Source organism: Giraffa tippelskirchi, chromosome 12 (assembly GCF_054371585.1).
Source record: "Giraffa tippelskirchi isolate mGirTip1 chromosome 12, T2T-mGirTip1v1.2.pri, whole genome shotgun sequence".
NCBI lineage: Eukaryota > Metazoa > Chordata > Mammalia > Artiodactyla > Giraffidae > Giraffa > Giraffa tippelskirchi.
This window is the reverse complement of record NC_137286.1, coordinates 99254604-99469414: the sequence shown is the minus strand read 5'-3', so window position 1 is coordinate 99469414 and position 214811 is coordinate 99254604. Positions and strand designations below refer to the sequence as shown.

At 36.6% G+C, this 214811-nt stretch overlaps 1 protein-coding gene and 1 pseudogene across 9 annotated transcripts; one reads left to right on the top strand and one right to left on the bottom strand.

Moving 5' to 3' along the window:
* Positions 1-17152: 17152 nt before the first annotated feature.
* On the top strand, positions 17153-190623 carry PDS5B (PDS5 cohesin associated factor B). 9 transcript variants are annotated; one of them, XM_081549209.1, is made up of 35 exons: positions 17153-17290; positions 75343-75469; positions 77981-78184; positions 80283-80369; positions 80472-80569; positions 81205-81331; positions 86738-86818; positions 91127-91267; positions 93396-93511; positions 96418-96512; positions 99405-99550; positions 101573-101724; positions 102949-103062; positions 109306-109387; positions 112028-112076; positions 114282-114421; positions 115826-115941; positions 121115-121220; positions 122633-122793; positions 136463-136586; positions 139924-140082; positions 147981-148049; positions 149476-149612; positions 160294-160417; positions 166145-166349; positions 169424-169538; positions 171270-171402; positions 171739-171858; positions 172841-172903; positions 173458-173603; positions 175155-175254; positions 185055-185494; positions 185588-185695; positions 188798-188936; positions 190331-190623. In XM_081549209.1, exons 2-35 carry the CDS (start codon positions 75362-75364, stop codon positions 190364-190366), a joined length of 4341 nt encoding a protein of 1446 aa, XP_081405335.1. In that variant the 5' UTR covers positions 17153-17290; positions 75343-75361; the 3' UTR covers positions 190367-190623. The 9 variants fall into 9 exon arrangements, 8 of the variants coding, with proteins under 8 accessions (XP_081405335.1, XP_081405333.1, XP_081405338.1 ...); XM_081549207.1 differs by having other exon boundaries at positions 175155-175260; XM_081549208.1 differs by lacking the exon at positions 17153-17290 and adding an exon at positions 17707-18082 and having other exon boundaries at positions 175155-175260.
* Positions 42406-43261, bottom strand: LOC145529241 (malate dehydrogenase, cytoplasmic pseudogene; annotated as a pseudogene).
* Positions 190624-214811: the final 24188 nt, after the last annotated feature.

Here is a 214811-nt window from a genome sequence, read left to right as displayed (position 1 = left end):
TCCATACATGACAAGTAGAAAAACCATAGCTTTGACTAGACAGACCTTTGTCGGTCCATCTAAAAGACATAGTAATATAGGGAATTATATTAATATTTCCTAATTTGAACTGTTCCTTCAGATATGACCCACTTGTTCATAGTACATTCTTTTCTTAATGTAGTACTAGAGATTGTTCACTATATTTTACTTAGGATTTTTCCAGTAAAGTATTTGTAAGTGATGTTGGTTTGTAATTCTTTTATCATATCTGAATCAGGTTTATATAGTAACTGATGGAGAAATTAGAGACAAAATAGATAAGGAGTCCCACTTTCCCAGTCTCTTCCAGTCTTTCTCTAAACATTTAATTTGTCATATTTTGCTCTCCTCACATTTTTTGTTCTTGTTCCTATGTTTAGCCTTTCCATCCCTGGCTGTTACAAACTCAAAATTGATAGGATCATTTTCTCCTTGTTTCTGAACACTGTCTGGTGATATTTACACTGGTTCATCTGGTTGTACCTTTATAGTTAGGCCTATTCCTTAAGTCCATATCCTTTCTTCCAGCCACTCTTCCATTACCCCCACTCTTTTGTTTGGTTGCACCGCAAGGCTTGTGCAATTTTAGTTCCCTGATTGGGTATTGAACGTGCATCACAGCAGTGAAAGCATCAATTCTTAACAACTGGACCGCCAGAGAATTCCTGCCCCTCCTCCATCCTGATAGATAAATCTTAGGAAGGGACTCATGCCAGGGTTGCCTATTGCAATTACAAAGTTCTTTTCTGCCAAAAGTAGCCACCAATATCTAGAGATGGAGGAGGGTTGTATATGTCTCCTTGCCACAACTTCACTACCAGTTATAAAGAAAATGAACCCCAGACGAAATTCTGACACACATATAGACATTTATTAGCAAGCTGCCACAGAACAAAATAACAACAATTATAAAATTATTTTGTAAGCTCAAAGGCCCAACTTTGTCCTTAAATGTGCCAACACAGGGAATTTCTTGATGTTCCAGCGGTATGGACTCTGTACTGTCACAACTGAGGGTACAGTTCATTCCCTGGTCGGGGAACTCAGATCCCATAGGTGCAACCACACACACACATACACATACACACACACACATACACACACACACAAATGTGCCAACACAACTTGCATGAAGAGTTCATTAAGACCAATAACAATAGAGGTGAATTATTAATTTATGGATGACAAGTAATAGGAATTCTCCAAATTAATGGCTGAACACAACTTGTTCAGAATAAAGCTTTACCCCAGTTCAAAGGATACCTTGTTAATGAGAGGGTGAGGATTGTTCCTATATTTCAACTTACTTAACCCTCTGTAAATTTACACATATATCTTAAATACCAGTAATTTCATCAACAAAAATTCATTTCTAACATCAAATATGCTAATTAACAAAACTCTGGCATTGATCGGAGAGTAGAGCTCAAGTACATACTCTGGAATGTAACCTTTTTTTTAAACGTTAGCTAACCATCTCTAAAATATATATTCCTCAGTAAGGTACAGAGCACCCTTATGATACAGATTTAAACTAACATATACACAGTGATATCACATTATTTATGCTGAAGTATTTGAAAATAAATTATAGACAATTTACAACAGTTCATAAGCCAAGGCCCAGTTTATTTGTCCTGCCTGTCTGACTTGGACGGCCCTGCTCCCAAAATGACACGAGACATTTTGTAAATATGAAAACAATACATATATGTCCTTATGGTGCTTACAAATAGCTGTGAAAAGAAGAGAAGCAAAAAGCAAAGGAGAAAAGGAAAGATATACCCATTTGAATGTGGAGTTCCAGAGAATGGCAAGGAGAGATAAGAAAGCTTTCCCACAGTGATCAATGCAAAGAAATAGAGGAAAACAATAGAATGGGAAAGACCAGAGATCTCTTCAAGAAAATTAGAGATACCAAGGGAACATTTCATGCAAAGATGGGGACAATAAAGGACAGGAATGGTATGGACCTAACAGAAGCAGAAGATATTAAGAAGAGGTGGCAAGAATACACAGAAGAACTGTACAAAAAAGATCTTCACGACCCAGATAATCACGAAGGTGTGATCACTCACCTAGGGCCAGACAGCCTGGAATGTGAAGTCAAATGAGCCTTAGGAAGCATCACTACGAACAAAGCTAGTGGAGGTGATTGGAATTCCAGTTGAGGTATTTCAAATCTTAAAAGATGATGCTGTGAAAGTGCTGGACTCAGTATGTCAGCAAATTTGGAAAACTCAGCAGTGGCCACAGGAATGGAAAAGGTCAGTTTTCATTCCAATCCCAAAGAAAGGAAATGCCAAAGAATGCTCAAACTACCACACAATTGCACTCATCTCTCACGCTAGTAAAGTAGTGCTCAAAATTCTCCAAGCCAGGCTTCAGCAATACATGGACCGTGAACTTCCAGATGTTCAAGCTGCCTTTGGAAAAGGCAGAGGAACCAGAGATCAAATTGCTAACATCCACTGGATCATCAAAAAAGCAAGAGAGTTCCAGAAAAACATCTATTTCTGCTTTATTGACTATGCCAAAGCCTTTGACTGTGTGGATCACAATAAACTGTGGAAAATTCTGAAAGAGATGGGAATACCAGACCACCTGACCTGTCTCTTGAGAAAGCTGTATGCAGGTCAGGAAGCAACAGTTAGAACTGGACATGGAACAAAAGACTGCTTCCAAACAGGAAAAGGAGTATGTCAAAGCTGTGTACTGTCACCCTGCTTATTTAACTTATATGCAGAGTACATCATGAGAAATGCTGGGCTGGAAGAAACACAAGCTGGAATCAAGATTGCCGGGAGAAATATTAATAACCTCAGATATGCAGATGACACCACCCTTATTACAGAAAGTGAAGAAGAACTAAAGAGCTTCTTGATGCAAGTGAAAGAGGAGAGTGAAAATGTTGGCTTAAAGCTCAACATTCAGAAAACTAAGATCATGGCATCCGGTCCCATCACTTCACGGCAAATAGATGGGGAAACAGTGGAAACAGTGGCTGACTTTATTTTTTGGGGCTCCAAAATCACTGCAGATGGTGACTGCAGCCATGAAAGTAAAAGATGCTTACTCCTTGGAAGGAAAGTTATGGCCAACCTAGACAGCATATTAAAAAGCAGAGACGTTACTTTGTCAACAAAGGTCCGTCTAGTCAAGGCTATGGTTTTTTCAGTAGGCATGTATGGATGTGAGTTGAACTATAAAGAAAGCTGAGCAGTGAAGAATCGATGCTTTTGAACTGTGGTGCTGGAGAAGACTCTTGAGAGTCCCTTGGACTGAAAGAAGATCCAACCAGTCCATCCTAAAGGAGATCAGTCCTGGGTATTCATTGGAAGGACTGATGTTGAAGCTGAAACTCCAATACTTTGGCCACCTCATGTGAAGAGCTGACTCATTTGAAAAGACCCTGATGCTGGGAAAGATTGAGGGCAGGAGGAGAAGGGGACAACAGAGGATGAGATGGTTGGATGGCATCATCAACTTGATGGACATGGGTATGAGTGGACTTCGGGAGTTGGTGATGGACAGGGAGGCCTGGTGTGCTGCAATTCATGGAGTCGCAAAGAGTTGGACACTACTGAGTGACTGAACTGAACTGAACTGATGGCACTTAGTAGTCCTTGAAGGTAACACTGTTACCTTCAGAGAAGCAAAGGGGAAAGTTTTTCCCTAGCAGGGGTGACAGCGAGGAAGGTGTTCAAGACACCAAGGCAAGGGCCAGCTAGTTCTCCAGTTGGGCCAGGTTTTGGTCTGCCCACCATTGCATCTTCTATCCAGTACATTCTCATTATTATCCCCACTTCCTGTCAGTCTTCAAAAAAATCCCAAACTTAACGTGGATATGGTATTCCAGACTTCACACAAATAAAATGATGCCAGAAATGGAAGAAGTAAGCAATTATTTTCAGTGATCACTCAGGACGCTTTCCTTAAAATAAAACTATCTTGCTACAAAGCCACATAAGTTTTTAATCCTACTCATAAAGAAAATCTGCATTTGTTAATTTTTATATCCAGAACAAGAAATTTCAGGGTTTTGGCTGAAGCATTAACTTGTGCAGTAATATACTTTATAGTTTTATTTCATGGAAAGTAATTAATTCCCATAGCTTTTATTGATTCTGTGCATGAAGCTTTTTATGCTTCTTATTAAGACTTGCAGAAATAACATCTTTCTTGACTGTTCAGTGCCAAAGTCATTGGAAATTATACCTCATAAACAATCTTTCAGAAGAATTTGTCAATATATTTGCTTTTTAAAAGAACATGCAGCACCAATAATACCTCCTATTTTACTTTTTATGGTTTCACTAATTTCCCATCAGTGATGTGATCTATTGATTTTTCCATTATAAATATTTGTGGTTATCATACAGTAAAAAATATTTTTAAAACAATGACATTTTATTACATAAATACAGTAATTTTTTTTAGAATCTAGAAATGCAGAAGTTGAATTTATTTTTAGCTCAGTCATTATCTAAGACTGACGAGAGGAGAGTGATTGAAGGATGTTTTTCCTAAATATTTTCCTTTCTCTTGTTACAGTGACTATTATCACAAAGAAGTGGAAATATTGAAAGGATAGAGAAGTTACATTACTTGGAGCTAGCCATAGACACCAGACACCAACTCTGGGTAGATTAAGGAGAAGGAATTTATGGGAACGATACCCAGTAATGATATCAGTCTACGGGCAGTGTCTTTTGCCTCTTTGTGTCAAAGCTTGTTTCCACCCTTCTGGTTGTGAAAATGTGGTGAAGTGTTCTAGAAGGCAGCACCAAACCTATATACTGTTACCTCCTCAGCACATCCACATCTCTGCACCCACCAGGGTCCTCCCTCAGCCCATCACACAGTGCTGGGCCATTTTATAATCCTTAAACACCAAGTGATGCTTTCTGTGACAGATTTGATATTCATGGAAAAGTATTCTTGCTGCCTATTTTACTCCGTGTTTACTATTTATACGCTATAACCTGAGAACCTTCCTTATAATAATCTAAACATCCTAGTAAATAGTCAAAGCTTTTAGTAAAATTGTTATATAGGTAGCATATCACCTAAAATTCATACTGCCTGGCAGTTTTATGTGCATTTGCCCAGATATATTACGATGGAGATTTTTAGTGCTGTGGCAATAAATAATACTGTATTTCAAAGCCCTCAGCTTTTGTACAGTAATCTACATTCATAAATGATAAGTTCTCAACCCAGAAAGTATAAAAGTGACTAACATAGAACTTACTCTGTGCCAGACACTATTCTACATTACTTAATTGGATCATTGAATCTCTTGAGCAGTCCTATGAAGTAGATGCTATTATCATCCCTGTTGTACAAAGCAGGAAACTGAGGCCCTGGAGGGTTTCATAACTGGAACTTGTTCAGGGTCAGGAGCCAGTAAGCAGCAAGGCCAGAATTTGAAACTATGCAATCTGCCTTCTAGGTCTACATAAATGTATTGGCTCTAAACTTAAAGCTGAAGTATGTCTTGTAGAGAATGTGTAAATGAATTTAACTTTGTTGTTGTTGTTGTTAAGTCACTAAGTTGTGTCCGACTCCTTGCGACCCCATGGACTGTAGCCCACTAGTCTCCTCTGTCCATGGGATTTCCTAGGAAGGATCCTTTCTTGGGTTGCCATTTCCTCCTCCAGGGGATCTTCCCAAATCAGTGCATGAACCCATGTCCCCTGCTCAGCAGGTGGATTCTTTACCACTGAGCCACCTGGAAAGCCCAAATTTAACTTTAGGAGGATTTCAATGTGTTCATGTAAAAATTATTGTAAAATTTTGGTTTGATCATTGTAAAAAGGATGCTATAAAATGTACTTGAACTTGTAAAAAATGTACATAATGTATATATATTCACTGTAACAAGTCAATACTACAGAAGTATATAAAGGAAAAGCTAATCATCTCCCAACAGCCCTCATTCCTAATCCTCTGAGATAACCAATGTTAACATCGTGAGAAGTCCACTTCCACATCATTTACTCTTTGTACAAATATATACACACGTATATGGGGGTTCCTCCTTGCCACTTCTTTTCTGTTCCTTCTTTTCACAAAATGAGATCGTCCCCTTTGGTCGGGAACATTTCACTTTGGTAGTGTATCAATCGCTCTGTGGAAATTCCCTCCTCTGATACCTGTGTTGGGCAGAAGGGCCTCTGGGGAGAAATGAGTCCTGCCCACCCAGCAGCCTGGGTCTGCGAGTGGAAATGGGATGGGACTGAGCTAATCCTTGAAGGTATTTGATTTAGGTCATACCTGAATGGTCTAGTGGTTTCCCCCACTTTCTTCAATTTAAGTCTGAATTTGGCAATAAGTAATTCATGATCTGAGCCACAGTCAGCTCCCAGTCTTGTTTTTGCTGACTGTATAGAGCTTCTCCATCTTTGGCTGCAAAGAACATAATCAATCTGATTTCGGTGTTGGCCATCTGGTGATGTCCATGTGTAGAAGTCTTCTCTTGTGTTGTTGGAAGAGTGTGTTTGCTATGACCAGTGCATTCTCTTGGCAAAACTCTATTAGCCTTTGCCCTGCTTCATTCTGTACTCCAAGGCCAAAGTTGCCTGTTACTCCAGGTGTTTCTTGACTTCCTACTTTTGCTGCTTATTTAACTTATACACAGAATACATCATGAGAAATACTGGGCTGGAAGAAGCACAAGCCTGAATCAAGATTGCCGGGAGAAATACCAATAACCTCAGATATGCAGATGACACTACCCTTATGGCAGAAAGTGAAGAAGAACTGAAGAGCCTCTTGATGAAAGTGAAAGAGGAGAGTGAAAATGTTGGCTTAAAGCTCAACATTCAGAAAACTAAGATCATGGCATCCGGTCCCATCACTTCATGGCAAATAGATGGGGAAACAGTGGCTGACTTTATTTTTGGGGGCTCCGAAATCACTGCAGATGGTGATTGCAGCCATCAAATTAAAAGACGCTTACTCCTTGGAAGGAAAGTTATGGCCAACCTAGACAGCATATTAAGAAGCAGAGACATTACTTTGCCAACAAAGGTCCGTCTAGTCAAGGCTATGGTTTTTCCAGTAGTCATGTATGGATGTAAGAGTCAGACTATAAAGAAAGCTGAGAGCCAAAGAATTGACGCTTTTGAAGTGTGGTGTTGGAGAAGACTCTTGAGAGTCCTTTGGACTGCAAGGAGATCCAACCAGTCCATCCTAAAGAAGATCAGTCCTGGGTGTTCATTGGAAGGACTGATGTTGAAGCTGAAACTCCAATACTTTGGCCACCTGATGTGAAGAGTTGACTCATTTGAAAAGACTCTGATGCTGGGAAGGATTGAAGGCAGGAGGAGAAGGGGACGACAGAGGATGAGATGGTTGGATGGCATTACCGACTCGATGGACGTGAGTTTGGGTAAACTCCAGGAGTTGGTGATGGACAGGGAGGCCTGGCGTGCTGTGGTTCATGGGGTTGCAAAGAGTCGGACACAACTGAGCAACTGAACTGATCTGAACTGACTCCTTGAAGAAGGAAATGGCAACCCACTGCAGCATTCTTGCCTGGAGAATCCCATGGACAGAGGAGCCTGCTGGGCTACAGGCCATGGGTTGGCCAAGAGTCGGACACAACTGAGCAACTATCACTCACACTCACTTGCGCTAATCCTCTGACCACTACAGAAGGGACACTGTAACTGCACACACAAGGGCTATCACTGTGGCACTGTTTAACTGAAACCTCTGGAGTGGTCCCTTTGGTCATTCTGTTTCCCTTGTAAACAGGAAAATCCATAAACAAAGGGCACTTGTGTATTTGTCCAGGAGGAAAAGGGGATTGAGGAGTTTCTCTTTCTGATGCCAATGGATAGAATGGGTTGGTTGGCACTGGCTGGCACTCCTGTCCTTGGCAGGGCCCAAAGGGAACCAGGGACAGACCAGTGGCAGCCAAGGAGACAGAGAGTTACCTGCAGAAAGCTCACAGGCGGGACCGGTGACATGGTTTGTGAGGCCCAGCACAAAATGAAAATTCAGGACCCCTTGTTAAAGAATCAAGATAATTCAAGACAGCAGAGCATTAAATGAAGTGCCAGCTCTTCTGAGCACAGGTCCCTGTACTGCTGTGCATGCTCCACATCCACAAAGCCAGCCCTTTTTATGGTGTCCAATAGTGGGAGGAAGGAGACTTGCAATAGCTCGCCTTTTGGTCAAACGATAATTCTTACTTTCATTTTCACTAAAGATTATTAGGGAAAGATTGAAGGTGGGAGGAGAAGGGGATGACAGAGGATGAGATGACTGGATGGCATCTCCAACTTGATGGAGATGAGTTTGAGTAAGCTCCGGGAGTTGGTGATAGACAGGGAAGCCTGGTGTGCTGCAGTCCATGGGGTTGCAAAGAGTCAGGCACGACTGAGAGACTGAATTGACTGAAAGATTATTATCAGTCTTTTTTCTTGCTTTTAAAATTCTCATTCGAATGACACTTAAGAGAAAAATGTGAAATTTTTATCATAAGGATAATTTACATGCGTCAAGGAAGAGCTCCTCTGAAAGCATTATGTCTTCTTTATCATCAGAGGGTGGAAAGGACTGAGTCTGTGAACAGCCTAAGTAAGACATCAGAAAAGAGATCATGCCATTGCCTTGAGTGGAATCCTGTGGTTCATGGAGTTGCAAAGAGTTGGACACGACTGAGCAACTGAACTGAACTAAAGTGAACCTTTTGAACATCACAGCTTAGCTTAGCTTACCTTAAATGTGCTCAGAACACTTACATTAGCCTACAGTTGGGCAAAATAAATCTAACACAGTTCACTTCAGTCGCTCAGTCGTGTCCGACTCTTTGCGAATCCATGAATCGCAGCACACCAGGCCTCCCTGTCCATAACCAACTCCCGGAGTTTACCCAAACTCACGTCCATTGAGTCAGTGATGTCATCTAGCCATCTCATCCTCTGTCATCCCCTTCTCCTCCTGCCCCCAATCCTTCCCAGCATCAGGGTCTTTTCCAATGAGTCAACTCTTCACATGAGGTGGCCAAAGTTTTGGAGTTTCAGCTTCAACATCAGTCCTTCCAATGAACACCCAGGACCAATCTCCTTTAGGATGGACTGGTTGGATCTCCTTGCAGTCCAAGGGACTCTCAAGAGTCTTCTCCAACACCACAGTTCAAATGCATCAATTCTTCGGCCCTCAGCTTTATTCACAGTCCAACTCTCACATCCATACATGACTACTGGAAAAACTATAGCCTTGACTAGACGGACCTTTGTTGGCAAAGTAATGTCTCTGCTTTTTAATATGCTATCTAGGCTGGTCATAGCTTTCCTTCCAAGGAGTAAGCATCTTTTACTTTCATGGCTGCAGTCACCATCTGCAGTGATTTTGGAGCCCAAAAAAATAAAGTCTGACACTGTTTCCCCATCTTTTTCCCATGAAGTGATGGGACCAGATGCCATGATCTTAGTTTTCTGAATGTTGAGCTTTAAGCCAACATTTTCACTCTCCTCTCTCACTTTCATCAAGAGGCTTTTTAGTTCTTCTTCACTTTCTGCCATAAGGGTGGTATCATCTGTATGTCTAAGGTTATTGATATTTCTCCCAGCGATCTTGATTCCAGCTTGTGCTTCTTCCAGTCCAGCATTTCTCATGATGTACTCTGCATATAAGTTAAATAAGCAGGGTGACAATATACAGCCTTGACGGACTCCTTTTCCTATTTGGAATCAGTCTGTTGTTCCATGTCCAGTTCTAACTGTTGCTTCCTGACCTGCATACAGGTTTCTCAAGAGGCAGGTCAGGTGGTCTGGTATTCCCATCTCTTTCAGAATTTTCCACAGTTTATTGTGATCCACACAGTCAAAGGCTTTGGCATAGTCAATAAAGCAGAAATAGATGTTTTTCTGGAACTCTCTTGCTTTTTCGATGATCCAGTGTATGTTGGCTATTTGATCTCTGGTTCCTCTGCCTTTTCTAAAACTAGCTTGAACATCTGGAAGTTCACGGTTCACGTATTGCTGAAGCCTGGCTTGGAGAATTTTTAGCATTACTTTACTAGTGTGTGAGATGAGTGCAATTGTCTGGTATGCCTACTTTATAATAGAGTGTTGAATATCTCCTGTAATTTATTGACTACTGTACCGAAAGTGAAAAAAAGAATGGTCATATGGATCCAGAATGATTTTAAGTATATAGGTTATTTATCCTCGTGATCATATGACTGTGGCCTGCCTCCACTGCCCAGCACCCCGAGAGTACCGTACCCACATCCCTAGATTCAAACTCAACATCATAAGTTGAACCAGTATAGGTTGGGGACGATCTGTATATTTTGCCAAATGTTTTAAAGCTGATAGTTCAGCTGTTGTGCAATGTTGTGGCTGTATCAGTTGATATAATAAAATACTTCTATAAGGTTATTATATGGTCACATTCCTGGCACCTTGAGTACTCTCCTTCCTCCTTGGGCACTCCAGCCCCTCCTTGTCACCCTGAAGACTTTACCCACTATCCTCAACTAGAGGGTGAATGCCTGGCACAGCAGGGAGTATTCAGTATCTTGCTCAAGTTACAGCCTGTATCTGTTTGACTGGTCCTTGCCTGTCCTGTATAGTTGCATATATTTTAAATATTATCCCTGGAGATTTTTGTATAAGCAAATATCTGATGTTTTCAAGGAAAGATGACAGATTATAGAACATTATAAATGTATGCTTGATATATTAAATTTATATTAAAATACATATGAAATATTATTTTATAACATTTATTTTATGACATAATTATATTTTATAACATATATAAAATATATGCTATATTATAAAAATATAACATAAAATTATATTTTATAACATATATTATATATGAATAGAATGTATTAAAAGCCTTGAAAGTAACTTCATCTGGTGGCATGATTATGATTGATTTCTTTTTCATTTTAATCTTTACTGCATTTTCAGATTTCTTTACAATAAACTCATTATTTACACATCAAAAATATATTTTTGGGGGCTCCAAAATCACTGCAGATGGTGACTGCAGCCATGAAATTAAAAGATGCTTGCTACTTGGAAGAAAAGTTATAATCAACCTAGACAGTATATTAAAAAGCAGAGACATTACTTTGCCAACAAAGGTTCATCTAGTCAAAGCTATGGTTTTTCCAGTAGTCATGCGTGGATGTGAGAGTTGGATTATAAAGAAAGTTGAGCGCCGAAGAATAGATGCGTTTGAACTGTGGTGTTGGAGAAGACTCTTGAGCATCCCCTGGACTCTCAACCACTCCATCCTAAAGGAAATCAGTCCTGAATATTCATTGGAAGGACTGATGTTGAAGCTGAAACTCCAATACTTTGGCCACCTGATGCGAAGAGCTGACTCATTTGAAAAGACCCTGAAGCTGGGAAAGATTGAGGCAGGAGGAGAAAGGGATGACAGAGGACGAGATGGTTGGATGGCATCACCAACTCAGTGAACCTGAGTTTGAGTAAATTCCGGGAGTTTGTGACAGACAGGGAGGCCTGGCGTGCTTCAGTCCATGGGGTCGCAAAAAGTCGGACACGACTGAGCGACTGAACTGAAAACTGGTTTCATTTCAGTAAAATTATTTTTTTTTTTTAAGTAATGGCAACATTTTTCAACAGCTCCATCTGCTGGCTACTGAATGAAGTTAATTTTCATTTATTACTATATTTGTTTCTACTATAACCGGGACAAGAAACAGAATTCCTGTATTAGAACAAAGTATGCTTTTTATAGATCTGTGAAGAGAACTATCAGGAGTCAAGTGAATTTACCTGGAATGAAAAGTGATACAAACTTGGTTGGATGTAGAGTGGGCTATTACCCCATGCACAAAAATAGACCGCCTAGAATAGAAACATACCAGGGAAGGACTGGTTTTGCGTTTGTGGCTATTTTACAATGGCATATTGATTTTGTTGATTATATAAAATAAAAACATAGATTGGTGGTTGCATATTGATGTATATGAAGTATAGGAATTAATATACTTCTGCACTCATATTCAGAGTTTCAGTCTAAACTCTGTGTTATTCTCATTATTTTCAAGTGAAATTGCTCTTAATTCCATATCTTGAATCTGCCTGCAGTACCAGAGACCTGGGTTCCATCCCTGGGTTAGGAAGATCCCTGGAGGAGGACATAGCAACCCACTCCAGTATTCTTGCCTGGAGAATCCGCGTGTACAGAAGAGCCTGGTGGGCTACAGTCCATGGGGTCGCAAAGAGTCGGACACGACTGAGCAACTAAGCACAGCCATACCTCTTTATTTAATTTCCTGCAGTTGAATTGATGATAAATGCTTTCTGAAACAAATTTCCTCTTTATATGGTTACAGGAGGTATTATATTTTGCTTAAAAATCTCTCAATCATCTAGCTTTGGAACTCTTAAAAAGTAAAATCTATCATGCTGAGTGAAGTCATTCATGAAAAGACAGGTACTGTATAATTTCACTTACATGAGGTATCTAAAGTAGTCAAATTCATAGAAACAAGATAGAATAGGAGTTAAGGGGAAAAGGGGAGTTGTTGCTTAATGCGTATAAGGTCTCATTTCTGCAAGATGAAAAAGTTCTGGAGAGCTGTTTCACAAACAATGTAAATATGCTTAACACTACTGAACTGGGCACCTTAAAATGTTAGAATGTTAAATTTTATAATTTTTTAATCACAATAAAAAAGTTAAGTCTAAAAATACATATATTGCATATGTAATATATATATCCTGTATATATATATATATATATATATATATATATAACAAATTTGAGAGAAAATATTGAAGTAACCATACTCTACACTTAAGGATCCATTTTTCTTGTCCTCTCAAAAGTCTATTAATATTTCCACAAGTTTATATTTGTTTGTGACTTACATGGGACTTGATTTAAAAAGAAATTACATGTTTGTAAGCTGAAATGAGATTTTTAAATTACTTGTCTAAGTATGTTAGTCATTCATTCCTGTATAACTCTTTGCAATCCCATGGACTGTAACCCACCAGGCTCTTCTGTCCTTGGAATTCTCCAGGCAAGGATACTGGAGTGGGTAGCCATTCTGTTCTCCAGGGGATCTTTCTGACCCAGGGACTGAACCTAAGTGTCCTGTATTGCAGGCAGATTCTTAACCATCTGAGCCACCAGGGAAGTCCTTTAAATTACATACTTTCTAAATTAATTGGAAGATGATGAGATTCACTAAAAAAATTTCCCCTGACTATGGATTCCCTGGACAAATCATTTAGCTATTTGAGTCTCAGTTTCTTTATGTAAAATAAATTGAAAGAGTGATCATTTCTATGCTCTGTGAACCCTAAACTTCTCAAAATCTTTTCATGGCATCTTTCTGACACCCTTTCCTAACCAGCTCTAACACCATTATATATGTGTATATGTATATACAGATACATATATATAAACAAACTGAACATAAAATTTGAAAAGCAACCATCAAGTAAATAAAAGACTATTAAGTACATTTTTTAATAAGAAATCACACCTCATTTGATCCTATATAAAGGAAGTCTCCCCTCTGCAATGGATAGATGTGATATGAACTTAGACTTTTAAAATATGCATATACAAAGAGTTCTCATGCCACAGCGAAAAACAAAAGGACTTACCTGGCAGTCCAGTGGTTAAGATTTTGTGCTTCCAATGCAGGGGGCATGGGTTCCATCCCTGGTCAGGGAACTAAGATCCCACATGCTGTGCAACATGGACAAAAAAAAAAAAAACAACATACATATAGAATCCATACCCTGTTTGGGGAGAAGATTGAAATCTTTCAAAAAGGATAGGGTGTTTCCTTTTTTGCCCTTTTTAAAAATAGTGAGGCAAACATTTTCTATTTGTAAATAACATAGGCAGTAAGACTATGGAGAGAAAGAGAAAATTAAAATGAAGGGTAAATCTACAGGCAAAGGAAGTCATGGGCCAAAGCAGCGTGGTTGTGGGAAGTGGAGAAGTTCAGAGCAATGAGAAGTAAAGTGGCTAAGGTGAGTAAGCGAGTCTGGTTGAATAAATAGAGGTAGCATCCCCATAGCCTCATAGCTACCTAGTCAACAAGTAGCAGGAGCTGCCCTGAATGCCAGACACTTAATTAAAAGTCAAAATATAAATAGTTTAGGGAGAGAGTGCTCATTTTTATTCCATTCAGTCATCCGGCCAGATTGTTCTATTACTAATGATTTCTAACATCATATAAAGAAATTTTATTCTAAATGAGATGTGTTTAAAGGAGCTCATGTATTACTGTTAGTATGCTTCTGGTATTAAATTTAACTGCTGAAAATTGTTGCTAATTCTAGTGGCTAATCATAATGCTCTTTAAATAAGTTCTCATTTGCTTTCTTAAATATCTAAGCCAATGATATACTTGATATAAATAGGAAATTTAGAGTAAGTCATTGTTCGAGATAAAAAACATGGGCATACTATATGAATATATACTATCATTCATATGTATTTGATTTTAGTCATTTTGAATACAATTGGGTGTTGGTGTGTTCCTCTTTGGTTTAACTGCATATAGGATTGTGCTTCCTGAACTTGGGTGAATGTTTCCTTTCATAGGTTAGGGAATTTTTCAGCTATTATGTCTTCAAATATGTTCTCAGACCCTTTCTCTTTCTCTTCTCCCTCAGGGACCCATATAAAGTGAGTATTAGTGCTCTTGATGTTGTCCCAGAGGTCTCAAATTATCCTCATTTCTTTTTATGTATTTTAAATACATGCACTTCAACTGGTACTGGCATAATTCTTAACAGAGTTCAACAGTTGCAAAGAATACACCATGAAACAATGTTGAATATTTATTACAAGTTGTTAAAAAGTAGCATTTTGATTCCAGAGTCTACAGGCTGTAGTCTTCACCATAGGAAGCCACTAGCCACATGTACTTTTTTTTTTTTTAAGGTTTATTTATTTATTTTATTTTTTGGCTGTGGTAGGTCTTCCTTACTGCATGCTGGTTTTCTCCAGTTGTGGCAAGGTGTGAGGGGGGTGTGTGGCATGTGGGATCTTGCCACACCAGGGATGGAACCTGTGTCTCTTGCATTGCAAGGCAGATTCTTAACCACAGGACCACCAGGAAAACCCACCACATGTACTCACTGAGCACTTGAAACATCGCTAGTGCAAACTGAAATGTACTTTTAGTGTAAAATTCACAAGATGAACCAAAGAATGTAAATTATCTGTGATTGTAACAAAATTTTATATTGATTACATATGCAAATGACAATGTTTTGGATATACTGTTACATAAAATGTTATTAAAATTAATTTCACTGGTTTCTTTTCACTGTAAAATGAAAAGATTTCACGTTACATACACGTTTCATATCATATTTCTTTTGGACAGTGTGGATTTACAGTGTAAATAAGTGCAATTTCCTCTCATTAACCAGGATCAGGCCCATTGACTTCACACACTGCTGAGTGCTAACAATGGATAAGAGTGAACAGTTTTTGCTTTGACTGTTCTGCCCAGTGCATTCAGGAATTCAGTCAGCAGCTCAGAACCTCAATTATAATGGTGACCTGTGCTACTTAACTCCAAGGAAATCTGGAAGACTCTACAAGTCTGTAGATAGCACATATATACACATATTCCCAAAGATCCCAGAGATTTCTTCTGAATAAAAGAAGTTAAGACTTTCAGTATAGTGTCTATAGGAGATCAGGAGTACCACTGGTTACTAGGTAGGTAAGAAGATGCTTCAAGACTTAACCAAATGAGTTTAACAAGATGAGACCTCTAAGTGTTTAAAAAGAAAGTCAGCAGGAAACTGCCTTGGCTTATGTTTGCTGGCTTTGGCACTGAGCTGTATTGTAGGCAAAGTCATCTCGGAACCCTTATCCTTATTTCCCTTTGTGGCATCCTTTCCCTTCTAGCTCTTCTTCCTGTGTGGAAATCACACTGCCTTTCTCCTCCTTGTCTCTTTTATCTGCCAATCTCTACGGAAAGGAAAATAATCTTTTGTTAGTGGAAAGCTGATAGAAGCATGGGCCGACAGGTGCTGCTTTCAATTATATTGCTCCTGATGAATTACAACTTGGTTATTTTTTGGACTTTATTTTTATTAGATCAGCTGTAAGTGTACAGCAAATTGAGAGGAAGGTACAGAGATTTCCCATTTATATCCTGCTGCCATATTTGGTTGTTTTTTTTAAAAAGCCCTTAACACAGAAATTTATTTTTCTTTTAATACCAACTTTTCAAATTTTCCCGAAGTGTTGCTTTAAGTGAAGGTTTATATTACTAACTTCTTTAAATCTATTCGCTGTTGCATAAAACACAGTTTCTTTTGTTAGCAACTATGCTTCATTGAGGCCTTTAAAGTTATTTTTTCCTCTCTCCATCCTGATAGTAATCGCCAGATCAACTTTAATATGCCACCTTACAGCTGAAGGCGGGAGGAACGGCACCTTCTGGAGGTGAAGGGGGTTAGAAACCCACCTTCTGGAAGGCGTCCGGTGATCTTCAGATTATTTCTCCAATAAGGACAATTGTCATAGGACGAATGAATGGAATGCTTTGTTACAGATGTAATTACTATGTTCCTCCCTCCTCTAGCTTCCTAAACAATACCTGAAAATGGAAAGCTGTGGGGTTAATTAAAGACATAACATACATAGTGGAGAAAAAAGCTGTTTTATGACATTTTGAGACTACGTCATCTCAAAAGTAAAGGAGCAAAGTAGTTAACACCAATTTTATTTACTTAGCACAACATTCGTACTGAATTTCACTGTTTTGAAAAATTTCCAATTTTTATCCATAAAGCTAGAAATATATAACAATTTGTGTAGTTTTCCGGAAAAGTCAAGAAAGCCTTAAGAGGCAGAGAAAGCATTGACAGCTGCGGGTCTTGCAGCGGCGGCGTGCCCGTGTGGCTGCGTGCGCGCGCGACGGGCGGGGCGGGGCGAAGCGGCGGCGGGGACGCGCTCCAGGAGGGGCCGGGGGGCGGGGCGGGGGGGGAGGCGGGCGGGCCGGCGGGGACGCGCTCGCGCGCGCGGGGCCGTCCGGTCGGTAGGGGGCGCTGCTCACCAACGCGGCGCTCTGCCTGCCCCCGGGTGCTGTCCGCGGCGGTTCGATTGGAGCAGCCGCCGAAGAGCGCTTGGCGCCATTTTGAAGCGGAGAGGAGGAGGAACGGCCGGGCTGGCTGCGGAAGGGGAGGGGGGAGGAGGCGATTGGATGCGGCGGCGGCGGCGGCGGATCCCGGAGAGCGGCGGAGAGGAGTAGCGAGTCGGACACCCGGAGGTAGGAAACAGTTCAGTTAACGGGAAGAGAAAACGTCTCTCCTCTCCGGTAGCCGCGCTCCATTTTTTTCAGCGCCCGCCGCCGCGGCTGTGTCTTGGCGGGGCTCAAAGCGGCGCCCGCCTGGCAGCCGCAACTCGCCTCCCGGCATCGGGGGCTGCAGCCGCCGGCTGCCCAGTGGCGGCGGCGGCGCCGGGAGGAGCGGGCCGCGGGCCGGGGGCGTGGGCCGGGGCTGCGCGGTGGGGGTGGGGAGGGCCCCGGGGCGGGCGCGCTCCCTCCACGCCGCGGGCTCCAGCCGCCGCCGACTGGAAATTAAACTTGCCGCCCTGGCCGGGCCGGGGCGCCCGCGGCGGCGAGGGCGGCGGGACGGCGGGGCGGCGACCTTGCGCGCGGCCGGGGGTCCGCGCCGGCCGCCCGCGCCCCGCCGCCTCCCCTCCCCTCCCCCCCGCGCCCGGCCGGCCGGCGGGCGGGCGGCTGTTTCCCGGGCGGCAGGCGGGCGGCGCGGCGCTCCTGTTGAATCCTCCTCGGGCGGGCGGGTTTTTCATCCCCCCCTTCCGGGCGAGGGGCGGGGAGCGCGGGTCCCAGCTGGACCCCGAGCGCCGTGCGGGCCTCGGCGCCCTCGACCCTGCGCCGCGCAGCTCCTCTGTTCCGGGCGGCGACCGCAGGCCGACCGAGTGACATTTTCGTACAGTTACTTGCCGGCGTCCGGAGATACAAAGCGCGCTCGCCGCGCCTCCCGCAGCTGGTGCAGGGGGCTCCCGAGGACCCGGTTTGAGACGGAGTGCTTCCCCGGGGGTAGGTTTCCTTTAGGAAGCCTCCGAGTCGAAATGACCTGTGCCTACCGTGTGTGGCTGTAGGAGTTGACGTTCGTGCCGTCTCTTGTCTGGGTGACAACGTGAAAAGTTTCTGATCGGGAGAAGGATCTGGTGTGTGGCTCTCTGGCTGTTGGCTGCCTTTTGGTATTTGCGTTAAAGCTGCGTTCAGCAGCGGTCCAGTTATTCGAGGCAAATGAATCGGAAGCCTGAATCCCGGCACCTCCTCGTCTTCAGAGTTGCCTCTTCCTGCGTTCCATTTGTGGCCGGTGTAAACTCGGGGTAGGCTTTGGAAGAGCAGGTCCCTATCCAGTTAACACACGTTTTAGGCATCTTAGCCAAACCCCCATGGGGTTTGCTCAGTTTGGAGAACGTTCCTTGAACGCTCTTCTCACATTTATGTTATGGAATGATGGATGGGCGGTTCTGTCCTGAACGACCCTATAAACCCTGCTTAGTAAACCGTTTCGGAAACTTTGGATGTAGCCTTCAATTTAGAAGGTTAGTCTGCGTTCTTGAGTGAGTTGGGGGTCTTCCGTTGTCTTCCTAATAACCTTTAAAAGTTCAAGTGTGTTTATATATGAGACAAGCTGTAAATAGTCATAATTATTTAAAACTTGAATGGCAGTGTAATCATTGTTCTCAACACATGTAGGTGAAGTTCCAAGATAGAGCATTTTCCATACTCACTTATATAGTAGTCAAATAAAATGGTTAAAAACATAAAAATGGCATTAAGTGAAAAAGGGGGGGAGGCTAGAAAGGACACTTAATTTAGGCTGTACGTATGTCAGAGATGTTAGCAGTTTCAGGGACAATAAAGTGAGCATTCTTACGATGTATGCAGGTCAGTCTGTGGAACAGTTTATTTGGTATCGTCTGGTGATAGCAGAAAACCTAGTTAAAATTTATAGTGATTTATAGGTGAAAGTTTCAACATAGAACTTTTTATGTTGAGGTAGATTTATTGTGAAAAACTTAATTAAAGATATCCCCTTAAATTAGAGCATTATTTTTTCAAAATTTTACAAATGTATGTGGAAGAGTGCACTTTAGACATTTTTTGATTACTGAAGTAGTTGTTGTTGTTGTTTTGCCTATTTTGATCGTTAAAAAAATTATCCTCAGGGTTTTACTTAAACATGTATTTTAAATGACAAGGTAGTGTTTGCAGATTCTTTACCATTTGAGCCACCAGGGAAGCCTAGTGTTTGTATTGGTCTTTGTTTTTTCTTAAAGAATTTTTGTGCCCTTTCTTTTTTTGTTGTTGTTGCCCTTTCTTACTTTCTCCTTTTTTTGTTGAGGTTGATTCTGTTTGTATTAACTTGATTTTTTACAGCAGCTGTCACTTTCATTCTTGTCTGGTTATGCCTTTTTTCCGCCCAAGAATTAGAGGTAATGTGATGTTGATAGTCATTCATGTTGTCGTGGAATGTTTTTTACTAAGGTTATTTGACAAGCAATTCTACTGAGTTGGCTGTTGATAAAAGTTTTAATTTTTTAATTTATTTTAAAATTCTTTTTCATCTTCAACTGTCACAGAGAGTTACATTTTGAGGACCAGGCTTTGTCAATAATTCGTTAAGCCTAAAATAAAATGATAACTCTGTAATAGACAGGGCTTGTTCTGGTGAAGAGGGCTAAACTTTGTGCAGAGGGGAATATTTTGGGAGATTGTGTTCTTTCTGCTGCTGCTTCTTGAAGATGAGGATTGTCTTGTGTCTTCCTCGGTGCTACTTTTTTTTTGACCGTGTGTGCCTAGAATTAACAGGAGAGCTCACAGTGATTTGACTTGGTTGACAAGTACTGTGTATAATTTGTATTAAAAAAGAATAAATTTATATTTCCTTTGTTAGTGTTAGCAGACTATAAGGAAACTTAGATGATGTCCAACTCATCATATGCATGAGAAATTAAGTTCAGATTGTATTTCGATTGATTTATCCAAAGTCACAGTCGTATTCTTGTGATGGACAGCCCTTAGATCTCTTGGAGGCTTAGAAGCATCCACATGGTTGTATTGTTTTATTCAGGACTTAAGCAATATTTAAAATGATTGCCAGATAGCATATTATTCTCTGTTCCCTTCTCCCCTTTTCATTCATTCAACCAAGAAATAAAGTTTAGAGGTTAACCATCTGTTTGAGAGCCTGGTTTTAATAATTTGAATCCAGGATTCAGTCCACTTAGATTGTCTCAGAAGATAACCTCTTGCATGTCTCTTCTGTCTTCTGGAGTTGCTTGATCTTTTCATTGTGTTACAATGCTTGACAAGGCATTTATTTATTCTTAGTTAAACTTGTAAGCCGGAGTAACTTGGAAGTTCGTGTTGAACTTTATTTTGTTGTAAGATGTATGTATATATGAGTGTGTATTTTTTCACTTTTAAACTAAATTTGCTACACAAGTCATTTGTCACTTCCAATTACAGTAGGTGTTTGGAGAAAATTGTATTTGGTTTGAGTATTCCTGTTTGGGAATGTTAAAAAGTCCAAAAATACTTAGTCCAAAAATAAACCCAGTAATTTTTTTGAGAATGTACTTACTTGTTAAGCTTATTTAAGAAGCTGCCAAATTGTTCAAAATTCTGTCTCCTTGGAGTGTTGAGGTCAGCTCTTCCTCACACTACACTGTCATGAACCACCTGGTCATAATCATTTTTCCAATAGTTGAAAAAGGTTTTATAACCCTTTCTTACTAATTAGTTTGAATTAAGGATAAGTTTGCTTTGTTTCAATTGGTAGGGGTAATAATACTCAGTGAGAAAAACATGAAGATTAAGCTCAGATTAGTTAAATTTAGTTGTTTAAAAAAATAAATTTTATAGCCATTACTCTGAGATATTTAAAAATATACGTTATAGTTATACGTATATTAAAAATATACGTTATAGTTACATGCCCTATAGTTACAATAGGGTGGCTCAGCGGTGAAGAATCCTCCTGCCAATGCAGGAGATGCAGGTTTGACTCCTGGGTGGGAAAGATCCCTGGGAGGAGGAAATGGAAACCCACTCCAGTATTGCCTGGAAAATCCAATGGACAGAGGATCATAGCAGGCTACAGAACATAGGGTTGCAAAAAGTTGAACATGACTGAGCACATCACTAGTAAGCAATTATTAGAATACTTGGTTTAGCAGTGTAAAGTTTGCAAGTCAGCTAAGAGGAGTGGAGGAAAGACTGGTAAGCAGGAAGCTAATATGAGGCATTGTTAAAGGTCCATGATCTAGAAGTACTCCACTGACTTGCCTCTCTTTGACAGAGAGTGCTCTGACCTGATTCACTTTAATGAACAAATATTAAATTAAGCTTCATGTATCCATAGTACCAGGGATGATGCAACCAACAAGACTGAGACTCTGTTCTGTAGAAGTTTAGGGTGATGGTTGGCTGCTTGCACCAAGGCCGTGAGAGCTGAGGAGAACCAGAGTAGGACCCCTGCTGTTAAGTGATTCTGTGAGCGGCAGGCTCTCCTCCCTCTTCAGTGACAGCTGAAGTTGCTCTTCTTTATGTGGGAGAGTGGAGGAGGGGACATTATAACCACAAGCAGTTGTCTCTCTCTAGGAGGGAATGGTTACGGGGCCCACAAGGACACAAGTTTGTGGTTCCCTGGGCAGGGTAGGGATTCTTTTTCATCTCTCAGGTTGTTGTAGAGAAGTAAGTGAAGAGATTTTAAAGAAAGTCCCAGATACTTATCCAAAATGTATTTACAAAATACATCCCTAAGTAGTTGAAATTCCATCAGGCAATTTCAATTAGCCTTCAGATATTGGGATGGGAGTTGGGTGTGTGTGTGGAGAGTTGGTAGTGAGAGTAATTGTTAAGGTTGAGAAGGAAGGAAGAGGTACTTTAAAGAATCGTGTATTTTAAGTTAAAAGTTATACATGTATATGATAAAGTCTTATGGTACAGAAAGGTAGAAATAAAAGCTACAGCTTCCCCCTAAAAGGTAATCCATTGTTAGCAGTTTTCAGAAAGTTTACTTTTCAAAATATTGATACAGAAAAGTATTATACCTTACTTGTTGTTTACTTTTTTCTGTAGTTAATATCACATAGCTCTTCTCATATTGGCACATATAGATCAACATAATTTAAAAATAGAGTATTATATGCATGTATTACTATATTCTGACTTTTTTTGAGTGGTATTTAGGATGTAACTGTTTATACAAACCAACAGTATATGACTATTCCTGTTGCATGTTTGCTTTATTAAGCTTTATATTTTTTTTGCTGATTTAATTTGAGAGGTTTGTACCTTGTTTTTAAAAGGGCTTCTCTGATGGCTCAGTGGGTAAAGAATCCACCTCCAATGCAGGAGACAAGACACAGGAGATGTGGGTTAGATCCCTGGGTGGGGAAGATCTCCTGGAATAGGAAATGGCACCCCACTCCAGTATTCTTGCCTGAAAAATCATTAGGACAAAGGAGCCCAGCAGGCTGTAGTCCAAAGGGTTGCAAAGAGTTGGACACAGCTGAGCAGCTCTGCATGCCCGAACCTTGTTTTGGGTTTGCATTTTGTTGATTATGAGGAGGGTAATAAAATTCGTATGCTTATTGGGCAGAGGTTACTTGCAGCACATACTTTAGATTGAGTAGGTTAGTTATCTGGGTGCCCCCCTTTCCCCATAAAATGGTTTGAGGGAGATGGAACTTGCCGAGAGGAATAAGATTTCGGAACCCATGAGGAATAATGCCCTGAATGGAGAGGCTACAGTGTTAGGTCTGAACGGTAACCAAAGGTTAACATGAGGTTATCGAGAACCCTTAACTTGGTCTTAACAGAACATTATATAAAGGCAGGAACGGAGGTTTGAGAGTCAAGGCAAGTAAATTTTATATAGGGTCAGCTCTGTCTCCTGCTGTTTGCTTGTTCTGTCTCACCACTCACCCCTCTTGCCCCAACTGTCATTTCATTTTTTATTTATACTGTCATTTGATTTGTTCCTCTTCCCTGGTGGGGGTGGCAACCTTGACTTTGATAGTTCAGTTCCTCCAGAGATGAGGGACAGTTTTTCTATAAGGGAAACTGATTTTCCTTCAAACAGTCAAAGGGAACAGTTCTCATTTCTAACATCCTTTAGATCTATTTTGTGATCTTCAGTAGTACCTCTTTGTAGTTGATATTCTGCTAGTGTCAGGGGCCTTACGTGCTGAACTGCAGAAACCTGGGATGTTGGCATGAATACCTGAGCTTTGTTCCCATTTAATCCCTACATGCTGTCCCCACCCCAGCTTTACTTTTTTTTTTTTTTAATGAAATAAGTTTTTTCTTAGGCTTAGGAGGCAATTGGTTTAAAAGACTCTTGTCTCTTAACCCCCTACCCCTCCTCACTCTCCCCAAAGGTGACATGTCGAGATGATGTTAATTACCTTGATCTTTTCACAATGGATACATATATCAAAAGATCAAGCCATATACCTTAAGTATCTACATTTTTATATGTCAAAGATGTCTCAGTAAAGTTTAAAAAAGTGTTATTATCTATCTTCAGTTATTATATACACTCATTATCTTAGAGCTTCCCTGGTGGCTCAGACGGTGAAGACTCTGCCTGCAGGACAGGAGACGTGGGTTCCATTCCTGGATCAGGAAGATCCCATGGAGAAGGGAATGGCTTACCCACTCCAGTATTCTTGTCTGGAGAATTCCATGGGCAGAGGAGCCTGGTGGGCTACGGGGGTCACAGAGATGAGCACAACTGATCAAATGGATGGCCCTTTTTCATTTGTACCCTTAGTCTAGGCTCTCAAACCGGGTTGATTTTGAACACCCTTTCCCTCCCCGGCCTCTCCCCTCAGGACCTTTGGCAATGCCTGGAGACATTTTGGTTGTCCCAGCTGGAGGGTGGAAGGAGGGGGAGAGTGGTGCTACTGGTATCTAGTGAAGAGAGATAAGGGTGTTGCTAAACATCCCACAGTGAGTAGGGCAGCCTTCCACAACAGAAAATGATCTGGTCCTAAATGTGTCTATTGCCAAGAAACCCTGGTTTTGGCAGAACTAGTCCAGGAAACCCCCAGTTCAGGAGAATTAGGCCTGCCCACCAGCTTTGATGATAGCAGTCAAGCAGTAGTAATGTTTCGTGTAGTCTTAGGCTCAGAATGGAAAGTTTTGAACTAATAGCTCTTGAGTACTTTTTTCCCCTCCTCTGTCTCTTTGGTCCCTTTCTTTTCAGCTTTTTGCTTTTCATTCTCCTCTACTTTTATGGTGTAACATAGTTAGGTCAGGGCTTTGCGGTTTGGAAGGTCACTAGCGTTGAACAGAAATCGGAATATATTTAGCCATTTGATATGATGCTTGAGGAGTGAAGTAAGTCCCTTGCTAAGGAGAGCTGAAGAGCATGGCGGTTAAGCATATAGACAAGAGTTAAGACTGGTTTTTATCCTGCCTCCATCACTAGCTAGCTGTGTCACTGTGGACAAATTACCTAATCTCACCAAGCCTCAGTTTCTTAATCTGTAAAGTGGGAATAATAGCAGATATCTCATTTTAAAAGCAGCTTTATTGAGATGTAATTCACATTCTGTACAGTTCACCTGATGGAAGTGTGCAGTTTGTTTTTTCCTAATATGTTTGCAGGTGCAACCATTGTCATGATTTGCTCTTTGACCTTTATAAGAGAAACCCTGAATCCATTAGCAGTCAATTCCTGTCACCCCTTTTCTCATCAGTTTTTGGTATAAATCAGGCCAAATGCTTACCCTGGTGATTAATATGTAAGTACGTAATTAAAAAACTATTATAACTTGGGGCAGAGAGACCATTTGTGGCAAGACCATTTGTTTCACTTTAGAGAAGGTAAAGATGGATAATTTTTGTTGAATGGATATTTACATGCTCTACTATCCAAGGAAATTGTTTTCGGATATAAAGATGAAAGATATTCCTTCATTTAAAAGATCTTTATTTAAGTAAGAAGAAAGAGACATATTTTAAAATACTAGTTATACCAGTTATAATTGTAAGACAGTTATAAAATGAGGTAAAATAAGTGCTTTCAGGAAGGTGTAAAAATTATTGAAATTGGAAATTTGATAAAGGGAGATTAATTAGGTTGAGAGTGCAGGAACCATGAAAAACTTCTCAAAGTAGAGACCATTCTGGCCAAGTCTTAGTTGATAAAATATGGGACTTTGGCTCTGTGAAGACCGCTCGAAGAATGCTGGTTTTTGAAATATTGGTAGTATCCTCATAAATTTTTTTTTTGCTGCCTCATGCTGCTGCCAAATGGTTGCCTCTGGTAGCTACACTTGCATTCTTTTTTAAAAAAATTACTTGCCTATTTTTTGCTTAGACTTGACGCTTGTGGGATCTTAGTTCCTGGACCAAGGATCGAACCTGGGCCCTCAGCAGTGAAAGCACTGAGTCCTAAGCACTGGAATTCCCACTGGGACTTCCCATCCCCACCCTTTTTTGATATTCCTAATCTGTTGTGAAGTTGGGAAATTATGTAAATACAAGAAATAAACAAGTGTTTAGTGAGAGCCTGGTGTCTGTGAGAGCAGGATGTGATTATGTGGCCTTATGCTGTCACTTTGAGTTAGTTGCCTTTTTAATTTTATTCTCCAGGTTAATTGCGTTTATAGAATAAATAGTTCCTCAGTAAATTAGGCTCATATAAAATGTTTTCTTTTTTTTTTCCCTTCCAAGGCTTCCGCTAACCTCTCTTTTCAGTTTCCTGTCCTCTTTTTCTCATGTACCATCAGACGCAACACCTCCAGTGCATGTCCCAGCTGAGCTGCACTGCTCTCTCCTTTAACATCTGGTTAACACAGGATATTTTTGTTTTTTTGAAAGTTGAATGACTAGATTTGTATCAAGTCAATAAACTGGGTGTTATCTTGACCCCTCCATCTCCTTTACTTCTCAAATCAAATTTGAGTTACCAAATCCTGTTGATTCTGATACAGTAGTTTCAAAGTCTTTTTTTTTTTAACACTATATAAGCAGTAATACTTCAAAAGTAAAAAAGCAAAAAGAGACTTACAATAAAAAGTCTCTTACCCATATCCTTCCTCATCTGTATATTTCCCAGACTCCTACGATAGTTTACTAATATTATTGATTTCTTATATCCTTCTGAGGATTTAAAAAAATACAGCCCTGTACAAATATATTTATCCCTCCCCATTCCTTCCCTTACCCCAACACACGTTTTACACTAATGTTGGAAACTTGAACTGCTTTGCCTTTTATTTTCTTCACTTAACACTACACCCTGGAGATCTTCAGTATTAGTATATAAAGTGCTGATATGTGTGCTCTCTCCCTCTCCACAGCTGCAGTGTTCATTTTATTTATGAACTATGATTTAACTAGCCCAGTGATGTATATAGTAAGATTGTTTCTAGTTTTTACTATTATAAAAATACTGCATGAGCAACCTTGTACACATATCATTTTGTACATATGCAGATGTGTCTGTAGATTAAGTTCCTAGAAGTGAAATTTCTGGGTGAAAGAATAAATGAGATACAATTTTGATAGATATTGTTGCCCTTCATAAGGGTTGAAACAATAATGTATGTGTGAGAACACTTGTTTTCCTATAGCCTTGTCATTACAGCATGCAATCCAGTTTTTTTGATTTTTGCCAGTATGATAGGTGAAAAATGATACCTCAGCGTAGTTTTCAGTTTTTACATTTCTTATGAGTGAAGTTGAGCATGCTTTCATTTGTTTGGGCCATTTTGATCTTCCTTTTTTTTTCCTCTGTGGACTGTCTGATCTGAATCTTTGGTCATTTTCCTGTCCATTTTGGGGATTCTTAAATGTCTCTTCAGTCCATGTGCCTTGGTTGGTTTTTTAAAAGGAAACAACTTGCTTGTTGCAGTTGTCCTCTGACAGATTGCTTCCATTTTTACTCCCTTCTAGGCTTTCTCTCATTCACACTGTTAGCAAAGTGATACTTCTAATTGCAAATTTGAAAGCATCATTCCCTTGCTTAAAACTGTTCAGTGGCTCTTTACTGGCTCCATAGACCAAGGGCCTTAGCGTTAGGATGGTACCTCATAGGTTCTCCAAACTCCCAGAACACTGAACTGCTCCTAGCTCCTTGTTGAGTTAGACCCTTTGTCTGTGTCTTTGCATAGGGTATTTCTCTGCTTATAATGGCCCGTTCCCGCTTGTCTACATGTCCATAGTTATGCTTTTCATCCTCCACCTAATGAAGAGGCTTTTCTGTTGCCTGACTCTTCTTTTCTTCTCTCAAGTCCCTATGTATATACTTATAATGGAAACCCTCACATTGTGTATTGTTATTGTGTATTTCTTTGCCCTAGATTGTTACCGTCTTGAGGGCATGAACTTACAGACTTATGGAACCTAGCACAGTGTTTGGCACATAGATGATGAGAAATGATTACCGAGTACCCGTTGATATATGTACACATACACTACGTGTAGACAACCCAGGACAAAGGAAAAAAAAGGAAAATTAATACTATGAACTCATTTATTTAAAAATTTAATTTTTTACATTGAGATATTTATTAAATACAATAAAATGTACAGACCTTAGCTGTTTTAGGTGTGACAGTTACAGTCATGTAAGGATAACTGAAGGATGATAAAGCATTCTCATCACCCCAGAAAGTTCACTGGTTGCCCTTTGTATTCAGTTTCCCTCTCCCCCAAACACTGATTTCTAACAATGTAGATATTTTGTTTGGTCTTCGTACAGCGTGTTCTTTTCTGGTATCTAGCTTCGTTTGTTTAACATATATTTCTAGACGCATCTGTGAGGCTGGGTGTGTCAGAGTCCTTTTTATTGCTGAGTAGTATGCCACTGGATGACTGTATCAAGCTCATTTTTTCTTCTGTTGATGGGTATTTGAGTTATTTCCAGTTTTTTTTTTAAGAATAAGGCCTATATGGATCTTCTTGCAAATGTGTTTTCATTTTTCTTGAGTCAGTACCTAGGATTGGAATTGTTGGTTTATAAGCAGGTGTGTGTTTTACTATGTAAGAAACTGCTACCTAGTTTGTCGGAATTTTCTCTTAAATACTCTTCACTGTGACTATGTTTTCTAGTTGCTCCACATCCTTTCCAGTACTTGAATAATCTTTTTTTTTTTTCATTCATTTTTGTTCATGCTGGGTCTTTGCTGATGCATGAAGACTTTTCTCTAATTGTGGCGAGTGGGGAATACTGTCTAGTTGTGGTGCACAGGCTCTTCGTTGCGGAGGCTTCTCTTGCTGTGGAGCACGTGCTGTAGTGCACACAGCCTTCAGCAGTTGTGGTGCATGGCTTAGTTGCTCCAGGGCATGTGGGGTCTTCCTGGATCAGGGATCAAACCTCTGTCTCCTGCATTGGCAGGCACATTCATTATCACTGAGCACCAGGGAAGCCCATGGTCATTCTTTTTAATTTTGGCCATTTAGTGGATGTGAAATGGTATTTTGTGGTTTTATTTTGGATTTCCTTGCTAGATAATGATGTTTCATATGGTTGACAATTGTCAGTAATTAGTGTATTTTCTTTTGTAGAATACCTCTTAAGTTTTTTGCACATTAAAAAAATTGATTGTCTTTCTATTATTGATGTGTAAGAATTCTTAGTATAGTCTTGATACAAGTTTTTTGTCGCATCAATGTCCTGGGAGTGTTTTCTCCCAGTTTGTAAGTTTGTCTTTTCCTTAACAGTGTATTTTGATAAGCTAAAGTTTTTAATTTTGATGAAGTTCAGTTCTTTTTCTTTAATAGATTTGTGTTCTAAGAAGCTTTTGTCTACTCAGAAATCATGAAAATAATATCCCTTATTTTAGAAATTTCATAGTCTTATGGGTGGGGCTGTGATCCATCTTGAACTAACTATTGTGTGTTGTGTGAAGTAGGGATTGAGGTTCATTTCAACACCATTGTTGGAAAATATTTTTTTGTTTTCCTACACTGAATTGCCGTTGTGCTTTTGTCTAGTATTGTTTGTACACACATGTGTAGATCTGTTTCTGGACTCAGTTTTGTTTCTTTGATCTCATTGTTTCTCCTATGCCAGTATTATTATTATCTCTGTTGCCTTAAGTCTTGAAATCAAATAGTGTGAATCCTCTAATATTGTTTGGCCATCTACTTCCTTTGTGTTTCTATATAAATTTTAAAATCAGTTTGTCAGTTTCTATGAATAAAAAAACAACAACCTTTTGGGATATTGATTGGGACTGTGTTGCTCTATAAATACATTTAGGGAGAAATGACCTATAACAATATTGAATTTGATAGTCAGCCTTTAACATGGTTTCTCTTGATCCCTGCCTCCTTGTATTTGCACCCTTTTGTAGTCACCTTGCACATGATTTTAGGGTTGGTCTGTGTAACCAATAGAATACGGTCAAAGTCCCTTCTGAAATTAGATTATAAAAGGCACAGTGGCTTGTGTATTGGTCACTTTCTCTCTCTCATTGCTTACTGTAGGAGAAACCAGCTACCATGTTGTAGAGAGGCCCACTGTCAAGCCTGTGAAGGATCTGAAATTTTACCCTACTTGCTAGTTAACAGGTTAGCCTGCTGCAGTTTCATGGATGCTGATAGAAGGCATAAGACTCTTGGGTCTGAGTCGGAAGACAGTTCATTGTCACAGCTACTGTATTACCTGAGTACTGTGAGCATTTTTACACCAGTTCCTCAATCTCCAGATCACACTTCATGTGAAGAAGATCAGATGACAACTGCACATGCAGTGCTTGCATTCAGAGGAATTCTGAAAATAGGGCGCCTGGACATTGTTTAATGCACAGTAAGCATGCCTGCTCTTTGCTCTGGAGGAAACTTTATTTTCCCAATCTGTTCACTTTATAAACATCTTTAGAAAGCCTAGAACAAAGGGCAGGGAGATCCTCAGCTGCAAGTTTGCAGAAATGTGAAAGACAAATGGAATATTGTCTCCCAACATCCTTGTGACAGAGGACTGAGGCTTTCTCTTGGAAGCAGATCCTCTGGCCTTCAGTTGAATGTAGACCCAACTATAGTTTGCAACCTCCTGAGAAACCCTTGAGCCAGACCCACCAGCTAAGCTGCTCCTGATTTTCTGACCCTTGGAAACTGTGTGAGAGAATAAATGTTTTCAGCTGCTAAAGTTTTGGAGTTTATTACACATCAGTGGCTAATTAATACAGTTGTTTAGCTCTCCTTTTATTGGGTCATCTTTTTTGATACGTATTGTAAACAAATTTTATATACATGTATGTATATATACAAGATCTCTACATCAGTGGAGTAAAGTAGGTTTTTCTATCTCAATATGTTATGGTAATACACTTACTATGTAATAGAATTTTGTTAATGTAACATTTTAATGATCTTCATAGAGATCTTGCGGTTATATTTATTCCTGAAGATTTTTCTTCTTGATGGTATTTTCTAAATTTTATTTTTTGCTGCTAGCATATAAAAATACAGTAGTTGTTTTAACAATTCCTGTGCGCATATACTTTGACCATGCTGAACTGCACTTAGTTCCAATTGCCTTTTTGTGGCTTCTTTAGGATTTTCTCTGCAAACATAATCACATCTGTGAATAGTAGGACAGTTTTACTCCCTTTTCTCCCATCTTTGTAAGCTTTTTATTTCTTTGCCTTACCTTATTGCTCTATCTAGCATTTTCAATTTAATGTTGAAGAGAAATAGTAATAATGGCCATTCTTGTCTTGTTCCACATCTTAAAGGGAAAGCATTATCTTTTAACATTAAATAGAATGTCAGCAGTGGTTTTTCTGTAGATTAAAAGAAATCACATTGAGGGTGTTACTTTCTATTTCCAGATTACTGATATTTTAATTTTTATAGATGGGTGTTGAATTTTGTCAGATGTTCCCCTTTTTCACATTTACTGAGATGACTTTATTCTGTTATTATGGTGAATTTCATTTAATTTTTTTTGAAAGTTAAACCAGTTTTGCATTCCTGAGTTAATCTTATTTGGTCGTAAATATATTGTCTTTTTATCTGTTTCTGAACTTGATCTGCTGATATTTTGTTAAGGATTTTGGTGTCTGTGTGCAGGAAGAATGTTGGTCTATGATTATCATTTTTTGTAATGCCTTTTGATATCATGTTTGGCCTTCTAAAAGAAGAAGTGCTTTCCTTTTGGTTTTCAGAAATAGTTTATATATGACTGCTGTTATTTCTTTAATGTTTGGTAACCATGTAAGCATGGAAGGGTTTTATGTTGTGTGGGGGGGAGATTTTTGTTAACAGATTTCATTTCTTTGGTAAATAATATGGTTACGTTGTTCAGTCACTCAGTCATGTCCAACTCTTTGTGACCCCATGAATTGCAGCAGACCTGGCTTCCCTGTCCTTCACCATCTCACGAAGCTTGCTCAAACTCATGTCCATTGAGTTGGGGATGCCATCCAACCATCTTGTCCTCTGTTGTCCTCTTCTCCTGCCTTCAGTCCTTCCCAGCATCAGGGTCTTTTCCATTGAGTCGGTTCTGGGAGCTTCAGCGTCAGCATCAGTTCTTCCAATGAATATTCAGGATTGATTTCTTTTAGGATTGATGGTTTGATCTCCTTGCTGTCCAAGGGACTCTCAAGAGTCTTCTCCAACACCACAGTTCGGCGGCATCAATTCTTTGGCGCTCAGCCTTCTTAATGGTCCATCTCTCACATCCATACATGACTACTGGTAAAAGCATATCTTTGACTAGACCAATCTTTGTCAGCAAAGTGATGTCTCTGCTTTTTAATGTGCTTTCTAAGTTTGTCATAACTCTTCTTCCAAGGAGCAAGTGTCTTTTAATTTCATGGCTGCAGTTACCATCTGCAGTGATTTTTGGAGTCCAAGAAAATAAAGTCTGTCACTGGTTTCCATTGTTTCCCCATCTATTTGTCATGAAGTAATGGGACTGGATGCCATGATCTTAGTTTTTTGAATGTTGACTTATATGGTTATTTGGATTTTCTGTCTTTTTTTTCCCACAGGCAGTATATCCGTCTCATTTAGGTTATCAACCCTATTGGCAGAAAGTTTTTAATTTTCCCTTGTAATCCTTTTAATTTCTGTAGGAGCTGTTGTGACCCCTTTTTAATGCTCTTTTTCCTTGGTCATTCTTGCTATGAGTTTAGCAATTTGATTTCTTTCCACAGCTTTTGGTTTCAATAATTTAATTGACTTTTGTGCCTGTCTTGATAGTTTCTTTCACTCTTATCTTCAGTAGGCTTAGTGTATTCTTTTAACTCCTGGCTCCTTAAACTAGAAATTTAGATATTTAATTTGGAAACTTAGACATTTAAATATGAGTTTCTTTTTAAATATAAGCACTTAAAAAGTTATAATTTCCACACATTTCTATATTTTCATTATCAGTTCAAAATATTTTCTGATTTCCTTGACTCATGAATTTTTTTAGAAGTGTGTTGCTTAATTTTAAAATATTTTAATTTTTCCTGAATAGCTTATTATAATTGATTTCTTTTTTTTGGCCCCACTGTGTGGCATATGGCATCTTACTTCCCTGACCAGGGATTGAACCCACACTCCCTGTAGTGGAAGTGTGGAGCCTTAACCACTGGACCACTGGGGAAGTCCCTATAATTGATCTTTTTTAATGTAATTTTGTTGTAATCACAGGTTAAATTCTGTAAGATTTCCATTTTTTGAAATGTGGACTTATTTTATGGTGTGGTATATGGTCTGATACAATTAAGTCAAGTTGGTAAATCGTAATCGTCTATATCTGAGGTCAGAAAATGTCCTGCAAAGGGCAGTATAGGAAATATTTTAGGGTTTATGAATTACACAGTTTCTGTTTTAACTACCCTGCCCTTGTAGTGCAAAAGCAGCTGTGGCAATATATAAATAAGTTTGTAATATGTAATGAGTGTGGCAGCGTTCTAATGAAACTTCCTTTACAAAGATGGGTAGAGGTCCTGCAGTTTGCTGCACCTGATTTATTGCCTATGAATTGCTTTATAACCATTTCAGTAGCTGCGAGACAGGTATTAGAATTAGCAAATATAACTGTGGATTTATTAATTTCTTCCTATAACTTTGTCAGCTTAATTTATTTATTTATTAATTTATTGACTTAATTGATTTATTCATACCAGTTCCCTTGTGTCTACTATTTATATTCACGGTGTATAATTTTTTATTATTATATGTTTAACCAGATTGTGTCTTTGTTTTTAAAAGTATGTTTCTCTTAGATAGCATATATTTAATGGATTTATTCATTTCTTTCCTTCCTTCCTCTTTCCCTCCCTTAATAGTAACCATATCTAATAATCTCTGCCTCTGAATGGAGGATTTGGTAACTTTACATTTAATGTTAAGTTAAAAGTCTTCCATATTACTCTGTTTTATCAGTTAGTCTCCTCTCTTCCTTCTCTTACTGCCCACAGTTCTTTCATGTTGATCAGATTTTTAAAAATAAATTGCCATTGGGCTTTTTAAGCTGTATTGCTTTGTATAAGTGGCTGCTGTAGGGATTCCAGTATTCATGATTAGCCTTTACAGTTCACTTACCATTAACATTATTCCACTTGATGTAAAATGAAAGAACCTTAAAAAACATAATTGCATTTAACGTTTGTACTATTGGTATGTTAACTTTTGCTTCCACACAGTGCTATTTTTGCTTTAGTCATTTGCCTTTTTTTAGGGAGAGAAACGAGAGTCTTTTTAATTACATAATTACTTTGGATTTTCTTTATATGTATAGATCTAAGTTTCATTTGAAGTCATTTCCCTTCAACTTGAAGAATTTCCTTTTAACACTGCATAATGTTTAGGTCTAGTGATTAAAGTCTTCAGCTTATGTATGTTCACATACACACACTCAGAGTAGATATATGTGCATTTATTCAGAGTAAATATATTACTCTTACATTTTTATGATTATAATTTATAATTGTATTACTCTTAGTAAATGTATGTATATATATATATTTACTCTTATTTTTCAAGAATATTTTTGCTGGATATAGATTCTGGGTTGACAGTCTATAATTGCTTTAAAGATCCTTTTTAATTGTCTTCTGGTATCCATTGTATCTTTAATTTTCGACAATTTGATATTTTTTTCTTTCGTTATTCTGCTTAGAGTTGAGCTCATTGGATTTGCAAATTGATTTTTTCACCAGTTTTTTGACCATTATTTAAAATGATTTTTCTGCCTCATTCTCTCTTCTCTTTGATATTTTTGATCTTTTGCTTAAAAGTACTATGGGGGGCTGCCCTGCTGGCTCAGTGGTAAAGAATCTTCCTTCCAATGCAGGGGACACAGGTTTGATCCCTGATTGAGGAACATCCCACATACCTCGGGTCAGCTCAGTCCGTGCACCATGACTGCTGAGCCTGTGGTCTAGAGCCCAGGAGCCACAACTAGTGAGCTCACTCACTGCAACTACTAAAGCCCTTGTGCCCTAGAGCTCGTGCTTGGCAATAAGAGAAGCCACCACAATGAGAAGACTGCGTATCGCGACTAGAGAGTAGCCCTCACAGCAATGAAGACCCAGCACAGACAAAAATAAATGAAGTAAAATTATTAAAAAAAAAAAATGTACTATAGGTCTGTGAGTCTGTCTTGTTTTTGATTTTTTTTTTCAGTCTTTTCCCCTCAGTTCTTCCGGTTGAGTGATTTATACAGGTTTGTCTTCAAAGTTACTAATTCTTTTTTATTTTGCTTCTAATATACTGTCCAGCCCATTCCCCACCCCCATATATTTATAAATACTTTCCAATTTCATTAAGATGTAATTGACAAATAATATTGGATAAGTATAAGATATATAGCATGATGACATATGTATATATTGTTAAGTCATTACCATAGTTTGGTGGGTTAACACATCTGTTCATCTTACATAGTTAACATTATTTTGTATGTGTGGTGAGAATATTTAAGATTTACTCTCAGCAGCTTTCAAGCACACAATACAACATTGTTAACTGTAGTCACCATTCTGTATATTAGAGCCCCAGAACATATTTATCTTGTAACTGAAAGTTTGTACTCTGACAAAAATCTCTCCATTTCTTCTCACTCCCCCTCAGCCCCTGTCAACTCTGTTTATATGAGTTCGAATTTTTAGATTCCATGTAAAAGTGAGATCACTCAGTATTTATTTTTCTGTCTGATTTATTTCACTTAACATAAAATGTCCATAAAGTTCATCTCTGTTGTTCAAAATGATAAAATCTCCTTTTTTGTGGCTCATGTTCTCTTGAATATATACACTACATCTTGATTCATTCATCCACTGATGGATATTTAGGTTATTTCCATGCCTTGGATATTGTGAATAATTTTGCAGTGATCACAGGGATGCAGATATCTCTAAACCCACTTTAAAATAATGTACATTTCAGTTCAAGTATTTCATTTTTTAAAAAATATCTACTTTTGGCTGTGCTTGGGTCTTTGTTCCTGCACTTGGACTTTCTCTAGTTGCATCGAGTGGGGGCCACCCTCTAGTTGTGGTACACGGGCTTCTTGCTGTGGAGCACAGGCTCTAGGACGCGTGGGCTTCAGAAGTTGTGGTACCCGGGCTCAGTATTGCTGCCTGTGGGCTCTAGAGCACAGGCTCAGTAGATGTGGTACACAGGCTTAGTTGCTCCTTGGCAGGTGCAATCTTCCCAGACCAGGGCTTGAACCTGTGTCGCCTGCATTGGCAGGTGGATTCTTTACCTCTGAGCCACCCGAGAAGCCTCAAGTACTTCATTTTTTAATTATTTACATTTATATATTGAGATTCTCTATTGTGACCATGCTTTCCATTTAGTCTTTGAACAAATTTATTGCAGCTTAAAGTCTTTGCTTGTTAATCCTTTCCTCTAAATTGTTTCTTTTTTTTTTTCTAATTTATTGCTTTTTTTCCGTCCTTGATAGTAGGTCACATTTCCCTGGTACATTTCATGTCTAGGAAGTTTTGATTGTAGAGTGGACATTGTGGATGATTTATCTCTAAATTCTCTTTTCTTCTGATGAGTGTAGTTAAATAACTGGTCGATCACTTGGAGCTTGTGCAGGCTTGGTCTTATACTAAGATGGGTCTGTAGAACACCTGAGGTATTTTTTAAGCCCTGATAACTTGGCCAGGTTCATGTCTCCTCTGCAGTGGGAGCAGCTGAGATCGTGCTGCCCAGCTCTTTTAGCTTTCCACTAGTTTCCATTGGGCTCCTTAGAGTCTTCTATGAGCATACTCAGCTCAGGGGTCAGTGAGGAATTGCAAGGAGTTTATATTAGTTTTTGAGGTTTCTTCGTCTGTGATTCACTTGTTTTCTGAATTTGCCCTCTGAATTTTTAACCACTCTGTGGCCATGACATTAATAAACCTGCAGCTTTTTACTTGAGTTCTAGTAGTCTTGTGCTGTTGTAGACTGGGAGTACCCTCAGGGAAACAGCTGTGTAACTTGGAACCTCTTCCAATGTACTTCCCTTCTTTCAGTGATCAAGTTTCCAATTTCTTCCTACTCTGGATGCTTTCTTCTGCCTCCAAGTCATTTTTAAAAGTATTTTACCCAGAGTTATTTTTGTGTGTGTGTGTTTTTTTTTAATAATTGTTATATGAGGAAGGGTTAATGAGTTGATAAAAGCTATTAGAATTCTTCAGACTCAATTTCATTCATTTCACACTGGCCTGAAGCACAGTTGCTGACTTAACACACACCTTGTTTTAGGCCTGTGTGTTTTTAGAATAAGATAGAGACTCATTGTTTCTTCAATTACATCATGTATTTGGATTAAGTAGGTAATTATTTAATGAAAAGCCTGGAGCTGAACAATGTTTGCAAAGACTTGTGAAAGGGACAGCCATGCTTCTGCTGTTTCTTTTCCCCTTCCTTAGCACCAGCCTCTGATAGCAGTGGAACCCGGGACTAAGTGCTATTGGAAGAAAACGTTGTTTTTAGTTGTCTTTGACTTTTATTTTTCTTGGTATTTATGAAAAAAGTACTAAAATGTGTTGACCTCTCTGCTGCCCAAGGGACTCTCAAGAGTCTTCTCCAGCACCACAGTTCAAAAACATCAATTCTTCTGCCCTAGCCTTCTTTATCGGAGAAGACAATGGCACCCCACTCCAGTCCTCTTGCCTGGAAAATCCCATGGACGGAGGAGCCTGGTAGGCTACAGTCCATGGGGTCGCTAAGGGTCCGACACGACTGAGCGACTTCACTTTCACTTTTACCTTTCATGCATTGGAGAAGGAAATGGCAACCCACTCCAGTGTTCTTGCCTGGAGAGTCCCAGGGACGAGGGAGCCTGGTGGGCTGCCGTCTATGGGGTCGCACCGAGTCGGACACGACTGAAGTGACTTAGCAGCAGCAGCCTTCTTTATGGTTCAACTCTCACATTCGTACATGACTACTGAAAAAAACGTGGCTTTGACTATATAGGCCTTTGTTGGAAAACTGATGTCTCTGCTTTTAAAATATGCTGTCTAGGTTTGTCATAGCTTTTCTTCCAAGGAGCAAGTGTCTTTCAATTTCATGGCTGCAGTCACCATCCATAGTGATTTTGGAGCCCAAGAAAATAAAATCTATAACTGTTTTCTACTTTTCCCCCATCTGTGTGTGGTGGAATGCTGGGACCGGATGCCATGATTTTCGTTTTTTGAATGTTTCCCAGTTGTAGGAACTGGTTATATACACCTGAATCTGATACTGGGCTTGATGTCAGAAGGGCTAGTAATTGGGAACAGAACATGGACATGGAGTGATGGACAGTGAGGTATACTGGAACTACAAAGTAGTTTCGGAACTTACAGAAATGAGTTGAAACCTATGAGCCCAAACTTGAACCTTCATGGCTCTCACTGCTTCCATACCTGTAACCTTGATGATGTAGGTATCCTACAGTAGGTGTGACACACCTAACTATGCAGCTGCACAAAAGCCTGCCTCCATATAATTTGGAAAAGCAAAGATGGGGATCTGACAGAAGCTGGGAAAACTGTAGGCCCAGTTGCTCCCCTATGCCAGTGAAGGTGAGCCCAGAGATCCTTGACAGTGTGTGAGGGCTGCCATAACATCTGAACTTACTTTAGCATTCCAAACCTGGTGGCTGCTTCTCTTTTGTCTTCTGTATCTTGTGGGGATTGATTTTTTTTTTAAGCCAACTCTAACCCAGAACCCAGGGTGTATATTGTCACCCTGCTTTTTTAACTTAATATGCAGAGTACATCATGTGAAATGCTGGGCTGGATGATGCACAGGCTGGAATCAAGATTGCTGGAAGAAATATCAATAACCTCAGATATGCAGATGACACCACCCTTATGGCAGAAAGCGAAGAAGAATTAAAGAGCCTCTTGATGAGAGTAAAAGAGGAAAGTGAAAAAGATGTCTTAAAACTCAGCATTCAGAAAACTAAGATCATGGCATCTGGTCCCATCACTTCATGGCAAATAGATGGGGAAACAATGGAAACAGCGACAGACTATTTCTTTGGGCTCCAAAATCACTGCAGGTGGTGACTGCAGCCATGAAATTAAAAGGAAGAAAAGTTACGACCAACCTAGGCATATTAAGAAGCACAGACATTACTTTGCCAACAAAGGTCCATCTAGTCAAAGCTATGGTTTTTCCAGTAGTCATGTATGATTGTGAGAGTTGGACTATAAAGAAAGCTAAGCGCCAAAGAATTGATACTTTTGAACTGTGCTTGTTGGAGAAGACTCTTGAGGGTCCCTTCAAATGCAAGGATATCAAACCAGTCAATCCTAAAGGAAATCAGTCCTGAATATTCATTGGAAGGACTGATGCTGAAGCTGAAACTCCCAACACTTTGGGCACCTAATGTGAAGAACTGACTCACTGGAAAAGACTCGGATGCTGGGAAAGATTGGGAGCAGGAGGAGAAGGGGACGACAGAGGATGAGATGGTTGAATGGCATCATCGACTCAGTGGACATGGGTTTGGGTGGACTCCGGGAGTTGGTGATGGACAGGGTGACCTGGCATGCTGCGGTTCATGGGGTCGCGAAGAGTCGGACACGACTGAGCGACTGAAGTGACTGACTGCTACTGCTAAGTCGCTTGAGTCGTGTCCGACTCTGTGCGACCCCATAGACGGCAGCCCACCAGACTCCTTCGTCTCTGGGATTCTCCAGGCAAGAATATTGGAGTGGGTTGCCATTTCCTTCTCCAGTGCATTAAAGTGAAAAGTGAAAGTGAAGTCGCTCAGTTGTGTCTGACTCTTCGCGACCCCATGGCTGCAGCCTACCAGGCTCCTCCATCCATGAGGTTTCCCAAGCAAGAGTACTAGAGTGGGTTGCCATTTCCTTCTCCAAAAATTAATGAGTTTTATAAATAATTTAAAATTAAAATTAATTAATTTTATAAATTAATTTTAAAGAATATAGAACAGTGAACATAAATGAAAATAGTACAGTAGCATTGTGTGTCATATCTACTCTGAAACTGGAAATTATAATAGTGTAGTGATTAGGAGGGTGAGCCTGGAGTCAGACTACCTGGCTTTAAATTTCAGCCCTCCTCAGTTCAGTTCAGTCTCTCAGTCGTGTCCGACTCTTTGCGATCCCATGGACTGCAGCACACCAGGCCTCCCTGTCCATCACCAACTCCTGGAGTCTACCCAAACTCAAGTCCGTTGAGTTGATGATGCTATCCAGCCATCTCATTCTCTGTCATCCCCTTCTCCTCCTGCTTTCAATCTTTCCCAGCATCAGGGTCTTTTCCAGTGAGTCAGTTCTCCACATCAGGTGGCCAAAGGATTGGAGTTTCAGCTTCAACATCAGTCCTTCCAATGAACACCCAGGACTGATCTCCTTTAGGATGGACTGGTTGGATCACCTTGCAGTCCAAGGGACTCTCAAGAGTCTTCTCCAACACCACCGTTCAAAAGCATCAATTCTTCGGCGCTCAGCTTTCTTTATAGTCCAACTTTCACATCCATACATGACCACTGGAAAAACCATAGCCTTGAGTAGGTGGACCTTTGTTGACAAAGTAATGTTTCTGCTTTTTAATATGCTGTCTAGGTTGGTTATAACTTTCCTTCCAAGGGGTAAGTGTTTCTTAATTTCATGGCTACAGTCATGGTTACCCTAAATTTCAGTTGACTATTGCTCTGTAGCAATCCCACCCCCACCCTCCAATGTCAGTGGCTTAAAATGAGTGCATGTTGTTACTCATGAATCTGTAGGTCACATGGATGGTTCCAATCATCTGGGCTAGATTTGGCTCGTTTCAGTTGAGTTGATGTCATCTAGGATAGAGAGGAAACAAATAGAGCTCACCCTGGGAACTGGCACAACATCACTTCTGCCATGTTCTGTTGGTTCAAGTCAACTTGTGAGGCCAGATAAGATTCAGGATATGGGGAAATCAGCTCTACCTCTTGATGGGCGGAGCTGCATTATCACATTGCCAGGAGTTGGATCTAGGAGGGGTGGAGAATTGGAGCCATTTTGTAGTCATTTTACCATACACATGATCATGCACAAGTCTCTTCATCTCTTTGAATCTGTTTGCTAACCTGTAAAAATGGCTAGGAGAGTAATGATTCTTTTTGAGACTGTTTTGAAGATAAGATAAAATAATCTGTGTGAAGTGTCTTTGGTTGTGTCTTGATGTCTGCCAGTATGTGCTCAGTATATGTTTATTATTATTGCTTGGTAGTAAGTGAAAGTGAAAATCGCTCAGTTGTGTTTGACTCTTTGCAATCCCCATGGACTGTACCCTGGCAGGCTCCTCTGTCTGTGGAGTTCTCCAGGCAAGAATACTGGAGTAGGTGGCTGTTCCCTTCTCCAGGGGATCTTCCCAACCCAGGGATTGAACCCAGATCTCCCACATTGCAGTTAGATTGTTTACTATCTGAACTGCCAGGCAAGTCATGAAAGGTAATAATTAGGTGTGTTATATTTATGACTTAAAATACTTATAATAATCTTATGATGCTATCATTATTTCCTTCTTATAGCTGAGGAGACAGACTGGATTGCTTAAGTTACGAATATGCCAAGGTTGGTGGTAGACCCAACATTTGAACCAATGTGTTTTTTTGTTTTTGCCCTGAAAGTCTAATACTTGACTTTGAGAGCCAGTACAGTGGTAAAACATGTGGCCCCTGGAGCTTTGTCAGTCCTTGTCCCGCACCTTACCGGCCTTTCAGCCTTGGGCAAATTACTTAACCTCTTATGCCTCACTTTCTAAGAAAGGAGATTGCATACCTCGGTCACATGGTTGCTGGTGAGGATTAAATGAATTAATAGATGTTAAGTGTTTAGAACTATGAGCTCAGGCTAGGTAGGTATGAAGTATGTTGTTATTCCTCTTCCTCTTTATTATTACACACTGCTGTGTTTAGGCTGAAACTGTAAAAACTTTTCAGTTGAAAAGATTAAATGAGACTGAAATTATCACCCTTTTCTTTTTAGAGCCATCTAATTTTTTCATGAAGTAGTATTGACCTTTATGGTTAGTATCCTTAATACACTTATTATGGATTTTCCTGGTGTGAATTGGTTATATAGGAATGGTTTAATTTGAGGACAAACTATTCCACAGTATTTTGTCTTTTTTTTTTCCCCCTTTTCCATTCTGAGCTTTTCTTGCACAATGTCATTTATTTCTATGGTTTCTGTTCAATGTTAGTTACCCTCAAATCAACATCTGAAGTTTGACCTCACTCCTGATTTTCATTCCTTAATTAGTTTTTCTTCTCTCTCCAGTTAGTTATTAAAATTATGGTTTTTTCACATTGTCTCCTCTCCTTTATGCTTATTGCTTCTGGTTTAGTGCAGATCCTTCTATTTTTTTTTGTTTGTTTGTTTCTTTTCTTTTTTTAAAATCTGACCTTATTGTTACTCTGAGAACATCTTAGTTTTGTTTTTTTTTTTCACTTGAGTATATATTTATTTTAGAATGTAGCAGTAACAGCATGATAATAAACTGTCACAAACTTGTACCAAGAAGCACACAATCTTTAAAGTGTGTTGTTTTTCACAAGTAATTTAAGTATGGCATTATTATTATTTCGCACTAGAGTCAAAGACCAGAGAAGGCAATGGCACCCCACTCCAGTACTCTTGCCTGGAAAATCCCATGGACGAAGGAGCCTGGTAGGCTACGGTCCATGGGATCGCTAAGAGTCGGACACGACTGAGTGGCTTCACTTTCACTTTTCCCTTTCATGCACTGGAGAAGGAAATGGCAGCCCACTCCAGTATTCTTGCGTGGAGAATCCCAGGGACGGCGGAGCCTGGTGGGCTGCTGTCTGTGGGGTCGCACAGAGTCGACACAACTGAAGTGACTTAGCAGCAGTAGCAGCAGAGTCAAAGACGACATTTAGGTTCTTCAGGTTTGGGGCATTTAGTAATGCTGAGATGATTGTCTAGTCAGGCAGAGGCAAGAAATTCAAATGCAGTTTCTTTCGCTTCTGCCGGTTCCTTTGTAGTAAGATCCATCTTCTCACGTGAGAAATCATTAATAGGGAGACCTTCAACCACCTTCTAGGTCTTATCCTTGATTGTAACGGGGAACGGGTAAAGCAGATCATCAGGAATACCATAGGAGTTGCCATCAGAGATAATGCCCATGGACACAAACTCTCCCTCTGGGGTTCCAAACCAGATGTATCTGATGTGGTCACACATGGCTTTTGCAGCTGATGTTGCACTGGACAGTTTCTGCGCCTTGATGACAGCAGCATCATGCTACTGCACGGTCCTGATAAATTCTCTCTTGAGCCAGCTGTCATCTTTCAGAGCTTCATAAACACCAACTTCCTTTCCTTGCAGTTTCACCTTGGCATGGTTGACATCTGGATACTGAGTTGAGGAATGGTTTCCCCAGATGATGACATTCTTTACATCATCAGAAGTCACTCCAAGTTTAAGAGCAGTCTGAGCTTTAGCTCGGCGTGATCCAAACAAGTCAAGCAACTCAAGTCCTCCTTGGGGATGGATGGTCCCGACTTAGAGGTAGTCAGGCAGTTGGTATTGGCTGGGTTTCCCACCACCGTAGCCTTAACTGACTTCTTGGCATATTTGTCCAAAGCTGCACCCTGGCATTTGAAGATTTTCACGTTTGCTTTGAGTGCTCCCTTCTTGGCATGGAGCCCACAAGAATGGCCACATCCAGGTTTTTGAAGGCATTCTCTTCTTTATCTGTTGTGATGACATCTTTCAGGAGGGGCAGGGCACAGTCTTGCAGCTCCATCAGAAGGACACCCATCATGGGAGTGATACCCAACAGCTGAGAATGATAGGCTGGTCTTTACCGATGACAGATCCATTTCCAATACTGTACAGCAGTGAATATGCAATTTGACTAGCTGCTCCAGTCACAAGGACTCGGATTGGTTCAGACTTGACTGGGAAGGGTGCGGAGACTTCCTGCACCTGCTGAATGAGCCTCAGGCAGTTGGGGCACCTCTGTCCAGCAACCAACTCATATCTTGGCTTTGACTGGACTCAGGTAGAAGCTCTTGGAGAGGTCAGCCTCCCTCTCTTTGGTAGTCTCTTTCTGGCATTTTTATTTGGCCTCCTCCATTTTCTTGGCCACAAGTTTAGCATATTCTGCAGTCTACCTTTACACCGTTCCCTCAGGGTAAAATACTGATGTTTGTGTTGCAGAACACGTGAAATACAGACACTGACTCTCGTGTGCCTTGGCCCTAGGTTTCGTACTGTTTGTTTGGGGCCTTCCTCACAACGTGCTTCTGAGCATTATGATCTTTAGAGAGATTGAAAAGTTTGGTAATTCTAGCAGTTTGGGAGTTCTGTTTTGGTTCCCAGTTGTTGAGCCACAGTAGTATCAGTGCCTGCAGGAATATTCCTTTTCTCTCTTTAAAAAATAAATGACAAATTGAAAATACTTAGATGGGTGTCCACAGTGTAACCCTGAACATGTTTGCACTTTCTTTCTGGTCTTCTTGGTCTTTGCAGGACTGCCCATTAGTAGTAGATGGACATGGCCATAGGTGAAAAAATGTGAAAACCTGTTTGTCGTTCCCGCCACTGACTTGCCACATGACTAACTCTTGCATTCTTCGCCCAGAGCATTAGCAACAACTTATGTGACTACACATATCTCATAAAGTACAAAATTCACTCTCATTGTCTTCAATGAATTTCTGGCATCTAATGTCTGGGAAAGAGATCTTCAGTCTCATCCTGAAGCTGCTCACCACCTCCGAGGTGCCATAAGAAAGAGCTCATTATTTTTTCTTAAATTAATATAATAGCCTCCTAATCAATCTCTTAACTCCATTCCTACCTTTTTCCAGTCTGTCCTCCAGGGACTGTCAAAATAGTTTATGTAAAAGACATTTGATCATTTTATTCCCTTGGTTAAAATGTTAACTTCACCTTGCTTACAAGAAAAAATAAAATTGAGGGACTTTCCTGGTGGTCCAGTTAAGAATTCTCCCAGTACACGGGACATGGGTTCAATCCCTGGTCACAAATCCTACATGCCACGGGGCATCTAAGCCCTTGTGCCACGATTAGAGAAGTCCTTGCAACAACAAAGACCCAGCAAGGCCAAAAATAAATAAATACAAGTTAAAAACAATAAAATTGAGCATTCAGGGCTCTTGGTGAATCTGTCTCTGCTTCCCTCTGCAGCAGAATGTTTAGTTACTTCACCACAGAATTTCTGAATTCTGGCTATGTGAAATTATCCAGGACTGTCATATTCTCTTGCATGTCTGTGCATTTGCACATGCTTTTAATTTCATCTGAAATCCTCTCCTCGGTCTGCTCTGTGGGCAGCTTTGTGCATCTTTTTCAAAAGTTAGCTCAAGTGAAATTTTTCAGAGAAGGTTTCCTTATCCCCAGTGTACACTTTCAGACTTCTCATTCTTTGCTTGGATTGGTATATGATTTATTATTGCTTTCATCCCATTGGTGTTATAAACATCTTGGTTTAGGTATAGTTCATACCATACAGTTCACTTATTTAACGTGTACAGCTCAGTGGTTTAGTATATTTACAGGGGTGTGAATTGGCTACTGCAGTCAATTTAGAACATTTCATTACCCCTTGAAGAAACCAACGTCTCTTAGCCAATACCCCCTAACGTCTCATTCCCCTCCCCACTGCAACCGTTAATCTGCTTTCTGTCTCTGTAGATCTCCCTATCAGTACATTTCATATTAGTGGAATCATTTAATATTTGATTCTTTGTGTCTTTAGCTTGATGTTGTCAAAGTTCAATAATTTTGAAGTATATATCATATTTCATTTCTTGTTACTGCCAAATATTCCATTATGTGGGTAGACTGTATTTTATGCATTGATTAACTGATGGGCATCTCGGTTGTTTCCATTTTATCTATTATTGAGTAATATTATAATGAGCATTCATGTATAAGTTTATATACCGACATACGTTTTTATTTCTCTTGAGTATATACCTAGGAATGGAATTGCTGGATCAGATATTAACTCCATTTAACTGTTAGAGGAAATATCAAAACTGTTAAACCATTTTACATTACTGCTATCAGTATATGAAGATTTTAATTCTTTACATCTTTGCCCACACTTGTTATTGTCTGTTTTTTTAAAAAAATTATTTATTTTTAATTGAAGGTTAATTGTTTCTAGCCATTCTAGTGGGTGTGAACGGGTATCTCATTGTGGTTTTGATTTGCATTTTCTCTTAATGATGTGGAGCAACTTTTCATGTATGTGTTAACCATTTGAATATCTTCTTTGGAAGGCTATTCAGATCCTGTGTCCATTTTACAGTTGAGTTTTAGTAGTTTTTTATGTATTCTAGATTCAAGCCCCTTAGCAGATATATATGATTTATATATATTCTGTTGGTAGTCGTTTCACTTTTTTGATGTTACCCTTTGAAACATGAAAGTTTTTTTTTGGTTATAAATCTCCACTTATCCTTATTGTATTCAGAGTTGAGCCCAGTCTCTCTCTTCTCTTGCTATTGTCTTGACATATAAAAGGATCCAGAAATAAGCTCTCATGGTATAAAAATTATTTTGAGTAGAAAACATTTGAGTTTCTGAGATCTCTTTATCTGCCTAAAAGTGGAGCTTCCTTGAAGAACTCAGTTGTCGTAAATCCCCTTCCTGGAGTAAAATTCCACAAAAAACATCTGCTTTATTGACTATGCTAAAGCCTTTGAATGTGTGGGTCACAACAAACTGTGGAAAATTCTTCAAGGGATGGAATACCAGACCACCTTTCCTGTCTCTTGAGAAATCTGTATGCAGGTCAAGAAGCAACAGTTAGAACTGGACATGGAACAATGGCCTGGTTCCAAATTGAAAAAGGAGTACGTTAAGGCTGTATATTGTCACCTTGCTTGTTTAACTTAATATACTGAGTACATCATGCAAAATGCTGGACTGGATGAAGCACAAGCTGGAATCAAGATTTCCGGGAGAAATATCAATAACCTCAGATATGCAGATGACACCACCCTTACGTCAGAAAACGAAGAAGAACTGAGGAGCCTCTTGATGAAAGTGAAAGAGAAGAGTGAAGAAGCTGGCTTAAAATGCAACTTTCAGAAAATGAAGATCATGGTATCCGGTTCCATCACTTCATGCCAAATAGATGGGGAAATAATGGAAACAGTGACAGACTTTATTTTTTGGTCTCCAGAATCACTGTAGATGGTGACTGCGACCATGAAATTAAAAGATACTTGTTCCTTGGAAGAAAGGCTATGACAAACCTAGACAGCATATTAAAAAGTAGAGACATTACTAACAAAGGTCCATCTAGTCAAAGCTATGGTTTTTCCAATAGTCGTATATGGATGTGAGAGTTGGACCATAAAGAAGGCTGACCACTTAAGAATTGATGCTTTTGAACTGTGATGTTGGAGAAGACTCTTGAGAGTCCCTTGAACTGCAAGATCAAACCAGTCCATCCTAAAGGAAATCAGTCCTGAATATTCATTGGAAGGACTGATGCTGAAGCGCCAATCCTTTGGCCACCTAATGTGAAGAACTGACTCATTGGAAAAGACCCTGATGCTGGGAATGATTGAAGGCGGGAGGAGAAGGGGACAACAGAGGATGAGATGGTTGGGTGGCATCACCAACTCGATGAACATGAGTTTGAGCAAGCTCTGGGAGCTGGTGATGGACAGGGAGGCCTGGTGTGCTGCAGTCCATGGAGTCGCAAAGAGTTGGATACAACTGAGAGACTGAACTGAACTGGAGCAGTCAACCTGGGGAAGGTTGACTCTTATCACTGGAGATGAGGTCTCCACACCTACTGTCCCAAAAGTGCATCTCCCATCTGCTCTTGTCAGGGCCCATTTATCTTTTCAAAAAGTCATTTATTTTCCTACCAGTGCCCTTTCCCTATTAAGATGCTACATAAGCCCCACCCAGATTTTAAACATCCTTGACTGCTTGAGTCACATTCTTCTGTGAACTCCTATGCATACATGAGTATTATCTGTCCTTTTTCTTGCTAATCCTTTGTATGGGAGAAAAAAATCTGTTTTCTCTCTCCATCCTAAATTCATTGGCTGGGACCCTACAGATTAGACTAATGAAAGAACAATGCACTTTTAGAGATGTGACAAGGAGAAGGAAAAGGACATTGAGTTTCTAAGGGTGGCAAATTGTGGAAAGTTAATATTGGAGAATTACTGGAATATAAGGGCTAATTACTAAAGTTAAAATGTTTAAAAATTGAGATATAGTTGACATATAACATTAGTTTTAGGTGTACAACATCATTATTTGATGTTTGTATATATTGTGAAATGATCACACTAGTTAACATCTATCACCACACAGTTAATTATACTTTTTTTTCTTCTAAGATTTACTCTTTTAGCAAATGTTAAGTGTACAGTGCAGTATTTAGTCACCATGCTGCACTTACATCCGCGTAACTTGTTTTATAACTAGAAGTTTGTGCTTTTTGACCACATTAACCCATTTTGCCAACCTCACGCTCTAGCTCCGGCAAACCACCAATCTAATTTGTTCCCTATATCTATGAATTGCGTTTGTTTTGTTTAGATTCCACATATACGTGGGATCATACAGTATTTGTCTTTCTCTGAGTTATTTCACTTAGCATAATACCCTCAAGCTCCATCTGTGTAGTTGAAATGAAAAGATTTCCTTCTTTTATTTGATGGCTAAAGAATACTCCATTGGAATTAAATTTGAAATTGAATTCCAGCTTTGTCAAGTTACAAGCGTTATGACCTTGTTGGGCTATGGACGTGTTGCTTCTATTAATCCTTTCTAAGCATGAACCTCATATATCTCATGGTTGCTGAAAAGATGAGTAACATTAAGTACATAAAAGTAATTTATGTAGTTCTTGGCAGATAGGTGTGCAGCAAATGCTAGTTTTATTCTTTCATTTACTGTGTGGTAAATAAGGTAATTTGCCAACCTAGGAGTAGACTTTTGTTTTCAGAATACTATGTTCATAATGTACTTACCTGAAGACAAAGACTTCCCTAGTAGTTACATCTTGAGTTCTAAAAATATGTCAAGATGCTAAGCATGAAGTGGCAATTTTTCTTTTCTTTAAAAATTTTTTTATGTTTTAAAAACACAATGGAGATAATGCTGTGTGTATTGTTTTGCCTTTCCAACTTGATGTGTTTTGATCTTTGGTCTGGGTCAGCTCGTAAATTGCATCATCAGTTTTAGTTTTGTACATTTATATCCAAAATTGCTTAACTTTTCTGTTGTAGGACATGTAGGTAATTTTCACTACTTTTCTGTTAAACCCATGTCTACATGTAAATATAAAAGAATGTAGTCCATGTTGCTTTTGCTTGATATCTTGGGGTTGAAACTGGCATGTGGAGGAGAAAGAGTCAAGGAAATGGGATAGAATTAGAGTCAAGAGAGTAATACAATCATACCAAAAGCCTTCTCTGCTTCGGGATTACTGTTTATTTTCCCAAGGCAGTAAACCCTCTTTTTGTTGTTGAATATAGTTGGACCAGGAAGTTTTGTTCTTTGACACTTCACGAATCCAAATGGTTATTGTGAGCATTTGTATCTTGCACTTGTCTAAATGGAAATGCTCTAGTGTTTTGTGACTAAGTTTAATTATTTGCTCTTTACTTCTGAAAAGTACTGTTTATTATATTAAGGAATTTCTCTTCTGATTTACTCTGAGAGATATATAAATCAGTAGTAGTGAACAGCTTTAATTTAAATGATCTTGTGTTTTTTTTGTCTCTTTTGCCTGTGTATATAATTCATCCATCTATAGATCTCTGCTGTTGACAGTCTTTGCAAAGAGAACTCATTTTCGAGAGAGATTGCACACTAGTGAGAAGTGAAACCATGTGCTTGTTTATTATTTGTCTCATCTAAAACAAATTCCTGAGCTGTGGTAGAACCACCTCTGAATCAGTACCCCTGGCTAGAATTGACATAGCCTTATCAGCTTAAATCTGTTTTACTGTAAATGGTTTATTTACTCTCCAGAGAGGTGGAGTTATTCTGATTATCTTGGCAGTTAGGGTCTATTTAATTGAGTTGGATGCTAAAGCTCCAGTTCTTTGGCCACCTGATGCAAAGAGCTGACTTATTAGAAAAGACCCTGATGCTGGGAAAGATGGAAGGCAGGAGGAGAAGGGGATGACAGAGGATGAGATGGTTGGATGGCATCACTGACTCAATGGACATGAGTTTGAGCAAGCTCTGGGAATTGGTGATGGACAGGGAGGCCTGGCGTGCCACAGTCCATGGGGTCACAAAGAGTGGGACACGACTGAGCGACTGAACAAAAACAGAAATGACTACTACGTTGAATTCATTGCAGCTACATTATCAAAGAGGAGTGTAATGGTTGTAGAGAAGGCAGGCACATGCCCACATTGTTTGGGTGTCTTGGCAGTATAAAAATATGAGATAAATAAGAGTTATAAGGTAATGGCACCCCACTCCAGTACTCTTGCCTGGAAAATCCCATGGACGGAGGAGCCTGGTAGGCTGCAGTCCATGGGGTCGCTAAGAGTCGGACATGACTGAGCGGCTTCACTTTCACTTTTCCCTTTCATGCACTGGAGAAGGAAATGGCAACCCACTCCAGTGTTCTTGCCTGGAGAATCCCAGGGACGGCGGAGCCTGGTGGGCTGCCATCTATGGGGTCGCACTGAGTCGGACACGACTGAAGCGATTTAGCAGCAGCAGCAAGAGTTATAAACATTGGAAATCATGTGCATTGGAAAGGAAGGGGCCAGTGTGGGAAGTAATGTTGTTGGTTTCTTTCTTGCAAGTAGAGCTCAGGTTTGTTATCTGTGCTTGGGAGGAGGCTGGGCCCTACTGAGTCTCAAGGATTAAATAAGAGTAGTTTAGTTTAAAGCAACTGTGGCAATTTCATTCCCTTGCTAGCATCTGGTTTAATAATGGCATTATTACCTGTTTGAATTTTTGCTGGTTCAGTATGTGTAAAGATCCTTCCTTACTTGGTCTTAATTTTTAGTTTTCTCATTACAAAGGAGAGAGGGGAATATTTGTCAAATGTTTAATGGGTATTTTTTCCTTGTTTATAATGCACTTGATAGTGACTTTTTCTTTCTGTTGGGTTGTGTTCTTCCTCCCTATTGACGGGCGTTCTTTGTATATGTTCTGGTTACTAGCTTTAAAAAAAAGTGAGTTGTAAATATGTTCTCTCATATTGAGGTATTTTAATGAAGTAAAGCTTATCAAGCCTCTTGATAAAAGTGAAAGAGGAGAGTGAATAAGTTGGCTTAAAACTCAGCATTCAGAAAACAAAGATCATGGCGTCTGGTCCCATTACTTCATGGCAAATAGATGGAGAAACAGTGGAAAAGGTGACAGACTTTATTTTTGGGGGCTCTAAAATCACTGCAGATAGATGGTGACTGCAGCCATGGGATTAAAAGATGCTTGCTCCTTGGAAGAAAAGTTATGACCACCCTAGAGAGCATATTAAAAAGCAGAGACATTACTTTGCCAACAAAGGTCCGTCTACTCAAAGCTATGTTTTTTCCAGTGGTCATGTATGGATGTGAGAGTTGGACTATAAAGAGAGCTGAGTGCCGAAGAATTGATGGTTTTGAACGGTGGTGTTGGGAAAGACTCTTGAGAGTCCCTTGGACTGCAAGGAGATCCAACCAGTCCATCCTAAAGGAAATCATATTCATTGGATATGAATATATCCTGAATATTCATTGAAAGGACTGAAGCTGAAACTCCAATACTTTAGCTACCTGATGCGAAGAACTGACTCATTTGAAAAACCTTGATGCTGGGAAAGACTGAAGGCGGGAGGAGAAAGGGGATGACAGAGGATAAGGTGGTTGAATGGCATCACTGACTCAATGGACGGACATGAGTTTGAGTAAACTCCAGGAGTTGGTGATTGGCAAGGAGGCCTGCTGTGCTGCAGTCCATAGGGTCACAAATAGTTGGACACGACTGAGGGACTGAACTGAACTGAAAGCTTATCAATTTTTTATTTGATGATTTCTGTATTATATTAACTTGGTTTAAGAAATCGTCCCATTGGGGTAATAAAAGCATGTCTCTTGTTTTAAACTTTTGTCTTTTCCTTTCATTTCACTGAGTTCCTTTTGTTTTTCTTTTTTCTCCCATCAGTAGTGGGATAGAGGTTGAAATCCATTTTTTCCTTTATGAATATTCAGATTCTTTCATTAAAGGGTACACCTTTTCTGTATTGATTGCAAAACTAACTGTATCACAGTCAAGTTACCATATGTGTATTGGTTTATTTTTGGACTCACTTCTGTTCCAAAATCTATTTGTCTGTCCTCACCATAAAAACTTTTGCTTTCTGTTAGAGCAAATTCCCCCCAATTCTTCACATGTGTTTTGGCTTTTTGCATGTCCAAATAATTTTTAAATCTGGTGCTAAAGTCTTTCAGGTGCTCTCTTGTGTTATTTATAAGATACTTTGGGGGAAAATTGACATCTTTGATATCAAACATGTTAATGATTTGAACATAGTATATCTTTGTAAGCATTTAGATTTTATGTAATGGTTTTTAGTAAGGTTTTAGAGTTTTCATCATATAGCTTCTAATTAAATATGTTTCATTAGATCTTACGGAGAAGGCAATGGCAACCCACTCCAGTACTCTTGCCTGGAAAATCCCATGGACGGAGGAGCCTGGTAGACTGCAGTCCATGGGGTCCCTAAGAGTCGGACACGACTGATCGACTTCACTTTCACTTTTCACTTTCATGCACTGGAGAAGGAAATGGCAACCCACTCCAGTGTTCTTGCCTGGAGAATCCCAGGGACGGCGGAGCCTGGTGGGCTGCCGTCTGTGGGGTCGCACAGAGTCAGACACGAGTGAAGCAACTTAGCAGCAGCAGCAGCAGCAGCATTAGATCTTAAAGATATACCTTGAAATACACTTTTTAATTTTAATTTACATTTTCAGTTGCTTTGACTGGTATATGAAAATGCAGTATATTTTTGCATACTAGACTTTTAGTTTTTAATATTTTGCTATTTATGAGTTTCTATGCAGCAAATAATGAGACTAGTTTCTTTCTATTCCTTATGATACTGATTTCCTTTTCTTAGTGTACTAGGTAGATTCTTCAGGTAAATATTAAAGAGGAGTAGTGATTTCCAGTGATTTCCTGGGTGGCTTAGTGACAAAGAATCTGCCTGCCAATACAGGAGACGCTGGTTCGATCCTTGGGTCGGGAAGACCCTCTGGAGGAGGAAATGGCAGCTCACTCCAGTATTCTTGCCTGGAAAATTTCATGGACAGAGGAGCCTGGCATGCTACTGTCCATGGGATCACAAAGAGTTGGACGTGACTAAGCAAACATGAAGGAGGAGTGGTAGAGGAGTTACTACTGTTTCTGGCTTTAGAGGATGTTTCTCTGTTAAGAATGGTGTTTGTTTTTGGTTTTTAGTAGAATACCTTTGTAGGTAAGCATATATTCTTGTATTTTTAACAAATGGATATTGATTCCTGCATGTGTTGAGATAGGTTTCTTTCATCCTTCAGCATCTTGATATTGTAAATTATGTTGATAGATTTTTCTGGCTATAAACCAAAACCTTGCATTATTAGGATAAACCCATTTTGGTCATAATGTAGCTACACTGTCCAATGTAGTACTCACTAGCCACTTCTGGCAGTTTGAATTTAAATTAATGAGAATTAAATAAAATTAAAAATCCAGTTTCTTAGACTTATTAATCACATTTCAAGTAGCTAGTGCCTATCATATTGGACATTGGAGATACAGAACATTTCCATTGCAGAAACTTCTGTTGTGCAGTGCTGTGAGGTATATAGCTGCCTTTTAAAACTCATCCATCTTTAACTGGTCAATTGAGATTTTGAAATGAGCCATTACTTTTCATTACATTTTTTTTGTTTTCTTTCCCCACCCTAGTCTTTCTGGTTATTTTCAGCATCCTCTTTCTGTTATCATATTTTATAACTTCATTTTAAAAAATTTCTTAGACATTTCAGCTATATTTTACCTTTTGGTGATTAAATTTTGATATCTGAATTCAGTGGTGCTTCAGTCTCTCAGTGATGTTCCTTTCCTTGTGTGTTTGTTGATCCTTGAGTAGGACTCATGTTTTGTTGAGCTTAGTATGTGGAAGATTTGGGAGAGTACACAGACGATTTGTTTAAGCCCACAGAAGATTTGTTTTGATAAGATTTGCTAAGATAACAGGATTTATTATGCCCTGGGAACTTTAAGGATGACTTTCAGGTTCAGCTTTCCTTATAGATGACACAGTGCTGATATGGACATTTACCCTCTTGCATCTCCATGTGCATACTGCTTACGGCCCAAGTTTCAACATACTATTGTTATGGGATTGGATAGGTAGGGAGTATGGAAGTGATGATGGAGTATGGAAATGTCCTTGTAGATTTTTCTTTGTATATGTTCAGTAATATAACAGTTTTCTGCTGGATCAATTGGGCTCTTCATAATACACTGACTGTATACTACTGGATATGGATGTTCAGTCTTTTCACTTGGGCTTTTCACTGCTTCTGGTGATACTTAGTTCTCTCTCCCTTCATCCCTTCCAGTTTGAACTGTTCCTGCTCTCAAGTCACTAGAATTCTTGTTTCACTTTTGCTGCTTTTCACACTAGCTTACTTTAGTTATTGTATGTACAAACCTATCCACCTTTCTTTGAATACATTGAATAATTTCATTAAAATTAATGAAGATTTTAAAATGTATTTCTGTTGTGTCTTTTTGTATTGTCTTTATTAAATTTAGCCTTGTGCTCTGATTCTTAGTACCTCTTTTGGACTCACTGAGTCTTCTGATGTGCTTGTTGATTTTTCTTTATGCAGTTATATTTGTAAATGAAATTCTAAATTAGTCATTATTGATAGCAGGTGTGGGCTTCTTTAGCTATTGTATGAATTAGGGTCACTTTCTCCAGATGGGTCCTTCTAAGGGAATGGCTGTAGCTGTAGTTCTTTCTCTGTATGTTATCCCTGGTATGGTAAATGAACTGAGACAGGCTTTAAAAGTAGGGTTATTTTTAGGGTGTGTGGGCTAGGAGCACACCGTAAGGCTTGTATCTCCTGTGAACAAAACAGATGGCTGAGAGAGCATTTGTGTCACAAAATTCCAACTTGTTTTATCTTGCAATCTACATCAAGTCAGGAAAGCTCAGATGTAGCCTTTACCTATCTTAATTTTGTTATGGTTTCTGGTGGACTTTCAAAATCCTATTGTTTGCTGTGTTTTTTGACCTGAGGTTATTAGCAGGAATTAGAAAAGGAGTTGCTGTAGAGGTAAGAGTGTGCTATTGAAAGATTCTGTTTCCTTGTTTGTTAATAGTGATGGCCCAGATCTAAGGAGCTTTTATCTTCCTGTCTTCATTCAGTTCCTCATCCCCTAATTCTGAGTCTGGGTGGTTTATTGGTTTTACTGGTGTTGACTATCAGCATTGTCAGTGATATTTTGATTGCTAACACTGCTATAGTTTTTTCCCATAGTTTTTATTTCTTTGGCCATATTAATTGATTTGGAGAAGAGGAGAGAGAAGTGTTATTATGCATTGACCACTGTAAAATCAGAAACTACTGAAAAAGATTTAAAGGTTTATTCTTATTTTCAATGTGTGCTTTTTGGGCTCGTGTAAGTTGTGAAGTCTTAGAATTAGACACTGCCACCTGCATTTCCTATGTTACATTGATTTCCATGCAGTACTTTTTATCACATCAACTGCCCAAACCCAGTTTCTCAAAGATACATGGTAGCTATCAAAAGGAGTGTAGAATGATCATTCCATTTTGAGATGAAACTCCTTTGAGCTAGTGCTTCACTTGGTGTCTGACAGCTCTTAACAGTTGCTATGTTCTCCTTGGTAATTAAAAATAGCCAACAGTATCTGTGAATTTGCTGTGAAGTCTAGGGTGTTCGGAGATGTCTTGGTGCACAGTTTGGTAACTATAGGTGTAGCACTTTACAGTTTGTATAGCACTGAAGCAGATAGTTATTTTCTACTTAGAAGACTGAAAATCAACATCTTTGTAGGGTAAGCTATAGATATTTGTACAAGGCTAGTCTACTGGGCTGTCTGTTTGCATCTCAGAAGACAGTTTTTATTTTAAAGTTTATTTCTGTTTGGTATTTTAAAAATATAGTTCATTTTCTGTGAGTTTTTAACCCTTTTAGTGGAAGAAAATGTGTATTTGCCAAGGGATTGAAAAGAAGTATCTTTCAAAGTAAAAAGTAATAAAACCATTTTCTGTTATTGACATTCTTCCTGTTGCAAATTTGTTTTTCTGAGAAAATATTTTTTAAAAAAAATTAAAAATTAATTTTCAAGTAAATAATTGAGTTGCTTTTCATACTGTTCATGGGGTTCTTGAGGCAAGAATATTGGAGTGGTTTGCCATTCCCTTCTCCAGTGAACCATGTTTTGTTAAAACTCTCCACAGAGAATGGCAAGAACACACAGAAGAACTATATTAAAAGGTCTTAATGATTCAAATAACCATGATGGTGTGGTCACTCACCTAGAGCCAGATGACCTGGAGTGTGAAGTCAAGTGGGCCTTAGGAAACGTTGCATGTGTGCTAAATCGCTTCAGTCATGTCCAACTCTTTGCAACTCTGTGGACTGTAGCCTGCCAGGCTCCTCTGTCCATGGGATTCTCTAGGCAAGAATACTGGAGTGGGTTGCCCTGCCCTCCTCCAGGGTATCTTACCCACACACGTTTCTCTTATGTCTTATGTCTCCTGTTTGGCAGGCAGGTTCTTGACCACTAGCGCCACCTGGGAAGCATTACTATGAACAAAGTTAGTGGAGGTGATGGAATTTGAGCTGAATTATTTCAAATCCTAAAAGATAATGCTGTAAAAGTGCTGCACCCAGTATTTCAGCAAATTCGGAAATTTCAGCAGTGGCCATAGGACTGGAAAAAGTCAATATTCATTTCAGTGCCAAGGAATGAGCTACTGCACAATTGCACTCATTTCACGTGCTAGCAAGGTAATGCTCAAAATCCTTCAAGCTAGACTTCAGCAGTATGTGAACCAAGAATTTCCATGTAACAAGCTAGATTTAGAAAAGGCAGAGGAACCAGAGATCAAATTGCCAACATCCGTTGGATCTTAGAAAAAGCAAGGGAATTCCAGAAAAATGTCTGTTTCATTGACTACACTGAAGCCTTTGACTCTGTGGGTCACAATAAACTGTGGAAAGTTCTTAAAGAGATGGGAATACCAGGCTACCTTACTTGTCTCCTGAGAAACCTGGATGCAGGTCAGGAAGCAACAGCAAGAACTTGACATGGAACAACTGCCTGGTTCAAAATGGGAAAAGGAGTACATTAAAGCTGTATATTGTCACTCTGCTTATTTAACTTATATGCAGAATATATTCTGCAAAATGCTGAGCTGGATGAATCACAAACTGAAGTCAAGATTGCCAGGAGAAATAGCAACTACCTCAGATACACAAATGATACTACCCTAATGGCAGAAAGTGAAGAGGAACTAAAGAGCCCCTTGATGAGGGTGAAAAAGGAGAGTCAAAAAGCTGGCTTAAAACTCAACATTTAATTTTTTTATTTTTTTAAATAAATTTATTTATTTTAGTTGGGGGCTAATTACTTTACAATATTTGTAGTGGTTTTTGCCATACATTGACATGAATCAGAAAACTCAACATTTTACAAACTAAGATCACAGCATCTGGTTCCACCACTTCATGGTAAGTAGATGGGGGAAAAAAATGGAAACAGTGACAGATTTTATATTCTTGGGCTCCCAAATCACTATGGATGTTTACTACAGCCATGAAATTAAAAGATGCTTGCTCCTTGGAAGAAAAGCTGTAACAAACCTGGACAGCATATTAAAAAGTAGAGACATCATTTTGCTGACATAGGTCCATGTAGTCAAAGCTGTGGTTTTTCCAGTAATGTACGGATGTGAGAGTTGGACCATAAAGAAGGCTGAGCACTGAAGAACTGATGCTTTTGAATTGTGGTGTTGGAGAAGACTCTTAAGAGTCCCTTGGACCATAAGAAGATCGAACCAGTCAATTCTAAAGGAAATCAGCCCTGAATATTCATTGGAAGAACTGATGCTGAAGCTGAAGCTCCAATACTTTGGCCACCTGATGTGAAGATCTGACTTGTTAGAAAAGACCTTAATGCTGGAAGGCTAGGGGAGAATGGGGCAGCAGGGGACGAGATGGTTGGATAGCATCACCAACTCAGTGGACATGAATTTGAGCAAACTCTGGGAGATAGTGAAGAACAGGGAAGCCTGGCATGCTGTAGTCATGGAGTCACAAAGAGTCATACACAGCTGAGAAACTGAACAACAAAGGGGAAACTACAAGGGAGAGGGGATAAATTAGGAGCTTGGAATTTTAAATATACACTACTATATATCAAATAAGCAGTAGGAACCTACAGTATAGCACAGGGAACTATATTTAGTATGTTGTAATTATCTATAATGGCAAAGAATCTGAAAAAGTATATATATTGTGTGTATTCATATACATGAGCTTCCCAGGTGGTGCTAGTGGTAAAGAACCTGCCTGCCAATTCAGGAGCCATAAGAGACGTGGGTTCAATCCCTGGGTCAGAAAGATCCTCTGGAGGAAGTCATGGCAACGCATTCTAGTACTCTTACCTGGAGAATCCCATGGACAGAGGAGTCTTAATTTGCGCTACAGTCCATAGGCTTGCAAAGAGTTGAACACAACTGAAGTGACTTAGAACATACACATACGTATGTATAGCTGAATCACTTTCTGCACACCTGAAACTAACATAGTCTTGTAAGTCAATTACACTTCAATTAAAAAAAAAGCATCAAATAAACAGGAAAAGGGTAGTCTTCAATAGATGATACTGGAGCAGCTAGGTGGATTTCTACATGGAAAAGAGTGAAGTTGGATTCCATCTCAAACAATACATAAAAATCAACTCAAAGTGGATCAATGACCTAAACAGCTAAAACCATAAATGCTTAGAGGAAAATACAGGAGTAACATTTCATGACTTTGGAGGTTTGATAGTAGATTTTTAGATATGATAACATTAGCATGAGCAATAAAAGAAAAAATGGATTGGTTTCACTACATAAAACTTAGAAACTTTTGTGCCTCAAAAGGACATTATCAAGAAAGTGAAAGACAGCCTACATAGTGGGAGAAAAAAACTTGCAAATCGTATCTGATATGAATTTCCAGATTTTCTGGATATCTGATATCCAGAATGTTTAAAGGACTCTTGTAGCTCCACAATAAAAGAACAAGCAATTTAAAAATTGGGGAAAGGACATGAACAGACATTTCTCTAGAATCTGTGAATTGGAAAGAATCCATAATATCCTAAGTATATACCATAAAAAATTGAAACCAGGGTCTTGAAGAGATATTTGTGCTTGCATGTACATAGCAGTATTATTCACAGTAGCTACCAGCGGAAACAAACCTAAATGTCCATCAACAGATGAATGAAAAAATAAAATGTGTTTAAATGGAGAGTGAGTTGTATGGTATGTGAATTATATCTCAGTAAAGCTGTTTTAAAAAATAAAAGAAACATAAAACCCAGCATCTTTGTTTGGACATCACTGATAGAAAAAAGTTAGGTTGATTTTATCCAGGAAGAATATATGGTAGATGGTTGGCAGTTACGTCTATTAACCATAGAAAGATCTTTTAAATTCTCCTATGAAGTAAGAAGCAGCTTCCCAGTTAGGATGATGCAGTTGCAAAATATCCTAAAGGGGTAAATAAATTTGGAATTATTAGATGTAATTCAACTAATCACTCAGAAAACTAATAATGAGACTAGATTCAAAAACTTGTGCATACCTTCAAAATTAATATCATCAGGAATATCTTCAAATACTTGTTGTACTATGATAGTTTTTCATGTTTTCCCCTTAGGGGAAATTTACTGAGCAGTTTATTAAATTAAACATTTTGGTGCACTTTACATCCAGAATTATCTTCCAGTTTTCCCCAACATTGCCCAATTTATTCATTATGGTTCATCTACAAGGTTTATAACTTTTTTTTTTTTAAACTTCATCATGGTAAGAGCAGAACATAAAATTTACTCTCTTAAAATTTCAGAATACAATAGGTGCATAACTTTTGAAGCAAATTTATTGATTGTCATTAGGAACATTCTATTACTTTTAATGAAGTAGGGGCTTCCCTGATAGCTAGTTTGGTAAAAAATCTGCCTGCAGTGAGGGAGACCCAGGTTGGATCCCTATGTTGGGAACATCCCTTGGAGAAGGGCATGGCAAACCACTCCAGTATTCTTGCCTGGGAAATCCCACAGAAGAGTTTGGCAGGCTGTAGTCCATGGGGTCACAAAAGAGTTGGACATGACTGAGCAATTAACACTTTAAGTAGAATTAATAATTATACTTTATTGTGCATACGTTGTGGTATGGCCCTTAAATATCAGTATGAATGATATTTATGCCCATTTTATTGTAGTCTTAAAGAGATGCAGATGTAGCTTTATGCAGGATATATTGAGTTTTGAATTGAAAGTATAGGTCTCTCTGAGTTGACATTGTTGATTTTTCTTACACTGAGCACCTTACTGAACACAGCAACTCTTTGTAAACAGACTTTGTTTTCATTCTGAGTTCTCTAGGTGTGGGGAGCTTTAGGGGAAGTCACAGGGATGCCATGGAGATAAATACCATCCCTGTCTTGGTCTGAGAAAGGGTCAGGATAGTCTCTATTCTCTTCTGGGGTAAAGTTTGCCTGCTGTTGTCTTAATCATTTTCTCCCATTAAATCATACTTCTCTCTTACTTTCTGTTATATCCTTTCTTTGAATGTTTCGTTCTCTTCCTGCTGTGTCTGTGAACCTCTCATATATTCCAGTAGTCTTCTTATGTTCCAGTTGGTGTGTCTCTTGTCTTTGGGAATTCTAAAATACACACGTGGTTGCTCTTTGTGTTCTTTAGAGAACAGAAACAATAACGACCTTAGGTGATGAAGACCAAACTCCTTATCAGGGATATAGGAAAGCCTGAGATAATTGGTCTCAATTTCTTTTAGAATCTTCCTCACCTGTATGTGCACATATGCATGTACACACATGCACGTTCCAGTTAAACCACTGTTAACACCGCTCTGCTGTCGCACATGTTTCTGTAGCATAATTAGCTCTGTGGTAAGTGGAGGAATGATTTAAGTGTAATGTGGAAGTATCATTGGTCATAAATGTCTATTTTCTAGCACATCAATGTTTGGAAGCATTCAAGGGCTTTCTTCCAAAGATAATATTTTAACATTGTTTGAAGATAAGAGCTGAAAATCCTCAGTGCAAATCAAAGTCACAGTGAGATCAGATCACACTTGTTAGAATGACTATTATCAGAAAGACAAGAAATGTTGGTGAAGATGTGGGAAAAAAGCACCTCTTACACACTGCTGATGGGAATATATATTGGTGCAGCCAGTTTGGAGATTCCTCAAAAAATTAAAAATTGAACTGACCTATGATCAGCATTTCCACTTCTAGATATTTCTCCCAAGAAAATGAAAACAGTAACTCGAAAAGATGCATGCACTCCCACATCCCTTGCAGCATTATTTACAGTAGCCAAGATACGGATGCATTCGTGTCCACTGATGGCTGGATGACTAAAGAAAATGTGAGACACATGCAAAGACACTGAAATATTATTCAGCCATAAAAAAAGGGAAATTCTCACATTGCAACGACATGGATGGATAAGTCAGAGGAAGACATGTTGTGTAAACTCACTTATATGTATTAATAGAATCCGAGATCAAATCAGAACTTAAACTGAGAGAGTCAAGAAACAGATTTATAGTTGTCAGAGCTGGGAAGGGTAAGGTGGATGAAATGGATGGGAGAGCAAAAGACACAGTCTTCCTTAAAAAATAAGTCATGGGATGCACAGCATGGTGACTGAAGTTAACACCTAATTGTAAGTTTGAAAAGTTTCTAAGAGAGTAGGTCTTAGAAGTTTTCTTCACAAGAAAAAGTTTGTGTGATGATGGATATTAACTAGGTTTATTGTAATCATTTTGTAATGTGTCTATATGTTGAATCATTATATTGCACACCTGAAACTAGTATAATGTTATATGTTAATTGTATCTCAGTGAAATTTTAAAAAATCTTAAAATGTGATACTATGTATTAATTTTTGAAGTCATATTAGATCTAGATGTGAGACAAAAAGATTGTCTAAATTTATTGTGCTCTGAAGGAAAATATGTTCTGTGAGTGATCTGTAGATGCAGTGCAAAAAGGAGAAAGCTCAAAATCCAGGTGAAAAATTGCCTGTTTATTACAAGCAGAATATTTATTAATAGTATCAAGAATCTCTGATCTTTTCTGTTAAGCTTCTGGTACAGGTGTGAATGTAGGCAAAATATCTGTGAGGCTGTTTTCTCTACTTTTAACAAAAAATTGAAGACTGTCACTGGATTACATTTTTAATTCTGCCACAGTGTTTCCTGTTAGAAGTAAGTACCTTCAGGAGCCTGCATTTGAAAGGGAAACCCGAGCTCTGAGATTTAACGCTGAGAAATTTGATTATGAGGCTGGTAACAGTTGCCAGCGGAGAAGGCAATGGCACCCCACTGCAGTACTCTTGCCTGGAAAATCCCATGGACAGAGGAGCCTGGTAGGCTACAGTCCATGGGGTCGCTAAGAGTCGGACACGACTGAGCGACTTCACTTTCACTTTTCCCTTTCATGCACTGGAGAAGGAAATGGCAACCCACTCCAGTATTCTTGTCTGGAGAATCCCAGGGACGGCGGAGCCTGGTGGGCTGCTGGCTATGGGGTCGCACAGAGTTGGACACGACTGAAGCGACTTAGCAGCAGCAGCAGCAACAATTGCCAGTGGATACTCGACTGTGCTTGTATTTTATTAGGATTGTGGTTGTTTTGCTCATGTTCTGTTACAATGGTTATTTTTAAGTGTTAATTTTGCAGAATGTGAGATTTTTCTGGAAACACATTAAAAAAAATTTTTTTTTGATAACTTTAAACTTTTTATTTTGTGTTGGGGTATAACGATTAACAGTGTTGTGGCAGTTTTTGGTGAACAGCAAAGGGACTCAGCCATACATATACATGTATCCATTCTCCCCCAAATTTCCCTCCCATTTAGGCTGGCACATAACGTTGAACAGAGTTCCATGTGCTGTACAATAGGTTTTTGCTTGTTACCCATTTTAAATATAGCAGTCTGCGTGACCTTCCCAAAGTCTCTCACTATCCTTTCTCCTTGACAACTCTGTTTTCTAAGTCTGTGAGTCTCTGTTTTGTAAGTTCATTGGTATCATTTCTTTTTAGCTTCCACATATAAGGGATGTCATATGATATTTCTGTCTTACTTCACTCAGTATGACACTCTGCATCTGTGTTGCTGCAAATGGCATTATTTCCCTTTTTTAAATGGCCGAGTAATATTCCATTGTATATATGTACCGCATCTTGATACATTCCTCTGTCAGTGGACATTTAGGTTGCTTCCATGTCTTGGCTTTTGTAAACAGTGCTTCAGTGAAATTGGGGTGCATGCATCCTTTCAGATCATGTTTTTCTCTGGGTATATGCCCAGGAGTGGGATTGCAGCATCATATGTAGCTCTATTTTTAGTTTTTTTAAGGAACCCTTCCATACTGTTCTCCATAGCGACTGTACCAGTTTACATTCCCAACAACAGTGCAGAAGGGTTCTTTTCTCTCCACACCCTCTCCAGCATTTGTTGTTTGTGGATTTTTAAATGAAGGCCATTTTGATTGGTGTGAGGTGATATCTCATTGTGATTTTGATTTGCATTTCTCTAATAACTAGCGATGTTGAACATCTTTTCATGGCCTGCCTTTTGGCCATCTGTATGTCCTCTTTGGAGAAATGTCTATTCAGGTCTTCTGCCCATTTTTTGAATGGGTTGTTTGTTTTGATGCTGTTAAGCATCATAAGCTGTTTGTAAATTTTTGGAACTGATCCTTTATGGTCGCATCATTTGCAAATATTTTTTCGCAATCTATGGGTTGTCTTCATTTTGCTTATTGTTGCCTTTCCTGTGCAAAAACGTCTGAGTTTTAAGTATGTCCCATTTGTTTATTTTTGCTTTTATTTCTGTTAATCTGGGAGACGGATTGAAAAAGACATTGCTGTGATTTATGTTAGAGAAATAACATAAATCTGGAGTGGGTAGCCTATCCCTTTTCCAGCGGATCTTCCCGACCCAGGAATCGAACCAGGGTCTCCTGCATTGCAGGCAGATTCTTTACGAACTGAGCTATCGGGAGCCCATGTTAGACAGTGTTCTGCCTATGTTTTCCTTTAGGAGTTTTACAGTGTCCGGTCTCACATTTAGGTCTTTAATCCATTTTGAGCTTATTTTTATGTACAGTGTTAAGAAATTATGTACTTTCATTTTTTATTAATCTGTGGCTGTCCAGTTTTCCCAGCACCATTTGTTGAAGAGACTGTCTTTAGAACATTGTGTGGTCTTGCCTCCTTTATCATAGATTAATTGACCATAATAGGTGTGTGGGCTTATCCTGTTCCATCGATTTATATTTTTATTTTTGGAAACACACATATCTTACAACAGATGCCCGGACTTGTCTTTTCTCACACTCAGCATGTCTTTGTGCTTCTGCTCATTTCTCAGTGCTTCCTCTGCCCTGAGTCCTCACTTAGCCACCTTGTTGTCTACCACAGCTTAAATTCCAACTGCCTGTGTTGTGTGACTGACCGTTTTCTCTGCTGTCTCTGATAGAATGGATTGGTCCTTCATTTGCCTTTCCTTTAAAACATTGATTTCGTGTACAAGTTAATGATTTTTAGTCACTGCCCTCCAAACATCACTCATGTCCCTTTGTAGTCACTTATTTCTCACCCCTAGCCAACTACTCTTAACCACATCTAATCCCTTGAATCTCTTTGTCCCTTCCACTGTATAATTGTAAGGGATTTGATTTAGGTCATACCTGAATGGTTCAGTGGTTTTCCCTACTTTCTTCAACTTAAGTCTGAATTTGGCAATAAGGAGTTTATGATCTGAACCACAGTCAGCTCCCGGTCTTGTTTTTGCTGACTATATAGAGCTTCTCCATCTTCGGCTGCAAATAATCTAATCAATCTGATTTCGGTATTGACCATCTGGTGATGTCCATGTGTAGAGTCATCTCTTGTGTTGTTGGAAGAGGGTGTTGGCTATGACCAGTGCGTTCTTTCGGCAAAACTCTATAAGCGTTTGCGCTGCTTCATTTTGTACTCCAGGGCCAAACTTGCCTGTTATTCCAGGTATCTCTTGGCTTCCTACCTTTGCATTCCAGTTCCCTATAATGAAAAGGACATCTTTTTTTGATGTTAGTTCTAGAAGGTCTTGTAGGTCATCACAGAACCGTTCAACTTTAGCTTCTTCGGCATTAGTGGTTGAGGCATAGTCTTGGATCACTGTGATATTGAATAGTTTGCCTTGGAAATGAACAGAGATCATGCTGTTGTTTTTGAGATTGCATCCAAGTACTGCATTTCAGACTCTTGTTGACTATGATGGTCACTCCATTTCTTCTAAGGCATTCTTGCCCACAGTAGTAGATATGATAGTCATCTGAATTAAATTCGCCCATTCTGGTCCATTTTAGTTCACTGATTCCTAAAATGTCAGTGTTCACTCTTGCCATCTCCTGTTTGACCACTTCCAATTTACCTTGATTCATGGACCTAACATTCCAGGCTCCTATGCAATATTGTTCTTTACAGCATCATACTTTACTTCCACCGCCAGTCACATCCACAACTGGGTATTGTTTTCACTTTGGCTCCGTCTCTTCATTCTTTCTGGAGTTATTTCTCCACTCCTCTCTAGTAGCATATTGGGCACCTTCCAGCCTGGGGAGTTCATCTTTCAGTGTCCTGTCTTTTTGCTTTTCATACTGTTCATGGGGTTCTCAAGGCAAGAATACTGAGTTTGCCATTCTCTTCTCCAGTGGACCACATTTTGTCAGAATGTTTGGAGGTTCGTGACATTGTGCAGGAGACAGTGATCAAGACCATCCCCAAGAAAAAGAAATGCAAAAAGGCAAAATGGTTGTCTGAGGAGGCCTTACAAATCAGCTGAGAAAAGAAGAGAAGCCAAAGGCAAAGGAGAAAAGGCAAGATATATCTATCTGAATGCAGAGTTCCAGAGAATAGCAAGGAGAGATAAGAAAGCCTTCCTCAGTGATCAATGCAAATAAATAGAGGAAAACAATAGAATGGAAAAGACACAGATAGAAATCTCTTCAAGAAAATCAGAAATACGAAGGGAACATTTCATGTAAAGATGGGCACAATAAAGATCAGAAATGATATGGACCCAACAGAAGCAGAAGATATTAAGAAGAGGTGGCAAGAATACACAGAAAAACTATACAAAAAAGATCTTAATGACCCAGATACTTATGGTGATGTGATCCCTCACCTAGAGCCAGACATCCTGGAATGCAAAGTCAAGTGGACCACTAGTAGTGGTGCTTTAAGTCAGGCTTCAACAATATGTGAACCGAGAACTTCCAGATATTCAAGCTGAATTTAGAAAAGGCAGGGGAACCAGAGATCAAATAGCCAACATCCACTGGATCATAGAAAAAGCAAGAATTCCAGAAAAACATCTGCTTTATTGACTACACCAAAGCCTTTGACTGTGTGGATCACTACAAACTGGAAAATTCTGAAAGAGATGGGAATACCAGACCACCTTACCTACCTCCTGAGAAATCTGTATGCAGGTCAGGAAGCAACAGTTAGAACTGGACATGAAACAACAGACTGGTTCCAAATTGGGAAAGGAGTACATCAAGGCTGTATATTGTCATGCTGTTTATTTAACTTATATGCAGAGTACATCGTGTGAAATGCCGGGCTGGATGAAGCACAAGCTGGAATCAAGATTGCCGGAGAAAAATCAATAACCTCAGACATACAGATGACACCACCCTTATGGCAGAAAGCGAAGAAGGACTAAAGAGCCTCTTGATGAAAGTGAAAGAGTAGAGTGGAAAAGTTGGCTTAAAACTCAACATTCAGAAAACTAAGATCATGGCATCCGGTCCCATTACTACAAGGAAAATAGATGGGGAAACAATGCATACAGTGAGAGACTTTATTTTCTTGGGCTCCAAAATCACTGCAGATGGTGACTGCAGCCATGAAATTAAAAGACACTTGCTCCTTAGAGGAAAAGCTATGGCCAACCTAGACAGCTTATTAGAAAGCAGAATCATTACTTTGCCGACAAAGGTCCGTCTAGTCAAAGCTATGGTTTTTCCAGTAGTCATGTATGGATGTGAGAGTTGGACTATAAAGAAAGCTGAGCGCTGAAGAATTGATGCTCTTGAACTGTAGTCATGAGTATTAGGGGATTCAGTGTGCTCCAAAGATTGGAAATTAATTAGGTTAAGGGAATAAGCATTGAAAATCACGTATAGATTATTCCCAATTTAGTTGCTGAATAACTTCAGCATGGTTGATCTCTGAGCCTCAGTTTCCTCACTTTTAAAATGGGCGTAATATATAATTCATCTTATTATTAATAGTATTTGGAAGAAAGAATATTTGTTGAGCTCTTTTTACCCTTCATGTTAGCATTAGATATGCAACAGTGAACAACAAAGGATACTTGTTCTGTTACAGTTTATACTTTTGAAGGGTAAACAGACATTAGAGGATAAATATTTACCGTTATGGTTAATTTTTTGAGGGAAACGTGCAAGGGTGCTGTGAGAGCATGTAGTAAAGATTTACCTGAGCTTGGGCAAATTTGGTAAAATGTCCGCGAGGAATTGGCTTAGGAGACTTGGAAAATCAGTGCTAGCCAGGCATGAAGGCAAAGAATGACAGAGAAGAGGAAGCAGAAAGAAGAGCAGACACTTAGAAGGATCTTGGTTTGATACCTTTATGGCAAAGAAGTATGACTGGACTGTAGTGATAAAGTAATCAGATTATTATATGTTGAACTTCTTTTTAAGTCAGTGGGAACCTATTTAAGGCAATAGATGGGAAGAGATTGGCATATTAAGATCATATGGCTGCTGTATGAAGGATGAATTGGAGGTGACTAAGATTAGGTTATAGTGAAGTAATGGACAAATGAAGCTGAATTCCATTTATGTTTTTTACATGGCATTTACAGGACTTGATAGTTGCTTTTAAGTGTTGAAAGAGAATAGTCAAAGGTTATGCCCAGTTTTCTGGGAGCAACACTGGATGTACTAGGACACCCTATACATAGAGAAGATTGAGGAGTGCTTTATGGAGGGGGAAGAAATTGGCTTGTTGTTTGGTTTTGAGTTTATTTAGATTCAAGATCCCTTTGAGACTAGGGCTTTCCTCATGGCTCAGTTGGTAAAAAATCTGCCTGCAATACAGGAGACCCAGGTTCTCTTCCCAGGGTGGGGAACAGAATACTTTCGAGAATACCTAAATAGAAATGTTAGGTTGGCAGTGGTATATGTGGATTGGAGTTCAGAAGAGAGCTCTTGGTGGGGTATTTTGGAGTAGCTTTAAGAAAGCTTGGGGCAGAAGCCTTGGGAGAAAAACATGTAGACCAAGAAGTGAATAGAGGAAATAGAATTAAGCCTTGGTGAATTTAGAAGAAAAGGAAACAAAGCAGACAGTTACTAGTAATAGGAGAAAAATCAGGAAAGGGTAAAATGTAGCAGAAATCAAAGGAAAAGAGTGTTTCAGAAAGGAGTCTGCTCTCCACTGTGTGTCATACTGCTCAGATCAATAAAATTAGGATTGGAAAAGTGTTTGCTTTGGCAACGTGGAAGGCGGTGATGACTTTTAGTTAGCTATTACTGCATAACAAATCACCCCAAAACTTAATGGCTTTAAACACCCAACATTTCTCACAGTTCTCCAGGTTGGCAGCTTGAGTTTGGCATAACTGGGTAGTTCTGCTGATCTGAGTTAGCCTTAGCTGATTGACCTGGGCTTGCTCATACATCTACAAGTGTGTGTCTGTGATCACCCGATGGTTTGTCTGGGACTGGCTTCCTTCATGATGGTCATGCCTGGTATGACTGAGATCTCTCTCTGTGTATGTCTCAGTTTACAGTGGGATAACTTCTGTGTGTTTGCTCTTCTTAGCAGGAGTTTCAAGAATGCAAGTCAATAAATTCCAAAACACAAGCACTTTTTAAGCTTGCCAGTGTCCCAGTGACCAAAGTCATAAGACTGTCTCAAATTCAGGTGCTGGAAAAACACTCTTGATGAGAGGAGCCACAAAATCACATTGCAAGGCTGTAGATAGAGGGAAAAGAAAAACCTGTTTTTGTTTTTTAAGTCCGCCTCAGTGATTATGGCAAAAGCAGTGTCTGGTGATGGAGAGTGCAGGAAGCAGGACTGGGTTAGTTTGATAAGCAGATGGGAACTGAGGAAGTGCAGGTTACTTTTTGGAAAGCTTGGCTATGAAGGTGGTTTGAGAGAGAAGACAGTAGCTAGAGGCATGTAGAAAGTAAATAGGCATGTTGTACTTTCTTTCCCTTCCTGGCCGGATTTCTTTCTGCACAAGAACAGAGTGCTTACACTGAACACTGAGGGAAAGGATCTAGTAGACACAGAGGATACAGATGCTGGGCAAGAGAAGGTAACAGATGAAGTGAAAGTCTCTGAGAAACCTGTAGAGGATGAGGTTCTGTGCACTTGTGAAGGGATTCGTTTTTGACGTGAAGAGGGTTATGTACTTTCTAGTTAACAGAAAGGAAGGAGGGACTTGGTACATGTGTAGTATTGGGTTGGCCAATAGTTCATTCTGGTTTTCTGTAAGATTGTATGGGAAAACCCGAACAAAATTTTTGGCCAGTCACGACAGATTTAGTAATGGGAGACTGGGAAAGTTTCTGTGTGACAGAGCTTCTGTTTTCTCAGTGAAGTAGAGGCTGTCTGCTGAGAGGGGGGGTTATAATAAGAATGTGTGCTTGAGGTTTGATGTGAACAGAGAAACTACATAATCTTATCCCCTCAATGAATGGGACATTGAGCTGACCACTGACTAGGAAATTTTGTTGTTGTTTAGTCACTTAGTCGTGTCCAACTCTTTTGTGACCTCATGGACTGTAATACCGATCATTTAATAAATGAGAGATATTATCATTATTAACATAAAATACTACTTTAAAGGAATGTGTCAGAACACTTTGTGTTATTAGTTAGAAAGTGGTGCTAGTTGAGATGTTCTCAGGCCTTTAATTCTACTTCCATGATGGTCCTTGAAAAGAATGTAGGCAAGAGAGTAACCGTGTGTTTAATCATTTATAAATAAACATTACCAAAAATATGAACAAAATGGGTCTGCTTTCTAAAATGACTTCCTGAAGCATTTAATATTACTTTATATTACCAAAACATAGAGGAATAACTATTAAATATACTTAATTTGAATTAATAAAGATGATACAGTCTGACTGGTTGGGTTAGTGGTAACATTTATATGGAAAAAAAAACTTTTTGCTTTAGTAGTTGGAAAATATGTAAATGTAGCCTTAAGGTTATATACTTAAAGGAGAATAACGTAATTTATTTTCTCTCTTTTCTTTTAGAACACACTCTTATTATTTTTTCAGTTATCTCTGGCCAAGAATAAACCCTTCTCTCTGACTATGTACTGGAAGGGTTGTATTGGTATTTATGGAGGGCACCATCTGCTGGTTATAAGAGGTACCGGTTATAGGAAGCTTACCTTTTACAGTTGTCAGACTTCACAAATCTTGTTTTCTTTCCAACTCTACCTTAAACCTGGAGTAAAGTCCCAGAAGGAAAAGAAGCTTTTAATAAACATGGGCAAGTAGAGATTCTAGTAGTGACTTGATTTGATTTCTGTGACTCTGATAAACTTGTTGCCACATACTGGGTGTTTAAGAAAAATTATTATGAAAAAGACAGATACCTGTCTTTATTTCTTCCCAGATCGATTTACCAATGACTGTTGCTATTGCTCTCAGCCTTGTGGTTTAATCCAGTGAATGCTGTGTTCTTTTTTTCCATTCATTGAAAGGACCTTAATATTTTTACTGCAGTCTTTATCGCATCTTGTGAACGTTTATTTACATCTAGGGTAGAATGATGATTTCGGTGATTATTTTTTTCTTTCTGGGATTGTTAGTATGATTTTTTAAATTACCAATATGTTTCTTTTAATTAATGACCATTTTCTTTGAACTTACTCAGTGGTTGTATAAACTCTTTAGTATCAGAATAGTTTGCGTCTCATTGTTCATTCTGTATACAAAACTGTAGGTATTTATAACAACGTGTATATAATGATATTTGAAATTAATATATACATATATGTGTGTGGTGTTTAAGTCCCTTAGTTGTGTCCAACTCTTTGCAACCCAATAGACTGTAGCCTGCCAGGCTCCTCTGTCCATTGGATTTTTCAGGCAAGAATACTGGAGTGGGTTGCCATGCCCTTCTCCAGGGGATCTTCCCAGCCCAGAGATGGAACCTGCATCTCCTGCATTGGCAGGCAGATTCTTTACTACTGAGCCACTTGGGAAGCCCATATACATATGTACTATATAATACATTTATATACAGTGCATAAATGGACTCTGACACAGGTCTGTTTTTGTATAAATAATTTAAGTTACTACTTTCTCATTTTCAGTTCACTCGCTCTATCATAATGTATACTATTGAAATTCAACACAAAGTGAAAGTGAAGTCACTCAGTTGTGTCCGACTCTTTGCGACCCCATGGACTGAGCCTACCAGGCTCCTCCGTCCATGGGATTTTCCGGGCAAGAATACTGGAGTGGGTTGCCATTTCCTTCTCCAAGAGATCTTCCCCACCCAGGGATCAAACCTGGGTCTCCCGCATTGTAAACAGATGCTTTACCATCTGAGCCACCAGGGAAGTCAACACAAAATGAATGTCAAATAATTTCTTTGACACTATCTCAGAGGAGCAGCTGTGTGTCAATGTATCTTTTCCCTTTGACTTCCCGTAACAGTTGAAGAGCCTGTTTCTTTACTGTAACCTTCCTTTCTTCTTCTGCATTGCTCTCCTTCTCTCTCTTTCTCCTTTACACCTTTTTTCTTTTACATTATTATTTGGTGTTCGTTTCTGTTGTTGTTTAGAAGTACATAAAGAGATCAGTTTACCAAGTCCAAGGGCCTGGGGTTATCTTGCAAGAGTGATGTGTATTTCCAAAGTAACTAACACTATATACCATCTCTCCATCTTCAAACATTTTTTTTTCTAGTTAAAAAAAAAGGCAATATTTTTCTCTCTTTTTGACCCTCTTCTGTTTTCTTTCCTGATCCCTCCTCCGCCCCACATCAATACAGATATTTCTTAGACTTTAATCTCCATGTCTCAGCTCACCCTACACATTTTCTTTATTGATTCTGTAAGCCCCCAAAGCATAAGCTATATGTGGTGCTAAAATATTTTCTTTCATTGGCTTTTCTCTAGAACTTCAGGTTAACATCTCTCGTTGCCCTGTATTCCAAACTTAATTTTTCCAAAGACTTGACTTCTCACCGGTTTTCCCCTCTCTCTGTTACGATGAGGGCAACTATTTTATGTGTTCTGCTTACCATTGTATCCTTAGTGCCAAGAGAACTGCTGTCACACCAAGGAAGTTCTCAGTAGATATTTAAATGGTTGACTTTCTAGGAACAAAGGCTTTGAATCTTGTAATCATCTTCTACTTCTCTCAAGTAAGCATTCATAGTCTTTGCATCAGTTTTCTTATTTTTAGTCATTTCCTGCAGTCTGTTCCTTATTAGTTCTTATTGGAATTTTGTAGCAGTTTCCTGTTTTTACTATATTTGATTTCTCCTCTGCCTAGTCTGTACTTCCTATTGGAGCCACCATCTCTTAAAATAGTTCTGGTCATTGATTCAGCAAGTATTTCTTGAGCACCTACTTTATTCTAAGGATGCCTAAAATGATATATACTATCCTTGTTCTAAAGGACATCAACCCTGAATATTGATTGGAAGGACTGATGCTGAAGCCCCAATATTTTGGCCACCTGATGCAAAGAGCTGACTCATTGGAAAAGATCCTGATGCTGGGAAAGATTGTAGGGCAGGAGGTGAAGGGGATGACAGAGGATGAGATGGTTGGATGGCATCACTGACTCAGTGGACATGAGTTTGAGCAAACTCCTGGAGATAGTGAAGGACAGGGAAGCCTGGCGTGCTGCAGTTCACAGGGTCTCAAGGAGTCAGATATGACTCAGTGACTGAACAACAAATCCTTGTTTTAAGGAGCTTATAGTCAAGTAGGGGAAACAGACAAATAAATTTATTAAATGTGATGTGATTAAATGCTAATTATGATATGTTCACAGTTTTCCAAGCTGTAGGGGGAAGAGCCAAGCTCTGCCTAAGGAGGTTGGGAGAAGTTTAAATGTAATCTTGAGAATTCAAGGTACATAGAGTTTGCTTATAGAGAGGGGCCAGTAAATTTATCTTTACTTTGAGGAAACAGCCCATGTGTATACTCACAGAAGTATTTCAAACCTCTGCTCACAAAACCATTGCTTATGAAGCTGAAGTGCAAACTGAGAGACCTGCTTCTTTGTTGCTCTACCTTTCCTTCTTCGCTCCCTTTTACTTCCTTCCACTTTTTCCTTAGTCATGGTTTTAGACCAGTAACAAATTCTGAACTTTGTTCTCTGGGATTTATTCAGATTCTTTTCTCTGTCCTTTTGTTCTGTATATTGTTAACACTTCACCCCCATCTACTTTCGACTTCTTTCAATCTTATATTTTTGCAGGCTCGTTGTTTGTTATTTCTGTTGCTAACTCTAGGATTTATTGTGATTTAATCATTTAGGGGGAATGTCTATTTCCCTTGTCAATTTTGAGACCCATCTTAACTCATGTGGCCCTATAGCCTCTCTAGAATGTCATGCAAATACTAGGTTCTTGATAAAGTTTTGACTGTGTAGATGGAACCATATCTACATTATTTAGCTGTAGTCTGTAGTCTGTGGTCACAATCATGTGTCTGTTGTTAAGGAAGATGAACAGCTTGTCTCTGTTGAGACAAGGTAGAGAGACTTTCTTATATTCCAGGTTCTATGGAAAACTGGGAATCCTATCATATTTATATTTACTGTCCTGTAGAATGGTTTATCCTAGGCATTCACTGAATATCTTCTTTGGTTGAAGGAACACAGACAGCTGTAGGTTTGATTCTTGGCTTTTTCTAACCCGAGGTTGTGAAGTTGTTTTCCTACATTATATTCTAAAAACTTTTCCAATTGCCTCAATATTTAGTTCATTAATCGACCTGAAATTCCTTTTGTGTATGGTGTGAGATACGGATACAGTGTCATTTTTTTCCATATAGATATGAAAGTCTCAAAACGTAAAAAATTTAAACAACTTTATTGAGATGTAATTTATATATCATAAAATTAATAAGATTGGCCTGTTTCAAGTGTATAGTTGAGTAATTTTTAATAAATATCCTGAGATGTGCAACTCACCATAGTCCAATTTTAGAACATTTTTATCAGTCCAATAAGATCCGTCATGCCAATTTATAATTAATCTGTCACTGAATCCTTTATAAGTTTTCATCTTGAGTTCTCAGCAGCATCTCTATTACAGTGTTAAACAAGTGATGATAGGAGGTATGTTTTTGTAGGTCCTGAAAATAGATAAAACATTTTCAGAAGAGCATCAATAAGCATGATTTATGCTGTAGGGTATAGCATCTTACCTTTCTCAGATTCAGAAATCTTTCATATAATTTTTATTTTGTTGAACTTTTTTCCTTATTTTCTTTTTTAGTTGTGAATTGATGTTGAATTTTCTTCAAACATTGTCTCCTAATTTTTTGAGATTATCACATGATTTTTCTGTTTTATTCTGTTAATATGGTGAATTCAACCTTGCATTTCTGGGATTAAACCCAGTTTTTTTTTTTCTGCAGCTACATTTGGTTTCTAAGTATTTTTTTTTCTAGTATTTTATTTAAAAACTTTGCAAACAGAAAAGACCTGTCGTTGGTTCTTTTCCCTTTCTCTTACTTTTCTCATTGGGTGTTAGTATGATGGTTATGCTAGTTAGCTGGATAAAATCGTTAGGTTGGTGAAAGAGAAACTGTGGTTTTGGACTATGAATTTTAAATCACACAACTAGGCTCAAACACATCTTTATTAATCAAAATAGGAACCATTACAGTCAACACATTTTTGCTAATGAGCAATAAGTTCATTTATTCCTGTAGCATAAAAATCCGTGCTTTGAAATTCAGCGAACTCTTGGAAGGGATTCTCTTTTGGGGGTTAGGGTAGTATTCTACATTAATGTCAGGAAGGGTCTCTTGTTTGATGTTCTGTCTTGACAGGAGTCTGTCCTTTTCCCGTAAGATCACTGAAACTGAACTCTAGATTTGTCAGGGTTGGCAGATGGGCTCAGGGTGTAAGAGATATAATGTTCCATTTACTTCTCTGGATTCCTGGATTCTCTTAGATTTCAGCCCAAGTAATTTGTAATACTATAAAAAAAATGCTGTGTATTTTATATATATATATATAATTTTGTAGTATATATTGTAAATATTACATATAATATTTTATATATGTAGGTAAGTATATAATTAAATAAAATCATATTTTTTTGTAGTTGGAGGATTAGTTCAAATAACCTAGCTTGTCACTAATGGAAATGAAAGTAAAAATAAAATTTTAAAAGTTGGAGAAATGTTCAACAAAATGATTTTCATTAATTAAATGAATTACTATAAATTAGGAACTAGTTATAATTTTTTTCATGTTTATTATGAATATTGTTAATGCTTTTTTTTTTGGTTTGCATCTAATAGTTTTCTTGTTTTAGGGGTAAAAATATTTCCATCATGGCTCATTCAAAGACAAGGACCAATGATGGAAAAATTACCTATCCTCCTGGTGTCAAAGAGATCTCAGATAAAATATCTAAAGAAGAGATGGTGAGACGGTTAAAGGTGAGTAGAATTAGGTTATGTCCTTTGGGCATCCGTTTAGGATAAGCAGAGTTGGGGAGAGCACCTGTGGAAATCATATAGGGCTGTACCTTGGTAAGGCAGCTTGGTAAAGCACATCAGAGCAGAAAATATTTCTTGGCCAAAACTAGTTAGCAGTAATTAGGAGCTAAGAAAGTGGAATAGGTAAAGAATTGTAGAGTTTCCTTAGCTATTGTTAATTGGAGCGTAGTTGGAAAGGTGAAGCTTAGGATTGTTAGGGCCTCCTCTCCTGCTCCTGCTGAGTCGCTGCAGTCGTGTCCGACTCTGTGCGACCCCATAGACGGCAGCCCACCAGGCTCTACTTGGGTATAAAAGACAAATCCCCAATATGCTTCTACTCCTTAGTATCTGTCAAAAGTTGTCTCCTCTCTCCAATGTCTCATTTATTTTATAAAAACAACCATTTTAATTTGATTTGTAATTCTTATTAAAAATTAAAAGATTTAATTCTTTCTACTGAGTACTAAGACTACATTTTACTTTCTTGTATTTTGAAATTAAGTTAAAGAGCTTTACTTTTAGCTCTCGGTTTCTGATGTGCAGCAGTGAGTCAAAATGGATGGCGAACTTCCATTCATGAGGCAGTCACTGTATGGTTAAACTCTTCATATTTGCTTGAATAATATTTCATCTTTGACCATCAGTGATGGTCTTCATGATTAAAATGGTTAGAAGAGCAGAGTGGCCAAGGAGATTATTAAGCTGATTAGTTCAGATGTTCTTTATTTTTAAGCATTTTTTTCCCCTTCAGTGTTGTATCCACCTAGACATGTTGCCTGTTATTAATATTTACCTATATTTCCAGTGTAGAAAGTTTGCCATAATTAATCACTGAAGGCCCAGGAGCCTTAAAGTACTACTTTATTGCTGCATGATTATTTTTATTAGAAGAAAAAAAAAACCCTTGTACTATTATAAATTTCACATAAAATCTTAGTATTATAGCCTATGCATACAATACTGGAATGACAGATATAAGGTGTTTATTATTCAAAGCAAAAGGCATCTTTGAGCAGATTAAGTTTACCAATATGTGGATCTTTTATCTATTTGGGAATTTGTGTATGTTTTATTAGAAATGGTTAAGCTGCAAACTGTATACGGTATTTTTCATTTCTGAATATCTAGATTTTCTTGACCTATTAAATTTTTAGAGAAAAAGTACATTTATTTCCTCAGATTTGTTTATATTTCAGCAATGATATCATCCTTATTGTCTGCTAAGAAATGAATGTTAAACAGAGATAGATTCCACTTATAAGCTATTAGTATTTAGTGTTTTTTATGGATGTTATTTTCTCAGACATCTTTTTTAATTTAAAGACTCATATATGAAGTATTCATGAGTTTGTAACACCATTTGAGTTGTACACAGTATTGAGGCATTCCTGTTCTCTAACTCTTGATTATTTTGGTGGAATGATTGCCACAGTGTTCACATACAGTGCTTGTAGTATCCTTTCATTGTTTTGTACACATTTATGCCCAGCAATAATCTGCTTAGTTTTCTTTTTTTTTCTAATTTACACTTCCCTCTGTTAAGGTTTATAAAATCTTGTTAATATATAAGATGTCATTGTTTATGTAATTCCTAGAGTTCCCTGTAATATTTTATTTTATACTTTCTCTCTCGCTCTTGTGAAGAGATTCCAAGGAAAGAACGAGTTCCTTGCATGTGGCTCTCCCTTCCTCCCCCCATGATACACCTAAGTCCATCAAAGCATATATCTTAAAAGTAATAAAATTAAGAGGTTAGGAGAGTAGCCCTGGACATTGTACCCTTAAACTAATGTAGTGCCAGACTGGAAGGATTAGTGTTTGCCTGGTTCTGGATTCTGGTGTATTAGAACTGAGGGTCCGCCCTGTGAGGAACGCTCTTAGCCACAGCTGCTGTGAGAATTCAGTATGACATTGGGCAGTTCATTACTGAGAAGTCTTCACTCTGCAGCTGGGTGGAGATCCATGTTGCCATGTGTCTCAAGGACCCAGTCCAGTCCTACATGTTGATTGGTATTTGTAGCACCACCTAGTGGATGCCAGGTGGTCACCTTTACATTGTCCCTGACAAGTTCGGCAATTTTGTTAAGTCTCATGTGAGGTAGAAATAGTGCAGGCTGAGACTTCACTGTGACTGCTAATATTGAAATTAGAGAAAGCTCTTCACAGAATTCAAACTATATAATTTTTCATGATTGTTGTTTCTGTCCCACTTCTTTTATGTAAAGGTTTGCTTTCTTCTGCTCACTCCATACATGTTATTGAGTCTTACTAATGAACTGTGCACCTCATGGTCTCTTTTACTGTAGCACAAGAAGTACTTCATTGGATGCTACAGATAGATACTTTTAGAAGAAACATGAAAAGTGTATTTATTGAAAGTTAACCTTTGTAATCAGTATGGTTTTTATTTTCAGATGAATATATTTTTACATGGAGGATGTCATTATTTGATTTCATTTTATTTTTATATAGATGGTTGTGAAAACTTTCATGGATATGGACCAGGACTCTGAAGAAGAAAAGGAGCTTTATTTAAACCTAGCTTTACATCTTGCTTCAGATTTTTTCCTCAAGCATCCTGATAAAGATGTTCGCTTACTGGTAGCCTGCTGCCTTGCTGATATTTTCAGGATTTATGCTCCTGAAGCTCCTTATACATCCCCTGATAAATTAAAGGCAAGTACTGATTCAAAGAACTGCCGAGACTGACCGATACTTTATCTTTCTAACTGAAACGGGTATTAAAGTATTTAGATTATTTCTTTGGAGTCTTTGACATTAGCTGCAGCAGTCTTTTGCTAAACTACTTTTTTTTCTTTATTTTCTGTAGAATCCCCCCCCCCCCCACTTAGTACTTAATTTTATAAAACAAGTTCTGATCTTCAGAATAAGAAGTTGATTAGTAAAGTGTATTGTATACTTCTTTTTTGGCCATTCCATGCGGCTTGTGGGATCTTAGTCTCCTGACCAGGGATTGAACCTTGGCCATGGTAGTGAAAGTGCCAAATCTTAACCACTGGATTGCCAGGGAATTTCCTATACTTTTTAAGTTGTGTCATAATTAGTGCTATCACTTGGGGTGCACTTCCTTTTCCTTTTTAAAAATTCATGTTGAAGACCATGTTCATTATTAAAAAGACAGTATCTAGTATAAATGTGAATTTGTAAGAATCCTAATTCATATAATGGAAGATGTGATGTGCATTGTTCTGAAGAAAATACAATGGGCAAAATTTTAATGAAAGATAGAAAACATACCTAGTACTTGATTATGGCAGTTTTAAGTAAAGGCATGTCAATGAGATAGATTTTTAAAAGATGGAAAAAGAAAGAGAATAACCTGGTTAATCCAGTGGATAAAAAGGATGAAAATAAGTATAGCTGTGCAAAAAAATATTGAGTCAGGCATGTTAGAAGAACATTAGAAAAACCAGCAATAATAAAGATAACTGTGGAAACTGTGGGTTAGAAAATGAGTCCATGGGAAGATTACTGAGGATGAATTTTAAAAAAGACACTTTAGATGTATTTTATTTAACAAATATTTATGTTAGTTACCTGTCAGGAGCTGGGTTTACCTTGGTGAAAAACAGCCCAGACTTGGTTCTATATTCAGGGACTTGCATCTTAAAAACTGAAATGAGAAACCTGCTCATTTGATCAAGTCAGCCAGGATTCCAATAAGGAATGCCCAAACTGCTGTGGGGGTGTTTGTCTTATATATCTCACAATGGGGGAAATAAGGAACAATATTTATCATTTAAAAGTAAACTGAATTATAAGATTTGAGAATGCTCGGAGACTTAACGTAGATACTATGAGCTGGTCTGTGGAGTTGTGTACCCAGATGAATTGTGAACCTCTAATTTGAGGTACTTAATTGATTTAAGGAGTAGTTGTAGTTAGTAACCATTTTTGAAGAATGTACTTTCGATAGTATTTTTCTTGAAAAGCTACTCAGTAATCTGCATATTCTGTTTTTTCCCTTTTAAATAAGGTTTATCATTTTACTTATAAGGGAATTTTTTTTCTCTCTCTTTTTTTGATTGATTAGCATGCCTCCTTTATAGAATTAGCTTTTATAATTTTAGCCTTTTCCAAACTTTCCAAAGACATCATCTCCATACAAATTTGACTCAAAGTGATAATGAACCTATTTTACCCAGGTATAAAGGGATGTGTAATAAAAAGTCACAAGCAAGAGATGGAGATAGATTGATAAATTGTAGAGAAAAACAAGTTTTAATAATTATAATGACTGGGTAGGAAGCCTGACAAGTTAACTTCTAAGGGTCTTTTTAAAATTTCTAAGTTTCTGCAGTCTACTTTCTTTCCACTTGGTGATTTTGTTTTGCAATTTTAAGTTTCCTAAACTGTGTTCTTTCTGTACAATTACCATATATGATGCCATTCCACAAACCTGATCAAATCAGCTTTCAGTCATTGCAACGTGTTTGTTCTAATAACAGTATAAGTTTTAGTTTACTCGGTTTTCAGGTCTATTGTTTTTAACATACTGGAAGATGTTTTTCTTTCTCTACTCTAAGATCATGGTAAATGATTTACTGTCTTCCTTTAAAGGGGGGTAAGATATTTGGTGTTTTCGTGATAATGCACATTTAAAAAATTCCAGACAAATGCAAGCTTTTTTTTCCTTTTTTTAAACTGATTCTTTACATTTTTATCATGATAGATACATATGAGTGCTGAATTATCTTTAGGAATTTAGTGGATGTTTTCATAATCTAAACAATGCTTTGTCCTTTTTTTAAAGGATATATTTATGTTTATAACAAGGCAGTTGAAGGGACTAGAAGATACAAAGAGCCCACAATTCAATAGATATTTTTATTTACTTGAGGTAAGCAGTATGTTATATTTTGAGATGACATTTTAAAATGGTTTCTGTACATGTATACTTTTATTAATTAAAATTTTACCCTTTTCACCTCTTAATTTTTAGAACATTGCTTGGGTCAAGTCATATAACATATGCTTTGAGTTGGAAGACAGTAATGAAATTTTTACCCAATTATACAGAACGTTATTTTCAGTTATAAAGTAAGTTTACTAAGATTATAATCTTTTTTAAATATAAAGAATTTTTAGCTTATACATGAATCTGCATAAACTGTGTTTTTTATGATGAATATCGGAAGGCTAAGATTTGTAACTTAAGAATTCATTAACATGATTTTTATAGATACGTTTCGAAAATGAATATAGCTAATTTTGTAGAGAATAATACAAGAGTGGCATTTGTTAATCTAGCTGATATAAAAATATTTTTATTATATTATTTTTCTTTTGTTTAAATCACATATTACTGACCCCTTAATTCCCATGAATCATTTAGTTCTTTGTGTATTCCTTATAATCATCTATTAGAATTAACTTCAGCAAAGCATTTTGATCTGAATTTAAGGCCAAACTAAAGTTACATTTGATTTAATTACTTTTGATTGTGAGACTGATAAAAATTACCAAACGTAATCTTGGAAATGTAGTTTAAAAAATATTTTGGATGCTACTGTAAGATTTTGGCAAGAAGAAAGCTTTAAATGAATATATAGAATTGTATTTAATTAATACCTTAATATCATTGTAAAATAAAGTGTCATGTGGCATGTTATGATTAAATCCTATAAATTTCAGGTATGCTTAAATTTAAATGAAATATCAATTTTGAATTTCAGCAATGGCCACAATCAGAAAGTTCATATGCATATGGTGGATCTCATGAGTTCTATTATTTGTGAAGGTGATACAGTATCTCAAGAGCTTTTGGATACAGTTTTGGTAAATCTGGTACCTGCTCATAAGGTAAGTAGCAAAATATACTTGAATATATATCTAAAAATCTGTCAACAGTAGGGTCTAGAATTTACTTATGTTTAAAATGCAGTTTATACTGCTTTAATCTTAGTTTTGTAGAATTTTATTGATTAATGTTAATGAACATTAATTGTGTTTAGTAAAACACGAAACACGTAGTAGTCATTAATTAAACGTTAAGAAGAGATAACAGGTTTAGTACACGTGATAAAATACCTGTAAAAACTCAGTTTTGTATAGGGTTATGTTTCAAAGAATATATTAATAGCTACTTAGAAATGGGTTCAATCCCTGGGTTGAGAAGATCCCTGGAGAAGGAAGTGGAAACTCACTCCAGTATTCTTGCCCAGAAATTTACAGAGGAGTCTGGTGGGCTACGATCCATGGAGTCGCAAAGAGTTGGACATCACTGAGCGACTAACACTTTCATTTTCTTTTCTTTGATTCTCTTATGTATGTTGGGAGATACATAACCAATTAGGGCCTTGGGTAAAAGACAGTGATAGTATAGATTGAAAGGAGGGGTGAAATTAAAAGAGAAGTCTTTACTAATTTGGAAAAAAGGAAATGTTGATGACACTAGTATTTCTTGCTTGAGTAATATTAATCAAGTTGTGTGTGTATATGTGTTTGTGTGTTTTGTTCTTTGAAAATGACTAATACTCTAGTAAGCAGTTGGAAATATGGTTCTGTGATTCACCAGTATAAAGGTCTCTGCAAATTTAAGACCTTTCTGGCAAAATATAATTTAAATTTATAGCTATACAGCTTTCTCAAAAATATTGCCAGTGAAAAATGACCTCATAATCCAAAATTTCCAAACTTTTAAAATAGTCCCTCAATACTGAAAAATCAGGCACTAACTAAAAATTCAGATAATATATTCATGAGCTAAAAATGATAAATACCTTTAACAGAATTAAATATAACAGTTTTATGTCTTAATGCCTATGAGTGTAAGAGTTAAAAAACATGGTAGCTAGGCATACAAAAGGAGAAGGTATAAGGTTGGGGGAAGAAAAGTGTAAATTAAAAATGGTCATTGAGATCAAAATCTTTATTGGATTGTAACAGACATTTAGAGAACTAGGATATAGATCTGAGGAAATTATGCAAATATAGTGAGATAAAGAAAACAAAAGATTCTAACATGTGAAAGAGAGAATGGAAAGGTCCAGTATATCTAAAAGTGAATCAGAACACCAAATAAGAATGGAAAGAGAAACGATATGCAAGTATATATTTGCTTAAAATTTTCTAGAATTGGTGAGAAGCATAAATTTATGAGTGAGGTAACAAAAGTGTCATGAACAGAGTATAAACAAAACCCAGTGCAGACACATCCTGGAGAAATTGTAGAATGCTGAAATAGAAATAATATATTCATACACAGCATCCAGAGGGGAAAAGCATAGCCCTTACAAAGAGTAAACCTTAAAGTGATGTCTGAATTCTTAGTAGCAAAGACAGATGCCAGAAGATAATGGACCTATATTTCACAAAGTGCTAAGATAAAATAACTGTACACAGACACAGTTGCTATCCAGTTTGAGTGAACTTAAGACATTAAATATACAACTTGTCAATATACCCTTCCTGAAAGAACTACTACTCTTCAAATACTTTAGAATAATGGAAATTGAAACTTGAAAGAAGTGAAATGTAAGTAGTAGTGGTGAACAACAAAATGCTCTAAGTAAGAACTGATATAAAGCAAAAACAGTAGTGGTAAAAATTGTACTTGTTAATTAAAAGGATATTAACAAAATGGTCCCAAACCACTGGATAAAAATAATATGTAAGATTGAATGACTTAATGGAGTCAGTGAGTGATATGATCCTGGTGATGATCAGGAGGATAGAGCTGTAAAAAATTTACTTTGAACTTTAAATGAAGTACTTTTGTTAAAATTTTAAGTGTTACAATGCAGGGAAGAATTAAAATAAATGTAAACGGACCAAATTTACTATTTCAGGTTGTCAGATTATATTAAAAATAACCCACCTGGTCATTGTTAATAAGAGATAACAACAAAAATAATTTCACCAAAGGTGACACTAAAAGGATGGGAAAAGTATTTGCCAAGCACATACTAACTGAAGGAAAATTGAAGTAGCTTGTATTGATTTTAGGTAGTATAGTCTTGACTGGGTAGAGAAGAGATTTATACAGTGATAAATTATAGTGCTAAAATGATATCTAACTTGCAAGTACATAGGCTAAAAATATTAATATATAAAGCATATATTGAAAAAATTATAAGGACAAACTCACAATTTGGTGGGCCATTTTAAAAACTTCCCAGTGATTATAAATCTAATAGACCAGTGGTTCTTGAGCATTTTAAAACGCAAAGCTAACAATGCTGTAGCACTCATAATTAATCTGTCAAAAGAATAAACCATAATGGAAATCACTAGATATTTAGAAATGATAATTAAAATGATACATATTGAATCCTCTGGGATTCAACTTAAATATTTTTAATACAACTTTATAGTTGTGTCCAGCTCAAGAAGATATAAAAATATTATTGGACTGTACAAATGGTAGAAGAAAGTAAACAATGAAGAATGGAAGTTAATCAAATGGAAAACACAGTGACATTTCAGAAAAACCTAAAGTTGGTAATTTAGGTCAAATCAGAAAAAGGGAGATGGTATCAATAAACAGTTTTAGAATGAAATGAAGCACAGCAAACATTAAAAAGATCAAGAATAATTCCATGAACATTATTTTATGCTAACATATTTGGAATTGGTTAAATTTCTAGAAAATATAACTTGCCAATATTTTCTCAAGAGAGAAAATTTTGAATAACCTTTAACCAGTTAATAATTTAATTGAGTTTAGAAACTATGTCTATAAAACAAAGGCCTTCCTCCCAAACAACCATGACAATTATAATAGCAACAGCCTCAGAACTCAAACTGAGCATAAAAGAACTTAAAACTCATCACCAGCAGATTTCTATTAATCATTTAAGTGCCATGTAATCCTGATATTTAGAAAACTTTTTCAGATTATAAAAAGAAAGGCATGTTCTACAATTCACATGAGCAGAATATAATCTTCATAGGGAAACTAGACAAAACCAAGTGCAAGAAAGGAGGACAATTTAATTTGAAATAAAATGGCAACCCACTCCAGTGTTCTTGCCTAGAGAATCCTGTGGACAGAGGAGCCTGGAAGGCTGCTGTCCATAGGGTTGCACAGAGTCGGACACGACTGAAGCGACTTAGCATGCATGCATGCCCTGGAGAAGGAAATGGCAACCCACTCCAGTATTCTTGCCTGGAGAATCCCAGGGACAGAGGAGCCTGGTGGGCTGCCGTCTATGGGGTCACACAGAGTTGGACATGACTGAAGCAACTTAGCAGCAGCAGCATACTCATGTAAATCCAGTATAAAATAGCAATGGACAGTATCCAGAACGATACAAAGTAATATTGGTAATGAGCAAATTGACTTAATTTTAGGAATACAAAGATGGGTAACAGTAGGCTAAGATATTTGTGGAGATTAACAGAGCAAAGAGAAAAAATACCAGTAGATCTATAAGAAAACCATTTGCTAAAATTCAGTATAATGTACGATAAAGAATATTAGCATATTTGAAATAGGAAGTAACTTCTTTAACTTTGTAAGTTTGTGTATGGTACTGCACTTAATGGTGAAATGATGAGGCATTCTCTTTGAAGTTAGGGATATTGTAAAGATGTCACTTCTACTCAGGAAGGAGACGAGTATGCTGTTTCTAATCAACATTAACTGGAGGCCTTAAGTTAGTGGAATAAAACAATACAAACACAAGATAAAAGGATTAGAAAGAAGAAACAACACTGAAACTATTTGCAGATGTTCTGACTGCTTGTGCAGAAAAAAAACAATGTCTGAATTAGTTTCTAGAACAAGTAAAAAAATTCTGCAGTTGTTAGGTATAAGATCAATATATAAAAATCTGTTAGTGTAATTTGGAAAAAAATTTTATTTGTAGCTTTTAACAAAAACTTGAGCTACTTAGAAATTTAATAACACTGTACATGACCTTAGTGTTGGAAATTATTGTAATTGGTTGAAAAGTATAAATGAACACTTCATGATGTTGCATGATTTGTTATTTATGTGATGGGAAACTCAGTATCATAATAATGTCATTCCTCTGCATACTAATAGATAACCCAATCAAAATAGAGACTGTGACTGTGTGTATATGTGAGTGTATATGTTTAGTTGGACAAATTGGTTTTTGAAAAAGAGTAAGAAAGTGGGGATTTACCTTAACCTGATGTTAAGACATTGCTTCCATATGTCTCTGACTGTAAAATCAGGCAGTAATAGTAATAGACCAAGGGACATATGGAAGTAATGGAGACCTTACAAATAGATACATAGTTGTATAGAAACTTGAGAGTGTGGATATTACAGGGAAGTCTCCGGAGGGAATAAGGGACTTGAATGTCCATGTGGAAAATAATACAAGATTCTTATTTCACACCATGCATCAAAATAAAGTACAGACAGAATACAGATCTAAATATGAAAAGCCAATGTTTAAAGTTTTATTCAAAAATATAAAACAAGAAATTAACATCAGTGTAGAAAGAATTTTAAAAATGTAGAGAGAACACAAGCCAAGTAGTAGAGAGAGCACAAGCCAAATAGGAAAAGATTGACATATCTGGTTATATTAAAATTAAAACTTCTCTATGTCCTAAGACACCATAAGCATTGTAAAAATGTACTATTAAGATATGTTGTGCATATAATTGACAGATATTTAGTGGATAGAATTTATAGAGAAACTTCACAAATAAGAATAAGGCAAAACAGCTCATTTGAAAAATGGCAAAGGTAGTATTTATAGAAAATTATTTCTTATATGTGCAAGGAGCCATGTACAAGACAATTTAATGTCTATGAATAGGAGAATGAGTAAATAAGCTGTAGTGTGCTACATGGGATTCCCTGGTGGTTCAGACGGTTAAGAATCCACCTGCAATACAGGAGACCCAGGTTCGATCCTGCGTCAAGAAGATCCTCTGGAGAAGGAAATGGCAACCCACTCCAGTATTCTTGCCTTGGAAATCCAATGGACAGAGGACCCTGGCGGGCTGCAGTCCATGGTGTTGTGAAGAGTCAGACACGGCTTAACGACTAAGCATGCACATATTATGTATTAAAATACTAAACAGGGATCTTAAGATCTACTAGACCACTTAGTCTTCAGAGAAAAGTGTCTTTGCTGGGCTGTCTCCCTTTTATTCAAATTGAATTTTAGAGTTTTCTCATTCATTTATTTACTTAAGAGTAGCTTTTTGAATACAGATAACATTTCCTTTTTCATATTTCATGGTGTATAATCTAGGTACTTTTTTCCCCTCCCCCCTCAGAATTTAAACAAGCAAGCATATGATTTGGCAAAGGCTTTACTGAAGAGGACAGCTCAAGCTATTGAACCATATATTACGAATGTAAGTCTTCCTTGTCCAATTGGTTATCAGAAAGATTAGCCAAAATTTTAAAGACTGCTCGAAGCAGAATTTTGGCAAGTAGTACATACTTTAAGATTTTTATTGTTTTAATCATTAAGTGTATTTTCTTTCTCCTTCTTATTTAAAATTATTATTGGTTAATATTTTCTAGATTACCTCTATCTTTTGTTCATTTCCTTCTTTCAAATTGCATAGTAACTAAAACAGTTTTTATTTTGGTTAGCAAATTATACTGTTTTTATTGTTGGAAATTGAGTTAAATGTAATTAGATAAATCATATGGAACTTTTCATTATTCAGAGAAGTTGCTTACAGCTTTTTGGAAATTAAATTGATTTATACAAGAAGAAGATATGAACTAATATCAAGACATAAAAATTGAAGGCAAGTATGAATGACAGCAATGTGATGAAAGTTGCTTATCTTACTCTCCTTGGGATAGATTGCATATAAATCCACCTTTTCTGAGAACGGGAAAGAATAGCAGTGAAAAAGCCCTTTCATTATCATCTCAGGTCTACTTATTTAAGATGACCATCTTCTCTTTGTTTTCAGGAGAAATGTATTCTGTCTACTAGGTTCACTGATAGAAGCTTGTTGAGGTTTTGTTTTACCCCCACAGTTCTGGTGAGCTGTACAACTCTAGATGGCACCATTCACGTTGTAGTCCATGTGAATTTGTTCCAGTCAGTGGAACAAATCCAGAACATGGTCTTGATTGTTGGGCTCTGGAATTGTGTAGCAGGTCTGTCTCCACCCTGCTTTCCACTTTTATCCACATCTGAAAATGTAAAGGATGTAAATCTGTCTTCTTGGAAAAATTTAAGAAGGAAAGCCTTTTGTAATTATGTATTTAATTTTCCAGAAGTTTATTGAAGGAGATTTTTTCTTGAAGTATACAAAATTTAATTTGGTATATAAAAATGTATCATGGAAATGGAACAATAACTTGGTAAATTCCAGTCTTCGTTGCTATCTTATTGCTTAAATAATTGTAAGCACGTGATGATTTGGAAAAATTTATTTGATTTATAAAAAAACTGTTTTGGAGAGTGAACTTTCAGAAACTAGAGACTTGAATTATATAATCTGTCTTAATAGCTCCAATAAAATTTCCAGGGAATTCTAAAATATTGATTTCTGCAAGTTTTGTGAGTGTTGTGTATTGGCTGGAGTAAATGGCTTAGATTGAGTGGATTGAGTTCTTTTTGTCTGACATGATGGCACTTGAAATCTGTAGAGCCACCTGTAAGCATTCTGTTATTAGGTACCCGTTCCCTTTTCCTTTGCTTCCAGTGCCTGTGAATGATTGTCTCTGTGGATATTAGATACACTAGGTGAGCTCCTCCTGGTGGTCATTTATTTAAGCTGATACTGCCAAGCCAGTGTTTTTTAGGGGAACACTTACTTTTTCTGATGCCTTTTTCTGATATGAAAAGAAGAAAATAACACTGTACTATGTTGGTATGTTTTCTAGGGTTGGGAAAATAAACATTTGATTGGGTAATATAAAAAAGATTTGGGATAGAATGAGGTGATTAGGTTCATTATACTATTTTTTCAACATCTGTATATGTCTGAAAATATTTATGGTAAAAGCTAAAGGAAAGATAAAAACGCTTCTAGTAATCCCAGATATATCAAGGTAAAAACGTTTCCCTGCCACTCACACCTTACGTTTCCCGCTCTTAGTTCCCGCTACAGATACAGACAGCCCTCCATGCTTTCTTATGTCTTTATCAGAAGCTAGGGATGGGGCCAGGAGATGCAGGATGAGTAGAATGGTCTGAGCACGCCTTCAGTTACATATTTATTCCAAGTACTCTGTCATTATTTTCTTCTCTCTCCCTGTTTTCCTTTTTTTCCTGTTCCCCTGCTTTATTTGAGAGTTAGCTAATAAGTCATTAAGAATTGCTTTTTTTCCCTTCTCCTGTTCTCCCTTCTAAATCTACTTAACTTTTCTACTGCAAATCTATACAATTACATGTAAAATACTTTCTGGTGAGCTTAATTGTCTTGTGGGGTTTTAGTACAGTGTGAAAATCATTCTCAGTCTTTTTGGACTTGTACATGTAAAGCTATTATTCGTTTATCTTCCTAGTAGAGAACTAACAAGCGAAAATAGAGGTAGGCTATCAAGGTAATATAACCCCACTTCTATCTCTTTTTCACTTGTGTCTTTTTTCACTCTCATGCATGTAGACACATTCAAGTTTGTTTTTTTATAGATAGTGATGTTTTCATAGATAGAACTTAAGTCACGTTGGTGTTACGAGTTATTTTTTAAAATAGAATTTGTAATTTTACAACTCACAAAACTAAAAAGTACATATATGTATTAAAAAGGTACAACTGCATCAAAAACAGAAAGTACATAGTGACAATTCAAAAAATTCCCTATATGGATCACTTCTTGGTAATGTTATTTTTTACCAGATCTTTTTAATCACAGGTTTTAGGGGATGGCACAAAATTATTTTGTTGCTTTGAAAAAATGTGTTGTTTGTCTTGATATAGTTAAAATTTGGTTACATTGCTTAGTCTCACTTAGTGTCCGTTATTTTGTAATTAAAGTTGATCATCTAAATTTAAGGTAGAATTTCTTACCAGCCTTTAACTTATTCCTCCTACTTCTTTCATCAGGAGGCAGTTATTATTTAATGTTACGTGAAAATTAGTTACCATTTGTAACGGAAGGACTCATGTTTTTTAGAGGGAGATACTTTAGTCAAATCTATATTTGCTTCTTCCGCTGAAGTAAACACCCTCAGGAAGTTGTTTTACTTATAGTTGTATCATAGTACCTGTTACACATCATTCATTCATTTAAACTGAATAGATTTTGTATACCTCTGTGTCAGGCACTGTACTAGGCTCTTGTTATACAGTGAAGACTGATTTCGACATACGTGGAGATTGTAAGTGTCAAATAAATGTTTTTGATGAAATTTGTAAGAAGTTAAACCAGGCAGTGTTGTTTTTTTTCGCCCTTCCATTTTCAAATGAGCTTTCCCAGACTGATAGAAGTTTTCCCCAAACTGATGATTTGAGCACCAAGGTGGCCATATTGGAAAGAATTATCTTTTGTTAAGGAAAGCTAGATTTATTTTTAAACAGGAGAAAGTTTTTGAATGGAAAAAAAAAGCCATTTTATCCTCAATTTGAATGAGAATTTAATCTTTGATGTCTTGAAATTCTTTTCACACAAAATTGATGAACATCACAGACAGATGAGTTATTTTTAAAACCAATAAATAATAGTAGGATAGAATTTTTTATTTTCTTCCTTCATGGTTAGGTAGTTTGTACAGGTTCATATGTCCAAAGAGCTTCATTTAAAAACAACCCAAGAACTAAAGGCCAGCAGAGAAGATGTTGAAATGTGAAGTCCTTGACTGTACTTTCCAGATAGAAAACCTAATTAAGCCAAGTTGTATGTTAATTGTCACAGAAAGAAGAGATCAGAGCAGCTTGTGCGATGTAGAGAATCCTTAATGCCTTTTTCAAGGAGATAATATGTAGGATATTCTGTGGGTTAATTTTTTTACATATTTGGAAGACTTTAAATAGCTAGGAACTTGATCATTATGCCATGTGTTTTTTACCATTTTCAGTAGTAATGTGATAAATGTTTTGAGTGTAGAAGCTAGTGCAGGCTGCTTATAGAAGAAATATGTTCACATTTGGATTTTCTTTTGTGTGTGCTTTTAATTGGACTTTAATTAGTGCTATAAACTTTGTGTGTGTGTGTGTACACATTGTTTATCAGAATATAAAAGAAGATGAAAAGTATTAGATGTTGTTTTGCATTGTAAATATAAAATCACATATTTTAAAAGTGGCATTGGCTCCTACTATGAAGGTGTAAGGCTTTGTCTTCCATGCTGTTTTTTCCCATACTCCTATGGTGAACAAAATGTGATCCCTTTCCCTTAAGAAATTTATCTAGTAGAGAAACTAAGATGTGTATACAAATAACTGTGATACAGAGTAAAAATATGGTAAGTACCATAATGGGGAATAAAGTGTGTTTGGTAGGTAGGATGTTTATTGATATGCAGATTGATAAATCAATAGAAATTACTTGTCTTTTACTATGCATGAGATGAATTCCATGTTTTATCTTTTTTGGTAACCTGTAGTGGTTTCCCACCTTCTATTAGAAAACATTTTGATATGCCTGTTTTGACTTTGTATAGAATATTAATGAATTTAATGAAATAAAATTTCAGAAAATTCACTTTATCTATGGTACTTCTATTAATGATAAATTTTCTTTCTCAAAAGTTTTTTAATCAGGTTCTGATGCTTGGGAAAACATCTATCAGCGATTTGTCAGAGCATGTCTTTGACTTAATTTTGGAGCTCTATAATATTGATAGTCATTTGCTGCTTTCAGTTTTACCCCAGCTTGAATTTAAATTGAAGGTAACTATTCTAAAAATATGGTTTTATCAACTAGATTAGCAAAAACCATTATTTGTGGCTTTTTAATCCTTATAGTGGTTTTAACTGAATGTTATAAGTGTGATGGTGTATTACTGTTACTTATTTACATGTTTGTGCCTTGCCTGTTTGTGTATTGCCAGTGCCTGGCACGGTGCCTAGCAGATTGAATCTGCTTATAATTAATGATTAGCAGGATGAATGTTTTCCAGGTGATGTTTTCTGGGTTGTGACTAACTTTTGAGGTCATAGCTACACATCAAACTTTCATTTCTAAGTCATAGTTTATAGTGGTTCCCAAGATCCTTTGATTGTGCCGTAAAAATAGTTTAGGGTCTGTTATCCACATAGGGTGAAATATTTTCCCTTCTTAAGTGTTATCTTTGCTTGCCTAGCCTGTATCGACAGTGCCTTTCCTTTTCAGATGACTTTCTAGAATCTGTTGGTAATGTCCTTATTGCTCTGGCATTAAATTATGCCATCAAATTGAGTTTCATTTGCAGGTTTGGGGCATATTTTTCTCTTTCAGATTGTTACATAAAGATTAAATAAATCTGGCTATAATTAATACTCTTTGATGAACCGCACTGTACCACCCAGAAAAGATGTTAAATGATTTGTGCGTTGTATTTCTTGTTTCTAAAACTTTGAATTTGTCTCTTTGAAAGCTACAAAATAATCTGTGTTGATAGTGTAATTACCTCCAAAATGCAGCGAATACTTATTCTCATTTCATTCTGGGTATCTTTTTGATGTATTTGCCGACTGAGCCATTTGATTCACTGGCCCACTCTTCATATCGCTAGTAATTTTGATGAGGCAGAAGGTAGTCATACCTTTAATTATTTGTTGGCTTGATTTCATCTAGTAAAAATATTAAATACGATAAGAAATATAAAAATAAGAAATTAGCATTGCTGCTTCTAGCAAATTTAACATCTATTATGGGAGGAGGAAAAATCCATATCTAATAAGAGGCCAGATATTATAAGTATCATAAAAGATACAAACAAAGCAAAGGGAACAGCATGCAGAATCACTGAGAGGTAGGAAGGTGCTGAGTGAATTTGCAGAACACAAAGAACTACAGTTGCATGGTTGCATAAAGTCAGTTTAAATCATCCCTGTCTGCCCATTAGAATCTTTACCTGTGGAGCCTTAACAAACAGACAGATGTCCAGGCATCAACCTAAATCAGAATTTCAAGCAGTGGAGTTCAGACATGAGTTTTTGGTTAGCTGTTTTTGTTTTTAAAAGCCTTACAGGTCATTCTAGTGTTCAGTCAGGTTTCAAATGGACTTTTTTGGAGGAATAACAAAAGAAATAATAAAGAGGAGTCAGGTCATATCATGGAGTCTTTAAATGCTTGGCTTTGGCATTGGTTTAAAATTTTAAAAGAAATCTGTACAGTGCCATCCAAATAACTTGATTATTAGTGCTTTGTAACAGTCTCACATTTTGTGTTCAAGTCTAGTATTGTGGCTGGCTCATTCATTTAAATGTTGTCATGTGTTAGAGGCGTCAAAATCAGTAATGAAGCTTGAGTTCTTATCTGCAGAGTACCTGTGTTGTATATATAACAGAGACTTTAGTTTTCTTATCTGCGAGGCTTCATTACATTGTTGAACTCCATTATGAATCTGCTGTATGTAGATGAACTGACTCTCCTATTGGGAGATTTAGTGCATATTTATTTATATAAAGGGCTTAACCAGTCATACCTAATTCTCTTTACTGTAGGCTTGGCCTCTGTCAATGTCTATTCTTAAAAACCACAAATAGTTTTTCAAGGGTCCCAAGTTGGTTTAATGTGATTAGTTTTTGATTTTGAATGGAAACAAGCCTCAATTATAGGCCAAACCATTAAGTTTTAATCAAACTTTGGGATGAATTTTCATGTAGAGGAGTACTCGTTAATGTAATTTGAGATGATTAGAGCATTGAAGATAACATTTAATTTTGTGAAAACTATATTGAACATTTTTTATGTATAATTTTTCAACTGAAATTAATAGAAAGTTTTCAGGGTTTTTTAAGGGAAATCATGGGAAAAATTATTCTGAGCATATCTACCTCATGGTTTTAAAGCTGTGGTTGTGTTTTGTTTTAGAGCAATGATAATGAGGAACGTCTTCAAGTTGTTAAACTACTGGCAAAAATGTTTGGGGCAAAGGATTCAGAATTGGCTTCTCAAAACAAACCACTTTGGCAGTGTTACTTGGGCAGGTATATGATTTTGGTGTACTGTTTTAAAGTAATATGTGTTTATATCTACTTAATAATTTAAAACAACATCTGCATTTAGAATTTTTTTCATAAATGAATTTATATTTTGAAATTTTTGATGCTGATAGTGATTGGCCATATTTACAAATTCTCCTTCTTTGTCTTCAGTAATTTTTTTTTTAGTAATTTTTAAAAGATGATATATTTAAAAAGCTATCTTACAAAGTATTATAAGCATGAAATTGAAGTGTATTATTACATAGCAGTGATTCATTCCAGCTGCAAGTACATCATTGTGAGATATAGTCCCTCCACAAAAATTACATTTAGTTAGATTATTTGGAGATTTGTAAGGATAAGAGTATCCATAGAATGGGTAAATAAATGATTATGTATGTTCCCCCTACTAACCTCCTTTCTACATTTCTTATGATAATGAAGAATTGATAATCTGGGCTTTATTGTATGCTTTTAATGATCCACAAACCTTCTGAAATTGGTTGCAAAATTTGAATGTGTTTGTGTATTTTTTCTATGTGAGGAATTTATTGCTTTTCTAAAGATGTCCCTGATCTTGAATATATTAAAACCACTTCTCAGTGTCCTGGCTGAAACCTTTGACCTTGAGGATAGAGGAGGATCCCCCCCACCCCGCTCCTTTTTATTATGCTTATAACAAATAATGCAATTAAGTCATAAATAAACAAGTAAATAAGATTGAATCTTATTCTGTTTTCTTTGTATTGAAATATTTGCATTGTTACTGCCACTCTTCTTTGTATTTCACTACCAGAGCCATCAGTGATTATAATACATTTAATCTCTTCTGGACTTGTTTTTTCTAATTTGTTAAATGAGGAGATAAGCCTTTATACATTAAGCCCTAAATTTTTACTCTGATTTCTTATTTCTTATGTAGCTCAATAATAATATGTAACAAGGTGTGTTAAACTGATAAATCTTAGCCCATTGTCATTTTGAGTTTGATTTCTAGACTTTTTCACCTTAAATACAATGAACAAGAGGGCACAATATTTTATGTTTAATTAAATTATGCAACGACTAATAAAGTCAAAATGTATTTTATCTGACGTGTTAAAAACAAAAAATATAATTTTACATAAAGATATTTAATATATCTTTACATCAGGACTTGGATTCACCAGATTATTATAGAATTTTCGGAGAAAAAAATTCTCATTTAAATTTGTTACCTTTTTATTACATTGTAGTTTTTCCTTTTATTATTAATGGCATAAACAATCATATTATTACCCATTTTAAGGAGCAGGGTATTTATTTAAAGATGTCTTTTAATGGTTATATGGTACATGTTTAGTTGAGAATGGTACAATACATAGATTGAGTACTTAGATTCAAATTACTCAGGAAACCATATGAGAATAAAGACTAGGTTTTATGTGACTTTTTTTGAGTATACTTCATGAAGCAGTTTTTTTCCCCTAATGTTAAGCTTTTATGAGTAATTTGTTACTCATTTAGTAGACTGCTGTCTATCTTTTTGATGCTAAATTTTGTCTCTTACGGTATTAGGTGGTATAAGATTGGGAAACTTTTTGAGAATTAAGGCATGCGAAAATGTTGAATGGAAAATCTTGTTCTTGTTACTCAGTATATTTTTTTTCATCTCTGTTTTGTAGTTCATAATGAACTTAGATATATTATAGGCTTTGAACATTGGTGATTTAGAGATAACTAGACACTATATGTTTCCTGATGGAGAAACACGATACTGTTATCAAGTAGTCTTGCTTTTAAAAAAAATGAACCTGAATATGATCAAATCTGTAGGCCTGATTACTAATTTGCAGAATTTAGGAGGGAGGGGAACCTGGTAATTGACATCAGAATGATAAGATTAGCAAACTCTAAACTGTGAAAACCATTACACACATAAACACAAAACAGTTGGTTCACCAGGTTATAAGGGAAAAGAAAAAGATAGAGAGGGAAATATAAAAGTTAAAGATAGTTAAATAACATATTGGCCAAAAAGTTTTAACTTTACAGAGATACATACTGAGGTACCTACATTTACATGTAAAAATTTGATTTGATGTTAGTGTAAATAATTATGATGGTTAACTATAATAGATAGGAGTAATTATTGGCACAATTTTAAAGTCATAAAATAATACACGGTTTAGTACAAGATCTGTGAAACATTTGTGAATGTTCTATATTTAAGAAAGAATAATTTGAGGAAGAGTTTTCATTTCAGTATGGGATTTAATAATGTATCCATGAACTATGTATATATTTAACACTTGCATAAGCATATAAATTTGAAAGTATAATATTTATAGGAAAAATTTTGTCATTCCAATTCTTGTTTTTGAGCCAAATGTGTATTGTTTAAACATGCTCCTTAAAAGTACATAGTTCTCACAGGAGATTGACCTAGTTTAATATAAAGGTTCCATAGCATTTGTACATATATAGTATACAAATGGAGAAGGCAATGGCACTCCACTCCAGTACTCTTGCCTGGAAAATCCCATGGACGGAGGAGCCTGGTGGGCTGCAATCCGTGGGGTCGCGAAGAGTCGGACACGACTCAGCGACTTCACTTTCCCTTTTCCCTTTCATGCACTGGAGAAGGAAATAGCAACCCACTCCAGTGTTCTTGCCTGGAGAATCCCAGGGACGGCAGAGCCTGGTGGGCTGCAGTCTATGGGGTCGCACAGAGTCGGACACAACTGAAGTGACTTAGCAGCAGCAGCAGTATACAAATGTTTGTTGAAGTACTCTGGTTGTGCTTTGAGTTATGTTGTATAAGTTATTTTTTCTTTTAATTAGAGAAATAAATATAAATCAAGTGCAGATTGAGCACATGTCTGTTTCTCTTATACTAAAGATTACCCTGTGCTTTTGTATTTTTTCAGGTTTAATGATATCCATGTACCAATCCGCCTGGAATGTGTGAAATTTGCTAGCCATTGTCTCATGAACCATCCTGATTTAGCAAAGGACTTAACAGGTACTGTATACCCATAATGGCAAATATTCCTTGGTACTCTTTGGAAAAAAATAGATAGGCTTTATATATAGGACAAAAGCCATCTGTTTTGTACTTTTTTTGTGATTTTAGTGGGTGAAGTCTTCAAATTCACCATCATGTTAGTTACTCTCTGAAGTTAGAATTTTGCCTCCTAGTACATAGGCTACAATCACGTACATAAAAAGTAGTGTTATCAGTGGCAGTATTGGTTTCTTAATTTAAGAACAATTCTGAAAGTATTTCAGGCATTTGGATTTGAATAGGTGTTGACTTTGAATACATTATGAGATTTCAGTGGTCTTTAATATTTTGAAAACTTATGTGAGAGTCATTAATTTATAAACTAACCATGCTTAATGGAGATAACTTTTCTGAAATCTGTAAATTCATAAGGTATTTCACTTTTTATAGTAATGTGAATATTATGTAACTGACTGCCACTCTTAAGTTTTTTAAAATTATGAAATAGTTCAGAAAATATAGAAGAATATAGCAGCCACTGTCTTCCTCAGAAATGTTAGCATTTTGCTGTATTAGTTTAGGAGATTAAAAGAGGAAAAGAAAATTCATTGTAGATACAGTTGAAACGCTTTTCACAAGGGTTTCTTTTTCCTACTTAGGATAACTTCTCTATTAAATTTAGTCTACAACCTGTTCATGTTTTTCTATCCATGTTACATATGTGCCTATCTATAAATTATATGTAGCATTCTTAAAGTGATTTAAAAATTTTATTGAAAATATATATAGAATTTGACATAGTTGAAATTATTCCTATGATTTTATTTTGTGTTTTCTATTTTACACACCTATTCTTTGCTTCTCTTATTTTTATTTTTCCTCTCATCTGCTCAGTGTATTTTCTTCTCATTTTTCCATTTTTATCCCCATGGGCCTGGAAGTTACATTCTCCTTCATGCTTTCACTGCATAATTGACTAATTAAGTCTAAAGTTAATCAGAACACTAGCTTCTTTCTGAGCAATCAAGGACCCTTGAATACTTTAACCCTAAGCAGTCTCTTCCCCAACTCTCATATTATTGCTTATTATTATTGGGTTGGCCTTCAGGTTTTTAACTTAAAAATAAAAGACACACATTTTATTTTTACCAAAAACTTTATTAAACTTCATATTCACTGTTTCGTTTCCTTACCTTCTACAATTTTTCAGGCAACTTCATAATTTCATCTTCTCAAAACGTTTTTATCTTTTTGAGCAAAGAACTGTTTCAGGTGCCTTTTATAGTCTTCCACAGAATTGAAATTTTTTTCTATTAGGAGAACATTGTAAAGACTGAAATAAATGGAAAACTGAAGGTGCAGTGTCTGGTGAATACTGTGAGGAATCAGAACTTCCCAGCCAGTCTGTAACAGTTTTTGCCTGGTCATCAAGGAAACATGCACTCTTGCATTATCCTGATGGAAGATTATGTTTTCTGGTGACTGATTCCAGATGCTTGTTGTTGAGTGCTGCTTTCAGTTGGTCTAATTGGGACCAGTACTTGTTGGAATTAATTATTTGGTTTTTTGGAAGGAGCTTATGATAAAGGACTCCCTTCCAATTCCACCTTATACACAGTATCACCTTTGGATGAAGACTGGCCTTTGATGTCTTGTTCCATGATTTCTTCTGTTCTGCACTATTGAACAGTATCCACTTTTCATTGCCTATCACACATACTGTCTTTCTCACTGTTTGAAATAGTTCCCTTTGGTAGAGAATGCTCAAGGTGGAGGAGCTTAGGACCTGGGCATTGGTTTTATGAACTTTTACATTATATTTGTTAACTGTTCATTTATTGAGTATTAAATCCATTCACAATCATAAGCACTGTTTGTTGTTTATAGACACGGCTATATATGTTACTCCAGATCCGAACAACGAAATTGTATCTTAGTAGTCTTCTAAATTAAAAAGCTGAATAATCATTTATGTTCACTTGTGCTGAAAGTGAAAATGAAGTCGCTCAGTCGTGTCTGATTCTTTGCGATCCCATGGACTATAGCCTGCCAGGCTCCTCCATCCATGGGATTTTCCAGGCAAGAGTACTGGAGTGGATTGCCATATCCTTCTCCAGGGGATCTTTCCGACCCAGAGGTTGAACCCGGGTCTCCCACATTGCAGGCAGACTCTTTACCATCTGAGCCACCAGGGAATTTATTCACTTGTGGTACCTCTTCTTTAAACCTAATATATCATTACTGAAGATTGTTCATTTTTCTTTCAGTTTTCTCAGTGCCAGATCTGAACTCCCATGTTTTTTGCTTTAATATTCTCCTCCAGTCTCTCATAATTGTTTAATGTTTCATTTCTTCAGTCATCCTTTTGGTCTTTTAGTTCAGTTAAGTGGAATTGTCTTATGCTCTTTCCTGTAATCCTATTTCTTCGCTACGATTATTTTAATTGAATCTTTCAGTAACCTCAGTAAGGGTTTGCCTGGTTAAGGGAGATAGAAACTTGAATTCTCTAGTCTTTTCTCAACAGAACCACTTGACTTGAATATTTTAACCATTAAAAAAAAAACAAAGTGAAATATTTAACATTGATATACTTCTTGATTCATTTATGTGGCTTGTTGAATTAATGAGCCTAGGAACTCCTAAGTCATCCACACCGCCCCACAGATGCGGAGGGGATTTACTACTCAGTTGCATGTAAACTATTGTAGTTTGTCTGAAGGACTGACCTTCCTTCCTTCTTCCTTCTCTTTCTTCCTTTCTGTCTCTCCTGCTACTAATATTTTTGAAACATTAAACTTTCTACTTAGGTTTTGTTTTTGTTGTGTTTTACTTTCAAAGGTTTTATGTGATCTTTTAAGACATTTTAATTGTCAAAGTTCCATTTTAATCAAATAAAATTTTCTCTTTCAGAGTATCTTAAAGTGAGGTCACATGACCCTGAGGAAGCTATTAGGCATGATGTTATTGTGTCTATAGTTACAGCTGCTAAAAAAGATATTCTTCTGGTCAATGATCACTTACTTAATTTTGTGAGAGAGAGAACATTAGACAAACGGGTAAGTAGGAATAATAATTACTAGTAGGTTTGTATTTTGAATATTCGAAATTTTAATAGAGTTTCACTTGCAAATATTGAGATTTAAGTGAAATTAGCTCTTTTTTGGGGGGGCATTTTAATGTCTAAAATAATGTAATTTGATTCATATTATTTGTTCTCATCCTCAAAATGGGACAGGTCTAAGTGGTTGATTAGTCAGATATTTAACCTGTATACGAATCTTAATAAGTGACTTTGTAAAGACCTCTGACACAAATTCTCTTTTTCCTTTCATACGGGTATCAATTCATAGTCCTTTAGCTGATTGTATTATAATTTCTATGGAAGAGAAAATAAAAGATGGTCTCAACATGGCAAAGCTAACCCAAGCAGAGCAGCGTGCTTCTCGCCTATCTTTCGTGACCCCAAACGTTCCTCCTTGAGCACCAAAGAGCTCCACTCATTAGTTAGTGGCTTCCGAACAGGGGACTGTGTCTTGTTATGTTTGTGTTCCTTGTTGCCTGGGATGTATTTGGTGCTTAGTGTTTCAGTGAATACTCATTCTCCTCTCCTCCCCATTGCCTTTCCTTCACGGCATGGATTTTATAGACTTAGACTTAAGAGTAATTTTGGTGAAAGGTGAAAATCTTTGATGTATTTAGGGGTTAATTAGCAAAGAAAGCAGGAGGCTTCTTGGTAGCTATGAATAACTTTAACCAGGCAAATACTTTACAACATTTTGACAGTCGCCTACAGGGTTGATTGTTCTCTCTTCATTTAACTCTCTCTTTGATCATGCTGGTTGTGGGTGGAGAATAGATGGACAGGAGTTGCATGGTTTTCTTGTGAAATCTGTAGGTATTCAGAGCAACTTATTTTAACTGATAAGTTTAGACTTGTCTTTATTGAATATATCAGTAGGGTACTAAACAATGAAAAGGCCAAAAGTTATAAAGGAAGAAAAAGAGATTTGCATCATGCTAGGGTGACAGCCTTCTGAGTGTTGTTTAAGTAATCTTTTTCATGGTCAGAGTTTGTGTGTGGTTGGGATCATGCTTCACATGTGTTTGATCATCGTGTTGTGTTCATTGTAGGACTGCTTGGGTCATTCTGTATATATTGAATACCAAAAAGTTGTTAAATGTATTTACATTATTGGCAGTATTAGAATATGCTCTATATCTTTAAATTTTCCCTAAAACAGCAGTTTCAGGAACTAGAGGTAAGATAGGGAATTGGATATACAGTTTTTGCAAATGTATTTAATTTTGTGTAAAGCTTTTGAAGTCTTTTATTTCAGTGTATATGCAATGGATGGATGAAATAAGGACTATTCTTTACTGTAATTAAAAGAGAAACCAAAAGAAAAATGTTGCTATGACTGCAAAGGAAAAATGAAAATCTTTGCAGATTCGTGAAGTTCTAAATATTACTAACATCCTACTGATTATAGTGCTGTAAAATTTAAGGTTAACCTCATAGCGAGATAATTAATGTTAGATATATAGCAGATATGTACTCGTTTAAAAAAATAGTTGAATACGTTATTCTGACACCTGAATGTCTTTCCCAGGTATACAAAATGAACCACTAACATGTCTTTACATTCAGCATCTGATAAAGCCACTATTCTGTGTACCTTTACAAGTATGTTTAATATAGACCATAATATGGAAAAATTCTATAAGGAATAGCGCACACTTTATGCATTTAACTGTCTTTGCCTTTTAAAAGTTGGTAGCATGTTTTCCCTCACTAATTCTAAGTGACATTAAGTAGATTGTGGTTGAAATTTGTTTTTAGAGGATGGTAAGGGTCTAAGATATCAAAGCATTAAAATTATATATTAATAGGTGTCTCTGCTTGATGTAGTAAATATTAAAATGATAGTTGTATTTTTTCATAGTTATTACAAATTAATGTCTAGTAAGTGAGGTATGATTAAAATATATTGTTTAAAGTAAAAAAAAGGGGTAACTAGACTTGAGGAATTAATATAAGGCATTTTTGAATTATAAAAAAAAAATGTTTTTATTTTAAGTGGAGAGTACGCAAGGAAGCCATGATGGGACTTGCCCAGATTTATAAGAAATATGCTTTACAATCAGCAGCTGGGAAAGATGCTGCAAAACAGATTTCATGGATCAAAGACAAATTGCTCCATATATATTATCAAAATAGTATTGATGATAGGTAAGTTAAAGAGACCATAAGTAAAATGTTTGGTGCTTTTTGGTATTATATAACTGTTGTTGAGCTGTTGTTTTAGGCAAACTATTTTCTTTATAAGTTTAAACTCCCGCTTCGTTTTTTACTGCAAGTTAAAAATTTTGAGTGACTCGTTGCCTTCCCACCAAAGCCATAAATGAAGTAGTGATGTACATATAACTTTAGGAATGGATACATCCTTTATGGTCATTTTCATATACTGTATTTTAACCAAGTAATATTTGAAAGTAGAAATGTATGCAATTATAATTTAAATTTTGTTTCATAGGTAATTGTATTATAAGGATTCACACTGATTTTTTTTTTCAAATAAAAGTCAAATATACAACCTTTTGTATTTAGGCATTTTAAATAAAAACAGTTCCTACTTAAGGCTAAAAAAAATTTATAAATTTATATATAAAAACACATCTGAATATAATCTTTGTGTTTTTCTATTCCAGTATATAAGATTAGATCTTGTATGGAATCTACCCATTCTATAGTTAGTAGACTTGTAAATCCTGCTTGCAGTATGCATTGATTTAATAGATTTTTAGTGGAGTCCAAATGATCTTACCTATAACGATCAAAATAAGAAAATTAAGAACCAGTAGGACATCTTAACAATTTTAAGAGGTGTAGGAAGTAGAAACTGAGTATCTTAGATTGATACTATCTAAGAAATTTCACAGTTACTATTTTAAAAAAATTGACATTTTTAGGCTTTTTGAGCATGTGACATTAATGCCCAGAGATTTGCATTTTGACTTGGTAGCTCTCCTTTCCCCTGTTCTTTTTGTTCTTTTATCTAGGTCGTTTTTCATTATGATCACTGGGGAAACTCAGAAGACAAATATTTTTTTGTTAGTTTTTAACTTAGATTAGAATTTGTCACTTGGAGAGTTCTAGTGTAGTTTTTTTAACCCTTTATTATTTAGCTAATGAAACTGAGCCCCTAGTACATAACTTGCCCAAGGTCATGCATCTTTGCTAGGTATAGGAGTTTTTCTTGTATATCCAGCTAACATTTTTTTTGTGGGTTGGGGGAGGCTCTTCTTGTTAAAGAAATCTTTGATTTGTAAATCTCATCTCCACTCAGAAAGAAGAAGCTCTCTTATATGTATTTTTATATGTTTTGGAAATTTATATACATATGTAACACATATATTTAAAGAAATTAATGTAGTACTTTATGTTTTTTCATAGATTGCTTGTTGAACGGATCTTTGCTCAGTACATGGTCCCCCACAATTTGGAAACAACAGAACGCATGAAATGCTTGTATTATTTGTATGCCACACTGGATTTAAATGCAGTGAAGTATGTTTCAAATGTCAAACTCTGTTCTTTCCATCTTTTGCAGTATACTGGATTTCATGGAATCAAAAATAACTATTTTTAATGTCAACAATTTATGTAACGTACATTGTTTAAATGGTCAGACACAATAAAATACTTGGATATTTTTTCAGGAAGTACTGCTACTAACATGAGATTAACAAGGATTTTTGTAACTAATTAAAAAACAGCTGATTGATTGGGTAGCTTTTAGGATTTAGTTTTTTCTGTTGTCTCAAGAAATATTGATGTATTTTTTGTCTTTTGCTTATATTCCTTAAGGCATTAGAAGGGTCCATATTGTGACAGCAGTACTTTATTATTTTTACCTGATACTGATTTGAGTTATAGTGTAAGGCAGTAGGATACATATTTTTATGCTGCACAGTCTCAACATGGTGTTATAGTCTGGCATAAAGGTAAGCAAAAATATATTTTTATCACCATGTTTCATTCAAAAAGTGCTTTTGAAAGCCTTTGTAAGGAATTGGCACTTTGTACATGAAAGAGGAATTGCTAAATGAATTGTACTGAGGTGTAGGAAATTGAGGCCTGGAGATTGATATGCTCTAGGTTTCAGAAAGTGTAGATCCTTAGTAGTCTAGTAAATGGGTAACTTAACCCCCAGCTAATGGGGTTTACATATGAAGAAATTAGAAGTCTAGGGAGCTGTACCTAATTTTCATTCCTGTCACAGCTTAATGGGATTTTTCACTTCATTTCCCCCATGGAAATTGTTATATGTCTGTTTATATCTTTCACAGAAATGTTGAGAAAAAGATTGTAGAAGGGAAAATGTACATTTCTTAATATTGACTGTATTTTAGGCCCAGGAATGTGTGTTAACTGTGGCTGCTTTCCTGCTACAATTGGCAGAGTTGAGTAGTTTCGACAGGGACCTGATGACCCACAAAGCTTGTGAAATTTACCATCTGGCCTTTTACAGAAAAAAACTTGGCAACTCTAAGCATAAGTGATATTTTTCTGTTTTCCATGTGATAAACTGAATCCCACAGAGATCAGTTAACTTACATAAAATTACACAAGTAGTAAGAGACAAGGCCAGGATTTGAATTCACTTCTACCTGGTTCTAAAACTCATTCTTTTTCCACTGCATATAGTAAAATATGTTTCCACTGTATTTAATTGATTATAAAACATTAAATTTTCATATGCTAACATCTCTGAAATTGGAATGCATCCTTTTCTTCATGGTGCAGTTGATGGCCTCTTAGCATAGATGAAATATGATATATATATATCCCTTTTGAACTATTTTAAGTCACAACCAGTGTAGCTGCCTTGACTCAGTTCAGCTGTCATTCGTAAGTAGTAATGAATTAAAGACACTTTTAAGCAAAAAGTGAGAGTTCACCACTCATAGATCCTACTTGAAAAAATTACTAAAGAATAAAAAAGGAAACTAAATCCAGAAGGAAGGAATAGGATAGTTTCTTAAACGAGTGTCGGGATCTGTATTAAAAAGTAGATTAGCATCTAGGCTGACATTGAATCAACCTACACCAATGCAACAATTTGTGAGCTCTTGCGAGTCCCTGGGATACCCTTCTCCTACCCTGTGGGGGGTCACACTGTCAGATAACAACATGTTAAGGTGGCAGGTAGTGTTCTGATGTTCTTTCGTCATGTAAGAGGGAGGACAGGTATGACATGTTGATTAATTAGACCAACTGTACATATTAAAAATTTGAGTCACCCCTAAAAGAATTTGAGTGTATAACTTCCAAACCCATAGGAGCAAACAACTAATGAAAACTTTAATACCAGAAATGGAAAAGAAAATTTAAAAATTTGTGAATAGAATACATAAAACATAAATGGCAGTTTCAGAACTAAAATAATATACTGAAAATATATTTTGAGATATACTGAAAAATAATTTCATGGAAAAGCTGAAAGTAAGTTCCAATCTGTGCATCAACTGATTTCTACAAAAATGGTTGGTGAGTGCATGAATACTTATCTCTTTTAAGTTAAAATAAGTAAAGTGTGTGTGTATGTATTTATGTGTGTGTGTGTGTGTGTGTATAACATTTTTGAAATTATTTTTTAAATCAACTTTTTGTAAAGCTTCTCTATACGTTCTATACACTAAAACATTTGTCAGGTATGTGCACAATATATCTTAGAGCTTATAGTTATGTTTTTACAATGCTTATGGTGTCCTAGAACATATAAAAGTTTTAATTTTAATATAACCAAATATATGAGTCTTTTTCTGTTTTGCCTGTGCTCTCTCTACATTTGAAAAATCCTTTTCTATGCTGAGGTTAATTTGTTGTTTTATATTTTTGAATAAAATTTTAAAGATTTGCTTTTCAGATTGAGATCTTTATTCTTCCTGTAATTTATTTTTATGCATGATGTGAAATAAGAATCTTATATTATTTTCTACATGGATATTCAAGTCCATTATTCCCTCTAATGACTTCCCTGTAATACTCACTCTCAAGTTTCTATACAACTATGTTATCCATTTGTAAGTTCTCCATTCATTCAGTATGTCCCTTTGTCTATTACTTCCTATTAACCAACTTTTTTGAATTAACTGACCAACTATACACCTAATGGTTCTTAACATTTTATTACTTATTCTTTACATTTTGTCTGTGGTTATTTTCTCCAGAAGTCTTACATTTACTGTCATGAAGTATTTCATGCACCCGAAGAAATCATGAGTTTTGAAGCATAGTAATAACTGTCTATGAATCTACCACCCACCCTCTTTCATCCTCCTTCCTCTCAGAGGAAACCACTAACCTTAATTTTGTGTTTCTCATTTCCTTTTAAAGAATGGTTTTATTATCCGTATGTATGTATCCTTTAATTATATATTTTTTGTTTTTGATCATTTTTGAACTTTATAAAAATGGAATGATTGTGGGTATAGTCTTCTGTGATTTTTTTTTTTCACACCATTCTATTATGTTCCTAAACTTTATCCACTCTCTCTACATAGCTTGTGGGTCATTCATTTTCACTGAGGTGTTGAATTACTTTGTCATTATTCCAGTTTTATTCCATCATCTTGACATTGCAGATCTGAGTGCGTGGAAAGAATGGACATTTGTGTTGTTTCCATTTTTTAATAATGCAAATAATGCTACTGTGAACATTTTCCAATTTAGTAAACATGCAGGAGTTTCTCTGAGGTATAGTTGTGAATGGTTCTCAAATTTGACTACATATTGGAATCATTTGGAAAGGTTTAAAAAACACTGACACATGAATCTCATCCTCAGTTTGTCATTTAATTTGTCTAGCTTGTAGTATGCGTGTTGGGGGTTTTAGAAAAGTGTTTCTGGGGATTCTAATGGGCAGACAAGGTTTAGGATCACTGGAGTTACAGCTATGAGTGGAACTGCTGAGGATGCACGTTTCCAGCATTATAAACTAGTCAAATCATTTTCCAATATGATTATACTAATTTATACTCTTGCCAGTGGTTTCTAAGTTTCTCCATCCTCTGTCAGGCATTTTATTTTTTGTGAATCTTTTGGGTATGAGATTTTGTCTCGTCCTGAATACTAATAATCTTGATGTTTTACTTAATATTTCTGATTTCACCACAGTGCTCACTACTCTGTATTATAACACCTGCCCTATTTCATTCATTTGTATTACCATTCTAGCCCAGAAAGTCATTTGAATTTGTGACCTCTAATTAGTTTGAATGGTATTTAAAATAGCTGCTTACCAAGCAGGTTCCTGCTAAGAATTTGTTTGGTAATGAATTTTATTTATTGAAACAGCTATATATTTTATTCTATGACAGTGTTCTTTTGAGGAAGACAAAGTACCTTCTATATTTTAGACTTTTTGATGTGTACCCGCTTTTGGGTAAGTCACTAATTTAATCTTGATGATTGGAGAGGAGAATTGAGGCAGCTTGAGTATCTCTGATCATGGTGTATATTTCCACCTCCCCCAAGTTTCCCAGAGCAGCTGTTAGTGATGAGAGTAAGTGGTAGTATCAGGTGTTCTGGTGTGATCTCCTTCATTGATCAGGCTCTCATCTAGACAGTTCTGTACTGCCAAGTCTGAGGGGTAGTTTGCCAACTGAGAGCAGAGGAGTGGAGGAGAGGTTCTCGTCATCGTTTGACAGGCTGCTGTGGCTCAATGGCAGTTCTTTTTCTTTGAAATGACACAAACATGTAGTGCGTTGGTGCAAATGAGGAGAAGCCCGCATGAGGGGACTAGTTGTCTACTTAAAATGTCACTTAATCAAAAAAAAAAAAAAAAGTCAGTTTTTTTGTGAGGTCATACCTTACAAAGGTAAGAGTATCCAGGCTCTAGTCAGATTTTTCACTTTTATTTAGTGACAGAGCTGGAATTCAGACTAATATTGAATGAATGGATATTTGTCTTCCTAGTATAGTAATACTGCTTCCACTAGTACAATTTTTTTTTCCTTAAGTGCTGTTTAGAAAGGTAAAACACAAGGACACATTGTCTTTGCTGCTTAATATAATTTGATTAAAATGCTTGAGGGGGTGCCCCTCCTGATTGTTACAGTACAAATTCTTAGTATGTAATGGTCACTTTTTGACTTAAGCTGCAACGGTAATAGTTTATAATAAGCTTTAGAATTACGTAAGATTTCATCTTTAAAGTAATAAATAACTATAATAGGTAAAAGATAATTTCTTTTTTATTTTTCTGCTTTAAGTGAAAGCAAGTTTCAAAATCCAGGGCCTTTTGGAGTTACAAGTAGTGATAAAATGTGTAGCTAGGGAAAGAAATTCATTGACTTTGGGGTTCAGAAGTAATTTCACAGATGACTGCTCTGTTTCTTTGAAAATTATTGTTTTAATTATATAACTGCTACTTAGCTGTGAGACTTTTGCAGTCCTCTGGATAATGGTCATTTTTCTTTTAATGTTTGCATTCTTGAAATGTGCCTGTTAAACTTTAGGGAACTTTAGTACCTTGAAAACAGTTAAGTATAGGTATTTTAAGATGAAAATGCCCCAGTATGGTTGTTTTGCTAGTACCATTTATAAGGGACCTCTATAAAGGAATTTGTGTCCAAATTTCTGCTAATTTATCTCCTTTTTTAAAAAAATACAAAAGTACTTTTAAGACACTGTTGAGAAGGAAAATATTAAGCAAATGATTGCTTTGTCTATCAAAAGAAAATGGATATTTTTACATGGTTTTATATATGTCTGCATTAAATTATTGTCTTAGAGCAGTGCTTTGTATGTGTGATAATGGAGTTAATAGAAAGTATGTGCTCAATCGTGTCTGACTCTTTGCGACCCCATGGACTGTAGCCCACCAGGCTCCTCTGTTGATGGGATTTTCCAGGCAAGAATTCTGGAGTGGTTGCTACTTCCTTCTCCAGGTGATCTTCCCGACCTAGGGATGGAACTTGAGTCTCTTCCGTCTCCTGCATTGACAGGCAGATTCTTTACCACTAGTGCCACCTGGGAACCCCAATAGAAGTATAGATAATTGAAAACAATAATGAGAAGTAGTATTTGGTTTTGGAAAATTTCTTTTTAAAAATTTTAAATATAAGTGGTTCTGATATTCTGTAACTCAGCGTTTAAATAACATTATATATATTTTATATATAAATATAAATTTCTTATATAAATCTCTCTTTTAAATTTCTACCTGAGAACAGTAAAAGTGTTACGGGGACATCAAAATTTTTGCTGTGTAAGATGAATATTCATTTATATAACATAATTTATAAATAACTAATAAAGTATGTAATATATATTATGTAAAATTACAATATTTTTCTTTCAGGAAAAAGTATCCCTGTTATCTCAGAGCTCACTGTTTTCTGTTTGTCTTTTATTCCTTTTCATCCTACCTACTGCAAGATATTACTCCATTAAATATTGCTTTATTTCTCAAGTTTGCAATCACCTCAGTTAATTCTTATGCACTTGCCTGCAAATGTGTTCCAGTTAGTGACAAATTTTCTCTATTTCTATACAAAAGGAAAAACAATCACCACTGATCCCTTTCTTTTGATAATTCCCATCTCCCCAAATGTTATTATCTCTTCTATTTGACTCCTCTCTCTCTCCGTATATCATCAGTTGCTTAGCCCCTGTAACTTTTACCTCATCTTTGTCATCTCCTTTTGTAATCTGAACTGATAGAAAAAATTAATATAGTTGGAATATCCTGGAAGGATTTTTATCCCATTTTGTTATTTAAATTTATCTGTTTATGTTTTTCAGAGCATTGAATGAAATGTGGAAATGTCAAAATTTGCTACGACATCAAGTAAAGGATTTGCTCGACTTAATTAAGCAACCCAAAGTAAGTTATCACAATTTCTGCTATGTGTTGAACAGCTATTTATGGGTGGAACAATTCTGACTCGAGAACCTATGATCTCTAACTTAGAACACTGAAATTTTCAAGAAACTTACTACATAGAAAAACGTAAGTTCACTGTATCTGCCAAAGGTGATATCCAACAGGAAACAGAATGTGCTTCTGTGTACTCAGAATTAAGCCTTTTTTGGTAACTTGAAAAACAAAAAACAATAACTCAGTATTATTGAAAGCATATGAAACAGTAAAATTACACTTAATGTTGCTACACTGAAATGCTGCCATCATCTTTGTATAGTCTTGTGGTTATAGAAAGTGTTAAAATCATGTAATTACAGTTTAGTATTCTGATATTTTTACTTACAACTAATATTATGGTAGTTTTAATGTATTACCTGATCTTCATAATTATAGTTTAATGGTAGTTATTCATCCAATTGATGTTGTTTGAGGATGTTGTATGTAGGCCTGTAAAAGGTAAGTCATCTAAAAATCAGTGTGTCTGGTCATTTTAAATTGCATCCAGGGAAAACAGCACAGTGTTATTTTTGTTTCTTCTTCAGCACATAGTGGACTCCTTCACCCTTTCCCCACAACATACACCTTATGTTCATAGGACAGAGGTCAATAGACTGGAGTTGTTTCATCTAAGGGAGAAAATCTCCAGTTTTCCTAGGTGTAAATCTTACCATTTGCCCTAAAAATCAGTGAGCTAACAGTAGTTGTTTGAGTGGTTTATGGTGACCTCACTTTTTTCTTACCCTCTAAATCAGTAGTAATAGACATTTCTTGCCTTTTGTTTGCCTGACTGAAGCTTTACAACTGAGTAGTATTTTTGTTTTATAGGCTAACAGTTTTCTCTTTGTTTATGACTTGTTGAACATAATTTAACCTTCTGTGATTCCTGATTATATTGAACCTACTAGAGTTAAGTTTTTCCTTCTTAGACAATGACTTAAAATTATTTTAGTGATTCGCTATTTCAGTACTTCTGTGCGAAGGAGGGAAATTGGAAAATCTCGATTAAGTTAGTGTGTTTCAGCCAATAAGCATTTGTTTTAGTCAGTGTTATAATGCAGTGTTAAGAGTGTTTCAGGTAATAAGCTCTGGATAAAGTGCCCGTCTTTGTCACCTAGAGACATATTAATTTACTACCTCTAAAGTTGCAAACATACTATTTTAGAATGTGAGATGTTCTCATTTGCATGTGTATAAAATTATTCCTGATGGAAAGCGTTATTAAAGTCATAATAGCAGCCGAGTAGCATTTTAAGTGTATAGGTTGTGTGTTGAACAGTGTGATGTATGAGACTGTAATCAAGAATAGCTTTGTTGACTCTCACTGTCCCTTTAAAATTTATTTAGTGTGCGCTTCTTCTCTTTGCTTGTTCATAAAAACTTGGCAGGGTCTCATGATATTCCTGTTCAGTCTAGGAATAAAATACACTCTCACTTCAGTTACAGTGTTTTATTCCCTTCTACTTTATGGTATTTTCTTTTAAATTGTCTTAAAATAATTAACATTTTATCTAAATCAAAGAGAGAATTCTCATTCTTGTGTGGTGGGGTTGAAGAAGAAACAGAACGCAGGAGGATAGTGCTCTACAGTGGCATTGTAGTGAAAGGAAAATTAAGTCTATCACGTAATACTCACTTTATGTTGAGAATTCTGCTGATGTTATACAGTTAAAGTTAGAAAAAAGAAACAGCTATGTTTAATTTTTGTCTGTTTATAATTCTGCCTATTTTATCAGGAAGACTCTTAGATATTTAATACTTTTCTTTGACTTCTTCCTTATTCCTTCTGATTAAGATAATTTTTATTCTTTCTTAGCAATGTAGCCCTTCTACTTATTTCATTTAAGTGATTTGCTTGCTCATTGTCTCTCAAAGTGACTTGCAGTATTGTACTTTGTTGGTGATGTTTCCTTTCATTAAATAACACTAACCTGATGCTAGCATTCTTAGAAACATCATTCATACCCATGACTTTACAGAATATGTTACATGAAGCGCAATGTAATGAAGACATTCATTCACTGAAATATGACTACCCTGGTGCAGCATATAACTAGCCCTCTTGGAAAAATCTTTTGTACATGTTAGTGGCATCTTAATTGTCTTCATCTGGCAGCAGCGTCTTCCCAATGGCTTCCTGACTTATGTGTCATAATCCTCAGGCTTAACAATTTTAGGAATACCTCAGTTCAATCAGAGTTATATACTTGTCAGTTTTTTTGTTTGAGATAGACTACAAATGTAAGAACCAGCGTTTCCAGATTACTTTGTTCCCCTTTTAAACTAAGTTGTCCTGTCCTTTGAGTACTTAAGAAAAACAGAATACCTCTGTGTCTCAAAAGGTTGATGCAGCAGTCATATCTTTTTTTTTTTCTTTTGGGAGGAAGATAAAACAGGATGAGGGAAGAAATGACGAGGGTGGATTATGACTTCACTTCTTTGATTCAGTTTATCGGGGGTTTAAACATGTCTAAAGAAGGAGCATATACTTGTGGTCCGGGCGTGGGCCTAGAGTGTGTGTGGGTTATGCTTAACTTTCTGAAGAATATAATGAAGATTATTGTTAGGAGATTTTAATTTTGCATTTTTTTGTGTGATTTTCAGACAGATGCCAGTGTCAAGGCCATATTTTCAAAAGTGATGGTTATTACAAGTAAGTTACTTCAAATATTATATGTAAAATTTAAGGTTTATTTGAGACATTTCTTTCTTTGGTAGTATAAAATATTCCTCGAAGTTCCATTTTAGGCTATGATAATATAGGAAAAGATTAAAGTTTTTTGGTTGATTTTTATTTTTTTTTCTTTTCCCCAGCATACTCCGCTTTCCTTTTTTTTTTTTTCCCCTTACTTTCATTTATTTTGCATTCTGCACAGAATTATTTTGTGTTTTGGTATGAGCAAGAGCTAGATAAAGGTTTTATTACATAAATTTATTTTTGAGAATTCATTCAAATTGCTTTGTAAGCTTGCTGTTAAAAACTGAGCCTGTGCTTTGCTGTTTGCTCTAATGTGAATCTCTCTGAAGCTAATTTCATTGTGAGTCAAAGTTTAGAATGAAGGATATACTTAATAACTGCAATTTTTTTTGAAAAAAAAAGTTAATTCACTTTTTTGCTTTCAGTGTTTTCAAATAAAATGTTATTTAATTGCCTTTAACAGTGAGTACTAAAGGGTTGTGTTCAGGGCAGGGAAAAGAAGCTCTTTTTGCAGGGCACTAGCTTTTCCTCTCACCTCAGAGATCAGTGTGTATAGCATGAAGGCGGAGGGATGATCAGGAGCACCTAGGGGAATGCTTGCACCGAGGTTCCACTTGGCTAATGAAGAGATCTTAGGCGGATTTTTGAGATGTTAACAAATGTTCCAGGATGTGTGTGGAAGTATGCTAAGACACAAAAAAGAATAGTAACCTAATTCATTGGGTATTAGACTAAGTGATAGAAACTCTGGCATGAGTAGAAATTTCACGCCAAAATACCTTTTAGTCCTGAGCAGTTAAATTAGTTTTCAGTCCCTTTGGATAACTTAAAGCAAGTGATTTCGTGCTGTTGCTTTTAAATAACTATTTCCCTGGTTGTTTGACTGTGGACAGTATCCCCTAAAGGAGATAATCTCCTGTAGTCTTTCTGTTTTAACTTCATATCCATTTTCTTCCAACAAGTACAATATTTCCCAAATTCTGCTCCAAGGGATGTCAATATCCTGCACATATTAGTAGTACCGTCAGAAAAAAAGAGTTCCAGTGGTCAAGTATGTTTGTAGAATCTTGAATTAAAGGAATTTTTTGTTGCTGTTTTTCCCTTCCTCCTTTTCTCCTCTCTTTCCTTCCTCTCTCCCTCTGCCTTCACTTTCTTTTCCTTTTGTTTCTTAGGTGATATGCTTTATTGTAGCCTTAATATGATGCTGTGGAGGGGCTGTAAAGTGACATTTTCCAAAATTGTTGATAAACAGTACAGTAGAATTTTTGTGTTACAGAAATAGGGAAAGATTACACAGTCACATAGTTGGGGGGGGGGGATTTGTTCTTACTATGTTCAGTCATGTAGCCAAGACATAAATGGAACTTCAGAGTCATATATGAACTTGAAGACTGCATTTACTGTATTCATATTTCAAGATTCAACAGGTTTCTGTTACTTTTATTAGAGTCCATATTTCTGTATTACAATTCCTATTATTAGGAGGGTCATACCTAGTTTGGTTCTCCATTACAGTTGTGAGCAGCCAGAAAAAACGATGTTATGATGGATTTTTTGTGAGCTTTCATAAGTGTTTTGATTAATGATGTATTAGGAGAGCAGTATAAAACTAATCTTTAATTCTGTAAGAACTCAGACTTTCTCGTGTGGTAGTGGCATATTGGGCAGTAACACCTGGACCATGTTGTTCAGCCTGTTTTGGTACCAAGTAGCATGCGTGTGTGCGCGCATTTTCTGTGGATGCTGTAATGGTAAATAGTGCCCAACAGGAAGATAGTTTCTTCAAGGTAAATCTTACTGATCTTGATCTCTTGCTATGAATCACAAGAGAACAATATATGCACAAGCTCATGGGACAGTAATAAAATTGGTATTTTTCAGGTTGACATTTAAGGCCTTTAGATATTATACAGAGTTATTTAAAATTAACCAGTTTGGTCTTTATCTGGATAGATGGTCCTTCACAATGATTTTATTTTATGTTTCTAGGACAAAATTTTTTACTTGTGAAAATTTACTGTTAAAGGTACTCTATATAATTTTTATCTCATTAAATTAAATGAATTTGTAGTTAGGATTCTTCATCAAAGTAATTAAAGAATGAAAAATGTTGCTCTTTTATTATTTCAAGAAATTTCTAAAATTGTATTTTAATTTAAGGAAATTTACCGGATCCTGGTAAGGCTCAGGATTTCATGAAGAAATTCACACAAGTGTTAGAAGATGATGAGAAAATAAGAAAACAGTTAGAAGTACTTGTCAGTCCAACATGCTCCTGCAAACAGGCTGAAGGTTGTGTGGTAAGGAGAGAAATTTAAAAGAGTTAATGTTTGGTGATAAGTCACTTCAGTCGTGTCTGACTCTGTGCAACCCTATGGACTGTAGCCTGCCAGGCTCCTCTGTAATGTTTGGAGAAGCCTGCAAATCCTTTTTTGTCCCCTTTTATAAAATAATTTATGTTCATTATGTAAAATTTAGGAAATATCATAAAAATAATAATGTATTAAACTGTAATTACTCTATAGACACAGTTGTTAATATTATGGTGTATGTTCTTCTAAAATAAGATTATATTATACAGAGCTTTGTATATTTTACTTTTTCATTAGTCTTTTACAGTATTATCTTCAGTAGCAACGTAGCACACCGTTATGTGCCATAATTTATTGAATGGTCCACTTGTGTTACACATTTAATTTTTTCCCAGTTTTTGATTAATGTAAAAAATAATCTTTATAGCTTAATAATTTTACACAGTCTTGATTTCTTTAGGGTAATACTGGCCAGGATTACTGTTGGAAACACAAAACTCAAACAAAAACATTATTATTTTGATACGATTTGTAAAATCGGATGCTAATCATCTGACCGCTTTTTCTCCTTGGATATATTAGTCATTCTTATTTCTTTGGTAAACTGTGTGTTTTTAATCTTTGCCTACTTTTCTAGACTATTTGTCTTTATCTCATTGACTCGTTAGTGTGTCATGGCATTGTGTGTTAATTAGGCTGCAGGTAGTTTTCCAACAGTTGTAGTTTAGCCCTTTTCATTTTGTTTATGATGCCCTTTACATATGATAGTTTTGTTATCTCACTAAGTCTGTCAGCGGTCTCCTCAAGGCTTTTGCCTTTGGAGTCTTGCTTATGAAATCCCATTGTACTGCAGGTCAATGAAAATATTTACTTACGTCAGTATTATTTAATCTGTTGCTTGTGTATCTTCCTAAATTCTTTTATAAAAGATGATTCTCGGCTCTACCCCAGATTGACTAAATGAGAATCTTCAGTGAGGCCCAGAAATCTGTAGTTTTAATAAGCTCCCCTGATAATTTTGCTTGTTGAAGTTTGATATCCCGTGACCCTTGGTTTTATTCTTTTGTGTTTGTTTTCATCCTTTTGGAATATTTTGGTGTAAGATGTGAGATAGGGATCTGACTCGGCTTTTAGTTTTAAAAAATGTCTGTTGAGCTATTATTCAGTATAATAGTATATTGAATAATCCTTTTCCTGTTAACTTGAAATGTTACCTTTTTCCTATACTAAATTCTTAATTTAGTCTTTTTGTATTGATTTGTTTATTCCAGCACCAATACTATACCAATAGTACCAGTACTATGTGATGTTAACTATTGTAGTTTCTTAACATTTTAATGTAATGAATTATTTAAACATACTTTTGTAATATTTTAAACATCTCCATTACAGCGTGAAATAACTAAGAAGTTGGGCAACCCCAAACAACCTACAAATCCTTTTCTGGAAATGATCAAGTTTCTCTTGGAGAGGATAGCACCTGTGCACATAGATACTGAGTCTATCAGGTATTTATATATGAAAATATTGAATTTTCATTAATATTAATTCATTCATGCTTTAGTAGTCAGTCATTATTGAGTATCTGCTATGTGTAAGGCACTAATCTGTACAGATTTATGTATATGTATATATATATTTACATATATTTATGTATATTTATGTACATGATGGCTATATACTCATCTGTATATATCTGTATGTATTTAGTATTTCATGTTATTTCTTTTAATTTTATGTGCTCTTTTTGGATGAGAATTTGTCAATACAAGCTGAATTTTTTATCTGTTAACAGTATACTGGTAAGTTAGCTCACATAGGTTAACTGATAGAAACAAATTGCAGTTCTACCTTCTGGAAAAGAAAATAAAGTGATTATGTTATAAAACAACATATGATGCATTTTCACAGGTATCTGAGAACTAAAAATGTTATTTTTAAGACAGCCTTCACTTAAAGTTTCAGGTTTGATATCACCTGACTTTGACATCTTGGAAAATACTTTCTTTTTATGTCTGTACTTGGTTTTGTAAAATCTGGGAAGAGCTCTTTTCTTATTTATTTATTTGTGGCCATGCCATACAGCATGATACCAGGGATTGAACCTGTGCCCCTTGCATTGGAGTGCGGAGCCAGTCAACCACTAGACTGCCAGTGAATTCCGCCCCCCCCCCTTTTTTGTTTGTTTTAAACTTTTCCTGAAATGTTTCAAAGAGTTGAAAAAAGGAATACTTACAAAATATGGAGAGCATATTCTTTTTTTAGTGACCGGTAGTACCTTTCAGAGGTATGTTAGAATCTAAAATACTACTAATGGTACACTCTATCCTCAGTAAAGCCCTTTTGGGGATTTTTTTGGAGGGAAGGGATAAGGTATAGCTTTTGGCCTGTAAGCATCTGTAGTGGAGGAGGACACTACGTTGGATGCCTGTTTGTCATTTTGGACTCCTCTTGCATTGTTTTCCATTTGAGGAAAGTGTTCTTCAGTTTCATAAATAAAAGGAAGCAAAACAAAAACCGGAATCCTTTATATTATTACAAAGAAAAACTGAATCAGACTCAAATTCATTAATTAAATAATCTGATACCTTCTATATTTAAAACAATGCTAGTTAGGTGTTGGCAAAGCATACTTTATGCTTTTCATTAATCTTCTGTCTAGTAGTGAAATAAGAGTTTTAATTAAGAGATTATATTATTGTTGTGTAAAATTGATGCAAATAGTGTTCAAAGGATTAAAAGAATTTCTCTGAGAGGGTAGTGTTTGACCTGAGAGGAGGAATGGGTAAGATTTTATTTCTACAGAAGTGGGAGGAGAATTCTAGGTGTTGAGTTTTATATAAGCCAAGCTAACTGGATTAGAAGGAACAAGGATATTTAGAAAATGATTGCCATCTATTTAAGTTACTCAATGGAGAAATGTAAAAGTGTTATGAGGTGATCCTCAGAAAGCATTTGGGGTCAGATTGTGGAAAGCCTTTAGGATCTGACTTTAGAGCTTTTACTTTGTTCTTTGGTCTATTGAGAAGTAGGAATGATGGATGATGAATAGGAGGAGGGAAGTAGAAGAGAGAGCCTGCTGAGGTGTTATAATTTTCTTTGGATGACAGTAGTGGGATGGAAAGGAAAGAACATATTTGAGGAAGGTTTTAAAAGAACAACCTTAGAAACGGGTCCTTTTACTGGAAATGGGGAATAAAATGGAGGAGGAGTCAGAAGTTTATGGGGTCAAATCCAGATGATGAAGAGAATAGTAGTACCTTGAAAAGAATGAAGGGAGCTGGTGAGAAAGGGTATGCTTCTTGCTTGGGCATGACAAACAGTTTTTTTAAATCAAATTATAGAAAGATAAAATCAGGTTATTGCAGTATTTTTGAAAGTTAAGATAAAGTTTCCAGAAGTAGTGCATTTTATGAACAAAAAGACTGAGGACCAAAGCATGTCTTTGTAGGTTGGTAATACATAAGATATGTTCAATCGTAACTAATAATAACAGGTAACAGCCATTAGTGCTTATAATGTGCATTCTTTGTGTTATGTGGTTTAACTCATTTACCTCTTCATAAGGCAAAAAATATTATTATTCCCAGTTTACAGGTAAGGAACAGTGAGCTACACTGATGTTAGAGTAACTTTCGCGTTGCTGGGAAATAGCTAATGGCATTTAAACAGAGGAAGTCTGCCTCCAGTGCCCTCTTGGTTTAACCATCACACTGCAGAAAGGTTCCACTCTCTCCCAGTAGTCATGGAGTGTCCAATTCACCTAACTTTTCCTAATAATGGCTGTTACCCTTTTCAGTCTTTGCCATTTTATAGGTGAATGATGTTGTTGTTTAGTTGCTAAGTCATTTCCAACTCTTTGCAACCCTGTGGACTGAAGCACGCCAGACTTCCCTGTCCTTCACCATCTCCTGGAGCTTGCTCAAACTCATGTCCATTGAGTCAGTGATGCCATCTAACTATCTTGTCCTCTACCACCCCCTTCTCTTCCTGCCCTCAATCTTTACCAGCATCAGGATCTTTTCCAGTGAGTCAGCTCTTTGCATCAGATTGCCAAAGTATTGGAGCTTCAGCATCAGTCTTTCCAATGAATATTCAGGGTTGATTTCTTTTAGAATTTACTGGTTTGATCTCCTTGCTGTCCAAGGGACTCTCAAGAGTCTTCTCCAACACCACAATTCGAAAGCATCAGTTCTTTGGTGCTTAGCCTTCTTTATGGTTCAGCTCTTGCATCCGTACATGACTACTGGAAAAACCACCATAGCTTTGACTATACAGACCTTTGTTGGCAAAGTGATGTCTCTGCTTTTTAAAACACTGTCTAGGTTTGTCATAACTTTCCTTCCAAGGAGCAAGTGTCTCAATTTTATGGCTGCAGTGAATGATGGCACTGTTCAAAGTTGAATGTCTTTTCCCCATATGTTTCTTGGCTAATTGCTTTTCTTTTTATTTTTCTGTAAGTGGCTTAGAGGAATTGTCTTTTTTTATTGATTATATGAATGTTTTATAAAATAAGGCTATTAACAGAGTTTGATTGCCTTTTAAATTTGTGCTTGACATTAATAAATACTAAATTATATGAACTATCTTTTGTTTCCTTTATGATTTCTTTCTGCCTTTCTTTCTGGTATCATATTAGGTGGCTGTGTTTTTTACATTTAGGTTTTAATTGTTCTGGAATCCATTTCATTGTAAGGTGGAGATAAGAGATCCACCCTTTTTTAAAAGCCTGATAGCTAGTTGTATCAAATCCATTTATTGAAAAATTGGTTCCTTCCTATTTGATTTGAGATGTTCCCTTATTGTAGGATAAATTCTTAACAATATTTAGGGTCTTACTGGATTTTTTCCCTTGACTTCTTTGTATTTTAAGGCTTTTATGATAAAATTTTAAATTTCATTTAGAAAGTTCTTTCATTCCTACTCCCTTAAGATTTACTAGCTGTTCTCAAACATTACTTAATGTTTCCAGATGAGCTATAGAATGCATGTGTTGAATCTTATCCCACACCACGTTGTGTTCCTGTAAGATATTTTTAGATGTAGTGGCAAATGCTATTCGTGTAGTACTGTTTCCATCTTATGAAAATACTTGTCTTGATTTTTTCAAATCTCTTTGCTCCCTTTATATAATTTTAGAAGTTAAATACACATTCTGTGCATTTAAAACTTTTTATTCCTAGTTATTTTATACATTTTGACTTGTCATTATAAATGGATTTCTTCCACCCCTCGCCCCTGTATTTTTAAGGTGACTGGCTAATACAGAATAGCTCTTGTCGATTTTTAGTGTTGTTGGTGTCACCTCACTGAACTCGTAGTATTTTGTAATAGTTTTTCAATTGATTCTCTTTGATTTTCCAGGTTGATGCTTTTTATCACTGGCTCTTACTCTGTGGTTATTAGCTCAATTGTACATGACTTAGCAACTAAACAACAACAGTACCACCACTACATGAATGCCTTTCCTCACTACCCTCACTAACCATCTTCACTTCTTGTCCTGGCCTTTTCTCTAGTCCTTATTGTTTCCTGATTATCTTTTTAATGTATTTATTTACTTATTTTTGGCCTTTGGCCTCCCCTCACTAGACTGAGAGCTTCCTGCTCTTAGCCATGGAAGAAAGAAATGAATTTCATTTTGGATATATGGCATTTTTCATTCCTTTGGTACATTTTGGTAAAGAAAACCTTGGAACAGATGAAAATTTGGGAAGAGAATTCAGGCTGAAGATTTTTATTTGGAGTAGCTGGAACTATGAGAATCAGTTAAGCAGGGAAAATGGGCAGAACAGGACAGAAAGCATCCTCAGTGATATTAACTGTTAAGGGAATGATACATTTAAGAGGATATTGCAAGGAAGACACATGTATTTGACTCATATCTTGACCTTAGATTTGAGTACATAATATTTTTGTAGAAACATAAATCTAAGCATTTTAAAAAACGTTGAATAATTTTCTTGTATTTTGATACATATTAGGTCTCTGACTTGATGTTTGTTACTTGTTTTTTGTAATAAAACATACCTATCAAAGTGAATGAGTATTTTGGATAATTGACAGTGCATTTCAAATGATTATTTTAAAATCACATAAGCTTGTTTTTTAGAAGAAAACTTTAAAATATTGTATTTCCTTTGTGATCTGTTCTAAGTATTCTAGTGAGGATTTCTTGTATATTTGTTGTGTGACATTTTTACACCTGTCAGAAGCAGTCCTTTCTGGCTTTCATAACAGTGCCGGACATGATAATATTTGCTAGGTTGTTTGAAAGTGCTTTGTGTTACCATTTATCCTTTATTTCAGTATATGTTGTTCTACATATTGGAGCCATAATGAACTTTAGATAATTGGAAAACATCTCTTATCATTCACATGTTTGGACCTACGCTTCACACAGAAAATACAAAAATAAAAATACAGCATTAATAAACAGCAAGTCAGATAACATTTTGACCTCATTTGAATGGACACGGGGAAATATCATTTCGAAAAGAAGCATCTCAAAATATTAAATATAGCTCTTTGTTTTGCCATAATAGTTGGGAAGCAGCTGTATCAAATTTGTGTGTGGTTTAGTTGTGGTCTGTATAGAAAATACTCAGGATTATTTTTCTTAAACATTGCTAATAAAAAAAGTTGAAAAAATAGAAAAAAATTTTTTTTGTCATACTTTAGTGCTCTTATAAAGCAAGTGAACAAATCAATAGATGGAACAGCAGATGATGAAGATGAGGGTGTTCCAACTGATCAAGCCATCAGGGCAGGTCTTGAACTGCTTAAGGTAAATTGCTTACATTGAAATTTAGGCACTTAAGTGCTTAATGAGATAACTGTTAAACACACATAGTTTGTACTTTTTAGTCTTGAGATTTGCTTTTCTAGGTTAATAGAATCTAAAGTAAATCTAAAGTAATTTTCTTAATCACTTTTAGGTAATTTTGAAATTGCATATTTATTCTAATATGTAAGCTAAATATTAATATTTTTATGCTTAAATTATATAATATAGCCTAGTATTAATTATATTAAGGATTATAATTTGAAGGTTTCATTAGTGTGCAAAGAACTTGCTAACCCTACCACAGAAAGTACAAAAATTTTAAAGTCCATTTTATATGTTATTTTGTTAGCTAAAATATACCATTGCCTTTTACTTATTACAAAAATATCAGTTAATTGTTGATAACTTAGAGCATATAAAATCATGAAGAAGAAAACATTGAGAAGCCTATCATTCATAAATATTTCTTTTGTTTCCTTTTAATCTTTAGAAAAATATACTCTTTGGTACAGTTGAAATGAGACTCAATATACAATTTTATACCTTGACTTTTCCCATAATAAATTATAAGCATTTTCTTGTGTTTTTAAGAGTGTTATAAAACAGGTCTGATTTTTTTTTTTACTGTCATTTATTAGATATTTGCTCTAAGTTAATTGCTTTTGCTTCCTCATGTGTAATGGAGGTAGAAATAATACTTATCTCACAGGGACTAAATTAAATCATCTACTTAATGTCTTAGCAGACATTTATTTTGAAAGTGTGATTGTAATGGAGGGTCTAATTTGATTTCCTCCAAATCGCTATACCCAGTTTTACTAGGTCTATTTATTAAAAATTTCATCCATTTTTAGTTATTTTCTGTTGTCATCTTTATAATCTGTTATACTCTTCCTTAAATTCTTAGACGTGGTAAAGTCTATTTATTGCTTTATTTTTTCTTTAGTCCTATGTTGGTGTGATTATTGTAACCTTAAAATTTCTTTTACTGTTTGATGTTTTATCCCTAGATTACTTTTCTCCAAAAATGTTATTATCTTGTTTCTTCTAATGACCTTTATTTAGAATAATAGAGATATTGTGTTACATTCTCTCTTCTCATTTTCCTTTTCTCCTACCTTCAGTTTCCTCTACCCCTCCTTCCCAAGGATTAACCAAATCCAGATTATTTTGAGAATTATGTTAACGTGTTGTTTAATTTTAAAGATAATTATTTCTTTAGATTGTACAGTCTTCCTACACAAGAATGTTATATATTTGAGTAAGTCTTAAATTTTACTTATAGTGCTCTCATTTATTTTTAGCATAATTACTTTTGTTTTTACTTTGATTTGTAGCATTTCTAGTGTGTAACATTTTGGATTTATAAAGATGAAAAGGATTTATAGATCATTTTTATGATCATTTTTTAGGTACTCTCATTTACACATCCCATCTCATTTCATTCTGCTGAAACATTTGAGTCTCTCCTGGCTTGTCTGAAAATGGATGATGAAAAAGTAGCGGAAGCTGCACTCCAAATTTTCAAAAACACAGGAGGCAAAATTGAAGAGGATTTCCCACACATCAGATCGTGAGTTGAGTTTTTTTCTGATAAATGTTCTAGAAAATAAAAAATAACTTCCTGTTTCTTGATTTACATAATAGTTGGAGTCAATTTTAAGCTTTGAGGAAATAATGTCTGGGTTTTATCTCAAGTCTAAACTATTTAGAGTCTTTTTTTCCTGGGAGAAGGCATTGATTGTTATTTTAGAAGATTCATGAAAATGTAAGATGACCGTGGCATTTCCTTCTGTAGCATCAATTTTGCTTGAAGATTTTAATGAAAACAGTTTTATAGCAAAAGAGTTCCTTGGCATATTATGGCATAGGATAAACAACTAATGCGAATTTAAGGTCCAGTGAGAAACTCCAAAGGAATTTCAGCAGGATTGTCCATAGCACTCTACTTTCTTCTGTTATTATGAGTATTGAATTGAAAATTTTCAGAAATATTGTTTTACTTGACACAGGGAAGCAGAAAAGCATGGAGTAATCATCCTAACAGCAGTATATTTTGTGTGTGTTTGTGTGTTCTAGTATTTCCAAAAATGGGAAATTATGCTGGAGATCTCTTAATAGTGGCTGATTATGGTTCAGGATTCTATAATAGCTTAGAATACATCTTCATTCCTTATGAATTCCTGCTTGCTTCTGTGTGTGCATCTCTCCATCCTGTTCCTAGAGAGTGTAACTGATAGTTGGTCCTGATATTGCCATGGTCACTGGTGACTAGTTTCACCTCTAGCTCATTGCTTCTGGTCTAGTTAGTACTGGTTGGGGTACTGTGTTTCTTCATGTTGAAGTTGATTGTGGCTCTTTTCTTCAGAGATAGACTTGGACAAAGCTAGCATTTTAGAGGCTCAGGTATAGTTTTTGTTATCCCTTTTTAGTCAGATGAGCTTAATCAGCTCTAGAAACTATTGATATGTAGGAAAAGAGCATTATTTAAATGATAATTGAAACATACCAGAATATTTTAACAGTACATTCTTTGGCAAGGGTTAGAAACTTTATTTTTTTAGAACTGGCTTCTTAAGTTTTAAGGGAGCCTGGAGAAAATGAATTTCTCTTTGTAATGGAGCTGTGACTTTTTTGTGCAGATCAGAGATCAGAGTTTGGAGATACATGTATACACACACTAAATGTATAAACTATGTGTAGCTCTATACATGTACTATACTAAATGCCCAGTTATTTTATTATCTCATTTAAGCTTTATAACAATTCAGTAAAGTGTAGGAATTAATTTACTGAATCTAATCTTCAAAGTGGGGAATCTAATGTTTACTTGAAGCAAATTGTTCTAGGTCATATAGCTAGCAAATAGCCAAGGGAAGATTTGAATATCGGCCTGTTTGGATTGCCTATGGTACCATATCCATTATGGCATGGTTTTCTTAATTAGAGCATTGATTGAGTTTTAGTTTGATTTATTCAGCAGATTTTTTTGTTTTCATTCCAGACTGTCTTTTCTAATGCCCTTTATATTTTAAAGAAACATTGTTCAGTATATTTATAGGAAAACTACAAGAGCAAAGTTGAAAGGTGGACATTTTAGAATACGAAGTGAAAGTCACTCAGTCATGTCTGACTCTTTGTGACCCCATGGACTATACAGTCCATCAATTTCTCCAGGCCAGAATACTGGAGTGGGTATGTTCTCCAGGGGATTTTCCCAACCCAAGCCCCCGCATTACAGGCAGATTCTTTACCAGCTGAGCCACAAGGGAAGCCCAAGAATACTGGGGTGGGTAGCCCTATCCCTTCTTCAGCGGATTTTCCTGACCTAGGAAGCAAACCAGGGTCTCCTGCATTGCTGGCGGATTTTTTACCAACTGAGTTATCACACAAAAGGGCATTTTAAAACATTCGCAGCTTTACTATGAAAATGAAGTCCTTGAAATTACTTTATATATATATATGTATATATATGCTGAGTATATTTCAGGTGTCTCTCATGAGGAGAATTAGCTCAACTGATAATTGAATACCTGCTGGGTGCACACTGTTTTCAATGAGGTTACTCTTGGTATATGTCTTCTAGAAGATAAAATATGTATGTGGATTTTATTTTTTACATTACTAAATTAGGTGAGTTGATGTTGAGGAAAACTGATAAGAGTTAAATGAATGTTTATTAAATTATTTTCCATTGAATTCACCAAAATTATTTAAAAGGAAAAATGTGTCTTAAGTAGAAGCTACCACAAACTGGAGAGAATTGGTGCTAGATAAGCCACTTAGACTGAATTGAGTATGAGAACATTGCAACTGATGAATATATCCGTGAATCAGGTGTATAAGGGGATGTATAATAGGTGTTCTTTCATTTGCTAATCGGAGAAGGTAATGGCACCCCACTCCAGTACTCTTGCCTGGAAAATCCCATGGATGGAGGAGCCTGGTAGGCTACAGTCCATGGGGTCGCTAAGAGTTGGACACGACTGAGCGACTTCACTTTCACTTTTCCCTTTCATGCACTGGAGAAGGAAATGGCAACCCACTCCAGTATTCTTGCCTGGAGAATCCTAGGGAAGGCGGAGCCTGGTGAGCTGCCGTCTATGGGGTCGCACAGAGTCGGACACGACTGAAGTGACTTAGCAGCATTTGCTAATCTAGAGAGAGGAGTTTAAGGTATGGGCAGGCTTTGAAAGAAATGTTGTTGTTAACTCACCCAGTCCTGTCCGACTCTTTGCAACCCCGTGGACTGCAGCACGCCAGGCCTCCCTGTCCCTCAGTTCAGTTCAGTCTCTCAGTTGTGTCTGACTCTTTGTGACCCCATGGACTGCAGCATGCCAGACCGCCCTGTCCATCACCACTTCCTGGAGTTTACCCAGACTCATCTCCATTGGGTTGGTGATGCCATCCAACCATCTCATCCTCTGTTGTCCCCTTCTCCTCCTGCCTTCAATCTTTCCCAGCATCAGGGTCTTTTCCAATGAGTCAGCTCTTCCCATCAGGTGGCCAAAGGATTGGAGTTTCAGCTTCAACATCAGTCCTTCCAATGAACACCCAGGACTGATCTCCTTTAAGATGGACGGGTTGGATCTCCTTGCAGTCCAAGGGACTGTCAAGAGTCTTCTTCAACACCACAGTTCAAAAACATCAATTCTTTGGCGCTCAGCTTTCTTTATAGTTCAGCTCTCACATCCATACATGACTACTGGAAAAACCATAGCTTTGACTAGATGGACCTTTGTTGGCAAAATAAATGTCTCTGCTTTTTAATATGCTGCCTAGGTTGGTCATAGCTTTTCTTCCAAGGAGCAAGCATCTTTTAATTTCATAGCTGCAGTCACCATCTGCAGTGATTTTGGAGTGCAAAAAAATAAAGTTTGCACTGTTTCCACTGTTTCCCCATCTATTTGCCATGAAGTGATGGGACTGGATGCCATGATCTTAGTTTTCCGAATGTTGAGCTTTAGGCAACTTTTTTACTCTCCTCTTTCACTTTCACCAAGAGGCTTTTTAGTTTCTTTTTCACTTTCTGCCATAAGGGTGGTGTCATCTGCATATCTGAGGTTATTGAATTTCTTCCGGCAATCTTGATTCTAGCTTGTGCTTCATCCAGCCCAGCATTTCTCATGATATACTCTGCATATAAGTTAAATAAGCATGGTGACAATATACAGCCTTGATGTATTCCTTTTCCTATTTGGAACCAGTCTGTTGTTCTGTGTCCAGTTCTAACTGTTGCTTCCTGACCTGCATACAGATTTCTCAAGAGACAGGTCAAGTGGTCTGGTATTCCCATCTCTTTCAGAATTTTCCACAGTTTGTGGTGATCCACATAGTCAAAGGCTTTGGCGTAGTCAATAAAGCAGACATAGATGTTTTTCTGGAACTCTCTTGCTTTTTCGATGATCCAGTGGATGTTGTCAATTTGATCTCTGGTTCCTCTGCCTTTTCTAAAACCAGCTTGAACATCTGGAAGTTCACGGTTCACGTATTGCTGAAGCCTGGCTTGGAGAATTTTGAGCATTATTTTACTAGTGTGTGAGATGAGTGCAATTGTGTGGTAGTGTGAGCACTCTTTGGCATTGCCTTTCTTTGGGATTGGAATGGAAACTGACCTTTTCCAGTCCTGTGGCCACTGCTGAGTTTTCCATATTTGCTGGCATATTGAGTCCAGCACTTTCACAGCATCATCTTTTAGGATTTGAAATAGCTCAACTGGAATTCCATCACCTCCACTAGCTTTGTTCATAGTAATGCTTCCTAAGGCCCACTTGACTTCACATTCCAGGATGTCCGGCTCTAGGTGAGTGATCACACCATAATGATTATCTAGGTTGTGAAGATCTTTTTTGTAAAGGTCTCGTGTTTTCTTGCCACCTCTTCTTAATATCTTTTGCTTCTGTTAGGTCCATACCATTTCTGTCCTTTATTGAGCCAATCTTTGCACAAAATGTTCCCTTGGTTTCTCTAATTTTCTTGAAGAGATCTCTAGTCTTTCCCATTCTATTGTTTTCTTCTATTTCTTTGCACTGATCACTGAGGAAGGCTTTCTTATCTCTCCTTGGTATTCTTTGGAACTCTGTATTCAAATGGATATATCTTTCCTTTTCTCCTTTGCTTTTGGCTTCTTTTCGTTTCATAGTTATTTGTAAGGCTTCCTCAGACAGCCATTTTGCTTTTTTGCATTTCTTTTTCTTGTGGATGGTCTTGATCCCTGTCTCCTGTACAATGTCACAAACCTCCATCCATAGTTCATCAGGCACTCTGTCGGTCAGATCTAGTCCCTTAAATCTATTTCTCACTTCCAGTGTATAACCATAAGGGATTTGACTTAGGTCATACCTGAATGGTCTAGTGGTTTTCCCTACTTTCTTCATTTTCAGTCTGGATTTGGCAATAAGGAGTTGATGATCTGAGCCACAGTCAGCTCCCTGTCTTGTTTTTGCTGACTGTATAAAGCTTCTCCATCTTTGGCTGCGAAGAATATAATCAATCTGATTTCGGTATTGACTATCTGGTGATGTCCATGTGTAGAGTCTTCTCTTGTGTTGTTGGAAGAGGGTGTTTGCTATTACCTGTCCCTGACCATCTCCCAAAGTTTGCCCAAGTTCGTGTCCATTGTATTGGTGATGCAATCAGGGATCCTTATTTTTCTGTAGTAGAACTAAAGGAGAGACTTTGTGGTCATACCGTTTTTCTCTGGGTTTAATAGGCATAAAGCTTTTGGGTGAGGTAAGGCTTAGAGTTGTGAATCAGATGTTTTATTACCAACTTTACAGGAAAAGAAAAAAATAAGTGTTGACCTACTAAATTAAAATGATGGTGAATTATGGGTTCCATTCTTTCTCAATAAGTCTCTCAGGAATCTGGCTCACCCGAGAATAGTTAGATGTGCCAAAACTGAGGGTCCCCTATGGCATAGGATATGGTCATAGTCCAAGTGGAGCTGATTCTCAATTGGAGGAGCTTAAGCAGACTTGGAGAGAAATTAAACAGAAATAAAGGACTCACTACCTTTATTCCCACCTTCCTCCTCCATGCTACTTACCCACCTGATTAAGCAAGTGTAGTTTCAGTTGGGAATTCTGATGTTAATTTTTTGAAAGAAGTGTCCAATGTTCAGTCATCTGGGAGACACCATCTATATTTTTGTTTAAATGGCAGAGCCAAAGAGAATTTCTCTTATTTAAAGGTGAATTAACCGAATACAGATAAATAGACAAACACGGATCCTTTGAGGATATTTTAGTGTTCAAAAGATAGGTAATTAATACTAGGAAGAATGAAATTTTTGTTGGATAAAAGAAAATTTTAGACAGATGTTCTAAGCTGCTGAGAAGATTAAGCAGCAAATGACCTCTGGGAAATAAAGAACAAAGATAATATACTGTAAAAAGAGAAATGACAGAACTAAGGATAAAGAGGAGCAGGAACATATTTCTGTTATAGAATGAAATTTATTATAAAGAGCAAGGAGCAGAGTAAACAATATTGAAAATGTAATCAGGAAGGTTTCTGTTGAACTTAAGGAAACTGCATAGAACATGGGTATAGTGGGCAAAGAAATAAATGCAGTTAAAGAGAATTGCAGATGATGAAAAGTCATGATTGGTTTCTGTGGAGAAGACAACAGTATAATGGAAAGTGGAAAATTTAAAAAAATAATAGTAAACTTGTTTAGAATGAATGAAAACATGAATCTGGAAATGAAGAGGACTCATGTTTTAGGAAGGTATTGACAGGTTACTGTGAATGGTGTCAGATTTGTGATCTCCAAAGAAGATTCAGCTTCGGTACCAGGGACCAGACTTGATCACTCAGGAGCTTTTGTGTAGCAGAGTTTTATTAAAGTGAAAAAGGACAGAGAAAGCTTCTGACATATTCATCAGAAGAGGGACAGAGAGTGCCCCCCCCCCCAATAATAGTCTTATCAAGGCCTCATATACTTTTTCCAGGCCCACTCCCACAACATATATCTTAAATTAGCAAGATTAGAACTAACAATAGAAAGGTCTTAGGAGACCCACTCCCATAACATACACATCTCAAGGTAACAAGAATAGTCAGGAGGTTCCTGTTAAGAAGGACAAACATATCCTCAAGCAAGATACATTGTTATATTGATGAAGACAAAGCAGTGTAGAAAAAGTTTCTCCTTTTCTCCTCCTTGAAAGCCCCAGACCCCTTTCTCCTTCTCAAGGACTCCAGACCTCTTCCTCACTGATGGCCCTGGACTCCTTATCAACCTACCTAAGGATTAGCTCTCTCAATATCTTAATGGAATTTACTGAAGTTTCAGAGATTATGGAAGTGATTTCATAAACATCAAGGGGGACAAAAAAAAGGTAAATCATGTACAACTGAACAGTAATGGGGCTGACATTTCTTTTCAACCACGTAAGATTTCCACAGTTAATGATTCAACAGTTAGGAAGTTTTGATCAGAAAATGAATGTAACTAAATAAAGCTTTTCCTAATTAACTAAGTTGTGCTATGGGCAAATGAGGATTTTCTTTAGAATTCAAGGATTTAGAAAATGTGTTATCCCCTTTTTATTGTGAGGTCACTCTTTCTACCAAGTCATGTGCCTTTTTCCCTTTGCATTTTTCACTTTTGCTTATGCCCTTGAATCAAACTTTTTGTTTTCTTATTTGCATATCTGATTGTCTTTTCTCACCATTTTAATTTCAGTATTTAAGTTTTAGATGTGGCTATATCTATGTTTTAGAGATTTGAAAATCTGAATTTTTTAAGGGTGATGTAAATAAATTGAATCAGGAAGAAGGAAGGGGAAAAAAACCCTAACAGGCTATAATTATAAAAGAATTTCAGAAAATTACCCTCTAATAATAATAATAAGGGCCAATAAAAGTTATGTTAAAGGGGGTATTTCAAATTTATATATATACATATATATATAAACCACACAGGAATTCTAATTCTTTTTAATTGTTCCAGGCATAGGGGGAAAGGAAGGCATTTAGATATAAAGCAAAGGTAACTAGCAGGAATGCTAAAACCTGATAAAAGATATCCCTCCAAAAGAAAATTGAGACAGATTTTATTGATATTGATGAAAATTGTATGCAAAAAGAGAATTTACTATAGTAAAGCAAGAATACACTATGGCCAAATGTTGGTTAATTTCAGGAATACAAAAAGCATACTATTAGAAGAAAACCCAATGTTCTTGTTATAATTCATTATATAAATGAGGAAAAGGGAGAGGCCACACAATAGATCTTTTTGACAGATGCTGAAAGGGCTTCCAATAAAAAAGAAAATCAGTCTACTTACAGTTAAACCCAGTAAAACAGAATTTTAATGCCTTCATACTTCTCAAACCATTGAAAGTGAAGTCGCTCAGTCTTGTCTGACTCTTTGCGACCCCATGGACTGTAGCCTACCAGGCTCCTCCATCCATGGAATTTTCCAGGCAACAGTACTGGAGTGGGTTGCCGTTTCCTTTTCCAAATATCTCAAACCAGTATCTACCACCATATGGTAAAACACAAGCATTCCCAGTAAAATCAGGAGCAGGATGAGAAAATATACTAACTCCACCATGATTTAACATTGTTTTGGAAGCATTAGCCAATATAATTACATAAGAAAATAAAATTAAAAGGTGCAGGTGTTGGGAAAAAGGAAGCAAAGTTACCATATTTCTATGAGAAAAATCCAAGAAAATCAACTGCAGAACTACTAAAAACAAGATGGCCATAATGAGTATCTAGAAATCCAAGGCTCTCTTTATATCCCACTAATAATCATTTAGAAAATATTATAGGAGTAAAAAAATCAGAAGATTTAAAAGTTAAGTGTATGAGAAATTTATAACCCTGTACTGTCCCTATAGTAGTGAGAAGTATAATATTTTAACAACGAAATTAGTCAGGAAAACTTAGATGACTAAATAAGTAACTGGCAAGCAGTTTTAAAAAGAAAAAATCATGTAGACTACTTACTTGATTTTACATATATTCTGGATGAGCCAGAGATTCTTTATTTAATAATCTAAGATTTTATTTAAAAACTTTTTAATCTATGATGATTTTATATATCTATAAAATGAATTAATAAAAGTACTAGTAACCAGTATTTTTTTTCTTTTTAATTTTATTATTGAAGGATAATTGCTTTACAGAATTTTGTTGTTTTCTGTCAAACCTCAATATGAATCAGCCATAGGTATACATGTATCACCTTCCTTTTGAACCTCCCTCCCATCTCCCTCCTCACCCCACCCCTCTAGGTTGATACAGAGCCCCTCTTTGAGTTTCCTGAGCCATACAGCAAATTCCTGTTGGCTATCTATTTTACATATCATAATGTAAGTTTCCATGTTACTCTTTCCATGCATCTCACTCTCTCCTCCCCTCTCCCCATGTCCGTAAGTCTATTCTCTATGTCTGTTTCTCCATTGCTGCCCTGTAAATAAATTCTTCAATACCATTTATCTAGATTCTGTACATATGTGTTAGAATACAGTATTTATCTTTCTCTTTCTGGCTCACTTCACTCTGTGTAATAGGCTCTAGGTTCATCCACCTCATCAGAACTGACTCAAATGCGTTTCTTTTTATGGCTGAGTAATATTCCATCGTGTATATGTACCACAACTTCTTTATCCATTCATCTGTCGATGGACATCTAGGTTGCTTCCATGTTCTAGCTATTGTAAATACTGCACTGAACAATGGGATATATGTGTCTTTTTCAATTTTGATTTCCTCAGGCTAATATAACTAGAAATGGGATTGATGGGGAATATGGTGGTTTTATTTCTAGTTTTTTAAGCAATTTCCATACCATCTTCCACAATGACTTTATCAATTTACATTTCCACCAACAAGAGTGTTCCCTTTTCTCCACACCCTCTCCAGCATTATTGTTTGTAGACTTTTTGATGATGACCATTCTGACCCGTGTGAGGTGATATATCATTGTAGTTTTGATATGCATTTCTCTAATAATGAGTGATGTTGAGCATCTTTTCATGTGTTTGTTAGCCATTAGTTTGTCTTCTTTGGAGAAATGTCTGTTTAGGTCTTTTTCCTACTTTTTGATTGGCTTGTTTGTTTTTCTGACATAGAGTTGTATGAGCTGCTTGTATATTTCGGAAATTAACCCTTCGTCAGTTGTTACATTTGCTATTATTTTCTCCCCTTCTGAGGCTTATCTTTTCACTTTGCTTATAGTTTCCTTTGCTGTGCAAAAGCTTTTAAGTTTAATCAGGTCCCACTTGTTTACTTTTGTTTTACTTCCTTTACTCTAGGAAGTGGGTCATAGAGGATCTTGCTTTGATTTATGTCATCAAGTGTTCTGCCTATGTTTTCCCTATAAGAGTTTTATAGCTTCTTGTCTTACGTTTAGGTCTTTTAATTCTTTTTGTTGCAGTGGTGAATAGGATTGATTCCTTAAATTCTCTTTCTGATTTTTCATTGTTAGTATGTAGAAATGCAAGTGTTTTCTGTGTATTGATTTTGTATCCTGCAACTTTGCTAAATTCACTGATTAGCTCTAGTAATTTTCTGATATTACCTTTAGGGTTTTCTTTGTACGGTATTATGTCATCTGCAAACAGCGAGAGCTTTACTTCTTTTCCAATCTGCATTCCTTTTATTTCTTTTTCTTCTGTAGCTGGGACTTCCAGAACTATGTTGAGTAATAGTGGTGAAACTGGAAGTGGACACCCTTGTCTTGTTCCCAATGTTAGGGGGAATGCTTTCAGTTTCTCACCGTTGAGAATAATGTTTGCTGTAGGCTTATCATATATGGCCTTTACTATGTTGAGGTAGGTTCCTTCTATGCCCATTTTTTGAAGTTTTAATCATAAATGGGTGCTGAATTTTGTCAAAGGCTTTTTCTGCATCTGTTGAGATTATCATATGGTTTTTATCTTTTAATTTGTTAATATGGTTTATCACATTGATTTGCATATATTGAAGAACTCTTGCATTCCTGGCATAAACCCAACTTGATCATTGTGTATGAGCTTTTTGATGTGTTGCTGAATTCTGTTTGCTAAAATTTTGTTGAAGATTTTTGCATGTAAGTTCATCAGTGATACTGGCCTGTAGATTTTTTTTATGTGTGTTTTCTATGTCTGGTTTTGGTATTGGGGTGATGGTGGCCTTGTAGAATGAGTTTGGAAGTGTTCCTTCCTCTAAATTTTTTGAAAGAGTTTTAGAAGGATAGGTATTAGCTCTTCTCTAAGTGTTTGATAGAATTCTCCTGTGAAGCCATCTGGTTCTGAGCTTTTGATTTTTGGGAGATTTTCTATCATAGCTTCAATTTCAGTGCTTCTGTTTGGGTTGTTCATGATTTTGATTGCTTCCTGGCTCAGTCTTGGAAGATTGAACTTTTCTAAGAATCTATTTCTTTCAGTTTATCCATTTTATTGCCATATAATTGTTCATAGTAGTCTCTTATCATCCTTTGTATTTCTGCATTGTTTGTTGTAACCTCTCATTTTTCATTTCTAATTTTGTTGATTTGATTCTTCTCTTTTTCTCTTGAGTGTGGCTAAAGGTTTGTCAATTTTGTTCATCTTCTCCAAAACCAACTTTTAGTGTTATTAATCTGTAGTATTGTTTCTTTTATTTCTTTTTCATTTATTTCCACTCTGATCTTTATGATTTCTTTCCTTCTGCTAATTTTGGGGTTTTTTTTTTGTTGTTGTTGTTTTTCCAGTTGTTTTAGGTGTAAAGTTCGGTTGCGTATTGGATGTTTTTCTTGTTTCTTGAGGTAGGATTGTATTGCTGTAAACTTCCTCTTAGAACTGCTTTTGCTGCATTCCATAGGTTTTGTATTGTTGTGATTTCATTGTCATTTGTTTCTAGAAATTTCTTCATTTCCCTTTTGATTTCTTCAGTAATCTGTTGCTTATTTAGAAACATGTTGTTTAATCTCCATGTGTTTATGTTTCTTACAGTTTTTTTCCTGTAATTGATACCTAGTCTCATAGTGTTGTGATCAGAGTAGATGCTTGATACGATTTCAGTTTTCGTAAATTTACTGAGTTTTGATTTGTGACCCAAGATGTGGTCTGTCCTGGAGAATGTTCCATGTGCACTTGAGAAAGAAGGTGTATTCTTCTGCATTTGAATGAAATGTCCTGAAGATATCAGTAAGATCTATCTCATCTAATGTGTGGAGAAGGCAATGGCACCCCACTCCAGTACTCTTGCCTGGAAAATCCCATGGACAGAGGAGGCTGGCGGGCTGCAGTCCATGGGGTCACTGAGTCGGACACGACTGAGCGACTCCACTTTCACTTTTCACTTTCATGCCCTGGAGAAGGAAATGGCAACCCACTCCAGTACTCTTGCCTGGAGAATCCCAGAGACGGGGGAGCCTGGTGGGCTGCCGTCTGTGGGGTCGCACAGAGTCGGACACAACTGACGCGACTTAGCAGCATCAGCAGCAGCAGCATCTAATGTGTCATTTAAGACTTGTGTTTCCTTATTAGTTCATTTAAGACTTGTGTTTCCTAATTAGTTTTCTGTCTTGATGCTCTGTCCATTGGTGTGAGTGGAGTGTTAAAGTCTCCAGCTATTATTGTGTTACTGTCAATTTCTCCTTTTATGTCTCTTAGTGTTTGTCTTATGTATTGACGTGCTTCTATGTTGGGTGCATAGATATTTACAACTGTTATGTCTTCCTTTTGGATTGATCTCTTGATCATTATGTAGTGTCCTTCCTTATCTCTTGTAAAATTCTTTATTTTAAGGTCTGTTTTGTCTGATATGAGGATTGCTACTCCAGCTTTCTTTTGCTTCCTGTTTGCATGGAATATATTTTTCTATCCTCTCACTTTCAGTCTATATGTGTCTTGAGATCTAAAGTGGGTTTCTCTTGTAGACAGCATATATATGAGTCTTGTTTTTGTATCCATTCAGCCAGTCTGTGTCTTTTGGTTGGAGCATTTAATCCATTTACATTTAAAGTAATTATGATACATATGTTCTTATTGCCATTTTCTTAATTGTTTGGGGTTGGTTTTGTAGATCTTTTTTTTCTCTTGTATTTCTTGACTATATAAGTCCCTTTAACATTTGTTGTAAAACTGGTTTGGTGGTACTGAAGAACTTTCGGTGGTTTTGAAGAGCTTTCTACTGTTACGTCCAACCCATTTTTCTGTGATACTATTGGTATTTTCATTATCTGTTTGTAGGTGTTTACACTTTAGGGATATTTACCATTTCTCTGTAACAAGAAATAACAAAATTTCCCTTCAATTGGTCACTTGTCTTTTTAGTATATTTTGCTGTTACCTTTGCTGTGACTGCTATTATTATAATGAATTATTTCATCTCTAATTGTTTTTTAAACTGGCGCACTGAGTTGGGCAAGGCAAAGAATTCAGAAGTTACTTCCACTGTGAAATACATACATAATAGTTAAACTAAGAGATCCTGCCTTATTCAGGACTTTAAGTTTTTATATAATGAAGTGATATGATACATGAATGTTCTTGCCGTAGCTAGATGACCATTCCCTCTTTGAGAACTCTGCTCAAATGTTGCTTTACTAGAGTGATCTTCTGTAGGCACCATATGTAACATTGTAACACTGTCACAAACTTAAGCCTGTTCCCCATTGCTGTCCTCTTTTTCTTCTTTTTTTCCCCTGCTTTATAGGAGTTAACACAATTTAACATAACAGATGTTTTGCTAACTTAATGTGTTACCATTTGTCTTATCCCTAATATGCTGGTAGAATGAAGGCACCAATTTGGGACTTTAAATAGTGCCTGGCATTATAGCAAGTACCTTATTTGTATTGGTTAAGTGATCAAATTTCCCCTCATATAGATAGTTTGGGGACAGATTAAAAGATGAATTGGAAGAGGAAGAGACTTGAGAAAGGAGCAATTTAAGTCCCATTATGGTGGTCTTATGTGTAAGGTAGCAGAAGCTTAGCTAAAGTGGTAACAATGATAATAAAATAGAAAAGGCTAATGGAAATGACATTAAAAAGAAGAAATTGGTTACCATTCTTGTTTGTATTTATAAATAATAAATAAGAAAAAATTATTTGTATTTGTATTATATTTTAATATAGATGTTTATAAATAAAATTATAGGTGATTTAAAATGAATGAGTAGATGCTGTGACTTTTGTTTCTTTTGTTCTTAGACAAAACATTACTTTAAAAGTACAAGCATTAAAGTATCTAGTGGAAGTCATAATGATTTTTCTGGTTTATTGTTTGTTTGTAAATTTTTTTTTGTAGAGCTTTGCTTCCTGTTTTACATCACAAATCTAAAAAAGGACCCCCCCGTCAAGCCAAATATGCTATTCATTGTATCCATGCGATATTTTCTAGTAAAGAAACCCAGTTTGCACAGATATTTGAGGTAAAAAGAAAAAATTTTTTTGTTTCATGATTTTGTTAAAAAAATAAGAATGAGTTTATGGAATGTTCACATTTGGAGATGTATCATTTTGTAATTTCCAAATTTGAATCAATATAATCAATATTAATGATTGGTTAAAATTTGAAAATATCTGATGATTCAGCTTTTTAATACTAGCTCATTTAGAAATCAAGCAGTTGTGTAATGGTTTTGACGTTACTTTATACATTTAGTATTAGGAAACTTTTTTCATTAGTAAGTAATTACATATAAAATCATAGTTACTCATAGTAGGTGAGTAGGTGATTATTCTATCAGTTTTCAGATTTTGGAAGTTAGATTTCTATATATGAAATACTACTGAAGTGTGTGGGGTTTTATACATGAAGACTAATTTATAATTAAGGTTAAATAGATTTGTACTTTAATAACTGACCTAATTTCATATTAGATTAAAATGCGCCTTTTCCTTTGCAGGGCATGTGATCCACACCCAAAGATCCTTATTAGTTGGTGCTCTCCAGAACGCCCATGGCAGTTTAGGTCCATGCCAGATGGTTTTGGACAGGACCAAATATCAAGGACCTTTTGGTGTGGTCCACGTGTCTCTTGGGATGTTTTGGGCAGGACCAAATATGAACAAATATCAAGGACCTTTGCGTGTAGACTAAATGTCTTATTGGGTGTATTGGGACAGGACCAAATACCTACTGACTGTCTTTTCAGCATGTATTTTATTTTTTCTGTACTTTGAATTACCAGTACCCTTTCTAAGCCTGGCAATTTCACTATAAGCTATTATAACCAGGGTCTAGGTTTAGCCTTCTTATTGCAAATAGAAGCTAAACAGAAAATTTATCCAAATCTTGTAGTTTTAGTCAAGGAGCCTTGAATGAAGTCAAAGCAATTTGGAAATTATGCTGAAACTAACCCACCATAAATATACAGACTTGTTGTCTATTTTAGAAGTATTTATGCTAATTTTGTCATTTTCATGTATTATATTAAAGGCAGAGTAAAGGAAGAAGAAAAGTTTTCTGTACCTATTAAATAGCATCTTTGCTATAGATACTCAATCATGATATAATTTAAAAATTGAGGTTGAGGTATTTTCTATAGTTTTTAATTTTTAATAAGAGGATGACTTCAGTGGACTCTTGTTGATTTCTAGAAAGCTTTTTTTTTTTCTTGAATAATCTTTTTGTTCCTTCCAATGATGAGGAGGAGGAAAATGCTGATAATAGCTTGACTTTATTGGTTACTTTTAATTTTAATATCTGTTACTTCATCTTTACAAGAACCTACCTGGTAATCCTCCTATAACATAGAAGATTGGCTGGCTTTCTGAGAAAAGGTTTCATAGACCTAATAAATCTAACCTTTATCAGATTACTGTTAATCCAGAGCTGCTGCTGCTAAATTGCTTCAGTTGTGTCCGACTCTGTGCGACCTCATAGACGGCAGCCCACCGGGCTCCCCCGTCCCTGGGATTCTCCAGGCAAGAACACTGGAGTGGGTTGCCATTTCCTTCTCCAATGCATGAAAGTGAAAAGGGAAAGTGAAGTTGCTCAGTCGTGTCCGACTCTTAACAACCCCATGGACTGCAGCCTACCAGGCTCCTTTGTCCATGGGATTTTCCAGAGTACTGGAGTACAAGAGTACTGGAGTGGGTTGCCATTGCCTTCTCCGGTTAATCCAGAGACTGATCATTAATTTTGGTTTTTCAGAAATGATTTTAATATCTTATTGTGGAAAATTGTCACACAATATAATAAATGAATTGGAAAAAAGTACACTATCAGTTATCTGTTTCTAATGTAAACAAGTTATCACTTAGATGTGCAATGTAGGTATTGCGGGAAGTCATCGATAACAGCAAGAAGTACTCATTTAAATATACCTTTGACTAAATGAAGCTTTTCATATTGCCCCAGTGTGTTGGAAAAGAACAGTTTCGTGTTGTTTTTTCCAGCCTAGAATGCTTGGTGTTCAGTATAGGAGGATACCTACACCTTTATCTCAACCCCGTTTCCCCACCCACCCAGTTTCTTTTCTCAGAGGCAGCCAGTGTTACCAGTTTCTAATGTACTTTTGGGGACATACTTTATTATTTTACAAGTTGTATAAATACACAAAACACATATTTTGGCCCTTCCCCCTCTCCTTATGCCAGTGATAGTGTACTATAGCCACTCTTCTGATTATCTTATTTTAAAAATTGAACAATATATTTTAGGTATCAACTTATGTGAGTAAATAAGCAATCTCCTTCTTTTGTTATAGCAAAATGAATATTAAAATAATATTTTTGTTTTACTATAAGAGTAATAAAATAGTTTTATTAGTTATGGTACTTAATATTTGATACTATAAAAATCCACAAAAACACTTGTAACTATCCATAATGAAAGCTTATTTCTTGCTCATGATAAAAGTCCATTTGGGTGTTTTGATTGCATTCTAATCAGTATGTTAGCCACGCAGATCCTTTTTGACTAGTGGCTTCTCTTTCCTGGTGGCTCAGACGGTAAAGCATCTGCCTGCAATGTGGGAGACCTGGGTTCTATCCCTGGGTCAGGAAGATCCCCTGGAGAAGGAAATGGCAATCCACTCCAGTACTCCTGCCTGGAAAATTCCATGGGCAGAGGAGCCTGGTGGACTACAGTCTATGGGGTCGCAAAGAGTCAGACACAACTGAGTGACTTCACTTTCTTTCACTTTGACTTTTTCTCCTTGAGTCCCATTGGATCCTTTGTATTAAGCCAGCAGTGAGTAAAGAGAGAGAGAATGTGGAGAAGATAACACTGTTCATGTATGCCTCAGTGCAGGCATGGCATACCTTACTTTCATCCCCATTCTGGTAACCAGATCTTCTGACTGCACATACAAGCATCCTTATCCCCCCAAAATAGAATAGAAGTAGGTATTGGTGAGCCGAAATGGCTACCAACTCCAGTTTCTTGCCTGGAGAATTCCATGGACAGAGGAACCTCATGGGCTACAGTCCATGCAGCAGCAAAGAGTTGTGCACGACTGAGCAACTTTCAGCAGTCGCTGACATATTTATGTATGTAATCATAAAATATATGATACATGATTCTTCATATTGAAATGTTTCTTTACCTACCTCTAAAGTATAATTTGGGAAAAACTGAAAATACTTAAATATGATGCCTTCTAGTCAATAAAGGTTGTCAGTAAAAGCTAAATGTGAGCTTGAACCACTGCTTATACCATGTATTGGAACTTGTGTGGTTTTTAGCATTTGTAGATGAGACATGTGAACAGTTTGTTTGCATGTTTATGGAGTTAATTATTTTCCTTTCCTCACTTTCAGCCTCTGCATAAGAGCCTAGATCCAAGCAACCTGGAGCATCTCATCACACCACTGGTGACTATTGGTCACATTGCTCTCCTTGCACCAGATCAGTTTGCTGCTCCTTTGAAGTCTTTGGTAGCTACTTTCATTGTGAAGGATCTTCTGATGAATGATCGGGTAATTTATGTTTTCTAGATGTATATTCTTCATAATGCCATCTTCTAAAATTTTATGCAACAAAGAGAGAAGTGGAATGATGTAAATAGTACTTCAGCTTGGTTGATTTGTTTTTAGCTTTTCCTGTCTTTTTACCATGCTGCATCTTCATTATAAGTGAAACAACATTGAAACATCTCTTTAGTTGAGCACAGAGCTATGACCTGGAATGCTTTCCTTGATAAATGTAAGGTATCACCGGATTCTGTCTATTTCAACTTTATAGGAATGTAAGTTTTGTAAGGACATCTATTTTTTTTTAAATGTGAAGATTGACAGGTTAGTTTGCAGTATGGTTGTCATGATAGTAGTTGTTGCATTTCATACATATATTAGAGAATTAAAAGATCCCTGAGGGAAAACACTGGGGAAAAAAATAGTGATTTTCTGTCTCCATTGTGTGAATATTTGGGGCAGGGTATGTTTGGGTGTCTTGGAGAATTGACCCCTACAGTCATGTGGAGTTGTATGCATGTGTTTGTGTATTTTTAGATATACATATGTGTAAGAAAGAATACTGTAAAACTAGGATTTTCAGAATGGTAAATGAGCATTGGTTTCAGATTAAAGTTACCAGCTGTGTTAGCCCCTAACAAGAGTATGCCTGTTCTATGATGCTTTGAGGCAAGCATTGACTTCTCTCCTAGAATGCATCTTCTTCCAATAGAAGATTGTTTTCTGTGTTGAAAGTCTGTGTGGCATAGCCACCTTAATTAATGATCTAAGCTAGATGCTCTGGATAACTTGCTGCAACTTCTGCATCAGTACTTGCTGCTCCACCTTGTACTTATGTGTCATAGAGATGACTTCTTAAGCATTATGAACCAACCTCTGCTAGCCTCAGATTTTCCTTTTGGAGGCTCCTTAGCTCTCTCAGTCTTCACAGAATTGAAGAGAGTTACAGCCTTGCTCTGGATCAGGCTTTGGCTTAAGGGAATGTTGGGTGGGTTTGATCTCCCCTCCAGTTCATTAAACTTTCTCCATATCAGCAGTAAGTGTGTTTTGCTTTCTTGTCATTCACATTTTCACTGGAGTAGCACTTTTAATTTCCTTCAATAACTTATCCTTCACATTTACAACTTGGCCCAAGTGGTTTAACTTTCAGCCAGTAGTAGCTTTTGACATGCCTTTATCACTAGGCTCTATCATTTCTAGCTTTTGATATGAAATTGAGAGATATGCAGTGCTTCCTTTCACTTGAACATGTACAATCCATGATAGGTTTGCTAATTTTCCCAACCTCCATGTTGCTGTATCTTAGGGAATAGGGCGACCTGAGGAGAGGGGGAGAGATGGGGAGAAGGCCAGTCCATAGAGCGGTCAGAACATACATGTTTACTGATTAAGTTCATTGTGTTAATGGGTGTGATTCATGGCACCTCAAGACATTTACAATAGTACCATTAAAGATCTCTAGTCACTTATTACCATAACAAATGTATAATAGTGAAGTCATTTGGAATACTGCAAGAATTACAAAAATGTGACAGAGATATGAAGTGAGCAAATGCTGTTGGAAAAATAACACTGATAGATACTTGACATGAACCTTCAATTTGTAGAAAAATGCAGTATTTGTGAAGCCTATTGAGACAATTTTTGTGTCTATACAAAAAGTATGTCAGACAGTTGAATTACAGTAAAAATAAAATTTGTATATTAGAGAGTGTAATTAGAACTATAGTAAGATAGGAGAGAGAATATGAAACAGAAATAGTATTTGAAGTGATAATGCCAGAAAATTTTTTCAAAATTTATGAAAGACATCAAAGCTATACATTCAAGAAGAGATACAGACCCCAAGTAGGATCAGTATAACACAAAGCTCACTAGATATATCATAGTAAAACTAGAACCAATCAAAATAGAAAGGATTAAAAGCATTCATGCAAAAAGACAGAAAACCTTTCGGGGAACAAGACTGTCACCTGACTTCAAGAAAAAAGATTAGAAAATGGAAGATAATGGAATAATATCTTCAAATTATTGAGTGGAAGAAAAGTACCAATCTGAAATTCTAAACCTGGAGAAAATATCCTTTAAAAAGGGAACACAACGTAAACACATTTTCAGGCAAAAACTGAGAGAATGAGAGAAAATATTTGCAAATCATGTATCTACTATGTCCATATTGTGTAAATACACATACAGCTCAATAGCAGAAAAAGAGTTTGATTAAAAAATAGGCAGAGATGACATATTTCCAAAGAGCGCAAACAAGTCATCAATAATTGTATGAAAAATGCTCAACGTCAGTAATCTCCAGAGAAATGCAAATCGAAACCACAAAAAGATAGGACTTCACTTCTCTTAGAATGACTAATATAAAGTAGACAGATAATAAGTGTTGGTGAAGATGTCAAGAGAAGGAACCCTTTTGCACTGTTTGTGTGAATGTAAATAGATACAGCCACCATGAAAAACAGTATGGAGGATCTTCCAAAAAATTAAAAATAGAAAAAAAAATATAAATAAAAGCACCACATGACCCAGTAATAAATATTTCAAAGTATTTATCTGAAGGAAATGCGAACACTAATTCAAAAAGATCTCTGCACCCCCATGTTCAATGCAGCATTATTTATAGCAATCAAGACATGGAAGCAACCCAAGTGTCCATCTAATGGATGAATGGATAGAGAAAAAGTGGTGTATATATACAATGTAATATTGATCAGTCATTAAAAAAAAGGAAAAAGTCCTGCCATTTGTGACAGCATGGATAAACCTTGAGGGCATTATGCTAAGTTAAATAGACAAAGATGAGTACTGTGTGATGTTCCTTACATGCAGTATCAAATCTAAAAACACCCCAAATAATAGCAACAAAAACTCTCAAACTCATAGATACAGAGATCTGGTGGTAGTTGTCAGAGGCTAGGGATGAAGGATGTGTGAATTGGGTAAAGGAATTCTAAAGGTACAGACTTCCAGTTATAAAATAAGTCAAGGAATGTAATGTATAGCATGGTGACTGTCGTTATTAATACTGCCTGATATATCTGAAAGTTTCTGCTGAGAGTAGGTCTGAAAATGTCTCATCATAGGAAAAAAATTGTAGCTGTGTTGTGATGAGTGATAACTAGACTTACTGTGGTGATCATTTCACAATATATGTAAATATTGAATCATTGTACCTCTAGAACTGATACATCATATGCCAATTATATCCTTTTTAAAAAAGAGAATTATTAATTTGGGAAAAAAAGTAAAAAATGAACCTGCAGAATGGGAGAAAATATTTGAAATTCATATATCTGATAAGAGACTTAAAACTCAAAAACAGGACAAACAGCTCAGTTTTTTTTAAATGGGTGAAAGACCTAAATAGTCATTACTATTAATAGTTATTACAGCTTTTTCATTTATATTTTTGTATAAAGGTTTGTTCATTGTTTTTCTAGACATGATGCTGTTGCACGCTTAATAGACCAAATTATCATGTAAACATAACTTTTTGTACACTGAAAAACCAAGACACTGTGTCACTCGCTTTATTGCAGTACTTGCTTTATTGTGGTTGCTTGGAACCATATCTGCAGTATCTCCGAGGTATACCTGTTTCTGCCTGCTCATGCTTCATTTTTGCTTTCTGATCCATCTTTGAATTTACTTGTCTCTTCAGATTTGTCGAGTCTTATGTTAAACCTATAAAATTGAATTCTTAATTGCACTGTTTATATATTTTTTCCTGTAATTTCCTTAGAGTTTTTAAATAAAAATTTTAGTTCCCTGCCAGAATTCGTTTTCTTACCATTTAATCTTTCAGCACCTCTAATTATGTTAAAATTTATGTGAGTTAGTCTCAATATCTGGATCTCCAGTGGCTCTTTTTCTCTGTCTGGTTTTCACTTGATTGTTGGTCAGGTTATTGTTGATTGAGCTGCACGCTTTGTGTATGAAAAGTTACAGAGATCATTTGAAGCTCTGGATGATTTTATAGTTCTTCCAAAGAAGATTTATTTTTGCTTCTGATAGGCAGTTGAGCTGCTCTGAAATAATTTTCATTCAATCAAGAGTGATTGGAAGTGATTGGAAGCTGGGGTTCAGTTTTTGACAGGCTGATTGTTTTTCTGATCACTTTTATGTTTAGGGTGTTTTTATTCGGGATCCACCCAAAAGTCTAGGTTGTTTAACAAGACTCTACTCTTTATTGGACTCAGAATTCCATTTTTTTTTTCCTTATAGCTCTGTGACAGTGATGCAAAACGTTGCTCAACCTTTAAACCTCTTTCACTTTCAGAATCAACCATCATTTATGTATCAGAAAAGCAATTTTAGTGCCAGGCTCACATCTCAGTTATTCTCTTTTCAATACCCATGAACTGTTAGCATCTGGTGGTGTTACTCTGCAAACTTTTCTTCCTGTTTTTTTCCTGCCCCAGCTAACCACAAAGCACCATTTTACCGTATATTTATCTCAAAACAGTGTACTTGTTTAGTTTTGCTTGTTCCTAAGGTTTATGAAGTATTTTATACCATATATTGATATATTCTTGGGTGACTTGCTATCATCATTACGGATTTATTTCTTAGAATAACCCTTGATGTTGAATCTAGCTGTAGTTCATTCATTCATTACTCTGTATTATGTCATTGTGTGAAGTATATCTCATTTTCTTAATGGACACATGGTATATTTCCATTTCTTTCTTGTTTTAAACAGTGCTCCTGTGATTTTTTTTTCCTTTTTTATAGAGCCTTCTGATGCATACGAGTACAAATTTCTTCAGGTTACATTCACAAAAGTGGTATACTTATGACCGTCAGTCTGTACATTTAATTTTTCACTTTATTGCTGAAGTATTTTTCAGACTGGTTGTACAACCTTATTTTCCTTTCAGCAGCATATGACATTATTGTCAAATTTCTTAATTTTTGTCCGTCTAATAAATACAAAGTAATATCTCTTAATTTGCATTTCCCTGGTTACTAAGAATGTTTATGTCTAGTCATCATTCATGTTGCCTCTTTTCTGAAATTCCTCTTGATGTCTTTTGCCTTTTTTTTTTCTTGGGTTTATGTTTTTCTCACAGGTCATATTTTTTTCAGGTACATGTTGAAGTATGTTCATAAAATGTGTAAAATCTCATTTATGGTGTGTCTTTCTATTCCCTTCATAGTATCCTTTGAACAAAAGTTATTAATTTTAATGTAACTAAATTTATCATTCTTTTCTCTTACAGTTAGTGCTTTTTATATCTTGTTTAAGAAATTATTTCCTATGCCATTGTCATAAAAATAGTCTCTCATATGTTGTTTTAAAAGTTTTAAGGTTTTCTTTTCACACATAAAAAGTTTAAATCATCTGATATTGCTTTTTTTGCTTTTTTTTTGTATGCTGTGACTCAAGAACTCCATTTCTTTCTAGTCTCCATTAGGAGAACCAACTTTCCCAGCAGAATTTATGGAGTGATCTCTCCTTCTTCCAGTCATCTGCAGTGCTGTCATTCTTACACAGCCTCTATTTTTTCCCATTGCTTAGTTTGCTCATCTACAATGTGTCTTTTATTAAAATTTTGTAGTTTTCTCTGTAAGCAGATTTAAATATTTCTCTTATACAGCTTTGTTAGATATTTCAGTTTTAAGAATTATTTTGTTGGTGGTGAATTTGGGCAGTTATTTTAAAGTTTTTATCTTATCATCTTGTGCTAAACTCTTTCACTTTTCATCATAATTATGAGAAAGGCCCATTTTGATTGTTTCCTTATCCATAAATATTTTATTGCTACATATTTTCTTATATTTCTACATGTATTTCCTATACTTACCTTTTTTCATCTCAGCTTCATCTATCAGTTTTTGAAAGAGGTATATTCAAGTCTTCTGTTCTGATAATGAAGTTTTTAATCTTTTTTAAAAAAATCATTTTTGGTTTATCTGACATCTTGCTAGTTTTACAGATGTTCATAATTTTGTATCTTATATGATTAAAGAAAAATATGTCAGTATTCTTTTTATTAAAATATTAGTATCCCATTTAACTCCATACCCCGTTTATATGCTTTTTCATCTTGACTAGTATATTTGTTCATTAGTTTTAGATTTTTTGTTTTAGTTTTGTTGCATCTGTTATGGTTTTATTATTTTTGAACCCGTCTGTTTATTGATCTTGTAATGTTTTTTATTCTCTATTTGTAATAATTTATGCTGATTGAATTTTCTTGTGAATTAAATATTTATGTGGAAGGCATCTTTGAATAATTCTTTCAAACTGGCTTGTAATTTGAAAGATTTCTGAAAATATTTTTCTCCCTACTCTTAAATATTAGAATTCTGTTTTTCAACTCTCTTAGCTATGGAAAATTCAGAACATTGTTTTTTGGCATGTAGTCTTGCCACCAAGAAATCTGAAGTTGCTGTGGTTCTTGTTCCTTTTTTGGTAGGTTCCTCCATGGTAGCTTGGGATTTTGGGGGATATTCTTAGTTCAGAAATTTCGTCAGTATGTTTCTAATGAGATTCTTTTTTTCATGATTTTCACTTCATGCTTTGAAGGTGGTTCTCTACTGAAGACTTGGTCCTTAAACTATTTGTAAATAGCTCTGTGTGTTTGAGGAGCTTGCCTTGTGTATTGGAACTACCTATCCTTTTGCCAGAAGGTTATCTGAGGTGCTCTTTGATTTCTGTTTCCAACTGGAAATTGCACATGTCAAGTTGAGGTGAAAATGGGATCTCCTGTGTTCCAAGATTGGGTTCAGCTCTTTGGTCACCTTACTTAATTGCCTGGCTGCTACTGTAAATTCACATCTCTCAGTACTTTCAGTTTATCATCTCAGTGTTACTCTATGATCATTCTAAAAAAGATGGCTTTTTGGAGGGTGTTTGCTGTGTTTTTCTGGAGATGTCAGTCCTCTAGCTCTGTTTTGTTTTTGTTTTTGTTTTGCTGTATATTCTCTGTTTTTTGAAACTTTTCTAAGGTTTGGCTTTGTTTTTTGGGCTTCCCTGGTGGCTCAGACAGTAAAGAATACACAATACAGGAGACCTGGGTTCGATCCCTGGGTCAGGAGGATACCCTGGAGAGGGGAATGGCTACCCACTCCAGTATACTTGCCTGGAGAATTCCTTGGACAGAGGATCCTGGCCGGCTGCAATCTTTGGGGTCACAAAAAGTTGGACATGACTAACTAACACTTTCACTTTTTTGCTTCCCAGCCCAGCTAATGGGGTAAGAGGGGGTGGATGTGGGGTGGAATGTGTGGGTGTGAGTGTGTGTGTATGTTTTCTGTTAACTTCAGCTGCAAACCTTTGTATTTGTTCCCTGCTCAAGACTTGTTGCAGCTACTTTTCCCCTTGTTGATGAACTATAGCTGACCATTGAGCAAAACAAAAGTTAAAGCTGCCAACCCTTTGTGTTGTGGAAAAATCTTTTTATAATTTATAGTCAGCTCTCTGTGTGTGGTTCCTTGGGCATTTGTGATTCAGTCAAACATAGATTATGTATTGTGTATTACTGTAGTATGTATTCACTTAAAATCTACATGTTGGTGGACCTGCACAGTTCAAACTTGTCTTACTCAAGGGTCATCTGTATCCTTTTTGGCTCCATTGATTTTTATCCTATTCCTTGCCAGCTGCCTTAAATAAATGAAACATTAGTCTTAAAGGGGGTTAAGCAAGGAAGTGTACATAAGTTGTTAAAGTCAGTCCCGTCTCATACCTGCAAAGAACCAACTGGAGCTGGAGACATAAGGTTCATTTTGGTGCTAGTGAAGACAGGTCTTTCAACCTTTTTGCGTAAGTAACAGGAAACATAGTCATATATAATGACTGTTGCTGCAGAACGTAAAGATTTCATTCATTCTCTAAATATTAATTACACGTGAGAATTTGTATCTTAAAGTCCTTAATTTTTGTTTAGCTTCCAGGAAAAAAGACAACTAAGCTTTGGGTTCCAGATGAAGAGGTTTCACCTGAAACAATGGTCAAAGTGAGTGATATACATAGATCTGTTGATTTTAGTCTATTTAATATACACTGTTATTATTATATTATAGATGTTAATAGTTCCTGTTATGAAGATACAGCTATTGAAGTAATTCAAGTTTTCTGTGTTTATTCTATGACATCTTTTGGTCCATGAGAGTATAGGGCAATACTGAGAAACCTGAGACTTTGGGCAGCTGCATATAATCTAGTTTGGAAAATAAAAAGAGTTTGAAAACTCCTTCCATGTTACTTTTTCTTAGATATCAATATTTTAATGGCAAAAGACAATGCTGGTTTTAAGTACCTTCTCCTTTCAGTAAAGATGGTCATCCAGGTTTTAAGACTGTTCAGCAGGGCTTCCCAGGTGGTGCTAGTGGTAAAGAATCAGCCTGCCAATTAAAAAAATTCAACCTGTAATTTCTTGAGTTAGGAGTTATATGTAAAAGATTGCTTATCACTTCTGTAGGAGTATAACTTCTCTAAAACCGTATGTAGTCTGTAATATAGACCTCATAACAGTCTGCTGCCCAAGGTGTGAAGGCCAAGAACAAATACATTAAATATTTTTCTAATTATAATTTCTTATAAATAATTTTGTTGTGTATTTATGTTTCATACTGTGAACTACTTTTTCACATTATTTCAGTTTCAGATTCTGATACTAATTTATCCAGACCTGTAGGGCAGTCTTCCTTTAGCATTATTGAATGATGCTGGAATCTTTTGAGTTCTAGTATGAACCAGTTTTCTCTGCATTGGTCTCAAGCAGCAGTTTTGTATAGTTGGACAACACTGTATTAGATGGCAGGCCGCCTGCACTTAAGTTTATGGTTACGAAGTGGCCAAGGAAGAGAATCTGAAGAGTGTAAGCCACATACCACTGTCTAAAACCCATTTAGCTCTGAAGCTTCAGATCTGTAAAAAGTAAGATAATATGTAAAAAAGAGAAAATGTGTTGCACCCCTTCAGAAAGGGTTGTTCCAAATATTAGAGGCAGTAACAGGTATTAAAGTACTGATATCGATAGTAAGTACTTCATAATTATGAAAAATGCAGTACAAATGTAAGGTGATATAAACTCTTAGACACAAAAGATGGAATATGATTTGCATTTGGGAACTTTATGGATTAGGGAAGTTAGCATGATTTTACTGTGGATTCTAAAGGGTAGAGTGTTGGAGAAACATTTTTTAAAAAGCAGAAAGAACCAGTTTTTAGATAAATCATTCATTTGTCAATTACTGGGGGGTGGAATGTGAGACATTTTTAAATCATTCAAAGTTATCTTCACACATGCAAATAAAAATAATTTTTTCTCTCCTTTTCTTGAAACGCATCTGTTAAAAACATTTATTCATTCTTTCTCAAAGCTAAGGTAGAGTTTCTTTGAACAGTATCAATGTTGTGTCAATTTGTATTTTAAATAGATTCAGGCTATTAAAATGATGGTTCGATGGCTACTTGGAATGAAAAATAATCACAGTAAATCAGGAACTTCTACTTTAAGATTGCTTACAACAATACTGCACAGTGATGGAGACTTGACAGAGCAAGGGAAAATTAGGTATGTAATTACAGTTTCAGCATTCTTTGGATTACACAGTATGTTAACATCTGATGTAATTTTTGAATGATGGTTTCTTTTTAAACAAAATAACACAGATTTGTAGATATGCATATACTTTTATTGTAATAGGCTTTTGTATAGTGGTTATTTCAAAATGACAGTCCCATGTTTAGTGCAGATTACTGCTGAACGCTTTTAAGTATTTTTAACAATAGATTTTTACTTTTTTTAATTCCTCATATGAAATTGTTAATGTACCAATCAGTAACCGGTGTTTTACATTCTTGTTAATATCTAAATGCAAAAGAACAGACCGAATTGAAAGCAGCTTATCTGAATCTGTTTCCAGAAGTATTGTCGTTATTGTTGTTCAGTTGCTAAGTCGTGTTTGACTCTTTGTGACCCCGTGGACTCCAGCACACCAGACTCCTCTGTCCTCCGCTGTCTCCTGGAGTTTGCTCAGACTCATGTCCATTGAATTGGTGATGCTATCTAGTCATCTCATCCCCTGCTACCCCCTGCTCCTTTTGACATCAGTCTTTCCCAGCATCAGGGTCTTTTCCAATGGAATTGGCTTTCCAGAAGTAAAAATATATGCAAATATGGAAAATGCACTTGACACAAAGTATTAAAAATACACATACTTTTTTGTCTGTTTTTAGTTTGTTTTGTTTGAAAGATGTATAGTCTAGTGATTGAAAACATGAACTCTGGATTCCAGGTTCAAATCCTGGGACCACATCTTAGCAGCTTTGTACCTTTCATCAAGTTACTTTAACTGCTCTATACCTCAGTTTCTTCAGCTATAAAACAGAGATGATGATTAATGCCTATCTCATCTAGCTATTCGGAGAAGGCAGTGGCACCCCACTCCAGTACTCTTGCCTGGAAAATCCCATGGACGGAGGAGCCTGGTAGGCTATAGTCCATGGGGTCGTGAAGAGTCGGACACGACTGAGCGCCTTCACTTTCACTTTTCACTTTCGTGCTTTGGAGAAGGAAATGGCAACCCACTCCAGTATTCTTGCCTGGAGAATCCCAGGGATAGGGGAGCCTGGTGGGCTGCCGTCTATGGGGTCGCACAGAGTCAGACACGACTGAAGCGACTTAGCAGCAGCATCTAGCTATTATGATAATCAAATAAGTTCGTATATTTAATGTATTTAAAACACTGCCCAGCACATAGTAATTAGATGTATTGGTGGTAGTGGTTATGTCAGAATTAGCTAAAATTTAGAAGTTTGTCCTCTGTGAAAATACAGGTGCCATTTATAGCATTTTATTGGTAGTTAAAAATATGAGAGTAACTTCCCCCACCTTTTATATATATACACGTGTGTGTGTGTGTGTGTGTGTGTATACACATCTAGCTTAAAGTCTTTAGGACCAAATATGAATGGTAATTGTCAGCTGCTTAATGCTTTGCCATCTTTGCTTCCTTTCTTATATGTTTTGCTCATACAGTACTTTTTGTATAGAATATTAGCATTAACACGTTCTTCTCAAACAGATCAAATAAAAAGAAAATTCTGTAAAGTATTCCACATGTATAACTAATTTATTGCCTTTTCAGTAAAATTAGTTGTCTCTACCTTCTACTCTTATAATTTATGTTAGCATCCAAGAGTTACATAATAATTAGAAAAATTTCCTTAGTATTAATACATTTTGTCTCAAATTTACTCATTACATTATTTATGTACATACTTAGATCTCATGTCACCTGTTTTTATTCATAGTATTCTTTAACAAAATCACATGTGTTCTTGAATTCTATAAGTGTGTGTGAATTACATTGGGTCTGTCTGCATTTTTTTAAAAAATTTAATGAAGTACAGTTGATTTACAATAGTGTGTCAATTTCTGCTGTACATCAGAGTGATTCAGTTAAATACATATATATATATATATGTCTTTTCGTATTCTTTTGCATTGTAGTTTGTCACAGGATATTGAATATAGTTCCCTGTGCTATACAGTAGGACCTTGTTGTTTATCCATCCTATAGCTAAAAGTTTGCCTCTGCTAATCCCAAAATCCCAATCTTTTTCTCCTCTACACCTCCTCCCCCTTGGCAACCACATGTCTTTTTTCTGTTTCTGTGAGTTTGTTTTTGTTTTGTAGATATGTGATTTATGTCACATTTTAAATTCCACATATAAGTGATAACATATGGTATTTGTCTTTCTCTTTCTGACCGACTTTGCTTAGTATGATAGTCTCTAGGTCTATTCATGTTGTTGTAAATGGCAGAATTTCATCTTTTGATGGCTAAGTAATGTTCCACTGTATACACATACCATATCTTCTTTGTCCATTCATCTGTTGATGGACATTTACGTTGTTTCCACGTCTTAGCTATTGCGAATAGTGCTTCTGTGAACTTAGGGGTGCATTTATCTTTTTAAGTTAAAGTTTTGTCTTGGTGTATGCCTGAGCTGGAATTGCTGGAACTTTGTTTTTAGTTTTTTCAAGAACCTCCATATTGTTTTCCATAGTGCTGCACTGATCTACATTCCTACCAACAGTGTAAGAACAGTGTCCTACCGAAAGTGAAGAAATTTTTCTTCACACCCTCTCCAGCATTTGTTGTTTGTATACTTTTTAATGATGACCATTTTGACTGGTGTGAGTTGGTGCCTCATTGTAGTTTTGGTTTGCATTTCTCTAGTAATTAGCAATACTGAGCACCTTTTCATGTACCTGTTGGCCATCTGTATGTCTCCTTTGGAGAGATGTATATTTAGATTTTCTATTTTTTGATTGGCTTGCTTGTTGTTGAGTTTTATGGGCTGTTTCTGTATTTTGGAAAGAAAGCTGTTATTTGTCACATCATTTGCAAATATTTTCTGCCTGTCCCTAGGTTGTCTTTTCATTTTGTTTGTGGTTTCCTTTGCTGTGCAAAAGCTTGTAAGTTTAATTAGGTCCCATTTGTTCATTTTTGCTTTTATTTCTATTGCGTTGGCAGCCTGACCTATGAACACATTGTATAGTTGGACAACACTGTATTAGAAGGCAAGCCACCTGCACGTAAGTTTATGGTTACGAAGTGGCCAAGGAAGAGAATCTGAAGAGTATAAGCCACATACCACTGTCTAAAACCCATTTAGCTCTGAAGCTTCAGATCTATAAAAAGTATACATTGTGTGATTTATGTCAGAATATTTAGGCTTTCCTCTGTGAGTTTTATGGTGTCATTTTGTTTTTAAATCTTGAAGACATTTTGAGTTTATTTTTGTGTATGGTGTGAGAGGGTATTCTTACTTGATTGTCTTACATGCAGCTGTCCATCTTTCCCAGCACCACTTGATGAAGAGACTGTCTTTTGCTCATTGAATATTCTTGCTTCCTTTGTCAAAGATTAATTGTTCACAGGTGTGTGGGTTTATTCTGGGCTCTCTATTCTGTTCCATTGATCCGTATGTCTGTTTTTGTGCCAATAACATACTGTCTTGATTATGGTAGCTTTTTTGTATTGTCTGAAGTCTGGAGAACTGTGCCTCCTGCTTTGTACTCTTCCTCAGGATTGCCTAGGCAATTCTGAATCTTTTTTTGGTTCCATTTACCTTTTAGGATTATTTGTTTTAATTCTGTGAAAAGTCTCATGGGTAATTTGATAGGTATCACCTTATATCTGTAGATTGCTTTGAATAGTATGGCCATTTTAATAACAGTATTAACTCTTTCAATTCAAGAGCTGGGATGTTTTTCCATTTCTCTGTATCATCTTCAGTTTTCTTTATTAATATTTTGTATTTCTCAACGTATAAGTCCTTCATTTCCTTGGTCAGATTTATTCCTAAGTATTTTATTTTGGTGGTACAGTTTTAAAAGGGATTGCTTGTTTACACTTGCTTTCTGATATGAAATTGTTGGTGTAAAGAAATGCAACTTGTTTCTGTATATTAATCTCATATCCTTCTACCTTGCTGAATTCATTTATCAGTTCTAGTAGTTTCTATGTGGAGTCTTTAGAGTTTTCTATATCATATCATCTGCATATAATAATAATTTTTACCTCTTCTCTTCCAATTTGAATACCTTTTATTTCCTTTCCTTCTCTGCTTTAGCTGGGACTTCCAATACTTTGTTGAAGTGAAGTGGTGAGAATGGGCATCTTTGTCTTTTTCCAGAGTATGCTGGGAAGGCTTTCAAGTTCTTACTGTTGAATATTATATGGGCTATGGGTTCATCATAAATAACTTATTATGTTGAGCTATGTTCCCTCTATACTCATTTTCATAAGGGTTTTGTATCATGAATGAATGTTGCCTTTTATCAAGTACTTTTTCTGCATCTGTTGACATGATCATGTGGTTTTAATCCTTTCTTTTGTGATATGGTGTATCACATTGATTGATTTGCATGTGTTGAACTATCCTTGTGACCCTGGGGTGAATCTAGCTTGGTCGTGGTGTATGACCTTTTTTATGTGTTGTTGAATTCAGATTGCTGATACTTGAAGAACTTTTGTGTTTATTCATCAAAGATATTGTCCTATAATTTGCTTTTTTGGTGGTGTCTTTGTCTGGTTTTGGTAACTTCATTACCAAACTTCAGGGTGACGGTGACTTCATAGAATGTCTTTGGGAGTGTTTTCTTCCTATTCACTCTTTTGGAAGAGTTTAAGAAGTTCTTTTTTGTATGTTTTATAGAATTCTCCAGTGAAGCCATCTGGTCTCGAAGTTTTGTTTGTAGGGAGTGTTTTTGGTTTGTTTTTTTTTTAATTACAGACTTGGTATCAATTCTAGTGATTGATCTGGTTATCTATTCTTGTTTTTTAGTGGGCTGTATGTTTCTAAAAAGTTGTCCTTTTCTTCTAGGTTCATAGTATTGTTCATAATAATTCTCTTTCGGTTTCTTTGTATTTCTGCAGTTTGAGTTGTGATTTCTCCTCTTTCATTTCATATTTTGTTTATTTGGGTCTTTTCTTCTTGGTGAATCTGGTCAGAGGTTTGTCAGTTTTTGTTTGCTGTGTCATAGAACCAGCTCTTGGTTTTATTGATTTTTTTTTTTGTATTGTTTTTAAATCTCTGTTTTATTTATTTCCTCTCTGGACTTTATTATTTCCTTCCATCTGCTGACTTTAGGTTTGTGGTTTGATGGTTTTCTTTTATATTATTCTTGTATTCTCTTCTTTTGGTTTTTGTTAATCTGTTGTTATGTTTTTGATTTGTGCTTGCCCTGATTTTCAAATATATTAAACCTGTTCGTATACCTACTTGCTTTAGATTGGTAATCATACAAACTGACATTCTAGGAAAAGACAAATCTATATTTTCTTACTCTCTTCTCCCACATTTTATAATTTTGTTGTCCTTTTACATCCTCATAGTGACACTTTTGCTATTCATTTTGGTAATCATTGCTTTCACAGTAATTTTATTTATTTATTTTATTATTTTTACTTTACAATATTGTATTGGTTTTGCCATACATTGACATGAATCCACCATGGGTGTATATGTGTTCACCTTCCAGAACCCCCCTCCCACCTCTCTCCCCATCCCATCCCTCTGGGTCATCCTGGTGCACCAGCCCCGAGCACCCTGTATCATGCATCAAACCTGGACTGGTGATTTGTTTCACATATGATAATTTACATGCTTCAATGCCATTCTCCCATATCATCCCATCCTCGCCCTCTCCCATAGAGTCCAAAAGACTGTTCTGTGCATCTGTGTCTCTTTTGCTGTCTCACATACAGGGTTATTGTTACCATCTTTCTAAATTCCATATGTATGCGTTAGTATACTGTGCTGGGGAGAAGGCAATGGCACCCCACTCCAGTACTCTTGCCTGGAAAATCCCATGGATGGAGGAGCCTGGTAGGCTGAAGTCCATGGGGTCGCTAAGAGTCGGGCACGACTGAGCGACTTCACTTTGACTTTTCACTTTCATGCATTGGAGAAGGAAATGGCAACCCACTCCAGTGTTCTTGCCTGTAGAATCCCAGGGACGGGGGAGCCTGGTGGGCTTCCATCTATGAGGTTGCAGAATCGGACACAACTGAAGTGACTTAGCAGCAGCATACTGTATTGGTGTTTTTCTTCCTGGCTTACTTCACTCTGTATAATAGGCTCCAGTTTCATCCACCTCATTAGAACTGATTCAAATGTATTCTTTTTAATGGCTGAGTAATATTCCATTGTGTATATGTACCAAAGCTTCCTTATCCATTCGTCTGCTGATGGACATCTAGGTTGCTTCCATGCCCTGGCTATTATAAATAGTGCTGTGATGAACATTGGGGTACATGTGTCTTTTTCAATTCTGGTTTTTTCGATGTGTATGCCCAGCAGATTTCTGGGTCATATGGCAGTTCTATTTCCAGTTTTTTAAGGAATCTCCACACTGTTCTCTATAGTGGCTATACTAGTTTGCATTCCCACCAACAGTATAATAGGGTTCCCTTTTCTCCACACCCTCTCCAGCATTTATTGCTTGTAGACTTTTAGATAGCAGCCATTCTGACTGGCAGGCAATGGTACCTCATTGTGGTTTCGATTTGCATTTCTCTGATAGTGATGTTGAGCATCTTTTCATGTGTTTGTTAGCCATCTGTATGTCTTCTTTGGAGAAATGTCTGTTTAGTTCTTTGGCCCACTTTTTGATTGGGTCATTTATTTATTTTTTTAAAAAAATGTGTGTACTTATTTCAGTGATTTACTTTCCAGTTGTGATTTTCTCTTTCATATAGATTCTTGCATATTTTCTACTTAGAGAGGACCTTTCCATATATCCTTTAAGATAGGTGTAGCATTGTATTCTTTAAGTTATTGTTTGTCTGAGAAATTCTTTATCTCTCCTTCTATTCTAAAGGATAATCTTGCTGGGTACAGTATCCTGGGTTGTAGATTTTTCACTTTTGGACTCTGAATATATCTTGCTACTCCCTTCTGGCCTGCAGTGTTTCTGTAGAGAAATGAGCTGATAGCCTTTTGGGGGCTCCCTTGTAGTTAGCTCTTGTTCTCTTGCTGCCTTTAAAATCCTCTCTTTAACATTTGCCACTTTTATTATAATGTGTCTTGGTATAAGTCTGTTTGGATTTATCTTGTTAAGGGCACTTTGTGCTTCCTCTATTTGGATATCTGTTTCTTTCTTCAGGCCTGGTAAGTTTTCAGCCATAATTTCTTCAAGGACGTGTTCATTCCCCTTCCTCTTTTTTCTTCCAGAATTCTTATCATGCATAGATTTGCATGCTTCATATTATCCCATAGGTCTCTTATATTGCCTTTTTTTTGTGGGGGGGTTGTCTGCTGTTCTTCTTGGGTAATTTCCATTTTTCTGTCTTCCAGATCACTTATTCCTTCTGCTGTCCATAGCCTTTAGTTCAGCTTTGGTGTCTTCTAATGAATTCTCTGTTTTTTCCTTGGCCCCTGCTTATAGTTTCCAATTCCTTTTCACAGTAATCTGCATCTCTATCAGTGGTCTTTCTTAATTCCTGTAGTATTTTCATTCATTTCCTCCATTTTGAATTCAGTGTCTGTTAGACTGAAGAAGTCTGTTTCATTGTTCTTTCAGGGGAATTCTCGCTATCTTTTAATGGGGATTGCTTTTTCTGCTTCTTTACTTTACTTTTATTTCTTTTGCTCTGTGAGTTTAGAACAGTTATCTACTATGGTCTTCGAGGGCTGTTTTTATGTGGGGATGACCCTGTGTAGCCTGTGTGAGATTAATACTTTTTGGTGTGAGGGCTGTTTTTTAGTATGGATGCCTGCAGCCTGTTTCCTCCATGTATGCTGGCCATTATCCCCTTGATAGGAGCTGTGACAGATGTTGTAGTGACCAGAACCTGCACAGGATATTGACCAGCCCTCCTCTTTGGTCTGTGGTTGTCATTGCCCTGTTGGGGCAGGGTCTGCTCCCAAGTTGTTGGGAGTAGGAGCCCCCAGATCCATTTCTGATGTGCAGTGCAGGGGAGGTAAGATTGGAGCCCTCCCACCAGAAGAAGAGCCACTGAGTATTGATTGTCCCACTGGAGCTGTGTACCTGTGAGTATGCTCCGTGTGTCACCTTCACCTGTTGCGTGAACTCACACAGTGCACTGTTGTTGGCACTGTCTTCGCCTCACCTCAAGTGTGGACATGCTGGCAGTTGGTCTTGGTGTCTCTCAGGAGTTGTTTTCACAAGGTCACCGGTGCAGATACACTGAAGTCAGGTCCCAAGACTGCAGTAGTTGCATACCTGGACCTGCTATGGGAGCTATAGAGGCACTGCAGACCTTAGTCTGGCCCAGCCCCCGAGTGTACATGCCCACAAAGCCCACAGCTGCTAAGGCCAGGCCTGTTCCACCTGCACGAGCTTTTGTTGGGTCTGCGTTCTTAAACTAGTCTTCAAAAACATTGTGGTAATGGACAGAGGAGCTTGGCAAGCTGCATTCCATGGAGTCACAAAGAGTCAGACACGACTGAGCACACACACACACACACACACACACAAAGTATTTTAATTAGTTACTTTTTATTTTACAAAATAAATTCCAACAAGGAAATCAGACTTTCCTTATCAGTGGTTGAGTGATTTATCTTATAATAACTACTTGGACTTCCAGATGTTCAAGCTGGTTTTAGAAAAGGCAGAGGAACCAGAGATCAAATTGCCAATATCCGCTGTATCATCAAAAAAGTAAGAGAGTTCCAGAAAAACAGCTATTTCTGCTTTATTGACTATGCCAAAGCCTTTGACTGTCTGGATCACAATAAACTGTGGAAAATTCTGAAAGAGATGGGAATACCAGACCATCTGACCTGTCTCTTGAGAAACCTGCATGCAGATCAGGAAGCAACAGTTAGAACTGGACATGGAACAACAGACTGGTTCCAAATAGGAAAAGGAGTATGTCAAGGCTGTATATTGTCACCCTGCTTATTTAACTTATATGCAGAGTACATCATGAGAAACACTGGGCTGGAAGAAACACAAGCTGGAATCAAGATTGCTGGGAGAAATATCAATAACCTCAGATATGCAGATGACACCACCCTTATGGCAGAAAGTGAAGAAGAACTAAAGAGCCTCTTGATGAAAGTGAAAGAGGAGAGTGAAAAAGTTGGCTTAAAGCTCAACGTTCAGAAAACTAAGATCATGGCATCTGGTCCCATCACTTCGTGGGAAATAGATGGGGAAACAGTGTCAGACTTTATTTTTTGGGGCTCCAAAATCACTGCTGATGGTGATTGCAGCCATGAAATTAAAAGACGCTTACTCCTTGGAAGGAAGGTTATGGCCAACCTAGATAGCATATTTAAAAGCAGAGACATTGCCAACAAAGGTCCATCTAGTCAAGGCTATGGTTTTTCCAGTGGTCATATATGGATGTGAGAGTTGGTCGGTGAAGAAAGCTGAGCTCCGTAGAATTGATGCTTTTGAGCTGTGGTGTTGGAGAAGACTCTTGAGAGTCCCTTGGACGGCAAGGAGATCCAATCAATCCATCCTAAAGGAGATCAATCCTGGGTGTTCATTGGAAGGACTGATGTTGAAGCTGAAACGCCAATACTTTGGCCACCTCATGCGAAGAGTTGACTCATTGGAAGACGCTAATGCTGGGTAGGATTGGGGGCAGGAGGAGAAGGGGACGACAGAGGATGAGATGGTTGGATGGCATCACTGACTCGATGGACATGGGTTTGGGTAGACTCCGAGAGTTGGTGATGGACAGAGAGGCCTGGCGTGCTGTGGTTCATGAGGTTGGAAAGAATCAGACATGACTGAGCGACTGACCTGAACTGAACTACTTGGAATATTGCTATTGATGAACTGAAAATATCTCTGCAACCTGTAACTTCAGAACCTTATTAATGTTGGCATACATTCAGTAAATATTTTTACATAATTGTTAGAAAGATAAAGGAAGAATCTTAAACCAACTAGATCTTTAGATCTTGGAAGATTAAGATTTGTCTCTTTCACATCCTGGAAGATTAATTAAGATTTGCTTCTTTTACATCCCTCTCAGTATGGTGTATTTGTTGTTTGTATAGTAAATAATAATGTTTTCCTATGGAGCTACATAGGGAGTCCTAATTAAGGAGTTACAACTTCCCTCCTTACAATATTTCAGTGAATCAGTAATTCATCTGATATGTCTCTGTATTAGGAAGGATTATTTAAATATATTTACTAGTCAAGAATTTCCTAATTGCTGAAATATATCCCATTTTACAACTGGTTTTCTCCCCTTAAACTTAAAAAGAAGCTCTTAATAATATTTCAAAATTGAATACTAGCTAAAAATAGTAATTTTTTTATCTACTGTACCTGCTTTTATGTTAACTTCTTTTGTACTTAACACCATAGTTTTAGTTGAATGATCAGCAAGTTATGATATTTTGTGCCTAATACATAAGTAAACACATACCCCCAAAAAATCCATAGTGGAAGCCTTGAGACCCTACAACTGACATACAAATAGATTTGTCCTAGGCTTAGCTGAAAGCTTTCTGTGTGTAGAACAAGAGAATTCAATGACTAGCTTAGACTTGTGTTCAAGAGAAGAATTTTGTGCTATTGGACACCATCTTCCAAGCATAATATAGTGGTCAGTATTACTGAATTGTTTTCTGCCCTTTTTTTTTTTGGCCAGAGGAATTTTTATAAAATTAGATATACAAAGTAGAAATGTTCTTGTGCAGATGTTTAGAAATCTAATTCATATTCTTTCTTGCTTATTTTTCAGTAAACCAGATATGTCACGCCTGAGACTGGCTGCTGGGAGCGCAATTGTGAAGCTGGCCCAGGAGCCCTGTTACCACGAGATTATCACATTGGAACAGTATCAGCTATGTGCTTTAGCTATCAATGTAAGGAAAATGGCTAGTTGTACAGAACATGATTTTTTGTGTTCTTTGACTTTTAGTACTTGTGGTACTTCAGTATTTGAAACATTTGTTTATTATGATTTTAGTTTTGGTGCTGTTATTCAAATACTTGACTAGGCAGTATGAGAAATGAGATTTTTGTGAAGCCCATAATTTTCTGGTTTACTATTCCCTCTTTAATTTTGGAGATAACCTTATTTTGCCATAAAATGAGAATTGTTTAAAATAACATTAACTTTCTTAGAAAACAACGTAAGTAATTATTTTTTCAAATTGGTAGTACTTGCAGTCTATCGATTTATTGGATTCTTGGTCTGATATTTCTTAGGGTATTAGTGGTATTGGTTGTTACCTAGAAATTTTTTTAAAAAATTAGGGCAAGTTTGGATGTTAAGAGAGATGGACTTTGTTTGAAACTTGCTGTGTATAGTAAGTATGTGCAGATCATTAGTTAAATGTCCGCTGTCCAGAGAACATCCATGCTTATTAAATTCTAGAGACTTTCTTTAATAGCATACTGTATATGTTACTATCTCAGTCACCAAATTCCCAGTGTCAAAGTTCAGATTACCTAAGTTTAAAGGTTGTTTTCGAATTCTGTTGACTGTGAAACATGTATTAATTGTAAAACGTTAATTATTAGCACATTCTCTCAACTTACAAATATGGGATTACCCTATTGTAAGCAAAGCTTTTTCCTAATTTTGTTGTTCCTTTCAGCCACATGCTTGTCTCTGCTCTCTTATCCTCTCACTCTTACCTGCTCACATTTTAGCATTTGCTTTCACTGTTTTCCAAAAATGACCTAATTAAGTCCCCCAGTCCAGTGATCTTAATCTTTATTATACATGTCCTTTTGGCATCATTTGACACAACTCACTGCACCTTTATTTTTGAAATACATTTTTTCGGCTTTTGTCTCCTGATTTTTTTCATACTTGACAACTACATTTTCTGGCCCTTCCCAAGTTTCTGGACCCACTTCCAACGCCAAACAGAAATTTCAAACTTATTTTCTGAGAACGTAAGACTCAATCTCTCCCCAGTCTATTCTTTCCTGACATGCAGAGAACCTCAGTAAACATTAAGTAAAGGTGAATGGCATTTCTTAAACCTGAAAGCATGATTTATATTTGACTATTTGCTTGTGTTTGCACCTTGTTACAAAAGTACAGATAATTCTGTCCTTTGATATCTATTACATGTTTTTTATTCATAGCTTCTTAACCTTAACCATTCTGATTGCTGTACCCATTATTAGCTGTCATCTGTGCTCTTGGAAGACTTTGTCTATGGTGGGCTAAATTTCCCTATCAAGTTTTGGTCATGTTACTCCCCTGGTCAGAAATATTTATGGGCTTGTACTCATAAGAAAGAATTTTACCTTGCCATTCAAGCCCTTCTAATATTTTGACCCACATATACATTTAAAAATTCTGTTTAGCACAGCACCCTTTACCTATGTTTATTTCAGTGAAGCTGAACACTTTTTTTTCTTTTATGTACCTGTAGTTTGCCTCCCTCTAATTTTATTTTCACCCTCGTCATTTCTACATACCCAAATCCAACCCTTTCTGCAAATCAAGGCTCAGACACAATCTTCTCCACAAAACTTGCTCTTATTCTTAGAACAGATCTCCTTTGGATCCCCTACAGATTATATCTACAGTCCTGATACATACTTGCCTTGTGCTTAGTTACATGCCTATGGTTTATTTGTATTTACTTGAGTTGACCTCTTTAAAGGCAATGTTGTATCTCAGTGGCCTCTGTCATGTATTTGAATAGAAAGTAAATCTGGAGGAATGAAAATTCAATAATACAAATCTTGAAAGCAAAAGTGGCCCAGTCGTGTCCAACACTTTGTGACCCCATGGACTGTACAGCCCATGGAATTGTCCAGGCCAGAATACTGGAGTGGGTAGCCTTTCCTTTCTCCAGGGGATCTTCCCAACCCAGGGATCCAGCCCAGGTCTCCCGCATTGCAGGCAGGCAGATTCTTTACCAGCTGAGCCACCAGGGAAGCCCTTGAAAGTCAGTCAGTCATGTCTGACTCTTTGTGACCCCATGTCTATACAGTCCATGGAATTCTCCAGGCCAGTCTAGGTATTTTAGAATTTGAATGCACTTCTTGAAAATTTACTGTGTATGGCTATGTGCTGTGCATTGTTCTAGGTTCTTCGGATACGAAGGCGAGTCATGGCTATAGCCCTTAAGAAGACAACCTCTTAGGAGAAGGAAATATAAGTGCTGTTAATACAATGCAATACACACAATAATTGAACTATTTACAAGATACTACAAACAACTCAGAATAATTTACACTTAAAAAGTACACTTTGCTGTACAGCAGAAATTAACACAAAGGTTTATTTAATATGCAGACTAAAATGAATTTCTTAGTGAATAAAAGCTTTGATTGGAACTTTATCTTGGGAACTTTATCTTGGGAAAATATTTGGTAGTATTAGATACCATCTTCCTTATGTTGAACCAATTACTGGTTATAACCATAAACATGAAAGTATCAAGTGTCTGCTTTTTTTGAGAGTGTATTTTTCCTGATAAAAATTTTATCACTCTATCCTCTGCTTCACATGTTTTTATAACCTAGTCAAAGTGTAAATCTTTACTTCATATTTTTAATAGCCTTGTTGTTCAGTTGCTCAGTTGTGTCTGACTCTGTGACCCCATGGACTATAGCACGCCAGGCTTCCCTGTCCTTCACCATCTCCTGGAGCTTACCCAAACTCATGTGCATTGAGTCAGTGATGCCATCCAACCATCTTGTCCTCTGTCATCCACTTCTCCTCCTGCCTTCAGTCTTTCCCAGAATCGGGGTCTTTTCTAATGAGTTGGCTCTTTGTATCAGTGGCCAAAGTATTGGAGTTTCAGCTTCAGCATCAGTCCTTCTAGTGGATATTCAGGGTTGATTTCCTTTAGGATTGACTGGTTTAATAACCTAGTCAAAAGGATAAATCTGTTCTTTACTTCATACTATTTTTTATAAACTAGTGAAAAGGGTAAATCTTTGCAAAAACCAGAGCATACATTGGAGGACTTCCTCATTTCCCAGGAGCACATCTTTTAAATCTTTATTTAGGTGATTCTCTTTTGCTGTACCCATTGTTTCATCATTCTTGTCAATTTTCTCATCTTTTGTTGTTAAATGTGTCAATTGCCTTGCATATGATTTGACAGTTTTTTTCTAACATTATCTTAATGACCTTTTGAAACTCTCGTACCTTTGCTGTGATTCACAGTTGACATTGTAATTAATTTGCATTGTACTATTAGATCATCAGTGATTACTGAAAGAATGACAAAAACATGGCCTTGGAAATGTATCTAAGTAATGTGGAAGGATATTTGAGTGTTCTTCAGTGTTTTGTTGTTGTTTGCTTGCTTTATTGAGGTATATTTGATTTACAGCATTATGTTAGTTTTAGGTGTGACAAGTGTAGTGATGCCTGTTGCTTCTTCAGGTTATATTCCACTATAGCTTATTATATTAGGTAATAGTATTGAGTGAAAGTGAGAGTTGCTCAGTCATGTCCGTCTCTCTGCAACCCCATAGACAATAGCCCCCCAGGCTCCTCTGTCCATGGAATTCTCCAGGCAAGAATACTGGCGTTGGGTAACCATTCTCTTCTCCAGGATAATATTGACTAGTTTGTATCTATTAATCCCATACTTCTAATTTGTCCCTCTCCCACTTGTTTAATATTCTTACGAATAGCTTGTTCATTTGTGAATATATTTGTGATATATTGACTTTTACTTATATTGTTTGTTTGTAATTGGATATTTTCATAATGAATAATTGGATACTCAAAATTCCTCTCCCTATAGGAGTTATAATGAGAAAGGGGTGATATAAGTTTAATTTTATTTTGTGGAGTATAAGGATAGATAATAAACAGTAGTTCTGTTTATTGATTACTATTTTTTTAACTGAAGTATAGTTGATTTATAGTGTTGTGTTAATTTCTGCTAGATAGCAAAGTTATTCAGTAGTGTGTATATATATATATATACAGACACACACATACATTCTTTTTATATTCTTTTTCATTATGGTTTATCACAGAATATTGAATCTAGTTCTCTGTGCTATACAGTAGAACCTTGTTATCCATTCTATATATAATGCTTTGCATCTGCTAACCCCAAACTACCATTCCATCCCTCCCCCACTCTACCTTCCCCCTTGGCAACCAACCATAAGTCTGTTCTGTGCGTCTGTTCTGTTTTGTAGATAGGTTCATTTGTGTCATAGTTTAGATTCCACATATAAGTGATAGTATCTGTCGTTCTGATCTACCTACTTCACTTAGTATAATAATCCACAGGTCCATTCATGTTGCTGCAAATGGCAATATTTCATTCATTTTATGGCTGGGTAGTATTCCATTGTATTTTTGTCATTCATCTGTCGATGGACCTTTACGTTGTTTCCAGGTCTTGGCTCTTGTAAACAGTACTGCTCTGAACATGGCAGTGCAGGTATCTTTTTGAACTATAGTTTTGTCTGATTATGTGCCCAGGAGTGGGATTACTTGATTGTATGGCGACTCTATTTTCAGTTTTTTGAGGAACCTCCATACTATTCTCCATAGTAGCTGCACTTGACTACTTTTTTTTAAAGTGGGTGTTTGGTATTGTAATAAACTGAAGTTTAAAGTAAATGAAAGAAGATGCACAAAATAAAGATTTAAAGATAAGGGCAATATGTTGCAACCTAGGTTTTGAAGAAAAGCGAAATTAGCATTCTAGATAGAAGAAATAAATATACAGTTGCAATAATATGAAACACATCACACATGTTCATTGATGGAGTGTAATAATGAAAGTCTTTGTATATCTCATATATGGCTCAAAAGTCATATTGAGCTTTTCCCTATAGTTTAGAAAAAATTCACATAATCTGTAGCAGACACTGTGCTAGGTGTCGAGGCACAAAGAAGCATAAAATCACAGTGGTTGGCTTCAAGAAACAGCAGTGCATAAGACAGATAAACCAGTCCTTTTCATACTGTGTACTAAATGCTAGGCTGGAGATACGTGCAGAGTACTAGCAGAGCACAGTACTAGATATGCACAGAGGGTTCAGGATAAAGATTTACACAGTGATTTCTGGAAGATATGGGAGCTGTCCTTGAAGATGAGGACGGGTTAACTACTAGAGTGGAAGTGGGTGGTTTAGGAGAGCAAGTAGTGTGAGAAAAGCAGGCACAGTGATGAACAGTTCATTTATAGAACTAAGAGGAACGTGATGTTGCTGAAAGGGATTAGTAACTCCTGCCTTTGGAGTTGTGCGTTTTAATCTGAACACTAAATATTTAAATTGGACAAAGTTTTATCTTGCTCAGTAAATGAAAAAGGTAAATATGAGATAGTGTTCAGACTTGGTTTTACATATCTCATTTTAGGTTAAGGTGGATTAATATTTACTGGTTTTTATCTATTTTAAGAGTACATTCAATATGTTCTCACATAGGTGGCTGGTAGTCATTTTAAGGTCCAGGTTATCACTCTGGCCTCCATATTAACTTCTCACATCTCAGTCCTGTGAACTGGAGCACTGGTTGTGGGTACATGTGCTATGTTTATTCTTCTGATTACCTGATATAGTGGATTTCCTATCCAAAGTTGTTACTTCCTCTTTGATACCATGTCGGTAACATGTGGAATAATTATGTCTTCCAGGATGAATGCTATCAAGTAAGACAAGTGTTTGCTCAGAAACTTCACAAAGGCCTTTCTCGATTACGGCTTCCACTTGAGTATATGGCAATCTGTGCACTTTGTGCAAAAGACCCTGTAAAAGAAAGAAGAGCTCATGCCAGGCAGTGTCTGGTAAAAAATATCAATGTGAGACGCGAGTATCTGAAACAGCATGCAGCTGTTAGTGGTAAGCTTGTGTGAAAATGAAACGTGTATTTTCTCATCTTGCCAGTTCAGTTTTGTGGAACACAGAATGATGTTACTAATCATATTATATTTGTTGTTTATTATATTCTAATCAGCCCTCATTAAGTAAGAAGTTGTTATTACTGTTTTTCAGTAGCAACTTTTCCTCGTAAAAGGTCATTTTAAAATACAAATGCATGGTTATTTAAATATCAACCCATAGTTCTTTATGCAACTGACTAAAAGGCCAAGGGGAAAAAACAGGAACTCTGGAGGTAAATGAAACAGTTAAGAGGTACATTTATGTAGATTGTCTAAGTGCCCTCTTTTAGTTTAAAAAAGTCCAGGTCTTTAAACTTTATTGGTTGTCCTCACCTGTAGCTGACATTAATATCAGAGTCCTGTGTGCCTTTTTAAAATCTGCTCACATCACTCCGTCCACACTATTAGTTTTTGTGTCCCTGACTTCTATGACTTGATCAACAGCATTAAAAGCCATCCAGTTATGCAGGTCAGAAGTCAGAGGCATTCTTCATGCCTTCTTTTTTCCTCTCATTGGTCACTAAATCCTCTTAATTCTTCTTTTGGATGTCTTCACTGTTTCTCCCCAACTCCTCTATCCTGCTGTATTTCACTTGGATTATCATATCTACTCCTAACTAACTCCCTGTTGTAAATGTTCCCCTGCCTCCAGCTGATCCACACCACTGTCAAAATTATCTTCCTAAAACAGATCAGCTCACGTCACTTTCTTGCTTTGAGACCTTGGTTGGCTCCTTTCTGCTCAGAGGATCAAGTAGAAGCTCGTTAGCATGACCCTTTGTAGTTAACTCTCAGCCTGAGTTTTTGGGGTTTTTTTTTTATATTTTATTTTATTTATTTATTTTTTTTTAATAAATTTATTTATTTTAGTTGGGGGCTAATTACTTTACAATATTGTAATAGTTTTTGCCATACATTGACATGAATCAGCCATGGGTTTACATGTGTTCCCCTTCCTGGACCCCCCACCCACCTCCCTCCCCATCCCATCCCTCTGGGTCATCCCATTGCCCCGGCCCTGAGCCCTTGTCTCATGCATCGAACATGGAATGGTGTTCTGTTTCACATATGATAATATACATGTTTCAATGCTATTCTCCCAGAACGTCCCACCCTCACCTTCTCCCTCAGAGTCCATAAAATTGTTCTATGCATCTGTGTCTCTTATTCTGTCTCGCATATAGGGTTATCGTTACCATCTTTCAAATTCCATATATATGCATTAGTATACTGTATTGTTGTTTTTCTTTCTGGCTTACTTCACTCTGTATAATGGGCTCCAGTTTCATCCATCTCAGTAGAACCGATTCAAATGTATTTTTTTTAATGGCTGAGTAATATTCCATTGTGTATATGTACCACAGCTTCCTTATCCATTCGTCTGCTGATGGACATCTAGGTTGCTTCCATGTCCTGGCTATTGTAAACAGTTCAGCCTGAGTTTTAAACTTTCTCTCTAGCTATTCCTGAATGTAAATTCTTTGCTCCTTGTACTCTAGATTATTTGAAATTTGTGTAACCAGCTTTTTTCTCTGTTGTCAACTCTGTCTGGAAATTGCCTCCCCCTTCTGGCCAAACAAATAAACAAAACCAAGGAGAGAGGTTTGCCCCTTTTGAATCCTTTAAAATACAGTTTGGGGACTCTCTTTCTCATCCTACTTTACCTTGAAGGTTCTGGAGTTAAATCTCACCTCTGCCACCTCTGCCATTTACTGATTGTATTTGGGCGGGTTATTTATGCAGTCTGAGCCTTAGTTTCCTTTTTGTAAGATTGGTATAGTTTTACTTACATCTTATGGTGGTTATGATTAAAAAGTTATATATATAAAGCACCTGGCATAATGCATGGTCCAAAGAAGTACTTAGAAGTTATTAGCTGTTGTTATTTTAGGGTACTGACCTTGGTAAAGTAGGGCTTCTGTCCTGGTTCTGTCTGTGCTCAGTGTGAGGTCTTCGTCTAGTCTTATGCATCTTTATATTTAAAATAGTAAGCCCTACTAAAATAGTAGGTCTGGAAAAGAGTAAGCACTCAGTACATGTTTGATAGACTTTAAAAATTTCACTGAATTTTGAACCTTGTTACTTTTTTCTTTTGTACCTACCTTGAAATGAATATTACACACAAGCTTATTCTCTTTGAGTTCAGTGATAGAAATAAAGAAAATTTGGTGCCTTGTTGACACATAATTTTACTCTAGACTGAACATCTGATTTAAAATTGCAAGAGTAGGAAATATAAAAAGCATTGCTCAGAGTATGAATCTTGGTCTTTTGAGTAGCCTTTATTAAAACTAGTTAGCATTTCCATTTCTATGTGTAATGAACTGTACTGATCTCAGTCAAAATATTAAAACATTTGAATTTAAACTGAAAAGATACTTCATTGTTATTTAAAATGTCCTAGAAACAATGTCTGTTCTTTCTGTCAGTTTTTATGTTGCAAATTGTATTAAATAGTATCAACCTTTATTTCCTATTTTTGTGCCATACTGACTGAAAGATTTACTAGTTGTTTTCCTTTTGCACAGCAACTTACAAGGGAGTGTTGAACATAGAGTTACTAATAAGAAGAAAAATAGATTTTATGTTCCTTAGTCTTGAGTACTGGAGAAGGAAATGGCACCCCACTCCAGTGTTCTTGCCTGGAGAATCCCAGGGACGGGGGAGCCTAGTGGGCTGCAGTCTATGGGGTCGCACAGAGTCGGACACAACTGAAGCGACTTAGCAGCAGCAGGAGCAGCAGTCTTGAGTATAGTTTGGGTCACTTTTTCTCATATCTGTTGAAAATTGAAATATTTATCTTTGTAGGCTCAGCACAGGGTGCATTTAGTAGGAATATCAATATTGGCCATGATGGATAACTGAATAAACTTTTTGATGTACCTGAGCACTGGACATTTCAGTGTAATTTTTTTTCCAGCGATATTTTAAATTATTGGGATGCAAGAAATAGAGTATCAGAGAGAGAAAAAGAATGAGTAAGATTTGGTTTTCTAACCTGGATGTTTTTGTTTTGTTTTATTTCTTTTTCAGAAAAATTATTGTCTCTTCTACCTGAGTATGTTGTTCCATATACAATTCACCTTTTGGCGCATGACCCAGATTATGTCAAAGTACAGGATATTGAACAACTTAAAGACGTTAAAGAGTAAGACTTTTTCCATCCCATTTTCATATTTTCTGAAGGTTTTTCCCCTTTCCTGCTGATAATGGAATCTGTTATAATTAGTGTATTAAATTTATTTCATTTCTTAGGAGTTTAAGGTTCTTTACCTTGTTTGTTCTCTTTTTCTTTTTTCCTACCATCTCTTCATATTTCATTTCTTATATAATTCCCAAAACAGCTTAGCATAATAAACTGTATTACTGTTGTATTTCTCTACCAGTCTGGCATTTCTTTTCTATTGAAGTTATCCATTAAAGAGTTTGCTTTGTAATTCTCATCTTTTCCTACTTTATTCTGAAGCACTGTATAGATTTTTCTGTGGAGTGAATTACCACTCTTTATTCACGTGGTAAGCATATTTCCTTTGCAGTTCCTGTCTTCCTGCACAAGGAAGAAAGATAGTCTAATTTAATAATGGGCCAAGTTGATAACCAGGGAACTGTTCCCATACTTCACTGTTGATTCTCTGACTAAATTAGATTTATGACAGTTGCAGTTCTTTCAAAGATTCTTGTTGAGATGCCAGAAGAATATACCTGCCAGGGTGTAGGATGGAGGAATATAATGATATTTAGAGAAGTCTTTGTAAGACTCCCTTAAATAGAGATGAGATCCTATTTCTGTTACAGTAAAGGATGACCTCTGTGGTTTTGAATAAATTAATTTCTTATGCTTTTAGCTTCTTATTAAATGAAAATAACTCTTGGTTTCTTGATTCATAGAAATATTTTATAGTTAAGTATTTGTGGTGCTTCGAGAGAATAAAATTAAATTACTGGTAATTTTCTCATGACAAGAGAAAAGGCTTTTACCCTCTTTTTGCCACAGTTTCTATTTTTAAAAAATAAGCAATTAGTTTTCCCAAAATGAATTTTGTGTTAGTGTGATTATACTAAGGAAAACTTTTAGCCATTCCTCTTTCTCAGAACACGTTGGGTTTTGTTTTTTTTTTTAAATAGATAAAATATTCCTTGAAACTTACTAAATAAACATTTGGAGCTGTATTTATGAATGGTCTAGTACAGCCCTGAGTGATCTCCTTTTTGTTAGAGAAAAGGAACTGTAACCTATGCCTGAGGTCTCAGGGGTTACTTTTTTTCCCTTCTAGAACGATACCTTGTTTCACATTTCCCTCTTCTCCCATTTTTTCCTCTGTACTATCACTCTGTCCCATTCTGTATGCATAATACAGAGACAAAGGACTTTAATTTTTTTCTTGAATAGAATTTAATATAATTACCCTGAAACTGAGGTATGAAACTTTTTTTTCCCCTTTAGTATGTAAAGTTGTCAGCCCTGACTTTTTCCTCAAGTTATTGATGGAGGCTCTTATGGTTGTTAGAGTTTCCTAAAGACTTCAGTCAGAACCACAGTCAATCTTAGAATATTAGAATCTTCACTTTATGACCCAGTTATTGTTTTAGGGAGTCCTCCCTCCCTGCCATAGCTAGGGATTAAGATCACTTCTTTATTTCTACCATTTCTGTTTTTTTTTTAACTTTTCTATCTACCTAGCAAAATTAGTGAGACTTTGAGAAAGGATGTTATGAACTCCTACCTACATTGCTGATATGTTGTGATATGTATGTGACGTACTTTTTTTTCTCTATTGATTTATAGCTGTTTCTTTTTAATTTTTTCTGCTCTTGGAGTTCATTATATTTAGAATTATATCTGTATTTAATAGTGAATATTTTTCTTGGTATTTTTTAGGTGTCTTTGGTTTGTTCTGGAAATACTAATGGCTAAAAATGAAAATAATAGTCATGCGTTTATCAGAAAGATGGTAGAAAATATTAAACAAACAAAAGATGCTCAAGGACCAGATGATGCCAAAATGAATGAAGTATGTAATTCTTTGTAAATAGTTATGTTTCTGTATTGACTTTAAGCATTTGAGCATAGGGTATGAGACTTATGTAGACAGCATCAGTCTTTTCTACTAGTAGTAAATAGTAGTATTCGTGTTAGTAATTAGACTTACTAATATAGAATCAGTAGAGAATAGTAGTAATGCTGTTATAGTAAACTAATGACAATAATAGAGTAAGTATTTTAACTTACACTGTTGTCCTGAAAACTACATACTAAATGCATGTTCTGGGATTACTCCTAATTCACAGAGTCTAGTTTGCCAACTTAAGTACCTGATTTTTTTCTTTTTGTTTAATACCCATTGCAGAAACTGTATACTGTATGTGATGTTGCCATGAATATCATCATGTCAAAAAGCACCACATATAGTTTGGAATCTCCTAAAGACCCAGTACTGCCAGCTCGTTTTTTCACCCAGCCTGACAAGGTAGTTATTTTAGGATTTATTTGTGTAAGTTGAAATAAAATGTATTATCACCACTAGGTTGTGGGACGATCAGGAGGAATCAGTGTCAAGAGTTGACCCACTACTTACATATGGGGAAAGGTCGCCGTGAATCTTAACCATGTTCAAGATCAGAATATGGGCCAAGCGGGAGGACACAGATAGGTTCAGAAATGAGTTAAGATGATCTAGAATTTTTATTGTTTTCTGAGTTTTTTGTTAGTCTTAAGAGCACAGGCAAAAATGTGATCAAAGCTGGTAAATCAACAAGTTAAGGGCCATTGATTCAAAACGGGAAGGAGAATGCTGATACAGTCTGAAATTATAAGCCCTTGAAATTTCTAACTGGTATGAGGAAAGAATCAGAACTGACATTGGAGCAGGTGTAATACCTGGGGAACATTACAGGGATCTTCTCAAGCCACTCTCAGAAAACTCAAGTATAGTATTATTCTAAAAAAGGTATTTTTAAGAATCTCTTGGAGGTTTATAACAGTCATTACCTTGTTTGTTTGTTTTTTTAAAGCAGAATACCAGTTAATATCTTAACCCCAGTGTATAGAGATTGGAACAGGCCTTGTAGGTTCGTCTAAAAAGGGACTGTCTGCATTTAGGCATTCACTTTTTTGTGATTGAGATAAGAGGAGTATTATGTGGTCTCTTCCCTGTAGAATATTATTATATAAGCATGTTTTTGTTCAGGTGCTCTTACAGCTCTAGCATATTAGAGCTCAAAAATGGTGTGTTAATACTAGCACAAGGTTAGTTTTAGCTATTACAGCATTTAAAATTAGTGACTGAAATTTTGTGTTTCAACTGATTTTTAATTTCAATAAATACGTATTTTAAAATGCACTTTAAAACAAATGCTGCTCTAATTTAAGCTTTGTTGACTTCTGATTTGCTTCATAGATACAATGTTTCAGAAGTCATTGACTGTGTCTTTTTTTTCCCTTGCTTCCAGAACTTCAGTAACACCAAAAATTATCTGCCTCCAGAAATGAAATCATTTTTCACTCCTGGAAAAGTATGTTTTGAAAATTGTTTTAATTTTTATGTGGTAGTTTATTTTAGTGTGACTGTTGGTATAATTGTATTATTTTGTATTTCTTTTAAATTGGTGTATCAAAAGAAAATACATTTAGTAAGAAAAAGTTATTTTTACTATATAGTTTCAGATTGAGACATAGAACATATTTCTTAGCTTATGGTAAAACTCTTTATATCTTCTTTCTTAAATTTCTTATTCTGTAATATTAAAGTAAAAAGACATCTTATGTCCCTCCCTAGCAAGAGTCTGATTGTCAATTTTCATTGTTGACTATACGTTTTTTATGTTCTCACTTTCTATGTAAGCCTTCTTACTGTAGATAACTTAGAAACTTAACTGTTATTCTGTTAATACAGTTTTTTATTTATTCAAGTGATACTCAGTTTATAATTCTTATTTTGCTTAGGGATAGGCAGGCTTTTCATGATTTATAAATGTAAATACTTTGGCAGGTGTTATTTGTGATTTTTTATATCTAAATTTCTTTTGGCTTTTATCAAATAGAAAGAGATATGCACTTTTCATTTCAGCCCAAAACAACCAATGTTCTAGGAGCTGTTAATAAGCCGCTTTCATCAGCAGGCAAACAATCTCAGACAAAATCATCACGAATGGAAACTGTAAGCAATGCAAGCAGCAGCTCAAATCCAAGCTCTCCTGGAAGAATAAAAGGGAGGTAAGTACACAAGAAATACCATGCTTTACATTAAGGACTCCACCAAGGCTATGAGATCTAAGATAACATCTTTTACCCTTAATGTCAGTGAGTGAAAGTCAGTGCATATCTGTACATTCCTATTTTAACACTGATAGCCATTTACAGGTAAATGTATTTGCTTACTCACTTAGATGGGTACTCCATAGCCTTTCATATTTTAGCTTGTTGGGGCAATCCGTTGTTAGGCATAAGCTGGTTTCCAAACTAAGTGTCCAGTGAATGTAAATCTTTCAATTACAGCTCATCTATGCAGTGGAATACATAGTCCTTTAAAAATGATGACGTATGAGCTCGTATGAAGAGTTTCCACAATATGTGATTGAATGGAAAAGACAAAGAATAGAACAGTGTAAAGTATTTTTGAGTTTTAAGAAGAATTTGTATTTACATGCCCGTATACATGCATCAAAAGTTTTGGGCAGAGTACCCAGCGTCTTCATGGTGTACACAGGAATCTAGTGTAGGAGGGAGAAGCCCTGGTGTGGTTTTGAATTTCTTTTCCTGGGCATGTATATAACTTCTTTGTTTTAAAAAAGTGCTTTCAAATTATGCTGTGCACTTTGAATTTTTTATTTTCTTAAGAAAAAAGGAAAATAATTTACACTTTAATTAGTTTTAGCATTTTTTGCTTTTTGTTGTTGTTCAGTTTCTAAGTTGTGTCTTTTTTGTTCACCAGGACTCTTTATAAAGGAATGAGCTAGGTGTGTGTGTGAGAGATCATTTTGGTTGGCGAGTAGGGATTAGAGAATAACGGTCAGGGATGAAGTTGAGAGGTAGCCAAATTATGTTTGGCCTGTGTGGATAATGTAAAGGATTTGGTTTGACTTTAAGTAAAACTGGAAGATGTAGAGTCTAGTGATCTAATTTGCAATTTTAGAAGATTACCTAGGTTACTGATGGGGAATAGAGGAGCTAGAATAGTAATCTCAGGCAGGCATGAAAAGGGAGAAGGTTGGAAAATAGCCAAATGGTGTTAAATATATTAAAGTGCTTCCCTTGCAGCTCAATTGGTAATGGAAAATAGCCAAATGGTGTTAAATATATTAAAGTGCTTCCCTTGCAGCTCAGTTGGTAATGGAAAATAGCCAAATGGTGTTAAATATATTAAAGTGCTTCCCTTGCAGCTCAGCTGGTAATGGAAAATAGCCAAATGGTGTTAAATATATTAAAGTGCTTCCCTTGCAGCTCAGTTGGTAAAGAATCTGCCTGCAATGTAGGAGACCCAGGTTCGATTCCTGAGTCAGGAAGATCCCCTGGAGAAGGAAATGGCAACCCTCTCCAGTATTCTTGCCTAGAGAATTCCATGGACAGAAGAGCCTGGCCGGTTACAGTCCATGGGATCGCAAGAGAGTCCGACATGACTTAGGGACTAAACCACCATAAAAATAAAATGGATACTTTTTGGAAAGAATGAAACTTTTTGTTCATAAAGCTATAAAGCTACACTGGGAACAGGAAGAACTTTTAAGCTTTGATTGTAATAATAATTACAAATATCTGTATTAAAAGGCTTGATAGTTCTGAAATGGATCACAGTGAAAATGAAGATTACACAATGTCTTCACCTTTGCCGGGAAAAAAAAGTGACAAGAGAGACGACTCTGATCTTGTAAGGGTGAGATATTTCGTTTGAATTTATAATAAGTACAGTAATAGTAATTCTTACTATGTAAATAATAATTTTTACACTGAAACCAGTTAACGTTACTTTCGAGTTTGACATCTGATTTTACTTCAGTGGTTTTAATCACAAATTTGAGTTTATAATTATCCTCTACCATGTAATTTAAGTATATTGAATTTCTTGTGTGTCTTACCATTCTAGTAAGCAGTCTTTATTCTTTAAAGCTTTGGACTCAAACATGCCTGTTCTATACTCAGAACTGCTTGGCTTTTGTGGGGTTTTTTTTGTTTTTTTTTCTTTAAACACAATGAGTTTAGACTTAGCCTTAGAGAAAAGACTAGAATGAGAATTCTTAAAGGTTCTTCCATCTTAGCTGACTTCCTGAGCCTTTAATTACTAAATGTGATTCTAGTAAATGTTGGAAATGCTAAAGTTTTCATAAAGTCCTTGTTTAGGTTTTAAATCTTAATAGCAGTGATACTGATATGTGTGATAGACATAATTTATAATTATCACTTGAAGACAATTTGGCATTTTTAGTATGGATATAGAATACAGTTATGTATTTCAACACAACCAATGGCATTAATAATGGAGTACATTTTGACTTTCTAGGTTAGCTCTAAACATTTCTTGAATAACCTGTTAGGTTCCCTGAATTATTTTCTTTATTAGTGAAGTGTGGATACTCAGCTGGTAAGGCTTATCAGAATAAATGAATTAGCCCAAATGAATGGTGGTTGCTGCTGTTTCATTGTTATAAAGATTAATGTTTTTGATTAATGATTATCATAATAAGAAAAGTTTATGTGTTTTCATCTACTTGATTAATAGAGGAAAAAGTTATTAATAAGCACATTGCTTTTTCTGAAATAGTTCTTATACTTCTTGTCTTCCAGTGGCCCAAATTTATATATCCCACAAAGTTTAAGTGATTTTCAGTTTTTTTCAGGTTTCTCCAGTAATTTATTTTAGCAAGTTGTTTCTCTTTCCATTTAAAATTCTAAAATTCTTACTCAATCCTAACTATAGTATTAATTCTGATTATTATTGGCTGTTTAAAAATTTCACCCAAGCAGAATTAAAAATTGATTGCTTAGCCAGAAAGGAACCTTGTTATCTGGATTTATAGAAGAATCCTTGAGTGGGAAAAGCTATTTGTGTCTTCTAATCGGACCTCTCCCTTAGTGCAGAAATTCCTTCTTTATAATTTATGAGAATTAGTTACTATGTGCTTGAAAATGCCTTAAGTGGAAAGCCTGTAACTTCTCCTATTTGTTGAAGATCTCAGCTAGGTTACCCACACCCACATATACTGCTCTTCTTCCCCCCCAAATTAGAAAACATGCTTAATATTTTGTTATCCTATAAATTCCATATCTAGTCTACATTTTGGAGCAATGCAGAATAAAGTCCATGTTTTCATAGAACAGTTCTGAATTTATGAGCTTTTGAGATTGATATGTGTAGTTAATAAGGCTTTTGCCATCTTTTGTATAACTTTGCATCCATTTTCAGAAGAACCTTATTAATAAGCTTGTTTCAACTGAAATGTCTTCATAGAGCTGACATTATGAGACAGAAGTTCAATTTATTTATTTATTTATTTATTTTTCTGTTTCTTTTTTAAAATTTTTATTTATTTTATTTTATTTTTTAATAAATTTATTTGTTTTAGTTGGGGGCTAATTACTTTACAGTATTGTAGTGGTTTTTGCTATACATTGACATGAATCAGCCATGGGTTTACATGTGTTCCCCATCCTGAACCCCCTCCCACCTCCCTCCCCATCCCATCCCTCTGGGTCATCCCGTTGCCCCAGCCCTAAGTATTTGTCTCATGCATCGAACCTGGAATGGTGTTATGTTTCACATATGATAATATACATGTTTCAATGCTATTCTCTCAGAACATCCCACCCTCACCTTCTCCCTCAGAGTCCATAAGACTGTTCTATGCATCTGTGTCTCTTATTCTGTCTCGCATATAGGGTTATCGTTAACCTTCTTTCAAATTCCACATATATGCATTAGTATACTGTATTGGTGTTTTTCTTTCTGACTTACTTCACTCTGTATAATGGGCTCCAGTTTCATCCATCTCAGTAGAACTGATTCAAATGTATTCTTTTTAATGGCTGAGTAATATTCCATTGTGTATATGTACCATAGTTTCCTTATCCATTCGTCTGATGATGGACATCTACGTTGCTTCCATGTCCTAGCTGTTATAAACAGTGCTGCAATGAACATTGGGGTACACGTGTCTCTTTCAATTCTGGTTTCCTCAGTGTGTATGTCCAGCAGTGGGATTGCTGGGTCGTATGGCAGTTCTATTCCCAGTTTTTTAAGGAATCTCCACGCTGTTCTCCATAGTGGCTGTACTAGTTTGCATTCCCACCAACAGTGTAAGAGGGTTCCCATTTCTCCACACCCTCTCCAGCATTTATTTCTTGTAGACTTTTGGATAGCAGCCATTCTGACTGGCGTGAAATGGTACCTCATTGTGGTTTTGATTTGCATTTCTCTAATAATGAGTGATGTTGAGCATCTTTTCATGTGTTTGTTAGCCATCTGTATGTCTTCTTTGGAGAAATGTCTGTTTAGTTCTTTGCGCCATTTTTTGATTGGGTCGTTTATTTTTCTGGAATTGAGCTGCAGAAGTTGCTTGTATATTTTTGAGATTAATTGTTTGTCTGTTGCTTCGTTTGCTATTATTTTCTCCCATTTTGAAGGCTGTCTTTTCACCTTGCTTATAGTTTCCTTTGTTGTGCAAAAGCTTTTAATTTTAATTAGGTCCTATTTGTTTATTTTGCTTTTATTTCCAGTATTCTGGGAGGTGGGTCATGGAGGATCCTGCTGTGATTTATGTTGGAGAGTGTTTTGCCTATGTTTTCCTCTAGGCATTTTATAGTTTCTGGTCTTACGTTTAGATCTTTACTCCATTTTGAGTTTATTTTTGTGTATGGTGTTAGAAAGTGTTCTAGTTTCATTCTTTTACAAGTGGTTGACCAGTTTTCCCAGCACCACTTGTTAAAGAGATTGTCTTTTCTCCGTTGTATATTCTTGCCTCCTTTGTCGAAGATAAGGTGTCCATAGGTGCGTGGATTTATCCCTGGGCTTTCTGTTTTGTTCCGTTGATCTATATTTCTGTCTTTGTGCCAGTACCATACTGTCTTGATGACTGTGGCTTTGTAGTAGAGCCTGAAGTCAGACAGGTTGATTCCTCCAGTTCCATTCTTGTTTCTCAAGATTGCTTTGGCTATTCGAGGTTTTTTATATTTCCATACAAATTGTGAAATTATTTGTTCTAGTTCTGTGAAAAATACCATTGGTAGCTTGATAAGGATTGCATTGAATCTATAGATTGCTTTGGGTAGTATACTCATTTTCACTATATTAATTCTTCCAATCCATGAACACAGTATATTTCTCCATCTGTTTGTGTCCTCTTTGATTTCTTTCATCAGTGTTTTATAGTTTTCTATATATAAGTCTTTTGTTTCTTTAGGTAGATATATTCCTAAGTATTTTATTCTTTTCGTTGCAATGGTGAATGGTATTGTTTCCTTAATTTCTTTTCTGTTTTCTCATTATTGGTGTATAGGAATGCAAGAGATTTCTGTGTGTTAATTTTATATCCTGCAACTTTACTATATTCATTGATTAGCTCTAGTAATTTTCTGGTAGAATCTTTAGGGTTTTCTATGTAGAGGATCATGTCATCTGCAAACAGTGAGAGTTTTACTTCTTTTCCTATCTGGATTCCTTTTATTTCTTTTTCAGCTCTAATTGCTGTGGCCAAAACTTCCAAAACTATGTTGAATAGTAGTGGTGAAAGTGGGCACCCTTGCCTTGTTCCTGACTTTAGGGGAAATGCTTTCAATTTTTCACCATTGAGGATAATGTTTGCTGTGGGTTTGTCATATATAGCTTTTATTATGTTGAGGTATGTTCCTTCTATTACTGCTTTCTGGCGGGCTTTTATCATAAATGGATGTTAAATTTTGTCAAAGGCTTTTTCTGCATCTATTGAGATAACCATATGGTTTTCATCTTTCAATTTGTTAATGTGATGTATTACATTGATTTGTGGATATTGAAGAAACCTTGCATTCCTGAAATAAAGCCCACTTGGTCATGATGTCTGATCTTTTTAATATGTTGTTGGATTCTGTTTGCTAGAATTTTATTAAGGATTTTTGCATCTATGTTCATCAGTGATATTGGCCTGTAGTTTTCTTTTTTTGTGGCATCTTTGTCTGGTTTTGGAATTAGGGTGATGGTGGCCTCATAGAATGAGTTTGGAAGTTTACCTTCTGCAATTTTCTGGAAGAGTTTGAGTAGGATAGGTGTTAGCTCTTCTCTAAATTTTTGGTAGAATTCAGCTGTGAAGCTGTCTGGTCCTGGGCTTTTGTTTGCTGGAAGATTTCTGATTACAGTTTCGATTTCTGTGCTTGTGATAGGTCTGTTAAGATCTTCTATTTCTTCCTGGTTCAGTTTTGGAAAGTTATACTTTTCTAAGAATTTATCCATTTCTTCCAAGTTGTCCATTTTATTGGCATATAGCTGTTGGTAGTAGTCTGTTATGATCCTTTGTATTTCTGTGTAGTCTATTGTGATCTCTCCATTTTCATTTCTAATTTTGTTGATTTGATTCTTCTCCCTTTGTTTCTTGATGAGTCTGGCTAATGGTTTGTCAATTTTAGAAGTTCAATTTAAAGACCAATAGATTATGGTGAAAAAGTATCATCTTTTTTGTATACTACCAGCTTCACATTGAAATTTCACTGCAAAGGGATTATTGTTCATGTACATTTATATTAAAATATGGCCACAGGACTGCAAAAGGTCAGTTATCATTCCAGTGCCAAAGAATGTTCAAACTACCATATAGTTGTGCTCATTTCACATGCTAGCAGGGGAATGCTCAAAATCCTTCTAGACTTCAGCAGAGTGTGAACCTAGAACTTCTAGATGTACAAGCTGGATTTAGAAAAGGCAGAGGAACCAGGGATCAAATTGCTAACATCTGTTGGATCATAGAAAAAGCAAGGGAATTCCTAAAATACATCTCCTTCTGCTTCACTGACTACGTTAAACCCTTTGTGTGGATCACAACAAACTGGAAAATTCTTAAAAGAAATTGGAATGTCAGACCACCTTACCTGTCCTGAGAAACCTGTATGCAGGACAAGAGGCTACAGTTAGATTGGACATGGAATAATGGACTAGTTCAAAATTGGGAAAGGAGTACGACAAAGCTGTATATTGTCACCCTCCTTTTTCAAGTTTTATGCGGAGTACATCATGCAAAATGCCAGGCTTGATGCATAACAAGCTGGAATCAAGATAGCCAGCAGAAATAACAACCTCACATGCAGATGATATACCACCCTAACAGCAGAAATCAAAGAGGAACTACAGAGCCTCTTGATAAGGGTGAAAGAGGATAGTGAAAAACCTGGCTTAAAACTCAACATTCAGTATCATGGCATCCAGTCTTCATGGCAAATAAATGGGGAAAAAGTAGGAACAGTGACTTACTTTATTTTCTTGGGCTCCAAACATTTGCTCCTTGGAAGAAAAGCTATGACAAACCTGGACAATGTGTTAAAGAGCAGAGACGTCACTTTGCCAACAAAGGTCTGTATAGTCAAAGCTATGGTTTTGCCAGTAGTCATGTATGGATGTGAGAGTTGGACTATAAAGAAGGCTGTGCCCTGAAGAATTGATGCTTTTGAACTGTGGTGTTGAAGAAGAGTCTTGAGAGTCCCTTCGATAGCGAGGAGATCCAACCAGTCCATGCTAAAGGAAATCGGCCCTGAATATTCACTGGAAGGACTGATGTTGAAACTGAAACTCCAATACTTTAGCCACTTGATATGAAGAACTGACTCATTTGAAAAGACCCTGATGCTGGGAAAGAAGGAGAGAAGGAGGAGAAGGGGATAACAGAGGATGAGATGGTTGGATGGCATCACCAACTTAATGGACATGAATTTAAGCAAACTCCAGGAGATAGTGAAGACAGGGATCACAAAGAACTGGACACGACTTAGCAACTGAACAGTAATAATTTAGTTTTACAATTAACATTGTCCCCATTTCCTACTTCTGATGTTGATTTTATACCCCCTCTGTTCTGAAAACAGTACAGTACAAAATGAAAAATTAGAGCATTTAGTGCTTTAGGAAGCTAGATTATTTTATGATACTGTCAAGAAAACAGATACTGAATTTCCTTTTTACCACCAGCCTTTTCCAGAACATTAAGAATTCAACCATTTTTTTCAGATCTTTGGACATCAAAATGAATTATAATATTTATAATTGGAAACTTTAGTTTTATTTTAATATTTTTCTTCCCTTCTTTAAGTAATGACAGTTAATTTTTAATTTATGTACAAAACTCTAGAAAAATAACTAACAAATTAAAACCAAACATTTATATGTCTTTTTTATTCCCAGAATGCAAGATTAATTTAAATGCTAAAAAATCTTTTTATATAGCAAGTCAGCATCCTAAATAAAAGATGCTAACAAAATAATCTCAGATCATGCCAAGCAGATATAAATAAAATTTCATTCTTGGCAAATGAGAGCACTCTTTGTACATTAATGCTAGAAACATACTTCATTATATGCTAAAAGTTTTATCTGTTTAAATCAATAGTCAGTGATTTGGTCAAAATTATTATTCTTTTTTTTTTTTTTTTTTAGTTCTACCAGTTTATTGCTACCAACCCATTTCCCTCCACCCTCATGCACGCGTGCTCAGTCATGTAACCCCATGAACTGCAGCCCACCAGGCTCCTCTGTCCATGGACTTTTCCAGGCAAGAATACTGGAGTGGGTTGCCATTTCCTTCTCCAAAAATTATTATTCTTAAAGGCAAAATACTTGAAGCATTTTTATTCAAAATCAGGAACAAAACAAACAACCAGTTATCACCACTGTTATTGTTCTAGAATATTTGGCCAGTTCTGAAAGACATGAAATAGGAACCAAAAGTATGACAATGAAAAAGAAGAGACATTTACTTTTATACTCTTAAAAAAATTAAGGGGAAGCAATAGAAAAACTAAATTTAGCAGGGTAGATGTATGTTTGTAGGTATTTATACAACTAACTTTACTCTGGTCATTTTACTTTATATCAGATAGACACTTGGGGGAAAAGAGATTTACTTCACAGCGATAACCATTACAATGAAATTAGATAGAGGGATCTAAACATAACCTTAAAAAGAAGTAGGAGGAACCTATGTGGAGAAAACATCAAAACTGAGAAACATAGAAGAGAGAGAGGACATGCCATATTCCTTCATGGGATAAATGAATAAAAAAGATGACAGTTCTAAGTGAAAATATCATTGTAAAATTCCAGTGTGATTTTAAGTGCATGGCAAAGAATGTTGTTGTTTAGCTGCCAAGTTGTGTCCAACTCTTTGTGACACCATGGCCTATAGGCCCCCAGGCTCCTCTGTCCATGGGATTTCCCAGGCAAGAATACTGGAGTGGGTTGCCATTTCCTTCTCCAGGGGATCTTCCCAGACTAGATATCAAACCTGTGTCTTCTTGCATTGGCAGGTGTATTTTACCACTGAGTCACCAAGGAAGCCCAAAGGTAGAATAAATGGATGCAAAAAAGGAGTAATGATAAAATCAGCCCAACCAAACACAAACATACTTAGTTATAATTAGTAAAATACTGTGCTTTTGTTGAGTAGTATTTTACTAATACCTAGAAACATTACTGTTTCTGAAAAATAATACAAAGTAAAGGAAGCATAACATATCAGTGATTTTGAAGTGATTAATGTATCTTTGGCAGTGGGAGTAGGTAAAACAGTTTAGAACCTCAACTCACATCCTATTCTAAAACAAGATATGATAATGTCTTAGTCTGTTCAGGCTACCATAACAATACACCATAGACTGGAAGGTTTGAACAACACAAATATTCTCATATTTCTGGAGGTTGGAATGTCCAAGATTAAAGGCCAGTCCAGTTGCTGATGGGATCTCTGTTCCTGGTTTTCAGATGGTTACCCTGGATTCAATCCCTGGGTTGGGAAGACCCCCTGAAGTAGGAAATGGCAACCCACTCCAGTATTCTTGCCTGGAAAATTATGTGGACAGATCAGTGTGGTGGGTTACAGTCCATGGGGTCACAATGAGTTGGACATGAGTGAACACACATACACACACACACACACACACACCCCTCCCTTCTTGCTATGTTCTTATCTAGTGGTAAGAGAATATGAGTTTGAGCAAACTTCTGGAGCTGGTGAAGGACTGGGAATCCCAGTGTGCTGCTGTTCACAGGGTCGCAAAGAGTCGGACATGACTGAGCAACTGAACAACAACAAGCTGGTGGAGAGAGAGAGTCTGAGATCTCTCTGGTGTCTCTTTTCCTAAGGACACTAATCCCATCATGAGGGCCCCACCCTCATAACCTTAGAATTATCTCCCAAAGACCCCATCTCCAAAGAATATCAGAATACTTCAGCTTGTGAATTTTGTGGGGACACAATTCAGTTCACAATGAACAGGAAATAAAATTTAAAATATACACAAAAGTGTAAAATATTGTAGATTAAAACTCAAACTCCAATAAACAGACAAGGGGCATAATTAGGCAGTTCACAGATAGGAAACACAAATGACTAATTAAACATGTGAAGAATTATAAGTAATCAGATAATTTTTGTTTTCACTGATGTTTTAAGAATGTAAATTGGAACAAACCTTTTGGAAATTAACTTAGTACTACAAACATGTTTTTATATGTTTTACACACATGGTATACCCATGGAGAAAATTAGAAATTCATACATACTATTCCTGGTTTCTTTGAAGAATCTCTTTAAAGAATCTCCATCTACAAGTCAAGGCTTAAATTCTGTGAATGTAGACTGGGATTTTATATTAAATTTGAAACTCACTGATTTTTGTATTTTGTTGTTGTATCTGGGAAGAAGCAATAACTTTGATTCAGAAGTGTTTTCAGAATTTTTAATAAATGATGAATATGTTTAACTTTTGTATCTTGCAACCTCCATTTATGAAGTAAAATAGTTCTTTTATGATGTGTATGCATGATGCATTACATAGTTGATATTTATGTCTTATTAATATACACTGCATGATAAAATTAGGATTACTTAAATTGACTATCAAATGCAGATCCACTATACTCAGTGTAGTTGTCTGTTATTTAAGCATTGAATTTGGCTTTTTTTCTTTTTAGTAGACCAGATGGATTTTTTTTTTTCAAGAAAATACATTGATTTTGTTACCAAAACAGTATAGACATTTGTGAAATATTTGAAAGTAAGTTGCCAATTAAAACTTGGTAGAGACAACAGATGCTAATAAGAAACAACTGCAGTTCTTCATAATGAGTACGGAACTATGACTCCTTTTAAGTGTTGAATTTAGAATGTTCTTTTTAATGGACTAGCTTTTCATCAAAAATTTATTATCTAATCATCTACTGATCTTGAGAGGTTTCGTCTGAGGCTCTCTAGCTTGAGTAAGAATAAAAATTTACCCTCTTACCCCAGATTATGTTTTATATTAGAAAATTGTTAATAAAAGCAAGTAGGTAGTTATGGTTCTGACATGCTTAAAATCTCTATACCTTATTTAGGTACATTCTTATGACTGAAGTGGATAACATATTTTGTTTGTTTGTTTATTCTTGAACATATACACACACACACACTAATAATGTATACTAAGTTTTATATTTGAAATCGTGGCTTTTATTCCTAGTCTGAATTGGACAAACCTAGAAGCCGGAAAAAGACACCTGTTACAGATTCAGAAGAGAAATTAGGCATGGATGACCTTTCCAAGTTGGTACAGGAACAGAAGCCTAAAGGCAGTCAGCGTGGACGAAAGAGAGGCCATACAGCTTCAGAGTCAGACGAGCAGCAGTGGCCTGAGGAAAAGAGGCTCAAAGAAGATACACTAGAAAATGAGGATGAACAGAACAGTCCACCAAAAAAAGGTAAACGAGGCCGACCACCAAAACCTCTCGGTGGGGTTACACCCAAAGAAGAGCCAACGATGAAAACATCCAAAAAAGGAAGCAAAAAAAAGTCTGGACCTTCAACAGCAGAAGAGGAGGAGGAAGAAGAAAGACAAAGTGGAAACACAGAGCAGAAGTCAAAAAGTAAACAGCACCGGACTTCAAGGAGAGCACAGCAGAGGTAAGTGTGTGCAACTCTAAACTGCATGCATTCAGTTACTGTACTGTAAATCATAACTTGATGCTGTCTGCATCTGGGCCTTCCCCAAAGCAGAGCAGAGTCTCCTGACACTAGTGCAGTTGAATCCACACAGTCCACACCACAGAAAGGACGAGGAAGACCATCAAAAAGGCCATCACCTTCACAACCCCCCAAAAATGTGTAAGTTGTAAATAATATTAAGTTTCAAACCAGTTTCAAATTATTTTGCAAGAATTCATGCATTTCTAAGTGTAGCAATACATAGTGAAAGTGTTAGTCGCTCAGTTGTGTCCAACTCTTTGTGACCCCCTGGACTGTAGCCCACCAGGCTCCCTTGTCCATTCTCTAGGGAAGAATTCTCCAGGCAAGAATACTGGAGTGGGTTGCCATTCCCTTCTCCAGGGGATCTTCCCTACCCAAGAATCGAACCAGATCTCCTGCACTGCAGGCAGATTCTTTACTGTCTGAGCCACCCATATATTTAGCCCATTACACTAGGTAAGATAAAATTTTTGTAAACTTACCTAGGTGATTGATATCCCAATCATCCTTTGCCGACATTTGTACATTTTTATAGGTTTTAGACAAATGGTTATAAACAAATACCAAATAGTTTATATTTCCAGTACACACTTTATGGTACCTAAAGAGACGATGGCGTACCTTTAAATAATCACAGCGTAGACCACATTTTCTTGTTATTCCACACCACAGGTTTTCCATCTTTCCTCAGCAGCTTTAAAAAAATAGCTTATACACTTTTGCTTTCATTCTTTGATCAGTGTAGGAAAGTAACAGGCATCATTTTTCCTTAATTACATGGGTGGAAATTATCACATAGTGATCTCAAGCTTTTGATGTCTTGATACTGTTTGTTTTCTAATCAAAGGAACACATCTGTATCTACATATAGATAGTTTTGGATGTTCGCACAAGTACATGTTTATAGGAGAGTTACAGTAACAAATCTATGCCCAAAATTATTTAAGTGGCAGGGGCATCAATGTTGTAATTTGTAAATTTGGCACTTTTTTCTCATTTAAAGCAAAAACAGTAGCGTATTGTCTGTTTGAAATTTTGCAGTTTTTCTGAAAGTAATCCCACACTTCAGTGGCTTGACTTTTCAGAGTTGCCAGCACACCTTGGTTAAACGCTCAGTTCATAGTTTTTCCTGTTCCTATGTATTCCGTAGGAAAAGTTACCTGAGTGTCTAGCCAGTACTTCCTACCTTTTTCCATTTACTTTTTCCTTCACGTAAAAAGTAAAGGTAAGTACATTTTTGCGGCAGCTTTGTAAGTGTGTTTGTATTCAACCATGAAAAATCACTGTTTAAAAAAAAAAAATTCCTAAGCTTAAATTGCGATGATTAATTTTATAACAAGAAAATAACAGGGTAAATATCTTTCATGCTTGTAACTTTAATTTGTTTATATTTGGGCATCATAAAATTAAGGGCTTATATGATTATCATGTTATCTCGTAAAATTACACAAGTCCTCCTCACGGGAATATTCTAAATGAAGCAAGTATTTTCTGTTAAAAAAAATCAACACAGAAAGAGAGTCTGTGTCCTGTCTTAACAGCCTAACTTCTTTTTACTGGAAAGCCCCTGTTTAGAGGTAGTGTTATCACTTATGTTACGATTTGCTTGTTTTCTTGTTCTGATCTCAGTGGAATTGAGCAAGATTGTATTCTTTTCCCTGTATTTTCTTCTGTTAACTCTGAAAAACTGAATCAGGTAAGTAAATTTGAGTAAATTGGTTTGAGGACAGATTAAACAGTATGTATATTCAATTGCTTATAGAAATGATTAGGAAATTCTAAATTAAAAATTAAATACCAACAGATACATACATTTAATTAAATGGTGGTATCTGTTACATATTTTTGAGTGTCTTCTATGTATCAGAGAGTACTAGGTGCTAAGGAATATAGTGACAGGAAACAGACATCCTTACAGTACATACCATCTAAATGGGGATGTAGTTATTAAATAATCACACATGAGTGTGGAATAATAAGTTGTGAAATGTACCTTGGAGGACAAAGTTAGGGTGCTGTAAGAGAGTGTAATGAGAGGGCTGGGGAACTTTTCTCTTTGGAAAGTTGATTCCTTGAGAACAAACTGATTTCTCAAGTTGATTACTTGAGAACAGTAGGAGTTAGACTTCTAGAGAGTAGGCAGAGGAACATTTCAGGTGGAGGGAACACTGTTTTGGAAGGTTCTGAAGTGGGAAAAATCTTGACAAATTCAGAGAGCCAAAGGAAGGCAGTTTTTGCTGTATTGCAGTTTCAGGGAATTGGGGTGTAGAAAGAGATGAGAACTGACAAGTAGGCAAGGCCAGTCTATAGGTCCTTATGTACTTATCAAGGAGGTTAATGCAGTTACTCTCAGTACAGTAGGGGCCTCTCAGGGGCGTGACATCAGCTATTTTATATTTTTAAAAGATTACTTGTAGAGAGGCAAAAGATGAGAATGGTTTAAAAATATGTATGATGCAACAGTGAAGATGGAGAGAAGTGAAGGGATTTGAGATTTCTTTATAAGTAGAATCTTTGGGTCAGATAAAGAATTGCACGCTATTAAGGAAGATTCTAAATTTTCTGGTTTGAGTGACTCAGTAGACATAGATGCCTTTTACACAGACTTGGGAAAGATAAAAGGAAGAGTAGACTTTGGGTTATATTTTAAAATCCTTTATGGCATTGGTTTCAGTCACCCTGACTTTTGTTATTTGGTAGATCTTTTTATATGTAACATTCTAGGGTTAGGTACTGGTTTAGGATTTAGAATGTAAGAAAAATATTTCTTGGCTTACACAGTAATTGAGGGTAAAAATGATAATAAAGCAAAGTCTATGAAGTATTTAAAAGCATTTCCTCTTATGAAGTAAAGTAGAAAGTGAAAGTCACTCATTTGTGTCGGACTCTTTGTAACCCCATGGACTGTCAGTCCATGGAATTCTCCAGGCAAGAATACTGGAGAGGTAGTCGTTTCCTTCTCCAAGGGATCTTCCCAACCCAGGGATCGAACCCAGGTCTTCTGCATTGCAGGCAGATTGTTTACCGTCTGAGCCACCAGGGAAGCTCAAGAATTCTGGAGTGGGTAGCCTATCCCTTCTCCAGGGGATCCTCCCAACCCAGGAATCAAACCCTGGAGTCTCCTGCATTGCAGGCAGATTCTTTACCAGCTGAGCGGTATACCAGGGAAGCCCTCTTATGAAGTAAACTACCACTTAAAGATCACAGTGTTCATTTTATTTTACCTGTGTTTTACTCTAGCCGTGTAGGACGCTCTAAACAAGCAGCTACTAAAGAAAATGACTCAAGTGAAGAAATGGATGTGTTTCAGGGTAGCTCTCCTGTCAATGATGAAAATCCACAGGAAGAAACAGAGGAAGAGGAAGTCTCTACAGTAAATGTATGTGTTTTTTAAAGTGCCGTGTCTGATAGTATGGAATGTGTTCAATAGAATTAGACTTGATAAGTGGTCAGATTCTTTTAGCACTTGCTGTTACTTAATAATTCTGAATATTTCTCTCTATATTTTTTCATTAGTTTGTAGTGTTAGTTCATCTATCAGCTTAGATTGTGGAGAAAATATCATTTATGAAAACCTGAAACCAAGTGAGAGTAATAGACGTAGCCTAGTGAAAGTGTAAATGTCTAGTCTACAGCTGAATACGGAGAAGAGCAAGTGATAGTCTCAGGATGACACCGCATGCATTTGAGTTTTCCCAGTATCTTTTATATATATACACTTGGTAATATTTCATATACTTTTTTTTTTTTAGTTTCTCAGCAGCAACTAGAAGTTAGTCAGTCGTGTAGAATAAAGTCATGTCTTCAAATAAAATTAGCGTTTGGAATTCATAAAAATTGGCAATAGACCTTTCTTTCACAAAAGTAGGAATGTGATGCCTCCTAAGATACTTTTTAAAATAATGAATGACTTTGTCACATCTCCGATTTTTCTCTTTGGAAGAAATAGAATTGATGCATCTAAGTAAGAGCTGTGTGTTGCTAATATTCATGCTGAATATGTGGATCAGCTCAGCTAGTTTCAGGTTTTTTTTGAGAAACGTGTGTCCTATGATCAAGCCCCAGAGTTGACCCCTGCCTCTCTGTCTTATTTAATATAATCAGCACCTCTATTTGCATCAGGATTCATTTATCTGAATTAGTTGAAGACCAGAGAAAAAAATGTTGAATTATGGTCTCAAACTAGTTTGGCTTGTAAAGGGTTTTTATGGAGGGAAGGTATAAAAATAAGGCTGAAGAGTACATAGTAACTGATGGCTTCATTCAAGGAGAACTAAACTATAAATTAATTACATTAAAATCCTGTTCTGTTTGTGTTCCTCTTGTTAATACTGAACTTATTTTATCTGAAATTTTATGCTTTCATTAGTACTTGCCACATTTTTTATGTTTTTGATAGATATGATCCAAACTCAATAGGTAATTTCTGAGAAAGGTAGCTATAAGCCTAAATTCATAAATATCAGATGTTTTCCTTTACTACAGACACATAAGTAACAAGGTGATATTTGTCATTGTTTTTTGCTGTTGACACTGACTTCTGTTCATTTCTCTTTAAAATTATTAAACAGAAAAGTAAAATATTTTCTCTTTTGCTAATCCTGGGAAAGGCTATTTATGAGCATTCATGTATTATATAGGTCTAAGTATATGATGCTAAGGCAGAAAGTTAATGTAGGAGAAAGATTTTAAGGAAGGACTATTAGGAACATGTTAAGAATAATAATTGGTTATAAAACAATGGTAATTACACCTGTTGATGTTTCTTTCAAGGTGCGGCGGCGAGGTTCTAAAAGAGAAAGGCGATGAACAGATGCCGTTAATAACTTTCTGTGTGAGAGCTTTGAAAAAAAAAGGTTGTCAAGCTTCAGGCTGAGTAAAGCCTTTGATGCACAAAATGGGACTGCTGAAGAGTGGACAGTCGGACCTTACTCTGATGACCTCGTGTCTGTGGTCACATGCTTCAGCCATGCGCATGGTGACAACATTGACTATGGAGTCTTGTGAAAGAGTCTAATGTGCGATGGCTATGTAGACATAAAATAAAGAAGAAACTTGTAAATATATTTTTTCTTTTCTTTTTTTTTTTTTAATGTTTCTGACTTCTAAAGTGCTTGTATAGCTTTTATCTGCGGCTTTAAACTGACAGTGCCCAACTGTTCATTGGATCTATTGATTTGAAAAGTTTGTTAGGATAGATCTTAAGCAGTAATCTGTCAGTGTTTGTATTTGTATTCTCTGCAATTTTACTGTGAAAAAATTTTTTTTTCAACGAATGGTGTCATTTTCTTGATGTCACTGTTTGTTGGAGAGTTGAAATGCTCTCTTTCCCATGCGTCTCTTAGCTGGTGTTTACTCCCAGGCATCCTTAATCTGCAGAGGTGCTAAGTGGTCTGCCATCACACCTGAATCATGCCTCTGACGGGAGGACACCACACAAATGGTGAAACAGTCCTGAAGTTGTTCAGTTATTTTACACCTCAGTATTGGTCCCAGAATTTTCTGGCCTTTCATGGCAATGAAAATTTTAAAAAGAGAGAGATTTAAAATATTTTAATTTTAAAGAGTGTGTTATTAAAATAATGTACTGAATTCTTTATCCCGTTTTATCATCCCTTTTCAGTTTTTATTAATCTACTGTATCAATAAAATTCTGTAATTTGAAATAGTTTCTGATAGTCTAGAATGTTATTGTGTATAGATACTTCCTCTTGAACATTATGTTCAGAAAATGCAAATTATTACACTATAATATAAAATCTGATATATACACATTAGAAATGTTTCAGTTCTCCATAACAGTGTAAAGTTAATCAGAAAGAAAAAAATTTTATTGATGCAGTGTGTCTTTATAAAGCTGTTCTTGAAAGCAAGTGTTTTGTATTTTATAGTGAGTTGCATGTTTATGGAAAAAAAAGTGCTGAAAATGGGATGTGCTCTTTTCTGTAAATTCATATTTAGCCATAGTATATGATAGACTGCCCCATAACATAGTTTTTCATCAAGAGTTTATTATTGTACTTTATTTTGGAGCCAAAAATTTTGGGGGGGGGGCTGGGTGGGAGTGATATATCCAACTATATGAGCTACTGTAGGTACCACAGTCTTATGAACTTTGAATGAAATTCCACTTGTCCAGATTGAGAGAAGTGGAAATTTATTTGGGTTTAGAGCATATCTTTCTTCTTTTCTTTGTTGTAATCTACAAAATACAGAAACAAAGGCAGTATCCTTTATACAGTTTTATGAACTGTATTTTCCACCAAAACATATAGGGTATGACTTAATGCTTACCTAAATTCATTTAGTATTTCAGGTGCTGTTCTTTCATTTTTTCATGGTTACCATCAGAAAAGAAAATCGTATTCTAACTTATTTATCACAGTGAATAATGGAGCATTTTCATTTAAATATACCATTATGTTTAAGGTATATTTCTGAGATTGGTTATAATAGATGGGGGATATAATAAAGAAACTACTATTTTGGAAAATGATGTTTACTATTTTCCAGTGTATACTCACAATTGACGTGATTATTTTTCTTTTAAAAATTTCTTCATGTTTATGAAAGGGCCTTTTATTTTTTTAAAAAAAAAGTTTTGAATTGTGTCTTTTTTTTTTAATTGTGTCTTAATCTCTCAGTATTTAACTGTTCTTCATTTACAACAGTACTGACACCAGTGATAATGGGAGGCTGCTATATATCAAGGCAGCTAATGTTGGACCAAGATACAGCTGGTTTTTAAACGTGTCATTAGCTCAGTTCTCCCAAACAAGCTATTTCTATTTCAGCAGTACAAAGGCATGTTTTTAAATCTATAAAATAAAGAATAAGGGATAGCTTTGTATTTTTGTCTTTGACTAAATTGCACCAGAAATGTTTATGGAAGTATATCTTTAAGACCATTTTATAAAACATAATGAAAAAATGATTGTGGAGGATTTTTATTTGCATGATCATAGTTAACCAAATTTCATTGCACATTTAATTCTGTACATTAGTTCACACAAAATGCTCATTGTAGATTTTGTTCAATGCCAATGAATCTGTGATTTTATAACTTGTCTGTTCACTTTTTGGGAGGATTACAATGTAAATTTTCCATTTTTCTGTAGAAAAATAGGTGCAATAATGATCAAAGTTTTGATGTCCTGAGTCATCTTAGGGGATTATCTTATATTATGTTTAAACTTAACATTTCATGTACTAACATTTGGAGAGCCACATATTATAACTAAAGTAAAATTACGTATGTGTAAAACATTAATTGCTAACAGTGGTTAGCAAACTCTTCAGTGATAATGTTCATTTTGAAAATATGTACTGTATAAAATTAAGAAAATAGTTAACTCACTGTAACAAGTTCCACTATGAAAATCTTACAATTCTTCAGTGAGGTTATCTTGCTGCACTCTGTAGCAAATCCATTTAATCTACATTATAATAAAATTTCTTGCTGCAGTGCAACAGGAAGCTTTTTCAGTGATCTCCACTGTATATGTAAATTACAAATGTGGCTGTAAAACTTGTTCCAGGCATTAAAGGTTAAATTACTTTCTGTATTTTCTTACAACTTGTTTGATTTTTAAGATTTCCTTTTGCCCACTTAAAGAATGTCAGGAATTTAAGAATTTGTTTAACTTAGGCATATGTCCCCTACCATATAGTATTATGTCACCATAATGAACAATTGGTATTTAGGTAGATAACCAATTTTCAGACACATTTTTGGATTTTCTGTGAAGTTGAATAAACATGAAAGCTAATATATAATTGTATTATTTTATTTATGTGAATCTATATACATATACATTTAAATATTTACTAAGTGGAGGAGGTCATATTTTAATGATTTTTACTTTTGGAGCCTTTGGTTTGTGAAGAGAAAAGTATATTTCCTAGTAACATTTTTAAAACTTTTTGTTTGAACTTCTCATGCAAAATCTTGGCCAACAGAGATTTACTAAGTATTATTTAAATGATTGCACAACTGAAGAAAAGAAATGTATCAACTTCAAAAGTAAGCATTAAGAAATGTAGTGGCAGTTTTGTTAATGTGTTCAGCAAATATTTATTGAATTCCTACTGTGTGCTAGGCTGGTTACAGAGGACAAGTATGATCAGGATAGTAAGTCTCTGCCCTTGCAGAGCTCACGTCCTCCACAAAGAGGTGGGGGAATAAGGAGAAAAACAAGCAGTATTTAATATCATATATGGTGGAAAGTGTGGAGATTAGAAAAAGACAAATGGGATAGAGAGTAGAAATGATTGGAGGAGAAGCTGTTTTATACACTTGGAAGCTATGTTATTCAGTAAAATTTAGGATCGTTACATTTTTATGATGAAGTTGACACTTTTATAAAATGTCATTTGTTGTCTGTATGAATACATCGTGCTGGCTTTGATAATCAATACAGCCATACCAGTTTTGTTGTAACTATTCTTTGCATGACAGAACTTCTGTCCTGTTATTTTCAACCTGTTTGTGTCCTTATGTTTAAAAGCGTGTATTATGTAAACATTTTATCCTTTGGTCTTGTTCTTTTATCCAGTCTTAGAATTTTTGTTTTTTTAATTAGAGTCTTTAGGCTATTTATTTTTGGTTTAATCACTGATATGGTAGCTTTTATTTGTATTTTCTTTTTTGCCATTTTTTTCTTCATTCCTTTATCTTCTCCTTTTCCTACCTTCTTTTGGCTCAGTAAAGTACTTCTTGCTATATTATCTCTTTTACTAGCTTTTTAGTTATACCTGATTGTGTTATTATTTCAGTGGTTTACCTGCAGATTACAATATCTGTATTTTACTTACTATGGTCTACCCTGTATTCATATTTTTACAACCCTATGAACAATGCAAGAAGTTGAAAACAGTTCAACTTCATTTGCTGTGCTTCTACTCTTTGTTCTATATTTTATATATATTTTTTGGTTTTAAATGTCAGAATATCAGTGCTTTCAATAATCAGTGTTCTTAGTTGTTTACCCATAATTTTCTCTTTGCTTTTTTTTTTTTTAATTTGGATAGTTCTGTGCTTCCATCTTATTTCATTTTCCTTCAGCCTGAAGAACTTTTAGTATTGCTTATGGTGCAGGTCTGGGGCAGTTAATTCATTCAGCTTTTTTTTGTTTGTTTGAAAGTGCTTAATCACACCTTCATTATTGAAGGGTATTTTCCTTGGATGTGGAATTCCAGATGGGCAGTTTTATTTGGCAGCTTAAAAGTTAGCGTTCTCTTGTCCTCTCATTTCTGTGTTTTTTGTTGTGAAGTCAGCTTAAAACCCTTTTGCTCTTTGTAGGTAACATGTCTTTCTTTTCTGGCTGCTTTTAGGATTTTCTCTTTATCTTTGTTTTTAGCAGTTTGACTGTGCTAAGTGGTTTTCATTTTATTTGTCATGCTTGGGGTTTCCTGAGCTTTTGAAGCTGTGGATTGATGTGTTCCATCAGTTTTGAAAGATTACCCTCACAAATTACTTCTACTCTATTATCACTCCTCTCTTTATTATACGTTATAAATACGGCTTCCCTGATAGCTCAGTTGGTAAAGAATCCACCTGCACTGTGGGAGACCTGGGTTTGACCCCTGGGTTGGAAGGATCTCCTGGAGAAGGGAAAGGCTACCCACTCCAGTATTCTGGCCTGGAGAATTCCATGGACTTATAGTCCATGGAGTCTCAAAGAGTCAGACATGACTGAACGACTTTCAATTCACTTTCACTTTCCCTGTTCTTTCTACTTGTTTTTCTCTCTGTGCTTCACTGTTTTGAATGTTTTCTATTAACCCATCTTCAGATTTATCAAGCCTGTCTTCTGCCCCATCCAGTCTTCTATGTAACCCACCCAATTAGTTGATTTCAGACATTATACTTTTTAGTTTTAGAATGTCCAGGTATATTTTATAGATTTCATTTCTCTGTTGAATGTCTCTTTTTATGCTTTTCTCTCATTTATAAAACTATGCAACTGGCAGAGATTGGAATTATATAACTAACTCTTCATCATCTGTGGACCTGATGCTATTGCCTAATTCTTTTTTTCTTCATTATCAGTCACATTTTTTCTAGTCACATTTCTTTCTCTCACCTTACAGGGCTTTTAATTTTTTTCTCTGTTGCAGGAGAATGTGCATAAAAGAACTGAAGGATTGAAGTTGATGTGATTTTTTTTTTTTTCCCCAGGAGAGAATTTGCTTTGTTTTCTGTTAGGCATTGATTACCTCAATCCATGGAACTGGACTTGGGTTGCAGCTTATGTTAGACTCAAACTTGTTTCAAAAGTCTTGGGACTTGTGTTATGTGAAGGCCTTTCCCTTTAGCACAGCAAGACTACGATTTCATTCAGCTTTTCCCTCCAGCCCAGACTCTCAACAGGAGGGCAGTTTTACAAAGGATCATCAAAGAAGGTTCTCTGAGAAGGTGACATCTAATTGTGGGCTTCGATTAAGTGAGGGAATCAAACCAAACCATATGAGGGGAAAAAAGACTTACAGGCAAAGGGAAGAGTTAAGTACAAAAAGTCCTTAGGGAAGAATGAGCACATTAGGGATTTCAAGAAGACCGTGTTTCTGAAGTGAAAGTGACCAAAGGATAAAAGAGCTAGAGGGAAATTCAGAAGCCAGCAAAGAGCTAGGCCATACCTGTGTGCTCTTGGGAGTTTTGTTCAGAGTTTGATGGGAACCCATTGTCTTTGATGAGTAGGAGAATGGCAAGATCTGGATCTGTTTTTATTTCTTATTTTTTAATTAAAAAGATGTTGGATTGAACATGTCTAAAACTGAATGCATAACCTTTCCTTCCGGGATCTAGTCATCTTCATAAATCTGAAAGTAGAGCCAGCATTCAGCTAGTAACACAAATCAGAAACCTAGAAATTGCCTCCCTCCTCCTCGTCTTATGCTCATATTCTCATCTGTCAGTAAGTCCTGTTGATTTCCCTTTCTGATTGCTCCTGGAATTTTTCTACTTCAAGTGCTCATGTCTTTGCCTCCAAACTTGTCTGTCACATTTGCTCTTGCCTGACCTCAAATTGATTTTCACAGTGTAGCCAGACTATCGTGAAATAGAGTGATCCTCTCAGCAGCAGCAGCAACAACAAATCCTGCAGTGTAAACCCTGCAACCCCTTAACACTCCACCGTTGCCTTCAGGATAATGCGCCCTACACAGCTTTGCATCTTTGGTCACTCCTGTCTAGCCAGACTTTTCTTCTTAGTCTGTGTCAGCCACACTGTTCCCTTACACCTAGTTGACAGAGGTACAAGCTATTGCTACTGCTACTGCTAAGTTGCTTCAGTCGTGTCCGACTCTGTGCGACCCCATAGATGGCAGCCCACCAGGCTCTGCCATCCCTGGGATTCTCCAGGCAAGAATACTGGAATGGGTTGCCATTTCCTTCTCCAGTGCATGAAAGGGAAAAGTGAAAGTGAAGCAAGCTATTAGGGTGCATATAAAGGGATATGGACATTCAAAAGATAAAGTATAGCCTATTCTTTGTCCCTGGAGCCCTCTTCCTTTTTCTGCTGTATCTAGTTGTCTCATACTCACACAACAAGTAAGAATTTTCCCTGAGGAAGCCGTTGTAGGTTTCTGTGATGAGGACAAACCCTAGTATTGTATGCACTTTTGGTTGACTTCTTTATAGAGCCTCTTAGCCCAGTTGGAATTTGGATCGTCTTACTGCCTCCAACATTGAAAGTTACATGAAGACAGAGATGGGGTTTCCGTTCACTAGTTTATCTCCAGCACACGGCACAGTGCCTTGTACTTAGTAGTCAAGAACACTCGTTGAGTAAATCTAAATTTACCTTATTAAAATGTAGATAAATAACATGACATTACTTAAGATGAAGTCAGATAATTTATTGTGCCAGATAACCTTACTAAAGGCTTTCCATGTACTATCTCACGTAGCCCTCCCTCACTAGCTCAGTGTGGTAGTGGATGGTATGCCCCTTAACAGATGAGGGAACTTGAGGATCAGAAAGTGGTTTATGCAAGATTCCTCATCTTGGAAGTAATGCCAGAGGGGTTGATCACATCTGTTGTTACTCCACAGGTGTGTTCTTTTTCTGCTATCTTAGATTAATCATCAAACCAATTGATGGAATAAATGTTAATATAAGTCTTAAAGAAGTCATGATATAGTTCTCAAATTATGTTGAAATTTCCCAGTCAAGGTGATAACACAATACTGGGCCACATTTTATTGGATACCCTGTTACAGTATCTCCCATTGTGAGAAATGTATATTTTCAGCATTTTACAAAGCAACCTAGACTTGCCCGAAGTTCACAGGGTAGAGCCAGTCAGAGTTGATGGTCTGAAGTGATCCTTACACTGCTCATTTGGACTAGAATTCAAATACTAATAACTTACTGAAACAAATACTGCTTTCTTTTTACTGAAAGCATATACAATGCTTCAGACCGAGATCCTAGAAAGTCATGGATAAAAATGTAAATTTTATTTACGTGACAATTTCCATTCTTGAATAGATGGGTTTAACTGGGTTCACTAGGTAGTCTTCTGCACACCCTGAGGGCCTATGCTGCTGCTGCTAAGTCGCTTCAGTCATGTCCGACTCTGTGCGACCCCACAGACGGCAGCCCACCAGGCTCCACCGTCCCTGGGATTCTCCAGGCAAGAACACTGGAGTGGGTTGCCATTTCCTTCTCCAATGCATGAAAGTGAAAAGTGAAAGTGAAGTCGCTCAGTCGTGTCCGACTCTTTGCGACCCCATGGACTGCAGCCCAGCAGGCTCCTCCGTCCATGGGGTTTTCCAGGCAAGAGTACTGGAGAGGGTTCTGAGGGCCTATAGGTATCATGAATAAAAATCCTGGAGAGGAGGTGATACTGTTCACCCCTTATAGATGGTATGTGAATGTTTGGAGGGTGCTGCATACTAGAAGTGTTCATGTGGGAAGTGAGATCAACTTGGCTCAAGAGAGCTTTCTGAGTTGTGGTTGGGTAGTGGGGAGATAACCTGTGCAAAAGTTTGTGAGAACATGGTGTGGGGCTTTGAATTACAAAGCCAGTTCAGGGAGCTAGCCATGACTTTTTAGAGCAAAAGAAGCTAGGAAACTATTAATGTTAGGACTTGTAATGCAACAGCTTTAGAAGGGTGTGTAATACAGTTTAACAGGCTATAAATAGGGAGTCCAATTAGTTAACTCTAAGATTAGCTTAGTAGTTTGCTCTGAAGAAGCAATTACCTTGTCATTAAGCCTCAGACTGTCATAATTAGTAATTGTTAGACTTGAGTTCTGTAGTTTCATTAGTCAGATAAAGACAGTGTTCACAGTAACTAACAGCCAGTTGAACATCCTTTTTGATTTGAAATCTTAACACATGTACTTCCTAAATATTTTACCATAGAAAGGAGGTGGAAACAACACACATTCAGAGCAAAATATGAAAATTACCCTTCATCTGATCAGGATTTCAATTACACTTCCTCATGCATACCTGTATATCTTTTGTTTTTATGTAAGTGGGACCATGCTATGCCCTTCTACAATTTTTTCCTCTACTTATAAAGCTATCAACACATATGGGTTTATTGCACACTTTTAACAGCTGCATAAGATTCATTGTGTAGTTATGCCATGATTTATTTAATCAATGTTCTATGCATTTGAGTTCTTTACATTTTTCACTGTTACAAATGAGGCAGTAAATGATCTTTCCTGTATGTCTTTGTGCTGAAGTGCCAGATTTCCTGTAAGAAATAGATTCCCATGTAGAGGATTGTGGAGTTCCTTGAAATTTTAAGTTGTGCCAAATTGCTTTCCCCAAAGTCTACCAGTTAATACTGGTTTTAACTTCTGTCAGCAGATAAAAATTACTTTGTTTTCATTTGCATTTCTCCAATTACAAATGAAAGACCATTGTCATATATGTTTTCTTTTTGATTGGCTCTTTCTAGTCCATGAACTACTTGTTCGTATTTGCCTGTTTTTTCTATTTAACTGTTTGTCTTTTTATCATTGTTGTTCCTCATCTCTGGGCAAAAAGGGAGGAGGTAGGGATGGGTTATGGACTTTAGCTACACCGAGTTACATTTTGTTACAAAAAGTACTGTAGGTTTTAGCTAGCATGTATAATAAAATGAGTTTACTTCTTATTCCATGAGCTCTGTACATATTCTCACATTATTCACTTGCTTGTTAAACCTGTGGAAGTTATCTTCTGGTGACTCACTTATCTTCTTAAGTTTTTTTTTTTTTTTTTTACTGTATCACACAGGTTGTGGGATCTTAGTTCCCTGACAAGGGATTCAATCCAGGCCATGGTTGTGAAAGCATTTGAATCCTAATCACTGGACTGCCAGGGAATCCCCAAATGATGTCTTCTATCATAATTTCCATAATAATATGGGAGTTTTTCCTCTTCATGAGCCCAAATCTGTCACTGTTTTTCACTGTGGCCTCAGAGTTTTGTGCTTACTACAAGATTTTTTAAAATACTTTCCTGTTTTCTAATATGTATACTTTATTTTTTAACATTAAACCATTTACTCCATCTGGGGACTACTTTTGTATATTGTGTGTGATTGTGTTCTAACTTTATTTTCTCCTAAGTGTGTGGTTGCTTTTCTTAATACAGTTTATTGCATAATTTCTTTTATCTCCATTGGTTTGAAATGCCACAAGTATCATGAACTAAATATCTTTGTCTACCTGGATATGGTTTTGGACTCATGTGTCATTGACTTCTTTGTCTTTGCCTATAACCAACATATAATGCAGTTATTATACCCATATGATAAGGTTTTATATTTAGTCTGAGACATTTCCCTAAAATGTAGTTTTAACAGTGTCTTATTTGTTGTTCTTGGCTATTCTGGTTATTTTCTCTTGCTCAGAATATCAACATCTTTACAATATTGAGTCTGCCCACTGAGATAGATTTTTTTCAAAGTCTTTCCTTTCAATGTAGTTTTATTATTTTCTTTATAAGAATAGGCTTTGCATCTTAAAACATATATTTTACAAGTTTTTTTGTCATTGCTAATGTTGTTGTTATTCTATTTTCTAACTGGTTATACCTATTGTGTTATGTTTTCAGCCACTTTGCTGAACTTTTACTAGTTGTAAGAGTCTTTCAGTTAATTCTCTTGGATTCGTTAGGTGACACTCTCTGCAAACAGTTTTGTCAGTATTTCAGATTGTTCTGATACTTACATCATGTTTTTCCTGTCTAATTGTGTTGGTTGGCATCTCCAGAGCATTTTTAGATAGAAAGCATTCTGTCTTTTGCAGTTTTAGAAAGTTTCTATTTCTGTCTAATCAGGGTTATTAAAAAATAAAATCTGGAATGTGTGTTGAATTCCATGTTTGCATATCACTTTATGTTTTTTTTAAATATATATTTATAAGTGTAATGAATTACATTAATAGATTTCATAAATAGAATCATTCTTGCTTGCTTTGGCAGGATTAACCCAACCTGGTCATCCTACTAGATTCAGCATGCCAGCATTTTACTCAATATCCTTATGTTCATGTCAAGTATTGAGATTGTAATTCTCTTTGTTGTGTTCTCCTTACTCACATATTGGTCTGAAGGGTTTTGCTAGCATTTAAAATGAGTTGGAAAGCTGTCTCTTATTTTTCTATGAAACGATCTATATAATGTAGGAATTATCTACTTCCTGAAATCTTCACAAAGCTCACATTTTACATTGTACTTGGTGCCTTTTTAAATTTTACTTTTTCACTTTTCTAGTAAAAAATATTTTCAGCATGCGGGAAATAATATAGCAGACCATCATGATCTCATTCTCCAAATATAAAAGATGTTAATACTTCACCGTATTTGTTTCAGTTCTCAGTATCTCCTCTCACCCCCAACACACACACACATACACCCACACACACGTTCTCTGCTCTTGCTGTGAGAGAGCAGTAAAATCTCTCAGGAATGTTTAGCAAGCAATGTTTATTTACTGTATTTTAAGCGTAAACTCACTATGCAAAAGATGCATTCCTAATTTTTTTTTAAAGAAGAAATACTAAAAGATATAGTTAAAACTTATAACCTTTGTTCATTCTTCCCCCTTTCTTCACTAGGAGATAAATATCCTGATATTAATGTGTATCATTCACGTGCATGTTTTCATCCTTGTTTTACATATGTGTATTTTTAAAAATGCATAGGACTATTTTGTGTATTTTTAAACTTTAAAGGGAAAATGCATTGTATCTATAATTTTGAAACTTATTTTTCACCCAATACTGTGTCTTTGAGGAATAGGTATAGCCATGCTTATTACATGTTGTTCTATTTTTTCATGATTTAACATCTCTGAAATTAGGATGCTTCTTAAATCGTGATGTCAGATTTGATGAAGTCCTATAGTTAATTCCTCTTAATTGTTTTTGTGAGGCATTCTGTTGTTTGACTACATACCACAGTTAATCCATTTTTATAGCACCGATAATCATTTTTCATACTTTTATTTTAACCCTTGTTATCAGATTGTTTGCACTTTCACTATTACAAACCAGGGCCAAAGTGAGCAACCTGTCTCAGACAATTATTTTGAATGGAAATGTTAAACTTAATGAATATGCTTCATTAAAGCACAAGGTTGTTTTACTTTACACTCCCACCAGCAGTGCATAAGAGCTTTTGTTTGCTTTTAGTTTTTAGATTTGAATCCCTTTAAAATTAACTCTGTGTGTGCTGCGAGTTAGGGGTCTTATTTTATCTTTTTCAAATGCATAGCCATTCACCTCAGCACTGTTCCTTACTAGTTTATTCTTTGTACTTTGATTTAAATACTATCATATACCAAGTGCCTTTATAGGTTGAGAATATAAAATTATATTTATAATATTTATAATGTTCTAGGCTCTGTTTTTGTGTTCCATTAGTTTATGTATGTTCTCCTGCAACTAGTATATTTTCATTACTATAGTTTTATAGTAAGGCATCTTCCTTAATAATACCATTCAAAATTGTCTTGGCTATATTTGTCTTTTTACACCTCCACATGAATTTTAAAATCAAGCTGCCAGATTCTGGGAAAAGTCCTTAGGATTTTTACTGGAATTGCACTGAACTAAAAAACTGTTTTGAAAAGAATGATCATTTTTACAATATTGAAATCTTTCCATTTATGAATATGATTGGGTGGTTGGTATCTATCTTTAATATCCATAAGTAGTCTTGTATAATTTACTTCATAGCAGTCTTGCAAACTCTATTTTCCTTTAAACTTACTTTTTCTCATTGTTGCTGATGGATAAGGAACACTGGCTCAGTCTACCCTCACTCCTTTACTCTTACTCCTTGGGGGCCTTAAAAGCTTTTTTTAGGAGCTGCAACTTTTATCATCTTTTTAGCTTCTTTTATAGCTAATCTACAAGTGTTCCACTTCTTCCTGAAGTGAAATTTTGATAACTCATGTTTTCCTTGGCATGTCTAGATTTAAAAATTTGTTGGATTGAGGTTTCATGTAGGCAATTTTATTTTATAAATCTCCTCTGTAGCTTTTTCTTGGTTCAAAAATACTCTTTTTAATTCTTCCCCCCCCCCCTTCTATCCTTAGATTTCATTGAGATATTCTAAGAACCAGCTTTAGGTTTCATTGGTTGAGCTTTTTTGTTGTTGTTTCATGTTGTTTCTGTAATTTCTTCAATAATCTTCATTCCTTTTTTCAACTTGAATTTTTTAAATTCTTCTTTAGTCTCTTGGGCTATATACTTATTTCATTTACCTTTAGTCTTTCTTTAATAATATATATGTTGCTTTTCTAACTACAGCTTGATTACAATCCAAAGGTTTTGTTTTGTAGTGTTATCCCTTACTATTCACTTCTAAACAGCTTATAATTTTTGTTTTGAGTCTTAAGCTTAGTGGGGCTTTTTCTCCCTGCAGACTTGTAAAAAGAAAAATTCTGAATGTTGGTAGGATTGGGGAGAGGGGGTTGGTTATTTTGTTATCTTTTTGTGATTAACTTCTAATTTAACTAAATGTAGGCCAAGAATGTCACTTGTGTAATTTTGATTCTTGGTCTGTGTTAAGAAATTTTTGTTGTGTGTTTCCATATGTGTCTTAAAAGAAGGTTTGTTTGGGTTTATTCACAGTGCTTTGTGTACCAAATTGTGTGTGTGTGTGTGTGTGTGTATGAATGTTTTAGATTGAACATATTGGGTTATTTAAATTTACATATCTTGGTTTTATTGTCTGTTAAACCTAGTCTTTTAATCTGGCCAATGAGGACCATGAATTTATCCATTTCTCCTTATATCAGTTTTAACTCATATATTTCAAAGTTGATGTTAAAAGTTCTATGACTGATACAAGTATTTGATGCTCCCTTTCCCAGCTTCCCTCTGTCATTTTGTTTTTCATCTGATTTTAAAATATCATATCGCTATCTTTACTACTGATTTTTCCCCCTTCATTTTCTCTGTTCTGTTTCTAGAATTCCTTTCAGATATTTAGAGATTTTCTAATTGTCTTCCACATCTAAACTTTACCCTTGCAATGCTTTTCTCTAGCATGCATTTTAGGCTGTGTTTCTTCTTAAAGATTTGGGTTTTTTTGCCTGAATTTGCCAAAATTTTAAATGTCTTTCTCTTGTGGATTTATCTTGGAGTACATGTGCATGTGTGTGTTCTTATCTGCTTTCATTTTATGAGGGAAGATAATTGCCAGCACTTAATTTTCTGTCTAAATCCCATGGAATCCCATCTTGACTCCAGCACTTATGTTGTATTCCTACCCATTTTCTTTTTGTTTGCTTGGAGGATGAAAGTTTCCTAAGCTTATACTTAATGCATCATCTCAGAGCCTTCCAGAGCCGCTTTAAAAAACAAAAGCTAATTATCTTCAGCATGTCTGGTGCTACTGCTGTTTATCATTGTAAGCTGGAATCACTTCAGTTTCTCAGAGCTCCTACGGTCCAGTTCAGAGCAGCTCATTTTATGGCATTATTACTGTAGATCACCAATGACCAAATCTAATCCTTTCTTCTCAGTCTTCTTTCTTCACGACTTCTCTGTATCACTTGCTTTTTGACTGGCCCTTGTGACATTGTTAGACTAGGATTTTCTTCCTACCCTTCTGAATGTCTGTTATTTTCACTATAGTGGCTTTCCATCCTTCACCCACTCCTTAACTGACATTATAACTTCACCTAAGTGTTATCAACTTTTCTGCCCTCTTCCTAAAGACAAGAAGACAATTTTAGTGGCCTTTTGCACACTAGAAACTGTCCTTTTAATATCCATTGAGAAAATTTATATAAAGCCATAATACTTGAGTAGAGCCACATCATAAATATATTTAACTTATACACTGATTTTAAAACCAGTCCCCATGGAAGATATGGGGATGTGACTCCACTAGCTTCTTTAATCACCTCAGCAACATATAGTATTAAAGACAGAGTAAGTAGAATTCCCTGGCAGTCCATTGGTTAGGACTCTGCACATTCACTGCTGAGGGCACAGCTTCAATCCCTGGTCCGAAAACTAAGATTCCACAAGTGGCTTGGCGTGGCCAAAAAAAAAAAGAAAAGATTGAGTGAGTGTATAAAAGGCAAATACTTAAGTAAAATGAAGTAAATATTGCAAGAAGCAGTATCTACCTATTTTCCATTCGCCAGTGTTTTCATAACTATCCTAAAGGCAAAGTTGTTTAAATGCCCTGACATCTAAATATATTGGGTTGGCCGAAAAGTTTGGGTTTTCCTGTAAAATGTGGAAAAACCTGAATGAACTTTTTGGCCATCTGAATACTCCCTTTTGTGCCTTTCATAGGTTTAGGACATTGATAACTCAAATTTTAGCATGCATGGAAATCACTGCTTTGGGTTATGTATATAAAACCAATGGAGATGTAAGGGATCCTTAGGGGTACTTTCAAGTATACCTAAAATTTATATGTCAACTTTAGATTTGCCACACTCAATAAGTTTTTATTCCTATCTATATACATTTGAATGATATTGCTACACACATGGAAAATACATTTATTGAAACTTTATGTAGATATGTTCATTCCATGTTATACTCTTTGTATAAAGTGTGGACAAACAGTGCTTTAATTTTACTGGCTCTGCAAATGTAGTAGAAGTATGATCTCAGTCAAGTTACTTTACATATCTGGGCTGCAGTTTCCTTATCTATAAAATGGCAGTAAATAACTGACTATAACCTCAAAGTATAGTCAATCAAATAAAATTGTGTGTGCAAAAAAAAAACCCAAAAAACTGTAGATGATGAAGTTTTCAGGTGTCAGTAATTCAGTTATTGGGATCATTACCCACTTTTGGACAAGAGGGTAATGGTTGGTTCTTAAAGAAAATGTGTTTAACTGAAAAAGTGAGATACAGTCATGGGGAACTGAGAGTTACATGTGGGTGTGTGGGGGTGTGTGTTAGGGTATCTGTATTATATTTGCTGCCTTGGGACAGAGGTAAGGAATATACAAACTATATTGCTGTCTTCAGTACTATCCACCTTTGGTAATTTCTCAAATTGCTGACCTTTGCCCACTGTCCAAATTATAGTTCACCTTGCCCACTCATCTTGTTGAATTTTTTTTCTGATTTTTTCAAATGATGGTAAAATTCACCAAACAGAATTTACCACCTTAACCATTTATAAGTGCATAGTTCAGTTCAGTTCAGTTCAGTCGCTCAGTCGTGTCCAACTCTTTGCAACCCCATGAATTGCGGCACGCCAGGCCTCCCTGTCCATCACCAACTCCCGGAGTCCACCCAAACCCATGTCCATCGAGTCGGTGATGCAATCCAACCATCTCATCCTCTGTCGTCCCCTTCTCCTCCCGCCCCCAATCCTACCCAGCATTAGGGTCTTTTCCAATGAGTCAACCCTTCGCATGAGGTGGCCAAAGTATTGGAGTTTCAGCTTCAACATCAGACCTTCCAATGAACACCCAGGATTGATCTCTTTTAGGATGGATTGATTGGATCTCCTTGCAGTCCAAGGGACTCTCAAGAGTCTTCTCCAACACCACAGTTCAAAAGCATCAATTCTGCGGCACTCAGCTTTCTTCACCGTCCAACTCTCACATCCATACATGACCACTGGAAAAACCATAGCCTTGACTAGATGGACTTTTGTTGGCAAAGTAATGTCTCTGCTTTTAAATATGCTATCTAGGTTGGCCATAACCTTCCTTCCAAGGAGTAAGCATCTTTTAATTTCATGGCTGCAGTCACCATCAGCAGTGATTCTGGAGCCCAAAAAAATAGTCTGACACTGTTTCCCCATCTATTTCCCATGAAGTGATGGGACCAGATGCCATGATCTCAGTTTTCTGAACGTTGAGCTTTAAGCCAACTTTTTCACTCTCCTCTTTCACCTTCATCAAGAGGCTCTTGAGTTCTTCTTCACTTTCTGCCATAAGGGTGGTGTCATCCGCATATCTGAGGTTATTGATATTTCTCCCGGCAATCTTGATTCCAGCTTGTGTTTCTTCCAGCCCAGCATTTCTCATGATGTACTCTGCATATAAGTTAAATAAGCAGGGTGACAATATACAGCCTTGACGTACTCCTTTTCCTATTTGGAACCAGTCTTTTGTTCCATGTCCAGTTCTAACTGTTGCTTCCGGACCTGCATACAGGTTTCTTAAGAGACAGGTCAGATGGTCTGGTATTCCCATCTCTTTCAGAATTTTCCACAGTTTATAGTGATCCACACAGTCAAAGGCTTTGGCATAGTCAATAAAGCAGAAATAGCTGTTTTTCTGGAACTCTCTTGCTTTTTCGATGATACAGCGGATATTGGCAATTTGAAGTGCATAGTTAAGTGGTATTAATTATATCCATAATGTATAGCCATCACCACCATCTATTTCCAAAACTTTTTTTCTTTTGGAAAAACTGAAACTCTATACCTATTAAACGATGATCCCAGGTTTCCCCGGGCTTCCCTGGTGGCTCAGAAGGTAAAGCATCTGTCTGCCATGTGGGAGACCCAGGTTCAGTCCCTAGGTTGGGAAGATGCCCTGGATAATGAAATGGCAACCCACTCCAGTACTCTTTCCTGGAAAATTCCATGGACGGAGGAGCCTGGTGGGCTACAGTCCATGGAGTCGCAAAGAGTTGGACATGACTGAGCAACTTCACCACATTTCCCCCTCCTTCCAGCCCCTGGCAACCACCATTCATGTCAATGGACACTCGGGTTGCTTCCACATGTTAGTTATTGTGAATATGCTTCTACGAACATGAATGTTGCAAATATCTCTTCAAGATCCTGCTTTCAATTCTTTTGGGTATATACCCAAAAGTTGGAATTGCTGGGCCATGTAGTAATTCTTTTTAAAATTTTTGAGAGGCTTCTGTATTGTTTTCCACAGTGGCTGTGCCATCAACAGTGCACAAGGGTTCTGATTTCTCCACACTTCTGATTCTGTCTTGGTTCCTATTTATTGTATCTCTGCTGTAATCCCAAACAAACCTGAATCTGAGACTAAGCCCTCTGCTTTCTGCTTATGATCTGTTAAACGTTAGGTTATCCTTTTAAATGGCCCAACTTGATACTTTGGCTATAGACCTTCATGCAATCTTATTTATCCCACTTTTTAAAACCAGACTTTTTTCTTTCTATACCAGTGCAACCATTGAAAAAAGAAGGATTAAAATAAGTAGAAAACTAGAAAACTTCATAAGAGCTAAGCAAAGAAATAGCCATAAGTATATACCACAAATTATGAAGAATATCAATGTTATTTGATACTAAGATAGTTTTCAATTTTTATAAAGAATACATAGTTGTGAAAATCTAGTATTATGGAATGACCTGCAATAAAATGTCCCAAACTCTCAGAAAAAAAATCTCCTGAATCCCATCCCCACCCTACCCCCATGCTTAAACCTGAACCTCTCTCCTAGAGTTTTATCATTCTGTACAGCTCTCATTCTGGACTTTCCTTCTCTTAGGTAGAATCTGTTTCCTAAATCTCAGGTCTTCCTCTTAGATAATTTCCTTATTGTTCTGGAATTCATCCTCAAGTAAATTCCTAAGAAAGGGTTATGGGAAGTATACTTTGTGAATACTTGAATGTCTGAAGTGAAGTGTAGTGAAAGTCACTCAGCCGTGTCTGACTCTTTGCAATCCCGTGGACTCTACAGTCCATGGAATTCTCCAGGCCAGAATACTAGAGTGGGTAGCCTTTCCCTTCTCCAGGGGATCTTCCCAACCTAGGGATCGAACACAGGTCTCCCGCGTTGCAGGTGGATTCCTTACCAGCTGAGCCACAAGGGAAGCCCAAGAATACTGGAGTGGATAGCCTGTCCCTTCTCCAGTGGATCTTCCCACCCCAGGAATCAAACCGGGGTCTCCCTGCAGGTGGATTCTTTACCAACTGAGCTATCAGGGAAGCATAGTATGAAGAATGTCTGAATGAATGAATGTCTGAAGATATATATTCTACATTCACACTTGCCCTTTGTCCTGAATACAGCCCCCACTTCTTGTTGGAGAAGCATCAGTGATGTTGTAAGACAAGCCTGGGAAAGGGATGTATATTGGTGTGGCTCTCCAGGAAATTCCACCTGCCAAAGTGAGTGCCTTAGCAACAAGTGTGCTTGCCTCTTTTAGTTTCTGGCTCCTCCTCCCTTGCCTGGAACTGACCCTCAATTCCATTTTTCCTGTGAGCACCCCACTCCAGTACTCTTGCCTGGAAAATCCCGTGGACGGAGGAGCCTGGTAGGCTGCAGTCCATGGGGTCGCTAAGAGTCGGACACAACTGAGTGACTTCACTTGCACTTTTCCCTTTCATGCACTGGAGAAGGAAATGGCAACCCACTCCAGTATTCTTGCCTGGAGAATCTCAGGGACGGGGGAGCCTGGTGGCCTGCCGTCTATGGGGTCGCACAGAGTCGGACATGACTGAAGCGACTTAGCAGCAGCAGCAGCTGGAGCCCTTTGAAATGTTGACCTTTCTGACTCCTGTTCCTTGGCTCTTATTCACTGCCTGTCAGCTTTCTTCTCTTTGGCTTTCTTTCTGTTCTTCACGGCTACCTTTGGTCTAAATATCATTGACACTTGGACTGACATGTCTGTAGAGCCGAAGAAAGAGAAATAATTGTTTACAATCACAGTAATCCAATCCAAAAGACAAACACAACAGAAGCAATTATGCCTCTTTGCCTGTAAAGTTTTATATTTCCCCTTTCCCCTACTTCAGTCTACAGTTTTTTCTCCTGCACAACAAAACAAAAACAAGACCAAAAAAACAAAACAAAACAAAAAAACAAACTAGAGCATTCAAACGCAGAGTGACTAATTCAAAAATAAGGTGGTTTGCATTTGAGGAGGGTTATTTTCTTGGGTGAAGGATTTCAAATGTGGAACTTACTTCATAGATTGATGTGTTTAGAGATCAGTGAATAAGGTGCAGAGCTTTTTAGAGCTCAAGGATGTGGAGCCACAACCAGAGGAAGACTAGACTGACCCTCACCACCTCCAGGAAACGTGGTGTTAAAATGTGGCTTGAGGATGGGTTAGAAAAGCTATAAGGGATCTTATATATAAGATCCCTGGTGGCTCAGACAGTAAAGAATCGGTCTGCAATGCAGGAGACCTCGGTTTAATCCGTGGGTTGGGAAGATCCTCTGGAGAAGGGAATGACTACCCACTCCAGTATTCTTGCCTGGAGAATTCCTTAAAAAGCCATGCTTTAAGTTCTCCCCGCAACCCCCACTCTCTAGCACACGTGGTGAAGGGCTTGCAGGGCACCTTGGCCCAGGCTAGGGAGCTGAAGACCACAGCTGGAGAGAGGCTGCACATGGGCAGCGCCCGGCAAGTAGTTCCCCCCACCCCTCATCCCTTCTCGCTGGCCTGGCTCGTCCACGGCACAGAATCTGGGCACCAGATGTTGAGCTTGGGTAAGGGAATAGCTTGGGGTCATTTTTGTAAAAAGAGATTTTGTCCAAGAAAGTGGCCTGCCAGGATAAGGACTGTGCACCCTTAAGAGCTGTGTTGGATTCCAAGAGCCAAAGTTGAGGAGGGGGGTCCAGAGAACACCCAGAAAAAGTACTTTATTATTATCTCTTTGAGTCCTCCCAGAAATTCTGTGGGATAGCTACTATTATTATCTCCGAGACTCAAAGGTTCTGATAACAAATGTGATTGATTTGTAACCTGGTTCAGACGGCCTGTGGTGTTGGCGCCCGGGGTCATAGGAGACCCTGAGGACCACACCATAAGGTGACCCACACCCTGGACTCTAGCCTTCACTCCTCCTGCAAGAGTTCTTTGGGCGGGCCCTTGAAGGGTGATCACAGACAGGCTTCTTGTGCCTTCCAGGCCCGGTCCCCGGTGCCTCGGACTCCCCGCATCCACATACAGGACTCCGGATATGGCCGGGTCACACCGTGGTCTCGCTGACCTCCCAAATTCCCTGTCTCCACTTGACTCGCCGAGCTGAGTGTTCCTCCCTGCCGGCAGGGGGCGCGTGCTGAACCGCGGGTAATATCACCATCCGGGTGCCTCCCGATTGGGTGCTTTTCATCTTCTGGGTGATCAGGTTGCCTTTTCTGTCGCAGAGCCCTAGACAACATTCCAGGACAACCGAAAGAGATGCATTTAACAACCCATTAATCTTGGCAGTGCCACACGGAAAATGGCAAGCTGGATCTAAATTTAGGTCTGTCTGGGTCCCTCATCTGATCTGTCTCTGTTCCTACAGAGATACGCATATTGTTTGTATGCATGGAATAAAGATGAAAGGAAATTCAACATCTTAACTTGGGGTAGGGGGTGGGTATTACTGTTTATGGTTTTTAAAAGTTATTGAAAATAAAGTCAGCAGAAAAGTCACAAAGTTTTTTAAATGATAAAATTGATACATGAGGAGTTTATGCAAAATTGTTAAAGCAAAGGTCCAAAAGATGGGAATAACAGGTTGGAAGACAATGTCAGTTGTTTTCAGGCAAGGGTGTTGGTTGATTGAGCCATGGACCTGTTGTCTTAGATTGGTTTTCATGTAACTTTGACTTCATTTGAGATGTAACACTGTAACAAACTCCTTTATGTTAAAGAAAAAAATAACTTGAAATGTCTTTTAAAAATTCTAAAATTTTATTATTGGTTTAAATGCTAAAAAAGTTAATTTCTTCCCTGACTCAGCATGAAACTCATGCTTTAAAAAATACTGCATTGAAAATTAAAAGGTGGAAAAATACACCTAACAAATATTAACAAAATAGAAGCTGAGAATGGTATATGAGGAGGAGACAGATACCTTGAGACAAAAAGCATTATCACCACATAATAAAAGGATCATTTTTACTGGGAACATATATTCTAAATTTGTGCACTAATAAAATAGCATCAAATTACGTGAAAAAATAAAAGAGTAAGGGACAAATCTATTATAATAGGTAAGTTCATTCTCTCAATTATTAAGTTAAATGAAAAATTAGTAAAGATATAGAGTACTTGAACAAAACATCGATGTGTTGGGCAATTAGTGTGATGTGCAATAAACTTCAATAATACAAATTTTTCTTGAGCACATGTGGATACTTTACAAAAATTAACTATGTGTTAGCCCACAGAGCAATTCTCAACAAATTTCAAAGAACTGATATTATGTAAACCACATTTTGTTTTCTGACTGAAATTCCATAAAGATAAGATTAAATTTTCCAAACATCTGAAGATTGAGAGAATATATCATAAGGGAGATTTAAAATTTTAGTATCATCCGTGATGATAATAGATATCAGCTGTTATGAGATGGAGCAAAAGCAATACTTAGGGATTTATAGCATTAAATGTTACATTAGAATAGTCTGAAAATTAGTAAGCAAAACTCCTAACTTAAGATACTAGGATGGAGAAGAAAACCCACTCCAGTATCCTTGCCTGGGAAACACCATGGACAGAGAAGCCTGATGGGCTACAGGCCATGGAGTCACAAAAAAGCTGGATATGACTTAGCTACTAAGCAACAAGATACTAGAAAATAAAATAATTCTTTAAAAAGTATAAGGAAGGAAGATTAGAAATCAAAGAAACAGAAAACAAACATCTGACAGACTTAAAGCCAACAATTGATTCTTTGTAAAGAATCTATTAATTTATTTAGATACGTTAATGGAAAAGGCACAAGTAAGGTAGGGAATGAACAGGGGGACATACGTATAGACACAAAAAAGACTTAAAAGATAACGAGAATATCATGCACAACTTTGTGCCAATTAACTTGAAAATTTAGATAACATTGACAAGTTTCGAAAAATAAAAAGCAGGAAAAAAGAAAGTAAAACTAGAATTATAGAGAATCAGTAAAGATATCCCTAAAAAGAAGGCTCTAATTAATTATAGGCAAGTCCTATCAGAGTTTTAGGAAACTCTAAATCATGACATAAGCTATGACACTGTTATAAGTTAGTTATCAAAACCACACAAATATAGCATGGGAAACCTCAGGCCAATTACATTTATGAATGTAGATTAAAAATCCTAAACAAACATTAACAACTGAGCCTAGTCATATATTTTAAAAAGAAGAAATAAACCAATGCGCTTTCAAATTCCTGGGTTTATTCTAGGAATGCATTTTAATAGAGTAAAAGAAAAAACATATGATCATTTCAATAGAGGCAGAAAAAGCATTTGGTAAAATTGAACACTCTAAATAAAAACTCTTAGTGAAATAGAATTGGCTTAATCTGATAAAGAATATCTGCCAATAACAAATATTTTCCATAAGGAATTATTAGAAGCATTCCTTTTAAAATTAGGGATAAAAGAGTATAAACATGTGTGATAAAACTGTATATGTAAAAAAATCAAGAAAATGAAAAACCCAACATTCAAGAAAGGTTATACCTGCTAGGAGCCCAAGCCTGGGACAGGAAAGGAACACACAGGATAGTAGTGGGTCTGTTCTACTTCTTAAGTTGAGTGGTTTTATACAGGCATTTCCTTTATTATTACGCTGTGAGCACATCATATACATTCTTGTTTATGTAGTAAGGGTGTTAAAACGAGATATAGAGAACAAACACATGGCAAATATCTCTCCTAATTCTGGACTCCGATGTCTCTGTGGGTATCTGGTGGATTTGTGGGGGAGGGTGGATACAAGAGCCCAGTGTGCTGGAGTCAAGACCCTTCAGTCCACGGAGAATGAGGCAGCCTGTGCCCTGCACCCTGGAGCCCTGGTCCCCAGAAGGAGAGGATTTCTGAGCAGGGTTTGCGGTTTCTCTCACTTGACCAGCTCTTGGCCCAAGTCCATGCACTAAACAGAGGCTTGGAAATAAACAGCCAACGGCTCTGTGACCAAAACCCTGCAAGTCCCTGGGAGAAAGTTGCACTGATTAGGAACACCTCTGACTGAATGTTACCTAAAAAGGGAAGGAAGATATTTCCCCCACTTTGTGGAGCTCTGAGTGCACTGTGAGGGTCCGAGGAGTGGCAATGGCAGACAGTTGGGTGTAGGTCCCCGGAGGTGGCCCTGTGCCCCTTCCATGAGGCAGTGCCCCTCGGACACTTAAGGTGCCAGCAGATGGAGGCTCAGTGCCCAGGGAGCCTGCAAGGGAGCAGCCCTGTGTGTCCACAAGACCAAGAAGAGACCCTTGGAAATGCCTTGCAACACCTGTGAGAGTTACTCCTCTGACTTCATCTACACCCACAACCCAGGTGACATTTCTGTTTCAGAGAATGAGATTTACAAGCTGCTGCATATTCGTTTATCGGAAGGTAGTATCAGCATTAGTCCTATCTCTGTCTCTGCTTCCCTCCCTTCATCTCCCTGTATCCTTCTGATAGGAATGTTGGGCTAGTGTTACCGACCTTTCCAGCCGGGTCCCAACCAGGGCCTCCTGCCTGGGGTCCCTCGCACCAGCAGAACGAGACCAGATTTGGTTCTGAAGCAAAGGAAAGTTTTGTTAATTGATCAAACAGTGGACAGGTGAACGCTCTGCCCTGAGGACTCTCTCTCTCAGAAGGCGGGCCTGCTCTACAGAGATCCGGTCACCGGGAAGGGCCAGAGCTTCTCGCTAGGGCGCAGGGCTGTGCTGGTCTTGCCTCAGAACCCGTGTCCGGCTCAGCCTCTCTGCACACGGCCCGCCACTGCCGCCATCTTGGGCTGAGGTGTTGCTTACGATGCTTCTACACGCGGAATTGTGTCAGCATGTCATTTTGCACCGGGAATGCTGGACTGAACACCCGGACTGAAGTGTCGTGTCCACGGCCTCTGCATGCGGCCCCCTGTAAGCAAGTGAGACTAGACTAACCACAAAGGAAAAGGG

Bases quoted from the DNA above. Each gene is read 5' to 3' on its own strand.
- PDS5B (XM_081549207.1), top strand. From the start codon at position 75,362: ATGGCTCATTCAAAGACAAGGACCAATGATGGAAAAATTACCTATCCT. The intron at 93,512-96,417 runs GTATATGATTTT...GTATTTTTTCAG, and splicing joins TGGCAGTGTTACTTGGGCAG to GTTTAATGATATCCATGTAC. The intron at 112,077-114,281 runs GTAAGTTACTTC...TTTTAATTTAAG, and splicing joins AAAAGTGATGGTTATTACAA to GAAATTTACCGGATCCTGGT.